Genomic DNA, 288,358 nt, shown 5'->3' on the forward strand with positions numbered 1-288,358 from the left:
CTGTAGCCCAGTCAGAACTCTGCTGTTGAGGGAAATGTCAGCCAGGTGAGTGTCTATAGTCTCTAGAGTTTCAGCTGGAATTATTTTCAGAAAGTTGATCCTAATACAGAATCCCATCAAAGCACTTATAAACCAGCTGTGGCTTAACTGGCATTCTTTTGGTATTTCAATTATACCATTGAACCTATGTATTGGCAAAACCATTAAAACATCTCAAACAGTCTAAGCCCTCTCCAGAGTGGTCATCTTAGAGATCAGATTTTGCTGTATCTAACCAAAACTGTGCCTAGTGAACCTGTTGCAGAATTATCTGTATGTAAGCTCTGAGATCTCTCTGTTTTTCTTCCTCTATCTTGATGTTTCATCATCTAGTATTGTATGAGCATTTTAGAACAACAGTACATAATCCTCTGATTAAAATTAGTTGAAGCAAGAGGAGTAGAGATCCATGTCAATAGCTACAAAAAGAGGTTGGTAAAGACATGTTCATAAAATGTTTTCAGCTCTTAAGGAATACCTTAACATCAACAGTTGAGAAATGCACCCTGCCTGGAGAAGCAAAGGATGGCCTGCTTTGGGGATATCCAAATGCTTGTGTGTTATTGAGAGCTTGAGAATGGGGTTTATACCTATTTATACATGAGAATTCAAGGGGACAAATTACTCTGGCTACTTTGACAGACTCACTAGGGACAAGGCCTTTTATTGCCATCTCTGGGAGGCTTTGCTGCATTTCCAGTTTGCATTGTACACATTTGCTGCTGTAGGGCTGCACTCTGGCAGATGGTTACTGCATGCCTGGAAGCACAAGTGAGGAACTGGAAAGGAGAATTTATCCTATCTCAGAGAAAAAAAATGCATCCTCTCTGGCAGCAGGGCCTGCTGGAAAACTTGGCATTCAAGATCTTTTTCCTTTTCTGCAAAACACTGAAATATTAGGAGGAGAAAGTGAGGATGGGCAATCTCATTGTAATCCTCTTTGCCTCAGAGATAGGGAGTCAGGAGACCCCTCTAAGTGGTTCCCCTGGGAGAGGGATAAGGTGCTGTGTACACTGACCATAAAGGCCTAAATAGCTGATTAAAATGTAGGTGCAGACATTCAGGATGAACAGATTTTCAGAGGTGTTGAGAACTCATAAAAGCTTTTGAAGCCATTGTGACACTGCAGTACCTTTGGAAGTTCAGCATTATAAAAATGAGCCATGCCTTAATATAAAGGACAAAAAATATGCAAAAATGCCCACTTCATAACCTCAAGTATTGAGCAATTTAAAATGCAATGTAATAAAAAAAGATAAAAATGAACACAATGCACAGTAACTTAACTTACAATTTTTAGTGAACATACTGATATTTTTGTTCTAAACACTGCAACCTAATTAGGACACCAAACTATGAGCAATTTACATCCAAATCAATGCATTGACCAGACAGTGAATCTCCAAATTACTTAACAACTCAAAGTTAGTGTATTTTTCCATGCAACCTTTCATATTATTAGCAGCAAACAGAGCTCTAGTTACTCATGTGAATGTAGCAACTAACCAGTCAATAGCTAAATATCCCTACAGATCTGCCTATGCTCTATTACAATCTGTCTGATTGATAATCCTGCAAAGCTTTTCTAGTTTAAAAGGCCAACCCGTTACTAGTTCCCAGAATTTCCTTTTTAAGGTGTGAAAATTGAGTGTTCTCTTAAAATTTAACTTTCCCCCTGTTGTGTACACTAGAGGCAGCTGAAATGAAACCTTAACCATTTTATTTCAAAGAAATCACAGGAAGCATCAGGCGGCAGTGACCTTCCATGGCTGAAAATATGAGCTACATTTTTCATTAATGTAACTCTTGGCCCCAAATGCTGAAGAGAAAACAACAGACTTCAAATCATTCTAGAGAGTACAGGGGATTACACAGTGGTAACATGGGGAAATCAAAACAAACCAACTCTTTATGCAGCTCAAATCCTGCTGCAGTTCAGCTACAGATTTCATCGTTCTGCCTAATGGAATTAAGGCACACAACAAGGGGCTCCATTCTCCTGTATTCCTGCCTTGTTCCTTTAAGTGCTGCCCAATTTCAGAGCCAGGAAGATTCATGAAAGAGTGCAAATACCAAATGACAAATATTTTCTGGCTTTGATGATTGACTCTAAAGTAGCTTGACTTGGATACTTTTGCTAACGAGGTGAAGTCATCTACTCTGGAAGTCAGTGCTCTGGGAAGCTTGCAGATGAGTTCTTGCTTGGCAGCATTCCCCTTTTAAGTTCCAGTTTGTGGGGTTTTTTTCACTCTCCTTACTTTAGGGTTCTGTGTGGCTTCATTCAACCGCAAAAGCAATTCTGCTTTTTATTTACTAGCCAAGGAAATAGTGGTGCTCTGCTTCAGAAAGGGATGATGTTCATGTACAGCAAGGGCCAGCGGCTCCCTGGAAGCAGAGAACCAGGGGTCTCCTCAGGGTCTCACCATCCAGGGCCCATCTCATCACCACCTGCAAAGGGAGCAGAGGAGGTCATGAGATTCGGATTCAACCAAGTTTCCTGATCACCATGCAAGGCCATGGTGATAGGGCAGGGTCGAGGTCAAACCAGGAGGTCAATCCACAGGTCAGATCCAGTGAATGTCAGGCAGGTCCACAAAGACAGAGGAAGGCCAAGGTCAACATGGAAAGAGTTCCTGGAGCAGGGCTGGCAGGCAAAGATGTACTCAAGGCTACCTATTAGAGTTTTATGAATTGTAGATTTTAAAATGATACAAGGAAACAGCTAATGCTACTTGAAAAGTTAATGTTGTATTTCTTCTACATTGTGGATCCAGCTTTCACCATGGCATTGCTTGAGAGTCCTGGGTTCAGCTTTGTTGTTCTAGTCACAATGACAGCATGGGCCAAAGAGATGCTCTTGCCCCTGAGACCTCAGGTAGGCCCAGTGTTTTTGTCTGCAGTTTCATGGGGCAGGTACAAGGCTACCAGTGCTCTGATTTCCCTGACATGTTCAGCAGTGCATGATACTGCCAGAGACAGAAAATTGCACTATCAAATTTAGCTGGGATATGTACAATCTCTTCAATGAAGAGATTGAGTCTATTAGATTCATCTGTAGTTTTGCTCCAGCCACTCAATTGTAAGGGGGTTAAGCTGGAGACAAACAGTGATTCAATTTTATGAGCGGACTGAAAACACAAATAAATCTGCTGCTCCTGTGTGCTAACTGTCCTGTGTGCCCAAGGGCAGGATGCTTTAATTGGGTGTAATAGCTCCAGGTCTGGACTTACGAATGTGCACATCAAACACTCCTTTTAAACCATGAACAAGTGCTATTGAAATAATTATTGTATTAGCATCATCATCTTCCTATATGGAAATGTGGAGCATATGGCAAGCTCAACAGATGCCTATAGCCACCATCCAGATAACATTATTAAAAAAAAGCCATTATATTTTTGGCATATTGGCTGAGAACACTCAGGAGGCTGAACTGGAGACTGCTGTCATATTTGTCATCCTGCTGATTGCCTAATGTAAAACACAGAAGGCCAGTGAAGTGTGAGAAAAGCAAGACATTGTAGAGGACCAAAGCCTGAGCACTGGGAATAGGAAATTACAAGCAGTGACCTACAGTAAATATGCAGCAAAAGTGCAGAAATCCAGCATCTTGTTGCCAGGGCACAGGCTGTTGTCTGGAAGAAAGCTTCAGATTTCTCTGAGTGATTAGGAATTTGTAGTGCTGTGGATGCCATGTCCTAAAAGTCCTGGAGGAGGAATATGGCCACAGTGGCTGCCAGCTGATTCATGAGGAGCAGCTGCAAAGAAAATGCCTCTTCCTGCCCTCCCAGATGGAGGAAAACTGTCATGAAAGGGCGCCTACAGGGGAGGGTTGGATTTCAGCCTTCAAGCAGATTTGTGTAAGTCCCCAGATGGGAAAAAAAAACACTCCTCAAACTTCCTGAATATCCTGTCCAAAGGAAAGGCTGCTTGTCCTCCCTGTGAGAATTTTTCAGGGTAATGCAGGGCACAGGGAAGAAAGGCTCTGCTCTCCTAGACCAGGAGCTGGTGCCTGCATCTGCTGGTTTCAAATGGCTGTAAGATAAGGCTTTTCTGAGTGAGAAAGTTTCCTCCTGTTCCAAAGGTGGGGAGAGGGCTGGGAAAAGGAGCTGCAAGAAGGAGCTGAAGATGGGGAATCCCATGTGAATGAATGCCCTTGAGAAAGCAGAGCTGATGCTTGAGCTGGATGCTTTGTATTTATTTATTTTTATGGACATTCTAGAATAAGGACATTCTTGATTAGTTTTAATGTTCCTTAATATCACTTAGAAGTGCTCTCTGACAAATGGAGGAACTACAGGGAAATACCTTGCTATGGAAACACCAAGGTGATTTACATGAGCTTAAGGAGTTCTGCTTCTGCAAGTCCTTTGAAGCAATAAGGCAATTTTCTTGGTTATTTTTTGAATAGGGAATGCTCCTGGTACATAACACAGTGCTTCAAAAATTGCCTTCCCTTTCCAGGATTTCTGTGTAGTCTGCTGGATATTCAATAGTAACACACAGGTAGCTGGGACAGAGATGGGGCAGGTGACTTCAGTTTTGAAATGTGACTGGATTTTGTGCATTCGATTCAAATTTGGCTGCAAACAAAATTAAGAAGAGTTATGAAGAGGTTCTTAATTTCTCTTTCTCAGGAGAGCCATGTGAGTGAGAGGAAGGAGTATGTGTGTCTGTGAGAGAGAACACAGTAACTGTTATGGTAAGTGATGGGTGAAAGAGATTTATTCATTGTTAATTTGCCTTTCCTCTGTTTCATTGCCCATATAACATGCAGTTTAAAAATATACACGAGCTAATTAGGAGACATTTTCTGGAAGGGAGTCACAGCTGCATGATGTGAAATTTCTGCAATCAGTGAAAAAATGTAAGGGGCTTGTTTACACCGTTCAGACATCCAACTTCAGCTACACTGCCACGAATGGCTGAACTTGTGATATTCCTTTCTTCCTTCATAGTTAAGCATTTCTTCAAGAACTTGTAATGCTTCCTGTGATACTACTCATTAGGCTGCTCTTGAAGTATGGTTTGTGTATACAAAAGCTTGACCATTTTTTCTGTCAGTAGCTGTTGTTTGAATAAAACATGTTTTTACACATCCTCTGCAAAATTTTTTTCTTGTCCTTAGTATTTTCTCCCAGGGATATTGCCAGTGTAATTTGTAGAGCTTCTTTAGGTTTCCACAGGTTTTCACACCCTTAGATGAGGAATGATTTGTTTTCCACTGCCTCAAATCTGTCATTATTTTTGGTGCATGCTCCTTTCCTACCTTACAGTACTTAAATCTCCAAGAATATTTTAAGGAATTCTCTAGTTGTTTATCTCTATGTTATTCATTATCAGCAATTTATCACCGTATGGTACCTTCTTCCCACTTCTAGATGTGTAAAAGCCACAAATAACTAGTATTATTTTAAGTGTACAATAAATTCATATTACAGTGACAAACAGAATCATAGAACTGTTTATGGCACGTATTCATTATTGCATTATATATAATGTTAGTGTGTGCAATAATATACAGAATGTACATTATGCAGCTGTGTTCTGTGCAGTGCATGGGACTTGCAATCTAACAAAACCAGAAAAACAGCTTCAGTGAACTGTATGAAAATCATAATTTCAACCTAAATTTTCCCTTTTGATGGTTGAATTTGTGAAAATGAGATCCTGGAGAGTCACAAAAATGTCTTCATCATGAAAGGTGACCTTTATCAAGATACCACGTCCTGTGTGGTTAAATGGCTTATGCATTTATTAGCACCTTTAGATTCAGAGCCTGCCCACTTGGTGCTAGCAGAGGAATATTTTGCCTTCTCTGATGTCAGCGTGTGCTATAAAACATTCCAGAAAATTCCAGAAAACCTATGAACAAAATTTATCATAGACTTAAAACTCGTGAACCTTAAATGGTTTGGAAAGCCTTCAGATAAAGTTTGAGAAGGCCAGGCTTACACCTTACAAATATTGACTAGTTAAAGGACAAGGCTCAGCAAATAACACTTCATAGAGTCAATTGAACACTTCTTATCATGTGTATATTAAGTGCTGCTTCCTACTTTAAAAGGTTTTATTTTGCACCTACAGTCTTCTTCAAGAAGGTTCCTGAGACCCTCTGGGGATACTGGAGAGGAATTTCATTGCAGCAGGGAGATGATAATTTTTAGGCTGTCACAGAAAGCCATACTCTGGTGGGACAGACATTAGAAACAAAGGATACAATAAACCCCCACAAACAGATCAGAAACTGGCCTGAAAATATGAAGGGCCAGATTGAATTTTACTTGAATTCCACAGTTTACAGGAAGTAATTATAGTCTGAAGATGGAGATTTCACTCAGGCTGGTGCAAAACTAAGCTCTGAAACAGTTATGCTTGAATAATTGTGTGAGTTCATAAAGCTATTTAAGAAACAGAAGGTGGATCTTAATATCCATATTTAAGGATTAATCATCTGCAGCTGGTGTGAAACATTCAAAAGTGAGAATAAAAGTAAGTCTTCAGGCCTTCTGGTGAGGAGAAAATCGGGTGGTGATGACACTGCAGTGACAGCCCTGAGGTTTCCTGCTCTTTAGGGCCTCTGTAGATGGCACAGCCATACCAGCAGGACAGTGCTGTGCATGATGTGTAGGGGACTCTGCCTTTTCTAGGCCATTATGTCCTACTGATCTTTCCCAGACAGTTTTCACTGAGATGGCTTCCAAGATAGTAGCTCCTTTTTTTTGCCTAACAAGAGAAGTCAGAAGGTAATTGGTGTTTAGTAAATAACACAATACAATTTACCTGACTGTCAAAAAAGCCCCCAATAAGAACAAAGCAGCAAACAAAACTCAGTAGAGCAGTGATTCCACAAAATATAAATATAGGCAGGAAAATATGTGCTAATACCAAGAAAGCACAGGAAAACAGCATCCATAAAGTCTCTCAGGCCTGGCCTAGTCACTAGATCTACCCTGATTTACACCATCTGAGTGCCTGGTCCATGATTATATATATATATCTGTAGTTGTTGCTACTAGTTCTGTGAGTGAAGATGAAATTCAGTTCAAGGTGATCAGGAAAAACTTGTAAATGTCAGTAAAATTAAAAAAAAATGTAGTAGAAATCAATGTAATTTTAGAAATAAAGTAACCCTTCTGCAAATATAGATATCTTCATCTCTTTCCGTTACCTTTTTACTGTAATGAAATCAGCTCTGGGAATTCTGCTTTGGTTCATCTTGACTTTTTGAAGACCATGTAGTTATTTTATACTCTGCAACAGAAGTACATATATACATGGACACTTGCATCCTTCTTGAGGTTATTATATAGGAGCTGGTGTGTGTGTGTGTGTGTAGAGGATATAAATATATTTTAGCTTGGATGGGAGTACAGTTTGCTGGGTAAAAACTGGGTGAGTGGTGGTGTAGGAAGTGAAATCCAGCTGGTGGCCAGTCAGTTACCAGTGGAGGTGCCCAGGCCTCAGTATTGGGGTCAATTCTGTTTAATAGATTTATCAACAATCTGGAAAAGGAGATCAAGTGCACCCTCAGTCAGTTTTCAGATGACATCAAGTTTCACAGGACTGCTGATCTTCTCAGGGCAGGAAGGTTCTGCAGGAGGATCTGGATAGGCTGGATCGGTGGGCTGAGGCTGAATAACATGAGCCAGACATGCCCAGATGGCCAAGAAGGCCAGTGGCACCTGGCCTATATCTGCAATGGTGTGGCCAGCAGGGCCATGGCAGTGACTGTCTCCCTGTACTGGGCACTGGTGAGGTCACACCTCAAGTCCTGTGTCCAATTCTGGGCCCCTCACTACAAGAAGGACATTGAGGGGCTGCAGTGTGCCCAGAGAAGGGCAGTGGAGCTGGGGAAGGGTCTGAGCACAAGTCTGGTGAGCAGCAGCTGAGGGAGCCAGGGGTGTTTAGCTTGGAGAAAAGGAGGCTCAGGGGTGACCTTGTTGCTCTTCACAGCCACCTGAAAGGAGGTCATAGCCAGGTGGGGGTCACTCTCTTCTCCCAGGTAATAAGTGATAGGACAAGAGAAAATGGCCTGAAGTTGCACCAGGGGAGGTTTATATTGGATGTTAGGAGATATTTTTTCACCAGAAAGGTTGTTATAAATGTTGTGACAGGCTGCCCAGAGAAGTGATGGAGCCAGCTTCCCTGGAGCTACTTAAAATATGTATAGATGTGGAGCTTAGGGACACAATGGTGGACTTGGCAGTGCTGGGATAATGGTTGGACTTGGTGACCTTAAACTTAATTTCCATCCTGAATGACTCTGTAGTTCTATGATTTTTTACCTGTGAAATTGTAGCATATTTTTACCAGAAAAGAAAAGGTGACTGTAATGCCCCTAAAATCTGCTGCTCTTTGTAAACGCAAGACTTATGTGCTTGTAAGTAAGTAAGACTCAGACCTGAGCTCACAGTGGATTCTCTGATCCCCAATAAAAGTTGAGTTAATTCTGTCTCCCCTCTTGGCCCACCTATTTTTAAAAACTTTTGGGATCTTTATGTCAGTGAGATCTATCCAGTTCTGTCATGGTGACTATAAAACAAGGGATCTAAAATTAAATGGGGACAGAGGAAGCAGACACACAGGCAGCATGCATGGCTACACAAGCTCAAAAATGAGGTTAGAAATAATTTGCTGCTACAACAGTGTGTGACTTCTCAGCATCTCAGAGCCATGTTCTACACCGTGGTGAGATCCTTGAGAAAGACAAGAATGAGATCCAAAAGGAGCTACAAAATCTCTCTGAAGTACTAATGAGATAAGGCAAAAATTATCTAATGCTTGGAAAGCTTCTCTCTTCCTCCCCCTTCACATCTTGTTTTGGTTTGCAGCAGTTTTGAGAAAATGAGTTTTTAAGAAAACAAAGTATTTAAAAGGGTGGCTAACATTGCAGGAACATAGTTCATACAGGCAGCAGGTTCTAAAACTCAAGTTAATAAATTGCCAAGTAGTAAAAGTAGAGTTTTGTTGAAAAATCCCAGTCATCTGATATGTAGGTGTGTAGAATATGATAGTTTGTTGGCTTTCCCTGCTCACAAACCATGTGTTTTAAGTATATAAAAAAAGAGAATTATTTATTCCTGGATGGCTTTTGACAGTTGATCTGACAATAGAGTACTCTGACGACTTTGTACCAACCACATTTTGGTGACAAGATACACTTCATACGCTAGGGAAATACAATTTTCTGTGTTACTTGCACATGGTGTTGGTAGAAAAAAACCCTGCAGAAATCTCATCCTTTAATTGCAACTTAGTGTCAGGGCAGGAGAGTAGCCCCCAGTGGACTTGCTAGGTTTGTTTTGTGGAACATTCCCACTCCTCTTTCAGTTTCCATGGTTCCAAAGGAATACTCAGTGTTCTGCTATGGGAAGCACTTTGACCTTGCTCATGTCAACTAATGTCTTTGGTTGTTGCAGTTATAAATTTAAATGAAGCTTTTGCACCTTGGTTAGAGATCTAATATCTAGCATGGGTTGATCATGGCTGTTGGATTGACAAAAAGTAATTGAACTATTTTTAATAGGCATCCTGCAATTCCATTTGGGTTGTTTCAAAATGGATATCCCTTTTGGCAACAGCTCATTTTTCAGCATAATGTGCCACAGAATTGTAAATATTTTGGTTTGACCCTGGAGATAAGGATGAGAATTATAGGTCAAAAGTGGGGGCTGATCTGCTACTGATCTGCTTCCTAGATAAAGGTGTGACAGCCATTGGACACTGTCCATCTCTTTGTTTTCATACAATTACTGAATGGTTTGGGTTGGAAGGGACCTTAAAGACCATCTACCTGCAGCCCCATGCCAGTGGCAGGGACACCTTACACTAGACCAGGTTACTCAGAGCCCCAACCAGCCTGGCCATGAACACTTCAGTGATGGGGCATCCACAGCTTCTCTGGGAAACCTGTGCCAGTGCTTCACAACCCTCACAGTAAAGTTTTTCCATATATGATGTAAATTTATCCTCTCCCAGTTTAAACCCATTACTCCTTGTCCTATCACTACAGTTCCTGTTTGCTTTTATCTGATGATGTCCTGCAGTTGTTGCTCATCTTCAACTGCAGATTCAGGGAAGGACTGCTTTTCCTCTTTGAAATGTCCAGGGCTCCCATGTGGTTTAAGCAGATGCTGAACCAGATTTTCTTTCCAGAATTTAGTAGCCACATAGCAAACCTGTAAATGTTGATATTTGTGACTTTTGCCTGATACAAATTGCAGTAGGAGTGTCATTAAAGGAAGAATGTTTAACTCTGAAGTGACAGAGCTGTGTCAAAATTTCTGCACAGGCTGCCTGCAGATCCTGGAAGGCATTGTGACACCCACTGTATTTGTTTCCATTGTCATGCTATACCTAAATATATATGAAAGACCATCTGGGAATGACTCTTGCAGCTCCTGAAGCAAGACTCTATAATGTCAGGGTTAGCAATGCCCATGGTTATACAGCCTGTCCAGGAGCTGGTCCCTCTTCTCTCTTAGTTCACTTCAGGTTTTCAGTTTCCCATGGAATTTAATAGGCTGACTTCCTTAGAATTTTTAAGATCTAAACTTAAAATGACTTATGTTATTACAATAGTTCACTGTCGTGGCAACGGTCCCCTGAATGGGGAATAATTAGCATTAACTCCATGATTGCAGAAGGCTGATCAATTGCTTCATTAAGCTATACTATATTATACTAAACTATTAAGAAATTTGTAACTCTTCCAGACTGTCTGATACAGCTTTAACCTAATTGGTCAATCCATCCAAACACCATCCGGTGTCCAATTAAGGAACCACCCTTTGGTAAACAATCTCCATAACACATTGCACATGTGGACAACAACAGGTGCAGCAAATGGAGATAAGAATAGTTTCTCATTCTCTTCTCTGAACTTTCTCACACCTTCTCACAGTTTCCCAGGAAAATCCTGGGAGACAGCTATGTCTCTGTGTTCAGAGGATATGTGATTACCACAGTTCACTGACTTATGTGGCTGCTATGGCTTAATGCAAAGGGCAGGGTGATCTCATTGAGATAAGACGATCTTTTAAAGTGATCAGCAGTCCTTGATCTGTTCTACACTTACAATATGAATATTTAGGAACAGCTGAACAGAGACACAAAAGTATAAGCATGCAGAACAAACTGAGTAGTCCCACCACTATGTCTTTCAGTATAGCTGAGCAGTCTGCAGATAACTCAAGCCTTCACAGAGTGTCTCCTGCTTTGAATAAAGTGACTGCAAGGGGTCTTGATGTACTTCCCAAGTCCTGTTGGCCCCACGATTCCTGATATAAGCTAGGATACCATTGGCTTTTGGACACCTGGGCATGCCTGGCTCTTGTTCAGCTCCTGTCAACCACCACCCCCAGGTCCTTTTCCACCAGACAGCTTTCCAGCCACTCTGCTCCAAGACTAAAGTTGGTGCTTTACCTAAAGTTGCTGTGATCCAAGTGTAGGACCTGGTACTTGGTCTTACTAATCTCATACCTTTGGCCTCAACCCATCAATCCAGCCTGTCCAGATCCCCCTGCAGAACCTTCCTGAAGCAGACCAACATTCCTGCCAGCTTGGTGTCATCTGCAAACTGACAGATCTATCCCTGACCCCCTTTTCCAGATTGTTTGATACAGATATCAAACAGAACAGGTCATTACTAAGATCTGGGGAATCCCACCCGTGACTGGCTGCCAGCTGGATGTAATTCCATTCCCCATCTCTGGGCCCAGCCCCACAGCCAGTGCTGTACCCAAAGAGTGCCACATCCAAACCATGAGCAGCCACTTTCTCCAGGAAAATGCTGTGGGAAATAGCATCAAAGGCTTTACTAAACTCCTGGGAAATGAGCCACAGCCTCTTCCTCATGTACTAAGTGGGTCATCTTGTCATGGGAGGAGGCCATGTCAGTCAAACAGGCCTTACATTAAGTACCTCAGCCCTCTTCCTTTCTTTGTCACTTTGTTACCCTCCTGCAATCCAGTAAGGGCTGGAGATTGTCCTGAGCCCTCCTTTCATTGCTGATGTACTTATGGAAACATTTTTTATTGTCTTTTACAGCACTGGGTAAATTAACTTCCAGTCAGGCTTTGGCCTTTCTTATTTTCTCCTTGCATAACCCCTTGAAAGCTGTGTAGGCCTCCTGCTCCTTCTTCCAAAGGTCCTAAACACTCTGGTTTCATGAGAGTTCCATGTGAGTTCCGGGTGAGTTCCACCTGGGTTCCATGCGGGGCCCAGCTGGCAGGGCAGGGTGTGACCATGGAGCCCCGGTGTCTGTGACATCAGGGGACGCGTCCCCAGACCCCGCAGGCTGCAGGGCCGGCGCTGCAGTGCGGCTCCAGGCAGCGGTGAGGGCGGCAGGCAGGGCCAAGGCTGGGCTGGGCGAGGGCCAGGCCAGGAGCACCAGCACCTGGGGAGTGCCCAGGGCTGGGGACAGGGGACAGGGCTGTGGAGAGCACCTTGGGCAGGGACAGGGCCACCTCTGGGGCCAGTGCCCTATCCCTGGGCAGGGACAGTGCCACCTCTGGGGTGAGCGCCCTATCCCTGGGCAGGGACAGGGCCACCTCTGGGGTGAGCGCCCTATCCCTGGGCAGGGACAGTGCCACCTCTGGGGCCAGTGCCCTATCCCTGGGCAGGGACAGGGCCACCTCTGGGGTGAGCGCCCTGTCCCTGGGCAGGGACAGGGCCACCTCTGGGGCCAGTGCCCTATCCCTGGGCAGGGACAGGGCCACCTCTGGGGTGAGCGCCCTATCCCTGGGCAGGGACAGGGCCACCTCTGGGGCCAGTGCCCTATCCCTGGGCAGGGACAGGGCCACCTCTGGGGTGAGCGCCCTGTCCCTGGGCCCTGCGCTTCCTGGCCCCGCTGCCCCAGCCACCCTCTCCCTGCTACCCAACCCCAATGAGCCCCTTCTCTCCCTCCTCCTCCTGCAGGCCATGGCTGGGAAGATCACCAAAATCCTGCTGGTGCTGGCCCTCCTCCAGTACGGGCTGAGGGCGGATGCCCAGGCGGTGCAGACCAGAGAAGGGGTTCTGAGTCTGCATGAGGAGCAGCAGAGCCAGATGACTTGGCTGGTGAGAAAGATTGTAAATCACTCAAGTGACTGGGCAGCTGGGAGTAACTCCTGGTTATTCCACTCCTGGTTATATAACTCCTGGTTAGCCTGTGAACAGCAGGGCAGTGATCCTTTAGCATGGGCTGAGTTTAACAATGCCTCTGCCCAGGTGTTGTTTCCTTCCTGCTCCTCATCTCTGTTTTCCAGTTCAGGGGCCTGGGTACATGGAGAACAACTGGCCTTACCTAAAGACTGAGGCAAAGAAGGCATTAAATATCTCACTCTATTCCTCATTCTATTTCACTATATTTCACTCCCATCCAGCAAAGGATGGAGATTCTCCTCAGCCCTCCTTTTGTTGCTAATGAATTTATAGAAGATTTTTTTATTCTCTTATATGGCAGTTAATATATAACCAGATTAAGTTCTGTTTGGTCTTTGGCCCTTCTGATTTTCTCCCTGCACAACCCCATGACAGCTGTGCAGTGCTCCCAAAAGGCTGACCCTTCTCCCAAAGGTCATAAACTCTGCTTCCATCTGAATTCCATCTTGTTTCTTTCCAGAGCCCAGCCTGGCTGGGCAGGGTGTTGCTGTGGGGCTCCAATGTCTTTGACATGAGAGGAGACAGGTCCCCAGATGCCCTGTGTGGCAGTGTCACCGCTGCAATGTGGCTTGAGGCAGCAGTGAGCGGGGCAAGCTGGGGGAAGGATGAAGGACAGACAAGAAGCACCCAGAGGAACTCCTAAGAGTGGGGAGAGGGTGCAGGGGCTGTGGGGAATGTCTTGGGCAGGGCAGGTTCCACTCCTGAGGCAAGTGAGGATGCCTGCCCCCATCCCTGGGCTCTACATTTCCTACCCCAGCTGCCCCAGCCACCATCTCCCCATCACCCAACCCTGCTGAGCTGCTTTCTCCCTCCTCCTCCAGGCCAGAGCTGGAAAGATCACCAAAATCCTGGTGCTGCTGGGCATCCTCCAGTATGCAGTGTGGATGGATAATTCATCAGTGAAGGTCACGGAAGAGCTCCTGAGGCAGCATGAGAAGGAGCGCATTGTGGAGATGGCCCAGCTGCTGGTGATGGAGAAGCAGCGTGGACTCACCCCGGGAAGAATGCTCGTCCTGGCTTGCCAGGAGTGGTGGTTCTGGGTCGGTGCTGAAATCCTCCTCCTGCTCTTTGGGATCTACTGGCTGCCCAGGCAGAGCAGCTCTGACTGGGATGATGGCAGCCAGTGGGAAACCTCCACCAGTGCCCAGGAGCAGATAGAGGAGAAGGAGGAGGACCGTGAGGATAATCCTGACACGCCAGAGAAGCCCCCAGATAAGGTAGGGACCTCTAGTGCACTTGCCAAGCCTTCCCCAAGAGCAACTTTCTGAGGGCTGCATCCAGCCATGAGAGCTGGCAGTGCCTACAAATACCTGAACACCTGCAAGGACATGAGTGACCCCCTGCTGCTCCTGCCCCTGAGACCTCTCATTCTGCATTTTTTCCAGCAGAGATGGGCACTGTGGAGGACCTTCTGGCGAGACACCCCTGTGGCTGTGGAGAGCAGCGACCAGGAAATGTGCTCTGCTACCTCTCCTCCCAGCTGAGGAGACAAACAAGAGTTCAGATCCCTGCTTCCTGTGCAGCCCCTGCAAATAGTCCCAGTTGTGATGTTCCCCCTGCCAGGAAGTGTGGAACTCTCTGTAAATATGTTAGTAAAATTGTTTATCTGTTTTAATAAATCCTGTTTGAGCAAGAGAGTGTTGGAGGATGATGCTCCTTGTCTCCTGAACTACAAAGTGGGTTACTTGCCATTGAGGAGATAGGTTGGTCAGGCAGGACCTGTCTTTCACAAACCCATCCTGGCTGGGCCTGATGCCCTGGCTGTCCTGTGTGAGCCACATGATGGCTCTCAAGCTGCTCCATGACCTTCCCTGGCACCAAATTCAGGCTGACAGGGCTGTATTTCTTCTCACTGTCCAGTTTTGAATACCAGAGACTCTTGAATGTCCTCCTCCTCCTCAGTCCAGCTCTGAAGAGTGCCTACAGAGGTGCAGGGGGTTGCTCTGCACCTGTGACAGGTGGTTTCCATTTCCTACCTCTCACATGGTTATTTCTGTAAGATATTTTGTTTTCTGTACATAAACAGAAGAGCTGGACTGCATACCCAGCATCCAATTTATATTTCAGCTGGAGGGATGGGTACAGGCCTTTATTTCAAAATAGGCAGCAGTGTTTTGGGGCTGAAGACCATATGGACCACCTGAAACTATAAGGCTTTAAAAATAGTCAGGCACTTCTTTATTGTTCAAATTACTGACAACACCTTTCCAACTTCTTCCCTTGAAAAATTCTCTCCAGTCACCTTGCAGGTCCTCTTTATACACATCTAGTGCTAACTTTGAATATTTGTTTTGCACTACAAGCCCTTTTTTAAACAGTCAGTCTGTCTAAATTCAGTGTGTTTGATGTAAGGACAGGGGGTGTATTGCATCTATCTGTTACTCTTTTACTCTCTCTATTCACTAAGCCAGAGGCCACATTAGGCAAATCTTTTTTCTTGATTCATGGTCTCTGAACCCAACATTAGGTGTGGTTTCCACCCTATCAATCCTTTCCCAATGAGTAAAGGTGGGGAGATAAACACCACTTAGCTAATATGCTTTGTGATCTTGTCAATCCTTGTGACAAGATAACTAACACTGTGCTATTTTGCACATCTATATTATATTTTACATGTCAAATAAAGCTAAATTGGCTTGAAAAATCTAATTTGAATGTCCCTGCATCAGAAAATTCAGTATGGAGACTGAATGGTATCCTTTCAAGAGTACACTGGATTTTACTTGCCATCCCTATTCAAAATATGTGAAGTAACATCCAGTAGACCTCTTCACACTGGCAATGAAAACAGGTGAAATTGTGCCCCACCTGACAGGCTTGGTGGATAAAAAACCTCACAGTTTTTATCATACATAACAGACTGTCTTCTAATAATTCTTAAAAATCAGAGAATTAAAATTTATTAGAAAGATTAGAGATTTCTTTGTTGTTTTAACTAATTTAAATTCACTGTATTATACAAAAGAGATTTGAGTGCCTTCATGTCATTAATTAAAAATGTTGGTAACTTCAGAGAGACTGAACTTCAGAAAGCTCGCTGCTTTGAAAGATTCTATCAGTGTAAAAACAAATCCTTTATACTTATAATGGAGAGCATAATAAAATCCAAAAGGATATTGCCTTGCCTGAAGGCAATTGTGAGTGGTAATCTGTTGATTCTGTTGGTGCCAGTATTTCACCTGGGGACTCAATGATAGGGAGGGGGAAGGAAATTATTTGTTTTATCCCAGAGGAAGTTTTGAGATATTTATTTTTTCCTTGTGCAGCATAGAGAAAGAAAACTGATATCTTGAAAATTTTCAAGGACTGGTAATCTGAAAATTATGGATCATTTATTTTTCAATTACCTTATTAAAGGAAATTAGTAGGAATTATTGTTTAGAAGTATGGCAAACTGGAAAAGCTCCCAAAGTCCACATTTTACTTTTTTGTTTTTGAAAACCTGTGAAAGGGAGATCTCCTATTGAAAAAAGTGAGTTGTAAAAAATTCTCAATCAAAATTTAGGCTCACAAAATTTATCACAGAATGATCATTGTTAGAAGGGGCCTTTGGGTCCAGCCCCCCTGTCTAAGAAAGGCACTTTAAGCATGTTGTGCAGAGCCACGTCCAGGTATTTTTTTTTTTAGTTACCTCAAAGGATGGAGACTCCACCACCTCCTTGGGCAACCTATGCCAGTTCCAAGTCATGTCCACAGTGAAAAGATATTTCCTGATATTCAGAGAACCTCCTGTGTTTCAGTTTGTGGCCAGTTCCTGTAGCTGAGCACCACTGAGAAATGCCTGGCCCTGTCCTCTTCAGGGATCTGTGCACATCAATGAGATCCCTCCTGAGCCTTTGCCTCTCTGGCTGAGCAGTGTCAAAAGCCTGATTGAAGTCTAGATAGACAAGATCCACTGTTCTCTTCTCATCTACCTAGGCACCTAATTTTGATTTCTGAAAGCAGAGATGAGACAAGGGTGAAAGGATTACAAAGGCTGAAATTGCATAATGAAAATTGAGAGGTGTGTGGAGAGTATTTCTGAAGTCCAATAGTAGCTTTTAATATGCTTCTATGCACATAGGATATGTTGTGTAAATATATATGTGAAGGTTATATGCTAATCTTGTCTTGTCTTAGTAATCTTGTCTGAATATAAAAAAAGAAAAAATACATGAGATCAATGAAATAAATTTCAGACTGACTAACACAAATGTTTTTGAGCTGTTCTTTACTGGGTTTCTGCTCCTTTCCAGTCCTACCCTTTTCCTATCCTATCTAAGCCTTCAGGTCAGTTATTCCAGTTATTCCATGTTGCAGCTGGAGATCTGTAAAGCAGAGGTGATGCTTCTTCCTTTGCCTGTCCCTGCTGTTGGGATTGCAGATTACTCCATGTGGACTCCCATGTCCTTCTGCTTCACTTCTGCAAGCTCCATGTTTAATTCCAATGACTCTCCATCGAATGCCAGATCCCTGCCCCATGATCAGAAATGGGGAACTCAAAGACTTAAAAGGGTGTTTGAAGTAAAAAACTTGAGTTGAATGGTGTGAAATGAGACAGGCAACAGACACAGCAGCTTCTGGGTGTGCTTTGAGACCTTCTAGATCCTCAGGTAGCTGCTTCTGGGGTAGTGGGGGTCTCCCCACAGAAATCCTCTAAGGAATGTCAGGGGGCAGTTGCTCTAGACAGGGAAAGATAGAGGAATCATGGACTCCTGGCAAGCCCTGGCAGCCTCTCATGAGCTCTGCCAGCTGCTCCTGATAAAGAGATGCTTTGAGGTTTTGGATTGAGCAGACTCCTGACAAAGCAGAGGAGAGGACCCCCTGGGCAGCTGTGAAGGGAAAGCCTAAATAAAGGCCCACCTCAGGGCACAGAACTCTGTCCATCATTGTCTTTCAGTGAGCCAGTAATGGCCATTGCCTGTTTTGTAAGCTGAAATATTTTTCTCCATTTTTTGCCTTCACAATGACGTATGAAAACTGATTACAAAACACATCTTTTAGTTAGCTTGCAAAGAGATAACTTTGTTCTTTTTGTTATTAAATATGCTTTGTATTTGATATTAGTAATTATAAACTCCTCCATGTAACAGTTCAACAGATTAAGTTTATTTGTCACAAAACTACTTCTTTTAGTGTTCTGTGCAACCCACTCAAGGAGTTGAGATGTTTAAAAGTGAGTGTGCTCTCTCCCATGAAAGAAAGAGTATTTTTTTGTCTACCTTCGTAGCAGACCACTGCTCTCCAATCCTGCTGGATAATACACTTATTTCTGCTGTTTCATTGTCCCCTGCCTGTGTTGCTTTTCTGAAGGGTTTCAGCAGCTCAGTTGAGATCAGCCAGCAAGAAGCTCCCAAGTTCATGGAGGAAACCTGAATGTTAACCTACACCCCATGAAAATGCAGATATTGATGCTTTGTAAGGATGTACAGGTCTGCCTGTTGGTGACACAGAGGGTTTTATACCCATCACTGCCTGCCATAGGAACCCCTTTGTCCCTTCAAATATGTCTGTTTACATGGATCTGATTTGGTATGTCCTTCTACCTTTCTGTTTAGATGCAGAACTCAAACCTGAGAGAATGAAAACAACCAAAGGTCTTCCAGCCTGATATCACAGCAGCTGTGGTTGCAAGGAGTTAATTAATTTCTCTTTTTTAAATTAAATAATTTGTATTTGATAGGGATCTAGCCATATCCATCCACTTGATCTCATGACAAATAAGAAGCAATCCCTTGCTTCTAAGTAACCTTAGCTTCTGTTACACCCTCAGGTTTCAAATATTCACCATCCAGCAATTTTGCCTCCCCAGGAAGGAAAGGGACTGGGGATCAATGTGCCCCAGCCCTAATTCTACAGAGGCTCCTATTATCAGATTCCTCTTCATGTTCTGGGTCCTAATCCCTACTCTCTAAACCACAGACTGCCTGTGACCATAATCTTCCTGACAGCTCCACCTGAGCCAGCTGAAAACCAAAGAATCTTGGTCAATTTTCATGTGCAAGGGCATTCTTGGAGGTTGGGAAGAGCCAAATGTAAAGTGAAAAATAACTTTGTCAATCACAGCATAATTTGCCTAAATATAAATGTAAGGTCACTTCTGACACTCTCATGTCTGCAGATATTTGCAGAGGGCTGGGAGACATGCTACAGGGGTTCTTCCAAGCCATCCCTTCTGGAGACACAGCTAATGGACTGATGGTGTATCCAAACAGCAAATACAATCTCAGACACACTTATGTAGCTGGCTCCTTCCCTCAGAAGCAAAGAGGAACCAGAGTAGCAGAAAAGCCTCAGCTCTGATGTGCTAAGTAGCAGCAGCAAATCATTCCAGAGCATAGCAGAAGGTGGCTGCATCTGGCAGGCTGGCAGGAGAAAAGGCTGAAGTGCTGCACCTTCCCAGACCTTGCTCATTTCCAGAAGGACAATAAAGTCTAATGTTCACTCCAATTGTCAGTCTGACCAATAAGCCTCCCTGTCCCAGAAATAATGGTGATGAGAAAAAGTGCTGGTTTAGGTATATCAATCATTTTTAATAGGATTTGTCACACAAGTATTCACCAATGAGAACAGAGACTGGATTATATGTTCCTGCATTTGTTCTTGTGCCCAGGTAGAGAAATGACTGTGTGGAAAAGATCACATTGGAAATTGCTTATGGTTTGGGTTTCAGCAGCATGAGCTCAATATTTTCTTATCAAAGTGAGGCCTGAGGAGATGGCAAAACTCCCAGAGACCTTAATAAAGGCAGTAACACACCCCTTGACTCTGCTACAAGAATAAAATAAGGGGAAAGAAGAGGGACGAGGGACATCGGTCACTGTCTGAGCAGATATCACTCTGGAAATCACCAGACATACTGAAAAATGTTAACATTACCATGGGACTGTGTGCAGGATGAATAGATTTTATATAATACTATTTTTTAAATAGATTTTCTATATATTTTCTTAACTTTCTGTTTATACAGTGTTTACACACCTATTCCAACCCCTAGGTGAACAGGATAATTTTTTTTAAGTCCACAAGCTTATTAATCTGATGAAAAGTCAACCCAAAATTAAAAAAGCAGACTTCCAAACCAATTCTTTTTAATGTTTTTTATTTTTTCTGAATTAAAGATGTATTCTGAGAATGTTGACACTTCTTCTAAAAAGAAGCTTTTATGTTTGGTTCTCTTTTAATGTCATTTGATCCTCTGTTGTTTTAACAATGCAAGAGGAACCACTAATTCATCTATTATTTATTTCCTTTTTTGCTTTGCTATGTTTTGTTTTGTTCTTTTCAGTCACAGAGTTTTAATGTATTTTTTTCCAGGTATTTCAATTTTTATTTCTCCTACGTCTTTGACACTGTAGTAAATGGGGTTCTTATTAATATTTAATTTGTTTTGTTTTGTTTTGTTTTATGCAATGCTCACAAGTCTCAGCATATGTAATAATATCATAAATTCTCCATAATGCATAAAGTCCTGCTGAAGTGACTTGGGAGCTTGGGATCACACCTTTACACCCTGAAGTCATATTGCAGGTTCCACTGTACACGTGTTTGCTCATTCTGGCGTATGGTAATCAAAATAATTTACATTAGAAATGCCAGATCCTGCAACAAAGTATGCTGAGAAACAGGAAAAAAAAGTTTGAACATATTCAAGTCAGTCTTTGGTTTGAATACAAACAATCTTCATCTTTTGACCAAATCCTGTTCTGAGCTTGGCTGTAACTTAGAAAAGTGTTTAATATCTAAGTTCCACTTTCAAAAGATGTTTAGAAACTTCTTTGTCTTCAGAGAATTAGGAGCCAAACCTATAAAGTAGTTTGTAAAACTGCTTTACATCTATATCTATCTATATTTATATCATTTTATATCTACATCTATCATCTATATCTATATCATCTATATGTATATCTATATATCTATTTCTTTGTCTATATATCTATCCTGTGGTAACAAATTATACCAACAAGACTTTAATTTATAAATACAATTCAATACCTTAATAGTGAAGGATGAAATTAATGCTGTGAGCTTTCCCATAAGAAATATCCTTATTCATAAGTTAAGAATTTAGAAAATGCTTAAGAAAAATTAAACATATCCTAATGTGTCTGGTCCATGTGTCATATAAATAGACTTAACTCTACTCTGCAATTTTGTTATGAAACCAGCTTTGACATTATGTATTTACTCCAATTTTTAACTACAAACACTAGTTGTGTGTACGTCACACAACTGGAGCACTATATTCTTAAAAGAAGGCAATCCAGAAAACAGACCAGAAAAATCACTATGTGCTACTTATAATAAATAAACCTAATCCATCTGCTGCATGCCCATTAACAGCAACCAGGCAAATAAGATTTTGCAAACAACTTTATTCCAGCAGTTACTGCAAGCTTAGTTCTACTTTACAGTGTACTTATTTCAAAGTATTAAAGGGTTTCATTTTCTGAAATTTATTTTGAAAAGAATGACTATTTGCAGTTATGGCTATATAAAACAAGTACTTTAAATGAGCTAATGAGCAATCATACTTCATATTTCTATTCTTTAAAAGTATAAAATATGAGAATAATTCCTGTGATGCTACAGGAACATGAATTAATTGATGTGTGTCTGTCCAGCTGAATGGAGAAATTAATTTACCACCACTCTCACACAGAAATAAATGCACACTGATGAATAACACATATCAAAACATGTTTTATCATTGCAAAATACAAATACTTTTCTGTTCTTGGGCTTACTACAACACCAAGTACTTTCTGTGGCATGAGCATCTCCCACAGTGGGGCAGGGAGAGGAACTGGAAAAAGACAAAAGCTTTGGCTTGAGATACAAACAAGTCCATAATTGAAATACAGTAAAATATAATATCACTAATAGTAATTGTAATGAAAAGGGACACAATGAAAAGAGAAACAAAATTAAGAAAAAAAACCAAGCAAGTAAAGCAAAATCGAGTTGTTCACCACCTGTTGATGTGTTTGCCAGCTTGCTGAGGGAGCACTCCCATTGTCTGGATTATTAATGCAGATGATAAACAATGTTGGCCTACTGTAGATCTGTGGGGCACACCACTAGTGAATCAATTCCAGCTGAACTCATGCTGCTGATTGTAACTCTCTGAGCCTGGCAGTGGGGCCAGTTTTAAGTCCACCTCTTTGTCCACTTCCCTAGACCACACATAATCAATTTGGAAAAGGGGATGTTACAGGAGTCAATGTTGAAAGCCTTACCCAACTCAAGATACCCAATACCCAATATTCTCCCTGCATCCACTGAGCTATTCAAGGCTATCAAGTTGGTCAATTGTGATTTTCTCTTTGGAAATCCTTGCAGAGTACTTCTGGTCACCTTCTTTTTGGAAAAAAATTATGTTTGGAAACAGTTGCCACATTTCCACAGCAGCCAGGTCAGTCACCAAACTCCCTGACTCAGCTTCCTTTGGGTCAGGACCAATAAAATGTCTCTACAGCATCTGGAAATACTATTTTCCATAAAAATCAATGTATATATGTTTTGCTAATTTAAAGTGTCTTAACTTTATCAACCATGTTGCCAGCCAGCAGTCCTTCATCTAGGGATGAAAAGGAGGCTGTAGCCCTAATAACTTTGTATGTTGTGATTTTTGCCAGGCAGCTATCCAACCATTTGAATGCTGTTTGTTTCTCAAGATAGAGAAGAGCCCTTTAGATACATGTGCCACCAGTTACCAAGTGCTATACTTTGTCCTTTTAGCAACCCACATCAGCAAGATGCTGTTTGTCATTTAAAAATTAATGCTGCATTGCCAATTAGTCAGTCACACCTCTGGTAACCTTATTCAATGCTACAGGGCTAATCACTCCTGGAAGGCCTTGACATATTTTATAATTGAACTGCCAAGTTTGCATTTGGCTGCAATTCATTCATATCAAAGTGTGACTTGTTAGCCACATTAAGTTGATTTCCTTTGAAGACTAGTGGGAAGCATGGAGTCCTGATTCCCATTTTTGTATGTGATTATGGTACTCCTGCAGAGTACTTGTAGGGAAAAAGGATTTTGCTTTCATTTTGTGAGTTAGATAAAAAGCTGAGGTGGCTCATCTGTGGGTGCAGACTGATTGGTATTGGTATATTACTGCCTTTTTCCTTTTGCTTTCATATAGCCATGAATTCATGGAATGGTTGGGTTGGGAGGCACCTTTAGAGGCCATAAAGTCCAGCCCCCTTGCAATGAGCATGGGCCTCTTCTAGTAAATCAGGTTACTCAGAGCCCTGTCCAACCTGGCCTAGAGTTTCCAGGGATGGGGCATTTACCACCTTTTTGGGCAGCCTGTTCGACTGCTTCACCATTCTCATCCCAAAGAACTTCTCCCTGTCTGTCTATAACCACATCTGCCTTCCCTCTTGTCTAAACCTCTGGTCTTGCCTCTTGCAGGAAGGGATCCTATTCAATGTCATTAACAAGCCTTTAATTCTAAGTCAGATAGTGATAAATCAGTGCCCTCGTGTCTTCCCCTCCATTTCCTTCCCTACTCATTAGTTTAACAGCCTGGGCAGCTGCAAGAATGGGATGTAATTCCTCATGTAGATTATGGGGTAGCTTGAAGCCTGCTTCAAAAAACCTTCTTTGCATCAGCAGCATGGTATTCACAGCATATCCTCGTGAAGCAAAATCTTCATGTGGAACTGCATGTCACTAGAACAGGCTTATATCAAAATGCAAAGAGAAGTATCCTCACTTTTGGCAGCTTTCTGCCATGCTCGCCTGGACTTACTTTCTAAAATGAGATTAAGCTGCTTGAATTGAAATCCATGTGTCATGCGTGGAGCTGAATAGAGTTAGAAAGAGGGTCTAAATGCAGCTGAGACAAAACAGTTTAAGTAGATACTGTTTTCACGGTGCTTTATGTCCAAAACTCTTAGGTACCTAAAGCAGCATTGTCTGTAAGCTTTGCAGGGGATTAAGAGAGGGGAAAACCCCACCCAAATCAATTGTGTGACCTTTAAATACTGCCATCAGGCTGGGAGGTGCCTGTCCTTCATGTATTGCTCTCTACTTCCAGCTCTCAGTAGAAACAATCTGTTGTTTTTTATTGCTGGACACATTCGAAATCTGCCACATTTGGAATTTTAATGCTTTGAATTTCAAGGAGCCAGGTAGCATTAACTGCTTCCATTTCTCTGTGCAGATTGTGTGAGCCATGAATAAACAGTCATCCCTGCAACCAGTCTGCAGCTGATTCCCATCAATTTCAGTGCATCAAGCCAGATTTGTACTGAGCTAGGAGGGTCAGAGAAGAGGCACTTAGGTTGAATTTGACCTGCTGCACCTTTGTATCATACAGTGTTGACACTCTACTTTCTTCTATAGACCTATTTAAATTCAAACTTCTGCTGTTTAGTGGTTACTTTAAATTAGGTTGGACTCAATGATCTCAGAGGTCTTTTCCAGCTTAATTTATTCCGTGATTCTGTAAACGAAGATGGTCAGCAGTTCTCTGCTGTTAACAGAGTAAGTATGTTCTTATTCCAGCCCACTGGAATAAGTGTCCACTTTATGAAGAGAAAATTGACTACTCTTGTTGGTGCATTAGAGCATAAACCCAAGACTTATTGTCCAAAATGGATTCTCAGAATTGATCTTTGGAAGAAGAAAATTAATCTCTGAGTCTTGATAATTCAATGTTTATCCCCAGTCAGGGACCTGCCTTTCAAAAGGGCCATGATATCACTGAGGTCTAAAATACTCTCTAACATATTTAAATCCTATTCTTCAGAAGCCACCTCGAAATGCTTTTTTTTTTTTTTCCCATCAGATGTCCCAGACAGGTAACTGTTCATTAAAACTACAGAGCTCTTTTTCAACTTTCAGAACATCTGTCCTGTATTTCATTTGCCACTTTTGCAGGGTGCAAATAACAGCAGGCACACAGACAGGCCTATTAAAAATGTAAGAGGTATTCCAGTAAATCAGTTACTTTGCAGTAAATCAGTTAGTTTACCATTATTGAAGTTCTGTATGAAGCAAGCCTTGCTGCTGGCAGATGAGGATTTTGTAATAAATAATACAAAATATTCTCTGTTTTTTAAAAGGGATTTTGTAGAGAGACTTCAACAATAAATGATTTAATGGGTTATGTGATGATCAATGGAGATGCCTCGTTACATCTCCGAACACTAAAACTCCTGGTGCACACAGAATCCTTGGAGGACCTCTGCCTTCTAAAAGCTTGTTACTAGCAGCTGACACTGTTTTTACTTGTTTTTGGTTGCCTTTTTTTTTTCTTTTCTTTTAAAGGGTAAAAAGCTGAACTTCTAAAGCTTGTAAAGAGTTCAGGATGGTGAATTATCCCTCCATGCAGAAATGATTCTCCTCTGGAAAGGAAGACCACTGCAGAGAGGGAAGTGGGCACACAGGAGACAGGAACTCAAACAGATGGGCTCAACAGAATTCCAAACAGGATTCTTGCTTTGCAGACAAGGACAGAAGCAAACATGCATAAAGACTTGAGAAAACTGGACAAAGTAAAAAGAAGAAAGACAAAGTGTTACTCCATGCCCCACCCATCCTCTGTCACAGGCTGGTGTCACCAGCAGGCACAGTATGCCAAAATCTCAGAGCTGTGGCTCTGCATTCCTCTCAAATACTGAAGCTCCATGTCCCGGAGCTTGGCTCTACCCTGAATCAGTCACAAGAAAGGAAAAACTCACAGTTCTGTATAACTCCTGTAAATTATCAGATTTTCCTACATTCATCTACTTTCATTACATTGTCTAACACAACTAGATTCAGTAGCAATTTCACCAGTGCCAAATATAAATTTAATATAAAATCCCTACATTTCTTCTGCTTATACATCTAAGGACTACAGTAATTCTATCAGGTTATTTCCTCTTCCTTTTTTACTATGATCTCACTTTCCCTGTAGCTGCAGGTTTTGAAGATCAAGGTATTCTTTCATTCTAGACTGAAAAAAACTACACAAAACCCTGAGTCCTAGGACCATTCCTTGCAGTAACTCTTTAGAAACATCTCCACTGTATTCTCCTGTTTACAGAAATTAAAAAAAAAAAAGTGACTTATATGCAAAGTAAGGGCAAAAAAAAAGTAGTTCTTGGAAGCCCATGGTTGGATAATCACTAAAGAAAAGTCTGTAGAAAAACAAAATCCTGCAGGAATAGAGGAAGGTAGTAATCTCCAAAGGAAACTATATCTCAATGATCACAAAAGTATCAGCAAACAGCATCTGGGAATATCAAAACCAATTAAGGGAGTAGCAAATGGGGCCATTTTCCCAGGAGGATGTTATGGTCCTACACCTAAATGAATACATCATCTTTCAGAAAGAAAATTACTTCCATTTCAGTAAGTCTGGGCACAGATGCCGTTGGTGGAATGAGTGTAAGGAAATGAAACTTGCTCTTCTCCAAGTGAAATCAAAACTCATGGAGGTTGATGAACATGGGCCAAGTGATGGTCAATAGACCATCATTCATCTTAGACATGGAAACTGAAGAACTTTTCAAAGGGAACTGGCAAGTTGAGAGCTTATGCTATATATGAGCATCAAATAGTAAATGTACTACCAAAATGTCTACGCTGCCAGAAGGGGAAAAAGTGACTTAGGGAACTACAGGTCCATTGGTCTGAACCCAATGGCATAAAATATTAGAAAACAGATTTTACAGGAATAGAATCATAGAATCATTTAGGTTAGAAAGGACCTTTAAAGTAATCTAGTCCAACAGGTAACCCAGCACAGCCAATTCCACCTCCAAATTATGTCCCTAAGTGCCACATCTGCAAATCTTTTAAATACCTCCAGGTATGGTGACTCCACCACTTCCCTGGGAAAGCTGCTTCAGTGCTTGACAACCCTTTGGGTGAAGAAATTTTTCAAATATCCAATCTAAACTTTCCCTGGCACAACCTGAGGCCATTTCCTATGTCCTATCTGGGAGAAGAGACCAGTCCCCACCTGGCTACAGCCTCCTGTCACGGGGCTGGAGAGAGCAAAGAGGTCACCCCCAAGCCTCCTTTTCTCCAGGCTAAACACCTCCACTTCCTTCTGCTGCTCCCCATCAGACATGTGTTCCAGACCCTTCCCCAGCTCTGTTCCCTTCTCTGGACACACTCCAGCCCCTCAATGTCCCTCCTGAATTGAGGGGTCCAGAACGGGACACAGGATTGGAGGTGTGGCCTCACCAGTGCTCTGTGCAGGGGACAATCACTGCCCTGGTCCCTGGTCCTGCTGGCCACACTACTGGTGACACAGGCCAGGTGTCATTGGCCTCCTTGGCCAATACTTACATACATGAAGATGAAATGATAAAGTTCAATTTACTTTCACTGAAAATAGTTCACATCTGACTTGCCTCAATTTTTGCTTTGATCAAATAATTGAAATTTTAGACAACTAAAAAAGTGGATGTAATTTGTCTTTTTTTTTGTTCTTCTTTAAATGGTACCACATAAGAAGTTATTATTTATGCTGATGGTTATGTGCAACACTTGCAAGGGAATAAGGCAGATAACAGCATATACAAGGCAGATTGCAAGGCATATAACAGCCTTGTAATTGAAGAAGAATCATCCAGATTGACTGGGATTGTTACTGCATAGTTCAAAGGCTGCTCTTGTGATGGGTACTCAACTTTCTCAGTTAAAATAGCCAGAATAATTAATCCCATATTCCTTGCATTTTGATGCTATGTAGTAGTCCCAGTGGGTATTTCCTTTATCTGATCAAATAAATTATTGGATATTTTTGGACTGGGGGAAATCAGAACTCTTTTGGGAAGCAAAGTTCAATGTCTTGTATAGGTTACCTTGGTACCACCAAATGGATATTTGTTTAGGAAATTAGGAGACTTTGTTGATGCATAGATAAAGATATTTTATAGAAGAGCAAGGCAACCTGATAGATTAGAGTGATGGAAATACAGAAAAATGTGATAGTACACATTAAAGAGCCTTGCCTTTAGGGTTTCATATGTAGTCTGCTTCCTGTACAAAGGAATCTCATCTAGAAAAAACAGATGAGAAGGAGAAAACCCCAGGTGACAACCTCAAATTAAATCTTGTTGACTGTATACGACCTGGAGTGATTTGAGGAAAAAATGTAAGTCTTTAACCTGAGTTGACTTGTTTTTTTCAGATTATCCTCTTAGGTCAACTCCTTTGAATTACAGTTTGCCCTTTTGTGGGGGCATTAATCTCTTGCTGAGATCCCTCCACTCTGACCTGAGGTTCTGTCAGGACAAGGTCAGCAAACCCATCTGCTCTGAGGTGAAGATCCCACACCTGACAACCCCATAGCTGGAGGATTGCAGTATATTCCACTGTGGATTACTCAAAGGAGTGATAAACTGCCATTGAATTATAAAACACAGGAGACTGCAGAAACAGCATCTCTGAGGAGTTTACTCAGACAGCAGGAAACTGTGCTGGAGGCAAAAAGAAAATCTGACTATCCAGGAAATATTAGTGAAAATCCCAGGTGCACACCATGCCTCTGAATGTTCAGAGTATTGGCAAATATTGACTCCAGCTCTAGCTGCTTATTACAACTGCATTGCCAACTCATAATGATGGAGTGGGATAATTTGCTTTTCCATTTTTTTTTCTTTTTTACATCTTTCCTTGTTATAGATAGTTAATTTTGCTGTGGGAAAAAAAAATAAAAAAACCCTCAACAAGTTCTAGGAATACAGCTCTGCTATTCTGTAGGCTACAGAGAGTAATCTGGGAGTAAATTTTCTTTAGCAAGACTCCAGCAAAGGACTGATTGGTAAGAAATGAGCATTATATCATACTTTCCAGACTATTCACAGGATTAAACCAACTGTGCACACAGTAAGCTCTCTTTACAGATCTGAGAGCAGCTCAGGCAGCAAGACCCATTTGTTTTGGATGGTTTTCAAGACACAGCTATTGTTTATATTGTGCAGTGGCCCAGGGCAGCGGAAGAGGAAACTGTAAATTGTAACGAGCAAGCTGGAGTGTACACAGTGCTGTGCTTCAGGAAACATCAGCTCTCCAGCTGGAAAAGGAGGCTCTGGGGGACAGGGATGTTGATGTTGGAAGTGGGGTTTTAATGTTATAAGGAAAATATCCAAAAGAGAAAGAAAATGCTTCAAGGTGATATGGTTGGCTGAGTCTGGTGTTGACTCTGCCTCCAGGTGTGATAATCAGCCCAGTTCAGTTGTCAGCAGTGGTGAAAATCTCATGAAAACAAGATAATTAGATTTTGGCAGTAAATACCTAAGTTTGGTTTGGTTTTTTTTTTTTTTTTTTTTTTTTTTAAAGACTGAGTTTTTATCCAGAAAATTACATTCTGGGGACTTGGTAAAATTCAGTGTGCTGCAGGATCATTATATAAGTATTAGGGAGGGGTGTTCAGAGATTGTCTGCAGGCTGTGGGCAGGTTGTTGGGGAGGGAATCATGAGATTACAAGAGCTGTGATGAACACCTGCTCTTGCATTCTGCCAGCCAAATGCAGGGCAGATGTACCAGTTGCTTCCCACTTGAGCATCTTATGGATCTTCTGCCCTGAGGTAGCCCGGTTATCAGGTGGGAAAGAGGACAGAGGAGAGGGTTGTAAGACATTCTTCTTCTCCAAAACACTTGAGAAAGGTTGGTAGTGAGGAGGAATGAGTGCGTGGTCTGGGGATGGTCTGGCATGTGGCTGGTGTTTCCAGAAGGCAGCAGCTCCTCCTCAGCTTAAAAAGACATTTTTGATCAGTCAGAGAGTGGAGACAAGAAGTGGAGACGTTTGCTACTTGTCCAGATGAGTAAAATCCTTAGAGAACGTGTAGTGTGCCAGAGAAGGCAGTGAATAGAACACATGTGCCACATCTGCTGTGGCCTGGCACGATGGCAGAGTTGGAGGCTGGAGATGGAGGCAAATGCTGGCATTGCTGCCATCCTCCTCCCAAGGGATCCACCAAGGAGGGGTGCCTGGAAAAGGATGGTGACAGCCTGGGTCTCAGCTCTGCTTGCTCCTCTTACAGGATGTAATATAATTTTCTGAAATACTTTCCATTATTAAACAAACCCAAAAAGAGTAAAAGAGTGGTTGAGCCCACTGGTCTGGACACAAATGTGAGCAACAATGAGGTCAGCCTGCCCATCTGGCCTGGACCCAAGCCTCCCAAAACCCCACCCTGCCTAACCCTCCCAAACTCCCAAAACTCTGCTCTGTCAAAATGTGTCAAGCAGTGGGATGGTTTCCTATTAGGAACCATTTTAAACAGAGACCAGTGGTAGGACACTAGATTGAGATAGCTGAGGTGTATTTTAGTCATATTTGTGTCTTGCAGGCAGAATTGTGCTAAATCTCCCCTTCTCCCAGTCCCTGTTGGGCAGGGTTTGTATCTGAACACTGCCTTGCAATACTTCAACAGGAGAAAAACTTGAAGAAACCTAAAAAGGGGGTGTGAGTGTCATGAGCAGTTGTTAAGCTGATGCACTTGGGAATAGAGATTTAGAGACTGTTGGGAATAGAGGTTTAGAGACTGTCACCTGATGTGGTTACAGTCATGTTATGTTACAGTTATGTTGTTCCAGTTTGGAATGGGAAAGTGAAAGCTGAAAAATTAACATAAACAATATGAGGGAGCTATGGTGTGACTGGACCTAGAAAGGCAGTTGTAGAGAGATCTGACCTTTGCAGCAGAATTTAACTGGAGAGATTTCAGATCTGCCTGAATATTTCTCCTTTTGCTGTGTCAAACATCACTGGTTTTAGCCAGCCTAGAAGACAGAAGTAGTGTTGAGACCACATTCCATCTGGCTGCTTGGAAAGACATTTAACAGCACTTCTGACCAAGCCAAAATGAAAGTTAACTGGGCTGCCCTTGCTGCCCTGTGAACAAGGTGTTCTTCCCCCTCTCTCAGCCTGTGAGGAAGACTTTTCATATTATCCAACAAGAAATAAGCGTTCAGGAGATGAAGTAGCGTAAATCACTGCATCTTTGTGGCTCCTAATGGAGCAGCCTCTCTGCACACAACTGATGTGTCTGGCCTCTTACCCTCTGAGACCTGGAGGGCAGAGATTGTTTATACCTTAAGTGCTGACCTTCACCTCTGCTTCTGTTCTCAGTCACCTCTGAAGAAAACAAATGAGAGTATGTGAGTGACTGGTTACTGCACAGATCTGGCAAGTCTGAGATTTTGAGTGTGAGTCTCTTTTGTGCTCTTAATTCATGCTCTGCTGCCTTTTCCCTGCTCTGATATCCCACATCCCTGCCAAGCAATCCCTCTGTGTCTTCTCCCAGAGAGAAATGCCCTCACTGCCAGCTCCTGACCCATGTGGACCTTTGCCTCCATCACAGCTTGATGTGGGAATTGCTCATGCTGGGAGCTCGAGCAGCCTGAGCAGCTCCCATGTGAGTTTTGTTAATAGCAAACACAGAGAACATCATTGCTGGATTCACACACAGACTGCTAATAAACACCCACACTCTGCTCCTCCAAGAAAGGATGTCATCACTTGTTCCATCATTTTCACTCTTGAATGTTGCCTATTTATGGGGAAAAGCTCAGGTTGGCACAGTGAAGGCACCAGTCTGAAGACTGTTTACTTTAAGCACAATGAAATTATTGTCATATCAAGAGCAGGGCTGGCTGAACATCTTTCTTTTTTAAAACTTTCCAATGGTAAATAGATTTTTTAAACATATATATAACCAGCTGATCTTCTTGCAAAAAGCATTCATGAATTGTGAAGAATTAAGAGACAAGTATGCTTGGAAATTCATGTTTCAAAATGGTAATTTCTGCCCAAAACCAGAGAATGGATTGTTGTAGTGACTTTGGGAATTATAGAGTGCTCATCATACCCTCAGAGCTCTGCTGACAGTTTATCTCCCATCATTTCATTCCAGAATCATTAGTTATCAACTCACTTTGCCTCATCTCCAAAAAGTTGGGATCTGGTACACTGATGGAAACCCAGCCTGGCCCAAGAACCCAGACCACAGAACTGAATGAGATCAAAGTCCTGATTGCACAGCTCCCACAAGACCTCGTGGAAACTCTTATCATCCCAGGTTTGGAGTGCTTGGAAAAAGAAATCTTGGGATTCCTACTTGATAGGATTTGAATCATCCCTAAAATATCCATAAAAAGTCAGAAGGATCTTATAATCTTCAATTAGTTTTTAATTACTTATGAAAATCAATATTTTTTGCTATAGCCAAAATCCTCCTGTGGCTGAGTGAGCTCCACAGGATGTGTATTGGTCAAACCCAGGGCTCTTTTTAAGAAAAGGCAACTTAAAGTCTTCAAGTAGCTTCAAATAGCTTTTCTGTTTCCTGTATGACAGAGATTCTGCCCAACTTTCCTGTTTAGCGCTCAGCTGAAAAATAACAGACGCCAATGAAAACAGAAGTTTTTCCTAAACAATAACTTTCAGCTAAAAACACTGTAGAGAATAAAATTAAGGGTTAAGAGCTAAAATTCTTGACTGCTGCAGGGAGAGCCTCCTGTGTTGTTCTGTTCTACCAGTCACTAAAACTTTTTGTTAGATTTATTGATGGGGATTTTCCATTAAATGTTTGTTCTTTTGCTGTCAAAAAGAAGAAAAAAAAAAGGTCTTACAAAAATGTGAAGGTATCCAAAGGGAATTTTCTACTTAGACCAAAACATTTACTTTTTCTTTACGCCATCAAAGTGAAATATTGCATCGCTGTTCATACCAAATCAATGTGTTTCACTTTTCTTTTAAAGAAAGGGAACCATTTCATTTTGTGCTTGGCACTGAAGTCCAGGTGCCTCAAAGGAGGTGTAATTCATGTTCCCAGGTTTCCTTATGGGTGTCTACAACTTCCCTGAGACCCTTGGCTCCCTCCTAGTATTACACCACCTGATATTTCCCCAAAACTGAATAATTCAGCTGCACTCTCTGAAATTAGGGTCTAATTTAGAAGCATTTTTTATCCCACAGAAAGTTATGTTACTTAACATGTCCTTTGATTGGAAATTAGAAAACCCCAAAATATTGGAATGCCCCACAAGAACAGAAATTGTGATTTTTTAATTTTTTTTTTTGTTAGCTCAGCAGCCTCTCTGGCCATTGCTTAATCCCTCTTGTAAAAAGGAAAGAGAAATTGCCCCGAACAAAAGTTCTTTAGTGTGGTCACTGCTTCAATCTGAATTCAATTGCATTTAGGAGTAAGCCTGGGAGAGAGTTTGGCAGATATGTAGTGTGTTAAATGACTCAAAAATGTAATTATTACATTATGGCATGCATTAACTGAGAATTTCTGATGTAGGTAAAAAAAGCAGGAGTCCTGAGAAATGGATATTCTCCAAGAGTAAATGGTAGGCAAGTGCCAAGAAAGTGAGATATCTCTTTTAAATGGTTAACTTTGGCTCTAAAAATAAAAATGCTGATTAATTACCTTTCTAAAGCACTTTAATAATGAGACTATTTAACCTTTACAGCAACCTGGAGGAGCAGATGAGTTTTAGTACTGCCGACTGAGAGATAATTAAGGAGAGATTTGTTAAAACGTCTTCATTTTTGATGCCTTCTACTCTTTTAATGCCCACCTCGAGACATCCAGTGGCTGAGGAGCTTCTGCACCTTCTGTTGGTCTCTGTTTGAGCTGTGGCACCTCAAAACATTTTCCCCCTGAGGCCCCTCTGTGGGAACCTGCATCCACAGGCATTCCCAGTGATAAGCTGCTCCCCAAACCCCTGTGCCTGGGTTGCTCCACACAGAATCAGCCAGATGGTTGTCAGAGCACTGAGGAGAGGCAGGGTACAGGCTTTTATCCCAGCTTTCCATCCCAAATCGTCCAAGTGTTTCCAGTGGCAAGTTTAAATTAGTCCCAGTATTGTCAGGCAGTGATTGGAGCCAGGACAGTTCCAAAGAAGCAAAAAAAAGAGGGTGAGGAGGGACACAAAGCAGCCAGAGAGGCAAAGAGATTATTAGTGTTTAAAAATTCTTTATCAGGGCTTCTCTTCTTACAAACTAGCCAGCAGGGTTGGAGAAAGTTTGAAAACATACAGAAAAAGGAGTAAGCATGGGAAGAGATGTGCACTTCCCTGCCAGAGATTAATAAAGAAGTCACATACTTTAAGTCAGTGGATAAAGCACTTCCTTGTCTGAATGGCAGCAGTTTAGTTCTGGAAGGAAACCAACCATTTGTGAAATCCACATATTTCTTCACTTAATTAATAAATAAAACAAACTGTTTAAATGGGAACACAAAACCTTTCCTGTTTAAGGTCTATGCAATCTGGATACCTGCCTCTGATGGTGACCAGCACCAAATGCCTCAAATAAATCTGCAAGAAGCAGGTCAGTACTGGGTTATGGAATAAAGTGCAAGTCCAGTTTCCTTCTAAACTTCACTGGTCAGAAGTTGGCTTATGCCTTGATGTAAAAGGTTTGTTCCCTGTTTCTCTGGTGTTTCCAGTTCTCACAGTACATGGAGTCCTTGAAGCCCTGACTGTGCACTTCTCTTATTAGATCTCAAATTTCCTTAAAACAATTGAGCACATAAACAGAACAAAAAAGGAGAAAAAAAAAGAAAAAGAAAAAATTAGAAAGCCTTCTTATTTGTTGGGGATAACTCGACAAGATATTTCAAAGGCTTACACTGGTTCAAGGCAAGACTGGACAAATACATATGAAATAAATTCACTGTGTGTAACTAATTTAACAGAAACCACTTCCAGCACAGCAACTGTCTGTACTTGAAAACAGTGGGAGACTGGAAGAATATGAGAGGAGAGTATCACATGTCCTTGTCCTGCTCTTCCACTTCCCTTGGGAAAAGCAGCTGTTGGAGACAGAACTAAATGGACTTCTGGTCTGATGGAGATTGGCCTTTCATACAGCAGACATCACTGACATTTTGAAAAATCCTACCAAAATTCACATGGCCAAAGCAACAATCTGAAATTATTTATCTTTCACCCCCAAGATAGTTTCAGTGTATTATCTGGATAAGCTGGGGATTTCTTTCCCTAACATTTAGGATTGAGCACATCTTAGGATCTCCATGTATCACAATAGTCAATGTTGAAATGCTGGATACTTTAGGTTTTGAATGGTAGCATAAATTATTTATAATATTTTCTTTAATAATAGTAAGAACACACTGCACCTTCACAGAAAATTAACATACAGGATTCTTTTTAAATGTGAGAACTTAGGAGGACAGTTTTATTTTAGCAGCAGCTCTAAATAACAGTTTTGGTGCCTTTGTTTTTTAATAGGGGAAAAAAAAACCCCTCAAGTATTATCAGTGATTGTTTTTACTGCAAAACTGACTCTACAGCATTAAGTTACATTCGCCCCCAGGAAACCACTTTCTTACAGGGCTTCATTGGAAGAAGAACTTGAGGAGTTGAGTGGGTGTTCAGTGCTGCAGCAAGGTCCTGGCTGAGGGGAGCCACAGTGTGTTAAACAGCCCTGGGCTCCTTCAGGGATGCAAATCTGGGGGAAGGTGAGAACTGTGAGAGAGAAAATGAGCCCGGTGGCTACTCTTGATAAAAAAGGGAGAATTTGTGCATGCCAGCACAAATAGTGTTTTTAAGGGCAGAGAGAGCATCTTTGGGGATGTTTTATTTTTAGCTCGAAACCTTTGGTACAGTTAATTAACTTCAAATGGGATGTATGGCATAAACAGGCAGAAGCCTGCTGGTGAAATTAATTATTCACCCTAGGAAGGGACAAGGTACATATGAGGATGCTTAAAATGGGAAAGGGGAATTTGCTGTGTGGGAAAAGTCCAAAGTAAAGGCATAACCTGAGTTCAGTCTGTAAAGTTTGAGGTTTATATTTGTGTGATGATTACGTGGGACTGAAGTGAAGAAGGTTTGTGAGGTCTTCATTGAATTTCTATGTGAAGATACAGGAGTTTCAGCACCTGAGAAGGTCTTGGTTCATGGAGTCTGCACTGGAGGAAGAAGTTTGGGTGTGGTGTCATCTAGTGCAGCATTCTTCAGCAGGGGCAGAGCCCAGCTCTGCATCATGGTAGAAACAACACTAAAAGATGTTAACTGGGAAGGAGAGAGAAAACACTGTAAAATCCTCTGCAGGATCTGATTAGCCTAAAGTTTCTGTTTGGGAGGCATAACAAAAAATTTGAGCCTGGCTCACTTGCATTGGGAAAGAGGTGATTCTCCTCTTCTGCAAGTTAAAGAAAAAAACTCAGCCCCTTCAGTGATGACACCTATAGTCACTTCCCTGGCACACTTTGAGCACCTCACAGGTAAAACAGTGGGAAATTTTAAGGGCAAGGATGCTGAATTTTAGAGTTTGGTGCACCCTTGCTGCCAAAACTTGGTCTGATGTCTCCTGTGGAAATGCACTCCTGCTGCCATGTGGCTCTAGGAAACCCCACAAACTCTGAGGCAGGGAGAATCACAAGTGAGGCTGCCCACAGGTACATTCTCCCTCCCTGGAGCTGGTGTATCCTTCAGGTCAGGAGAAGTGCTGCATCATCCATTTCTGGGCTTTCTCTGTGTGTGTGTGTATGCATAAGAAAGAGTGGGAGGGAGAGACTGCTCATTTTTTGTGTCCCTTAATTAGGAGCGTTGTTACCATGGCTCTGAGAAGAATTCAGCTATCATGAAGATGGCTGTCATCACTCCCCCGTGATGCAGCTTGCAGGAGGCTGATACAGTCAGCTTTCTGACTCAGTTAGAGACCAGAGTGGGAGGCAGAGGACCTACAGATCATCTCTGCCCGTTAGAGGAGACAAAGCAAATCACTTGTGAGTCATTGCTCCACATGTGCCTCTGCACTTTCATGGGTTCTCCACCCCAGATTGAATCCAGCCAGGATTCAAGGCCACTGCTGCTGGCTGTGCTGGCCTCCTAGGGCTGCATCCTTCTCCTGGGCAATCAGGCATGCAGGGCTTCATTTCATGGCTGGGCTGTTTCTTGACTGGGATAAAAGAGAGGGAGATGGTCTTCTCCCAGCCACACCTGCATCAGCACAAGGCAGTGCTCATACCCAGACCAGGAGTGCAGGCATTATTGAGGATGAGCCACCTCCACAGCTTTCTAACATGGCCAGGGATGCTCAGGCTTCAAAGCTGTGTCTGTGTCTGTGCTGCTGCAGAGGTGTCCATCCCTGCAATCCATGATCCACTGGTAACCTCCACCCAGTTTTCTCCGTGTGCACCTTGGGATTCGCAAGCACTGCAGAGAGATGGGAAGATGGCAAACCAAGCTAAGCTGCCAAATTTATTCAAGAATTAGTCTTGAAGACACAAAGAGAAGGATGAAGACACAGCAGGGAGGAAGAGACAGCAGGAACTTACTGACACCTCTATGAGCAGCATCCTTCCCCAGCGTGTGCGCGCACGCACGTGTGTGTTTGTGTGTCAGCACCCACGATGACAATTTGTAAACACCAATAACTAATCCTGAGCTGGATCACTGAGCCACCTTCCCTTCCCTGTAGGTGACAGAATTCTGCAGGGGCTGCTTGTGCATTCTGAATGGATCCCCATCTTAGCAAACACAGGAGGCACAGCCTTTTCATGTGCTGCTGCCTCGCTCACCATCTGTGAGGATGCTCTTTGTCCACTGCCTGATCCCACCTCCTCCTCATTACAGACTGGATATGACCCATTGCAAGTGATGTTAGGCAAGAAAAAGGCCATAATTGGCTTTGTTTTGTGTCATTTCGTTAATAAGCCAGCTGCACTGGGAGATGCTATTTAGGCCACATGTTTGAGACAAAGGATACATTCCTGTCTAATTTAAAGCATTAAAATCCTCCAAATCTAGCCATTAAAACTCTACATGTAAATTTAAGCCATATAGTTACTCAAACACTTAAAAACTTAGGTAAATTTGCAGTAAGATGTGCACAGATTTATTCCACATATGCCTCCCCTATGGGAGTCTCATGGGTAAATCCCTGTGCATCTTTTATCTTATTGTAAATACATGCACTAACGATGCATAGAAATGGCTTTCACAACCTTGATTCACCAGTAATTTTTGTTTGCATTACTTTTTATATTGTGTTATAAAAAATCAGCAGTGATTTAACATTGAGGAATTCCTACCACTTTGTTATGTCCCTCTACTGAGGAGAAAGCAGCACAGAGATCTGCAAACAATGATTTAATTTGTGCAGCCACTGTATCTCACCTACTTGCATATCAGTAATAGTCCATCTGCTGCTGACAGCCTGTTCCAAACGTAGTAATATAACAAGTAATGGTGCTACAGTAATGCAACACACCACAGCAAATCATCTCATAAAGGACACAAAATGTTTGCCAGTGTAGATTTGAAAATACTTGGTTTGTGTGTTATCTATTTCTTGCCTGTGTCATTAGGTTAGAAATGAGGCTTGTGTGAATAACTGGTTGATGCTTGAGCAGAAAAGTTAATATTTATTCAGGGGAATGGTCTGTAAGGAGAGCTGTTGATGCAACTGGACACAAGTCTGTCATCAAAAGAGGTTTTTAGTATTTTGATGTGGTGAATGTTTCCTGAGTGCTGTGACTGAATTTGCTCTGCTTTTTCTTCTGAAATCAAGGATGAAAATCAGCATTATAAAGCTGGGCTTAGGAGTGGAATACTTATCAATGTGATGAGAAGGGACATGTCTGTGCCTTCCCAAACCACTACTGCAGTTCTTATTCCAACATGCACAGAGAAACTTTTGTTCTCAATCATGTTTGAGACATGTTTCCTCTAATGGGGAGTGAGCCAGAAAGGGCAGCGGTAGCTGGCAGAGAGGAAAATATCAATGCCACCAAGGAGGAGGAGAACTGCAGGACCCCTAAAGAAGACAAGGAGATCTGCTGAACCCTGTTCAGATCTGTATTTTCTCTCTGATTAAATGATTCATCAGGAACACGAAGCCTTTAGGTGCAGAGTTATGTGTCCATGTTAGTGCTCAAGGGGCTTTTTTATTGTACAAAGAGTTGCATCTGAAGAACTATGCATGTCTTATGATTTGTTTGGGGTTTGGCCTTTTTATTCCTTTGATTAGTGTTAGTGGTTTTATTCCTTCAGGAATTTATGCTAATGTTATTCTGGATATAAGACAATTTCATCTCTAAAATGAAAGCACTGAACTATGTGCTCGTGGTTACTGTTATTTCTGTGTAGCAGTCAAAAACCTTATGTAAGTGATAAATCTTTAAATATTTGTAAATGTCCTCCAGTTACCATTCCAGTTACCATTCCAGTGATCCTCTGTCTGTGTTTTAATCCAAGTGGAAATGATCAGAAGTGTTTGGCTTCACTTTTTTCTTGTGGATTCCCTTCAGGCAGTGTGAGAGGTGGCCAGAGAGACAGCAGTCCTAGACCATCTAATGGGGAAAGAGGGGCTTGTGTTAAATTAATAAGTACAGGGAGAAAAGCAACAAAATGGGGAAGAGGAGAGGAGAGGAGAGGAGAGGAGAGGAGAGGAGAGGAGAGGAGAGGAGAGGAGAGGAGAGGAGAGGAGAGGAGAGGAGAGGAGAGGAGAGGAGAGGAGAGGAGAGGAGAGGAGAGGAGAGGAGAGGAGAGGAGAGGAGAGGAGAGGAGAGGAGAGGAGAGGAGAGGAGAGGAGAGGAGAGGAGAGGAGAGGAGAGGAGAGGAGAGGAGAGGAGAGGAGAGGAGAGGAGAGGAGGAGTCTGTGCTGGTTTCCTGCTGGCTCTGGCAGGGCTGATGATGTTCAGGAGCACAGAGTGGGGTAAATACACAGTAGGGAATGAAGCCTGCCTGTATGAACATAACCTCTTGATATTGTTTCAGCAGATTTGAGCTGGCAGAGTGAATTTATATTGGATCAATGCTTGGTGTTATGTGGCCACAGCATTTCTGCTCCTGTGTTAGCAGCCCTGAATCCAGATCTGCTGTGCAGTCAAACCATGGCTTGAACTGGCATGGAAAGAAAAGCTATTTAAGGTCATGGTTGTGGCAGGCTGCTGGCTCTGCCTCGAGCAGCTTGTGTAACTGCTCCATGAGCTCTGCTGGCTCTGAGCACTGTGGTGTCTGTCTGCCACAGTATTTATTGCAGAAAAGGGGAAAAGAGCTGGAGAGGTACAAAGGGAACATGTTTCCACAGGTCGCCCTTGCTGTACCAAAGCGTCATCCAGCCAAAGGCTGTGGTGAGCTTGTGGTTCAAATGGGTTCTGCTCTCCAAGGCCACATTTTATAAAGCCAAGACCTCTTTTGCAGACACACATCACTCTTTAAAGAGAAAGCATTATTCATTAAAATCAAATTCTCTGCTGGTGAGATGGAGCTTTCCTGGGACTTAATTATATCAGGTTTAGAAGAACAACAGGCAAGGATGTTAGGCTTCCTCTCCCATGAGGAGCAGTTCCATTTCCATAATTTCAAACTCCCTTTAAAAATAAGGGCTGAGAGAAAGGCTTTGGAATAATTCTTTCTCTAGTTGGGAATTAGAAATTAATAGATCTGAATACTTGTATGAATACAGGTGTAAAATGGATCACAAATTCCATGAGCTGCTCTACTGTCTAGTAAGGACAGAGGACAGCAGCTCTTCAGATTTTATCAAAATGCTTCAGAGCAGAGCTGTTTCATTCTAGACAGACACTATTGCTTCTGTGCAGAATAGAAAACTTTATGGCAATGAGGGAGAATAATTGCTCAAATATTTAAAGTTAATTAATGAAATATTAAAGGCTGGACTAATATATTTGACATGCTATCATAGGTATAATTTTGATAACATCTTTTCCACTCAGAGATTTTATTCCAGCTAATACCAGTGGCTTCATTGTTCCCCCACTCTCTGGACATTGCATCTACCAAAGATCCAAGGCTCAGACAGAGTTGCCTGACATCCTTTCTCCCCCACACAGCAGTAAAGATGCCCCTATTTTGACAAGTAGCTTGCATATGTACAACTGTGCAATAGTTGATGTCTGGTGTAAAAAAATACCCTGAAGGATTGAGAAAGTACAGATTCTTTATTATTATGGAAGAAAGATGACCAAAATGAATTTTCAGAGTAGTGGGACCAGTCTAGCAGATATCTGGAAGCCATGCACAGTGTTTGAGGTCAGACCCTTGTACCACATGAGAAATGCATCTGGGAGGTGCTGGGGGCAGAAAGCAAAGGCTGGGGCAGCACAATAAGGCAGAACTTCTCCAGGTTGGTGCTGGAGCTGCAATTGAGGCTGGAGATCCTCTGACCAAAATGAATATTTATCACCTGTAAAAGGATCAAACACCAAGACCCATTGTCTTTGGTGAAAAAACCATTGTGAATTCTTTCAGGATGTCATGAATCTCCTGATCTTACAGCTAACTACCAGCCAGTCTAATGCCATTTCAAAATGCAGCAAGGTCTTAGGGCTGGGCAATACTAGTTGAAGACTCCTGAATTAAGCCAGGTTCCTTTAATGCAGGCAAGGACACCTTTAGTACCTTCCTCTGAATGTCCATTTCGAAAAGAACTGACTTTAAAAAAATCTACATACAAAAAAAGTACAGCCCTCCCTTGTCACTTTGTGGAATAAAATGACAGCAAAAGTCCAGACTTTTGATTTAAAATGCAAATAACAAATGTGTTCTGCAGGACTTAAACCCTCTTCTGTGTAGTCACAGGTAGAACTTAGAGATTTCCTCCACTTTTAGGTTGACATTTAAAAGAACTACTTTAGTTTGTCACTTGATAAATCTTTGTCACAAGATAAAGCCTTGATGGTTTTTTTTTCCTCAAAGAGAAAGGAAAATTAAAAAAAACCAGAAGTGCCACCAATCTTGTAGTAACAAATTTCAATAATATCTGGAAATACACATTTACACAGTAACAGCATTCTGAAATGAGAAAGAAACAATTGCTCTTATGTAGCACAATGTCATGGTTTGGCATGATCACATTTCTGTGATCAACAATTTTTTCCACTTTGGCTGTGGACAGACACAATTCCATGTTGAACCCTGTTGCACAGGGATGCTCCCCTCAGCCTGCCCTCAGTTTCTGGAGGCTGCTGCTCTGTCAGCCCAGGAGCTCATGAGAACACTCCCCAGCTCAGTCCAAATGGGAAGGGCCAGCTCAAAGAAATCCAGCAGCAGGTGTTTGTTCACAGAGGTCATTTTAACTCAATTGCTTAGGGAGCAATCAGAAAAGCAGTCTGGTTTTTGCTAACAGGTAGCAAAAAATGGGACAGGAGCTGGGGTGGTAACCTTACCACCAGCACAGCTGCTTGAAAACAAATGTTTGTCTGTCCTGTGTGGGCAGATGGCAAGTCACATTACCTGACTGCAATATAAATTGGGTGTGAAACTGCAAACAGGAGTAGCAGAAATGCTTGTTGTTATGGGCTAACTAATATAAATCATCCACCAGTATTCGCTCAAGTGTTTCTTCTTGGAACCTTTAGAGATCTGTCTTTTTTTTACAGAATACCTTTGATTAAGCAATCAATCAGGATAAAACACGTTTCAGTGTTTTCTAACAGGTATAATTTAGCATATCTTCTCACTATAAATGGCAAATGCCTTCCTGATAAAGAGCATTCATGATTAGATGTAGTGGAGAAACTTCCCATAGACCAAAACCCTGTTCAGTGAAACTTCAGTGATGCTTGGGATCCCACCTGTTTGTGTGATAAAATTACACAAGCAAAATCTAGAATTGAAGGATGGGCATAATGTTACCTGGAAGAGAAATGGGGCTGGTTTTCAGAGCCATAGCCATAAATGATTATTATGTGTGCCTTGTTATTTGCTGTATGGAATCTCAGCACAACACAAACTCTTTAAAGGAAAGATTTTGCATCATTTCTCCTTTTCTCTAGAGAAGGGTCAGAAAGCCCCTAGGGCTGTAATGTGATATCAGAGTACTTCTTTGTATTGTCCTTTTGTTGTTTATACTTTGAAGGACTTAGGAAATATAAGCCAACTGCAACCTCCTCTTGAAATAAATATTATTGAGGCATTTTATATATTAATGACCCTAAGCACCTCACTGACCTCTGCCAAAGCTTCCTCTGTGCCACCACACTTCACAAAAATTTTGATTTCCCCAAACAGAGAGGCAACTGGTAAATGGCAGCTGTGGAGAAGCCTCAGAGAGTGATAACTGCTGCCAGAGGACCCACACGAGGTGTCAGGGTTTCACCTCCTGATAATCCAGAAAGACTTAAGAAACTGACATGGATCAATTCTGCCATCATTTGTCTTCTTTTTTGAAGCTGTGATTTCTGTTATCTCAAACATGCTGCAGGAGATAGAAAATTCTCAGTTCCATTTTATCCCTCAGTTTGGAAAATCAAAAGACAAAGAAGATGTAGATCTGATGCTTAAATAGGATCAGGTACTTCAAAGACAAAACTATTTTCCTCCTCAGATGTTCCAGAAATTTCTTCTCAAAAAACCCCTCTTCTTTGTTCCTATGTTTTAGAACATAGAAAATATGCGGTGCTATGGTTTCCCCCACTTTATTCACACAATTTAATCTTGCCAGAAATCAAAGTATTACAGAGGAGGTGGAAGTTTAAAACTGTCTATTCTCCTACCATTCAAAGATGCCTTTTGTATTCGATTTCAGCAGCTTTAAATCTGAAAGACAAAAGAATCTATTTCTAAAAATACATTCCCTAGCAAAGGTAATTATAAAAGAATTAAATATTCCAGAACTTTCTTTTTACCTGATGAGCATATGTGTGGTATTTTTGGGGTCCCTTGTGGCCGGAAGGAAATGATGAATCTCCATGTTCCTAGAAGCCTAATTTATTATTATATGATATGATATGATAAAATGCTATACTAAAACTATACTAAAGAATGGAGAAAGGATACTTACAGGAGGCTTAACAAGATACTACTGAAAAACCAGTGACTGTCTCCAGAGTCCTGATGCAGTGATTGGTCATTAAGTCAAAACAATTCACATATTGAATAAACAATCTCCAACCACATTCCAAAGCAGCAAAACACAGGAGAAGCAATCAGATAATTATTGTTTTAATTTTTCTCTGAGGCCTCTCAGCTTCCCAGGAGAAGAAATCCTGGCTAAGGGAATTTTCCAGAAACTATGACAGTGACATATATGCATGACTGCGGTCATGCCACCTTTTGATTCAGAAAACTCCTCCAACTGGGCATTTTCTACAGTTAAATAAAATCTGGTTTTCATGGGGGTTGGGTGATGTCACTCATCACATACTTATTTACCTGTTCATTTGTGTCCAGCCACTGCAAAAAAATTAAGGATATTCCCAAACTCCCTGGATGTTTCCACCTTGTCAGTGTCAGGTGCCACCACCAGCTGTTCTCATCCTTCCAGCTACTGCTCCAAGAATGGAGGAATGGAGCAGCAAAGCCTTTCTCACAGGCACACACAGAGGTCCCCAGCTGATTTTGGTGCCACTTGCATGGGCACATTCCAGTGGCACTGGGATGACATCTCAGAGATCCATATCTTCACTTTCTGCCTGAGCTCGCCAAGGGCTGAGCACCTTCCTAGCACTGCTCTGTGATGGGTTAGAAATGAGACACTGAAAATGAGGGAAGGGTTTCCATGCAGTGGTTAAAGCAAGCACCTCCCTTGGTGTGCAGAACACTTGAGATGGGCAGTGCAGTGAAAGGAGGGAGGGGCTGCAGCTGCAGCCAGGTGGGTTCAGACCGTGCCCATTTTACCTTTGCACTGTTGATGTGGCCAATATCTGCTGCCTCTGGGCTTGTCATTTTTGTTGTTTGTAGAAGCTGTACTCCTCTGTATGGCTGGGTAGGTGAGGAAAGGTTTGGGAACCTTACCTCCTCCACTTTCAACATCAAACCCAGCTGATGATTCACTTTGACAAATAGGTTGTAGGATTTCCCCAACTGCTGGCTTTCTTTGGGAGATAATGTGGTAAAAAGTCCTGGAGGAATTTTTTAATAGACTATCTTTTGGGAGTTATTATTGTTCACATCTGTTCTTTTACTGACTCTGGGGATTATCTTCATTGCTGGAAATGTAGTCAGAGGGGCAATTCAAGACATAATACTTTTTTTTTTTTACTATTCCTGCTTATTGCCCCTGGTTCTTCTTGGGTATTGGGATGTATGGGATGCTGTTTGTTACTAAGGGATTTCTTCCACATTCTGTGGGTTATGGCTTTATCTTTCTGTTGACTTGGCATTTCCTATTAATCTTCTGTGGTATTTTTTTTTTGTTTTTCACTCTGGCCTGGATGCATTTTTGGCTACATTTTTTAAACTTTTATGAGAACAGAAACCAATCCTGCTCCTCCACACCCACCTCATAGTGGGTGAGGTCACAGTTCCACAGATCCATATTAGGTGCAAGCATTTTCCCAAAGATTACACAGCAGATAAATCTCTCCATTTCAGCACATGGTTTATTACTGAATATATTGTCTGCCTACACATGCAGGAACAGATAACCAGTGATTTATATTTTCATAATGACTGCTGCAGTGATTCATTTACTCCATGGTATATTGGTGTCAGGGCAAATAATTTATGTAAAAGGGGGGAGACATCAAAGAATGAATGGCAATATAAAATCGCACAGAAAGGAAAAGAGGGTAAAAAAAAGCCTGGAAAAATTAAAATGCTTTCAATGGCCTGAGGAAAGTTGTGGCAAAGGAGTTTTTGTTTCCTGTTGCTTTTTTTTTTTTCCAGGGATGGGGTATCCACAATTTCTGTGGGCAGCCTGTGCCAGTGCCTCACCTCCATCACAATAAATTTTTTTTTCCTAATACCTAACCTAAATTTCTCCTCTCTCAGCTTGAACCCATTATTCCTCATCCTATCACTACTGTTCCTGATAAAGGGATTAGACACATGATAAATTTAGTCTTTTCATGTCTTACTTGGAGGTAATCCTGTAACTAGATATGCTGAAATACCTTTAAAAAATCTCTGCACTATTAACATGTTGAAGACAAGACATAAAAGAGCCAGATCACCATCATCTGTGCTACAAAAATCTCACTGAAGCTGGTAAGAGCTGCTACAGCCAAATCTGTCAGAACTACTGTTTACAGGAGTGCCTAATTTGGTGGTGATCAGCTGTTAGCTGATAATTTCATATCTGTGAATCTTTGTTCACTAGTTCACACAAAGAAATGATGTCAAATTCTTGTGCAAGGGGAAGTGCTGCATGGGTTAAGAAGTCAGACTTACCCAAATGAAGAAAATGACATAACAAAAGCTCAGAATTTAAATCCTGTGAATACTTGCTATGCACACTGAAGGATTAATTGAAAAATTCTTGGCAATAACCACATTTGTGAATACTAAATGTATTCACCGGTACTTTGCAAATAAAAAATGAGGCTAGGGTTATGAATAAATTTTTCAGGGTTTCTACTTTTAACTCTGGAATATTTGCTGACAGCATTGTTGAAATCAGAGAGGGAACTTATGTGGTAATATTGAATAGGTTAAAGAAGAGATAACATCAAGAAACAGAATATTCTGAGAGAACCTTCAATCATTAGGAGGTGGTTTTCTCCCCATAACTTCTTTCATAACTGCCTTTCAGCAGTGCCAAGCAAATCAGGTTTTTTTGTTGGTTACATATGAGCTGAGACTTGCTATATCTACTGATTTAAAAATATTTAGTAGCACAAAGCACGTCACAGCTGGATTCAGCAATTTTTATTTCAAACAAACCACAGCTTTCAGTTAATACAAACCTATTCATTATTGGCAAAACACTTGGCAAGTGATTTCTGGTCAAAGTGAAATATTTCACTAAAACCTTTTCATTTTCTTTCATTTTCTCATTTCATGTGGCCCTTTGAAATGTGTCTTGCCTACATCCTATTAAACTATTGCAAAGCATAACTCCCCTGCATTTGCCCAGTCTCCCATCACATTGACCAAAGCCAGTTTGTCACTGTGATGTTTTCTGAAAAATCCATTCACCAGGATTTCTTCTCCTGGGAAGTTGAGAAGCCTCAGAGAAAAATGTAAATAATAATTATCTGATTCACTTCTCCCGTGTTTTGCTGCTTTGTAACATGGTCTGGAGGTTGTTTACCAACAGTAGAATTTTGATTGTTTTCATGTGAATTGTTTTAACTTAATGACCAATCACCATCAGCTATGTCGGACTCTGAGGAGTCAGTCACGAATTTTCATTATCATTCTTGTTAAACTTTCTGTCTGTATCCTTCTCTTTCTTTAGTATAGTTTTAGTATAGCATAATATAATATAATATAATATAATATAATATAATATAATATAATATAATATAATATAATATAATATAATATAATATAATATAATATAATATACACAATATAATGTAATGTAATATAATATAATATAATATAATATACACAATATAATGTAATGTAATATAATGTAATATAATGTAATATAATATAATATAATATAATATAATATAATATAATATAATATAATATAATATAATATGATATACATCATATAATACAATGTAATAAACATAATGTAATATAATATAATATAAGCCTTCTGAGAACACGGAGTCAGATTCTTATCTCTCACCTCGTCCTGGGGACCTCACAAACACCACACCAGTTAAACTCGTTTTGACTTGCAAAGCGCCTTATCTGTTATTGGTCCCTCTTTAGTCACCTCAGTTGGGAGGTTGCTCTTTGCCTTTCAAATTGCCGGGCCTGTTCTACACCCACTGCCAAGGCGGTGGGGACAGGTCCTGTTCTGCAGCAGAGCCATTCCCCAGGGCAGCCTGGGGAAGGGTTTTCCCGAGAAGCCGGGCAGGTTTTGCACCACCACCTCTCCCGGAGGAATTCCTTTCGGGAGGGATGGGTTCTCCTCCGTCACCAAAGCTCTCCCTGCCAGCCCCGGTACTCCCCGGGCTTGCATCACAGATGCCGCAGGGCTGGGCTGTTCCAGCTCTTCCCGGCATCCAGAGAATAATCCAGCTCTTTCCTGCACCCAGCTCTTCTCAGGTTTTCCATAGCTGAGCCTGCAGCTTGCTGCCCACTAAGAGGACAAACTAGACATAATTCACATGTTCAGGCTACTGTGTATTAATGCAGGTGAGAGCAATAGTGGATTTGTCTTTACAAACAAGCTGTGGGTCTGCTGGTAGATAAAACTAGTACTGGGAGATAAAAGAAACAATGGAAAGGATTCCACTGATTGATGAATGGAAAAAGATGTCTGCTTTTACAAATAAGCTTTAGGTTTGCTGACACGAAATTAGACATTGAGAGATGAAAGAAACAATGTGAAGAAAAACCCCTAAATTCCATAAGAATTAAAAATTAAAAGGGAGGGTTATACATTAGAGGGGAATCTCTGGTATCAGGCATTCTGGGCAGTCTGTACCTCTCAAGTACCTCAGCCAATGGGGAAAGGGAGAAGGGGAAAGTGGCTGGGAAATTGGGATAAAAAGGGAGGCTTTTTATGTAGAGGAAATGTTAAATGTCCTCCAAAAATTTAAGGGATCCCAGGGGAATGCCCCATGGCCTCTCCTTTTATTCCAATAAAGTAAAAGGACTCCTCTGTCTCCTTTTTGGATATAAACCTCTGGTGTTTGTGGATTAATTTTCCTAACACAGGTGACTGTGAGCTGTGTCTGTTGTACCTGGCCATCCACTCATTTTCTGCACTAAAACCGGAAAGCTTTCCTTATCTTTATCCCATCTGATATGCTGCAGGATATGGGAAAGAGATAGGAGGGGTTCCAGTGAAGCTGTACAGGAGGGATCATTTGTCAGCTGTCAGAGCAGGAAGGAACAAGAAAGAAGATAGCAGTGGGGAGAGCTGAGCAGTGACTTTTGGCCTTCCAAAAAAAAAAAAACCAACAAAAACCCCCAAAATAAAACCAAAAACCAACTAAACAAATCCCCAACCAACCAACCAACCAAAAACTGCCCACCCAAACAAACAAACAAAAAACCCAACATCCCAAAAAACTCACAAACAAAGAAAACAAAATCCAAACCAAAATACCCTCCCCCCCCAACCCACAATTGCTCAGCCCCAAACTAAAACACTGGTATGTATGGATACTTTTGAATAGTATGGATACTTTTAAAACCTGAACATTGTCTTCACATTCCCAAGTACACTTGCACTTGAGGGTAAGAACAAAGCAATGGTATTGTTTCTGTCAGAAAGTGGTTAAATGTGGTGTAAATGGCTCACAGATAAGAGCAAATAAAGTCCCGGGCCTCCTGAGGAACCGCTGATGCAGGGAATTGGAACCCCTCTAATCACTGTCTGCTCACATTTCTCACCTCCAGTAATGGGAGAACGGGGAGGGGAAGGCACAGACGGATCTGATTCAGCCCTGAACCTCCGTGAGCAAGGAGAAATGAGTCGGTGGAGCTGGGTAATGCTGAGAACAAGTCCAAATCCCAAAGCACAAAATGGGATCCCTCCAATATGCTGGTTTCTTGAACATTACCTCCTTCCCCCTCCAATCAGCAGCTGATGAGGACCAATAAATGCCAGTGTAACAGCTCTTTGGAGAGATGTATTGACATCATTTTGCCAGTGGGAATGAGATGGAATTGCAGCATATCTAGACTGTTTATTTTCCCTACTTTTAAATATTCATATGAATACTTCTGAAGTTTTCTTTTTCCCATTGCCTTGAATGAAAAATAGGAAAAGGCATTTGGTGTTAATACTTCTGCCATGAACAAAATAATAGTTTCATTTTAGCCAGGAAGCTGTTGTTTACAAACTGCCTGGTGGAGGAGCAGGACCATCTGTGTAACGTAGACAATGGCCTTCTCCATTCTTAAGGATATTTTCGCCTCTCTGGAATAAGTGCTGCAGGAAAAGAGCAGCTGCAGGCAAAACAAGGGAGATCTAAGTCAAAACAGTCTTATCCCCTTCACCTCCCCTGAAACAAAGAGAAGATGTCATTTGTAGGCACTGGGGATCATCAGCTTTGTGTGTTTGCAATGTTTTCTAACCCCAGCTTTCACTGCTCCCTGCTTTGTTTCATGGAATCCTTTTCCCTCCTCCTTCCTCTCCCTTGTGTCCCTCCAGTGCCTCCATTTGCATCCCCTTCACGTCCTTACAATTCAAACACCTGGAGAGTTTCTCATGAGATCTTTCTGTTCCTTTAACCTTCTAATCTCTTCCCTTTTTCCACCAGATAACCCATGGTTCGCATCAACTTTTTAGTGTGTGCCTGGCTTTGCCCATTTCTCCCACCTTTGGCCTCCTTCCAACCCATCCTCTGATGTCTCCTCTTCCTCTACTGCCTGTCACTGCATCCTCCCTCTGACTGACACTGCTCTTGCCCCCTTGCTTCTTCTTGTGTGTCCTTTGCTGTCCATTATTGTTGCAAGGCAACCCCCAGCTGGGGAATAACGTGCACTGACTCCATGATTTCAGAAGGCTGAACAAATGCTTTATTAAGCTATACTATATTATACTATACTAATACCAAACTATGCTAAAGAAAAACCTGTGACCCTTTACAGGCAGTCATGACACAGCTTTGACCTAATTGGTCAATCAATCCAAAACACCATCACCAGTGTCCAATTAACAAATCCCTTTGGGTAAACAATCTCCATAACACATTCCACGTGTGCCAAACAACAGATGCAGCAAGTAGAGATAAGAATTGTTTTTCTTCTTCTCTGAGCTTTCTCACTGCCTTTCCCAGGAAAAATCCTGGGGAAGTTGAGAATGCTGCTCTCTGTGAAGAGAGCTGTGGCTGCAGTCCATGTCACATCTGAAAATTGTAGACTCAACCTAAATGTCCAAGTGATTTGCTTGACTTTTCCTCCTTAGGGACTCATATCCCTTTGCCTGAAGTTTCCTCTGCAGAAGTCTTTATCTTCCTTCCCATTCCCCACCTTGGTACTAAGTGTTGTGGCCTGATGCTCCCCTCTTCATTCTTTTTTTAAAAAACAGTGGCTCCTCTACTCTCCTGCCATGTTGATGGTCCCTATCCCTGTCCTTTGATCTGTCTCCTCCTCCCTCTTGCCAAAATGTAAATCTGGCTCTGGCCCTTCCCCTTCTGATCTTCCTTCATGCTCAGCTTACGTAACTTCAGTGGAGAACTGGAGCACCCTTCTGAGCCTTTACCCGTGCTCAGCTGCCTTCTGCTTGGGGTTTGAATCTCTTTTCAAAACAAGAATAAATCTCTTTGCAGAGAGAGGACTTCACCCACTGGTATTTCTGGTCACACTGACCATGGCTTGTCCTTTTCTCTAACTCATGCTGGATTCATGCTGTTGTGTTAAGCTTAGTGCAGTTGTTATGACTTTTACAGTCCTGCCTCCAAGCAGCCAGCCCTCATTTGGAGTCATAAAGTCAAATTTACATGCCAGCTACACTGCTGTGCCAGGTTTTGTTGTCCTCCTGACAGCTTGTTTCTGTATTGCCCACTTCCTCTGGGAGAAGTTCCCAGCAATTTCAGATGTGGTTGAAATTCTCCTTGGCTGTGGGTGCCTGTAAGACAGAACAGCATTGGGGCTGCACTGTTTATTAGAGTTTCATTGCTATTTCTTCCTGGCCCATCTCTTTGCATCTGATTTCTGTCACTCCTGTTGAGTTTCTGCTGGTAAAGAGCATCCCTGGAAGTGTTCAAGGCCAGGTTGGATGTGGCTCTGAGCAACCTGGTGTAGTGGAAATTGTCCCTGCCCATGGCAGGGGGTTGGAACTACATGATCCTGAAGGCCTCTTCCAACCCAAGGCATTCTATGCTCCTGTGGTTTTGAACAAGTTTGAAACACCAGGAATTATCAAAAGAAATTTCTTCTATCAGTACTGCTAAAATCAGATTAAATTCAAGTATGACCAGGCAGAAGAAAAACTCATTTTAATTGGTTTCTTGAATTAAGAGCACTCTAAAGAACTAAATATTAATCAACACTATGGAGAAATGTGATAATTTTTCTCTTTAGAAACTAATACAGTAAAATGCATCTTGTTCTGTAAGTTATTTGAACATAAATGCCACCACCCCATTCTAAAAATGAAACTCTTAATATTTTTTCTGGAGTGTTTATATACCTCAGATTTTTGTTTTCTCCTAATCAGAAATGTTTTCAGTGAGCTCTATGTTGATTTAAAAATAGCTGAAAACAATTAAGAAGAAATTCTGATTTTGTTCAGCTTTAGAAAGAACACTCTGAAGATCTAATTATCTTCACCCACCCTTCTCTTACTTCCCATTGCAGAGAGATCATGGCTTTAAATGTGCCATCAGCAGGAGGGGTGGAAGGACCCTTTAAGGGAAGCAACTTGTCTAAATGGCTGCACAGTGGAGAACATAACACAGAACAACAGAAAATATGGAAATGCCTCCTTGTGTCTCTCAAATGCCTCCTTTTAGCCTCGAGGGGCCCAGCAGGTTTGGGAGCCTCTGGAAGCCTTTGAGCTGAGCCCCATCTGCCTGACAATTGTGAGTGCTGCGTGCCTCTCATGGAAGGCTGCTCTCAGAAAATGGTTCTTGAAGCCTGTGGAACAAGCACCCCTCAGATTTTACTTCTGTGCAAGAGCCTCAAATGGCGATAAAACCTCCCAAAAAATACCATGGAGACAAATATGTCCTAAAGTGCAATCAGAAAAAACAGGGACTGTTTTTTCTGTTCTTTTCTTCCCCTCACAAGGACTTAATCCTGCCTTGTCTGAAGTTTCAGGGAGATTATGTAACTTTATGATTACTTAGGCCATGTTAAAGAATTTACAGAAAGAATCTGAAGTGAAACAGGCACTCTCTTTGTTAATCCATATGGTTAACCATGCTTGGTTTCCAAACCTGTGTTACTATCCAAGGAAATGTCTGGATAATCCATTCAATACTGGTGAGTGTCTCTTCAGTTTGCTAACTGAATACATGCACTGGATTGCATCTCCATTTCTCCTGCTCAGAGGTGTCTTTGTCTACAGCTAAGAGTGAGCTCAGGAACCTGCCTGCTCAATTTCCTGCCCCACTGATGTGTTGTGGGAGTCACAGCTGGGTGGTGTGAATGTCTAAAGGACACTCAGGGCTCAGACAGTCAGCTCTCTTTATCAGATCTCCAGCAGTGCAGAGGAACTGGAGCTCAGCTCACCTGGCCAGTGCTGGGCTTGGCAGCTGAAGGGAAATGCCAAATGCTCAGTGAGCTCCCAAAATGAGGTAGATGAGGGGGCTTGGTGATCACCAGTCAGACTGGGTCTCACATCGTCAAAATCTGTTAAAGAGAGAAGAAAGGCCTGGGGAGATCCCATAAAGGCTTCCAGCTTCTTCAGCTGAGTGCTCCTGTGTGTGTTAGCACCAGTTTTAAATTGAGGTTTTGGGCACCAACAACTTAGTTGGCTCTTCTCTTCTCTTCTCTTCTCTTCTCTTCTCTTCTCTTCTCTTCTCTTCTCTTCTCTTCTCTTCTCTTCTCTTCTCTTCTCTTCTCTTCTCTTCTCTTCTCTTCTCTTCTCTTCTCTTCTCTTCTCTTCTCTTCTCTTCTCTTCCCTTCCCTTCCCTTCCCTTCCCTTCCCTTCCCTTCCCTTCCCTTCCCCTCTCACTCCATAGTTATCCATTATGCTACTTAGACCTTATGATAAAGAGCAAATAATTCAGTATAGCCAGCTTAAGAGACTAAGCAAGGTGTATGAGGGGCTGCTGTAGAGGAAATGTTAAATGAGAAATCCTATTTTTAATACATATCTGGACTGTTTTTCCTTGCTTGAGATAGCCTCTATCAATGACCTGCAACTGAAAAGCTTTCTGGGAGCTTCCACACCTGTCAGATGGGAACTGATTCTCTGGCAAGATCTGTCTAAAGAATGACTTTTCCCTAAGAGGATTCTGAGTTGGAGAAAGTCTCTTCTCCCACACTCTTCTCCCTCAGCTTCCTCCAGACTCAAATGCCCCCTTGAGGATTTGTTGCAATTCATTCACTTGATACTTAATGAAGATGTCAGGTTTTCATGCTTTCCACAAATGATCCCTGATTTCTACAGATGCTCTGGAAATGCTCACACCCCTCAGGCATAGTGCTACACGTGTCTACCTGGTCAGACATTAAACAGTCCAAGGTCACCTTTACCAAGGTGAAAGCAACACCTGGTGAAAGATCTGATGCCTGACTGTAGCATAAAGATACTCCCTACCCATTATGAATGAAGTGCAAATAGATGATATTTTAGATTTCCATGGCAATTTATGCACCTTTATAACACACATAATGAAAACACAGACCCACAGGAGAGAATTAGAAATGCAGCTTCTTGTTAAGTCCTGGTGGAGACAGGACATTGTATTAAATATGTAAAACCTTGTGTGGGAGTCTGTCTGAGTCCAGAGACTTCTAAAACATCTTCCCAGATAGAAGAGCACCGAGCTGAGCTGCATTATCACATCCTCAATGTTTCCTCTCAAAGGCAACAACCTCAAACGACTAAAATTGATTTGAAACGGCAGAGTTAGGAGACCTTTAAAAAGAATAGTATCATTTTAGTTGTTTAGTAGCTCTTCAGAACACGTGTGACTTTTTTAATGGCCAGCAGTAGTAACTGTGTTGTATAGAAGTTGCTGAGACTGTGAGATCAATCAGCAAAAAACAGTCTGCAACCTTAGTGCTTATTGATTCAGCTGCTTTTTCCCAGCAAAACCAATTACAAACTGTTACTCTGTTACAAACCCCCTTTTCTGCTGTTTGGTATGTGCACAGTTTTTACTATTCACAAAATAGTTGATTTGATGAAGAATTTTAATCTCCTTTTGTCACTTTGGGTGTCACTTTTTTCAAATAAAATGTGTAACTATACTTTCTCATCACTTTTGGGCAAATGGTTAGGGATGGAGTTCCTGGGATTAAGTTATGAGTAAAAGACCACCTTTAAAGAAAAGCATGGGGAAGATTAAATTAATGATGATATTAAATGATAGTTGAAAATCTGGAAATCTGAAAGTTTGTGCAAACAGTTAGAAATGTCTGCTTAGAGAAACTTTCCATCTCACCTGACCTGGCCCCCAGAGGGAATTTCTTGCACTCTATACTCATGTTTTATTTTGGTTTTATGTGCTGCACACTTAGGGTCTAAAACCTTTGAGCTGTCTCTAGGATGAAGAATGAAAAGGGAGACACACTCCAAAGCCCAAATATTAAACTTGCTTAGATATATATTAAACCAAAATTACTTCTCCCCTGAGCAACAGGGCAGAGTGGAGAACCCAACACTGTTGGAGTGCACCTTGACAAAACCATAAATCAATAAGTGCATTGAACTAGAAGAATTACAATTTAAAAAGAAATATATATATATATATATATAATATATTTATGGCTAAGTCAGTTCTTTGAGGTCCTAGATGAGGAAAGATTTCCATAGAATTATAGAATGGTTTGGGTGGGAAGGGATCTCAAAGATCATCCGGTTCCATCTTCCTGCCAGGGACATCTCCCACTAGACCAGGTTGCTCAGAGCCCCACCCAGCCTGGCCTTGGACACTTCAGGGATGCTCTTTATCATGTTTGATACCTCTTCATATCCCTTCTACTCTGGATTGGTACAAGAAAAGACAAATTAAAGTTAAAATGATATTGCAAGCATGCCAGTAGTTATTTTTTGGGGTTTTTTTCCAGCTCATCAAATAGACACAGGCAACTTTTTTACTCCTTCCCAGCCAGTTTGTATAGAGAAGTAATACGAGAGGATTAAGCCTTTATTCACAACATGTGGACAACAGAATCCCAGCTACATTCCTACAGAACTGCATCATTCACTCATCAAAACCAGTGCTAGCAAGCAGGTTTTACAGTGTAGAAATTATGGAACAAATAGGTCATTTGAATTTTTGAGGCCTGATTAATATATTATGTCACAAATAAATCTGTAAAAACAATTTATTTTTTATGAACGTCACTGGGGAAGGAAGTAGAGTTCTAATTTACCTACAGTTTTTGTGCTACAGCAAAAAAAATGTTTATTATATTCCAAATCCAACTAGGTATTTGCTTTTGAATCAGAAAAATTGGTTTCATTTCTTTGCCCTACATTTTTTCACCCTTTTGGGTGTTATTTGAGGGTAAATTTTAAAACGAAATGTCATTGCAAAATGCTGGATTAATATTAAACAAGTATTTCAATATTTTTCATGAAAAAAAAATCAAACTCAATGATTTTGGCCAAAGCCTTTGGAGAAATTTGACAACTCACATATGTATTTTTTGGGTCAAGAAAGTTGTACCATTCTGCTGTCTTCACGGGTTGATGGAAATGTATGGTAAGAAAATGTCCTTATTTCATATTCTTTAAGCTTTGTCATTTATTATTGCTGTTGACTTTCAAAATTAGAGTGAGGTGGTTTGTGAATTACTGCCCTTCCCTACTAGAAGTATTCCCAGTTTGTTCTTTGCCATCTCATCTTCCCCCAAAAAATTCCTTAAACATTTCAAGGCAGAAATAAGTGTCCACCAGGACTATGGGTAGGGCTCCCTCTGCTAAGCAAGCAGTGTGATTGCTGGAGAAAAAATAACACAGGCCCAGCTGATGACATTGCAGTTGATACAAATAAGAGTGTCCCTGCAGAGCCTCCCAGATTTTGTGATATCATGTCTATATATCAGTCTAAGAATCAATTTGAGTTGGACTGCAGAGATGGACATGAAGATGGAGAGGATTGCTTGTTCTTCAGCTATCAACACAGAAGGACACAACTTCTGTAGCAGTCAACTCTGTATTTTTATTTGATTTGTTTGATTTTATTTTGACAGCTTTTTCATATATTAAACTTCTGAAAGGCTGCCTTTTGGTAAATGTGATCGTCCTGCACTTGAGACTAATAAAAAGGGATTTTCAGGCCTCTTAGTTTATTTCTATCACTCCAAAGAAAAATCTTTTCATAAGGCAGTAAGTACATCAGCAGCCAGTTCTTTTCTAAGAATGCTAATTATATTCTCTCTGTATGAATTAATTATCATTCCTTTTGACTATAGTGATATTGTTTAGAGGAATTATCTCTCAGGTCAGACAAAAAGGTTTGACTTTGTGTGACACACTGGAGCGATTTCCTCTCCATTGTGGCATTTAGTATTCCTTAGCAGGAACTTTGTGAAGAATTAAAAACCAAATTAAACTGAGAAAGGGGGCCCCTCCACTGATTTCCTCTTTTAAAACATGATATAGAGAAGCTCCTCCACGGACTGTCATGCACAGGCAGACAATGAAACAGACATTTTCTCCTTCACAGAGCACCTTTGGAGCAGCATGACGACACGTGTCCCCAGGAGGACTTTGCTGTGATATGGTTACAGCAGAGAGACAAGTGGAGATTAGGGCTCAGGTGGAAGTTATCAGTAGCTTCACACCTGCTTAGCCTGGTTCTGAAATTCCCTCTGATGTGTGAGAGTCTGAAGCACAGCCTTCCTATGCTGAGGTATTTATGGAAACTGTGTAATCTGCAGGGAAAAGCGTGGGGTGCAAACCTCTCCTGAGTTCTTCGCTGCTGCCTTGGGTGAGAGATTTTTGGGCACTGAGGGATTCATATGGTCTCCAGTTTTGCAGAATCTCCTAGGTTACACCTCCCCTGCTCCCGAGCTTCCCAGGACATGCAACACTTTAAAGCTGGAGAAGCATCTTAAATCCTTTTCCTGTGGGCTGGATCCAGGACTTAGGCTGCTCATAAATGCTCTGTGGCTTTATGGTGTTTGACTTCAGAGCCTTGAAAGAAGGCCCTGAGCCACCTGGTGTGAGTGATCTTGGTCGTGTGGCCTCATGGAAAAACAGGTGGGATGCATGGAAGAAAGTGGGCTGGACAAAGAGGCCTAACTCCTAAATTATTCTATGATTCAGAGCAAGTTCATCCACAAGAGCTTCTTAAAGCTTTCAGGAAGATTCTGACAACCAGGGAGGTCAAAAGAGATGCTCTGGCAGTTTATTCATAAGACAGTTTAGTAAATTCAGCCTTAAAACTTTTGCTTATATGTCTTGCTACTGCTCACCTGGCAGCTCATGTGGAGGGCAATAAACACTTCACTCTTAGTTATTTCTTTGTCCTCCCACCATTATTTCAGGAATTATTAAATAGAAGCTAAACTGCCAATGACACATAAGATCTGTTAGTGAGATTCTGCAGTAACCCAGCACAGTCTGTGAATTGGATTTCTTCAGGACACATAATCCCACTGGCTCTCATGGCACTGGCCACTAAACCCCCATCTCCACTGCCTCCCCCACTGCTCCTCCACAGGCTGCTTTCAACAGCTCAGTCACTGACGAGCTGGCAAGAAGTGCAAGGCTCATGATGAAGCTGCAGGGATGTGAAGCAAGAAGTTTTTCTGCCCATACCCCAAGTTTAGCAGCCCCAGGAAGGCCTCAGGATGACAATGAACTCATCAACTTCAAAACAAAATGCAAGGCTCATTTGATCTGATTCAGCTTCCTTGTGAAAAAGTATTCAAAGTAAAATTAGATGGAAGATAGAAGGAAAAATTGAGACAAAAAATGCTAGTAGAAAAGAATTGCTTTTCAAGTAGGAAGGTACAGAGTGTGAGCAGGCAAATCTCGACGTGTGCATCTCTGCCAGGAGACAAGAGCAGGGAAACAGAGCCCTAAAGCTTTGAGCACAGTGACTCTGGCTGGGAGATGCTGCACATAAAATGCAGCTGTGCATGACTGCAGCACCCAGAGGAATCAGCTGTTTTGCTCTCCTTCAGCTATGACATTGTTTAAATCAAAGAAATTGGAGGAAGAAAAAAATCCACTCCTGTGGCATCCTTTCTCTCTCAGATGTAGGAGGAGATGTGCCTGGGGTGGAGATAAAGGCTGCAGTGTCTCCTTTCAGCTACAACCTCCCCATAAATGGCAGCACAACCCCTCCTTAGCAGCACTCAGTGGTATTGGGTGTGAATTTTCCCCCTCTCCAGTGGGAGGTGGATGTGGAGGAGAGTGCTCCATGACACAGCAGTTACTGTGCTCTTCCTCTCTGGGTGCTGATCATGGCCAAAGCAAGAAGGGTGAGAGTGCCCACGGTGCCCCTGCAACCATCCTTAGTCACACTCTGCAGAGCCTCCAGTCCTCCAAAGGAAAGAAAATGTGTTCATTAAACTCATGTTCTGGCCCCCTCTTTTTTATTTCTTGCCATATTAAAAGCAGTCTCTGTTCTCCTCAGTCTGGAACTCAGGATCTTTTGTGTTGATGATTTCCAGTTTCAATAGCTCAATTTTAGTTTCACCTTCTAATTTGTATTCCTGGTATCAGCTGCTAAAGGAACAAGTTAAATTATTTGAATTCTTACTGATTTAACATTATTAATTGCACTGCCAAATGCTTTCCAACCTTGCTGTTTTTTTTTCAAGAGACATCAAAACCTCTGATAGGTTTAAGATCCTCCATACTTAAAAGAAGGGAGAGAAAGAAAGAGCAAATAAGGCAATAAACCTGAGTGGAGCAAATTATCAATTACAGTCAGTTAACTGTATTATCTAACACTGTGCCTGCCACAAAGAGGAAAATCAGCCTTTTCACTCTCTGTAGGTGGCTACACGTGTTGCAATAAAAGTATTTATGCTGCTGTCTCCACCAGCTCAAAGAACAACGAGGAGCAGCTCTGCACTGAACAGAGGCAAAGGCAAAACCTGGGGGAGAGGGGAAAGCCCTTGTTCCCATAGCTACAACAAGCCATTAGGAAGATACACACCTCCAAAAGCTGAATTGGAAAAGTGCTTTTAACTCAACATATTCTATTTAATTTCAGCAATTTCCCCCTGACTATTACACTGCTGTGTGGGTTGTGTTGACAGCTGCTGGAGCTCTGCAGCGCTCACCTCCAGCAGCTGCCACAAAGAAGCCAAGCACACACATTGGAGTTAAACCACTAAAAAACAGCTTATCAGCAGAACCAAATCTCTCTCCTGTGGCTGGGCTGACCACCCTGCAGCCTTATGACAATTTAAGAGCTCAGAGGAGAAAGAACCTTAAAATAAGGGAGTTGTGGGGGCGAAGATAGCCTTGCTCTACATGTGCTGTTTGTACTTGCTCTACATGTGCTGTGTAGTTTGAATGTGTGTATGAGGGGTGCAAATGTCTGAGATTAATTGTTACAATTTCTATTGCTATATCATTATTATTACTATCATCATCATCAACAACAACAATAATTATAACAATAATAATATCACGGAGGTATGGTGCACAGGTTTAGTACCATCACATCTTTTTCCTCTGTCTGTAATAAAGCAAGCTATGCCCATATAAGCACTGATATAACTCCATTTCCTCTGTACATTGGTATGTGTGGGGGGGGTTTGTACTTCTGTAATTATATTACTGTGTGTAGCAGTCTGTGTAAAGATAAGTTCTTAAAATTATTTTCAGGAGTCACATTTTCCCCTCGAAGCCTCCTGCCTTTGTTTGCTGTTATATAACCACATTTTGCTTTGCTTTGAAATATTTTCCCTTCTCTGTTGCTGTTGGAAATACCCACGCAAACCAAGAGGCGAAATGGGCTATAAAGGGAACAAACAAAACTGAGTATTGACTTAAATTCCTTTTGGTCTGGTTCCAAATGTTGCCAAACACACAAGATAAATAGATGGAGAGTGGAGAAAAACTGTCCCCCTCTCTCGCTTGCTTATGGTGCCACTTGCAAATACCATAAATAAAAAAAAAGGCTAGCAAGGACACACATAATAATAAAACATGCAGACTCCTTATGGGCAAGACCCAGATTCTCAAAAATTTTTAATATAAATATCCTTGAGGACCCTAAGGGAGTCAAAAGTACGTGTAGGTAAAGAGAAGTCAACACAATTATATTTATCTCAAAGACATTCTCTATTTTCTATTTTTGTAATCTATTTTTCCTTTTTGCTGTTGACAGTCTTATAATTTTCATGTCTTTCAGGCCTACAATTTTACAATCATGCTTTATTGATAAACTGAAGCCTGGTTTACAGTATTTTTTAGAGGCTCAGCTAAAAATTGGACTATCTTATAAAAACCTGCATCCATGCATGCATATGCACATGTCTAAAGGCTATCACCCAGTAAATTTACAGCTGGGTACTTAAAACCAAGACAAGCATTAGAAATGAAATATGACTAGCACTTCATAAATGGAGCACTGGGAGAGAGAAATTGTGTCACATCCAAAATGATGAGATCCTCCTCCCTCATCCTGGGCCGTGCCTTCTTGGCACTTACAGCCACATGAAAGATTTCCCATTTCCATTCAGAGTAATTTATTTTATGGCATTTTAGGCATCCCACCTTTGAATTCCACCCCAAACTCTCATCTCTAAGCCTTCCTTTCCTCAGTCTTTGAGGAACACAGATCTCCTTGGCTGTGCCTCTCCTTGCTCCAAGTTATCCTTCTGCTCCTCCCTGCCCACAGGAGCCCCAAACCACTGTTGGTAGCATAAAGCTACCTCCTTTATCATTAACATTCTTTAAAATAGAATGTCTTATAAACCCCAGTGTCACCACATTGTGTCCTGCCCCTTCTGTCTTGCTGGATGTGACTTTCTGGGTGCCTCCTTTATGCCAGGCTGTCTGTGGTGCACATAAATCAGGTGCTGCTGCTGCTGCTGTGAAGAGATTTAAGAGAAAAAGGAGCAAATCCTGGTGCCTGCATTGCTTCCAGACTTCACAATTACTGGAGAAAAGGGGCTACAATGAGTAAATGACACATTTATGGCAATCTCAAGACAGCCCCTTATTCTGTCCTCAACCTTGACTTTATGGGTGGATTGTCTGAGAAAAACTGAATCACAATGTAATTTTCTCCTTCATGAGCCTTCTCAGGAGCCACATTTACTGGGGTACCTGAAGGAAGTTAGCCATTAAATAATAGAAATGGCAAAGGGTCACTGGCCAAGCTTAGTCTGAAGGGAGAATTTCCATGGACCCTCCCTGTATTGTCTGTAAATTGGGAGTTCTCAAGGCAGGGCATGTCCACAGGTCTGTTGGGGCACACTCTCTGTGACTGCTACTGGAACACCACCATTACAGAAAAATAACAGCAGCAATATTTGGGCCTTCATTAAAAAATTCCATATGGATGATATGTATCAAAGAGGCAATTGATACCATCCTATGCCATGAGGGTCTCATAAAGGAGGCTAAAAATGCCCAGGACTGCCAAAATGCATCGGTGAGTTTGGACTCCAGTTTACATTTTTGCACTTTATGTGCATTCTAGAACTATTTCCCTACAATGTTTAATGAATCTGGGAGCAAATTAATTTAGAAAAATAAATTCAAATAGACTTTTCTGAATCAATATTGCAGCATTTCACATTCTTGATAACTTGAATCATAGTGCTGAAGCAATATTCAGCTGCTGTAAATTGCCACAGCTCCTCTGAAGCCAATAAAGTTACAGTAATTTATTTCATCTGAGGATGTGATTTTTTACAGAATAGTTCTGACCTTACTTAATTGTGTGGTTTGTTCATTTATTTGTTTCAATAAATGGAGGAAAAAGGGCACACTCCTGCATTTGCAGGCAGAATGAAGTGATTACTTCTGCAAATAAACTGGGGGGTACCTGTGGCAAAATTAGGATTGTCAGCAACTGCTGCTTTGTAAGGAAAAGAGCTCAACCCGAGGACAGAAACAGGAAAGTTATGCTTCTTCTTTTCTCTTTCTTTATTTCTACAACAGAAAAATGTGAGTTATGGAAACACACTGGAGACATTTCAAGATTTTGTATGAATTAATTTCATTAAAGTGCACTAAAACTGCAAATACATGCGTGTCCCTGGGAGGTTTCTGGTGGCCTCTAGAACCTGGCATTAATGCTGGTTAGAAAGAGAATTTCAGAGAAAGAACAGATACACAGGGATTTTTCTTACAGCATAAACTGTGAACTTTGGGAACTGCTTGTTGAGGACTTTTTGGACATGGATTGGGTGTTTCTAGGCCAGAGGTGTGAGTAGCCCTGCATTCAGTGACTCCCACTGACTCTTGGCAGCAAATTTATTCTGTAGCTTCCACAGGATCCTGAGAGAATTAATTCCCTGGCCTTGTGTGAAAAGGTCTTTTTTTCTCTCTGCTCTGGAGCTGATGGTTGATAATTTCATTATCAGTCTACCCGCTGTTGTATTGTGAGAAACAGTGAATAAATCACTTCCCATTCTTCATATCTACCTCAGCCATATTCCATCTCTGTCCTCTATTATCTAGTCTATTATTATGTATTATCTATCACCTTGTCTATCCACTCTCCATGTAACAAAACTGAGGAGTAAATTTGGTCTTCCCATCTCTGTCTTAGCTCCAGTACATCCCTTTGAGATGGGGTGAAATGAATAATAAGCACACAATGTAGAGCAATAAGATACAGTAGCATAATGTTATTTGATTTTTCTTCTCTTTGCCTTTCCTAATCATTCTTAATGTTCTTTGTTTCCGAGCTCCTGAGCATTGATGTGTCAGGTATTCAAAGTGTTCAGTGAATCCTGAAGGACTCCAAGTACTCTTCTTAAATGACAGGAGGTAAATTACCACCTAAGTGGCTGTATGTAATGGCTGCACATCTCTGCACACATGTGCATGCAGATGTACGTCAGCACTGCCTGTTTCTGCATCACCCCTCGCCACACTGCAGTTACTGATATGGAATTAAATACCAACACTCATGATCTTCTGAAATACTTCACATTCAGCTTTAGATTAGCCTCTTACAAATAATTTTGTAGCAGCCAATATTATCAGTGCCCTTCTTCTCTGCTTCCTGCAATGTTTATGAATATGTTGAGGAGCCCTGGGCCCGGGTCCAATCCATTAGTAGCACCATAAGTGACAGTATTATACTGTGAAGAATCTAATTATTCTTGCCTTTTCTTTTCCTTTTTAAATTTTTCTATTTTTAAGCATCTACTAATTGATCATTGTCATTTATGCTGTGAATATTTAGTTTTTGTAAGGGCTGTTGACTCATGGCAATGGCAATGACTCATTGCCATTTTTTGGGCAATACAAAAAGACTCTATTAGCTCTAATGTCTTTTTGCTCCTCACCTCTTCTGAGAGCTGTGTGATATGTGAGGCTGTGTGATATATGACTGCCCTTTGCAAAAGCCATGCTGTCTTTTGTGCATTTCTTACACATATTTTTTTCCTTATTTACTATAGTTTCTAATGTTTGCAGTCCAGAAATAAAATTGGTCACTAGTACCCATGATAACTCTTCAAAAATTTTTTGCTACCACTTCATCCTCTTGCTCTAAAACCTTATTTCAGGACACTTTAATTTGAAACAGAGTCTCCTTTGCTCTTCCAGGGCCTCCATGCAGAAGGTAGTGAGTAAAGTTGATGATAAGCATGTACATAAAATATCCTCCCTTTTCTGAGACCTCAAATGTTTGACCATATTTTTCTTCCTTTAAAGATGTTTTTCTCCTTGTGATGCAGTTCTCTGGGGAAAATAAAAAAAGGGCCTTTTCTAAATTGATTGTTTATTTCCTACCTTCCCACTTGTCATTCCATCTCTTGCTTTGTGTTTGGAGCACTAATGTCCTCTGGTAATGACAGCCCTGCCATGCACTGCTGCCTTTAGCCTTTCTGGAAGCTGCATCAATTTTCTACCTTGCCCTGACTTGCCCTGACAGCTATCTTCAGATTTTTCTATTGTCTATTTTCTATTGTGAATGTTTATCCATTATTTCCAAGTAGATTTCAGTGTGAAAACAGATATTCCTGATTCTGCCTCATTTCCCCCCTCTCTCACACACATGAGATTACACACAGCCCTGACTCCTTAAGGGTGGATAAAATCACTGTTTTCCCTCTGAGAGCAAAGAAATAGGGACATGTCTTGAGCTGGAAGAAATTGATTTCTTCAAGGACTACCTTGGAAGAGACATGGTTTATTTTGCACAACAAGTGGGAGTGTAGTCATCTGACTTGCTGATGGCACATCCCAGCTACAGATGGGGCACTCAAATATTTCACAGGCAGAATTTGAGAGCCATTTAACTGGAGGCATTTTAAACTGGATTACTTTTACAGTACAGAGTGCAAAATCATATATGGACATAAGAGTTATAGGAATACCTGCAGCCATTAGATCCTTGCTATTAAAGGCCCTTCTGCTGGGATGGCAGAGCAAAGACAAGATAAAGACACGTAACCTTGCACAGAGGCTGTCAACATGACAGGAAAACTCAAAGACCCTGGAAACCCAAGATGGATTAGGTGAGTTATTTCCTGCAGAGTGGGGGGTGTACACATCCACACTGGCAGGTGCAGCATAATTTGGTCATCTGGGATCAGAAGCGGTTGCTTTAAAGTGGAATGCATGATTGACAAGGGCTATTAAGATGGTCAGAAAAATGAAGAGCATAATATATGAAGGGGTACTAGAAGAGCCTGGCTTGATTAATTTACTGGAATGGGGGTGACAGCAAGCATGGTTTCTGCTGATAGACACCTCAGTGGGGTGAATGCTAAACAGGCAGGAAGGAACTGTGGCCAGGGAGTAAAGCTGGAGAACAAACAAGGCACACAACATGTGGGAGAAAAGAAGCCTGAATCTCTGGAGAAGGCCCCAGGCTGACGGGCAGGGGAGATTTTGGAGGCTTGGAGCACCCTGGCAAAGAAATAAATCCTTTCTGGGAGGATGCACATGGTCCTCACCACCTGCAGGGGATGACTTGGAGTTCCTCCTGCTTTTCCTACCAGCTCACTGCGCATCTTTAGACACAACTTGCTGTTCCCTGGCCCTGCTCTCCACACTGGTAAAATCCAGGTAATTATGCTGATGGCTTCTGCAAAAAGGTTGAGACCTGCCAGCAAGGAGGGCTAAGCAGCATAAAGGTGTTGTTATTCTCATTTCCAGCTGCTTCAAAGGAAAGCAGAATCTGCCTTTCCAGCCATCAGGTGTGTGAGGGGGTGAGAACAAGGGCTGGGAGAATAATGGCTGTGTTACCTGCACAGCTGCAGGCAGAACCCCAAGTGTTTTATACAGAGAATATAACCTAAAGAGAATCTTTATTTACTTTTTAATAATTCACCTCTCCATGTACCACCAAAGATGCTTTGAAATTAATAAATTTCCTGACAGCAGGGACTGCAACTCTCTGCATCCTTTTTCCCAACATTTTCTTTTGATCATTGCCTTTTCCACAATAAGCATCTATACTGAAAATAGCTGCCTCTTCATCATAAATGAATAGCTGCCTTCATGGTCTGTGCCACATTTATTTTAACTTGGTCAGACTGGCTAAAATTAGATGACTGCTACTGAAATCTAAAATTCAAAGGAGGCCAAAGTTAGCCAGGTTAGTGTGTTGTCAGCTGCATTTTAAAATCTTAGCAGAAAGTCCTAAAATATTGGTGTATTCCCCACCAACTAGGGAACATTAATCATATATGAGGTGAAAAAATGCAGCTGATCCCACAAATATTTCCAAAGCTAAATTTATGGAACCACTGCTCACCCACAGATACATTCCTTCATCTGTGTTGTCAACAATACCTATTTGAATAGGGATCCTTCAGGTGTCTCTGCTCTTTGGCCATACCTCCATCCCCTGCAGGCTTTCTAAAGCTGAGAAGCACCAACAGACTGGCACTGAAAGGGTTAGGTGGGATTTCACCTGGGGCACAAGGGTGTCAGGCTGGGGTCCATGTGGTTTGTTCAAAGTGTCTTCAGCTCCAGTTCGACTGATGTGGAAAATTCTTGACTACATGCTGGTGCTTCTACAGCACTGGGAGCACTGATCTCATTTTAATTTGTGAAAAATGTTTCTTTCTCACTCTGTCATGACATGTTTAAATAGACAAGTAGCACAAATGTTGTTTTGTAGCAATAGTTCTCCTGTGTAGACTCAGAGAAATGCAGTGTTTAGTCACTTTTTTCCATACAAAGGTGGAAATGTCAGTTTTTTGATAGAAAGAGAGAAGTTATTGCACGTGGCAGAAAAAACTCTCTATTTAAGGGCAGATGCCTCCAAATGCAACAGGACATGATTCTCCATTACTTGCACTGTTAAATTTCTCAGGCTATTCAGATGCACACTTGGCTACACTGACAAATCCTAATAAAATCAGATTGCCAAACAGAAACAGGAAAAAACGTTATACAAGATAAAAGGGCTGTAAGCTCAAAAGTTCATTGGGACTGTTACAGAGCATGATCAGATTTACACTTTGAGGTACTAAAAGGATGATGAGTGTGTGACAGTGCCAAATGTGGTCTTTAGCTTTTTGTCTAGAGGTAGCTCCTCTTGGTAAGTACAAGCATCTGTCTCTATCAGGAAATTCACTGATCCAAGGCAGCACAAAACTTTTGCCTTCAACATGACTTTCATGGCTTCTCTCTCAGTTTGCTTCATCTTAAGGTACTTTCTCCCTGGTGCCTTCAGTCCAAAATATGCCAGTGGTATTTCAGTGGTACCCCTTGTTTGCTCGGAACAGCTGTGAAAATAAGAAGGAATTTTTATTTTGTGCTTAGAATTGAAATTTTATTTTGAGGTTAAAATTGAAGGCAGCACTGTGCACCTGTGGGTGTTCAAAAACCTAAATGTGGGCTCATTGTGGCAATGACAAATCAGGGATATCATCATCAGTTCCTTTGCAAAAATGAGACTGGACTTCATCTCATGCTGCTTCATGTAACTTCAGCATTTAGGGCAAGTCACTGATGTGCCCTCCATAGCCAAAGGAGAGGGAAATACACTTCTAGGAGAAGCCCTTCCAGTTTACATTGCCTGTGTACACAGTAAACTAAAAGTAAAAAAGCTTTTATTAGTGACTGAACCATCAGACAATCCCACCTTCACTGCCAGTTTTATTTTAACCGGCCAACAGGCATTCCTGCTTTGCAAGTTTTTACCTTGAGGAAGGTATTTTTATTATGGTAAAAAAAATTAAAAATATATCTGTTTGAAGTAAAAGAGGATTTTTGGCCAGACCTTGTCACATATGTTGCTTTTTTGCCAAACCACATACCAGTGCTCACCAGTTACTCCTGGTTTCATGCCATAAGATACTTCTGACACACTGAACAACAAAGCAAAGCAATGTCACCTGTGGAGGGTGGCATTCCCATCAGTGGTGGGTGTCAGACAGAACCTGGGGGCTGACTTACTGCAGCTCCTTCCAGCCCCTTTCCTATACAACTCTGGAATCACCAAAACACCAAACCCATAAATAATCTGAAATGACTGCGAGATGGGGAAGAGGGTTACAGTGTGTAAACAGTGAATTTTTAGTGGAAAAAGAAAAAAAAAGACAAAAGGAAACCATGTATTTTTTTAATGTCCCAGTCATGTGCCGTCTCCCCAGTCCTCCTGAAAAGCTTATATCAAGATGTTAATACTGCATTACTTGACAGCCTGCTGCTTCCAAACTCAGGATTCCTGGTGAGCTGCAGTCTGCAGTTAAGATTCGAGCATTCAGAAAGGACTGTAACTGAATTGAGATGCATGTAACTCTTAAATTACACAGTGCTGTAAAGTAGTGATGTTTATACTTGATAGCTTTAATATTACTATTTATGTCTCTATAAATTATACTTGCAGAAGTAAAAATGGAAAAGCCAGACTGCATTAATATATACACTAAACATAAATCTCAAAATATAATTGATATGGATATTAGCAGTGCCATTTCAATAATATTAAACATGCCTATGGCTTGTGATAGGATCTTCTAAATGCAATGTAAAAGGGATAAAGTGAATCAGGTAAGAAATATTTTTTGCAGAAGAGCTGGTTTGAATGGAAGATTAAACCTCAGGTATTAGATACCAGACACTGATTTGAAGTGAGAAACTTAAGACTTTTGATAAACCAAAGCAAGCTAAAAATAAATTCTTTTTAATATGACTCTAAAATATGCCTCAAATTTGAGGTCTGCAAATTATTCCTGTAATCATTGTGGGGTTTGCAGTGGAGCATACTTACATTATTTTCTCTGGAGAGAAGACAACTTCTTACTTGCCAGTCATGCTCCACAAAAATTGGAGATGGAAAACCTCTCCCTAAAGTAAAAGTGTGTGTATTAAATATTCAAAAATAGGCACCCTATAGCAGAAGTTATCTGGCAAGTCAACTGCAGGCCTGTTGATGCCTCAGATTGTATTTCTGAAACAGCAGGGCACTGCATATCACCCTGAACAGGGCTGTGTTTTTACAGCAATAAATCAGCATTCAACTCCTCTTCACGATCTGACTTACAAGATTGTTGTTCACATTATATATTTGTGCTTATTATGGGCTAGAGGAAGCTGAGAAACTCATAAAATGAGCTTATCTTTTGTGTTAGGGTGAGAAGTGCTTTAAATTGTTTCAACCATGAACTCCACAGATAGTGTGGCTACCCATATGTGAAATTACATTCCATAAAACAGCAATTTCACTCAAATCCATTAATGAATTTTCTAGCCTCCATGGGTTCCAACATGGTTTTAATTTGGGTAGGGCATCTGCAGAGAAGAGGAGGATTGTTATTAGAAAAACATCATTGTATAGGGACAGACCTTCCTGCTCTGTGGAGGCATCTGAGGAAATCTCTGGAAAAGTTGTCAGGGTTGATCCTTCCCATTTCCTGGTGAACTTTCATGTGTGCAGGAATGGGGTGGAGGAGGGTGAGCTGGGGCTCCTGCTTCTCTGGGTGAAGGAGAAATAGGACCAGAAAGTGCAGATAAATTTATTTCATTCTTATAGAAAGCCTACAGATTGCTTTAAAAATGTCATTGATTTACCACAGTAATCTGATAGTGTCAACACAATTAATTATCTTTTCTCCAGGTTGTTTGAAGATGTTTCCACATCTGAGTTGTCTTTCTGGCCTTCTATGAATGCCATGCAGCAAAATTTTGGAAAAAAATATATTAAAGCCCTGAAATAACTGATTGTAGAAATAAAGAAAATAAATCTTCTCTTTAAACTCCTTTTGCTCAGCACTTGACATGATTACAGCAACTTCAGCATGCAGAAAATATTCAAGTATCTTCTGAAGGAACCTGCATCATGGTAAACTTTCACTAGTCAGGACAGGCATTAATTGTGCACAAGGACTACATGGCTTAAAAAAAATGTGTGTATACATCCAGAAAACAAATTGGGATTCTGAAGGAAATGGTATTGGTGGGGCTTGATGCTAGCCGGAGTCTAGACAAGATTTTTAACCTGGTTCATGAAACAGAAGTATAAGTGGAAAAGAATGTTTTGGGCTTGATAAGGTAAGCAGGTTTTGTTTGGATGACATACTTATCCATCACTTGTACATTGGACCCCTAATATTTTCCATGTGTCTCTATATTCCAGGAAACTTGTTCAGGATGATTTATTCCATTTACTAGTGTAGTTCTATGCTGGCATTACATAATACCAGAGTGCTACAGACTGTACAAGTTAGCAGCTGACTTCTGAGCAGAGTTTAATAATGATTTCATGTGCAAAGAGCCATTCCAGAGCCAGCCAAAACAAACTGGAAGCAACTCGCTGTCTAGAATTAGAGTTAAATCCCTAACTGATTTGGGTCTACATTGCCTGGAGGCAGTTGATCTTTTTCTATCAAACACACTTGAGATTAGCAGCATGACATGGCTCTTTTGATGTAAAAGACAGACATCAATAAGGGATTTTCTAAGAAATGTCTCTTATTCTGGACTGTTTTTTCTGCTGCCATGAAAATCAGAGCTAATCTCTCCATAAATGCTGCAGATGCTTTTTTTCAGAATTGAGAAATTTGAGAAGAATCTGGAGCAAGGTTGGGTTGGGGCTGTTGTTTTCAAGCTGAGATGAAGTAATGGTGTCAGCCCAAGATGTGACTCTACGGGCTGGCAGTGACCTCATGATTCATCTCCTTTAACTGCAGATCTATCCAAGTACAACATTTCACCCAGACTTGTTTCTTTTGAGTGAACCTGTGTCTTTGATAGGTGGGAAAAAATTCCTGGAATGAGAACACCTAGCTCACACTTGACATCTTGCATAAATTTTGATTATCTTTAAATTTTTATATTGGAAGTGTTTATTATTGGAAATCTTTGCACCTACTAATTTCCTGCTCTTCTATTGATAATTGAAAACCAATTTGCGATGTATAAGGGAAAAATATGAAGTCCCTCATAAAAATTGAATTTTGGGTTTTACCTCCAGGTCCCATTTTTGTCTTGTTTTTGTGTATCTTAAAGGAGAGAAGTAAAACATGGCAGACAGAAATACTCCAGATCTCAGACCACCATCTGCACCCTTAGTTCACTGGTGTTCTTCTCCTTTTCCCTTTTCTTGCCTTCTGTTATCATAACTCACCAGACCTGGTATCTTATTATCCCTTTCCTCTCCTAGCCAGACTCCGAGCAGGAACACAGAGCATGGATCAGTGTCTGAATATTTCCTCACAGCTCAGCAGCCTTGCTGGCTCCCATGCATGGAGAAGTTTGGATTTCCCAGCAGTTTAGTGCTGTAATTTTTCCCATTTGTCTTTCAGGCAGTTCCTCATCTCAGGCCTAATGTGCCCAGGCAGGCATGGAGCTGAGGACAGGACAGGAGATGAGCAGGGATCCTGTTCCTTGTGAGAGAAAACCTTTCAGGCTTTGTCCTCCAGGGCTCTGAGTGCTGGGGAGATGCTCTAGAAAACCAACACCAACAAGTCCGAGGGTGCTGCCCTGTTCCTACACCCAGCTCCCTGAGGCTGGTGGGCAGCAGTGATTTTTGAATGCTAGGGGAAAGAAAATGTCTTGGTTTGGAAAGACAGGAGTCTGCTAAGGAAGGCAGGAGCCTCCTTTGAAATGGAGAATGTGAACCCTCCCCACCCCTCAGAATTGCTATAAATTTTAAATTAAGGGGCTCTCAGGCAAAAAAATATGGGAGCAGGAAATAACAGTTCTTTAATAGGGAAGGAAATAAAAGGATAAAATAAACAATGCAGTGCACTAGAACAACACTGACAGAGTCAGAACACAGCCTGACACCCTGTGGGGTGTTGGTAGCAGTCCCATTGGAATTGTGGCTCAGCCCTCCTGCAGTGTCAGGGGTGGTTCTGCTGCAGCAGGGATCTGTAGAGAAGGATGTGTTCGTCCTCTGAAGATCCAGGGAAGAGGCAGCTGCTCTTCCTCTGGGGAATCCCATGGAGAAGCTGTGCTGGTGTCTCAAAACCTCTGGATTATATCCGGGTAGCAATGCTTGGCTCCTCCCTCTGGGCTCACATCTCCCAATGGGATGTTACAGTTCTTATCAGCCATGCAGGGACATTCAATGGCTGTTATCAGCAGATGTCCCCTCCCGGGGGAGGTGTGAATGTGGTTACTCAGAGAGATAAGGCAAACTGCCCACTTGACAAAAGACAACTGCCATACAGATGGTAATAGAAAACATCTTGCCTTGTAATCTGGAACAGAAAACAACACAGAAATTGCTTGATAACAAGCAGAAACTCACAGGAATTAATTGAGAAATAAAATGCTCAAGACATTTTTGTCACACACATCTAGCTTGCTTCCTAATTCTCGTCAGTCTATTTTTTTTTCTTCCACAAAGTCATAGTTTCTGGCATACTCTGCAGTCTGATGGTGCTACAATGACTTTTTTTTAAGGACATCTCCCTTTGGAATATTTGTGTGTGTGGTTTCTTTGTTCTGTGAGCAGAATATGCCTGCCAGCGAGACAGAATCTCATTTAGTTGCAAAATACACTGATTCTCTTAATGAAGATGTGGATCTGCTCTGCAGATGAGGGTCTCCTCAGCTCTCAGTAGGACAATTATGGTTTGTTTTAAAAGTACAGAAATTCTCTGAGGCACCAGCTCCTTCAGTTTTTAGCAGGTTTTGTTGAATTATATTAATTTTTTTTAATGCGGTGCCACAGACTGGCCCTACATTCTGTCCTGAGAGAAGGGCTTTAGTTTTTCAAGGGTTTTTTTAGTCTTCATTTATCACATTACTATTCTGCAGGGGTTTGCTTGAGCAGTCAGAATTGAGTTGTGTCACTTGAGTATGCATTTTAAATTAAGACGGGGTCATCCTCTTCTGTGTTTTATAATCATCAGTTGCTTGAAGCATACAAGAAGATGTGTTCAGACAGGTAGGTTTGAGATTTCTTGTGATGAAAATTGCACAAATCTTAAAACTTATTAGGCCATGCAATTTAACACTTGTTCTTTTTTGTTTATGCCCTGTAGGTGTATTTTTTATGCAGTATGGCTCTTCCTATAAAGACAAATCTAACAATCATTCACAGAGGCATTTATTCTTGCTTTCTCATATGAGTTCAGCTCCTCTTCCTGAGTTTCAGCTTAAAAAATACTTAAACTACTTAACTGCTTCTGCTGCTCGTGCTGGCCACACCATATACTTCTTACCACTGTACACATATTCCATCAGGCATTTGCAGAGCTGAAGGTGCTCTGGAGTGGCAGAACTTCCCATCTGATCACATCCATGTCACACAGGTATCAGTGAGAAAATCTGTCCCTCTCTGGCCCTTTCAATGTATTTGTATTAGAATTAGAGCTGATTTCATTGTGAGCAGGAGTGCCTATAGGACCCAGGCAAGGCTGGCAGAGTGCTGAGCTAAGCACAGGGTTTACATAATATATCAATCCCTGCCCTCAAAATCTTGGGAGCCAAATAAGCAGGACCAAGAGCAGGAGGAAAGAAGAAGGTGAAGTGACAGGTCAAGGTCATGCAGCAGAAGCCTGTGAGAGCAGTGGGACCAGAACAGAGGCTTCCTGAGCCCTAGGAGAGCCCCTGTTGTACCAAGTGTGGGGTATTTTATGGAGAGGATCCATAGGCTCTGAGGATTCAATTATTTTTTTGTTGCCTTCCCTCTGCTGCCCTTACATGTGACCAGCGGCAGCTGTGGTGCTGGCTGCTGCCAAAGTAGTAAATAGAGTCTTTCATCCCCACTGAAAGGAGAGTGAATGATGTAATTTGGCTTCCCTTCCCTCCTGCTGACTGCCAAGACATTATTTCTGTATCAGTGCACATGGCCACTTGGCACAAACAGGACCCCTCTCTTTGTGGAAGTGGAGGCAGGATGTTAATTCTTTTTGATGCACCAGGAACGTCTCTGGAGCTGTGCAGCCACATTTCTTTCAGGAGGGAACTGGCTCCCAGTGTTCCCTGATAAAAAAGGAGTGTGCAGAGCCCCAGGAGGTGAGCACACACCCTGCTGACCACAGGTCAGTTCAGGTGTGCTTTGAGTTTCAATGGCATAGTGAGGCTGTTGTGTTTTGTGTTGCTCATTGGGGTGGTTCTGCTCCAGAGCACCTCTGCATTAATTCATTAACCTTCTTTGTTCTACAGCCTACAAATTTAAGCAGTATTGCTCTTAAAGGCTGGAAGAAGCATTCAGATACTGTGTAACATAGGAAGTCTTATGGCATCCACACAGCTGTATTTCTGCCTACTCTGCCTCTGTCTTCTAACCATACGAAAATATTCTTACTCCAGTGGCTTTACATCAGGTCATTAACTTTGGTTTATTGCCTGTGAAGACAGTTCTGTGAACTTTCCTTCTGGATTTTTGAGAACAGGAACAATTTGCTGGAAAGGGTGGGGAAGGAGAGCAGTTGCCTTCTGATGCCAGTCCAGATTTATGTGTTTGGCTTGTCTAAGACCTGGAATTACTCTGTTTCCTCCTTGAGACTTCCTGCACCTCACATTGAATGAGGTGAAAGTACCAGATAATATTTTTTTTCTCTCTTAGGAAAACATAAGAATGTCCTGGACAAAAGAATGCCAGCAAAGCTGCTAAAACCAGCAGGCAAATGATAGTGAGTGCCTTTTTCATCCTGTGTCTGTCTCTGTTAGGAAAGAAAGAGGTTGCTTTCATTCAGGTAGGAGACACCTAACAAAGTAAGAGAGTCTGCAGTCTCAGGATGAAAAAAAAACCACCAAAAAAAAAGCACTATTCTGTCTCAGTTAAAACTAGCTAAAAGACTACTGGCATAATGTCCACCACAACACCCATGGAAATTCACAGAGTGAGAGAAAAAGCTGGTCCAGAGCCTCTTCCCAGCCCTGTTCCTCTAAAAAGGACAGAATCAACAAGGCATGATTTTTAACTGCACATTAATTATAAGCTTGACAGTTCTCTCTTTCATTTTCACTGCATTTTCAACTTATCTGAGTTGCCAGAGGCAGCTCACATGTCTGCTCACAGGAGTGCAGTGAAGGAATTGTTTAGGGTTTCCATGGCCTCTGTGAGCTGACAGAGGCTCATTCCTTCCTCTGCTCTTTGGCAGCCAGAGCAAAGAGACAGATTGGACATGCCTGCATCTGTAGGATCCAGACTCTCCAGTAGTTCTGTTCATTGCTCCACACTCAAGGGTAAACCAGTGAATACTGGAGCATCCAGAAGTGAGTCTGGCACTGGGGAGCAGGGGTAGCTGAGAGGGCCCCACTTTCAGTCTTTGCATGTGGATGATTCTGGTCAAAAATGCCTCGGGCTGGTGCCAGGGGCAGCCCAGTCACCAGAACGGATTTTTGGGCTATGACTGCCCTTTATCTCACCCTGGCATGTGTTGCTCCTGGTCCCACCACTCCCTCTTCACTACACCAGTGCATGGGGCTGAGCTGCAGAAGTGCAGGTGAGCAGCACACAGAGCAGTGCAGCAGAGCCTCAGCCTTTTCTTATCCTGAAGGATGAAACCCATTTGGCTAGAAGGCAGGATTTGTCCTTTCACACACAGAGAGAAACAGAGGCTTCTCTCCCCACTTACCCACCCCTGCCCCCAAATCCCTTGGTTGCGCGATCTATATCCATGTCTCACACAAGTCTTTTATTCCCTGAGTGGCTTCTCTTGCTTTCTCCCATTTCCATTGAGAAAATGCTTCATTAAAGAATTTTTCTCAAGAGAAGAAGTGTTTGGCTAGAAGACCAATGTGTGTGTGTTTATTTTTCCAGTAGTAGGATCACTGCAGCCAGTCACAGCCACTATGAAACAGGATGGCTCCAACTCAGATTTCCTGACTCCACCTTGGAAAAAGTGCCTGGCCCACACTGGGTGTAGAGTTTTGTCACTTAGAGGTGAAGCTACTCCCTCTGGGAAAAGGAACAGAGTTCAGGGGAGAGCCACAGAGGATCAGGCTTTTGCTTCTGCTGTTTCCAAAGGAAGGAGAGCTGCAGATGTGAGGGGCTGTCCCATCATGTTTTGCTTCCAACCTGGCCATTAATATTCTCTTTGGGAGTAGTCTGGCTATCAATGGGAAAACTTTGTGGCACTGATGCCTTCAGTCACTGCCTGTATTTCAGGGTGTGTAGGCAAGCAAAACAGCTGAGGAAAGGGGGGGTCCCAGAACTTGCTCCCTGCTTCCATCAGAATTGCTCTTGGCCAGTGTGGCCCTACCAGCTTGTCAAGTGCCCATCTCTGGCTGCATGGGCACAAAGCTCAGCAATTCAGCCTCTCCCTGGCCTCTCATTCCTGACTGTCAGCTCATTCCTCTTCAGCTCTGTGTGTCTGGCTGTTCCCCTGTCTCACGGGGTTGCCTGTGGTAATCACTCAGCCAAGCTTTCCCCTGGCTTGTCCAAATAGGTTTTTATCCTGTCAAAAATGCATGGATACTCTGTTAATTTGATAATTTGCTGAGGCAGGATCTTGTGCAATATCATTCAGAAGAGCTGTTTCCCTTAACTACTTTTGCTGCACAGTGAAACCTCTGAGTGACAGCAGTGGATCTAAATCCTACCTTCCCTAGAAATGAAGGTGAAACTCAACCACCACTCATGTTAGATTCAGCAGTGGCATTGATGGCAAGAATCAGAGGCTGTGGAAAAGGTCTTTACAACCAACTCAATCTTTCATTGAGGAAAATACTGGATTTTGGATTGGAAGCAAATACAAGTTTTGGAAGAGATGGATTAGTTGGTCCAAACATCACACCTCCAGGATAGTCCTCAGCCTCTGAATTGCATTTGGCATTACTTAAAATAACAGATAATTCAGTGACAGGTCTGGAAGTTCCTGAGATGTGGACCCAAGGAGGAAGATTCATATCTGCAATCCAGAACTGGAGCCAGATATAATTTGAGGAGCAGAGCCTTTTCCTGAACAGGAAGGTTTACATGCACTTCTTCCTGAGTTACCTCTGATACTGAGGCAGTCAGTAATGGTTGACTTTTATTTGCAGGACTAAGCTCACTCTCCCTGCTAATGCTTTGGTGGAAGAGACACACAGGGACCTGTTCTGAGCCCTGCCTGCTTCTGTGTTTGGGGCAGAAAACCAGATGCAGAGTGTCTGCTCTGTCCTCTCTGCCAAAGACAGGATGTCCTCAGCCACTTGGTAAATGAGGAAGACTTTCCCCTCTGGTCTGTGTCCCCAATATTTTATCTCTTAGCCCCTCCACAGTTTGTTGGGAACTCTCAAACTCCCTATCTTTAGGGATAGCCACTTGGCTGTATCTTCACTGACATCCTGAAAACAAAATCCCACAGCTCTGTGGATGCTCTTAAGCTGGAGCTTTGTTTCCAGCATCTCTGCCATAGCCAGAAATGGTCCTAAGTACACCAGCATGGCACTCTAACAAATGATACAATTATTCCTGCATACAGCACTGTTTCAAAGACACTTATTTTATCAGCCAGTGCATTTCTGTGGAATTTATTTCCCCTCTCCTGTTATTCATTTACTTCTCTTCTTTTCATTGCAATAAAACTGAAGAGAGGGGTGAAAATCTCGATGTCAGTTCAAAATGTTGTAGCAAATAATTCACAGTAATATGAGGAGAAATTGCTTTCTGTTGACTGCAGCTCATGCAGGCCATTGCATGCAGCTCAGCCTGGATAAACATGGTTATCTCTGGATACACACATTTAAATTCTGTGCGTCTTCTGTTTCAGCCTTGTCTGGTGCTATATAGGCTGTATGAAATCTAGTGCCAGGCATTGACCCAGAGTGGGGTAATGGATGCTACAGCTGGCTGAGGTAAACAGAGAATGGTTATTGTTTTCATCTCAGCCCCTTTCCTCCTTTGCTGCTTTTGTCAAAAGAAAAGGCAGAGAAGTGAAATGTGAAACCTTCCAGTTGCCTACATCTGTTAACCAATTTATTTTTTTAAGGTAGAGGAAATGGGAGGGTAGGAAAGGTGAAGGTAGGAGTATGTCTTAATCTGTAGGAGAACCAGGTCAGCAAATAAATGTAATCATTCTGAGAGTTAGTGAGATCTGTGTCAGCCACGTTAACCTGTTGAACCAATGACCTGTGGCTCCCACCTGGAATGTGGCTGGAAATAACATTTCTAACAATGCCCAGGACTGCAGATGGAGCACAGACTTCCTGAGGCTGCACACAGTGATTGAAAACTATCTGAATTAAGGAAACTAAAACCAACCAAACAAATGGGAAAACAGCAACCCCTGTCTCTGCAGCTGGTTGACAGAACATTAATTCAGATAGCATTCAAAACATTAATCTTTACTTAGTTTCCAAATCTGAGCTGAAGCAGACAGGCTACAGTTACTGGATTTAGTATCATAACTTGTGCTTTTTTAAGTTGCTTTTAATCTTTTGATCCATGACAGGGTAAAATATCAGGGTGTGTCAGAGCTGGCAGCTCTGCAATGGATAATCTGGCTTGTAAATGCATGGCCTTAGATTACCAAATGGGCCAGGGAGAAAAAGGTGTTGGTTAAGAGGGGCTCAGGCTGTTAATTACATTTAATGTAATGGTCTGCTGAATACAGTGGTTGCACAACTATGAGGGGAGGAGTTGGAAGGAATCTTTTGCTTCTATTCCATATTTCTCAAATGATAACACACAAATTTTCATGCTGCACCACGCACACTGTGTTTATTACTGTTTAGATGGCTGGCCTTGCAAAGTATGGCTCATGAGTGTGGATGATTTGAAAATAATGACTCTGACATTATATGACCTTTAGGTACATTGACAGCCACTCCAGACTACATGCTATTTTCTGAATAAAAGAATTTTTATTTTTTCTGGGGAAGTCTGTTGATGGAAGAGCTTTAAATGTAATAAAGCCAGAGTTATAGTCAAAGCAACAGCCCTTGTTGTGGAACACGCTGTAGGGGACATGAAATGATTTCTGTGCATGATAATGCATTTGCTTTTAAATGCCATCACTAGATTGATAATTATAGAATTCTTCATATTGCGCCTGGCAGGGTGTCAAGGCTGAATCCTACCAGTCTGTAAGAGTGGGAGATAGAAAAGTGTGCTGTGAACCAGAAGAGTTCAGTCACTTTATGCATGAAGCTGCTAAATGTATCTAAGATGTTACAGGAGAGAGACTTTGGTCTTTTCTTTTCAGAGTCAGCATAAACCTGATGTTTTATTCACACTGGGTATTGGCAGGAAGGCTCTTAGGAGCTCTCTGTAGCCAGCAACCCATAAATGACCACCACACAAAGCTGGTCCTCCCAGTTTGGCTTAGATATGTGGCAATTTGTTTAATTCCTTGTATCCAGCTTTTCCTTCTGCCATTTTTAGAGGCACAGGGGTGCTTGAGAATCCTTTCTTTTCACTTTCAAAACACAGAGAAATAACAGTGAGGAGGACAGAGCATCTGGAGCTTTATGAAGACATTCAGTATCTGTAGCAGGCAGAGGATGGAAAAAAGGAGGGACTCTGCTGGTCATGTTCAACTACCAACTTCCTTAATCAACTTCTTCTGAATAAAATAATAGGTGAACATTTTAGGAACACCATGACCTAGGGAGTGATAAATTAAACAAGAAAAAGGGGCATGAATTCCTAATTGGGCATTGTGTATTGGGTACACTGAAAATCATAGCTGCAATTGCCCAGACACAATCAATGTCATCAGCACAGCTCTCTTTGCTGATTGCAAACCCTCAGTGTGTTTGCTGCTGTACCACAGGCAAATGTGGCTGGAGCCTTGTGAATTCTGCTGGTGAAGAGTGAGATTTTTAAAGTGCCTTAGTGATTTAAATATGCCGATGTTGACTCACAGTGAGATATCTGCTTTTAAGCAGGTAAAAAGGAAATTAATCAAAAATGAAAGCCCTTTTTTGGGTGGACAAGCTGTCTGTGAATGCTTAGATAAATATGATGAATGGTTTCTGTAAGAAAAAAGAGGAGGATGCTATTAAAGATAGAAATATGGTTTATCTGGCGTTTAAAACACAGTATTTTGATATTCTTTTATTTCGGGATGTAATTTTTTTTTTCTTAAAGAATTGTCCTGATTATTTAAAGGTGCTCTAAACACTAATCACGACTCAGCACTTCCTTACGCATCAAATAAAACATTTCCACATTTATCTAAAATTTTCTTTCTCATTCTCCACCCGCAGTGTCTCAAATTGGGAACTGAACCAAAAATGCATTATTCATCCAGACCTTTTCAAAATTCCATTTGTGGTCATCCAAAGACCCTGAAAAGGGCAGAGCACACGGTGAGGGTGCACTGAGGATCTTCCTTCCCACTCTGGTGAGGAGATCGTGCTCACAATGTGAAAAGCCAGATGCCCATGTGTAAGTCACTGGCTGTGGGGACAATGAGTGCCAGAAGGAGAAGGTGGCAGCTTGCCTGAGCCTTCTCTAGAGCTGTTGAGAGCCAGCAATGAAAAAATATGTGTGCACCCCTCCTTCGTCAGCAGCAAAAATACCAGCCCAAGAGGAATTGAGGCAGGAGAACTGAAAATTCAGCAGAAAAAGAATGAGCAGGATGATAAATAGAGAAAAAAGCACATCCTCCACACTAAGCAGAAGAAAACACAAAACAGTCTGTTGGCACGGTGTGCCAGTGCACAAAGCTGGGAATGAATGGCAGGGAGCCTGGGAGTTGTATCTGCAGCAGGAGGTGTCACACGAGGGCAAAACCGGACGGCGGAAAGTCTGACAAAGACCAATTCCTTCCGAGAACTCTTCTGTTGTGGGATGAGCTCCTTCACAGCCTGTGCAGAAAATGTTTTGGGAAGTTATGAAGACAGAATGCAACAAGCACACAAGTGCAGCATTGCTGTTTTTCTGCGCTCAGAAGCACGTTCAGTCCTTTGTGCTGCCACATGAATGGAGCGTTCGCTGATAAGGAAAACGCCCTCGCCGTGCACTGCTTCTATTTCTAGTCATAAGTTAAAAATTCTCTCAGGAGGATCCCTCTGGGCTGCACAGGTGTGTGGGAAATTCTGAGCATTTTAATGACACTACATCTTATTTTAGCTAGAGAAGTCTGAGGGAAAATTTCTGAATTCAAACAGAGAACTTCAAAAATGACATGGTTTTGAAGAGCTCTGAATTCTAGAGGTATGCAAATTACTTTTTTCCAATTCCTTGGCAAGTGTAAAACATCATCTCCAGCTGATGATATTTTTAGCAAATACAATTTTTTGGGGGTGAAAATGAAACCAGCAATTTTGCAGTCAAAACCTGTTACAAAAAGCCAATAAAATTTGCATTTCTTTCCAAATAAGAAGTTGCTTATAACATGAAAAGTAAAATGTTTTGTTTTAAAATACTAAAATGGACCTTGTTTTGGAGTGCAATATTTTACTGAAACTGAGATGAATGAGCAAACATTTCAGCATCCCAGAATCTGCATTTTTTTCATGGAAATGAAATTTCAAGTATTAGCTTTGCCAAGTTCCTTTCAGCTTCCATTGGATGTGACTGATAGATGTTTATTAAAGCAAGCCTAATTATTTGTGTACATAAATATGGAATTTGCAATATAATATCAGTTTATGGTTTTGTAGTGATTTCTAAACATGAGTTATAAAAGACCAGTGGTGCACTGTAGCTTCTTCTTTAAGCTGCAAGAGCTCCATAGGTGCACCAGGTAATGGAATACAGCAGAGTGAAGACACTACAAATTTTAATTATGGCTAGTTTGTTTATAGACATCAACACAATTTCATCAATAACTTAGTGAAGTAGTACAGTTTATGTGGCTCAGCCTTCCTCAAATAAAACAGCTGTTGATCTGCTGAAGCACTGAACTGTTCAGTTTTTCTTGGTTCTCTTATTCTTATTATTCACCTTCCTGTAATGCTGGCTTGGTTTTGCAGGCAGTGTTATTTTCATACATCAGTCTCTTTCACACAGCAAAATGTAAAAAACCTGACACATTTTCCCTGGCACTTCTTCTCCCACTCTCACTTTTCTTTTTTTAATTGATAGATGTCTTCTAAATTGCTAAATCAGGAGTACAGACTGCCATCTTTCTCTGCTGGTAGGATATGGAGCTGAGCTGTCTACACCAAGGACACCATCAGATAAGATGGTCTGTGAGTGACCAAAACCTTGTTTCAAAGCCTCTTGTGACTGATGGTTGTGTCCCCTGGTATCTAATTTGTCATAAGATCTGACTGAAGTTTATCTCTACAGCTGAAGATTTCATACCATCTGCTCCTTCAATTCTTCTCCCTCCATTTCTCTCACTCTCTGATGTGTAACAATGTGCTCCAACATGTGCTGGTTTTAAACATACTCACTCCCATGGCAGCCCTATGAGAATCTGACTCTTTAGCAGCCCTCCTTTCTTCACAGTTCTGGAAGGAGTTTGGTTTTTGTTGTTTTTTTCTTTTTTTTTTTTTCCCAGACTTTTATATCTATGTTAAATTTGGTTGAAATCATCCAATATTTAAAAACAAAAAATAGTTTGGCATAGGAAACAATCTGAGTGCCAGACACAGATTCCTATAGGCATTCACATCCAAACATATGCAGCATGAAACAAGGATAACACATCTCAGAGGCACCACATTCTGTATAAGTCAACACTTCTGGAGATATCAAACATCTGTGTGAACACTGACAAATTTTGGGTTTCTTGTGTCTTAAGCAGTTTCCTTATGATAAACTCATTGTGATGCAGGCAAGTGTTAAAAGAAATGAAGACAATGCCTCTGTGATGAACCTTTTGATAAAGCACACTTGAAAGCTCCCTCCCCAAAAATACGTGCAGATATTAAGTAGTGAAGTAGAAGGGTCAAGTTCATCTCATGGACTGATATCTGATTAAAAGACAGGAAATAAATCTGAGTATAAAAGCTCTGTTATCACAGCAGAGAAAATACTGCAAGAGGCGACCACTGAGATCTGCGCTGGAGCTTGTGCTCTCCAGTGTATTAGTAAACAATCTGGAAGGAAGAACAAAGAGGAAAAGAGGAGCCTTTGCTGAGGAGTAATAAAAACTAAAATTGACTGTGAAGACTTGCAGGAGGATGGCTGAGTGATGGGCAATAAACCAGCAGATGAAATTATCTTTCCATCAGCTGAAAACCTGATACACATGGAGAAAAATAACCCCACCTATACATAAGGAGTGACAAATCCCACATGAAACACTGTTATTCAAGGATTAGATATTCAGATCAGTGTAAGCTGCTCTGTGAATATGGCTCACTCTTCCAGGGCAGTTCTACAGAGTGCCACAAATGTTTAATAAAGAAAAAGAAAAGAAAGAAAAAAGGGAAAAAAAACCCAAACATGAAAGGAAAGCAAAGCATATCTGTAAGTCAGCAAGTAAAGCAGTGATGCATCTAAATTTTACAGTTCCATCCAGTCTTGTCTTCTCTGGTACTAAAAAGTAACTAAAAAATAAAAGTACTGCTGTTATGGGATAGTTTCTGTACAATGAGAAACTAAATACACTAGTTATTGTCCATAAAGAAAAAAGATGAGATGCATAGTGATTTCAAAAAATATAGGTGATGCTGAAAAGAGAAATTATTTCTTGTACCCCAAAAGGAATGGCTTTCAAATTAAACCATCAAACTAAGGTTTGAAAAGAAAGAAGAAGCAGAGTTTTCCACCCAGTGCATAATTAAACAGCAGAGCTTACTGCCACAGGGTGTTGAGCAAGCCAAGAGTATAAATTAACAAAGCAATTAGACAAGCTCACAGATGAAAACTCCATCCCTGGTTGCTAAACATCAAGATGCTAATCCACTTCAGGCCTAAAAAGTCCCTGTTTCACATTTGCTCTGCTCTGGTATTTTGTTCTCAAGCTGCTGTTCCAGCTTGACACCAGACATGGGATTCAGGGATGGATGGACTTCTGGTTTGGCCTGAGAACCTCCCTTATGGTCTTAATTGCAATTCAGAAAAACAGGAGGTGAGATAATCAAGGTCACTTTTGATATGGCCATGAGAAGTGAAATTAGAACTCAAAAAGTCTTATTTTCTTAACCCACTGACATTCAGCTTCTTTTTTTTTTTATTTCTGTATTTCACTATTCTGCAAGACCTGTTCTCATTCTTCACAGGTTTGTACACTGCAGTTAAATACCTCCAGGACAGTCTGAGAGTATTTGGATGGGAGCCTGGCCTTTGAGAAATATGTATGAGTACAAACAGATCAAACAGAATTTACCACAGCCTTGTGCATCACTTCTGAATTTTGGTAGACATCTCAGGAGGGAATCATCTGGTGCAACGGGGAAGGGAACTGCTAATAGTGCTCTGAGGCCACTGAAAAATTTAAATTCCTCCTAATCCTCTAGAGAATTGATTAGAAAATATGCAGCTAAGAAAATGTTCTTGGAAATCAGGAAACAATTTTCGTTATACCAGGCTGCCTAAGAACTAGAATGGAGCTGAATGTTTCAAGAGCTTTGAAGACAGAGACAATAATTGACATTTCTTCAGAAAATGATCATACTATTATTGCTGTGAGTAGCTTCAAATGGCAAAGTATCTGCAAGAGCTGGAGTTAAGAATCTTATTGAAAATATGCTACCTCCTAATAAAGGAAATAAAAGGCTCAGGAGGCCCAGACTAAGGCTGCAAATCAATGAATCTGTGATCCAATGCAGATTTTAGTCAATGGGAGTGGACCTATGTAGAGGAAAGTGCATGTGGACTCTGGAGTCCACTGAGAGTATGTTTAAATTTAATTATAGCCTAAATACCATTTTTCATTGGGAAATAAAAAGGCTTTTAGAATGTCAAGCCTCATTGCTGGTGCTCTCACTAGTGCCAGGGGATATTGTGACAATAGGGAAGAGAAGATAGCCACTGCATGCTAATTATTTAATATCCAGTTCCAACCACTATGGTGGATACAGTGTAAATCAGCAAAGAATGTTAAAGGGAAAAAATATAGTCAAACAAAAGGTATTTGTAGAGGGGTTATTTTGTTAAAGGGCCAAACATCTCGATGCAACATGCTATGAACTTCATCTGCTTTTCATTTCCTAGAGCACTGCAACTGCCCTGCTCAGAAGGAGGAAAATCAGAGACACAACAGCAGTTTCACACAATGGAGGGTCTGAGAGGCAGAAGGGGAGGGAGGAAGCAGGAGGCAGGATTTGTGGGAAAGACACTGGAGACTCCATGACCACAGACTTCCTCTGTGTCACTTAGGCATGACTGGGGATTGATTTTTAAATGCAATAGTAAGCAGCATAAATGGGTACTGGGTAATTTGAGAAATCAGACATTGGAAATGTCCTTGTGCCTCAACCCTTATATTAAGTGGCCCAGTTAGGCTTTCCACTGTCAGTCATGTTGAGTGTGATATGCCTGAAACACTCAGGCAGAGGAGTCTGGGACAGAGGCACATCCATGAGCAAAGGAGTCCCAGGACAGCCCTGGCTTTGTGGGGCTGAATTAGGCCATTCCCCATTGAGCTGAATTATGCAGCTGGCTGAACACAGACCATTCCTTAAAACGTGTACAGAGAAGTGGGAGGATGTATGTGAGGATTGTTTACCTTTTCAGGGTTAATTTCATTATGTTATCGGAGTTTTTTAGAAGACTTGCTTATGTGTAGGATGGATATGCAGAGAAAGCCTCAGACAGTTGTCCCTGAGTTTTATACACAGATGAAATCATGTGGAGCATTCAAAGTGAATCACACGGAGTTTGAAGGTAAGGCAGTCAACTTGTGTGGATAAGGTTTCACAGCAAAACAAGCCATGGACCTTCCCAGTGGTGATGAGGGTCTCAGCCTCTGTCCCAAGTTCCCATGAGGGTTCATTAGGGTTCTTTAGGATTAAGGGCTGAGTTCAGAGCACCACACAGCCAACAGCTCCAGGAACACTGGGGCTGGAAAAGGAGTGTTCAGGGGGGCAAGGCCACATGTGGTGCTGGGAATCTTAGAAGACATTAGAATTAGAGTTAGGACAGAAAAAACCCATCAGAGTCAGAACAGGTGCAGTTCATGTATAGGTGCAGGAATTCTCCAACATCATATCTGGCTAAGGTCACGTCTATGCAGCAAAACATCTTTGGTCCATCTGAATTATTAACAGAGAATCTGTAGTTTCCCCTATGTAAGACAGATGTGGTGAGAGTGTGGTGCTGCTGTAGCCATTAAAGGGGACATATCCCAGGAGCTCAGAGCTGATTTAGCCCTCCTAAACTCATTTTTTTCCTGCTGACTACTTTTGTTGCATGACTGAATGGAGGGGTCACGGCTGTGGCATTTTTGTCCCCTGGAGACCTCGGTCTCCATTGGCAGCTGGCACAGGTTGCTCCAACTTCTGCCATGGGACTGGACCAGCACACAGAGAGCTGAGGTCAGGCCTTTTTTTGCCTTTTGGGGCTGGGCTGTGCTGCTGCTCAGCCACAGCTGGGAATCTGGGTCACGGTGTCTTGCTCCGGATGCAGCGCAGGACTGTGCTTATTGAGGAGAGGTTAATCTCTGTGTATGATTATGTCTGCAGATTGTGTCAAAAGTTCATGTCTAATAATAGCCTGCCTCCAACAGATGTTTCAGGAATTAATCAGCCCTCAAGTGTTTGGTTGCAACTTGATTTCTCTAAGTATAAATTAAATGGCATGCATAGCTGGGTTAGACCAGGAAGTGGGGAGCCATGGAGCAATTCCCTATGTCTTCACCACACAAATCACACATGGAAAACCACTCATCAGATCATCTGTTCCTTTGTAGCTACCTTTGAAAAACTGTCTACTAAAAACATTACCTCGAGTCTTTCTCAGCCTGTGCTTTAATTTGCATTTAGTGTGAAGCATTTTTAATCTGAATTAATTCCAATCACCCACCTTTACCACCAGTATCTTTGACAATGGATTAAAAGCATCATTAATCTTTAAAAAGGAGCAGTCAATGAGATCATCTAAGAAAAATACAAATGAGTTTAGGTTTCTGACTGTTCCAAAAGTTCCCCCTCAGCAACATCTCCATTCTCTAAAAGTTTCCAGCAGTAATTGATTTTGCAATACACCTCAGAGCACATCAATTTCGTGCTATTTGTTTTAAATGCCAAAGTTGATGCATTATCCACATTGGCAACCTCCCTCCTTTTAAACCAGCTGTGGGACTTTCCATTGAACTTGGCTCTGGCAACACACTTGAGGAGTTCTTGCCATTACCACCAGGGAAAACATACAGTGGCTCAGTGCTTCACAACTTCTTCTCCTCACAAGACCTCGGCCAGGCTCACACTCCATTGCTCAGTGGGGCCAACAGCTGAGGCAGCCCCGGCTCTGATGACCTGGACAAAGTTTATGGCAGCCCTGATTGTCCTTTGGTAGCCCCCCAGGGCTTTTGCACCTGCCCATGGCCCTGGAGCCCAGGTCAGCACCCACTGATGCTGCAGCAGGGCTGGCCTCCAGCTCCCCAAGCCCTGCCCAGCTGAGCCCTGCCCACCCAGGAGCTCACATCCCAGCCTGGCCTTGGTCCTGCCCTCACCCAGGGAGGTGCCCAATGTCCCTGGCTGCTCCTGGCTGAGTGGGGCATAGATCTGCTGTCCCTGTCATAGAGGTCCCTCAGTGTGGGAACCCAGGACATCCCTCTGGCTGTCCAGGATGGCCAGGACCCCTGCCAGGGGGATCAGAAGCCCTGGCACAGAGTCCAAAACACCTGTGGGTTTGATTATGACCCGCGGAGCAAATTACCAACCTTAGATGAAGATCAGCAAATCACAATAGTTTAGGTAGAATAATAGTGAAGTTATCATGGGGTGAAAAAGTAGACTTTGGGGTTTTTTAGAATGGGGATTCAGAGGGGCAAGATGGAGGGATCTGGGTGTGTCCTGCCTTTCTCCATCTTGGCCTCCATCTTCTGCTGTGATGTTGGCACTTTTGGATTGGTTTAGAGTAGAAGCTCACTGTCTAACATAGGAGATAGGTATTGGAAAGTAATTGTAAACATTGTACATGTAGTTTTTAGTATAGAGACATAACACTGCCCTGGGGACAGGCAGAGTGCCTGGAACTGTCCTGCTGGACAGACCTTGGCAGGGCAGGAGAAAATTTTTTATAGATAAGATACAATAAACAACCTTGAGACTGAGAACTGGAGAGCTCCAACTCATTCTTCAAGTGCTCGGGCTGGGAAAAGAGACTTTTAGCATTTTTGGGGTCACAGCAACCGAAAAGATCCCGAGACCCCAGTACTCCCATGTAGCATTCACATTCTCTGAAAAAGTCCCTTTGCCCAGGATTTTTCTTCTGGGAAGCTGAAAAGCCTCAGAGAAAAGGAAAACAATTATTAGCTCATTGGCTTCTCCTGTGTTGTGCTCACATGTGGAATGTGTTTGGAGGTTGTTTACCCACAGGTGATTGCTTCATTGGATTCTGGTGTGAGTTGTTTTCATTCTCTGGCCAATCAGGGCTAAGCTGTGTCGAGACTCTGGAAAGAGTCACGAGTTTTCATTATTATCTTTTTAGCATTTAGTAAGTATCCTGTCTGTATTCTTTAATATAGTATAGTATTCTTTAATATAATATAGTATCATAAAAAGTAATAAATTAGCCTTCTGAGAACATGGAGTCAGATGCATCATTTCTCCCTGCCACGGAGGTCCCTGCAAATACAATACTGCCATTCCCAGGGAGCTGCCAGCCTGGCCGCACCCTCAGGATGGTTGGAAATGTCAGAGTGTGCTGGTTTTGGCTGGGCTGCAGATAATTTTCTTCACTGTATCTGTTAGGGGACAGTGTTTTGGATTTATGTTGAACACAGTGATGATAATACAGAGATATTTTTGTTGTTGTTGAGCAGAACAGGGCTTACACAGATCCAAGACCTTTCCTGCTTTTCCTGCTGCACACTGGTGAGGAGCCTGGTGTGCATGGGAGGCTGGGAGGAGACACAGCCAGGACAGGTGACCCAAACTGACCAAAAGGATATTCCAGACCCTGGGACATCATGGATCAGAGTGTAAAGTTGGGGGAGAAGGAGAGGAACATTTGGAGTGATGTTGTTTGTCTCCCCAAGTCACTGATAAGTGGGGATGGGGCCCTGCTCTCCTGGAGATGGCTGAACACCTGCCCAGCCATGGGAAGCAGTGAATGAATTCCTTGTTTTGCTTTGCTTGTGTGCATGGCTTTTGCTTTCCCTATTAAACTGTCTTTATCCCAGTCCATGAGTTCTCTGTCTTTCACTTTTCTGATTCCCTCCCTGGTCCTGCTGGTGAGGGACTGAGTGGGTGAGGCTGCCTGGGGCTTGGTGGGGTGAAGCCACCACACAGAGCCAAGGAAGGCCCTGAGGTGATGCCAGTCCCGTGTTCCAGTGCCTAGGCAGCCCTGCCAGACCCTGCAATAAGAAGATTTATGCTTTGCCACACACCAGGAACCCTAGGAGAGGCCTGATGGCCTCCAAGGGTGTCTGTAATTCCTTTCCTGCAGTGAATATTTTCTCATTAGTCCTTGGCAGGTGATTGTGAGCATTGCCTTGAGCCACATTCTCAAAGCAGGGTCCTGGTGTGTCCCTGACTGGGCAGGGACATCCTGGGACCCATCCCAGTGTCCCCCTGCACCTCTGCCACCCCTGATCCAGCACCTGCTGCCGGAGGGGAAGGGCAGTGCTGGAGCAGGGACAGGGAGATGCTGTGAGATCCTCTGGCAGGATGGATGGCAGGTCTGCTGCCTCTGAGTCCAGCCTCAGATAAATCCTCATCAGGGATGCATGGTCAGGCTCCTCCTTTGCCAGGGTATAATACATTACATTCTTAACGGAGGAAAAAAAGTTAATTACTTTCCAGATGCATTAGGGGAGTAGCTGTGAGTGCTTTCCTGTTCATCTTTTATTTATTATATATTACCTAACTGTTTAAAAATTTATTGTTGTGATGACTGTAATTGTTTGGGTTACAGCAGACCATGCTTACTGTATGTTTTATTTTCAGAGCCTCTACAATATACCTTGCAAGACAGGAAACTGGGAGCCTAAATGTCTTTTTGTGAGCAAGAAAAATGCTTCCCTCTGCCTCGTGAACTTTTAGGGCCAGACTCATTCCTCGAACTTAATTTTTGTATTGCTGTGTTATGAGTTTCTGGCCAGAGCACTTAAGGGCACTGATTTGCAAAGCCAAAGAGGAATCAATATTTTCCTCTTTACAGGCAAACTGTCACATAAGGAAATTACTAAATATCAGCATGTAGAGGTCCAACCAGGTACTCTCTCCACAGGCATACTGGCATTTTTCTTTACTGTTGAAAAATGCTTACCTTATGGCCTATTCAATATTATAATAATGTCTAATAATTCCCTTAAAATTAAATTATCTGGGGTCAGGTTCTCTTTTTCTTACTTCTATTGTTACCTTCTCTTCCATACGATAATTAATGTCCACATGCAAAGAAAAGGATTTATTTATATTTTGAGTAAAACTTACCCTTTAAAAAGCCATAAAAAACCCTTAAAGAAGTGACCCACTAACATAAATCTCATTTGTTCTGTTAGTGAATTTTTTTTGTATCTCAGTTTAAGCCCATTTATAACTTGATATATTTTTTAAACTTTATTAATTTTACCTCTTCGTTTTCATGCATTTTAGTAGCACAGTTCTTCTTAAAGCCTCAGAATATCCTCAAATAGAAAAAAAAAAAGATTCCTTAAAATAAAATCTGCTTCATCACCATCTTGTCATCCAGCCTACGAGACAGTGTTTCCACTGACTTCTCTAAGCTGTGGATAAGGCCCCATATGTCTTAATTACAGAGCTTAGCATAAGCTCTTTGCACAGAGAGCAGCTTTGTCACTGTGCAGTTCTGTGCTCCATTATCTGTGGGAGGCTGGTGCCTGGAAAACAGTTTTGACAAGGACATCACTGGTCATGTAGCAACAGACAATCCTGGCCCAAAGACTTTGCAAGCTGTGCAGGGAAGATGGACAAAATGTGGTAGGGGAAGGAGATCCCTGTGGAAGGAAAGGAGCTTGATCAGGGTTGCATCAGAGATTTGGCACAGAGCTCCAGAAAACCAGCTCACAGACTGATGAAATCACTCCATTTTGAGAGGAAGCAGAGTCTTTATTGAATTTTTGTGACCACATAGACTCCTTTCCCAGTATCTTCTCTAAACACTGGTTTTGTAAACCATCTCAAAGGTTGACCCAGGTTGCTGAATCCTGTCTTTAACCCTTTCTATTGGTGTTAGATCTTTTTGCAGTCATTTGCTGGCTGGTGGGGATCAAAGACTGCCATCACATCATATTTCCTCTTTGGGATGTGGCTGCATTGGCCCTCTGTGCCACTCGTGTGACACCATCTCTTTCAAACCCAGTGCTGAGGACAGCACAGTCTTTTTGAACCTGGAGGTTCCAGCTGCTTCAGGTCAGCCTGCCAACATTCCAGGGATATCTTTGGTTGTTTCAATGCCAGCTGCACTTGCTGGTCATTAGCAGGAATTGGAATTCTTCCTGCCACTCCAGATAAGGCTGTATTACCCTCATGTGTCACAGCGACTGTGCAGCAACCATCCTTTTGAAAAGCTAACATTTTATGGGTGCAGGTTGCTGGTTTGCCAGTTAGCTCACAACCCCCTGAATTATTTTCTCTCTTATTCTCATTTTTTCACCAGTCTTCATGGCTGTTAGGATTTACCATCCTCAGAACAGACACATCTATTCCCCCACAGCTTCAGAAAGCAATAACTGCAGCAGGGGAATCAACCACTGCTGATTTCTCTTGATCCTTTCCTCAGGAGTCCCTGGTATGCAGAAATATTTCTCAGGGCTAAGTCTCCTTTTCTCAGCAACCTGCCCAGGAAGCCTGAGCCAGATGGTTCACAATAATAATGTTGATGCTTTCAGTAAGCAGCACTTTAATAGTACATGTAACCCGAGGCTGCCTTAAGCTCACTGGAGTCCCTCAAGGCCTCCCAGACATGAGCACAGACTGGGAGAAGAAGCCATTGAGAGCAGCCCTGAGATGAAGGATTTGGGGGTTCTCATGGATGAGAAGTTGGACACATGAGGCAGCAATGTGCATTCACAGCCCAGAATCCAAATATGTCCAAACAGCACCGTAGGCATCAGGGGAAGGGAGGGGATTCTGTCCCTCAGCTCTGCCCTCATCAGACCCCATCTGCAGTGCTGCATCCAGCTCTGGGGTCCCCAGGCCATCCATCTTTACAATTCACACATTTTAAGGAGCTGGCCCATAATTCCTGGGAACCAACATATTCTCCTTCCATTTGGAATAGAAAATATCAACTATTGACTGCTACAAGAGGGACATGGATCTGTTGGAGCAGGCCAGGAAGATGGTCTGAGGTCTAGAGGACCTCTCCAATGAAACTCTGAGAGATCTGCTGTGTCACATGTTCACTCTGCTCTTGGAAGTCACTTTGTTCACCTGTTGCTCAGCTTCTCTCCTGGCTGTGGGTCTTAAGACAGCACATGGCAAATATCCCATGCTGGGTAACAGCTTCCAATCACTCTGGGTTTATACAACTACAATGGCTCTTTTGTAAGTAAGCAATTCACAAAGATGCAGGAACTGCAAACTGCCCAGTGAAAGTCTCTTCCACACCTCCCTGTCTTCCCCCTTTCAGCTACATTTCTTGCAAAGAGAAAAGTTCTAAATATTCTTAGAGAACTCTGAGACACTATGCACTCCAGCAAATCTCAGCTTAAGAGAAAACTACTGAGACTACTTCTTTATTTTTCTTTTTTCTCCTCCTAAGTCTGAAATGTTAGCTATTAAAAAATGTTTATAAGTGTTTATTGCCTGTGGTGTTTCTTTCCTGGAATGCAAAGCAGTTAAAAAAAGTAGTTTAGGATGCCTTCTGGAAATATCATGTGTGTTTTCCAGGAAATGTTACAATAGCTTGTAGTGCCATAGTGCTTGGTTGCCATTAACTAATGGTAATGGCTTGATGTTGTGATAACTCATGCTAAGAGAAAATGCAGCATTTAACTAAAGCTACAATAACATCTCACTGTAGTGTTATAAAGAACTCCTTCCTGAACTAAATGCCAGCACAGTTTATGCAAATGAAGTCTGTTCTGGATACGTGCACCCTGAGCTCCAGCTGCCCTTTCCCTTGGAAAATCTGGCTCATCTCCCATGGGAACTGACCCTGGCACTGTGGCTTGTGGTTGTGCAATTCTCCTGTTGTATTAAGGTCAGGAATGACAACACTGCATTGTTCTCAACAAAATAGTGACTTTGGAAATCACGAGTCTGATAAATCTTTCTGGAGCTCTGCAGGATCTCTCAGACATACCTTATTAGCAATGTGATGAAGGAAGTATAATTCCTTCCCACTTCCACAAATCTGAGGGGCATACCTTTTTTTCCATAAACTTATTATGAGTCCCAGCATTGAAAACAGTGCTCAGCCTTATCTTTACCACAGTTTTGCTGGCTGTGTGACTTCACCCCCATAGTTACATCACTGCAAACAGTTACAGCTCTGACAAGCTCACGGTTACAGAAGAAAAAAAACAGAAATCCTTTGCAGCAGTTACTGTTTCTTTCCCAAGTATGATATAATTTTCTGATTTTATGGATCATGCCATTCATCTTTACAATTCATACATTTTAAGGAGCTAACCCATAATTCCTGGGAACCAACATATTCTCCTGCCATTTGGAATAGAAAATATCAACTATTGACTGCTACACAGTTCATTTATTTGCTACTTTTGCATATGCAGAAAGATCAGTCTGGCAGAGTAGGAGTGAAATGTACTGGAGTGTAAGAAATACTGTAAATGCAAGACATTTTCTTGAATTATTCTAAATTAAGTTTTGGTAAAATAATTCTAAAACACATGAGAAATGTTACCCATAGGAAAAAAATACTTAAAAAAGAGCATGACACCTACCATTTGTCTGCCATGAGACGAATCCCTTTGCCTTCCTTCACATACTTGAACACACATACACACAGACATATAATTACACAAGTTTATTTGGTAAACTTGTGTCTCTGGCACTGACTTAAAGAGCAAAGAGCCCTGTGTAACCACAGTTACATTAAGTGAAGCCATAATCAGTTACATATCATTTCCTGGTCTATTAAGCTGCATCCTCCAACCTTAAGCTGCAGGTTTGTAATGGAAAGTGGTCACATCTATGTGGGATTCACTTTCTCTGAGCAGAGAGAGACAATTCTCTCTCTCAGGTTTTTTCCTGGAGAAGCACAGAGGGAAAACAATGCTTATCTCATTTACTGCTTCTGTTGTTTTGTGAACATGTGGAATGTGTTGGAAGATTGCTTACCTGAAAGAATTTGATGATTGGATTTTGGTGTGAATGTTTTGTTTTCTTGACCAATCTCTGCAAGCTGTGTCCTGACTGTCAGTCAGGAGACAGTCAGGAGATTTTGTGCAGTTGAGTTCTTGTTCAGTTTTGGTTTAGATGTAGTGTAATATAGTATAGAATAATATAGTAAAATATATAGTAATTACAATACATTATTATAATAACTATATACTATATATAATAGTTACTATATACAATATATAATAATATCTAGTAATTACAATATATATATATAATTATAATATATTATAATTATATAATTATAATATAGTATAATATAGTAAAATAAAGTAATTAATTAGCCTTCTGATATCATGGAGTCCTCCTCATCATTCCTCCTGCCAATTGGGTGAAATTCCACCGATACATCTATTTGGAAAAAATGGACATTGCCACAGCTTGTGTTTGTGTTGAGAAGCCTTGGGTTACTTATCATCTGTGGTGCTTTTTCCACCTTTTATACCACTTAAAAGATACCTTAAAGTGTTTAATTTTTCATACAGGAGCAGCTGCCCGTTCCATATAAAGGGTGCACCTCTGAGACTGAAGGGATTTTAAAGGGCCTCAAGCCTTCCTGTATCCAGCTGAGATTCCAGTCAGAAGGAGGAGGAGGAAGTGGAGACAGCTCTGTATATCACTCCACACTGAGACACAGCAACCCTGGCTGATAGATTTACTTTAAGTGTGAGGACACTTATTCCTCAGGGGGTTTGGGCTAAAAATGATTAAGAGGGAGAGTGGCTAAAAATTCAATTGAACTTCCATGTCAGCTTGTGAATCAGGGAGGTCTTCCCAGATGGTGATAAAGTAAAGCAAGGAGTTGTTTTTCCAGGCAGTTCCTCTAGGGACAAGGGCTTCAGTCAGTCACTTGTTGCATTTAGAAAGCTTGAAGCAGTGGAAGGATAGGTCTGGGATGTGCTGGCAGGTTTCTGCTGGCCTTGGGGTGAATGCAATGGACCTGCCTCTCCCTGGGAGTGTCTGGTAGTGAGAGAAGGAACAATGCCAGGCTGAAAGGAGGAAATAAGGGGATTAAACAAAGAACTCTAATTCTTGAATTAACACAGTGTGCTGTGTCTGCCCTGAGAGCTGAACACAATGGCTTTCAGTTAAATACATTTTTCTGCTGAGCTGGTTTTTGGGATGGCTCATTGTAATGACTTCCTAAAACACTGAACTTGAATAAATAGAGGGGCTCTCAGGGACTTGCTCTAACAGAGCTTTATTTCTTCCACTCTAACATTCATCATGTTCTTTCCCTCCAGTAACAGTTGCTACAGGAGCCAGTGGAAAGCAATCCCTACCATATAACAAGGCATGACTTTTGCAGCCCTTACAAACTCCATGTAGCTACAGCAGGAAATAAAGGCATGTGCCACAGGAGTGCTCAGTTACCTTACATCTCTCATGTCATGTCAGAGCTCAACCAATCTTGGATCAGAACAGAGGAAAGTGAGGTACCTGGATAACTCATTCTTGAAGGGTTTTGAGGCCTGGATATTTGCAGGGGCTGTACTGGTGAGCAGTGAAAGAACTGGATGTACAGCAGAAAAAATTATTAATTGCAACAAAGTAATGTGGAAGACTACAGAAGTAAATGACCCCCCTTCTCAGTTTAAGTTGTTGCAATGCAAAGGTATTCAGACCAGATTTTGTGCAGGAAGTAATGCTTGTAGTAAAAGCAGCCATTCTGTAAAACTGGATTGCTTCCAGGAAAATTTGCAAAGGAACATGAAAGCAAAATGGATCTGCAACATAAAGGGCAGAATTCTGAGGTTAGCAAAGAGGAACTGTTCTTTCCTGGATCTCCTAATACATTTTCAAGCTTAGGTATTATAGCTGACCAGCTAAGACCATGTAATCCACTTTAATTGAACATTTTACTGCATGTTTCCTGGAGCTATGGAACAGTAATGTCTTCACAGGAAAGATAATATCTGTGCCTGTACTCTCAGGGGCAGCCCTTAGGCTTAGCTCAACACCAGGCTTGTCTTCCTTGCATACTGGAAACCCATTTTTCTCATTAGGTATCAAAGGCAGAGCGTGACACAATGGGTTTAAACTGCTCCTGGAAAATGCAGGTTAAGTAACAAAAGGAATGCTCTAAAGGGAAGGAAATCCAGGCAGCTGAACACAGTACAGCTGGATGATCAAGCAGGGTCTTCACAGGAGATATTTAAAGTTTAATCCTGGTATAAATGATTTTTAGCAAGCAGCATCTGAGGGGGTGTGTTTGTGTTTAATGCATTCTCTGGCACAGAATTAAAATTTGCTTGGTTTACCTAATCTGGGTGAGGGATGGGGGAGGAGAAGGTGTTCAGTTTGCTAAACATCCCTGGATTCTCTAGGTCCAGGTGTTCCCAGCCTTCACTGGTAAAATAGAAAAGCTACCCAATGAAAACATTCAAAAACTCTTCCAGCAATATCTATCCTTTCTCCTTGGAAAGAGCACTTCAAGTCTGTCTCCTGCATAAAATTTACCAGTTATTGTTCTCCAGAAGGGCATTGCAGACTGTTGAAATTTTTTATTCTTCACCTCAGTGAACTTAACATGAAAATAATAATTAGGCAAAGAAGTTTTTTGAACTGTTTGAATGGTTTGCATGCTGTATTATTTAGTGGTAGGAGGAAAACAAGCCCAGCTGGGTATTTATTTTGCCTTGAACCTGTTCCATTCATTCTCCACAAAGTTTTAACTTAGGGGTTTTTTAGTTTACACAGTGGAAATAAGGGCAAGGAAGAGAATGGCAGCAGGAAGGAAGAGTGCTAAAAGAAAAGAATTGAAAATGACAGCCAATGTGAAGAGTATTTTTTTCATTTTTCTTCTCCTTTACAGGAACTCTCTGTCATATCAAGAGTGATGCATCTTTGGTGGTTTCAAGTTTGAAATCAACAGTATGAAAGCAATTAAAATACTCATCCCACTGATAATGCCTTTTACCAGGGGATCTCAGAGCACTCTATCTTTATCCTGCCCTGTTCTACAGTGCAGCTATTTGAGGAACTGAAATCACCATTGCCCGCCCATGCATTTCAGCAATCACACAGCATCTTTTCTCTTTTTTTATTCTTAAATGCTGCCTTAAGGCAATACCAGATGATTGACATTTTTCCCTCTCATCTTAACCAAAATGGAATCTTGGATCCATTTCCAAGAAGTGCTGGCATGCCTTCACATTTCTGCATATATGGGGTGTTTTTATAATAGGTCTGCTTGCTATCCTAAGCAAGATTATGGTGGGAAAGAGATATACTATCAAGCTTGTGAGTTAATTTAAGAACTTATTTGGGCTGAGGTTGGACAATTCAATAACTCCAACTCTAGGGCTTCTGATGCAAAATAAAAAGTGATGCAGGCATACAGTACCAAACAATTGTCCAGATAAAACTCTCTATTCTGGTTCACATTTCCTCATGGCTTTTATGGGTTAATATTCCAGTGTCAGTTTTTACAACAAACTAGATATAATCTATATTCTCACAGCTAGTATAAAAGGAGCATACATGCATCAGCTCTTTGTACTATAGTTAATGTGGCAGAGATTTAACTGTATATTCAAGTCTGATCTGACACAATTTTTAATCTGGAAAGTTCAGAAATGCAAAGATCCAGTATTAATGGTAGTGGGAGTTTGCCACCATGGCTTCAGAAAATACATGAGTGTTGCCATATAATTATTGTAATGAATCAGACCTTAATATCACTTAGAGAATTCTTGAATAAAGACAAATGGCATTTATTTAGTGTCCCTTATAGAAAGAGTCATGATAAGCAAAACTGACTAGATTAAATCTGAATTAGATCAATTTTTTTGCAATAGAAACCGATTTTCGCTCACAAAATTCTGAAATAAAATAATGGAATTTGAAATACATGACATAAACATCTTTCTCTAGTCTAGTCAATATGATGATCAGTCCATTTATGGAACTCTCCATCATAAGAGGAGAAAATTGTATTTAGATACACTGAAAGTTTCAAAATATTTCAGTGGTATGCATTTCAAGATGATTGAGATTTATGTAAAGTTGACAATAAGTAGGAATTCTCTTTCCTCACTCAAACAAACTGAACATTTATTTCCAGATGCTTCAAATAAATGAGGCATATTAATCCTTTCATTTACTTTAAGCATGATGTGACATAACAATAAATTACTTCTTTGGGTCTGTCTGAAAAATGTATTGAAGCAATGGACCTGGAGAAAATAGAAAAGCAAAGCCATCTAAACAGAATAGGAAGTTGCACATACTCCAGAGTCAGATCTGGAGTTAATTTCCTTCTCTCTCTTATTCAGGTGTGCAAGGGAGAAGGTCCAAACTCCTGGAACTGGGATGAAGCAGCTTCCTGCAATTATTTATATAGCAGATCCATCACTACCACTGCAGGCAGTTCCTGCTTGAGGCAGCTGATGGAGCAAGGACAGCAAGGGGGAAAAGGAAACATCATCTCGATTTTCCAAACAGGAAAGGGTGAAGCAAAGACAAGGTAACAGGGGACTGGAGTGCTCTGAGTGTCCTGGGGCAGGATGGTGGCTCTTCTCCAGGAGCACTGCTGCCCCTGGAGATGCTGCAGGTGCTCCTCAGGGCTTTGGTAAGAGACAAGCATTAGCAAGCAGAGAGCCACTGTTCCTTTTCCTGCAATGACATGGGGCACAAGACACCAATGGCTGGAAGGAAATTCCCTCACAGCGCTGAATCTGAGACTAAGCAGTAGGAAAAATCCCAACTTTTGCCCTTCTGTGCTTTGTCCTTGTCTCCTCTGATTCCAAAGAGGCCTTAAAAAAGATGGGCATGTCCCAGATTTGAAGTGAAAGGAAACAAGAATCTGGCAGTGACTTTTTTTAGAAAAGCTGACGCTTGAGTAATGAAAACAACATTCACCCGGCTGAGAAACAGCAAAAGAACAGTATTTATTCTTGATTCCTTGCATGTTATCCCAAGTTCTCTGTGCCCAGCTTTCTGATTTCTCCATGCTTCCATTTTCCACCTTTCAAGTGCAGACTGCAGCAGCACAGGCAGCCTGCAAACTTCAGGTAAAATTTTTGTCTGGAAGGTATAATCATGTTCCACATTGTGTGTCATTAACTTGTGGGAACAGGGTGTATCACAAGCAGACCTTGCTTGGATCTAGATCTTCTCTGATTGAGTTCCAAGCTGTGACACTGAGCCACCAGATGACCTTACCTATCACTAATATGGAACTTGTTAATGGGCTTTCATGCACATTATAACCTAGAAATTCTGGGTTACCACTGATGCTTGCAGCTGCCATGGCAACAGAGTTGGTAGGCATATCTTCAAAAGTCTTTTTTTCCTTTTTAAGGACTCCTTGAAAGCAGGAGGCATTTATCATCCAGCATGCACAAACAGGTTTAACTATGAAAACAGTTTTCCTACAAAATGATAGACACTGGCTCTCTGTAGTTTCTCTAGAGCTCATATTTTTAGTTCTACGCTCATGCTACTGCATTTCAAAAGATTTTCATTAGAGTCCTTATTTTTATGGCCTATAACTAAGCTAGAATTTCAGGACTTTCCAGTGTTCAGGTTTTAGCTTTGCAATTCTCCCTGATGTTACTGGGAGTTGCCCAAAGCCATTTTCCTTGAAGACTTTTGAAAATGTAAGCTCCACTCTCTTTGTCTAGTAACAGTGAAAAAAATTCAAGCTAAATAAGTAGAAAATTAGAAGTTTGCTACTTTCAAATGAGAACAGAACTGCTGGGTATTCATCCACAGAAAATAAAAGTTTTGATTCTGTATAGGTCTAATATTTTACTTTGAGGAACATTTGCTCTCACATTTGTGTTCTCACATTCCTGGAATAACCATTTTTCTCTGTCTTTGACAAGTGGCATTTCTGCAGGTGTGTGTTCACCAAAAAAGTTATTTAAACTTTGAGCAAACCACCATAATGTGCAATACACAATCTGTATCTGGCAGTCCTAAAGCCCTTCGAAAACCCGAAAACTTTAGGACAGTACCAAAGAGATGTGAACTATTGTTTGCTCTTTTGGAGAATGGAGATGCTGACAAGTTAAACCATATTAACTGGCTCAGTAAGCCAATCTCCAGCTCTGCCACTGGCCTGAGATTCCCCCTTGAACCCATTTCTTGGGATTAATCACGGGATTATCTTTCTTTTCTTCTTAAATGTGCATTTAAAGGACTGGTTAGAGACAGTGTGGAGTGTTTCAGTTTAAAATCTGGTCCAAATTTTTAGAAGATTGGATTATAAGTGCATGGTTTGGAAGAGTTTGGAAGCCTGCTATTTATAATCCTTTACTTGTGTTGTAGACCAGGCCTCCATTCTGCTAAGTGATCACTTGCAAATCAATTGCAGATGCCTTTGTGGGAAAAAATTACACTCATTCTCTAGAAAGGCAGGATTCATGGCACAGCAGAGGACGAAACTTCCTTTCTGCACAATCCTGGAGCCTCCACAAGTACTAAATCCTTCATGGCAAGTCAGCTCCAGGATTTTAAAACAGTCTGGATATCCTCAGGAACTGAAGGCTGTGCTTATTAAAGTTTTGTATTTTTCATGAGAACAGCCTTTCCTCAAGAACAGAGCTGAGCTGCTGAGTTGTGGGATCCAAAGCAGTCAGACCATGTAGTAAACCCAATAACATCCTTTTCATATGTCTGAGTGTCCACTACTCCTGCACCCCTCTGCTCCCCTTGCACCTCACCTGCCTGACCTTTAAGAGCCACTGGCCTGGCTAGAGGCCATTTTTGCCATGAATTCAAACAGATTGGAAGAATCAAAATGTTCAAAGCCTCGTCTATGTGGGAAACAATAAAGTTTCACTCTGAACTGCTTACACAGTATTATCAGGATGGCACTTGGATGCCTCTCTGACACAGGATTAATGCCTGACACAAATGTTAAGGTAGAAATTAACTTGTGACTCTGGTGATTAACCCTGAAATTTTTGAGTCAGATGCTCCATGGGTCTTACTTGGTGTTGCCTCTTGAGTTAATGGAACATACAGGGTCTCTTTATTTGTAGCTTTTGCAAAGCAACCTGTTTATCCATCCTGCTAAAATTCATAACATTACATGAAGCAGGTGGAGGAAAAGTTTCTAAATACTTTTCTAATAGAGCAGAAGTACAAAAGCCCTTCAAAGGGAGCAGCTTTGATACTGCCTTGCATGAAGCAATCTTCTTCTGCTTCTCAAGAAAAGAAAAAAAAGGAAAAAAGCAAAACAGAACCTAATTTGGACAAAATTAAAATTGGTAGACACAGGAAAAAATACACTTCTACTGTCATCCATCCTCCATCCTCAGCTTCATGATACCTTCTTTGGACCCAGGTCTGATTTCCTGTGAAAGCACTGCCCAGGAAGGAAACCGGGTGACTCCAGGGGTGATCTGGCAGTGGGCTGTGCCCAGCAGTGAGAGTGGAATGCTCAGCCAGGCAGCATTTGCTGATGGATGCAGCACTGTGACTGCGTGTGCCAAGGCTGGCTGCCTCTGGCCCTTGGCAAACTTAGGTGAAAAATGTAACATGGCCTGCTGAGAGGGTACCATAATAGGAAATAATATAAAAACTCTGAGTGGAGCTGGGGGCAATGGAGTAGAATGATGCGCCTGAAAGTGGGCTCAGTTGTATCTGCTGTTTATGGAGTGACTTTTTTTGCAAGGAGGAATTGCTGAGGATGTTGCCTTTGTCTTACACGTGAATACCCTTGTTCATGTCTCCTACATTAATCTTATTTTTACCCTTTTTATCAATTTGTCATATATCTGTATCCCATCTACCATTAGGCACCTACATAAGCTTTAACAGTCCTTTAAAACCAATAGAAAGAAAAAGTATGCCCAAAAGGTTATTCAGGCTATAGAGGAAGTAAATTACTCACTGGAAATGCTGCTGTCTTCTGATTTGTGAATAATTTTATGAGGCTGCAGCCCAAAAATTTTTCTCTCTTTTCTTTATCTGTGAATGTTGGTGAGCTCCTGGTCCTCAGTGCTTCTTATTCCTCCACACATCATGGCAACATTTATGTAAATAGCTAATTGTATTGGGGTTCCATGGCAAAGTTTTGGTAGTGAGGGGGGCTAGAGAGGTGCCTTCTATGAGAAGCTGCCAGAAGGTTCCCTCATGTCCCACCGAGCCAATCCCAGCTGGCTACAAAACTGATCCACTGCTGGCCATGGCTGAACCCATCGGTGATAGTGGGAGCACCTCTGGGATAATGTGTTTCAGAAGAGGAAAATCTGCTGTGCAATGGCAGCCAGAGAGAGGAGTGAGGAGATGGGAGAGCAGCAGCCCTGCAGACACCAAGGTCAGGGAAACAGGAGTGGGGAGGAGGTGCCAAACCTGAGACTACAGCCCATGGAAGCTCATGGTGTATAGTGGATATTTTCACCCCGACGAAGGGGAGAGAGAATGATGCATCTGACTCCATCTTCTCAGAAGGCTAAATAATTACTTTATTATACTATATTATTCTATATTATGTTACATTATATTACTTGACATCTAAACTGAATCTGCCAAGCACTCAACTCTGCACGCTCTGCTCAGAATCTCGTGACTGTCCCCCAACAGTCCCGACACACACACACACACTTGGCCAAGGAAACAAAAATCCACTGAGAACAACCAGAAAAGTGGAAGCTTGCTGGCCTCAAATTTCCTGAGTTGCTCCCAGGGCATAGAAAGCACTCTCCTTGATATTTACAGGATGCCATTAATATCTAAGGCCAAAGTGATGGTGTTTTGTTGGGTGAACAATCTCCATATTGCATTCTACTTTGGCACAAACACAGGCACAGCAAATGAGATAAGAATTGTGCTTTCTTTCTCTGGGGTTCAGAGAATGTGAACCCAGAAATATTCTTGGGAAGAATTGAGCCTTGCTTTTCTCTGGGAAGAGAAATGTGGTGACAATGGTGGAGCAGAGATCTGCCTGCAACCTGTGGAGGAGCCCAAGCCAGAGCAGGTGGATGCACCCAAAGAAGGCTGCAACCCCTTGGGCTTTTTTTTTTTGGTTTATTTTTAATTTCATCCCTAGATATTAATGACATCCTGTAAATATCAAGGAGAGTGCTTTCTATGCCCTGGGAGCAACTCAGGAAATTTGAGGCCAGCAAGCTTCCACTTTTCTGGTTGTTCTCAGTGGATTTATGTGGCCAGTGTTATGAAAGTGAATGGGAAGCTTCAGGGTAATAAGATTTTGGATGCACACATCCTTGGCATTCAATAGGAGAAAACAGCTGTCAATACTTACAGAGCTGTGAAAAAGTGCTAATCTTCAGAGCTCTCTTATCCAGAAACAAAGCTGAAAGAGGGATGCATATGAGAATCAGGAGGAGATATATGGAAATGATAAGGTAAATTTGAAGCAGAAGACTGATGTTTTCTACTTGTGGTTCCCACGATGCATGCAGAGAGTTAAGGCAAAAATAATTATCATTTCTCCCCTCATTTGTCCTAGAGCAGTCTGTGACCTGGATTGTTGTGTCTGCCTGCTAGTGGAAAAAACAATAGAGCTGCAGTTTCATCGCAAATTGTACCAAGAGAAAGGACACAGTACAAAGCAGAAGAGTTCAATGGCTGTCAGCTACGTGGTAAATCATGCAATGACACCAGCCAACAGTCAGGTACACCTGGCCTAAAGGACCCAGAGCTTGGATAGGGAAAGGATGTAGGTACTGAAATGCAGAATTACCAACTGATCATCAGGATGGTGGTGAAGCAGAGAGAGTCAAACTGCTCTTTGAGAGGGGCTGCCTTGCATGATGCATTCATGAGATGATGTGATCTGACAAGTGAGTGCTTCACCCCTCCTCTGCCAGTGGAGACTTTCTTCCTGCTTCTCAGCAGAGACAGCCTTGATTTGCTGAGCTCAGAATAACCCTGTAGGTGAGAGCTGCTGTGCTCTCACACACAGCATTTGTCTGAAAGTTGTCTCTCTGGACAATACTTTGAGAGAGAAAACCCTTCTCACTTGGATTAGAATCCAGTACGGTCAGAGATGCCCTGGGCTGGAAAAGGAAAGAAAGAGGATCAAAGGAGGTCATAATGTGTAGAGTTAAACAGAAAAACTGTCAAGGCAGGTGAAGCCAGCCCACAGCATTGCAGGGCAGAAGCATCACACCTTTCAGGGTCAGCATAAGATAGCCCTGGCTGGTGCCATGGGCAGCTGCCTGGCTCAGAGGTAGGCAGAGATGGTGAACTGGCACATCAAGTGAACAATACACAATTCCCTTTGCACCCCAAAAGGCGCTTTAGACCAAGGCTGGGTGGGCAGAGTTAGAGAAGAGACCTTCTTGTCTGCCCAGACAGCTTGGATACATGTGTCACAATAAACCAGCTGGGTTAACTGGGTGACCTTTCTACAGCTCAAGCTCCATATGTTATCAAGGGTTTGATGAAAATGGGCAAAACTGGATTGAATGAAAATAATTTGGGTAGCAGAATATCACTTAATAGATTTGTCCCAAGGTGTCAAGTTTTTCTCACAAGGAAAGTCTGCTATTTTTTCTTCTCCAGCATATCACCTTGCCAGCACAGAGCCCTGCAGATTCATTCCTCTTTTAATTTGCACTGATTTATGTCAAATCACCCCATTAGTAGAATGTAATGTGAACAACTGTTTGTCTGTAAAAGTATAATGGCCAACTCTTAAAAATAATTCTATCTAAGCATCAAGCATCATCTGCCATGTGTGGCAGGTGAAACTACCATATTGTGAGGACCCACCTCGATATATCACTGTGTTCAGATTCTGCACTGCCCTGAGGACAGGGAATACTCTCAAATGTGAAAAGAAGCCTGACCCATAACATGAAGTTTGATTTCACAATTGTGGAACAAGTAAACAGCACTCTAACCAATCCTTTTTACATCTCTGAACAGTTCTTAAAATGCCTTTTCATTCTGCAGAGGGTTAACACAGATCTCGTGCAGAGAGAAGCAGGTGGAGCCTGAGTGTGTGTACACAAGCATATGCACATGGTGCTCATAGGTTGGGGCTTTGACAGCATTGGGCTCTATTTATAAGGGACAAGGATAAGATGTTTTCTTTGCTCCCTTGAGGAGCGAGTGAGCAGTGAGTGGGAGGGCAGCATGGGGAGCGCGTCTGTCTCTGCTCAGCCCCGTGCTGGTGGCTCTGGAGGTGCTGGTGTTATGAGTAGAAAAAGCTGCCCATTTTTTTAAAAGGTTTCAGAGTTCACAGGTTGGGCTGGTTGCTGCCAGGGTGGAGTTCTAACTGTTTGTTGCTGTAATCACCTGTCCTTTTCGTTAACTTCCTGTTGTTGATGGTTAAGAATTCCCCTTTTGTCGAGTGGCACCCTGCTGCTTCCTGAAGGATGGCACCCAGACAGTGAAGGGGAGGGGACATCGAATTGGCATGCAAACGACATTGCAGCCAGCATGCAACGGGAGAGACCTCTCACCAAACCTAGCCAAAAACCCATAAAACAATGAGCCAACAGAAAACTCATGAATCAAAGCAATGTCTAGGTGTGAGGAACAGAACCTAGTAGCTACTAAGACACTTTTTATCCCTCGCCCTAAACTAATGTTGGCTGGACAGAGGATCACAAATATTGACCCAAAAACCAAAGGGGTTTTCTGGTGGGTGGAGCTCTTAGTTCTGCCTTCAGACAGTGGACAAAGCTGCCCTCTTCCTTCTCCGAGCCACTCCTAGGAGCAGCAGCGGCATGAGTGTGAACCTGTCAATTCTCTTCTGAGAGCTGATTGCTTTCAACAAAGGCATTAAAAAAGAGAAAGGTCTCCTGCCCATGTTTATTTCACTGGGAACTCTGCTGCTGCCTTGGTGCCCAGCCTGGGTGTGCTGGGCTGCACTGCTGCAATGCCTCTGCTGCACCTCCAGCCATGGCTGCTCCATTTCTGCTGGGGTGGGGCTGGGAAAGTGTATGGTCCAGGCACCTCCATGATCACAAGCACTGCAACAACACAGACTAAGAATTATGAAGCCAATGACCTGATGTAATTTTTCTTGGTTTTTTTTACTAAACTTCTTTTACCATTGTGCCCTTACAGACAGTACTGATCCTCTATCCCATGCTCCAAACTCCATGATACTCATTCCCAAACAACTGCATCATTTTAAAAAGGAGTATGGGCTTCAGCAGCACAGGTGGGCAGTGTACTGATAGCTAACTCAATGGGGAAACTGTCCTGTATTGTCACTGTGATATTTTACATCCCTTCGTCAGGATTTCTTCTCCAGGCAAGATGAGAAGCCTCAGCTTCTCCATGTTTTGCTCCTCTGGAATGTGATTTGGAGAATCGTTTACCCAGCATGTGAATTGTTTTTACTTAATGACCAATCCCAGTCCAGCTGTGTTGGACTCTCTGGTCAGTCACAGGTTTTTATTATTCATTCCTTTCTAGCTCTCTGATGCCTCCTTTCTCTTTCTTTAGTATAGTTTTAGTATATAATTTCTTTTACTATAATATCACAATATAATAAATCAGCCTTCTGAGAACTTGGAGTCAAATTCTCGAAATTCTCGTCTCTCAGCTCGTCCTGGGGACCCTCACAACACCACAACACTGAATGGCTCTGTAATCCAGAGGGGCAGCTGGGGTGAGGGATTTGGAAGTGCTCCAGAGACCATCACTTGTAGAAGTGGAATATTTGAGAAAGCAAAGGATCGCTTGGAAAGAAGAGCATAGGCAAAGAAAGGGAGCAATATACTGGAATAAGCAAGGATAGATAGGGAAAATACAGCACAGGGAAACTCCTGCTTGTCTGAATGTGCAGAAAAAGGAAGATGAATTTTATTCAGGCAAATGCAAACTCTTCGGCTAGAGCAATTCACATTGAAGGAAAAAGATCAAAGAAAACCAGTGAAATTAGTCAGCTGAATTTTAATGTGCTACCAAGTAAAGACTAAGGAAAGTCTTACAAATGATGGTAGAAACACTTTATAGAGATCAAAGTTTAGCTAGAGATAAAAGACAGAAAAACAAAATATCATTTTGTAATATCCTCCCCACCCCTGACAACATTTGTCATGTATTATTTATGACCAGTAGGTCTTTTTTGGGGGAGAACATCTGTAATGTTTTTAACAGGGGTCCTTAAATTCCAGAAAGCATTTTAGCTGGAGTGGTCTCTGGCAAATTTGCTGTCAATTTCAACAGCATCTGAATTGGGTACATGGTAAATTTAACAATGAAAATAAACCAGACACTTTTAGTTCCTTATAGTGTGTCCCAAATAGCTTATAAAACACAAATGCTTCTTCAGTCATTAGGGATGAACTGGTCCCCTGGCATCCTAAATAGCATGCAAAGTGTGGATCAAACTGGGTAATAAATTGAATTAATGTGGCAAAGACATAGGCTAGTGTCAAACTGATGTTACAGGACTGACTTATATTGAACTACTCCTTGGAGACAGCAACACAGAGAAATGGTTTGTGCTTCATCTCAAGCACAGCTACCAGGCACTCTGTTGCCATGCTACAGTATCTAGGTGGCATCTTACTGAAGGAAAATCCTGCTTCTCTCGGTGCCAGCCCTTGCTTGGGGTGCCAGCAGGAGGCTGAGTACATCAGCTGAGTGGGTTGTCTTCCCCCAGACACTGCTGGACCAGAGGAAGGTGAGGACACCACACAGCAATGCCTCTCCCTCACCATCCCACTCCTGAGATGACTCTGTGTTCAAAATGGGGAGCTGAGCCATGTGCTGATGCCTTTCACATCCCTCTGTGCCTCAACTCTCATTTTCTGCAGAAGAACTGAGCCCATCTAGCATTTAGATGTGTCTCTGGGGAAGCAAAATGGAAGGTGGGATTTGCCAGATGAAACTTCTCAACAGAAAATTTGAAGAATGCTGGGAAATCTTTTGAAAGGGAACGTGGAAGGTAGTAAACAGCTAAAAACGGAGCAAAACATAGCATGGAAACATCAGAGAAGCAGAAAACAAAAATAAAGGTAGGAAAAAAAAGTTAGGATGAGTGAAGTTTAAGAAAATATTCCCATGAGTTAGATGAAAGGAATGGCAGTGATCAATGACTCACCTTCATCTGGTACTCTTCCTTATTCTCTTTAATCCCAAAAATCAGGAACAATGTTTAGAATTCCCAGTCTTGGGGAGATGCAATGCCAGGGGCAATGAGAACCGGACCCATACTTTCAAATCTAACAAGTCCAAAACTTGTACTATCCATTTTTTACTCGACCAAATGTGCATTTTTATGGCTCTAGCAGTTACTCTTCACCCTGAAGCAATTTTACAACATGCTGAAAATATTGAGCAGCCCAGAGGTTGGACTGCACTTGAGATTCCCATGTATTTTCCAGCCCTCAGTGTTTTGGATGCAATGCACTGCAGCACAAGCACTTGATTAAAAATGGAAGTTGTGTCTTTCTATGGCTTTATGAACTCTGACTGTAAGCAGGCTTTACCTTCAGCCCCTTTCCAGAGTTTTGTGGGTTCAGCCTGGGCTCATCCTGACCAATGTCAACACCAAAGCTCCCCTGGAGTTTCTCAAGTTAACTGTGCAGCACATACTGCCTGACATGGAGAGAAAAAACACCACAGAAAGTTAACTCATGAAGGAAAAATCAAGCCATGAAGGAAAAATCAAGCTTGGCCTGCGTCCTTATGTGCCAAAACACAGCTCTCTCCCTGCTGTGGGGTGATCAATATTGGCAGTATGAGACAGACGTGCTCTTTGGGAGTTGTGAGAAGAGCAGTGATCCTGGCATGGCAAAGGCACTTATGGAGCTGCTGCCTTTGTCCTGCCTGAGGAGGAGCCCACATTCAGTTGCTTTAGGTTCTTTTGCAGGAGCTGGAAACCACTGACCCCATAAAACACCATCAGCTCCATGTGGCAGCTGCTGCCTCTTCTCACCCTCTCTGTAACACAGAGCCCAGGAGGGACAGGCTGGCTAGACAGAAATCCCAGAAAGGAGCTCTTTCTGAGCATTCAGAAAAGTCTGATGCCTCACTGTTATCATCTCAATAAAATGCTGAAGGAAAAAAATGAACCAAAAAGGCCCTCAGATCCTCTTTTGCTAGAAGAGAAGCTTCTGCCCTGAGCCATGTGCCCTTGAGGCCTGGAGGATGCTGGAGCTGTGCACATGGCCCCCCTCTGAAAGGGGTGAAACATTAATGGTTTCACAGGCCTGCTTCACACAATTTTAACAAAATCCACTGAGAGAAGGGGTAGTGGAGCCTGAGACCAGCACCAGAGTCCCTCTGGCAGGGATGGGCCCGGGGTGAGTGTCCTAGGGTGACGTTGTGATGTTGTATCCCCATTCATGTGTTCTGTTTATGCTGGATATCATGTTCTGTGCCTTCCAGACTGGCTCTGAAGAGTGAAAGTTTTGTTTTGGTTTCTTATCAGCCGCTCCCCCATGGATGGCGGGACACACAGACAGGGCAGTACATGGTGCTGCTTTTGCTTTTTGCTTTGCTCTCGTTCTTGCTTCTGCTTTGCTTCTGCTTGCTCTTGCTTCTGCTCTTTAGCTAGTTTAGCTAAACAGTCCAAATTTCTTCCTGGACTGTTTCTCCTTTCCTTTTTTTGGACCAACTTGAACCTGCTCCAGACTGGGGCCTGGCAAACACTGAGAGTTTGCCCCTTGTGGCCTAGCGGGGCCTACTCTGGGCAGCAGCTGCCCCAGCACCAGAGAGACTGATAACAGAGCGACCATCCCCAGGAGAGACTTTCTGAATTTGTCATCTTTTTCAGAGTGCTGCAAGAGTGGTGTCATCTGGTATTGTTCATTTTGTGTGCTGGGGGGTGCTGTGCCTGTTAAATAAACAGGTTCTTTCCACTTCTCTCCAAGGAATTCTTCCCAAACCAGTTGTGGGGAGGGGCCATGTGGGTTTGCTTTCTGGAGGGGCCCCCTTTGGAGGTTTTCTCCCAGATTTGCCCTAAACCAGGACAGTGAGGCCAAGGAAGCCTCCTGACTGTGGCACTGCCATTCTGGGTCCGGCCACAGCGACAGCACAAATGTTTTCTGTGGCACTCACAGGCAAAGCCTCAGACAAATCTTTAGGTGTCACTGTAGACAAAAGCCTTAAGCTACTTCCAGGAACCTGTTCTGGCTCAGAGATCTTGGACAGAAGAGTGCAGCCCATCTGTCCTGCCATGTGGAAGCAAAGACAAGCTTTTAGGATGGAAACTCTGACCTGATCCCACAGAGCTGGGGTAAGCAGAAGAGGCGGACCAGTGGGAGATTACTTAAAAGGACACAACTTCCAATATATTAGAAAGCTATACAACCTACAGGAAATTTATTGCAGCTATGGCAGCATTAAAAACCACTTTATATTTACCTGGACACCTTTTAAAAATTGTTGACAGTAATAGCTACCAGTGAAGGTCACAGCATAGTTAGGAGGGAGCAAGGCTCCATTTCAATTGGGAAAGAACACTTGGGGAAGCCCTGGAGAAGGAAGTCATCCTATTCTTGCCAACCTGCAGTAACCAAGCACAGTGCACATCCAGCCAGGAAGACAAAAAAGCATAAAAGACCTTCACCCTGCAGTGGGCTGAGGACAGCTGACATGGATTGATTTAAGTAATATGCTATTAAAATCTCTTCTGGGTGATTGCCACCTATTATGTGGCTTCAGACTTCAGCACATCTAAAATGCATATGGTTTAATTGACACAGCATTAGGGGTCCTTGGCAGCCATTAGTGCTGCTCACACTGTGACAATCTGAATGCAGAGTTGTCACTGTGCTACTGCCTGTACAGACACACAACAAGAGAAGCAGAAAGGCCACAATTCATGGCACAGAAATGGCATCTCAGCCTTAATGACACCAGCCAATTTGTGCTGCTGCAATGGATGTCACCTTAATCCATAGCTGAGTGACCAGGGGGATGTGCATTGCTAGCCTGCTGTTAATAACAATTCCCACCAGTTCCAGAAATGCACTGGTTCCACACTACTGCATGCATCAAGGCAATGACTGCAGCCTGCTACTCTACTTCCCACCCTTTTTCTCTCATCTTTTTGGCTGGGTCCCTGTATCAGCTGTGAAAGCAGAGGATATCAGAGGACATGCTACTACTACTACTACTACATTATGACACACTGAAGAGAGGGAGACACAGCTATATTTAAATCAATGTTCCATAGAGAGTGTTCTGCATTGGCAAATAAGTCCTTATACATTTACCTGTCATAAGATTGCCATATATTATCATACTAATGGTGATATATTTCAGCAATTTTTTTCTTCCTTTGCTGTTCACATGCTCCTAATTCCTTTTCAGCTTGACTCCTCTTAACATGCAAATTGCAATTTGCAAGCTTAAAATACAAGTTCTGTTTGTGAAGATAAGATTCTGTAAATATTATATCTCCCCTGGAAAAGAAGGAGATTATTTTACGTCGGCCTAAACAAATTATTTAGATAATATCAAGTGTGCTTCAGGTTTAAATTTTTGAGATGTAAATACATTTTAATAGGCCATGCTTATAGCAAATATATTATAAGCAGTTGTGCTATTTTAGCTGTTTTAGAATAATTGTAGTAAGAGATATACAGCAACTAGAAAAGCAATATTATATTACAGACAGGGAAAAGTTAAAAAAAATTAAATATATTAAAAGCAGGTATTCAGGCTACAGCTGTCTTTAAAGGCTCATTCTCTGAAGTGATATCTGCCTGTCCCCAAGCTCACAGGACCAGCTGGAATTTACCTGCCCATTCAGTGGGATTTCTTCCAATGGAAGCCAAACAGGGCCTAGTATGGACAGAGGGAATGATGTCCACACCTCACCCCCACATCTCAGCCTGGCTGCTGCCAGGGTGTGGTGAGAGGATTGACCCAGGCAGAACAGACTGAGGGATGGGAAATGGTCTCAGGCTGAACTGTCCTGAATGTTAAACTTGCACCTTCCACACTAGGCAGCTCAATGGTGTGCACTGAGAATACCAAGCACTGAAACACTGAGGGTGCTGCAGCTGCCTGTCAGAGAGCAGGAGGAGGAACAGGGTGAGGGGATGCCTCTAAAAGACAGGAAAATGGGTGGAAGCATTGCTCCAGTGTAGTCATGGCAAGGTGGGGGAGGATGAGAAAGGTTTAGAGCTGAAACCCCTCCAATTAAGAGGATTAGGCAACTTCTAGAAGATAGTAAGTCTGAATCAATAACAGTGAATATTAAATCCTGTAAAGATGGAAAGGAAAAGGCAGGGATTGCAGTTTCAGACTCACCAGGTTGCCACTGAGCTCCAAAGGAGCTGGGAGCCAAGAGCAGCTGCCTCTCACATGGACAAATGCCCACCACAGCAGGATGTGGGGAGATCCTGGCTGCTCTGACCTGGGACCACAGCAGCAGGATCAGTGTAGCAGCATCTCCTGCAGGAGATTATCCTGCCATGACCAGGAGCAGTGGCTCTGCTGAGTTCCCAGCTAGCTGGAGCAAGAAAGCAAGGGCTGACTGGCTCTCACAGTGCTGCAATACTGCTTGGCACTGTTCTGCTTCTCTGAGCCAAAGGTTTTTGAATCACAGATCCCAGTGAATTCCAAACAAGATATTGAGCAGCAACATCACCAATCATGCTGTTTCTGCCGAGCCTTAATTCAGGAAGAACTTCCATCTAGGAAGTCCTTGCTTTTGCTGGAAAGATACTACTGGGTTTCAAGTTGCCTTGCAAATGTGAGAGTCTGCTCAACAAGCTGGATTTTTGTGTTTTATTGCCATGGAGGAGACCACTGCTTTAGCCAGTGCAGTTCAGTGGCCATTAGTGGCCTGATTCTTCTCTAGACCAGGCTGCAAGTGCTGCTGGGGCAAAGGGGGCAGGAACACAGAGCTGGGGACAGGTTGCAGGGGCACTGCAGGGATCAGTGAGATCACAGGTGCAGTGCAGTCACACCTGGGGATGTGGAGAGAGGAGTTCTCTCCTCAGATGGGGAGATGTTCCTATCCTTGAAGCTAAGCTAAGGATATAGGTAAGAACAGCCTAACGATTTTGCTAGGGCACTAGTCCAGCTGCTGTTGGGAAATAAAGAGGAAAACTGAAGATGTTGATGTTACTGGAGAAAAGATGTAGCAGTAAGTAGCTTGATCAGAAAGTATTGGGATGAGCCATGATCTATATTAAAGGGGCATTGATTAAGGAGTATTGATTTTGGAGGCTATCAGATTATTTCTGTTCTATGCAATGGAGAAGTTTAGTGCTTTGGCAAGGCAGTCTGCAGTGCCTGTAGAAGTCTTTGTGAGCAATTTTTCATCCAATCAGAAAAATAAACTTTTCTGAGTATGGCAGCCTAGCACTGCCGGGAGTGGAAGTGGCCATCTTTAAAAAACCTGCATTGGAAACTCACTGTATGTTTGCATTAAGTGGTAGCTATAAAATAATAAAAGTAATTAGTGCATGTTATGAACTAATCACCTGCAAAAAGGCCTTGAATGAGAACTTTAATGCAGACTGAATTTTTATGATTATATTATATAAAGCTTGAAAACAGAAGCTTAGACACTGGAACTGCTGAGTAGCCCTGAACTACAGTGCTATGACCAGCTAATTGAATCCATATTCCATGGCATTCAGGGAATCAATAACCATTAGAAGCAAAGGGCACTGCCTTAAAAGCCCAGTGAGTGCTTCATGCAAGGGGGAGTTTGTGTGATGAAAATGCAGTTGTGAAATGGTAGGAATATGTGCCAGGCATCTACAAGAGGATCATGTCCAAAACAGTACACTGAGGACAAGCACAGCCAAGCCCTAAGCAAACACCATCATTTATAATATTTTCCTGATTTAGGATGATGAACAGTCTGATGTGCCAGCCTCAAAAAAATTGCTGGGTTCAGAGATCTTAAGCTGAGCCAAGCAATCCTGTTGGACACCAGTATCTTTAACAGGGTGTGAACATGCCAGGGAGCAACTGGGAGAGGGGAACTTATTTATGGCAGCAGCAGGCTTTAAAGCACTGGTGTAACAAGACTGACTAGTGGCTTGTTTCTTACTCATGCATGCAAACAACACCTTATGCTCCACAGGCTGCTGCTGAGGAATAACCCCTGGGGCAACCAAGTGGTGGAGAAAAACCCAATAATCTCCTTGTGGGAGCAATATCCATCCAGCACGAGGTGGTGGTGGCTGTTCCCACCCCTGAACTGGGATCCAGGTGCCCTGTGAGGAGATGGACCAAGGTGCACCACCAGAGGAGCTGCTGCCAGAGTTGTGTTAAACACAGTTATTTGCCCTTCTGAGAGGAAATTCTGTCAATTCTTCACAAAAAGCCTGCTGCAGTTGTTTTCACACTGCTTTATAGGCTTTTTCATAGCTAAATGCTGTCCCATATTGCTTCTAGTGGCAGGGTCAGATCAGGACACTGTGAGATTCTCTGTGTGTGAATTTTTCATGCTGGCAGAGGAAGAGGGAGGGAGGGAAAGGAGAAGTAGGAATGAGAAATTCATGCCTCAGGAATCCCAGGGAAGAGAATTTGTGCCTCCTGCTCATTTTGCTGTTTGGAGCTACCTTGTGTCAGGCACCAAGTCTTGCTCACATTTCCATAGTGGGTCTGATGCAGTCATTTAGCACATGCTAACTGCAGGCACATCAGAGTTTCCATTACAGCTACTTCCATTCACAAACACCAATATTCTCAAGAGATTTCTTGGATGTCAGTCTAGGAGAGGAGGGGGCTCTAAAGGCTCTTGCAGGTCAGAGTCCCTTCAGGATTACCTGGTGTGTGCCACTGGGCCATTTTTGTGGGTTTAATGCTGTGTCTGTGACTGTTCTCTTTGCTTGTGACAGTTCATCTGAGCTGCTGTACTGAATTGTTTTCTTCCTCTGGGTTGCTTGTAATCACTTTGCTTTGATTGTTCATTATTTGTTTGATGTCTGTGGCAGGAAAACACACTTTTTCTCTTTTTTTCCCTTTTTTTTAGTGCTCTCTGCCAGGTGGCTGAGTAGTGTAAAAAATGAAAAATACAAACACAGCATGTTTCGAGTATTTTTCAAAAGCATTCAGAAATTTTTAGAAAACTCAGTCTAATTCTCTCTTCTTCCTGTCAGGCCAAAATAATCCAGACAAAAAAAATCCCTCTTGTGATAAAATAAGTGATAGCTTTAAGATAAGCAGATACACCTACTAGAATGCAGTAGTCAGAAGAGTGTATGAGAATAAAACACATGGGAAATCCTTAAATATTCAGATTAGGGCAATTCATTTGGACAGCCAGCAACTCAGACAAAGTAAACAGCTGCCCCCAGCAGCAGATTTTGGGAGCATCCAGCCAAACCACGGGTTTTCTCTGCCTGTGGCACAGACATGCAAATTCAGGCTGCTGCTGCTGCTGCTGGGAGAGCAGGGGGTGCCTGGGGAGAGCAGCAGTGCTGGGGCAGGCACAGGGCAGCAGTGCTGACCCTGTCTGTCCCCTGGCAGTGGGAGCTGACCCTGCAGGGCATTGGCTGCTCCCCAGGCTCAGCTCCATCCCAGCTCCTCTCCCTCTGGCCTCACGCCCCATGTCTCCTCCTACAGTGACTTTGGCTTATTTGCCTGGGAATCCCTGCAGCTAAAACACAACATAATCTTTCTCTTTGGAAGTCATCCAGTCTCCATCCCAGGTTTAACTGAGTGCCAGACCCTTTTGGATTTTGTATGCTTGTAGCCCTTGCAGGGCAGAGTGGGAAGATGATGAGGTTTATCCTCTGCCTCCAGGATAATCAGAAGTAAAATAAGAGAGAGAAGATGCAAACTTGAACCTGCATTGGACTTGATTTTCTCCATTCTGTTTCTGAAGAAAGAGGAGAGCTAGAGGGGGAGGAGGGATAGGGCCCAAGGGGGAGGAGGGAGATAGAGGAAAGAAGTTTTGGCATGTTGTCTTGCCAAAACGTGCAGTACAGATGGGAAGACACAGATGGAGCATTTCTACTGATAGTTCAAGAAATCAAACATGCAGGGAGTTGCAGCAATTTCCTTGTATCACTGTATTGGAACATTCTGTAGCAGCAGCTCTTAAAGAAAACAGGCTGTCACTTCAGCACTGCTTTGGGAGCCTGCACATGAATACAAACAGTCACCCTAAAAATCTGCTGCAGCAACTCTTGCCTGGCACAATGAGCTGATATATTTTGTTTCAGCTCACATTATGTTTTCTGGCTCATCTGTGTGCACAGAGGATCTAAGCCCTGCTCCTTAACTTAGCAGGCTGAACCTGCCCATGGCAGGGCTGTAAAGCAGCAGATGTAGGGGAGCAGATCTGCCTCCTTCATGCTCAGGTGCAGCAGAAAACCAGAATACATGCTGCATGCAAAATCAGAATACATGCTGCATGCAATGGTGGTGCTGGCATGCAGGCAGGGAGGAAGGAAAGGGATCCAGGGAAATGCCAGAAAGAATTCTGCAGGTACTGTATGTCAAGTGCCCTTATTAGAAGCTCCGAGATGACTGAACAGTCCCAGCAGCACAATTCCTGCAAAGGCCTGCCAAGCATTTCCAGTCTAATTAGGCTTTAGGAGAGTCAGCAGGAGGCCTGGATATCATCTCTGTTCAGAAGAAATCTGACTGGATTCTCCTTTGCCTTTGAGGGAAGGTAGATGCTCCCAGCCCCAGCCTCCCATGGGGTCACAGCCCTGTGTGCCTTCTGCAGCTGCAGGGCAGGGAGTGCTGGAGCAGTGTTCTGCCTCTGGCTCATGGCACCATCTCTCTGTGCCCCCAGGAATACCCTGATGGATGCTTTAGAGGAGGCTGGTGTGGCTGGGACCTCCCTCTGACAGCAACAGAGCAGAGAGGTGTAGAAACCCCTTTAGTAGCTCCATTCACATTCCTCAAGAGGAAGATTTTGGGGAAATTTACTTAATTATGTTCTTCTCTTTCTCTTCTCTTACTGTGGGAGGCCTGACATAAGACCTGATATATGTAGATATAGGTTGTGCTCTCCTCATTAAAAAAAAGGTATTCCTTATCCAGCTCTCTGTCTTTTTCCAAGGGCAGCTGTCTCCATCATATCTAAGAAGAAAAACTGCTTCTGAAAAGAAGTTCTTTTTCAGACTTTTTGAGTCCCAGCACAGGCATTTTCTTGCCTCTTACATTCTGATTTTTATCCTGCTGCAGTAAGCAAATGGGAGTTGGGGAAGTCATTAGTGCCCAATTTAGCCTGGCAATTAAGCAAAATCTAATGGGCTGCTCTCAGGTTCAGAGGCTAGAACTGCTGCTTGTAGGCTCTAATTCTGACAATGACTTTTTTTTTTTTTCCTGTGGCCAGGATGAATTCCCTTCTCTTGTATGAAATTTTACTATTCTTCATAAAGCTATGTGTTGGGGTTCGTTGCTTGGGATTTGTAAAATGCTTTGGAAGGGAAAGGTAGGAGACATTATCTCAACATTTTAATGTGTGTCTGAATAGCCTTCAGCCCTCTACTCTGGTTACTTCAAAATCTCTGTCTTGGGTGAGAGAATTCCTGATCTTTGAAGACTCACAGTTATAAATTCAGTAATAGCATTGGTCCTAAAGACATTGCTCAATGGAACTGAATAATGTGCCAGCACTACACAGTAACAGCTCTGGCCAGCTGGAGGGATTGCTGAGGTAAAAAATGTGGCAGAGGTCACCACATCTGTCAAACATCATTTCCTGTTGTTTCTGTGGGTATTTGGAGTTCAGCACAATGATGGGACATGGTATATTTTGATATGCAATGTCAGTGGTCTCCTTTTCTTCCTCTGCATCATATCAGCTTCAAGATGCCATTAAACCAGGACAATATTAGATTAAAAAAGCTCCTTGAAAAATATATTTTTAAAGACTTTGGGAAGACAAAAGAAACCTCTCTCAAATAAAAGAAAAGCCCATTAGTTTTCACTTAAAAGCTGCAGCTGAATTTTCACTTGAAAGCTGCATCTGAAGCTCCAGTCCCTTTGTTGAATCTCTCTCCATGAGAAATTCCTCCTCAAGAAAACAAGATAGGAGGAGGTATCTGTGCTTTCCTCTCCATCTGGGCTGGGAGGGACTCTGTTCTCTGCTTTGAGATGGGAAGAAGATTAAAACTTCAAAGTTACCATCTTTATTTAATGCCTGTGACATCAACCCCAGAGAAACTGTCACTCTACAGTGCCACCTTAACCAACATGTTCACTGAGCCACCCCTGTGGCTTAAGTAGCCTTGCTCCTCAGTGATTTTGTTGTCAGGATGAGAGATTGCCTGAGCTAAAAAAGGGACTAGGCTGAGGATGGGAGCAGAGGCTCCAAGCATCAGACAGGAAGGCAAATGTTCACTTGTCCTGGTTGGTGATCCAGGGGAAAATGAAGATTCTGTGTTGCATTCAGAGATGGCAGATGATAAATACTGTGGCTTTGCTGAAATCTGTTCTTACAGAGGTAGATTAGGAGCATTCAAGCCCCCCAGGCAAGGACTGTTAAACATCTGACTTAAGCCTAACATATCTTTTCAGAAAACTGAAGAGAAATCAGAAATCTTGAAATTATGTCCCTTCTCCAAATTATAGTTCACTGCCTAGACCAGTAAAGCTCACTGCCTTCAGAGACACAGAGTGAAAAGAGCAGCTGAGCCATCTGGGCTGACTCTCTGCAGTATGGACATAAGGAAACAGGGCCTGTGCAGAAGATCAGAGGATTTATACCACAGAATAGTGGCAAATGACCAATGCTCAACAATAACCAGCAAGTCTACCAGGAGATTCCTGCACCGAGCCTGTGAGACAGCCCTATTCACCTGAAATTTGATGGGTAGCTGGAAATAAGGACAGAGTAATTAATGTGAGTGTGGGGAGAGACACTGCCTGAGATAATATGAATTTCCATGTCACATCTGAGTTCAAAGCAGTGGTGGCACAGAATAATTTAGGTTGGAAAAGACCTTAAAAGATGTCAAGTCCAACCACAATGGTAATAAGCATGATCTAAGGACTCAAAATCTTGTGTGACCTCTGATGTCCCACACTGAGGAATGTGGAGACTTTCATATGCAGCCAGATACTTGCATGTTTAAAGACATTTCTATAGTCATTGTTTGCAAGTCCTACACTCAAAGGAAACCTCTCTGGCAAGATTTCATTTCTGATGCCTGTTCTGAACAAGAGAGCACAGAGAAATGAAAACTGACAGATTATGGAGATTTTCAAGACTTGTTTTCATTTGCTGGTGTTCTGGGTTGGTTTTTTTTAATGCCATTGGGGAGTTATTTTATAGATAATGCCATAGAAGAGAATTACTTGTTTTGGCTAATTACGTAGTCCTGTGATCACTGGCCTGTTCAACATTTTAAATTCTCTGTTTCAAAGCCTTCCTTCCACAGTGGTTTAATGCAGCTAAGCAGATATGTGACAGATATTTATAAGAAGCATGAAAGTGAATAAAATAGGAGAAGTCAGATAAATTAGGAGTCTAGGGATGTTTGCATCAGCTCTTCAAGAGGGCTCTGCTATGTGAGGAGTTTACTGCCTGGCAGTTTGTTTTCCCCACACTATTTGCTGTTAACTGTGATTAGCCTTTGCTGTGATTAACTTTATTAGCATTTGGTGAAGATTTACATTAAAGAGCACACATATTGTGTCTTCCACATATATTGAATATATCATTCTTGCCATTGGTAAGAGGAGGCATTTCAGACAACACATGAATAGTAAAACCCTCTTGAAAATGGAATGCCCCTGTATTCTAGTATTGTGTTTTCACTCTTTCAAGGACAGGACTACACATTCAAAAACATTTTTATCTTTGTCTTTCTAAAATAATCGAATGTTTAGATCAGTGGTTTCGGGAATAGACTATTAATTGTATTGCTTTAGGCTCTTCTAGGAGATAAGGATGGCAAGATAAGAACCTAAATAGAAGAGAATCTGGTATCCAGGACAATCATACCAAATCCAATTTATAAGCTGTTAAACACAGAAAGGGCAAGCTGGAAAAATTCTTAGGAAAATTGAATGGCCTAGGCCCCAAAGCTATTGGCTCTTGATCTTTGTTGGAACTTTGAGGGGAAGGGATTTTCGTGGTTGATACTTCTGGATGGTTGTTTACAGCCCAACAAACCAGATATGGTGTTATGATGGAAATTGACACATCTCAGATTTTAGAAACACTACAGATGTCACTTTTGCTCCCAGGGATCACACCCTGTTGTCCCACCATGGGACAAAATGCTCTGGCAGTTGATGTTATCTGGCCCTCAGTTTCTAATAGCATAGTCACAGCTATTTATAAAGTACAATAGAATTTTGCTCTACAGCCTTGATATAAATGTCAAGTGCCTGGCAGTATTGTGCACTGTTCCTGGAGAAATGATCCATTAAAACCATCCATATGAGAGGAAGTATTCAAAACAATCCAGAAAGAAATTATATTCTTGTAGGATAATAGAGAAAATTGGCTGACTTGCATGGACTAATGACATGCAGCAAAGCTCAGCTCTTCACTAACCATGTCCTCATGCCAGAACTAAGGACATCCTACCTTCAAGGAGGACACACAGCCTTTATTTTACTTTCTGCCTCAGACCCTGTGTTACATGTAAGCAAGGCTGTGCAGCTGGGCAGGAAAAAAAAGTGTACAGTGCATCAATAATGAGAAATTGAGGCCAACAGAGGCAGAGCATGAATTCAAAAAAAAGAAAAAAAGCTACCAGATACAAATGCAAAATGTGAAATAGAAGAAGCTGAATTCACAACACTCTGCATTTTAGAGGATTAGAAGTGCTGGTGTTTGAATTGTAGAGATGAGTTTCCAACTTATCATGGTCTGAGTGTTCCATCGCTTGTGTGCATGTTGGATAATGAAGGGATTTGTTTGAGAGGAGAAGCTTTAAGGAAAGGAAGGCTCTGTAGGTTGCTCATCTTAAAAGAAAAAAAGAAAATCTGGAAATACTTAGTTTCTTATAATGAAAATATCTCACCAACCTGCACTTTCAGTTCTACCAGGCTGCAGTTCCAGCTGGAGAGGGCTCCCTCTTCCCTCTCAGCCTGGTCTGGAGGGTGTTAGCATCCACCATTCAACAGGAGTTTTGCCACGGGATGTAGAGAGAATTTGGTTGTGCTTTGGAAAGGGAGTTAATTCCCTCCCCATGAGGGGCCTGCCAGACAAGACATGGTAATTCCTTACAGTGGGCTCAAAGGCAGCTGCAAGCCAATCCAGCCTCATGAATTTCTCATATGTAAGACACACCCAGTGGCTGCTGCTTCTTTCACATCCTGCTGAATCTGTTTGGAGGCTGACTGAGGTCATGCAGAGACACTTTGAGCTGCTTTGCACGCTCTGTGCAAAGGGACTGTGCTCAAAGGAAACCAACAGTGATTCTTGCCTCGGGAAGAATGGAAATGGTCTCTCCTTTTAAGGTCACCCTGTATTCAACAATTTAAAAACACAGCACTCTCACTCATCCTGGGAAGACATGATTTCTGAAGCTCTTTTCCCAGCTGTTTTCTGATTTTTCAAAGATTCCAACTCACAGCCCTCAGCCATGGTAATGATAATAACTGATCTGGTTAGAAATGGTGCCAGGCAAGCTTCTGGATTTAAGTAACTTTTCTTTATAAATCTATTCAGTAGTGAGGGGTTTGCATGGCCCAGATTCAAAGAAGAGGACACTCCTGTCCACCTGGAGGTAACCTCTGAGTGCTCACACTGGCCTCACCCTGTGTTCTTGCCCGGTTCCCACTGTACTCTCAGTTGTATCTCCCTCTTTGCATTATTTTCCTTTAAACTAAAGTAAGGTGGAAATCAGGTTTGTTTAGGCTCCTATTATGTGCTCTAACTTTTAGTGAAGCTGAAAGGGCCTAAGACCACCCATAGGCTGTGGAGTAGATGTGCTTTGTGAGCTCCCTAAAGTCTTGGCCCCTCAATCATCCAGATCAGGGATTTGTCCAGAGTAAACATCAGGTCTCATTTGGGTTGTGTATCTCCTGTATCCTTAGGAGCACAGGGACCTGGGGGAGGAATGAGGGCTGGTGGACCCCACTGGCTCAGGAAGCAGCCATTTCAGGGCAGGCAATCCAGGGGCCAGATGCATGTGGACTCCTTGGCAAAATGATCTGTCAGATGTTGCCCTCAGATATTTTTCACCTGCAAGTAAATGTGACCTAGGACCTTCAAATCCCCTAGATACATGCTCATGAGTGTATTAGAAGACCAAAGGGCAGTTTCTAAGACCTATCCCACCTCTTAAAATATCCAGGCTTCCTCATCCCCTAAGAAGCTTATAAATCACTGCACTCCACTAAAAGGTACAGATGCTTTTTATTTTTTAAAATTACAATCACTTTTTGTCTTGCATTAAAGCCTCTTACATTTTCAGAAACTTTCCACTTGAATTATGGAACAGATCACAGGCCAGCAGAAAACTATTCCCAGAAGAAAAAGGCAACATAATGGAACACAAATTAAAATACACATATAAATACAACGCACTGAGAGTGGTCTAGAACACAGCACGCACATCACTTTTAAAAATAACAAGTGAGTCCTAACACCCACGCTTCAAAAATTGCAGAGCATCCTAATATCTTCCAGATGTGGACTTGATTAGGGCTAAACTTAGGTGGGTTACAACCTGCACTTTAAAAGCAGTTCTTTGCCACAGACTGAAGAGAGTGAAGATTTGCTGAAGAAAAGGGAAAGGAGGGAGTTGAATCTTCCCCAACAAATACTCCACTAAAGAATATGTGCATGTTACTGGCAATCAAGAAAAGAGAGTTGTTCCCATCATGAATATTTTCTTTCTTATTTCTTATTGGTATTGGTAGAACTCATGGGAAAGTTGCAGCAGAGAAGGTGGCTGAGTACAATCTCCTTTTTCTGCCTGGAACCAGCTGCTTTTTACTAACAAGTGCTCCCTGGAAGCACCAAGGCATAAGCACCTGCATAGCAGCATATAACCAGCTCAGGTTTGCACTGACATCTGGCTTGTGTGCATCTAGCATCCCTAATAAAACCTTGAGCTTTTCCATCATGGCTGAATAACCTGAGCTTGTGCAGATTCAGAAATCTGAATGTCACCTGGGGCAGGAACAGGCAGAGGTTTCACACAGCACTCAGACAGCTTTCTTGAAGGTTGCATTTGTCCTGGAGAGACAAAAAGTAACTCTTGACTTTCCAAGCAAGTATTTCTAGATGCTGTAGTTGCCTATCCATGGAGAAAGCCTCCAAGATGAACCCTTTTGGAGTCAGTGGAAGTTCCTCACAAGCCTGTCTGGGGTCTCACCTGCAGGTGATTGTGGCTTGTGTCCTCTGAGAACTCTCAGAAGTTAAAACATTGCTGCTGTTCCCTGAGATCCTGTCACCCTGTTCTTCTAAGTTCTTCTAAGCCTTCTGATGTTTACATTTTTGTAATGAACTTTCTCATGTGCTTTGCTCTAAATAATTATTCTTTTACATTCTTTTCTAGGAGAGGAGAACTTTAATGGACTGTTAGTTTGTCCAGTATCATTAGAAAAGTGGCACTGTCATCCTCCAATCCACTGTCACTTTTAAAAATCTATAAAAGTTAGAGTCAGAAATTAAACTGCCCTTCTTTTTACCTTGGAGATTCCAGAGTCCACGTTGTTTTATTTCATGTTCTATAACAACAAGATCCTATCTGAACACTGCCTGACTTCCCATGGTGCATCAGCTCCTGAAGACTTTCTCAGCTTGTGCTGGGCTCACTGTAAGCTAGGGCTGAGTTCTTGGAGAGGAGAGCCCTCCTTGGCTCCTCCAGAGGCTGGACTGGGCACATCCTGGGACATCCTCAGGTCTTTCCGTAGATTCAGGGAGAATTCCTCCTGCTTTCTGTCAAGGAGGAAGTTCTAAGAACCTTTGCTTTTCCTAGGGTAGAGGATGTGAGGAATCACTCTTCCTCATTTTTTATAAGGTAACTTTGAATATAAGTGGGTCAGAAATCAGTAGAGATAGACACAGCAAAAAATCACCACATATTTCTGCCAAAGCCTCAGACCTCAGCAGCTGCACTGAATTTGTTGTGGTAGAGGAACCTTTCTGAATAATTAGTGGCATCTCTAGAAAAGTACAGCATGCTCTGTACAGCACACCAAAAATGCCCCTAAGTAGAAAAATGACTGCATTACTATTAATGCTGGTCATATTCTGAATTAAATACTTACTTCCTTTGTAGACATTAAAATATTAGTGTTTTAAAGGCAGCGCAGCACCTTCCTGAAAGAGTAGGTGTCTTTAATATGAATACATTTTATTAAAAATATTTGTCACTGTGAAAGGTCTGGTGGCATTGCGAGCAAGTAGACAGTAAAAATCATCTGGCTTTCTTCTCCATGCATCACCAAGGGATTGGCATGCACATCTCAATTAAAATTTGAATTTTTCAGTAATCTTCCAGCATCAGAAGGAGCCAGAGACTCTTGTATGTGGTGGCTAATTGATCAATTTATGCAGGGAACATCAGCTTTTTAGGAACTGTATCCATTTACATTGTGTGTGACCAGATCAGAGTGTCTGTGAGCAAACAAAATGCTGTCAGCCCTCGTGTCTCAGTTAAGAATTTAAGATACAAGTGACTAAAGTCAAGAATTTAAGATACAAGTGACATGCTGGCATGCTGGCATCAGTTGTAGAACATCTGGCACAAAGATTGGTCAAAAGCTGGTGAAAGAAAAATGTTGTACCTTGATTTTTTGGGTACCTCTTGGGATTTTATTTCGTTGGATAATAATTCTTGGGATAATTTAAACTAATATGAGCCAGCTGCTTCTGGCATTGCAGACTGAAAAAAATGAAATGCAGAAGGAGGAGAAGGCCTTGGAGTCAGAAAAGTAAATTTGCAGTGTGGTACCTACTCTGCTCTGTCTAGAGCTGATGAGAGCTTGGTCTGATGAGACCATTTAGCTCCCAGTGCCTCTTGTAGGACTGGTGGTGTAAAGAACAGCAACAAAGATGGAGAGATCTGAAAACTGTAGAAAGTGAAGAGTAAGACAAGTGGGACAGTTCATCTGTAGTTTGCCACAGTTAACTCACATGACTTAAGTTTACTTGGAAAATCCAGTGGACAGGCAGGGAAACTGTTCCTGGGTGCCAAAAGCCTTAAAATTGTAATATTTTGATAACTATCCCTACTACTGCATATAATTTGTCAAAACTACATGCCCTTGCAGGAAAAATCTGTTCATGCTAAAATCTGCTATGAATAACTTAAAAAGATCCAACTTTAAAAAGGCAAAGGGGCAGCAGAGGGGAGGGCAAAGAAAAGTGATCAGCAAACTGTAACGAGGAATGGAGAGGAGCACAGAAGTCTTCTGCACCTCCCCTGGCAAAATACAGATATCAACAAGGAAATAATTGAAAATCATCAGCCTGGGGAAAGATGTGGATAACAAAGTAGGTTCAAGGAGAAGCTTACACCAGTGTGCAACTGTCCCAGCAGGAAAGTCTCTTCATGGCTGCATGGCAGCAGAATGACTCCATTTATTACAGTTTAATTTATTGGCTGCTGACAATGTAGTCTGTTCAGAACAAATATAGTGCAGTCTCTGTCCTCACAAGTAGTCAGTTCAGCTAGAAAAAAAAATAAAAAAATTCAGGTCTTTCAGATTTCCTTCAGTGTATTTTAAAACAAGGGTGATCAGTGCCTCACTCTTTCATTCCCTGTTTTTTATTGGCTATGGCACAAAAGAAGGAAGTTGCTTATTAACAAACTTGACCTCCTTGTTTGCCCATTTTTCTTGCAATTCCTTCCTCCTCTTCCTTTCCGAGGGAAGTCCTCAGGCACAGACCCGAGGTGACGAGGTGAGGACGGAGCTGCTCTGTCCATGTCCCACACTAGGTCATTTCTGTTTCACAGAGGTGGGGCCACTGCTGGGGAGAAGAGAAGAGAGCAGAGAAATCAGTGAAGGCCATGAGCCCTGTGTAAGGACATTCCTCCTGCAATCCTGCAGCCATAAAGTTCATGGCTGTGGTTTTTGTGTTGAATGTGGTACTCTCTGTGAATACAAAATATTATAAAACATTATATACTGTCCAAACTACAGCAACACAGCATAAAGAAGAAAGCTATTCACCCTTCAAAACCCATGTTTATTCATAAAGTTTTAATGGCAAGGGGAGGAGCTGCTTTAGACCTTTATCACCTGGAGGTGAAGGATGACCCATAAAAAAACTTTCTCTTCATTTAAAGGAAGATAAAATGAGTAGTATCCATCAGAGTTTGTCTTGCTGCTCGTTGCTAAAGCTCCTCTACTCAAAATGTGGTTTCATGTGATGTGGGACACCTCCTGCAGCCCCTGCAGGTGAGAATGGAGCATGTTAATGACATTTATTGTGCTGCAGTCTGTAGGTGCCATGCCAGAAAGACAAGTATGTCTAGAGGTGGAACTCTTTGCTAGTCATTACCAAGTGGCTGAATTTCTGATGGAGAACATTACATAGTCATTCAAAAGGCAGTAACTCAGGTTGTAACAAAGAACCTGAGACACACTAATAAAAGCCCCATTTCTATTTTATAAGTCACATAATGGATGTCACATTCAGTGCTTCTTATGGTGAAGAGGCTACTTATTAAGCATAGTCTATGACTTTATTTCATTTTAAATTTGCCATCTTTTCCAATTATTCTAACTTTTTAGAATCTTCTCCCTTTTAAATAAGGTTATTTTTAGCATGAACCACAAGTTACAAACAGCAGAAGTTGCTATAGAAACAGAAAAGGCACTTTGTAGAATGAAAATGCAGGAAGAAATATTGTTCACTATTTATCTTCTGCAGACAGTAAGACAGAATCAATACCTATAGGTGTGTGTATGTGTGTCCATCCATATACATATATATAGGTATAGATGACTTTCTTTACTGTATCACTGAACTCTTCAGTGCTTGTCTTTGCATCCTAACATTTAGCCACTTTTTGGCACTTCTGCACTAGCAGTTTATTATCCCCAGCTTTATGCAACTGCCCTGTAAGTCGGTGCCCTGTGTGCATCTCTGAATTCAGTCAGCCAAGCCACTGCAAGCCCAACTGATGGGAGGCTGCAGCACAGATAGAGGCAGGTCCCTTGCATGGGGTGCTGGGGAAAAAAGGCTCTTCAGCAGTCTTATTAATGTCCCATTTTCTGACCCTCATCACACACCACATTGGACATTGCTAAAAGAGGGACTCACCTGGCTCTTTTCCTCCCAACCTAATCAGTCCCTACTCTACAGATATTCAGATTTTCCTTTAAAGGCCCTTTGCTTGTTTTTTCAGTTGTGAAAATAAACTTCATGCTCTAGCAACTTTAAACTAAACAGAGGTAATTTCCAGTCATGGGATTTGTGCTGTATCTGAAGTCTTTTTCTTAAATGCTGTGCAATCTTTAAGGCTCATCTATGGAGAGGATGATGAGGATGAAACATTATATAATTTTCAGCCATTGGGAATCAGCCTCAAAGTCCAGTATAACAGCATGGGTTACTGAACCAAATTAAAAGGAAAGAATAGTGCATAGATTACACTCCAGGTATTCATTAGATTGAAAGAAAAAAACTTCAGGCATTTCACAGTCAAGCTGTTTGGAAGACTGGGCCTAAAATATTTCTCACTTCTGCTCTTAAACCTTTATTTAACTTCATTGTTCTTTGTAATGACTCAGCTTTACAATCATTGTGTGTTAATAAACAGTCACAAAAATAGCTACCAGAGATAATTCAGGAATAACTGATCTTTCCCTGAGGAAGGAGAGCCTGGAGGCAAGGGAGTGAACTGGGAAAGAACCAAGGACCATTCAGGCCTAATTTAAATTTATTCAAGGCATTTGACTTAGCAACACATGATATTTTGGTTAAAAAGTTTGTACTACATGGAATTAACAGAACACATATTAGATGGCTTAAGAATTAGTCATGTCACATCTCATCTTGTATGGGTCTGTTATTGCTAGGATAGGTCAAGGCCTTTTCAAAGAACAAGATTTTTCTTCTGCTTCAGAATTTGTGTATAATGTTGGCAAACCACCTGGGACCTGATTTCTGAGCACTTGTGGGTCCCAAAGAGGAGATTGCTGCTTACAGTGATTGCCAAGGGGATTTTGTAAGTCACGCTCAGTGTTTCACTGCATATTTGTTGCCGAAATACCTTTGTGAAGTTTTTTTTTGTTTTTTTGTTTGTTTGTTTGTTTGTTTGTTTGTTTTGTTAGTGGTTTTTTGGTTTTGTTTGTTTGTTTTTTTACAGATTACCACCAATAGTAAGCTCCTGTTTTCCCAGCTGTCTGCCAAGCTGGTGTCCTGGTGTCTGTTTTGCAGGACAGGTTGGGACTCACAGCTCCAACACAAACTGGTGGAAACTTCCTGGGACATCTGGAGCTGGTTTTAAATCCAGTCATTCAAAAAGTAAAAACCCCACACCATCATGGTTAACACTGTGCTCCAGGTGTGCTGTGCATCCTGGCAGTGCCCTGGGTCTCTCTCAGAGCAGGACTTTGATGTATCTCCTCAGGCAAGAGGTTTTCTCAGGGAAGAAATCTGGGGGGATCTTCTTTGATCTCCAGGGGGAGAGGAGCCTGATCCTCCTAGTCAGGATGAAGCCCTGTGACAGGCTTCAGTGTGGAACATGCACACCCCACCTTTTAGACATAGCTAACAGGGCAGCCAAAGGCAGAGTTTTTGCTTTCAACCATTTTTGCCTCAGTTCCTGGTTTATAAATGGGGCATAGTGTGAGGGAAGTTTTTGGAGCATTACAATGTAATCTGGAGCACAGTAGAAATCCTCATTAGAAAATTAAGATTTTTAAATTCCAGACAGGGCTGAAAAGTGTTTATGTTTTATAGTCTGTCAATAGGCATAGAATGACAAAAGAGTAAAATACTGAATTGCTGCTTGTTAAATGATCAACGTTGATCTCAGCTACTGAATAAGGCAAGGGCACTAGAGGAAAATAATGAATGTCCCTGTAATTAGAGAGTATATCCTAATATCCTTGCTCTCCTAGGGATAGAGGAAGCTCTCACAGGCATCTTGAAGCCTGTCATTTCCAACTTTTAGATTTTTAATTTGCTCTGCTGGTCAGAGTATAGGGAAAAGGTTAGTCTAGACCTGCCTATTTGTACACACTATGAGGCTTCCAAGTAGTTCAACTTTAATTACTGCATGTAGAAGCAAGTCTGAATTCAGAATTCAGATCAGCATCAGTAGAGGAGACATAATTTACATGTGCCTCGTTTGGCACATAGTCTTGAGTAGGACTATTTTCAATTCTGGTAATTTTCAAGCAGTACTTTCCTTTTTAAAATGCGCGTCACTCTCTGACTCCAGCTCCTCAATTCTTGAATGTACCCTTGTTAAAGGGAACAGATGGTTTCAGTTCCACAGTATGAACTCTCAACATTGCCTTCAAACTTGGGTAAAACCACTGTTTATTTGGCTGAATTGTAACTCAGGCCTCTGTGTCTTTGTGATGTTGTTCCAACCCTGCCTGGTTCTCTTACCCTCTCAGCCTTGCTTTAGTGCTGGCTTACCTTGCCACAAGAGAAAAGGCCAGCAGCCTCCTCCAGACCAGTCTTTTGTCTCTAATATTCACTACAAGAGGTAGCCAGCTAATTCCAATTCAGTATTAATAGTTGAGGCATGAGAGAAAATGACAGGAAATTAAAGCCAAATGTGGTGAGCTCAGAATTTCTCATGTGGATCAAGCATTTGGAGATGCCTGTTGTAGTTACAGCTTGTCCATGTGGTGCTCCCTCCTCTGTTGAATTGCACCTTTAAATCAGCTGCAGCACTGAGTGAAACTGGAGAGGGATCCTACCTTTGGAGGCCAAGTTGCCATTAAAATGGGACTGTTTTGAGGAAAAAATGCCAGGAAAATTAAAGGGAGGCAGAAGATTAAATGTTGTTTTGATTTTCCAGATAAATACTGATGCCCTGTGAAGGCTGACCTAGACCAGAGGTTAGATGGAGTTAAAGAATAAAGTAGGGATTTGTTAAAAGGCCTCAGTGGATCCACCTTGGGCAGTACAAAAGCACAGCCAGGGCTACACCCAAGATGGACCCAAAATGGTCACAAAATGGACAACCAGTCATGGGGTCTCACACTTTTAGAAGTTCTGGTCCTTTTGCATATTGGAGTTAATTGTCCAATTACAGCTTTAGCCCATGCAGTCCCATCCTTCTTGTTTTTCTCTCTTCATTCCACTGTTGTTTATGCTCTTGGGCCTGAGATTTGGATCATTTGTCCTTGGTCCCCAGCTAGAGAAGGAATTGTTTTGTCTCCCTACTCTGTGAAGAGAGCTTACTATCCCTTAACATGAAGCTCAGAACTACACACCAAAGCAGTACAGAATCCAAAAAATATAAAAGCTAAATCCTGAGGCATCAATATCTTTTCAAAACTTCTTTAATACCTGAGATAAAAGCCAAGTGAACTTGTAGGACTACACAACTCTTTAGTGATAACCCTACAGGAATCCTTCTGTTTGGGACATGGTTACTGGGACATTTCCTCCCAGCTCCCTATCATTAGGACAGCAACAATAGAAGCAGTTTTATCATACTATTCTGCCTGAAAATGCCTCTGAATTTTTCTCTAATAATATCCCAGCTGGATTGTTATTTCCTATGAAAACTTTATTGATTCGCAGCAGGCCATTTGCAAATGATAGATTAACTCTCACCTCATTAATATACAAAGGATTGTTAAAAGGGAATTATAGTGCACAAGATCTATTTCCCAAACAGAAATACACACAGTGGGGGAAATCAGTGAGCAGTGAGCAGCCCAGCAGCCTGGGTAAGTAGTCTGTGCCTTTTGTATGACACGAGCATAATACCAGTTTCTGAACAAATTTTCTGAACAAATTTTCCCCAGAAATTACTTGGGTGAGCAGAGATGGAGAGAGATTCTCAGAGATCAAAGGAAGTGCTTTAAATTTGAGTAACCAGATCAAAGAATTTTGGCTATCATGCTTTGGTTGAGATGGATGAAAGGGTTCCTTGGGGTAGGAAGGACATCGCTGGCTCTTTCACGGAGCCACAGCCCAATGATCAGGGTGCCCAGGTTTCCCTGAGCTGTATGTTAGAATATATTTTAGTAAATTTTCTTCACTGCACTGTGCCAGCTTTCACTTTCTTGCACAGTTTGGGGAGGGAGTAGCAGGTGACCCAGGACTGGTCTAGGATGCATGAAGGGAGAGAAAGGACTATAGCAGGCTCCAGAAGGGACATCTGAGGAGCTTTCAAGAGCAACCTGAAAACCTGCAGCAAAAAGGTCTCGAAAGTGCAGCCTGGGTGATGAGAGAAACTGTAACTGTGCTTTAGGGTTTCTGCTGGAGGATCCTGCCATTACGTGAGCCCTGGTGTTGAGTTTACTCATCCTTTTTCCCTCAGTGAGGTCTTTGCAAATTCTTTGTGGTAGGAAGCAGATTCTGCATAAATCACTCCCTCTGTAGAAGGTGCTGCCATTTTCCCAGTCTTTGAGACTTGCTATAAAGAAGTTATCCTACAACTGGGATTGCCACTTGCAAATCATCCTAGAAACAGCTGTGGCTGGGTGCCAGCGCAGTGAGCAGATGTTGGCTTATTTACCAATATGAACCACAAAGAATATGAGAAAGCAGCTTTAACTCAAACTTTTTGTTCTTCTAAAATGTGGTAGTAAGAATGATCCTGAGCACAATAGCACAATGCCTCAGCCAGACACATTGCAGTGTTTTCTGCATTCAGGAGTGTCAGCCATTCCATTCAGAAATTCATTTAGTCTTGTCAAACAAGAATTCTCCCTCCTTCTGCTCCTTCTGCTGCTCTCTAAACCCCTTTATGAAATCAAATACCAGGTCAGCTCTTACAACAGAGCACTGCTAATGAACCTATGAATCTTTTCCAGGACAGCCATCTCTCTGAAGAAATCATTTCTGGTTCTCAGTTGCTGTTCCTTGCATGCGAATGCATTAACATTCAATATTCTCTGGTGCTTCCTGTATTTAACCAAAGAAATTGGAGCAGACTGTGCCAATAGTCTGCTTTCATTATTAAATATTACACCATTCTGGCTCTGCTCACAAATGTTACAAGGAAAGATTTAGTGTTGTCCCAGTCAAAGGTCTTAAACCTGTCAATCTGTGGACTCCTTCCCAGGGGACAAAGGAAGATTAACTGAGGAAATCAGTCCTAATTCCAGTCAGCTTTAGCTTGCTCTGGGAGTGGGGTGATGCAGTGGTGTGTTCATGGTCTGAAAAAATAAAAATAAAAATAAATCAGCTAAGTTGCTGATGACAATATTAAGCAGCATTAGATAAAAAATTGTTTTCCTAGGACAGTGCAGGAAACAATCTCACTTGCTGATACCTCATCCTTAGCAACTACATTTTGAGATGTGACATGACTAATTCTTAAGCCATCTTACATGTCTTCTGTTAATTCCATATAATATGAATTTCTTAACCAAAATGTAATCTCTTGCTAAGTCAAATGCCTTGAAGAAACCCAATCCTATCGTATCAACACAGTCATCTTTATCAACCAAAACTATAATCCTGTATTCAAGAAGACATGACTGTATTTCATAGAATTATAGCAAAAGACCTTTAGGATCAGCCAGTCCAACCATTAACCCAACACTGCCATGTTCACCATGAAACCACGTCCCCAAGTGCCACATTTAAGTGGCACTTAAATATCTTCAGGGATGGTGATCCCACCACTTCCGTGGACAACCTGTTCCAATCCCTGACAACCATTTTGGTGAAGAAATTGTTTCCCACTGTCCAAATTAAACCTTCCCTGGCACAACTTGAGGCCATTTCCTCTTGTCCTGCTGCTTGGTTCTTTGGGAAAGAGACCGACCCCCACCTGGCTACAATCTCCTTTCAGATAGTCTGGGGAGCGATAAAGGCTCCCCGGAAGCTCCTATACTCCAGACTCAATGATCCAAGTTCTACATTCTTAAAATTTCAAAACAGTTTCCTGACTATTTGCTTCCATTTTTTCTCCTATTTCTCTCTTATTAGTCAAATTAATTATTGTTGTTTTCCTATATCCTGGGAAATAGGAAAGGTATATAATAGGTAGCTGGGATAGATTTTAGGTCAAACCAGTCCTTATTTTTTGTGTCTATGGTGGCTTCTTGGCAGGATATTGACTTGACTGTTAACAAAATATTCTTGGTATTCATTGGTGTTTTTTAGGTTGAATGTAAATTTCTCAGTTTGTTTGACTTGCAAGATGCTTAAACTTGGGAAGATTGTATTTTTCAAGTTTCAGACAGACAATGTAGAAGTGTCACTCACATTCATTTGTATGAAGAAAACACAGGTTCTGATGGCTGGTTTATCATAGCAGATTTTATTTAGGTATGAAGAAAACACAGGTTCTGATGGCTGGTTTATCATAGCAGATTTTATTTAGGTTTACATTTAACTGCTGTGTTTCATCCTCATTCAATCCCTTTCCTGGGCTCTCTATGGGATGTTAAGGCCATCAGGAGTTGCGTTGCTCTCTGTCAGAGAAGCTCTCCAGCAGTTTCTGTACTGGTGATTTGAGTTGAGCAGCAAGTGCCTCAGTTATTCCAGTGACTGTTCTTTTGTTACTCTTGTCCAACTATTAAACAAAGTGCAATACATTAGGGTGCTGTTCACAATCAATTTTCTGAACTGTTCCTTTGACATCCTGAATCCACCCATCCTACACCAGTTTGGGGGGAGCAGTCATATGTTGATGGAAGAAAAGCCTCCAGTTCTAGTAAAGGACCCTGCGACTTGGAAGACGGTGGAACCTTACAAATTGGTTACGTGGGGACGTGGATACGCCTGTGTGTCCACCCCCTCTGGGTTAAAGTGGGTTCCTTCCAAATGGGTAAGGCCCTATGTTCCCAAGGTCTCAGAGAAATCGACAGAAGCGCCCCAGGTTGCCAATGTTGCCTGGAGAAGGAAACGCCGCACGCGTTCTCTGGAGGAAATTCCATTTAAGCCTCCTTTCTGGAATAGTTTGTAATATATGTTTGTCTTAAGTTCCTTGTAGCAGTTTAGATCCCACTGTTTGTGTGTAGTCTCGAGACGCCCTGAGACCAAGCCTGCTCCTTGTCCTACTCGCGATCATCCCACCCGCGATCTCCTGGATAGTCCCTCAGCCCAAAGCACGTATGGACTACCTTGGCAAAGACCTCAGACATCAAGAGAGCAACTGACAACTGGCTGAGTGGACTGTTCAAAGGCTGGGGACTCTCGAGCTGGTTGGGATCTATTCTGAAAACTGTAATTTTAGTATTGTTTATTTTAGTTATTGTTATTGTAGTTGTTAGCATTGTTTTCGGACTAATCAAACACATGGTTCTCAAGTTAATTTCAAGCTCATCTCCCCCCCTGAAGTTTACCATTTGGAAGCCCTTAGTGCTCCAATGAATGACATGGAAGCCTCAGTGGAAAACACTGACCCTCCTGTAGAGGAGGAACCAATTTACCAACCATGATTTGGCAAGCACTCTGCACCACAAACCCAGTCCACTTCATTTTAAACAAAACTAGGGGGAGATCCTGCTTCGGTTATCCCAGTTCCTTTCCTAGGTGTGCCAATACCTTCTCCCTTCCCCTCCCCTTGCCTCCTGTTGAGAGCTGTCCATCAGTCTTGGCATTCCAGAAAGGGCGTCGTGTGACTGGCGAAGTTCAAAAGATGTTTCTCAGCTCTGGGGCCATTGGGTTATCCAAGTGTCACTTGTCCCCTGAGCCTTCCCCCCTCCTACCTGGTTGGTGGCACACCCACCCCTTCCCTCCCCCTCTCCCCTGGCTTAAAAGACACAGAACCATGTGGTTCGGGGTTCTGTTGGAGCTGTTACAACATTCAGATGTCTGTGTGCCTAGAATAAAGCTCTGGATCAACCCTCCAGCAGGACCCGTCTCCTTTTTCCTTCACCATCACCTAAAGCCTTTCCACCAGAGGTAAAACTGAGTTCCTGCATGCCTGGACCTGTTCCAAGCACCCAGCTGCAACATGCAGTTAGCCAAAGGTGTCTCTGAGGTGAAAACCACCACAGCTGCCACCTTTGGTCCAGCAGCAAGGCCAGACGAGCCCAGGCACGTTCCATCCAGTAATATTGGGATCATATTCCAATATGTAAATAAACATTTCTCGTTACATGGCCTCATACAGGACTCATAAATTCATACAGCTGGATTCCACAGGGAGCATGAGCTTTGTTGTTCTGTGCTGTTCAGAGCAGGGAGCAGAGACCTCCTCTGCCAGGGAATGAGGACATCCAGAACAACTTTTGGATGGAGATAGAGATTCTCTCCCTGCAAGAGCCAGACAGAGCTGGGTGGAAGTAAACAACTTTGGCTGGGGGAACCTCAGGCAAACAGACAGATCTTATTCTTCGTGTGTCAAGACACAGCTTGTAACATATTTGTATACATAATACATCTTCTGGAATTTTCACATTAAAGAGAAGATGTATTTATCTGGCAGCTGAGAAAATAACTGATGTGCCTCTGCTGTGCCTTTCCTAGGAATTCAGCTGTCCAGCAGAGAGGAAAATAGGAAAAATTATTTCAATATAATAAATAAATCAAGCTCACAGTCTTGCATACTGCATGACCCAAGAAAAATGACTGAGCCAAGTAAGCAGGAACTGTGAGTTTTTGTAGAGGATCTACAAATCCTTTGGAATCACTGTGTATCAATAAATTCCATGCAAACTCCTTTAAAAATGTCAGTAAATTGGATTGGCATTATTACATCAGTGTGTTATTTTACATTTTATGATGTGGAAATAACAATATATCATTCTCAGCTTTTGTAGTGGGATGTACATAAAGAAGACTCAAATTCTGTGCTGCAAAACCAAAACTAGAACTGGGCAAACCTTTTAGGATGTAGTTGTCTGCCTGAACATGCAAGCAGACCAGTTCTCATCAGCTTTGCTAAACTCTTTGGTGCAATTATTACCTCCCTCCAAAACAAAAAAGATACATCAGTGTTAGAAAGTAGGTCCCAAGATCCTTCAAAATCCCAGAGCATGCCACTGAATTGTGCTGTGTAAATGTCTTCCCTCCATTCCATATATTTTTCTTTCTCTTCCTTCCTCCCATCCCTGAATTATCTTCATCCTAGATGCAAAGAATTTGTTGCTGACACTGAAATATCCCTCAAAAGTCTAGCTTTCTTGTACTTCTAAATGAAAGTCTGTATTTTTTGTTTCAGTTGTAAGAAAGTTTTATCTATTAGATTATGAATGAAAGGGGAGAGAGAGAGAGAAAGAGAGAAATAAAGGAAGAGGAAAGAAGGAAAGAAAAACAGAAAAATATTTCAGACCTTCCAGTCAATAGGAAACTCACTGAGAAAAAGCATAATGAGATTCCCTTTTGTCAATAAAACCTTAACAGACACTAAGGAGGAAAAAGCACAAACTATCTTTTACAGAGGGAGAGAGAGCACATACTGTTTCCTATCCTAGGATTTCTGTGGAAATTAGGCTGAAGAGGCAATGCTAGGGCTGATGCTCTTATTTAGTGGAAAGGTAGAAACACACTGCAGGAAGGTCTGACTCTACAGAAGAACAAGAAATCTATTCCAGAGGGTGTAGGTAACACTGAACATAGATGTTATAATTACTAAATATCCCACACTAAAACAATGAAAAGCATATTCAATCTGGCACAGAATATCAGTAGCTGAAAGAGTTTCCTGGGAAAGAATAATAATGACAGCAATGATCATCATAATAATCATGAAAATGTATGTATTGCAAAGGAAATAGAACTGGACGGTGTAAATATGGTGATTTTCCTCCTTAGTGTCAATACCCGGGGTACATTTTCTTCTCTGATGGTGTATAGCTTTGGGGTTAATTTTTTTCCCCCCCTTTCCTTCTTTCTCTTTAGTTTTTAAAGAAAAGCCACACAATTTTCTCATCATTGAGACATTGGGGAGTCAATTAAAAGCCAAAGGGATGCGCTTTTCTGGTTTTGTAAGGTTGGTTGGTTTCTGGGTCCAGTGCTCCTGACTCCTCATCTTGCATGGACTCCAAGTTGTGTCTGAGAGAGGGGCATTTATTCTGTTCTCCACACTCCTTGCTGGGTGTTGGGAGGAAGAAATTTAGCAGAAAAAATTTAATTCCTTCTTCAGAAGCATTAGATTGAGATCTGGCACCTCAGCCTCTTGGGAACTTGTGAACAGCTGGTCCCACTCTCTGCAGGGCTGCTCCTCAAAGAGCAAGGGCAGAGCTCATCCTGCAGCTTTTGGAGGGTTTCTTCTCCACTTTGACAGAATTTGTGGTGAGTTTTACCCCAGGGCTTCTGCTTGTTGTAGTATAAACTCACACAGGAAGAACCCTGCCCCAGAAATGAGCATTTCCTCCTGCCATGCACTGATCTGCTCTGTGCAAGATACAGCAACAGTGGCAGAAAGGAGGGGTGTAAATTGCCTGTCAGGCACACTGTGCCATGGCTCTCTACAGCAGGCTGCAGCAAGATCACATCTCCTAGACAAGCAAACAAGAAATGTTATTTGAATAATTCAGAAATGATCATGGAATATGCTTAGTAAGCCTTTCCCACATCAATACTTGTCAGCATTCAAATATCATTAACATTATTTCCCCTCAACATTGAACGTGCTGTCAGCTTTTTAATGGATATATTGTCTAGCTAAAGTAGAAAAAGGGATTGATTTGCAATTATTTATTTCAGATCTTAGGTAGTTTGATACACAGTTTAATATTCTTCCAGTGATTGAATTGTTTGTCTCTATGTGTCACAGAAGAATTTGAAATGGTGCAGAATCCAGAAATGAATGCTTTTAACCAGATTGAGCTTGTATGAACCCACATGGGGCTGGAAAACCCCAGACTGACAATTCTCTCTGGAGAAACACAGATTGAATGCAGACCACATCTGCACCTGGTGAGTGCAGGACAAGAGATTTGGCACAGGTTTAATTAACTGCACACACATCAAAGAGTTCTTCCCCACACTTTCCCAATCAAATATTGCTCCCATTTTAGTTTTGTTAACACTAATCACCTATATTGTTCTTGTTTAGTGCAAAACTCTCATCTTAAGCTGTCATGACTTTATTCACACACACAGTGACTGCAAACCCTTCTCTCCAGGTGCTGCTCTACTAAAAAGTTTTAGATCTGTCACTGCTCAGGAGACAGGAAATTTTAAACACAACTGAGTCCAAGACAGTAGTCATTAAGGGTATTAAAAACTAAAATTTGATATTAATTGGGGTGACCTCTCTCACCTTTGTACAGAGCATACCTTAACATCAGACAGAAAAGCCTCATTGTGAAGGACAATGATTTAGGGCCCAAGAGGGTATGAGGAGAGGTCAGGAGACACAATCATAGCAGACCTCAGTTTATGTGGAGCTTCCTAACAAAACTGCTCTCACACTGTATTAAAAAATAACAGAGAGAGAAGGCAGGTTATACCTCTGCTTTCTAACAAACCAATTGCAGATGCTCCAATTAATCTAATCAGCATGCACACAGGCAGATGGGGAGGTTTCAGTCACCTAATATACATTAGAACTGTCTGAGGCAGCTTCTGTGTCTGCACACTCTCAGAAATGAGATTGTGGCTGAAGTTGCTCTGCCTTTAATAGTATGCCTGAACTTCAAGCACATTTCATCTGACCAGAGATGTGAATTTTTTAGCCCCACTGAGCTAAGCTGTCCCACACAGGATTTCAGGTTGTAAGCTGAGAGTTCCACAGAGTTAGGAAATGGCAGAGCAAGAAAATCCAGCTCCACAAAACCTGTTAAAGTCAGAAAAGGGGAGACAATGCAAAGCCCTGATATGAAGGCTTGAAGTTCTCAGTTTTGGTAAAACTTGTTAGCATCTGACAGATTTTTCTGAAGCAACTTCACTTGAAGTTCACATGTTCCTATATAAACAAACACATCTGCCTGTCCTGTACTGGCTGTGTTAATTTTGAAGAGCACTAATAAGGCTTCAAACTATCAAGATAATCCAAACAATAAGCCTCAAGATGATCCAAAAAATAAACCTAATAATCATCTAGGTGTACCATGGCAAATCCTTGAGCATAAGGTTAAAATCTGCTAACTTTGTGTGGAGAGCTGTAGTACATAATTATCTGTTGTAAAAACTGGAAATGTTTGCTTGTCAGGTTGGGGAATCCTTGTCCCTGGTAGGGATAAAAGCACCTCATCTATGTGAAAATAGCAGAAAACAGCCACAGACAGGTGATTAAGGCTTTATCATGTTCTGAAAACTAAATTTTCTGCAATCAACAAGTTAAGGTAAACAGCAGCAATTGTATTTAACAGATTTTGGGTTGAGTTTCAAATTTGCAAAGATTTCTGCCAATTTTTCATTTTCAATATATGACCTGAAGCAAATTAAATAAATAGGATTTTGAGCACAATAGAGGGAAGATATATTTTTACTTAGAGGTGATGCTCCTGCTATTTCCATTTTACTATTTTCATTTCTGTTATTACAAATGAAGAAATGCAATCACATTGTTCAAGAACACTTGTTGTGTGGCTGTATTGTGGAATATGTTTGGCAATAAAAAAGGTACTGATAAAAAAAAATAAATAACAAGTGTAACTGGGGAATTCCTGATACACTTTTAAAGCAAAATCTTGATTGGATTTTATCTTTGATTAACTCCTTGATTCTCTCCAACACAATTTAATTTAATTCTCTATAAAGATTTTTAAAAATGCAGTGGAGAGGAACTTTTAAGCTTCCCAGGATGCACATAAGAAATATAAGTGCAAGTGAAAGTGTGAAGTTGTAAACATACCTGGTCAAACTGAGTAACCACATGCAGTGGTAACCTTGATTTAACACTCACTTTCCTATGAGACTTTGCCAGGACTTGTCAAGATCTGCCCTTTACGTCTATAATTTGTTCACCTGTTCATCTATCTATTAAAAATATTGTAGCTTTTTTATATCTTATACTTTCTATTGCCATTCTCATCTATGGCCTGGTAGCAGAAAATTTTTAATTGTTTAAAGTTCTCTAAGAAAAAAAAATGGGGACAAAAGGAGTGGGGCTCTCCATTTACCTCTTTTTACTGTTTATTGTAGGAAAAGAAAATATTTTTGATCCACATTATTGTTTCTCAGATCATTTAGCACTCCTCACACTCCTTGTAGGTTTTTCCCTCTCTTTTTCTCTGTCTCTGTGACCTTTCCCACACTTATTATATAGATGGCTGAGTGAAAGTAAAGCAGCAATTTCATCTCCATGGTGACAAAACCACAAATGTCTCATTTATGCTCCAGGATTCCCAGGTAAACGTTTTCAGCTTTTTGTGGTGTGGATTTCAGCTGCATGTGAGGGGCAGGGTGAGTTTTCTCCCAACCCAACCCTGACTCCTTGATGCCATAATATTAAATACAACAGCTTCAAACTGTATTTATTACACACGGACATGTAATATGTATAAGTACACAGAGAAAAGATCTCAAGGTCATTCCAGCTTCTGCAAGGATTTGAAAGGACAAAAATCTTCAGCTGTTTTGTGCACTGAAAGCACAGAGTTCTGAAATGTTTCATTTCCTCAGAAGGAGACCTGAGCTAGCAGGATACACAGCTTCTCCCCAGCATTTTTCCCATGAGACAGTTTGACCTGGAATAATAAAAACAGGAAGAGGAGAGTTTCACTTTTTCTGCTTGTGTTCTGGTTTCTTTGTCAGCTCTGAGAAAAAGCTCCCCAGTCTCTCTAATCTGACAGGTTGCTGGGGTTTTTCTTTGATTTTTATTAATGAGATTCTGTCCATTTGGGATTAGGTCACAGATTCCAACCAGAGAGCAAATAACAAAATAAGGGGGCAGGGTAGGTGAATACTGATCTAACATGGACTCTGCAGGCTGGCAGCAGAAAATTAATTTTAAATTTTAAATTTTAACAAACAAAACCCTCTTGGTGGAGTCTGTTGTCAGAAAATAATTAAAGGTTACATCCAATCCAATTGTTTTTGCTGCCATGTTTTCCCTGTCCTTTCCAGACAATATCACATCTACACTGGAAAAAAAGGGATTGAGAGGAAAGAATTTAATTGTGTAAAACACATGGCAGAGGTGCCCATTTAGTCCAGAGAATTGAATTTATTCACACACACTGAACTGTGATTAGAGAGCCAGTTATGGCACTTTATAAAGGACCTGAGGCTCAAACCTGTGCTTGTGGTTAACTCACTAGACCAGCCTGTCCCTTCCTGAGGAAAGCTGAGTGCTGAGCCCCTCATCTGCAATGCAGGCACAGGTGAGGAGTCCTGTCACACACTTCTTCATCACTGTCACTCCGTTCCACTGACATTTGCATCTCAAACCTGACACGGCGTTTCAAGAAGCGTGGGCAGAGGTCAAAGAGATATACTGTCCAAATTGTTACAAGGTTGTCACTTGATCAGGCTTCCTAATGATTTTTTAAATTGACCTTTGAATAAAGTTTTACAGACTTCAGGAGTAAAAGTTAGGCTAATGCTTGTGTTCCATGTGAGCAGGAGGTGAATTTAAAAAGTGTGTGGATATATATTTATATGTAATTTGCTGTTTATGTCTAACAAATCCATAAAGGCTATGATTTAAACTTTATTGTCCAATTTAGATTATTTTAAAAAGAATTTAGAAACACTTCTAAATGGAGACACTAAAGCTTTAGGTGTTAAATAGTAATTGATGTAATCTCTATGCCACTTTGCTTTATCTGCTTCTCAGGATTTAATTTCCATTTCAGCCAAATGAAAGACCAGTCAATTTTATTTAATTTAAGTCCATTTAATTTTATAAAAATGTGAGTGAATGGGTGACATGAAAGGGAATGAACTGGGGAGTGCACAAATACAGAACCTACCAGAATGAAGGCAGAAATATAACACCTGGAAAAGGTAATTGAAACATGCAGCTCAAGACTTGAACACCCAAATTTTCCTTCTAGAAAAAAATGTATGTTTGTTTGGGAGCTGCCAGTGCAGGCTCTGACAGTGACACCAAATCACAGGAAAGTTAGAACTGCTGGTGTAGAGGGCAGGTTTGGGTAGCTAAGAAAGTGAGACCTCAGTAAGTAAGACATAGGATAGATTTAAATCAACAGAAAGTTCTTTTCAAGAACAGGAATACCAAGTTTCACAGTGTAGAGTTTTTCAGATTAGTGGACAGTGTACTGAAAGGGACTCTTAAGGATCATAGAATCAAGGAATGGTTTGGGTTGGAAGGGACAGGAAAACAATCTGGAGCCAGCCCTCTGCCTTGTCTCTTTCTCTAGGCAGTGCTGTCTCCCTCCTGCTCTACTCTCACATATGGCCTGGAAAAGTTTTTGAAAGTTGAAACTTAGAAAGGTTACAGGTTCTCAGGAGAGAAGACCTTTAAATGTGTGTGCTGGCTTTCAATCCCCAAGCCAGTTCAATAGGAAAGCCTGTTTCCTGGAATGGCTTGTGTCTATCCATAGATTTTCAGCTCTGGGAAGCAAAGTCAGCTAAGATAGAAGTGAAAAAGGGAAGGGGTGTAAAGAGGCAGCTCAAAGCCGGCGAAGATGGACATGAAAAGGGAATGTGTGTAGAAAGGCAGCCTTCTGCATGTCCAAGATCTGTGGTTATCAGAGAGGCTTTTATGTGCTAGCAGTCTAGTTAGATATTCCAGGGATTCCTGACACCTCTCACTGCAGCTGTGCAGCCTCGTGTAGGGTGCCAGGGCATCTTCTGCCAGCTCCCACCGCCATCAGTAGGGGCAGAGCAGCCCCAGATTCCAGACCTGGATCCATTGGATGGGAAGGAGCAGCACAAGAGCAACAGAGAGAGGGCTGGATGCTGAACCCAAACCGGCAGGTGACTCTCCTGCCCAACTCATCCATTCAGAATATGCATTACAATTATCTCACCCAAAAATCCCCCTGGCATTCATACCACCAGAAAACCCCATCCAACCTGGCCTTGCACTCTTCCAGGGTTGGGGGATCCACAACTTCTCTGGGCAATCTGTGCCAGTGCCTCACCACTCTCACAGGAAAAACTTTTTCTTAATATTTAATCTAAACCTTCTGTCAGTTTAAAACCATTCCTGCTTTCCTATCATATTGTATTTGCAGGGACCCTTGTGGCAGGAAGGAATGATGAATCTGACTCCATGTTCTCAGAAGGCTAATTTATTATTTTAAGATACTATATTGTATTTAAGAATGCTATACTAAAGAATACAGAAAGGATACTTAGAGAAGGCTAAAAGGATAATAATGAAAACTCCTGACTCTTTCCAGAGTCTCGACATAGCTTGACCCTGATTGGCCAATGGGTCAAAATAATTCACAGAAATCCAATTAAATAATCTCCAAACACATTCCACTTGTGAGCACAACACAAGAGAAGCAAATGAGATAAGAATTTGTTTTCCTTTTTCTCTGAGGTTTCTCAGCTTCCCAAGAGAAAAATCCTGGGCAAAGGGATTTTTCAGCAAATATGAATGTGACACTATCACTCCATGCCTTTGTAAACAGACTTTCTCCAACTTTCTGGTAGGTTCCCTTCAGGTGCTGAAGGCTGCAATTAGGTCAGGGGAGAGAAGGATATCCAGGAAATATGGAAGTGCTGTTTAGCTCTTCTGGGTGGAAATGGGTACAAGTTTTTGGCTGCAGGGTGAGTTTTCTCTAACAACTCACCATTTTTTGTATGCATTGACAGGAATATGGAAATTTCACATGCACAATCCAACTCACCTTCCTTGAAAGCCTACATCATACCCTTTTGCTTAGAAAAAAGCACACAGACAAACAGGTCAGAATCTCTGATGGTACCCATCACAAAGCCAAACCTGGGGAGTTTATCCATCCTCTGTCCCACAACATAAAGTTTCCACTGACATAATACTGATTCCCATATACTTGTTCATTATTTATGTGAAGTTACAGAAAAATCAGGTGCTTCCAACATGTTACACCAAAGCCCAGCCTCAAACCTTAACTCAAAACCTCGAATGTCTTTACTAAAGCTGATATAGTTAATTTCACTTTAAATATGTGTTTTCACCATCTTCTAAAGCTGTCTTCTGCTAAGTAAGCATTCTGCTTTGCTGAGTAGAGACTATTAGGTGTTGCAGAAAGCTATTGCATTTATGGTTCCACTCATTACAAAACACTGTTTACTTCCAAATTTCCCTTCTTCCTTCCCTCCCCTCTCCAGAATATACATAGCAATGAGCTGAATGGTCTCTGTTTTGCTTGTGTGTATGGCATCAATCAGCACTTGCAAAGGATAGTGTATCCTTGGCTCTGCTTGATTGAGATCTGCAGTTTCACATTTACATAATTAATACACACATCCATATTTAATCTGTGCAGATGAAGACAAAGTCATGACTGCTTAAATACCACAGAGCTTGGCAAGCTTCCAGCATTGGCAGAAAGCTGTACTCTCGTGCTTTTTTCTGGGTGGGACTGCAAATATTTGGCCAGTTCTGTGACACGTGTACCAAGCTTCCCTACTTTTCAATTTGAAGGGAGATGGAGCAGTGAAGCTGCCCACAGATGCTCCCTTACACACTCTAATGTCTTAATCCCAAGGATAAGCATTTGTTCTGCTTTCTTCTTTCTCTACCTCCACTTCCACATAGACAGACTGGTTGTTTTGGTCATGCCAGCTGGAGATGGTATCATAAAGGCCACTTTAGGAATCTGTGTGTGCTCCATGGGAGAAGCTGCAGAGGTGAGGTGGAGGCAACAGGTCCATCACTGATGTTTCTGTGCTTCTGCCCCAGGGCCCCAGGAGGAGCTGGATCCTGGCTGTGTAGGAACCTGGATTGCTCAGTGCTTGTTCTGGGCAGCTCCAAACAGAGAAGCTTGGATTCCCCTCTCCTTGTGGACTTTGTGCATCTGACAGAGGTGTCTCCCTTCAGCTCAGTGTGTCCCCAGATCCCCTGCATGAATCAGTAGACTCAGAGAAATGTCATCAAGTGAAGTGAGGTGAATTCAAGCCTAAGTCAGGAATAGGGCTGCTCAGAAAGGCAGAATTCTCTTTTTGGAAACAAAAGGAAGTCTTGACCTATATTTCTGCTTCTGTCTGAATGAAGAATAAGTTCTGACATTTTAAAATTAGAAACAGACAAGTGCCTGCCAAATGCAGGATGGTCTGGTGTGACTGGAGAGCTTGAGCAAGAAACTGATACCTTGGTGTCCTGCCTTCTCCCACATCCCAGTGGAGATACGGATCACCAGAAGCAGCTCTAAGTGCTCACTTTGTTAATTTGTGCCTTATGTGGTCCCCAGAGAGACCCTGTGCTTGCCAGCAGCCATGAACCCAAAAGAAAGCAAGTATAACCTATACAATATATAATATTGTACAATATTTAATAAGGACCACTTTCAAATGGGCTACAATCAAGGTTAATAGGCTGAATAGGAATAAATAAGGTCTATTTAAATGAGTATCTTAGATATGGGTACCACAAAAAGCTGGCTACCATGCAGAAGGGCATTAACATAGTTCTTATTATACATGGCTGGCTAGGGAAGAATAACTCTTTGGTGCCATAACAGATGGAAAAGTGCCATAGAGATGCATCCAAAAAAACCTCAGAGAAAAGAGAAAGTATTCCTGCAAAATTTCAACCATCCTTGATCTCTGAAATCTAGCTAGGTTCCCCAGGCAGAATACCAATCAGCAAAAAGGACTTCCAGTTTTAATTACAGGCATCACATTTCTTGTCCATTTCTCCTGTTACTTTACCTCTTTCCCCCAGCCTTGTATTTAGAAGTTTGACATCAGTTTCAGCTTAATTTTTTTCTTTAATTTACCATTAAGCTTTTCTACTGTTTGGGCCCCTGAGAAGCAGCAAATTTATCACACACTACAATCACAGATTAGCATATCTTCAGAAAAAAGTGTTTGACAAAACAGCAAAAAAAGACCAGTCCTGCAGGATATCTTTTAGGAACACTAGGATATGGAAATTTTCCCACTAGACTGTCAAGGACTATTGAGGAAACTGGCATTACTCAGTATCTTGTTTTATGAAGACATTCCACTCAACAGATAAAAGTCACCAGCAGATTTGTTTGCTGCATTCTATGACAAGTCCAGACTGGGACAATAGCTTTTGTTTATTGTTACATTAATGGCAACAATTAAGGACACTCTTTTAAGGTCTGATATTCTTTCTTTAAGGTAGGCTAAGTACAACACTGTCATTTCCACTCTAACCATTTCCTTCTTTAAAAGATATAATTGCACTTTTAATGGATGCACACAGGAACACAATTTGTAATTCCAGCAATCTGGAATCATTCAGAAACAGCATCATTTTCTTTCCTAAAGGCAATATCTGAGCTGGTATCTGAACTGACTTTTGCACCCCAGAGGAAAATACTCTTTGTAGGGGTTTGCTGTTCTCTGTAGGTTAATGACACCAGGGCCTGGGACAGAATCTCTGACCTGCTGCTTAGAAGAGTTGAGCTGTGTTTTGTTCCCCTGGACAGCAAGACAGAAGAGTCAGGAAGAAGCTGTTCCCTGTTTTCTGGCATCATTAAAACCACAAACATCTTCCTTTGGTTAGATCACCAATGGTTTGAGTATATTTTCCAATATTTGTACTTCATTCACAATAACAAACATGAAAGCTGTACTTGGGTGTCTGACAGTAAATATGTTTCTTAATCCAGCAGTCCATGTAGAAATTATTTCAGTATGTATGTGATATGGATAGGAAATGGTATTAACCACTCAATACCTACAATTCTTTAATTCAGCACTAAATATTCAACGCATGAGATTAGGTGAAACAACCTTATTATTAAAGTAGCTGAGGGTCTGCTGTGCAATGAGAGATATTCAATAGATTAAGTGCTGGTTGCAATTTTACTTCATTATTCAGATTCTGAGGTCTTTAGGGCAGAGAATATGTCTATCTGTAGTCTCTGGAGCAATATGTATATTTATGGTGCCATCTGAATGCCTCAATGCCATGATAATGTCAAGCTGTAATTCTTTTGAGCTCTTAACTTGGTTGAGGATCAGGTCACCGAGTCCACAAGGTCCCAAGATGCAGCTCTACCATGACCTCTCCAGGCTGAAGGGTGCAGTTCCTTCCATCTACACCTCCTCACCAACACTGGGTTTAAAAGGAAGATGCATTCACAAGTGAATTTGCTCTGAAAAATGGATTTGCAGAAGTGGCAGATTGAGATATGGTGTTAATGCTCCCTCAATGGCTTCCCCTTCAGATTGCTCCATGCATAACTGAGAAAAAAACTGTTGTAACTGTGTGACTTTGCTGGTAACTCACCCCTGATTCCAGGACCAGTTTTGTCATCTTCCACTCTACATATATGTCACCATCACCCACTGAAATCAAAATAAAGGTTTTTTATTCTGGGGGAAAACTAAGGGTGGTGCAAATGCAGAGATGGCCTTAGGTGGAGAGTTTGCCTGACATGCTGTGGAAGTGGAAAAGTATCCTCACAGGCATCCAATTTGAGTGTCTAAGAAGTCAAGGACCTTTGGAAGTGCCCAGTGACAGCATCCAAGGCAGGAACCCAATACTATGCATGGCCAGGAAATCTGCTCAAAACAACAGGCCCACTGGGCAGTTTTATCATGATTGCTGTTGCACCACGCTCAAGAATTGTGTTTGGAACACTTAGGACACCAAGCACAAGCTAGCTGGAACAGCTCAGAGGGTGTGTGCACAGGTACAGAGGTCCTCAGTCTGCTCCTGGGCCAAACCTACGCTCTAACCAATGCTCTGTGTCACAGACATCTTTTATGAAAAATCCTTTCCTTAGGATTTTTCCTCCTGAGAAGATGAGAGGCCTCAGGAACAAAATGTAAACAATGATTATCTGCTGCTCTGGAATGCAACAGGTGCATCTGTGATTGGTCTCATGTTGGATGTTTCTAATTAATGGCCAATCACAGCCCAGATGGCTCGGACAGAGAGCCCGAGCCACAAACATTTGTTATCATTCTTTCTTATCCTATTCTTAGCTAGCCTTCTGATGAAATCCTTTCCTCTATTCTTTTAGTATAGTTTTAATGTAATATATATAATAAAATAATAAATCAAGCCTTCTGAAACATGGAGTCAGATCCTCGTCTCTTCCCTCATCCAAAAACCCCTGTGACCACCATCACAGCTCTGCTCATGAATACTCACATGGAGAGGAGACAACTTGCCCCATTTTGGACACTAAGGAGCAGGGAATGAACTTTTACCTCACAACTTCACCTTACAAGCACACCATTTGAGCACTGTCCCATCAAGGAAACGAGGTTTGGAAACCAGCAGAGTTCAGTTGTTTCAATGTTTGACCCATAGAAACTGTACACATAAAGACTTCTTTTAAGAAGAATACAGAAAAGAAGTAAAACACAGCACATAGCTGATGGATTTATGGACACTATGGAGGAGCTTGGACATGTCTGGAGAATGTTTTAGAGTTCAGTAAAAGAAATATTAAGTGATGGAAACCACTGTCCCAGCAAATTGGATACAAATAAACTGGACAAGGACTGTTCTGCCAGTGTTTTTACTGCAAATAAAGTTTAGTAAAACTTTCAAGAATGTGGTTAGCTGGATGATTCAGGAGAGGTCATTTCAAAACAGGGGAAGTGGGGAATACATCAAGTGTTGAAGAGCACAAAGAAACCTGCATTTCCAGAACTTGGTGGCAAATATTTCTTGGCTGATGTCTCTTGTATGAGGAGTTAATCTGAGGAGAGACAGGAAAGAACAGTGGCTTTGTGGGATAACTGAGGAATGATACAGCAAGAGGCTGATTTTAGTGACCTAGTTTTTTCTGCAGTGCCAGCCTCTGAAGTGGAGATGTGTGTTTTTCCACATCCTGATGCTAATAACCCAGATAATTTCCTCCAAGCTAGCTCCATAGTCTGTTTTATGGGCACAGTGTGTCCTTGTCTTCCTGGAGTGATAAGACACCACCTGTTCCCCGCAGTGAATTCCGGTGGAAGATGTTCTGTGCCTGTAAAAAAAAAAAAAGTGTATTTCCTGCAGGAAAAATGTGACTTAAGTTTAAGGACTGTATCTTGAAAAATAGAATTTGTTATATAACTGCATAGGTGTCTTGCTGCCTCTTGCACGACTTAATTATTCCCAAATGGAACCAATGGCTCCACAAAAATTAATGACTGCTTCTACTTCTGTATAGTGACAATTCATTTCTAGTGTTTTTCTCTTCTTGTTTCTACCACAGGTGAAGCTTCCTTTTGCTTCATGTAATGATGAGTCTGGCTTCTTGTGAGACACTTTCAGAACAGCAACAGCACAAAAAAATGTGAATTGTATCCAGATAGGTGTAGTACCTCTCCTGGCACCTTGGATCTCTCAGATAACCTTCAGAACTGAGAGGAAACATAAAGCATTCTCCCACACTGGGAATGGCTACATTTTCCATGTTCTCCATGAGCTCACTTCAGCAACCTCCCCTCTGTCCATCAGACTTGGGTCTGTGGTGCAAAAGCTGATTGACCCCTCTGACCCCTTCTTGACCCCCCTCATCCCTCCTGCACCACAAACTCATTTTTAACAGCCTCCTCTCACATTCTGAGTCCTGCTCTGGGCTGCTAAAGCATCTTTCTCATGAGGGCACCCCTTAACAGGATTAAGCAGCTAGATTAAATCCAAATTGAATTGTCCACTCATTGCGCTCACATTTGATTCTATTACAGATTGTATTTGTTTCATTTCATTATTTACTGCCAGAAAATGAACAACTCCCTTTTAGCAGCAGGCATCAGACTTATGGAGCTGAGGCCCAGCCTGCCTAATCAGAGTTAGCCAAACTACAGACTCCAGAGACAATAACATGTCTCTAAACAACCACTTAGATGAGAAACCAATAGATCATTTTTATATACTTGTGTTTGAAGTGCATGTCAGGGGACAAAATTGATGGTAGTTAGAAAACCAGTGCACTCTAAAAAAATATATAGATAAATTCATAGAGCCGAAGATCTGGATTATATTTTAATTTGGTAAAATCAATACCTCCATCATATTTCTGGAAGGAGAAGGCAAAGACTAATGAAACTGACACAATACATTTTCTGTAATGTTATTGAGGTGTGAGTTAGAAAGAAAAATGTTGGAAGTGTCTATCACTCATACATAACATATATGAATTCCTTCATCAGCTTTTACTGACTTGTTTATTGCTGAAATCAATACAGCAAACAAACAAATATTTTCAGTATTCTTCTGGCCATTCCCAACAGTGTCTAAAAGCAGTATGTTTCAAAACCTCCAAAATGTTGCAATGTTGCAAAAACAAAACATATTTAACCTAGGAAAAACACACCAGCTGCTTTTAAAAATACAATATTGCTATAAAGTGAATGCTATGAATAGTGATAAATTGACCCAACACCAAATGAGGTCTAAAATCAATCTTTGTTGGTTTTAAAAGAAGTTTTGATCAAGTTCTAGCTTTATATGAGTGAATTTACTCAAAAGTTTTACCTGCAGCTACTGACAAGGACCTGATGCATGCCAGGAAATGAACCCCCAGTATGGCCCAGGATCTGCTGGTTGGCAATAACTGATGGGACCTGCAGAGCAGCTTTGATCAAAGGAGTGTGAGATTTTGGTTGGAAACAAATTTCCAGACTGATTTTCCCAGGCATTAATAATCTATATTGCTGCAGGGTTCAAATTTGCTGGAGTCTGGTTGCCATACCAAATGTTCCATTGCAATACTGGTATATTGCAATTTTTTCCTGGAGGAGACAGTGAGTTTGATACTAAGGATGAGGGGATTACAGTTTATAATATATAAACTATTATATATCATATATTATATATTAATATTATATATATATAATTATAATATATATAACTTTTATAAATTATATATAAATATATAAATTATATAGATATAAATTATAGATATAAATTATATATATTATATATTAAATTACATATAATATATACAAAATAATATATATTATATGTAACTATTATATATTATATATTAATATATATTATATAAGATATATAATATATAATGTATAATACATAATATATAATATATAATATATAATATATAATATATAATATATTTTATATAATATGATATATATGATATATAATATATAATGTATAATATATAACATTATAGTTTATAAACTATAATAAACTATTATAAACTATTTCCATTGTATTGCTTGGTACTCTCCTGCTGCAGCAAGGTTTAAGACAGCCAGTGGCAAAGGGAGCAGGCACTGAAGGCAATAACCAGAGGCTGAGTTAACTCCAGGACACAGCATCTACCTGGCTGGGGGAGCAGTGGGTGGAGGAGCTCCCAACTCCTCTGTCAAAGGCTTAGAGGAGGGACAACTTTGCTTCACAGCATTTACTAAAGCCAAAGGAGCACCTCAGCCCATAAATGCATATTTGCTGGTGCCAGAAAGTCAAATAAAATCTGTTTGAAGAACTCACTGTATGAGTGAGTCATTCACATCAGGGCTAGGAAGTGTGGAGCCACAAAAGCAAAGATTATCTCAGACTCCAGCATTTGTCCAACCCAAAAAATGTGGCCAAGCATTCACTGCATGAGCAGGGTTGAGAACTCTGCCTTAAAGCCTCAGGGGAGGTGGAATCCAGAGCCCAGCATGTGCCAGGGGGATCAGCCACAAATCCTGCAGGGACAGCTGGGTCTCCAAGGCAGGGGCAGACCTGCTCCATGCCAATAAACCAACAAAAAAGGACAGCTCCTTGAAAAATTGCAATCTCGGGGCAGATCTTGACCTGAAGAAGAGGGAAAAAGGCTGAGGGAAAACCCCACACACAGAGCCCAATGTAAAAATCCTTCTTTAGGTATGCTGGAGAAAAAATATTTACTGCTGCTCTCTGTGGAAGGCCTTGCAAAATTTTAAATAGATGTGGGCAATTTTAAAGTCCATCTTGATTTATGAAAGCTGTCTGAAGAGATAATAATGATGTAAACTGTGCAGTGCTCCTTACAGCTCAGCCTTATGGATGTGAGGTGTTAGCAAACACTGATAAGGGAGTTGGGAGCAGGAGAGCTCTAAAGTTGTTCCCATTTAGATTTTATCCAGCTGTGTGATCCTGAGGAACAATGCCTATTCTCCACACATTCACATGGAGAGAATAAGGAAATCCTTGGGCTGCTCATCTCCCTTGACCTCCCTCCTTCCCCCTGGGGCCTGTGAGAGCTTCAGGGCTGTCTGCTGTCACTGCTGTCCTTTGTGCTCAGTCCCAGCCCTGCCTTACACTGTTGGGATCTTTTTCTTTCAGTCCTGTTCCTAAAACATTAATCTATTTGTCTGAAAGAGAAATCTGGGAGCTTGGCTAGGATTCCTGAAAGGTTTGTGCAGCTGTAATCTTAACAATAAAACATTCATGGAGTGGATGGGAAGAACAATGTGGAAAGCATTAACATCCCTGCAACTACATCTGTGCAGAGGATCTTCTATTTGTTCATGTAAAATATGTGGTTGAGCTAAAAGCTGGTGAAAATCCATCCACACACATTTATGTGAGTCAGAGCTCTGGGTTTCAGTCAATGCCCCTTTTAAGTCATTTCTCAGAATTCCTCAGAAGTGAATTGCTTGAAAAACTTTAGGCATGAGAATAATGTCAAGAATCTTTACCTTTCTGCAATGCATGTCTTTCTACAAGGATTCAGCTTTAAAAGTCTCAGTAGAGTTGGGATTCATCCCATCAGGAAGGGGGAATAAGAGAGTGACCTATGTCTACTGCTCCAGCAGAAAAGTGCAGCATTTACAACTTAAACCACTATCTCTGCTAATCATGTATGAGTAAATCAATAATTGAGTCCTTTGAGGGAACAAGCCCTGCATAATGGTGTCTCTGCATATTTTTGCTACTGATAAGGCAACAAACCCTCGGAATGCATAGGTATGACCCACGTTCCAAGCTCTTTCGAACAATCAGCACATGAATAAAAATCAAACTTTGAAATTCACAAAGAGTGAAATTTCATCCCTGAGCAGAAGGGCTGGCACGGTGACATTTCACTTCCCTAAGCTCTCAGAAACCTTCAAAACTGTGCTTTAAAGGCAATTCTGCATTGCACAGCCTTTGGGTAGGCCTGCTCAGCAGTGAATTTCATTCATTGTGAATTATATGTGAGAGGACTTTGATTTTTCACCTAAGAAGAGAAAAGGACTAAAGGGTAGACCACATGACTGATTTCATGTAGATATCTCACTTGCAATCAGCACTTATTGTCTCTGGGGCTTGTAAAGGACAAAGCAGGGATTGGTATCCTGGAAGGAGCTGGAGACACTTGTACATAAAAAAGTGAAAAACATGAGGAAGAAGAGATTGGGGGAAGGAGTAGTCAGAGAATTGGATTTTTTTTCCCAATGCAATGGCAAGAAGAAGGTCTACTGAAACAACAAGTGACAAAATGGTCCCTTTTATGCTTTTACAGGAATCACAGAGCCACAGCTGTGGAGGAAGCACCCCAAACTTCCATGAAAGGGGTATTATACACCATAAATAAGTAAAGGTTATTTTTCTGTACTGAAATTTGAAAAATATAAATATTACGCGCTATTTCTGGGCACTAGTAAAATTGATTAGAGGTTTGAAATTGAAAAGGTGTTATGGAGGAAAATCTTAAATACTCTGGAGGTTTGGACTTTGGGTTATGAGGAGGGATTAGCCTGTGCTGGCCTCTGCAGCCTGAGGAAGAAATGAGGTAAAATGGGAGATTGTCAGGGAGGTAAACGAAATCCTGAAATGAACAGATTGAAGGCAGTAAGCTGTTTAAGATAGCAACTAATTTGAAAACAAGATGCCATGGACTAAAATTGGGATGGGATGGGTGGGTGCACAGGCAATTCAGACAAAATTACCTCACAGAAAAGAGCCTTCAATTTGGCATGGATGGGAAAAGTCAGCCACTGAAGCATGCGTGGTGGGGAGGGGATAGAGTGCAAACCCACTGTGAAAAGGAACAAGATGTATTTTTGGACAAGGATAAAACTCAAGGTTACAGCCACTAATTGGATTTTGGAGGATATGCTGATATTAGCTACTTGTAAATTGGTAGATATTTTCTGGGTTTGCAAGGACAGACAGGCTTTAACAGAGTGATGTTTTCTCCCAGCAGTTAATGTTGTTGAGTCCTTAAGTCATCTGCAGTGTCAGCCAGAGCTTGTGAAGGTTGGTGAGGCTCCTTCCTGAACAGCAGCAACAACAGGCTTGGCATGAGGCTTCTCTGGTAGAAACCGTGAGAGCTTTCCTCAGTTCTGTGGCTTTTTGATTACCAATAAGCCTTTTAGGTGAGAGAATGCTGTGGCAGAATACAGCTTCTATAATCCTTTTCTTGTCCAAGTGCTGAGTGCCCTTGGAGCCTCCCCTCCTGGATGATCTGCTCAGGAGTCCCTGATGGCCTTAACTCATTCTGCTCACGCTCCTGCTGCTGCCATCAAGATTTCTAGACATTGGCATAAAGTTTAACCTTCAGATCTGAAAGAGTCATAGACTAGATTTCTATGACATTTGGAATCAATATAAGTAATGGTGATATTTGCTTCAAAGCACTGCACAGGAGGTAATTTTAAACAAAAACCTTTGGAGGACCTGCCAGTGCTAATGATCAGTGCTCTGGTACTGCACAAACACTCTTGCTGTCAAACAGCCACATATGGCCTGTGAGGCAGGGGAAAAAAAATCCCCAAAACTCCAACTTAGACTTCAGAAGTTAATGAAACAGCTTCATTAAGTCCCCCACCACAGGGAATGGTGTTTTATGTGAGCAAGGCTAATATATGACATGCAGAAAAGCGCTGTGGTAAACAAATACCCAAGCCAGCATGTCACAAGGTGATACCTTGATTTTATTTCCCAGCTTACAAATACAGTAGAAAATAATGCTGTGGCTGCAGTCCTCAAAGGCAACAGGTGAATTTAATGTGAGCAGCGACCACTCTGGGCTTCTGTAAAGACATCTAGAGGTAGAAACATGGGAGTTTCTACTTATTTTGTCCCTTGGTGAAGAAAAGCAGCTCTAGACTCGCATAAATCAGCTAGTCTGGCTTGGTTTATAGCAAATTTTAGCAGAATGTTTTCCTTAAGGAATGAATGGATGAAAAACATCCTACTAGGTAGAATGTACTATCACAATATGCTCAAGACCTAATAGTTTATCTTTTCCTGCATGCCCATTTAATACAGTCCAGAGAAGGGATGAAGCTGCTAGAATGCATAATCTGGGAATTTCCATCCTTTGAATATTTCAGCTTTTTAAAGTCATCTTGACTTTGCATCAATATATTTTGCTTTGAAAGTCAGAATATCTTCCTAACTTAGCTTGGCCTGCCACTGCTGAATTTTATTCCCTGTTTAACTCACTTTACATGCATTTTTGTCCAGAAACAATTTTTCTTTTTTTTTTTTTTTTTTTTTTACTTATGTTGAGTGGCATTTGCCAGTCTGTTGATTAAATCAGAATTATTGCCATAATTGGGTGTTACCTACTATGAATCAAGATCAGATTGACATTCTGAGAAATGTATTATCAAAAATGGAAATGAAGAAGCTCACTGTCCCAATTTATATTAAGTAAGAATTCAAAGTGTTACAGTCTAGCCCAGAGGAATGTAATTAAGTGACACCTCTTTTATAAAACTATTTTTAACTTTGTAACAGAATATATTTTAAGGTAGAATTGCTAAACAGATTTGCAAGTTGACTGAAGTAAAGATATGCAAATATTATAGCTCTGTTTTCCTACAAGGGAGACCAATCAACCACATTTTATTTACAAGATTCACAGCACACCAGAATGGTCTCTACTTTTTTTTCATGGATTATTTTGCTTTGTCTTGAGACACGAAGCCTGTGATTCTGCTTCACCCTCCCAACTCAACTGCAGTGTGCAAAGACCTGAGCCAGGAAGATCTGTGCACATCTTCATCCACCCAGCAGATAGAACCAGACATTCTTGCAGTGATGAATTTTTCCTCACAGAAATCAATAGAAATGTATTTTATCATAATCCTAAAATCAATATTAAATAACTAAGCCAAGCTTTTGGAAAAATAAAGTCCCCGACTATAAATTTTTCCTAAATCTAAGCTTTGAAATCAATTAAATCCATAGTATGTCCCAATACATTTTATGACCATTTGAACCATGGCTTTTATATTTAACACCGTATTTTGTTCTAGGAAAGGGTAATAAATGTCTCTCCAGCACTGAAGAAAGCCAACAGGGGACAGTGGTTGTTTGGAGTACATCCCTTCAAAGCATTTTTCTTCACGTTGCTGAAGGAGCTAAATTAGCTGGGAAAACTTGGATTAACAACCACTTATCCATCATGGCTCTTTGTGGCCTCACAGCATTGCACACAATTGTTTTACAACATGAAAGGCGAACAGGACGTGCTCCCAGGGACAATTCTGCACTGAAAACCATCAGAGAGGTGGCACTTTATGGCTGAGTATAAGTAGTTCAACTTGGCTAATAAAATGTGGGGGTGGGATAAGGTAAATGACAAAGGCTGGGAAGGGCTGGGAAGAAACCAAACTCCATTTCAGACTATTTAAACAAAAAATAGTGCCCCTCTTTTTTGCATTCAAGTCTTAAGGGTCTTTTCCAACCTAAATGATTCTGTGATTCAGTCATGGATCATAACAGAGAACTACTTGTGAGCCAAAGAAGGCAGCAGGAAAGTATTTTGAGGCTGAGGGTTGTGCAGATGAGCATCTGGCAACCAGAGGGATGCAGCTTTGTGGATACCCTCCCAAACAGGCTGCAACAACATTGTGAGCCCTGCTCCAGCAAGTGAAGTAAAAACCTTGCACAGCAGGGAAGTACAAAGAGGTTATGGGAGGATCCTGAATTCTGCTCAGACAGTGAGCAGGAATGGGGTGGAAAATCAAACTACTGTTCCGGGCTCTGAAATTTTTCTTCAGCTTTTAGTGTAAGTTTATGCCCCTGGAAATGGGGATCCCTGGGTGTCAGATTCACCTGGCCCTGTAACACTGGCAGGTCCACAGTGCTGTGCAGAAGGGGCCTCCAGGGTGGATTTAGGGTTGTACACAAAGTTTCCCTGCAGGCAGAACCCCACAGCTGCCTTTGAGATGCTTTGGCTGATACACCTGAGCAGTGAAGCAGTGCAAGTATGGAGAACAAAATTCTGAGCTGCATTCAGGGGATCCCACAAGGGTGCACTTTTTCCACAGCACAGGTAGGTCCAGAACTTCATACCAAACATAGAGAAAGGGTGTCCTGGTGTCTTTCACCCCTTTTCAAATGCCCTCATGAAGATGTCACTGAACTGATTCATGGTAGATAAAATGCTCTGGCATCGCTCCTGAAAGGACCCTACTTTGGGGAATGATGAGATGGAGAAGGGGGTGGGGGGAGATTCCACAGAGGACGTGGTCCTCCTCAGGTTACATGACACAAATATTCAGATATCAAGTCTGTGATCCCTGCATCCCAATCTCTTTCCTCTGCACATCAAGCTCCTCAGAAAGGCTGCAGCTTTAGTGAGGAAGAGTAGGAAATGCCACCTTCCCAGTGCAACATGCACAGGACTATTATGTATTTTGTAATATTGTTCCTAAGCTCTGGGACAAAATAACATCTCAGAGGATTCCTTAGTGAGGCACAGACTGAAACCCTGGGGCTGCACCAGAAAAGCGAGGACACTTTTCATGGTATCTCATGCTGCAAGAGCAGGTGGGGCTTGTGGTGTCTGAACTCAGCCAGGGCCTGTAAAGGTGTTCTGGTTTGAAAGCAAAACCAGGGAGAAACTCCAAGGCAGAAATACAATTTATTAGGAAAAGGGAAAAGGAAACCAAAAACATGCAATAATACCAAAGAAAAACCACTAACAAAGTCAGAATACAACCTGACACCCTGCTAGTCAGGGTGTCGGTAGCAGTCCAGTTGGATTGGTGGCTGCAGTGCTCCTGGAGTGGCAGACGTGGTTCTGTTGGAGCAGGGATCCTGTAGAAAGGGTGCAGTCTTCCTCTGAAGATCCAGTGGAAAAAAAGATCCAGTGGAAAAGACAGCCATTCCTCTGGGAATGCAGTGGAAAGACTGTTCTATCCCAAATCCCAGATTATATCCTGGTGGGGATGCTTAGCTCCTCCCCCCTGGGTGGAGCATCTCACAATGGGCTGATATCATTCTGTGAGTCATGGGGTGAGTCCATTAAACAGAAATGGCTCCTGAGTTATCTCTGAGTCATGGGCAAGACATTGATGGGCCCATTAACAGGAGATAAGGAAAAAAACAATGCCCCTCCTGCTTTCAGTAGCTCTTGAGAAAAGGAATAGAATAGATCCTAATATTGTAACCTAGGACAAAGGGAAAGCCAAAAGTGACCACAGCCTCTGGTGTCCTGCAGCCTGCCTTCCAAAGGCAGTGCATGTACATTGATACCTGCTGGTGGCAGGTGCCAGTTCCAGTTTGTCCCTGAGAGACAACCTGGACATGGCAAAAATAGTCTGAAGGGGTGCAGGAGCAAAAATACCTCAAAACTCCCCTCCACTCCTTCCTTCAGGCTCCTGGCTGAACCCCAGCATTAGCAGCAGGGAGGGAGAGAGATCAGTTTTCCAGGACTGGCTCTCCTTCAGAGCCGGCACAGCCAGGCAAGGATTGCACCTGGCTCAGCACTGGGATGTTTGGGTATCCAAAGAGGATACAATGGATTCCCCTTCACCCTTCAGTGAGGATGGAAAATAAGGAGGATGGAAAATAAGGTTCAAGTTAATCTCTTTGGTGGAAATTGTACATCTACCCTCACTCCCAAGTGACTTGCTGAGCTTTGAGTCTCCCTCCCCAGCAGAGCCTCCTTTTCTGGTCAGTGTCCTGTGTCTGTGAGTGAGTGCAGAGCACCCTTTTACAGCTCTTGGGATGTGTGGATCTTCCTGTCTCACCTCTCTCTATCTTGTCATCATCACAAAGCTCCAGCCCAGCTCATTGTCAGCTGCCAAGAGATTCCTATTTGCAGATACAAGCTGTCTGAGGGAAGAATATGAGAGGGTTGGTGGGAAGGAGGGAATCCTGCCAGCAAGACATCTGACAGACCAACATCCCCTTTCCTGTCTGCTGTGGCTTGAGCTGCCCAGGCAGGAGATGATGTCAGGAGTGACATCAGGAGCTGTGCCTGCTCCTTTCCCCACTGCCACCACCCCTCTGGGGCTGACCCTCCTGCAGAGCCAGGGTCCCTGCTCTGAGCTGGCCACAGGGGTGATATTCACCTCAATTCTTCCTGCATTGCTGCCTTTCTCCTGGCTTGAAGGAATGTGTCACTTACAGCACCGTTGTTGGTGATTGTTGTCCCAGGAATGGAGGGAATTTAAAGCAAAAGCACAAAAGCTTGAGGAACACAGCGACACTGTTAGTCTCAGCTTATACAAGAAGTTGGTAGGAGATGTGGATTCCAACCTCACTTCTGACTGAGCCATAAGTAGCTTTGTTCTCATAGATCAGCTAGCTGAGAGTCAAACCAATACTAGAGGAGATGCTTTCCTAGGAAAGGCTCTTCTGCTCCTCCCTGATGGATTCTGTTTGGACTTGTACAAAAATATCCAACTTATATTTTTCCTTTTAGTTCAGATCACACCTTTGTTTCATTCCTGTCTTCATATAAATACATCAGTGCCACCTGGGAGGGGACAGTGCCCAGAATACAAAGGTGTGGGCTCCAGACTCAATTTCTCTGGCCATGGGCAAGATAGTAAATTCAGTTTCTGGCTTTCATGAGCAGATCTTAATTCTGCACTGAAATTTGTCCCTTGGCTCTCATAGGGAGTAAAACAGAGCTGGGGCAAACACAGCACCATGGGATCAACTGACAGGACAAGGACAATAAATACAGTAAATTTTCAGCCTTTTACATATCTTGTGGGAATTTATTTTAATTTGTGTTGTGGCTGTTCAATGGGCCAGCTCTGCTTACTGACCTGAGTGCTTGCAGATGTGCCTGGCCACACCACCAGTGCCTGAATTTAGCTATGATTGGAAACCATCACCTCTTTATAAGGCATCTCTTGCAAGAATTAGCCTTCCTTTCTCCCATATCTCTTCCCTGTTCCCCACCTGGAAAGGTTTTACACACCTCAGCCCATAGTGATGGGCTATGGAAAAAAATTACCCAGAATGGCAAAGTTCACTTGGGAATTGCTAAAAGATTTGGTCCAATTATTGGTACCACAAGGGAGCATTGTAATACTGTGATAACACAGATGCTTTTTTTTTAAATTAAAAAAAAAAAAAAATTCAACTTTCTACACAATTTACAGGTTTTTAAATCAGGATAGTTGGTTAGAGATTGGAACTTGTATCCCACATGCTCAGTATGCCATTGAAGCCCAGATAAACAAAGAAAATGTTACATAATGGATGAGGAGTAGAAAGAGAATAGTAAGAAAAATAATACAAAGCCTTACCTCAAATGTATGTACAGTAATAGCTGCTCTATCTTAAAGAAAACTAGAAGACATTCATAGAGAGGCAAAGAAAATTATTTGGGGCACTATTTAGGAAAATGTTTCTCATGAAAAAGGCTGTGCTGGGTCTGTTCACCTTAGAAAGGAAACCAATGAAGGAGAGTATGATAAAGACATAATAAATGTCATCTAGTGTAACAGCAGTGGCTGAGAAAATGCAAGTAAATTGAAATGCAGCAATTTCCAGACTGATCAAATAAAACTCCTTTCACACAGGAGATAATTAAGCCATGGAAGTCTCTGCTGCAAGGCACTGGGAGGGTCGAGCACTCAGGATTTCTGCCTGGCAAGGATGGTCCTCAGAATTACAATAGCCAGCATTCATGTGTTTTAGGATATTAACATCTGAATTTCAAGGAACAGATTGGGAACTGCCTTTCAGGGATAGGAATGGCCAGTGCTGGCCAAGGATTTCCATCTTATCTCTGAGACATCTTCCTCTGGTGTTGCTAGAGTGGCTTGGCCACCTCCCCCATGGGAACAAGGCCAATGTCCCCTTGGGGGCCCAGCTCACTGCCCATGGCATCCAGCCCTGCTGGGGAGCCTGGGGACACCAGGGAATGAGCCCTGGGGACACCAGGGAATGAGCCCTGAGATTTTCTGAGCCTTGCAGTGCCTCCCCAGGTGCTCCTCCATTTGGTCTGGCTGCCTCCCATCTGAGGTGGTCCAGGTCTGTTAAAGTCAGGGCTGATGCCCACTGACTCACACACTGAGCTTGCACCTTTGCACCTCTCCTGCAGCACCATGGACCAGCTCTGCCTCACTAAAATTCATTTAAAAAGAAAAAAGGCCAAAGTTAGCCTTTTTTCAATGTGTGACTCACTGTGCTTATGTACATGAATTTAAACCACCTGGAAAGAGTATGGCCAAAAGCTGAGCTTGGCTTCCATATGGGTTTTGTTGGGGCTCATCATGGACTTTGTCTGAAATCTTGGTGTCATTTCCCTGTTTATCCAGGACTAGCAGAGAAATTTCATTCACACAGAATCAGCCCTGCCACAGGTCTTTCTTCCTGATGCTTTGTTGTCTTGGGTTATACATTTGCTGAAGGGGAAATTGTGTTACCCTATTCTTCAGATGGAAACCCCACTTTAGGAAAGATTGTCTTGTTCAATTTGGTTTGAAAATTGAAGATTCCAAGGAGCAATACAAAACATTTCTGTATACATAATTTTGGTGTTATGCTCATGCTTTAATTCCAAACTTTGCAAGTGGACTGGGCTTTCTCAAGGAGCATGGAAATGGCTTGGAAAATGCCATAAAGGTTTGAAGGTTGCAGGGCATCTCATTAGGACAGGTGATAATGTCCTAGAGCTCACTGAGGGCAGGAGAGGGTTCAAGTGCAGGTAAGTCTGTGTCTCTTTGCAGCTGAACTGTGACAGCAACTGTGCTTGACATAATGTGATTTAAAAACACTTAACTCTTGTCTTCCTGCCTGCACTCCCTGACAGACAAGTTATGTATTAATTTTTGACACCAGTTCTGATGTGAAACTTTATCAATTCCTTCTTCAGATGCCATTGGCAAAAACAAAAAAAAAAAAAGGAGAGAAGGAGTTTATTGAAGGACAAGGGAAAGACAGGCAATTGCAAATGAAATCTACTCTATGCTCTTGAAAAATCCCAGAGGAGAAAGAAAACCATGCTCTAGATACCTTAGCTCATAAATTACCACATGCCAGTCCCATCCATGTGGACACTAAGATATTTTAAAAGGTGAAGTCTTTAGCCATGTCACCATCCTCCCTGTCATGTCTGCTCAAAGCTCAGTTCAGAGAAACTGCAGCTCACGAGAGCTTAACAACTCCCCTCCACTTAGGTTGAAGGAAATCATGCTCAGATTGGAGCATGGAGAAGTTTTCTGCGGAACACAAAGGATTTTATCCCCAGGCATCAACATCCCTCCTCTTTTGGGTAAGTGAGACACATGGCATGCAGGCAGATCTGAATAAACCTGCCCTAATCAAATGATTAAAGAGATGTGAGGAGCCAGAGCAGCAGCTCCTCCGAGCTCCTGCTGTGCTCCTGTCACCAAGAGTGAACTCCTCCAGCAGCTGCAGCCATCAGTCCTCTCTGCTCATAGTGCAAGGTCATCCATCTGTGCAGAAGGCATATCTGGGGCCACAAGCACATACATATAAAATACAACATATTTTCCCAGACACAGTCATCTTTCTCTGCTCAACCAAAAAGATAGGGACAGCATGCTGGCAGGCTGGGTGTGAAAGAACTGATATCTGCAGGAATCCCAGGTTTAATTCATGAGGGATCTTTATTTCTAGCTGTGAGTGAAGGCCTGCCCTGCCCTCAGCAGGCACAAGCTCCTTTGCAAGTGGCCCCATGGGTGAGGGGTGCCAGGGCTCAGGGGTGTGCTGAGGGAGGGCAGCCTCCCCAGACTTGTTCGAGTTAATGGACAGAGGAAGGCTCCAGCTAAGCTCTCATAGAGAATGATTGAATGTAGGGTTTTGCTTTTCCCAACCAGATGAAGAGGAAATACAGGAAGACTAATCTATCTCCTTAGGCTAAAGTTAGCTTTTGGGTGTACTCTATCCAGTGCCATTAAATTCCCATTTAAAATCAATTTTTTGGGACCAGGATTTCATTATCTCTTCATCAATAACCTTCTGTGCTTCATCAGGTTCTTCAGTCTGCTTTTCAACGTCTCTTCAAAATCTGTTTATGTCCAATAGTCACAAAACTTTATAGGCTGCCTAGGTACCTAGATGTTTGTTTATCTCTGGAACAACAGAGAATTCTTATGGTGAATCATAATGGAAAAAATGGAAAAGTCAAAACAGGTTGTAACTTACCATCTGAAAGAAGAAACAGTAAGAAGTTAAGACCAACTGACAATTTTGTTCCAAGTCTCACCAATTTGATTTTTTTCCACCTACTTCAATTACATTTTAAGGCAAAGTCACTATGACCTGTAAGGTTTTTTTCCATTTCAAACCTGAACCATTTAAGCCAAAAGTTTTTCTCAAAAGGTTTTATAATTTAATTTCTTGACGTTCCGTGTCAGGAAATATTTCACTGAAAATCTTTGGCCAGTTGAATTACTGGTGATTCAATGCCTAATTTTCTAGATGTTCCCATGTTTACTTCAAACTAACAGATATTTTATGGTAGGTGTAATGCACCTTTACAATTTATTAATACAAAACCTTGATATATATCTAGTTTTGACCAAAAGAAAAACAATGTTTTTGAATATGAAAAAACAGAAAGATTATTCTTGGCATAAATTCTTATGACTCTTGTTGTATTACATTCATCAAACTGATTTCTCTATTTCAAATGCTGAAGAAGAGGCAGCTGATAATTACAGGGATTAATATATTGGATTTATATATATTATGTGCCTTTTTAAAATACAGTGAGCACACAAACTTGCATTCTTCTTTATCAGAGGATCTGTAATGCAAACATAAAGTTTGGCTGCAAATAATATTTTAAAAGTTTATTTTATGGGTCCAGTATTTTGAGAAAGATTTAAACATGCATATGCAAATAAAAGCTAAGGAATTGTGCCTACCCAGCCACCTGTGGTAAGGGACTGGGAATTGTGGTTTGTTTTGTTTTTTCTGATGATCTGCAGTTCCTCTGAGCTGTGCTTTGAGCAGACATGATTGGGAGGATGGTGACATAGCTAAAGACTTTTAAAAGACTTTAGTATTTTAACATTTCTCTTAGTAGTCACATGGATGGGACTGGCATGTGGTAATTTATGGGCTAAGGTATTTAGAGCCTGGTTTTCTTTCTCCTCTGGGATTTTTCAAGAGCATAGAGTGGATTTTATTTGCAATTGCCTGTCTTTCCCTGTCCTTCAATAAACTCTTTCTCTCTTTTTTTTCCTGCCAATTACATCCAAAGGAGGAACTGATAAAGTTTCAGGGCAGAACTCTGCAATAATATTCATTTGCTTTGTGTGTGAAAGAATGGGAAAATGATGACAATTATTATCCAGAGGTGCAATCTCTTCCTTTCTCCATTATGAGGGGGAAAGACAATCACAGGAGAGCATACCTGTCACTGGCTAATTTTGCACAGTGCCCCACCAGAGTCCCTACAGAGGGCTCTGTGCCACCTGTGGAGGCGAGTGCAGGAGGCAGAGGTGTTGGACAAGGGTGTCTGTGACCTGTGAGCTCTGAAAAACCAGCACTGACACCATTCTGGCTTGGCCATCCATGCTGACACTGAGTCAAATGTGTGGATTTGCTCTGTCTGACAGGGAAATTCCAGAGTGCAGCTTGGGCTGTGTCCTCCCCACTGCCCAGGGACTCCCTGAGTCCAATCTTGGGGACCTCGTGTGACTGGCAGGAGGGAGATGAAGGTGCTGGATGTGGAGTGGGACTGAGAAACCATCAGACACTGATGTGGTTTTTGCTGCCCATCCTCAGCAGTTCAGCCTCCTGTAACTCCAGACATCATTTTTCACTTTGAAGACAGTCCTTCAGAAACCCTTCAGGCTGAAATGCCCATATCACCCCAGCCTCTTCTCTGCTTTTGTGTTGATTTACAATCTTGGGCTACTCGGAGTGGCAACAATTCATTTTTCTTAATGTGGAAATCACAATTACTGTCAAAAAGTAGGAAGTATCATTGAATTCTCTCTGGAGGCCTTTCCTTGGTGGAAAAAAGAGATAATAGTCCTTAACAGCTCCTAAAAAACTCTTGATACTTTTGAATTAATTGCCAGGGGTGAAAGTGGTTGTGCTACTCAAGAGTCTATAGAAGCTGACAATTGCTCTCTGGAAAAAATTAAGGATGAACATAATTTTGGTACAGTGGGATGTTAAAGTTATCTTTCACAGTCAATGGGGACCTAAGGTCATGAAGGAACAGTGCCCCTGTCACTCACTGATTACAGGAATCCTTTGAAGAATCCAAAATCCCCAGCCATGAGCTGGGGTGGAGAGCATCTTGAATAAAAGTTAGCACTGTGGATTTTAGGAGACTTCTTGGGTCAAATGCCATGCCCATCTTAAGGTCAGGAGATCTCCTCTGAAAATTAATCCCACAGCTGCAAACACAAAGATGTTACCACTCACTGCCAGCCTGGAGCTCTCTGTTGCTGTGAGCTCTGATCCAAGGAAACTGCACTCACAATTATTTCATCTGTGCATGCAAGGGCTCAGTTTTCCCCCAAGTGCAGTTATTGTCAGCTCCATTTTGCCTTGCTGGGTGTGTATTTGTTAAAACATTATTGTCAGACTGTCCTGCTCTGAGTCTCTCTTTATGCTTCCCTCTATGAACACGGCCAAAAGGAGATCTTCAGGCTTGAAAATTGTAGTTTGAAATCCTCCCTGAATCTGTTTATCTCTGTATTTTGGGGTACCAAATCTTAGCTTCAAGGTAGAAACACAGTCAGCTCCTCCTTTTCAGTTCAGGACAGAGGATGAAGTCACCGACACAGAGTGGCTTTTTCTTCATCTGCTTCTTCCCTTCACCTCCAAACCAAAAAGGAGTAAAGATACCTCTCCTGTTTGCTATTAAAGTCTATCTACTGTGTCTGGAAGTGCTGTTGTGGCAATGAGTTCCACAAGCTAAATATACCTTATATAATATATTCTTTGGGAAGAACAGTCTGCTGGCTTTTGGTCCCTTGGTAGCAATCAAATCTCTTTTCTGACCTGTACAATGTGATTTTATTTACCTCAGTTGCATATTCTCCTTGTTTTCTCCCAGAGAGGAACAATTCTGACCTTTTTAGTTTGTCTTTAAACATCTTAACCTTATTGAAAGCTGCCACCTCTCTGTCTCGTGCCTTCTGCCTCTCTCAAGCCCTGTGATTTACACTGTTCACTGTAGATGGGGAGAAGAGTGAGAAGAAACATAATGGGGAAAACAATTCTTAACATTTTGATTTAGGACAAGGATCCAGGCTCATGGAAATTTTCAGACATTAATTTGAGATGAAAGCATGGTTCTGTCCCAAGCCAGCTGAAAACCTCAGTGGCAAAGGGTACAACACAGAATAGAGGATTCCTTGCAGTGAAGCCCCCCATAGCTCTGGAAGAGACATTGCCCTGACGTTGTGATCAGTATTCTGGGAATAGCCAGACAATTCATCAAAAAATCAAAATGGAGTTTTTTGGTGTCCTGACCTGCAGCTGGTGGTGTAAAGTAAGTGAAAGAGCCATAAAAAGCCTGTCTAGGCCTGTTGCTGAAATGAAGTGCATAATGAGATGTAGAGAGCTCTCACCTGATCCAATCCATGCTGAAAGCAATGACACTTTTCCCCTGGCTTCACTGAGCTGAGCTGGCTGCCAAAACAGAAATTGATCTTTCTGCTCAATGACACTATAGTAAAGAAGCCCCACACACTCACTTTGCATGGGCTGTGGGCTCTACAACATCATTTTGACAGTTTTGATTGAAAAGAAGCAGTTAAAAATGCTCTGTGAAGAAAAACTGTGAGGCAGGGCTCGGTACCTCTCTGAATTCCTAACAGCTTGTAACTCACAGAGTGTGCCTCTGTGCTCAGCTGAGAAACAGCCTGCTTCTGAGGAAAAGACACTTCCATTCAACAGGAAAATATAAACTCTGCTGCAGGGATGTCTCTGTAATTCACACTAGGCCTCCAGAGTATAGAGGCTGTATGTGTAAGTACCCTCTGCTAATTAATACTGCACTGTCACCCCACTAATTAATGCACAGTGGAAGAGCTCTCCTGACATCTTCCAGGGTGTTACAGAATTTGGATAAAATGAAGCCATGAAAATCTGAGGAATAATGGTGGACTGAGGCCAGAGACTCCAAGAGAAGCTCTGGGCACAGAAAATGCCTCTGAGGTTGCAGAGCTGAAGATGGGTGCAGCACTGTCCTCTGCCATTATAACCTCAGAGGTAAAGAAAGCAAACTTTTGGGTGACATAAGAGACAGAGTGTTGGGTGACAGAGAGTTTACTATGAACCCAACTTTTCTGTGGTTTTATTCTGAAGGTCTTCTGAGTCAGTCCAGCTGATCCATGGTGTTTGGTCAGTGTAAAGCCAGTGAATGCTGCAAACAGATGGGTGGTGAGTCTTAGGTATTTCAGGGCTTGCTGGACCATGGTGGAAGATGTATAAGGGCTGAGAAAATGTATTCTGGTGTGTTTAGAAGATGTAGCACATGTTGGAATAATCTGTGACTTTTTTTCCTCTCAGTGCCATTATTATTATTATAGATGACAAAGTGCTCACCATTACATGGGAAGCCATGAGGAGGACAATCATCACTCACAGCACAAACAGTGGCAGTTTTTTCTTATAAGAAAGTAGACTGGAAGGCTAAGAATAAGATGACCCACCCTTTGTCAATTCTGAAAAGAAAATAGCACAAATGGTGATAATTTGTGGCAGCAGCTCCTACATTGCTTGTAGGATTTCTTCCTACTAAGGAGCCTGGACAGTGCTGTGGACCTTGGCTGATCACCTCTCTCAAAGAGCATCAGAACCAGGGACAAGCTGAGATCCTGAAGGTCCTCACATCAATGATTTATGCAATGATTTTAATGAGTAAATGTGTGCTGATATTAATGAGCAATTAATTACCAGTGCAACTGGACAGTGTGTAGCTCTGAATTTTTGATTTCTAAATAAAACCTCTGGCTACGGATATTTTCCTCACAAACAAAAGTGTAAGGCAAGTTCTTGATACCAGCACAGAACTTTCTGGACTTGCAGATATACTAAGGAAAGATTTAACCTAAGCACACTCAGAGCCACTGACTGCTAACAAGAAATAAAAACACTTCCCCAATTATCCAGTGAGGTGCACCTGGAAAAATTGAAATGCAGAAATAAAGAAAACGAAGGCACTTTGGCAGTCCCTGAGTGGAGATGAGAGATGGCATTTGAGGACAGTGCAGGATTTCTTGCAATTAGTCAGGAAGGTATTTGTACAGTATTTCTGAAAACATGCAGAAATAAGGACTGCAGCCTCTCCAGAAACTGGGTTACCTGAGTTGGATGTTGTTCCTTTCAACTAACCTTGAAAAAGGCTGGGATGGGCTCTTTTCTATTTTCTGCCCCTCTCTTTTTTTGAGAACAACCATGGTGCAGTGAGTATGAAAAGCTACATGGTCAAGATGTTGGGGGATCAGGTTACAGCTGTGAGTTGTACCTGAGCATCTCCCAAGAAGAGGGGGGTGTGATGCACCCTGATGCCATGGGAATCCCCCCATGCCCCAGTGACTGCAGGAAGGAATCCTGCTCGTGGGAGGGGAGCAACAGCCACAAAAAATGGGGAATATGCTCATGTGCAGCCTGCTTGTGGCCTTGGGGGATGCCCAGTAAGATTCCTGCCAAAAAGCAGCACCCAGCTGCACTTCTCTGTCCTGCTGACCCCCAGCCCAGCCCTTCCCTCTCAAGCTCATGGCAGTTTCCAAGAAAAGGAAGCTGAGAGACTGAGGAGTTTAATGCTGACAAATTTTGTCCACTGCAGGTATAATTTACTGCTTAAAGTTGTAATGGCCATTTTATATACATTTTCTTGAACCATCATCTGTGAACAATGGGCTTTTCCACAGAAATGTGAGTTTAACAACCCTAAGGCTCTTCTAATTTATGCCATCAAGCTGATACAGAGAATAATTTAAAAATCACCATTCCCTCTCCTGCTGGTTCCCACCCCAGTACAGTTTCTGCAAGCAGAGACCTCAGAGTGGAGACTCCAAATGCAGCTGCATCCTGCATCTCCAGTGCCTGTAGCTCTGTCCTCGATTTCCAGAATTAACTCAAATTAATTATGCATTTCTACATGCTTACCCAGGAAAAGTCTGCACAGTGACACTGCAGAGTCACTCAGAAGAGGAAAAACTCTGACCCTGTACTTTTGTGGATGACAGCTAATTTTTTGCCTTTTGGCTGATACATTGCCACCTGGAAAAGTTTACTAAAAGGAAAGTAATGAAATTACTGGAATGCCAGACAAAGAGGGGGGGGGGAAACCAGAAGGAGGAAAAGGAAAATTCCTATCAACATCACACTATAGAGCAATAAAAATGCCTCCCACCTGAAAACTTCTCAAAAACATTTCCATGGAGCCCAGACTGCTAATTTGGCTTCTATTTGTAGTGTCAGAGAGCTGGAGTTTGTTGAAAGGAGATAGACATGAATTTTAGGGATGCAGTATTATGAACACTCTTAGGAAACTGCAGCAGGTGTGAGCATTAATATTATTCTCCTCTACCCTGAAACTTGTTCCCTTTGCACATAAACCACAGCTTTCCCTCTAGTCTGCACCATGCTGTCTCTGTGCTGGTTTTGAACTCCAAGGATCTCCACAAGGCACAGAGGAGCTGGCTAAAATCCTTCTGTGCAGCTGTGCCAGCTGTGTGGAGGGAGCAGGGATGGCCCTGCTTAAAATTAGGCTTCAATAGTTCCTTTCCCATGTGCTGACTGTTGTTCACAGAGTTACATTTGTCCTTGTCAGGGAGAGCCCACACACACAGTGGATTTCTTGTGCATCAGTGTTCAGTGCAGGGCCCTGCAGGATGAAGGGATGAGCTGGCTGTAGCTTTAGAGAAAGATGAACATTCATCTCCATGGCAGACTGGCAACTGTTACACATTCATACATTAATTTGGTTCACAAATACACACCTTTAGTTTTCTTCTGATCTTCTTTCCCTGCTCACCTCCAAAATCTGCCTTTTTGTGGACAATATTTTTAATCCCCCTCTTTTTTTTTTCTCCCCTCCTTGCTCATTTCTTCTTATCCTAAAGCAAAGACTTTCATTTTCTCCTGTGAAATCATCATGATCTGGCCTTGTGGTGTTTACTCAGGCATCCTCTTCAGTTTTCCTCCAAATAAATATTTTGCAAATATGACAGCATTGAAGGGTATTGGAAAGAAATCAGAGTCCAGCACAAAAGAGCAGATGGGGACACCCCCCCAAAAACACCCTGGGCCATGAAAGCTGAGCCTGCACAGTCAGTGAGAGCCAACACAACAGCTACTTTACTGTCCCATATTCATATTCTGTATATTTTAGTGCAGGGACATGAATCCATGCCACCTACAGAGGAGAAACCAGTATTTGTTTTCACCAGTTCTACCTTTGCTGTAGCCACAGGGTGCTCTGACACTCCCTGGTGCAGCAGCAGTGGGGAGCAATCCCTGGGGAGGAGGCAGAGGTGGGAAGTGGTGCCTGACCTGGGGCTGGGAGCCTGCTGGTCCAGTCCCACATTCCCCCAAAGTTTGGAAACTTCAGGTAATGCAGGGAGCAGTGTGAGCTGTGTGAGAGAGAGATCCAGCTCATGTGGGAGCCTTCACGCCTGGGTACTGGTGAGCCAGAGCTGAGAAATTCCCAGGTTTGATGGTTTGAAATCTGTAGGAAAAAAAGAAATCATTGATAAGGAGATCTCACATCTCCCCTTCTCCTATTTTTTTTCCACATGGGGGCACTTGTTTTAACTACCTGCTCTGAAACACAAGCTTTACTCAGCTCTGACCAGATCATCATGAGCAAGTGACATTCAGGATTAGCAGGAGGAGAAGCCACCACAATTCCCACCCTGCAGCTGATGGGGTGTACAGGATGTCTGTGCTGTCCTCTGCAATCCTGGGTGATGACCAGGACAGAATTTGTGAAATAACCAGACAGCCATATGGTCAGCCAAGAAATTATATAAATATTTTTTTCTGAAATATCCATAGGACAGTGACTCTGTTTTTCACACATGGCTTCATTTAGGAGTTATGGCCTGGGCACATGGGTGTACACATCACATAAACCCTGCTGGGCAAAGATTTTGCTGTGATTTGAGTGTGACAAGCTGAGCATACATTAGGGATGGGAGATTCTATGGCCAAATCACCCTCCTATCTTCCATCCCAGATGGGAAGGAGGAGTCTTTCCTGTACCTGCCTCTATCCCTGTACTATGTCAGTGCATCTCAGGCAGAAATGGAGATGAGCTGAGTACACATCCATAGAATAAACTGCACTTTATTCCTTTTTTCAATTCCTGAAATAAAGTCGGGAAATTATCTTTCTGTGCATGGACTTTCTGCAAGCTGGCAAAGAGGCTAAATTAACTGCATACATTATTCATTACAAATTATTCACTCTATGCAGCACATACTGATTGTTTAGAAAATTCATTCTTTCTGTCCTAGAAATGTCACTGGCTGTAACTCCTTACCTCATCATTGGCAAATTCTGTTGATTGCTTGACTAGTTGCTTTAACTAATCCAGGATTATGGTTTGCAAGAATAATAATAGCCACTTCTCTAGCACTATGCACATGAGGATCCCAAAACATGATTTCAAAATGCTAATTAATCCCCAGAGCACCTGGGAGATGAAGTATTCCTACCCTTATAGCAGATTTGTGGCACTTGAACCTTGTTGGGATGTGGGAAGTCATTCTGCTGACTCACATGAGCTGCTGGGTCAGGTGGGTCTCGTTAGCTCCAACCAGACAAGAAAAAAAGCCAAGTGTTGAAAAGAGAGAGGGGGGGAAAGAAAGAAAATTTAAAAAGGGGAGGTGGGAAGGGTGAAAGAATCATTTGGTTTCAAATTCTTGTTCTTAATGTAGTTGTTGAGGTAGCTGAATAAATTACAGTTAAATGGGAATGAGCCCTTCCAGCTGGACTCAGTGAGCTGAATCCATCAGGCCTTTCTTTACTTGTTTTGCAGGGTGTGTGTCCTGACTTGCCTACATGGGCAGTTTGGGGTGGGTTGACCCTGGCTGAGTGCCAGGCACTCACCAAAGCCACTCTGCTGGGCTGGGGAGAGAAAATATAATGAAAGGTTCATGAGTTGGGATAAGGAGAGATCACTTACTAAACACTGTTGCAGGCAAAACAGATTGAACTTGGAGATATCAACTGAGTTTATTACCAAAATAATCAGAGCAAGATAATGAGAAGTCAAATATATCTTAAAAACACCTTCCCCTCCCTCCTCCCCAGCTCTCCCTCCTCCCCCAATGGCACAGGGAGATGGGGATGGGGTTATGGTCAGTTCATCACACATTGCTCCTGCCACTGCTCAGGGAGAGGAGTCCTTCCCCTGCTCCAGTGTGGGATCCCTCCCACAGGAGACAGCTCTCCATGAACTTCTCCAATGTCCCATCCCATGGGTAACAGTTCTCCTCAAACTGGTCTAGCATGGACCAAGCTTTCCACGGGGTGCAGTCCTTCCAGGCCACCTGGGTGTGCTGGGCTGGGTGTGCAGTGACCTCTTGTTTTGGGTATCTGCATGTTTGGTGCTCAAATTCTTGCCCAAAGATCAAGTTATTTGATGGCTGGTTGAAGAAATTGTTTTATTACCCAAACTGGTGAATGTGACAAACCTGGATGGTCAAGGATTTCCTTGCTTTTCTATGTAGCAGAATGACTACGTGGGAATAATAAAAACCACGTACTGGAGCCAGGTGATCTTCGGCTGGTGGAAGGATTAGTGGGAGAAGAGTTTTCGTGGATACACACATCACTTATGAACTTTCACTGTTGTCTGTGGGGAAACTAAGGTATACAAGGCAAGAGGAACTTATTCACTCACTGAAGCATGAGGAGATGTGAAGATTTGGGTACTATCTTGGTGTCTTTCATGAACAACTTGTAATGTTTTAAATTTTGCCTGCATTTGTTGCTCTCTAAAGACATCATGTGGAATGGCAGCTAAGGGCTGAACTGAGAGAGGGTAGCTCTGAAAGTGAAGCATTTTGTGCTCTGCAGCAAAGGAACATGGAGCAAAACCACCAAGTAACCTGAATTTCCTGTCAGTGAGTGTTTCCACTGAAAGTAAAGAGCAGGGGCTCTGAGCAGAGGCGCACAAATGTTTTTTATTCCTTTAAAGATAAGCAGAACTGGACGTTTAGGTGAAACAAATGTTACTAAGGCTGGATAATTTAATGTATGCCAAGGGGGAGGGTAATGAAATGGGGTAGTGGGTGCATGACTCTTACCAGTGCCTTTGTGTAGAAATGTGCAGTATGGCACTCAGCATTTGAGCTCTCAAAATGTAATTACCATCTCAAGAACTGAATCCAGACAACCAGCAAACACAGGCAGAATGTCAGGGGACAGTTCATGGCTGTAAACTGCAGTACGTGGATGCTAATGTTGCTCTGTAACTGAAGATCTTTTAAAAAAGAAGGGGAAAAATCAACAAATAAGCCTTGAAAGTCAAGAGCACTCATCATTCAAGTCAAAAAACAATAGACTGCCTAGCAGGGACATTTAAACAGAAAGAGTGTGACACACAAAACTTACACATTACTGCAGGTTCCACTGCAGGGCCCTATGGCATTGATTTGATTAAATAAGAGCGGTAGGGGTATAGAGAACTGCTGCTTAAATTTTCGGTAAAATATTCTTGCCAGTCTTCATTGATGTAAAAATAAAGGACTGACTGGGTCCATATGACCTAATTCTATTCTTCTTTGCACCAGCAAATGAAGGAATTGCTTTCTAGAGGTTAATGGCTTTAGACTTGCATGTAAATGAAGGGAAAATCTGATCCTAAATCTCAAGGAAGCGAAAAGTCGTGACAGGATTTAGCACAGACCTCCCCCACAGGGGCTGGCAGGGAGGGATTGTGCAATTAGAGGAGCCTTTAGCAGTGCCATTCGTTCTGCAATTGTCCTCCTATTTCAGTGAGGTGAGGGTGAGGATTTGAGGAGGAAGGAGGTGGCGGCTGTGGGTGGGACTCTGCAAGGGCTGTCCCAGATCCCACCGGGTGGTGTTCGTGTTGTCCCTTTCAGACAATGTTTTTCAGGCCAAGTTGCTTGGCTGTCTGTGCTGACTCACCTTGGGGTGCACCTGGGCTGTGTGAGAATGTCCTGAGTGAATCAGGGGGTATCAGGAGTATGTATAATCAGCAGTGAGGTCCTCAAGCCTCAGTGACACCTCTGGCTGTCTGAGACCCCAAACACACACCCACAACGTGCAGTGCAGTTGATCGCAGGTGATTGCATGACCCTGTTCCCCCACTGGCAGGACTCTTCAAAACCTTATCAAGGTGGAAGAGCACCAGGATGCTGGACCAGGAGCCTGCTCTCCCATGAAGGAATCCCATGTTGGACCTGCAGGAACTCAACCAGATTTAGTTGTGCTCCTGAGCTGATGAGGGAAGAGCAATGTGGGCAGACAGGACCACCCATGCTGCCCATCCTCACCTTCAGCTCCCCAAAGCTGGATGTCCCAGACTGTTTTTTTGCTGGTTTCTCTTTGCCTGCTTGGGTCTCACTCAGCCCTTGGCTGGTGGTACTGTGTCACTTCTGGGTGGGCACCAGAGCTGCTCCCTATGTGCAGAGCTCACTGATTCCTGCAGGCAGGGCAGGCTCTGGTGCCCAGGAGATGCAAACCCTGCCTTGTGCTGTCCTGCACCTCTCCGTCACCTGGGTGAGCCCAAATACAAACCAGAGAGGCTGAACAGCTACTCTGAGCTTTGGAATCAGGGAGAAGTGCAGTAATTTTCCTGTTCAAAGGGCAGAGAAAACAACAGCATGTTTGCTATGGATATCATGTCTGAAAAACCAAATGCAGCCCTAGTGTAACGTTATGGGCTCCAGCAAGATTAACCTGGGCTAATCAAGGGCAGGCAGGAAGTAAAAAATTTTCAGGTGGGAGCCCTTAGGGGCATACCTGTTTGCCCCCTGTGGAATGGATAATGTGTTTCTGATGTTTTGTCATCTGCAAGCTCAAAGATAGTCTGGGGCTGGTATCCATCCATCCATCCATCCATCCATCCATCCATCCATCCATCCATCCATCCATCCATCCATCCATCCATCCATCCATCCTTCCTTCCTTCCTTTCCCTGGAAAAGGAGATGCATGTCCTTGGAGCCTGAGTCCCTGGGGTGGCAGTACCAGGGCAATGAGCCTGGAGGGTTTCTCCTCCAAGAGAGGGCTGGGATGCAGAAGTGAGGACAGAGAAGAATGTGTTATTAAAGCCCATTCTGTCAGCTGTGCTGTGTGGCTTCAGGGTCTTAAGAAAGCCATTTCCCATGTAAAGTTTCATTCATTCTTCAGGAGAAAAAACTTATATATTCTGGTATTACCTATGTGATTTAGGATTTTATTTACCTTAATCTGTTACTTCATTTGCTCTTGTTTGCTGCCTCTCACCTCTTTGGTATGTTTTGCCTCTTGCTTCATTTCTTAATGAAATGTGATTTCCACAGTTTTCTGGCTCCTTCAAATCATCAACAAAACCCAAGCATGGCTTTTTTTTAAAGACTTCCAACTAATATACTTGTAAAATAACTTTAATCAATGCTACCTCTTGGGGAATTCCTAAGTAATTGCTAGAATGCGACTAATTATTTTGCTGTTACTTTACCATTCAGTCATTACTCTTCAGTGTAGTTGTAACTTTTGCTAAATATTAGCTCTCTGATGAGCACCCCTGTTAGGCTGTTTTTTTTCTCAAGAAAATGTGTAATTTACTTAATTAGTTACATTCATCTGTTTAACTCCTTTGCTGCCATGTTACCACTTGTGAGAACATTTGGCATTTCTAACTTAAAAGCCTGAGAGGAACTTCCTAAGCAAGAAGGAGGTGGCTTCAGCTTTGTTGAGTGCTTACTTACTGCAGGGAAAATGGTCAGTACCCTTTTCCTAAAGGGTAAACCCCCAAAGTGTCAATGGCTTTTTTTCTCAGGAGGTTCAGAAAAGGGCAGGGTGAATATTATTTTCTGAATATTATTCAGAAAAGTTGCAGGGGGCAGTGTTGGGTGTTTTGCCATGGTGGTGAAAATATTTGGGTTTTTTCAAGCTGGTTAAATGTAGAATGTTGCTGGTGTTGGTAGCTCTGTTTAAAATTAAGCTTCACTTCTTTTTCCTCATACTTTAGACTAATGGAACCATAGAACAGCTCGGGTAAGAAGGAACTTTGAGAGATCATCTGGTCCAGCCTTCCATGGGAATGGGAGCCTAGGTGAGGTTATTTAACACCCTGTCCACATCTCTGGGGAGGTTGTTCCAGTGAGTGATTGGATTTCTAATGCTGAAAAAATTTCTTTCTTACACTGAGATGAAATTTCTTGTCTTGCATCTGTTGCCCCTTGTCTTCTCCATGTGGCTCCTTCTGAAGAGGGAGCTTCAGCTCTCTCTGTAGCTCCCTTCAAATAATGAAATACTGGGGCAGGGCTCCTCTGAGACTTCTCCAGAGGAAAAAGACCTACCTCTAGCAAAGACAAAGGCAAGAAATGTATTGAGACTTCTGTCTTGCCAGCATTATAATGTTTCCCTGCCCCATCAGCAATGGACCTGTGTCTTCCCTGTGCTTCCACTTACTGCCCATGGATCTGAAGATCTCTTGCTTCTTTACTTGTCATCCTTGGACAATTTCAGTTCTAGATGAGCATCAGACTTCCTGTTTAGGAAACTGTTGAAGATTTAAAGCCATTTAATACCATTAAAGATGTATTTAGCTGTATCAATTGCACTGTATTACCTTTTTTTATCCATTTCCAAAGATTCTGTAAAATACACTTCTTTCCCCTCTGCACTAGCCTTGGCTTTTGCCTGTGTGTGCAGTGAGGTGGTGTGTGCTTAGATGCTGTCACTTGGAGTAGTCTGTGGCAGTTCATTATTATTACTATTGCAATAATTTTGTTAGTAAAGCAAAGCTATCACTAAGGTCTGCAATGCCAGCAGAAGCTTCTTGCAATTTATTTAATACTGGGTCCTGACAGGTAATAATGGCTTGAAGAAGTGCTCATAAAAGACACTTTCCCCCCTAACCTGGTTAGAAAGGTTCTTATGAAATTATTGCAAGCACTGCATCTTATTCAGATTCTGTAAAATAAGAGATTCTCCTGTAATGTAGGAGTGTGGGTTTTTTTCCCCCCTTTTCAAGTCTCTGCTGACCTTTTTAGGATTATTTCCACACCAATGCACGTGACCAGCAACACAAACTACAACCTCCAGTTCTGCCCCATCCCTGGTGTGGTGAGCACTAGGAGGGGCTGTACTGGCTTGGCTGACCCAGGAAATCCCTGTTCTCTTATTCCAAGCCCTTTCCTGCCTAGCTCTGTGTCCTGGTTCAGTGGTGTGTGGCCATTGGCAAGGTGTGCACACCCAAGGGGCAGGGCAGCCTGGGAGTGTGTTGGTAATTTCATGATCCCTGCACTTCTTTGCTCAGTGATTCATGAGATGGTATAAGTCGCAAACCTGACTGGCATTATCTCCCCATGTTTGGGGACAAGGGAGAGAAAAAAGCTACTGGTTACATTTGCAGAATAAGGGGAGGGGGGACATTTGTCCTCCTGTGGGACCTCATGGTTGTCAATTGTGGGAACCCAGAACATCCCTCTGGCTGTCCAGGACGGCCAAGACCCCTGAGAGGGGGCTCAGAAGCCCTAGCATGGAGCCCAAAACACCTGTGGGTTTGATTATGACCTGTGGAGCAAATCACCAACCTTAGATGAAGATCAGCAAACCACAATAGTTGAAGTAGAATAATAGTGAAGTTATCACGGGGTGGAAAAGTAGATTTTGGAGTTTCTGGTATGGGGGTTCAGGGGGGCAAGATGGAGGGAAATGGGCGTGTCCAGCCTTTCTCCTTCTTCTTCTTGGCCTCCATCTTCTGCTGTGATGTTGGCACTTTCAGATTGGTTTAGAGTAGAAGCTCACTGTCTAACACAGGTGACAGGTATTAGAAAGTAATTGTAAACATTGTACATGTAGTTTTTAGTATAAAGACATAACACTGCCCCGGGGGCAGGCAGAGTGCCTGGAACTGTCCTGCTGGATGGACCTCGGCAGGGTAGGAGAAAAAATGTTATAGATAAGATACAATAAACAACCTTGAGACCGAGAAATGAAGAGCCCTGACTCCTTCTTCAAGTGCCGGGTTGGGAAAAGAGACTTTGGAACTTTTCTCAGGGTCACACTGACCAGCTAAAAATCCTGACAGCCAATAGCAAAAATAAAAGAAAACTGAAATAGTGATAGAATTTCTCATGCACCTGGCATTTTCTGTAGTGCTGTGGAAAACTCTAGGTGGCTTAGTTGTCATCTGTACATAATCTATTATAAAAAGTCCTCCTTTTAGACATTCTCAATCTCTGCTTAATGAAGACACAGGCATCATGAGAGTGGTTTGTAACAAATTTATTAGCCAGTCATATGCATTTAATTAATGTATAGCTCTGTATTCTACTTGCAGGCTAAATTAATAAGGAACAGAAACAGATGGATGCTTTTATCTTGCAGAAAATGAAGACACACTTAATTTTCTCTGCTGCTGATGTAATCCCAGTCTGATCTGCTGCCAGAGGTTCTGGTGGTAAATTTGCCTGCTGAATTTTTTAAGGTGTAAAGAACATTGGATCAAGACTGACTAGGAGTGGTGGCACTTCATTTATTCCCTGAGTCAAGGGCCTGGCTCACCTGCCCTCTCCTTTACCTCTGAGTGTTGTTTAAAGAGTTTTCTTAGTATGTGGAGAAATGTGGTAGTGCTGGGAAGGCAGGGAGCCAGTCAGGTGTTAGTGCCAGGAAAATGCAGGCTGTGTGTGACCTAAATGATCACCTGCCAAGGTCAGGTGGGGGCTGGCAGATCTCCCTGCAGGAGGGGTCCCACAGGGGTGGCTCCCTGCCACCTTAGCAGCTGCACACAGTGATCCTCTCTAATGCCTTGTGTGGTGTTACTGGAGTCACTCAGCATCCTAACAACAGCTTTGATCTGATTAATGCAGCCCAGCAAGGCTTTCCACAGGAATCAGCCATGGGATGCTTTGGAGTGTGTGAACCTAACATTAAGTAGCTACAGGTGGCCTTTTGCTGTTAGAAGGGTGAAAAATGTGACTTCATATTGCTGAATCCTCCTTGAATTCCACACTGTGGGCAACATGATCCCTGAGAATGCATTTGTGTTTTCTTTAGCCTCAAAGTCACGAATCATCTATGGTTTTCTCTGTCACCTGTGTGTTAAGATGTTAAAACAGAAAGGGCAAGTCCCTGCAGTTATAATAATACAAAGCAGGAACAAGAATGTCAGGATTTTCTAGTGCTTATCTAAGGAAGAAGTGTCTCAAAGTGTGGGTGACACACCACACTAGCAGAACAAGTCATTTTGAGAAGAGCTGAGCAGATACTCTATTTCTTTCCAGCCTTTCCCACCTGTCCTAGGGTGACGCTGTGATGCTTGTATCCCCGTTTGTGTGTTCGTTTTTGCTGGATATCATGTTCTGTGCCTTCCAGACTGGCTCTGAAGAGTGAAAGTTTTGTTTTGGTTTTGCTATCAGCCGCTCCCCCATGGCTGGCGGGACACACAGACAGGGCAGTACATGGTGCTGCTTTTGCTTTTCGCTTGGCTCTTGCTTCTGCTTTGCTCCTGCTTCTGCTTTGCTCCTGCTTTGCTCTCGCTTTTTTCTTCTGCTCATTAGCTAGTTTAGCTAAGCAGTCCAAATTTCTTCCTGGACTGTTTTTCCTTTCCCTTTTTTGTACCTACTCGAGCCTGTTCCAGACTGGGGCCTGGCAAACACCGAGAGTTTGCCCCTTGTGGCCTAGCGGGGCCTACTCTGGGCAGCAGCTGCCCCAGCACCAGAGGGACTGATAACAGAGCGACCATCCCCAGGAGAGACTTTCTGAATTTGTCATCTTTTTCAGGGTGGTGAAAGAGTGGTGTCATCTGGTATTGTTCATTTTGTGTGCTGGGGGTGCTGTGCCTGTTAAATAAACAGGTTCTTTCAACTTCTCTCCGAGGAATCCTTCCCAAACAGACTGGGGAGAGAGGCTGTGTGGGTTTGCTTTCTGGAGGGGCCCCCTTTGGAGGTTTTCTCCCGAATTTGCCCTAAACCAGCACACCACCCACCCCACCCCCCGCCTTGAACCAAAACCAAACAACAAAAATCAAACCAAAAAACCCACCCCAAGAAAACACCCAAACCCCCAAGCAATGAGTAGTCAGGCCTGTCAAAGCATTGTCACTTGCATAAATACCATTTTATCTTACCTTCCTCCCCTGTTTTCACAGTCAAAATCAAAATTATTTTTTAAACTGGAAGACTTAAGAAAGCTAGTTCTTTACTTTCCATACACAGTATTTATCATAGTTTGACAGTTTACAAAATGTGTGTGGTTGGACGAAATGGCTTTTTCTTACAGAAAATTTCCAACCTGTTCAATTTTTAGTTAAGTGGCTGCAGCATGTGAAGCAGTGTGGTATGTTTAGTTCTTCTGTCAGGTGCTGCTCCTAATGGAGCTGTGCAGTGGGCTATTCGGTTGTGAGCCTTAAGTGTTTTTCTTGAGACAATAAAAAAAGGCAGGAAGCATCAAACAACAGGAATACGAACAATGAGATTTCAGTAAGGGGAAAAGGGCAAAATCAGCAGACCTGGGAATACTGCTAGGCACAGTGCCACCATTAAAATACAAAAGAAAGCATATGGTGAACTGTGACACAATATTCTGTATAATCAGATAATTTAGCAAGATTTAGTGGGTTGCTTTATGGCTGAAGCATGGAATAGAGCAATAATTATTAATCTGTCACTTCCATTGACTTTGACTACACAGGACAATTGCTGCTTGATCTGCTCTGCAAATCCAGACTGGTCACATTCTCACTTAAAATGTGCTAATTCAGGTTGTCAGAAGCTCAGATTAATTGGTCCTAGGGATGCCCTGCCATGTCTGCTTTCCTCTGACAATGTCTCCTCTACTTAGGGCTGGGAGAAGGTATGGGAGCTGCAGTGATGCCTCAGCTCTGCTCCAGGAACCACAAAGCAAAGGAAGCCTTGGATGACTAAACAAATGCAACAGTCCCCGCCCCAAGGTGACCCAGATCCATCCTAATGCTGGAAAGGCCTTGCCTGTGGTGAGGAGATGACAGATATCCCCATCTTTTCCATTGGAAGCAACATCTCCAGCATTATGTTCATTGTTGGATGCAGCTTTGGATGTCTCACACACACCTCTGGTTGTGTCCTATGAAGATTGGTTGGTTGAGTCACTGATAAAAAGGCTTTGCTCCTTTTCTTTGCCATTTCACAGGTTTTTCTAGAATCCCTTTTGTTGATTTCCATCATACATTGTCTGCAAAGCCTCAAAAATTCCTCCTTCCCCCTTCTTTTCTTCCTGCCCCCTCTTGCCTATTTTCTTCTCCCACTCTTTCTAGCAGCACACTGTGTTCTGCATGGATTTAAAGCTCCGCTATGAGGTTTCAGGCTTGAAGTTCATTACTGCTTACTCAGAAACCAGGCAACAGCTGAGTAATTCACTTTTACAGAGCTCCTGACACCCAGGGGTGACCAAAAGACTGAGTCTGAGAATGGCATCACCATCAAGGTGACTTCTGAGGCACCAGAGCATTAAATCTGTTTTACTGGTGGCATTGAAGGCTATTGGATGCAGGGCTTTTGGTGGGGGTGGGGTTGATGGTGGTTTTTTGGTGTGGTTTTTTGGGGGATTTTTGTTTGGTTGGTTTGGTTTTGCCTTGGGGTTTGTTTGTTGGTTTTTTGGTGAGGTTTTGTTTGTTTATTTTTGATGTAGGCTTCCTGCTACACTACCAAACATTGACTCTTGTCTCAGCTTTTCCCTTTGGAAGTGCCTCCCAAACAGAGTAATTCTCACAGCCAAAACACTGTGAGCATTAGCAGCACTATGAGGATTTTATCCTACAGTTTACAAAGAAACAGTGCTTGATATCAAGCAAAAAAATATTTCCTTAACCTCCCTCCGTGGAAACACAAAAGAGTTGCTCTGAAAGTATGACCTGAGACAAAGGTGGAGTTATTAATTCACCTGCCTTGTCTTCAGGGTGCACAATGAATCTGTTGCCAGACAGGCATATTTCTTGCTTGGAGTATCCCAGCCACACAAATAAACATTGTTTTCTGTCTAAAAACTGAGAAGTAAATGAAAAGTGCTGAGAGAAAAAGCTGCAGGGTTTAGTGGCTGGGCTGTGAAGTCTTTCTTTTCTTACTCCCTTTATTGATCATGTGTATCTTCAGTAAGCCTCTCCTGCTCTCTCTATCAGTTTTCTTTACTGTCCTATTGCTCCATCTCTGACCCATGAAATCTTGGTTTTTCTCTGTGTGCTTGGTGCAACAGCCTACACTGAGACGAGCAAGAGAAATGTGTGCAGGGCACTCAGAAATGTGGGGGGTCTAACCTGGCATCTCCTTCAGTGCTTGCAGCCAGCTGTGAGGGTGGTCACTTGCAGATGTGGTGACATAACCCTGACCCCCATCCACAGCCATTTTCCCTGAGCACTGAGAATGTCAAATTCCTAAGAGCAGCAGAAAATCTCCCCGTAGAATTGCTGAGCTGTCTGCAGGTAGCAGAGCAAAGACCATGACTTGCAATCTTGGTGTATTTTGTATGTTTTGTGGTTTTGAACATCCTGGCTGCCCCTTTCCCCTCAGAGCTTGCTGTGCTGCACACTCAGCACGGAGATCCTGCTCCTTAGGGGTGCTGCTCAATCTCTGTAAATCCCTGGGTGCCATGCAAATAACAAGGAGTCATCAGATAATCTCTCATGAAGCTAATGGTGCTTCAAATGGCTGTACAGATTATAGTTCTTAGCGATGCTGAGGTTTTGCTGTCCCAAGTATCACCTGCTAATGGCCCCTCCTGTTCACAGCTGGTGATCACAAAGTAGGACATTGTTTTTACCTGCAGAGCTGGAATTTAATGACATTAGAACTGGAAGGAAATCCTGGTGTTATATAAAGTGGAATACCATTTCCAGATTCTTTTCTGCTGCTCTTCCTTCAAGAGGAAGTGTTTAGCACATATTTGGGATAAATGAGAGCTTTGTCAGGCCAGTTGTGGTTTCCCTTTCTGGGGAGCACAGGCAGATTTGCCCTCAGCAGTTCTCTCCTGTTATATGCTCAATAACAGACTGAAATAGGTTTAATATAATTGACTTAGCATTGTGGGAGGATACTTTGCCAAGTAGTGGGAACTGGCTTGTGCCAGCTTAAAAGGTCATTGCTGTGTAAGAGTGTCCCTTCATGCATTATCTGCAAACACGGCCTTTGATCCAGTGTAATTGATTTTAAAGTCTGATAGCTTGCCAAATTGATTTATAATATGAATTACTGATGGGAAAGATTCTTGAATTCAAATGTAACTGGCAAAACATCATCAACACAACCGACCTTTGTTTGCAGTCTCTGTCTTCCTTGTGTTTAATTAATGCTTTCCACAGGAACTGGTGGAAAGCCTAGAAGGCAATTGTGGAAAATAAAGGCACAATTGAGCACTTTGCCTATAAGAGAAGACAATTTGATTAAAAGTCACTTTAATTAGCAGCAGCTATGGGTCTGTTTCTGATCTCATACAGGTAATTCTTTTGTGTGACTTTATGTATTCACTTCATTTATTCCTGAATTACATCCTTTTCGCTGCAGTCAGAATTATATCTGGTGTCCTCATGATATGGAGGATTTTGACTAGGAAACTACCTAAAAGCGTGCAGTAATTTCAAAAAAGAAGAAAGCCCTCTAAAAAAAAAAAAAAAAGGCCAAAAAAAAGCAGTTTTTTTGGAGCTTAGAATACAAAGAATTGACAGAACAGTTGCCTGTATAAGAGTGCAATATGAATGAAGTCTAGGCAAATTCATGGGGTTGGCTGGTGCTTGCAGGAAGGTCATCTGGTTTATAAGGATCAAGTGAGGCTGGAAAAAAATCTGTAACACTGGAGAGAATGATTTCATTCTCCACGTAGAGCAGCAAATACAAGAAGGGAAGATTTTGCCTTATCTGAATTTCAATAAACCCTGGTATGTGGTAGAATGCTGTGCCCTGAGATAATTTTCCTGTGATGGAACAAATCCTTTTCTTGTGTGTTTATTTCTGTGTGGTCAGGCTGTTGCCCAAGAGGGTGGAGAGCACATTTGCCCTGCTTGTAGCTCTGCACCTGAACTTTGAGGGTGAGGGTGAAACTGCAGATGAACTGGTCCAACAAGTGACAAAACAGCTCTAACAGCAGAGGGGGACTTCCATGGCTTGCTTTGAATTCAGTGCCTTGTCTGCATTGTTGCTCATTATTTCCTTCCCATGAACTGCAATATGCTCAGAGAACCCTCCCAAAAATGGGTCATGCAGGAAGGGCACTGCTTGCTCCTCTGTGCAGGCTGGGTATTTAATTCTGAAAGGCATTGAGCAGCATGAAACTGTGAGAATTATAATGAAATGGAGCAATCAAGCAAAAACTTGGGCCCATTTACTTTTGTCATCTTCTATTAGTGTCCTTATTAGTGGTGAGTGCTGCATGAGCCTCTTGCTATCAAAGCCTGAAAGTGACCCTTTTGGGTCACTCTAGTAGCCAAAGGACTGGATTGGCCCAAACCAGAAATATCTTTAAAGTATCATCACTGGCATTGAAAATGGCTCCAGCAGTGATGTTTTTGGTCTGCTCTAATTACTAAGCTTAAATTTCCATTGGTGTTTAATGAAAATAAAGATAAAAGAAATCTTTATCTATCAGTGTGATGGATGTACCTGTTGTTTCATCTCATGTCTCAGTAAGGGGGAGGAAAACCTTCAGTTCCAAGCTGTTTTCAGTGCCTGATGGTTCTTGGGCTGAGTTGTCAGAGGGCAGAGAATTTGGTCTCACAAAGACAAATTGTAGAGAAAAGAATAATAAAAAATAATAGGTAGTTTGATATACTGAGACACATGGTTGTCACTGTCATATTTTCTGAAAAATCCCTTCACCAGGATTTCTTCTGGGAAGATGAGAAACCTCAGAGAAAAATGAAAACAATAATTATCTGATTCACTTCTCCTGTGTTTTGCTGCTTTGGAATGTGGTTTGGGCATTGTTTATCCAACAGGTGCATGTTTGATTGGTTTCATGTTAATTGTTTTGACTTAATGACCAATCATGGTCCAGCTGTGTCAAGACTCTGGAGAGAGTCACTGGTTTTTCATTAGTATCTTGTTAAACCTTCTGTCTGTATCCTTTCTCAATTCTTTAGTACAGTTTAGTATCGTATTCTTTAATATAATATCATAAAATAATAAATTACCTTTCTAAAAACATGAAGTAAAATTCATCTTTCCTCCCCATAATGGGGGACCCCAAAAATACCACACATGGTCTCTTGTATTCAAAGCCTACCAGAAGTTTTTATGCAGGCTGTAGTTCAAAGTCACCATCAGATTAATGACAGACTCAGGGACCTGGTAGATAAGTGTGGTGGTTTGACAGGAAATGTGTTTTTTGGGATGCTGTGTTTTTGGCCAATAGATATTCAGACTTTAATATTGGCATTTAACTTGGCTATTGGGACATGGACACGCTTCTGAGAACACAGGGTTAAAAGCAGAGCTCTCCCCTGGGAGGGCCCTCTTGGGTTTCCGGCGGGAAAGAGTTCGGGTCTCTGCCCCGGCCCAGCTGCTGGCTGGGCAGGGGGAGGGGAAAGCCATGAGGCCGGGAGAGGTAGGCCTGAGCCCCGGGGTGGAAGGGTGGAAGAGAGAGAGAGAGAGAGACCGGGAGCCATCGGGCAGCTCCTCCTGAGAGACACAGAGAGAGAGAGAGGGAGAGAGCCGCTGCCTGGGACTGTAACCTTGAAGCTTGATAAACATGGGCCTGCGCCGGCAGCACGGCTGGGACGGAGAAGAGGGGGAGGTTCAGCCGGCCGCTTGTAGGAGCTTTTAACCTCTTTTTGGAGAATGAGAATTTTACAGAACATTGACTTTTCTTAGAAGATAGAGTGGAAGATGAAGAAGGAAATGGGCCAGTGTGAGAGAGGTCTGGGCGAGTGAGAGATAGTAGAAGAATAGAGAAGAATCTATGTGGGAAGAGATGATGGAGTAGCTTTTGCTGGACTCTTTTTGTATAGCCATGGACAGAACCATGTTCCTTGTGATACAGAAACTGCATTCTAGGGGGAGGCAATGGCCTCAGAACCAAGAGAGTTCAGTGTTGATGCCCCTCGGCCTCAGGGGGTGAAAATATGAGAGAGACAAGTGTCTCAAAAGAGAGATTGTGGAGACAGGTGTCTCAAAAGAGAGATAGACAGACCCATGTTCTTTGTGATACAGAGACTGCTCAGTGTTGATGCCCCTCGGCCCCAGGGGATGAAAAAATATGGGGAAGACAGGTGTCCCAAAAGAGAGATTGTGGGGACAGGTGTCCCAAAGGAGAGACTGTGCCTTTTTTAGATCGGGACAGAGCATCCTTAAAAGACAACCCTAGAAGCAGTTCTGGTCCGTGTTCAGTAGTGAGAGCACTAGACATAAAAAGGAAGAAGTCACGATAGCAGATGTTTTCCAGGTAGTGCCACGAGTGACACAGAAACACACAAAGCTTCAGCTGTGTTTCCAGGGGAAGCCCATGGCACAAGAAAGACTCCTCTCCTCTTGATGAACTGAAGATTAATTGTCTAAAAAGTAGTGCTGGACCGAGAGTTAGTGATTTGAAGAACCAAATGTATTGTGTTGGAAATTTAGTGGGGAGAGGAAGAAATGCACTTGTGAAGTTTTCATTTTCCCTGTGTGTGTGTTCCTTTTTATCTGTAGTTGTAGAGTAGTTAATAAAGTTCTAGTTCTTTTTCCCTAAGTAAGAGCCTGCTTTGCTTATTCCTGGTCACATCTCACAGCAGAAACCAGAGAGAAAGTATCTTCATGGGGGCACTGGCATTGTGCCAGTGTCAAACCATGACATTTTTGGTTTTTTGACCGGGAATCGAATTTTGGGAGAATGATAAGATAAAGTTGTGAGTAAAGCTGTGAAATAAGACCAAAGAAGAATAAGAACAAAGCATGTATTGAGTTAAGGTAGATGCATAGTAAAATCTGGAAATGAAAGTTTTCTTGTTTTGTAGAAGTGTTGAAGTGTTTTGTAATTTTGTTAATAATTTTAGAAAGTATGTTCTCAGAGGCGAAGAGTGGAATGTGGTGGTTTGACAGGAAATGTGTTTTTTGGGATGCTGTGTTTTTGGCCAATAGATATTCAGACTTTAATATTGGCATTTAACCTGGCCATTGGGACATGGACATGCCTCTGAGAACACGAGGTTAAAAGCAGAGCTCTCCCCTGGGAGGGCCCTCTTGGGTTTCCGGCGGGAAAGAGTTCGGGTCTCTGCCCCGGCCCAGCTGCTGGCTGGGCAGGGGGAGGGGAAAGCCATGAGGCCGAGAGAGGTAGGCCTGAGCCCCGGGGTGGAAGGGTGGAAGAGAGAGAGAGAGAGAGACCGGGAGCCATTGGGCAGCCCCCCCTGAGAGACACAGAGAGAGAGAGAGAGAGCCGCTGCCTGGGACTGTAACCTTGAAGCTTGATAAACATGGGCCTGCGCCGGCAGCACGGCTGGGACGGAGAAGAGGGGGGGGGGTTCAGCCGGCCACTTGTAGGAGCTTTTAACCCCTTTTTGGAGAATGAGAACTTTACAGAACATTGACCTTTCCTAGAAGATAGAGTGGAAGATGAAGAAGGAAATGGGCTAGTGTGAGAGAGGTCTGGGCGAGTGAGAGATAGTAGAAGAATAGAGAAGAATCCATGTGGGAAGAGATGATGGAGTAGCTTTTGCTGGACTCTTTTTGTATAGCCATGGACAGAACCATGTTCCTTGTGATACAGAAACTGCATTCTAGGGGGAGGCAATGGCCTCAGAACCAAGAGAGTTCAGTGTTGATGCCCCTCGGCCTCAGGGGGTGAAAATATGAGAGAGACAAGTGTCCCAAAAGAGAGATTGTGGAGACAGGTGTCCCAAAAGAGAGATAGACAGACCCATGTTCTTTGTGATACAGAGACTGCTCAGTGTTGATGCCCCTCGGCCCCAGGGGATGAAAAAATATGGGGAAGACAGGTGTCCCAAAAGAGAGATTGTGGGGACAGGTGTCCCAAAGGAGAGACTGTGCCTTTTTTAGATCGGGACAGAGCATCCTTAAAAGACAACCCTAGAAGCAGTTCTGGTCTGTGTTCAGTAGTGAGAGCACTAGACATAAAAAGGAAGAAGTCACGATAGCAGATGTTTTCCAGGCAGTGCCACGAGTGACACAGAAACACACAAAGCTTCAGCTGTGTTTCCAGGGGAAGCCCATGGCACAAGAAAGACTCCTCTCCTCTTGATGAACTGAAGATTAATTGTCTAAAAGGTAGTGCTGGACCGAGAGTTAGTGATTTGAAGAACCAAATGTATTGTGTTGGAAATTTAGTGGGGAGAGGAAGAAATGCACTTGTGAAGTTTTCATTTTCCCTGTGTGTGTGTTCCTTTTTATCTGTAGTTGTAGAGTAGTTAATAAAGTTCTAGTTCTTTTTCCCTAAGTAAGAGCCTACTTTGCTTATTCCTGGTCACATCTCACAGCAGAAACCAGAGAGAAAGTATCTTCATGGGGGCACTGGCATTGTGCCAGTGTCAAACCATGACAATGAGGAAATTGGAAAGAAATAAAATGTTTCACAGGAAATCTTCTCAAAGCAGGTGCCTCACTTGTTTTCTGTAGAGCATGATTTCCATTTTGATGCTCTCAGCTGACCACATGTCATCTACTGCAAGAAACTTTTGTGACATTCAGAGCAGTCAGGCACATTTGTCTCCAAGCATTTAGCCTGGTTCTGGGCTTTAACCACTCACAACAGCAATGTTGTATATTAAAAACTGTCATGTAAGCCATGAAATCTTCATCTGAGATCTTCTAGGAGAGAAAAAATATGTACCAAAGGCTATCTGCTGAAGGCAGGACATGGTCCTCCAGCCAAGAAGATGGCACAGATGTGTCATTTGAGAAAAGAAGGGAACCTTCTGATGTACCTTGAAGATCTGTGCTGTGTTTTGCCCTCTGAGAGCCATTGAACCTCTGTCCTGTTTCTTCCCAGTCTGTTAAAGTCACCACAATCAGAAATTTTTCCTCCTTGTTGCCAAACCCAAAGTATTTTTAACAAAATATACTCAACTAAAAAATGCCTTAACCAGCTTCACCATCCACTGGAGTTGTAGAGAACAATAATCATCTTTTCTAAAGCAATGCACAATTAAGAGAATTTTTCTACCACACTTCTACTGCTGTGAAGGACATAGAGAAGAGTATTATATCAATTCCCCCTATTTTAATCAATTTTGCTTATCTGGTCTTTAGCAGTAGTAACTCTGTCAGCCATAAGGACTGTTTTCCTTGCTTTCCTAGGTCTGTAACTCAAAATATCAATAATTTTTAGTTTAGTTTAATTTTTTTCTTCATGAAATTGACTACAAACCTTGATTTTGAATTATCTTATAGTGCTTTTGGTTTTACTCAAAAAACAGAACCCATCTCTTTCTTTTAAGCTTACCAGATTTTGTCTGAAAAGATAGAGGGAGAAAGAGCTATTAAGAATTGTTAAAAAAAAAATTACCAAAGCAGGACCACAACCCTGGTGAGGCTTGTCACCATTTCCATAAAGATCCAAATGCAATGCAGTTTTCATGTCCTTTTTTAATGCTCTCCCACTGTCCCCTGCCCCATGCTTCCAGAGCAGGACAGCGTGTCTGGTCTGCTGTTGTTAAGTGGAATCAGTTCAGCCTAAATTACACTGCTTTTAACTCCTGCTAGTTCCACTCGTGCAGATATACTGCTCTCAGGATGACTATTCCTATTTTTCTCACTTAATTACAAAAGATTAATTCTCCCAAATGCTTCAGGGAGAAAAGCAACACTTTTCAGGAGGCTCTAGAAAGGACAAAAATACCTAATCTCTTGTTTAGGTGTAAAAGAGTTGATTAGAAGTGTTAAAATATTAGGTCCAAATAGATATTTATTTGCATCTATATTCTGAAACAGAATAATTTATGATAAGCCAGACACCGTGTTCTGGAGGTTGGAAAAGCAGGCATTTATAACCCTGTCACAGGACAAGCAAATGAATCAGTGAAACTCCAAGGTATCTGGGGATGAAGAAACATTAAACAGGTTTTTTCTGGGACTGAGCCCTTGTGTGTTCAGCTTCTCTGAACAGCTGAAGCTTCTTGTGGCTGCTGTGATGTGTCCAGGCAAGTGGCAACAGCAGTATTTGTCACCTTGGGAGGAGGGAGGTGCTCAGGGCTGATGGACTGTGTGCTCTGGAAGGCAATAGCTGTGGTTCTGGACACCATACAAGTTTCCCAAAGCAAGAATAATTTTTATTTTCTTTTTCTTCCTTCTACAAAAGTTTTGCTTTGAAGGTCCTTCTTCTTAAAGAACTGTTTGCACAGGAGGGAACATTGCTTTTGTTGTGGGCTCAGACTCTTTTTCTTCCTCTGGATACATCTGGGTCTGATGGTGTTTGTGTTTCTGATGAAGTCCATAAGAAATTGGATGTGGCCTTTTCTTTCTTCCAGTAGGTGCCTGGCAGAATTATTGTACTTGTGAAATCCGTGGACTCAGCACAGCACAAAGGAGCTGTGCTCCAGCCTGGACACACTTCCAGCCTAGCAGGCAATAACAATACAATTTCTCTGCTTCATCTATCCTTGGATTTCACAATGATTGACAGCTTGTAGCTGCCATCTGTGAGTGGAAAATCTAGTTATTACAAGAAAGCAATTTACTCACAGAATTTGAAAGGAGATTCTACCCTACTGCCTTCATTGTTAAGATGCAAAACACTGCCACGATAACAAATGTGGTAGCCATCACTTTGGGGTTTTATTTTGTATCCCTTCATGGGATCATGCATCTGCCCCCAGGCACTTGCACAGAACAGTTTGAAAAATGCGGTTGTGAGGTGAAGGTGGGGCTTCATCCAGCTGTTGAGGAATAACATGAATGAAATTCTCTTTTAAGACAAAATGTGAATTTGGAGATGGTCATGGAAAAGACCATTTTGTGAGTGATGTCATAAGTATTTTTCCCATCAATTCATAATCAACATAGACTTTTAACTCTTGGATAATCCCCTTCTCTAAAAGGCCTTTTATACTTTGGGTATAAAGTATATATACCCACCTATATATACTTTGGGTAGGTATGAGCCTACACAGAGCTACAATGATCTCCTCCTCAAAGGGGCTACCAATTTGAGGAAGACTTTCTGAAGTACTGATGCTTTATCATATCTGGGACTTAAGGAATCCCTGGAACTCCTTTGGAATGTTGAGAGGTTGGAAGGTCAGCTCTGAAGTTTGACAAGGTGTGTTTCTGTGAGCACTGGCCTAGAAAAACAAAAAGCTGGAATGGTGCAGTGAACACACAAACCAGCTACAGCCCATTAGCAATTGTCCGGGGATCACGGGGAGAGGGGGAAGAGCTAACCTGGTAAAGACAGGACCAGATAAAAATAACAGAGTTGAGTTAGACCAAAGGAAGCAAGCTGGAGTGTGCCCCTTTGTTAGGAGCATCCTGGGAAGAGCAGAGGCAGCTTCAAAGAGCAGAAGGCAGAGCCGAGCCTGGGGGAAGTGGAACCTCCCAGCACCAGGTGGGGAGGGAGGAGCTGCAGCAGTGCTGCTGGAAACTGCTCATCTGCCATCTGAGAGCCCAGCCACTGATCACCAGTATTGGCTTTTCTTATCAGAAGCAGCATTTCAGGGCAAGATTACACTCACAGGGCTGGAAATGTCACAGATGAATGGTTCTGTCAAAAATTACTGGTTTGTCAAAACCAACACACTTCATGGAGATTTGTCAGCTCAGAGAAAATAGAAAATTGGTTGGAACAGTAATGAGAAAACTTTGAAGAAATCAGGCAATTTGATTCAATTCTTCAATATGGAATGTTCCAACTTTTCTGTTTCAAAATAAGTTTGCTTCATTATTTTTTTTAGTAGTCTATAGAATGTCTGCTAGTTAGACTGAAAAGTTTTAAATCAACAAAATATCTCTGAATTATTAATTCAAGCTTTTTGCTTGAGGTGGTAGCCTTTTTTTCTCTTCCTTTCTGCATAATTGAATTCCAAAATAGAAGAAATGGTAAAATACTGTGTGGGCAGAGGGGAACCCAAACAATATACATTCCATCTCTCCTGTTGCTCCAGATTACATATTTGTCACAGATTTTTGCAAATGGTCTCTTCACCTGCAATGGTCTCCACCAAAATATAAATCTTACAGACACCTGAGAAGATGCAAGCAGACTTGGTTATATCCCATACTCTTTTCTGTAAGTAGATGTCCCAGTCTGAAACAGAAATAGTTTGGTGTCTAAATCCTGTGTTGTTATTACAAAGTTTGCATGTAGAATCCATGAATGTTCATCTGTCTGTCCCCTTACTAACCTGGAGACAGCTACAATGTTCTGCCAGAGCCACAATCTTTAATTCCAGAAGAACCCAACAGTAAAATAGTAAAATTTAAAGTAAAATTTAAGCTGAAGTGTAAAGGAAGAGCTGTTGAAGTTAGACCACCAAAACTGCTCCCTGTTTTACAGAGATGGGTCAAGGAGTGGGAATTTCTTTCTGTCTGGGAGCAGAAGGAGTCAGATCAGCACATAATCACAACTTCACTGCATGTAAATCTCTCTGGTACCCCGGGTGTGTTTTACAAGCAGGGAAATGAATCACAGAATATGCTGACCTCATCAATTTAAGAGTATGAAGAGTCAATCCAATTTTAGGGCTGTGCATTCCCAGGGAGCACAGGAAATTGTATTAACTTTCTACAAAAGCTGTCTCAGGAGCTCCAGTAATAGCCAAAACCTTTTACTTGGCATGATGCCATCCCAATTAACAAGAAAAGGCATTGGGAAGAAGTTCTGCAGAGAATAAAACCAGGGATGAAAACTGGCAGCATGGCAAGGGGAGAGATGCAGAACTACACAGGATGCTTTAGAATTCCCTCTACTTCCAGAAAATCGTCTGTGCCTGAGCTTGGCACAGGGCAGGAGGGATTCTCACAAGTGCCTGGTCCATCAGTAGAGACTGGCAGGTGGAAGTTACACTGGGAGTGCAGGCACTAGGATAACATTTCTGTGCTGCTGTAGGTGTGGTCCTGTGCAGGCAGGATGCAAAATGTAGGCAAAATTGCCTGGTCTGTGCCAAGGGACCCCTCTGCAGAGGGAACCAAACCCCTTCAATTCCCTAAGCAACCTGGAAGCCACAGCCAGAGCTACCGTGGGGCTGGGACCCAGCAGCACACAAAAAACATTCAAAAATATTCAAAATATTTACCACCACTGGGTAATGGTGGGGTTGCAGTCTCACCCTGCAAAACTGCAGAACTGCCACAGGTGTTTTACCCCAGTGAAACAAACTACTATGTTAAATGCTTCACAGAGGGGTTGAGTTTCTTGCTAGAAAATGCACTTCAGCTGAGAGAAGCTGTAGGTTATACCAGCTCAAAGTCTTGGTTGAGGAGCCTTTTAGTGTAATAAAAAATTAGTTGCTTCAGTCTTTTTTGTTGTTTTGTTTTCAAAGTGAACAATATTTTAAGCATTACTTTGAATAAGTGGCATTTGCAAAAGATAGATAGCTTTTTGTTTTTCAATCTTTGAAATGTTAGGATACAACATAATCAATATTTGTAGTCTCAGTTTTAAAACCAAATTTTCTTTCTAGACTGATGGAAGTTTTCAAAACATTTTTTTGTTTTAATTTTGAGAATGGGCTGTGTTTTTTTGGAGGTGGGAAGTAAAACAATTTGAGAGAAAAAATATTGACCCTTTTTGTCCTGGCCTCCTACATTCCATTGCCTTTTCTCAGGTATTCATCTACACATTTTGCCATCTTATTAGACAGGAAGAATAAGAAAGGTGATTTACCAATAACCTCAGTATTTTTGTAGGCCCATATTTTGATGCTTACTTTCATTTTGTGAAATGAAATTCTGTGAAATTTTTGTTTTCCGTAACTCAGGTATTAATTTTTCCTGTGGCCATCGTGGTTCAGGATGGAAGTGGAAGTCAGAACACTTGGCTTTGCTATTGCTGGGCTTTAAATTTCTTCTCCAGGCAATTAGGAAGACACACAATAATAGAAGCAACAGAATAGAATAGAAGCAATATTGTAGCAAAAAATGGAAGAAAACAGCAGTAAATGTTGGGCTGACATGTGGAAGAGTTGTGGCCTTTCGTGTAACCAAAGAAAGTATGCCCTGTGTTTGCAGAACCTCTAAAATAGGTAAAAAATGAAACTGGGTTGGCCAAGAAAATGAATTGAACTTGGTAGGAAAACAAGACTAAGGAATGTGCACACAGTTGCACCAGTAAGTTTGAAGGTTACACAAAGGAGGGAAACAAAGTGCTTATCATAATTCATAATATGAATTACTACTCAAATACAGCTGGGTGTGTCAGCAATGAGTGTAACCAAACCCAAAGGAATTAAAGCAAATGGAGCAAACCAGCTGAACCAGCTGAGAAGCTGAACCCTGATCATTGAAGCAAACAGGTCTCTGGGGAGGGCTGGGAGGGGAATTGGCTTTGGGGTAAAACAGGAACTGAGATGTGAGATCAAGAACTTTATACAACAATATGACCAGAGAAAAAAAGGATTTCCAGTCTCTGACATTTCTGAGAGCTTTGTTCAAATGTGGGGACACCACTGGGGTTATAAAATGCTCCAGGTGCCAGCAGTTGTGCTTGCTGCAGTCCTACTCTGTTGAGTGTTGCACGCCTTAATTTGTTTTCATTTCTACTAATGAAAATAAATAGCAATGAGAGAACTCCAGGGAGGGTAGGAAGAAACAGCATTTACCTTTCAAAGCTCTGCAGCCCTGCTCTCTAGCGTGCAGTTGCAGTGTGAGGCAATGTTCATGCCTTGTAAAATAAAAAACAAAGAGGGAGAGAAGAAAACAGAGCTGTTTTACCAGAGAGCACAGATTCTATCTCCTATTCACCGCTTTACAGATTCTTTGCAGCCTCTGGCCCGAGGCTACATGAATGTGCCTATCTGAATTTTAAATGCAATAGCTGAATCCTTTCATTCCACCTTGAAAAGACTGACAAAAGCATCACAAAATTCAGCCTGAAGTTGAAAGGTGTGGGAAGCTCCCTTAGTGTGCTGCCTGCCTAACAAACAGAAGAGCCACTGAGGCTCCTTTTCTGCTCCCGCATCTCCAGAAGAGCATCACTGCTCGAGCCTGGTGAGTTATTATGGAGGCCCTCAAGTTGTTGAATAGGATCAATCCAGTGCATTTATCTGGCATCCTCCACCAGCTCCTCCAATTAAGCTCTGAAGAGGGATCACTGAAACTTCCAGCTCTGTTCTTGCTGCTAGGAACGTCAGGAGAAGTGGCAAATAAAAGCCTTGTTTGTAATCAGCACAGGGGCTGCTGCTTGATTTGCAGGCCAGAGTTCCTCCTCAGGCCTTGGAGGAGCCTGGCAGGCAGGAGAGGAGCCCAGTCCCCAGACAAAGCCATGTGTGCCTTCCCCTGGATGTCACACCATGGCAGATGCTCAATTATTCATCCCTGAGACAAGCAGCACGTGTGGTTCAGCATGGAGCCAGCTGTCACCCTTCCCCAAGCTGTGACCTCCCTGGATTTACTGCCTAAGCTGAACTGAGCCCAGTTTATATTTGGCTCTGAAACCTCTTTAGAGAATTCAGAATAATTCAGGGAGCAGTGGTGTGGGTTCAACAGTGAACAATTCCCCCTTGGTTTTGGACTAATGTAATGTTTCAGCATGGAGTTAGGAATATTCTGGTGGGAGCTGTCCTTGAGAGGAGATATTAGTCCCTTTCTGGGAAAATCCACAGAAAATTTGCTCAAGAGAGAGGTGCGGTGCAGGACTTTTAATATACAGTTGTCATTGCTGTTCTCCAAAACACACCAAAAAGCAGAAAAGCAGAAAGTGAGTGCTCCACTCCCTGACTGCACATTACAGCACGACCTGCACAGTAAGGCTCTCCACCTTTGCTCTGTGCTCAGCCTCAGAAACACATTCTCTGCCTCAGTGAAGCCCTGAGTTTTCCCTCAGTTCACACAGTCATTCTTTTAACACCTTGTACTTGGTGTGGAAATGGAGGTAGGAGTAAGGGGAGCTGACCTCCATCACTCTGTGAACTGTGATTTTCATCTATTTGCATTCCTTCCACATTCACTCCTTCATGCTCTTTCTTCTCCTTCCCTGCTCACTTTCCTTCCCCACACTGTGCTGACATTGGAGATCAGGTAGCTCCATGTCAGGAGCAGAGTCAGCTCTTCAGAACTCTTCAGGCTCACCTTCTGCTCCCCTTCTTGCACAGCTCCTGCACTGATGTAAATGACAGTGCACCAGAGTGTCTCAGAGCAGCCTCTGGCCACAAACCTCTGTGTGTTTCACTTCTGCTGCTGAATTTCCAAAGATTTAACAACTTCCTCAACTTTCTGGATGAGCATTTGCTCTTCATGACAGCCTTTAAATCAATTCTAAAGTGAAATAGCTGCCCCTAATAACCAGGTGTCTGGTACCCCACCCAAATCATGTGATTTCATTCTGTATCAGTGATGTGCTTAGGTCTTTCCTACCTTACATCTTTTATTTAATGGGAACTGAGTGAAGCCCCCATCTGTGGAGATAGGACCACCCCAGAAATGTCCTTCCCATGGCTTGGAGATGTAAGGGGAGACAGTGACTCAGTCAGGATTTGGATCTCATGGAGCTGTCACTGTGTCTGCAGGGACCTTCTGAAAGAATCAAAAGGGCTTTGGCCAAGGCCCTAAGACTGGCACCTGCATGGGGAGGATCCTTGGTCACAGTGACAAACCACAGGGAGTCAAAAAATCTTCAGTCAAAAAATCACACAACTTTCTCTGTCCTGCATACAACAGGGCACTGAAGCAGAACCCATGTCCTCTTGCTTTTGGTGTGAAGAGCACTCTATTCTGTTCTTTTAGGAAAATAAATATCCTTATCCTTTCTTTTTGTAGCATGCTATCTCACGCACTGTGCAACAAATGAAAGTGTGTTGGATAGGAGACAGTGTGAGACAGAAAAATTTAATTTTAACGCTTCCTCCTGTTTTGCAGAACTGGTTTCTCTGAAAAGTCAGAAATCCTGGAGTGATCTACAACCAAGTTACCCAAGAAACCACCACATTGCCACAGCCAGCTGTGCTATCAGAGGGCTGATATCCTGCAGACTGGAATGGTTATTCTTATCTGCAGCTAATGCAAATCTCATTTAAATAGGCAAACGGACTCGGGGAAAGAGAAGTACTTCAAGGTTTTCAAAAACCTGAAGTCTCTCAGCCTAATCCTTGGTAATTTTTTTTTCTTTAGAGATAAAGTTTAGCATCCAATTTAACCAATATAGAGAAACAATAAGAGACTTTCATAAGTATTGTTCACCATCAGAAAAAAGCTGACCTGTCTGGAAAGCTAAAACCATATTCTCAGTGGGAGAAAATGGATACAGAAAAAGGCAGCTGGGCATGAACTTTGCAGCAGTTTTACTCCAATCCAGTGATCCATAGAAAAAGTTGCTGCAAATGTGGGTTTGCTCAGTGTATACAAGGCTGTGATATTTGAGGTGCTGAGAACCTGAAGTGGACCTTTAATGTTATTCAGCAATTTGGTAATGACTCCTCTGGACTCCCTGAGCTCTTTGGAAGGTCAGGTGAATGTAACCTGTATAACCAGTAAAAGAGTTTGGCATGATTTTTTGAGAAATTAATATTTTGCAAATTATAAACAATTTTAAGCTTTATGTTCCTGATGGATTATAATATTAAATATTATTAAATATTAATAAATATAATAATAATAGCAAATATTATATATAAAATATATATGCATATATCTATCTATATAGATATGCATATATATACAAATATGTGTGCATATATATATATATATATATATATATATATATATATATGTATATATATATACAAGTCAGTTACAGCTAAAACATCAATATATTTGCAGGTGTAATTTTGCTTTACATCCTGAGATTTGCCTAAGCAGGTGAAACAATACTTTATTCAGAAAGTATTAAACCATTAATCTTTTAACACAAATTAGGGGTTTGATTCAAATAAGGGAGGAAAACAGTCCCCAAACCAGCTACTTCCCTGTTTTCGTATTTCTTTTATGGAGAGATTTCATTCCATGGGTTTAATGACAACTTTTATTATGGCACAATGTTTGCACCAAATTTATTAACCCTTTAAACTGAAGGGGAGGGGAGAGATAATAGTTGGAAAATTACTGCATGAATATCACAACTTATTATCCCACAGTGCCATTTCTTTCCAACAGTAAAACTACAACCCACAGTGAGAATAACTTAGAGTGACAGAGATGATCTGAGTGTAAAGCTACAAAACTGTTTTATCCCTTGGAATCTGCAGGAGAGAGATCCTAGTGACACACCATGTCATGAATGGTAATTATTTTTATGCCATGGAAAGCCAGTGATTGGAGATATGACCTCTATCACAAAACACCTGTCTGGGTAAATAATTCCACTCTATTATAAAGAAAGAAGAAAGTGATGAGGCCCTTTCAATCAATTTTTAATTGTACCAACAGAAATGGGTATCTGTCATGGTGATGTGAGGGGAAGGACAAAGATCATCCTAGCAAGTTTGTTCACTGGAGAAAATATATGCTTTTAAGTGGTGCTCCATCATTTCTTGCTGAGCCAGCCTGCCTTTGGTGGATGACTGAGGGCAGATTTTTGGAGGGGGAACAACTCATTATGGGCTGGCCCAGCTCCCTCTGTCAGTACTGATAACTTCTCACCAAGTTTCAGGAAGAACCAGAAACCCTTGGTTTTAAATCTGAATCCAACTGCTTAAGTGTGCTTGAAATTATAATTGTGCTCCTAGTGTTCTATTGAGCCTCTGCATATCTTTTGTGTCCTTTTGTGGGTATTTTGTGGTTTTGGTTACTTATGGTGGTGCAAACTAAATGTCAGCCTTTGCAGTGGAGGTGTCTGCTGAAGTCAGGCACCCTGGCCTGCCTCAGTAAGCCAGGCAGGGAAACAGGCATTTTTATAAGGAACAATTCCTCTGACCAGTTTTGGACATCTGATTTGGTCTGAGACAATTCTCAAGCCAGACATAGACATTTCTCCCCATCAAAACCACTAAGAAAGACTAGAAAGGGTGGTTGAAACCTCAGCACATGCCTTAGTGATGCTTTCATTTGACCAGATGATTCCTCCCATATCTTAAAAAGCAAACAAAAAATGCCTTCTTGCCATGGATTAGATGTGCCTAGGACACAAGCTTGCTGCAGACAGCCTCAAGTAGGGGCAGCCTGGCTGCTCTGTGTGGCCTGTGTAATTAATTTAATTAGGCAGTGGAAGGAGATGAGTGCAGGGAATTGATGAAGGCTGTGAGATACAGCCATGGAACACCCCAGGAGGAGCCCCCGTGGGGCAGTGCTGGGCCAGCCCCTGCATTCCTCCATTTCAGCTGTCAGGCTGCCTTTCATGGACTTCTCCTGGTTTGCTCTGACTGTGGCCATCCTTGAGCCAGTTTCCTTCATTTTTATACTCATTTCACTCTTACCCAAGAAGGAGATGTGAGTTTTTTGCAGAGTGTTTATAAGGATGAATCGAATTTCTTCAAAGTTTGAATTACTTTTGCTTTGAAAGTAAATCAAGCAGTTTTACTTTGGAGAAAGAGTTGGAGCTGTTTAATCCCATTTTTCAGCAGCTGCAGGCAACAGTGATATTTTCAAATACAGTGTTGTCTAGAGCATGAAGAAGAGATACCTGAGGAGACAGGGAAGAAAGGATCTTCTTGAGAGTGCAGAAGAAATTAATCTGGCTTCACATTTCAGTGATGATAGGAGTCCTTTTCAACATCTTTTAAGGGTGTTTCATAAAGATTTCAGTATTCCTATTTAGTACTGAGTGCTAAAACAAATCCATGTGATTGAGGACTTTCTACTTTCCCTCTTAGTTAATCTTCTCCTGTTCATCTTTTCTTTTGGCTTTCACCAACTGCATCTTCTTTCCCTTTAATATTTTGCCTCCTGGGATTTAAAATACAAATACTACTTACTTCTTTCAGTAAACACTCACTCCCACTTCATGGCAGGAGAACATACTGGAGCTAATGACACACCATGTTCTGTGGCACCCAGTCTTATTTAAGGAGGGAACGATATCTCTAAGTAGGGGAGCATTTGTGTCTCAACAGTGTCTGATAGTCTGAAAAATGAATGCAACTTGTTCAAATACTTGTTATTTCCAACTCTTTGAAAATATATTATTCCCAGTAGGAGGAAGGAAAATATTTAACTGGCATTTTGTCAGATTTTGGTATGCATTTTGTGGAAGTCAATAAAACAGCTTCTCTTAAAAGTCAACATGAGGCCTCTAGAAAACGTAGTTGGGAAAGGATCAGAACAGTTGATAAAATTAAAAACCAAAAATGCAGCAGAGCAGCAGGCTCAGGCATGCCTTGTAAGCACAACCATTTGGGCTTTGCTGCAGGGCAGAGTCCAAACAAAAAGGAGAAAACTTGCAGAAAACTAGAAAAGTTTTATTTCTGGAACAATCTGGAAACATAAACAGACCTCAGAGGCTGCTCCTTGGCTTGCTCCATGGTCCTGGGTTCATTTTTCTCCCAGCATTTGGTGATCCTCTCAGGAAGGACACAGAAAGTTGGGAATGGAGCAGAATGACACCCTGGCTCCTCTTTGTTTCCAAGTTCTGGAGACAAGGGAAAGATCATTAACCCAGGGAAACGTTGCCTTTTATACACAGAGAGCCAAGATTGTCCATCTTTAATATAAAATTAGCTCTATGACCTTTCTTTTTCACACTGGTCCATATTATTCTGGGTAGGAAGTCTGCTTTTTATCTTGCAAATGTTTTTGCTGAGCACTGTGAGCAAGTAAGAGTAAGAAGCCCAGGTTTCTTCCCCCAACAAGTTTTAGCTGCGTTAAAAAAACCCAACCAAACAAAAAGTGATCCAACACTTTGGGACTGTTTCTTTTAAGGATGAGGGAAAAAAAATAAAAAAGAGGTGATAATAGCTGTGGAAATTTTCTACACAATTCAAAAGAACATGGACTGGTTTGGTTTTTTTTGGTGGATCATGATATAATGTCTGCTTTTTTTTTCCCTCTACCATACCTGAGGTTATAAGGTTTTTTCTAAAAAATGTCAAGTGAGTCCCACCATCACAGAACACTTCACTGCACCCACATGTCCTCCTTGGGAGAAGACAGAGAACAAACTGTGCAGGTGCAGGATGTGCTGTTAATGAGGGGCTGGAGGGCACTCGGGCACAAAGGAAGAACCTGGACAGAACAGAAGAGAACTTAATGTCTGGCCAAGAGAGGGATCCTGGAGTGGGTATCCTCCTGCATTGAGCAATAACAAGGCTATAATATCAATAATCTGCATGTTAACGAGTCAGAAATCTTCAGATTAAAGCTTTCCCAAGTGAGCTGTGAGACAGCTTTATGGCTGTCAAGTAGGACAGTTTTCTTAATGCTCATTAATAGTTTTTTTCCCCTATCTCAATCATGGAGAGGTCCTGACCTCAAAATGATTTTTTTTTTCCAGAAAGAGAAAAAAAAGGTGACTTTTATAGATTTTTTTTTTGCCATTATAATCTTTGCTGTTATGAGGATTTTTGCATCTACAGAAAGGCAGGGGGGAAAAAAAAGGAATGTAGAGCTAAATATTAAAGGTCAATTCTGAATTTTGAAGTTACTTTTAAGCTTCACATTTTTTGTTTGATGCTGTGATAAACAAAAAACCTCTGAATGCTTTGAAAAACAAAACCATTTCCAATTGTGCATTATCTCACTGTAAAGGTTAGGTTTTCCATTCTAATATCTTTCTGATTAACAATGACCAGAGAGCCTTAAGCATCAAAATTTAAATTTATGGATGAGAATATCCTTGAAGATATAGCAGGAAAATTTTATTTTAAAACCCACATCATTCTTCAAAAAAGTCACAAATTTCATGAGTGCCCTCTAGGCAGTGGTAATGGTATGCCCTGGACTTGGACACAGATAATACATAAATTGAATAATCCATGTCCAAAGTGTACCAGCCTCAATAGTCAAAGTGGACAAAGTATATGTTTATTCCTTACCATTTAATGGTACTAATGAGGTTTAGAAAGCAAATGTAGAGCTGGTAGGGCAGGTAGGGTCTTAATATTACTGAGCTGCATAAAACCCACCCTGGAATTTCCAATATCTGATTATTTTATCCCAAGTTTAGGGTACTGTTCACACACAGTCCCTGGTTTTGGTGCCATCTCAAGGGAATATTCACGGCCTGAGGACTCCATGCTGAGGGGGGAATTTGCCATCATCTTTCAGCAGATGCACAAGACCACCACTTACACCCACTTACATCCTCTCTGTAAGTGCCAAAGCTGCTCACTGGAGCACTGAATCCTGGCTATGGTCACAGATGGAATACATCCCAGCTCTGTTTGTGAAGCACTGGTACTGGATTAGCACATCTCATTGTTTTTTGTACTCCAAGTAACCAAGAACAAGCACAGTTAATTGCTGCCTCTGTACTCAAAGTAACCAAGCACAGTTCATTATTTTTTAAGGCTCATTACAGCAGCAACTCCAATTCTTTTCAGGCAAGCAAGACAACTGAGGAGTGAGAGCTGAAAATTCTCATTTTGTCTTATTCACAAAGCTTGAACTCTGCTTCCTTAGCAACCCTTTGTGACCTGTGAACTGTAATCTTGGTGAGACAGTAGAAATTTAGTTCTGTTCTTGTACTGTTGTAGGATTTCAAACCTGTGTGTGGGACTCCTTTAACTGTCCACCGTCTGGTAAAATAAACTGGAGTAATGCAACCCTTAGAAATGGAAAAATTAGTAACATCTTGTTAACTTGGATACAATGTACTGTGTCTGCAGTTTTCTACAAACTTTAACAATCTATCACATTTAACGGACTGTGTAACAATTTCTCCTGTCAGAAGTACATTGAAACTGCAAAAGACCTCCCACATCTTAGTTAAGTATCTAAAATACTCAAACATAATTAGGGAAAAAAACCCTGTGCTATGTGAAACAAGAAGGCTGCATCACAAGGAAAATTTCATTATTGGCCAAAATTATCTCTTAGGGGGAATTTCAGAAAGACCAAATATGAGATTAATTTAGATCACACACTTTGCTCTCCTACTATTACCCCAGAAATACCTACATACATAACCTAAGTGATATAAAAATAAAGCAAATCTGGCATCCAGGTTGGCTGGTGCCAATGTGTCATGAGCCCATGTGAGACAGCAGTGTGGGGTCAGATCTGGAAGCCCAGGAGCCCACCCAAAGCTGACATGTCAATATTTGTGTGCAGCCTGGAGATGAGGCAAGTTTCCATGGCAGTGCAAGCATGGAGATGTTCTGGAGGCACAGACTGGCAAGCCTAGAGGTGTCCTGGCCTCTCTGACTTGAGCTTTAGCTGAGTTACCCTCACCTCCTGCCACATTTCCAATGAAAGTGGGAACAGTTTCTTTTTGTCCCTTGAAATATTGAAAAACAATCTGACTTGCCTGTCTACCAAGGCCAGGTTGGATGTGGCTCTGAGCAACCTGGTCTGGTGGAAGATGTCCCTGCCCGTGACTGGGGGGTTGGAACTGGATGGGCTTTAAGGTCCTTTCCAAACCCAGGGCATTATGATTCCATGATCCATGACCTTTCTTTATTTTCTACCTGCTCCAACATCCTCCTTCAGAGTAACCCAAGGTACAGCATGCCCCAGTGCTTTGAAAGTTTCCAAAGAGATTCTGTTGCCTGGATCCACAATAGTGTCAATGTGACCTCTGGAGCTTTCCTGCCCTCCAGCCCTTCCACTTGCTGAGGGTTTGGGGTGGGGGTGCCAGCCAGGGGAGATGAATGCAGCTCCCCTTTGAAATGAGGCATTCAGGCTATTAAATCCCCCTGGTAGCTGCCTCTGCTCTGCCTTTGTACAGCTCTGGCAAAGGCATCGAGCAGCGGGGGTGACTGCCTGCTTGTCATGTGGGCTGACAAAGACATAATGGCATAAAATAGGTTTTCCTCTTCCATTTTATGTGACAAAGGTAAAGTCCCTCTGCTGACAGCCCCCCTGCCAGATCTGTACTGTTGTTAATTCACTATTTCTATCACAGTAATGTGCTGGCTCTGCGAGAGATTGATGTTCTGTATGCAAAGTGCTCCTTGTAAATAGAACAACAAAGAGACATTCTGCAAGCACTTAAAGCTAATAGTAAATGCTTTCTACTCCACATGTTGCTTGGTGCATTTTGCTCACATTTATCTACCATGTTTCAGTTGTTAATGTCTCCAGCACTGCAAATGTTTAGGAATGGGTTTCCATGTTTCTCCTCTTCCTCTAAACCTTTGCAACAAGTTTGATTCTTCTCCAGTATTTAAAACTGCCTATAGGGAAAGGTGAAGCTTCTGTCTGGGGTCTTTGAACAGCACGAGGATTCCTTGCTTCTCCATCCCATGTATAGCAGGGAAAAAAAGGACTATCACTGTCTTAATTTTTTTTTTGAAATGCCATCCTCCCCAAAAGGCCAGAGTTGTTAACCTGTGAATCTTGGCACTTGAGCAAATCTCCCTCTCCCAGCTTCAGATAATCCAAGTTTCTCAAAGTTTTGGAAGAGACTTGGGACTACAATCATCTGACACACTTGGAAGCCCCAGGAGACTCTTTCAGAAATGACCTTTCTGGACATCAATTAAACTCAGGTTCCATTTCATTCAACTACATTGAGTTCCTATTTTTGTTAAGTCCTTCTCAAAGCTCAGCTTTGTAGTGTGTCTCCCCAGCCTGGGAGCAGGCAGGGCTCCTCTGCCTGCACAGCCCTGGGTCAAAGGTAAGAGCTCAGTAACTCTTCCCATCTCTTTCAGTCACAACAGGTTAACAAGGCCATGCTGATTCCCCCCATCTCCTGCCTTCCAGGCTGGGCACAGCCTTAAAATGTGAGTTATGATTCATAAAGCCATTACTAAGAACTCATAACCTCGAGTACACAGCTGCTTTGTGCAAAGGGGGGGTATGGAAAATAAATGTATGTTTTCCAAGAAAGCACAGAAAAAAGATAATTGGCAAGTCAGTCATGGAGCAGTTCAAACAAAGGCTACCCTTCTGTGGCTGGCTTTGAATTTGCTGCAGGTAGTGAATTTGTTTTCACACCAAAAAAAGAAGAAAAAAAAGGAAAGTAACTGTCTTCTCTCTAATTAAGGACATATTTTGTGGTCAAAATGGAAGCCTGTTTACAACTGCTATATAAATGCATAATGTGAACAATTTCTCTCTTCATTTGCAATTTTTACGGAACAAGTTCAGTGCAGGGTAGGGCTCTTAAGGGTGCCTGAAGTGAGGCTGAGGTGAGTCAGAGCTGCCTGAGTCCAGAACTGAGATGCCAAAACCCTTACCTAAATGGGGGTTAAAATGCTTGGAACAGTTTGCACATGGACCTTCAGGTTCCAGGGACTTGGTGCTCTGTGTGACCAGGACAGACCCAGACAGCACCAAATCTTTTAACACCCTCCTTGTGCCCAAGCCTAATAACAGCCACTGCAGTGTCCAAGCCCTGCTGGCAATGATGCCCTGTGGGGGCACTTGCAGCACCTTCTGTCCTTGTCAGACTTCCTACAAAGCCTGAGCAATCTGCTCTAGTGAAATGTGTCCCTGCCCATGGCAGGGGACTGGAACAAGATGATTTTTAAGGTCATTTCCAACTCAAACCATTCCATGGTTCTTCAAAAAGATGGTCACTATGGCTGTTTCTTTTCAAAATGGAAAGTGGGGAAAGTGTTGTTACTTCCCAGGCTTTGGATTATACAATATTTTACAGGTTAGACTGATCAATACAGGAAATGGAAGAAGGTGTTTCAGGTCCTCCTTGCACATTAGCTGTCCCCAGATCGATGCTGCACATCTCTCAGGTGTGGAGTAAACTGAGATGTGTTTATTCTCCCTTCCTGAAATGTTGACAGACCTCTGAGGGTGCAGGAGATGAAATGTCATTCAGGAGTCTGGATCTATACCATAACTTGGGCATGTACCTGTAGAGGAGAAAGCTTTATCTCTGCTCCCAAGACCACATCAAATTACTGAAATTACAGTTCTGGGGGCACATTTGAGATGCAGCAAGCTGTGCATGCAACCTCTGCTGATTGAGCTGATTTTTGTGAATATGTCACTTGGACACAGCTGTGCTTGAGCCCTTATGACCTGCCTTGCAATGACTCTGATTTCCCATGCAGATCCCAGACACTTCCCTCAGAAGGCTGGAACAACACACCAGCAGTGCCAAGGCTGTGGGTTTGGAGCTCCTGAAGAATGGATATTTCTGTTCTGATGCTGGAGACCGCCAGGGCAAAGGGCTCTGTGTGCCTGGCCTGTGTTTTCCCTTAGCCAGCCTTTCACAGCCACTGCTGGAAACAGAACAATGAGCTCCACAAAGATCTGTAGCCCCATGAAATGCCATCCTTGTGTGACTGTCCCCATGTGCTGCAGGGAGCACCTTCACCATGGCCTGGGTGAGATTCAGCCCTGTCTCAGGTAGTGAAGTGCCACACTTTGCAGCAGCTAACTTTTAATCATTTATATGAGTTGATCTTTGTTCTGTCATGTCTGCAGGGAGAAGCAGCTGAAATAACCTGTAATACACTAGAGAGAGTTGCCAGTCAGTTCCCATTTCAAAAAGAGGATTTATGATCTCTTGCTGCTAACATCTCCATCACCTTATCCACTGTCCTGTTGTGCAGTTTATCAAACTACTCTGCTCCAAGTTCTCCACTGCAGGTATAATCACTCACACTTGGATCAGGATGCATCCAGCTGCAATGTGTGCCATTATGTTGCACTGTCCAGATTCTGTTTGGGTTTCCCCCCCCCTCCCCCCTTTTTTTTTTTTTTTTTTCTCATCAGGGCTATTACAATATGAATTTCAGAGAAAATTGTTCAAAAATTTATACCAAACCTGAACCAAACAGCAGTCTGAAATTCTTCCTCTCTGATGCATTCCTCCATCAACTGAGGTGAACTGAACTTGAACTGTGGGGTTTTGAGGTCTTCATTGATCCTGAGCCAGACTTGAACAAAGGAAAGAATGAATTTGTGGTTTCTGGCTCAGCAGGATGGACTGGATAAAAGCTAACATTTCTAGCAGGATCTCCTTGGCTTGGAGACTTTGGGTGCTGGGATCTGCAGGGCAGTGCAACACCTCAGCTGGTCCAGTCCCTCGCTCCAGCATTTGACACAAACCTTTTCCTCTGCCCAGGATCACCCTGTACTGTTCCAGAGGTGCCAGGAGGGGATCTGTTTTGCATGAGGGCCCCAAATGCCTTCATAAATAAAGCTCTGAGGTAGAACTGGGTCTGCCTCTGCTTTCTGGTGCCCTGTTCTTCCTATTCTTCCTATTCTAAGTAGAGGTGCCCCTGCTGGAGCACCACATGGCTCAGTGTTTAAACCTGAACATCTCTGATGTTTGTATGCAAAACTGGACTCCCAGGATTGTTTCTACCACATATTTTGGTTTTTTTACCCAAGCCCTGGCAATTCTTGCATACCTACTATGCTCTGACTTCTTCCTTCAACATACCAGATTTAGAGTCATGAAGTGGTGGGGATGTGCTGGAAATGTGAGATAAGAGCAGAGGCTAAAACTTTCTTTACTGGTTTACTTCATCCTATGATCCCCTCCATTCATAAATGTTGTTTTTCTCAGTTTTGACTGGTTTCTAAACCCTGTTAGCTCTCGAGCAGCTTTAGTTTTATCTCAGCCCATTGTGGCAGGGAGCAGGAAAATGTGGTGGTTTGTTTCCCTGGAAATGCTCTTTTGCTGTCCTCTTCAGGCATTAATATTATGTGTTACAGCTGTTTAAAAATTCAGTGGTAATTATGCACTCCAGCAGAGATGACTTCATCAGAATGAGGGTAGAATGCTCCTTTTTTAGCTCATGTCAGGGCAGGGGGACCTCTCCCACATTACATTTATTCTGAGAATACAGCTGCAGCCAGGCCAGGGTTGCACCTACACCTGGCCCTGGCTCAGGACAGCACTGGCCCTTCTGATGAAGGGATGAATTGCAGTTCCTCCACAAGCCCAACTGTACTTTTGAATTTAAACATTTCCAGTTATAAATTCAGCAAGAGGATTACTAAATGGCCATAGCAGTCTTTTCTACCATAATTTCTTCAAAAATTCACTCATATAAACCCAGAATTGATGACATTGCAGTATAGATCCACTAACTTATTACCCCATTATTAATTCCTAGCTGCTTTAAAAGAGAGTGGTTCCACTTATTAAGAGTAAAAAAAGTTTGTATTGCTTTTATCACAAGCAAAAGACCATTAAACATCATCACAGAAAGGCAGTCCTTCCCCTGTAGACAGACTGATGTGGTAGAGACAAAATGTAATGTCTGTGAAGGAAGCCAGTTCAATCCTGGGCTTCAGGCAGCTTGCTGTGATTCATGAATTCACTCTTGCCTTCCAAACCCCATTTGTTTCTTTAATTTTCAAAAGTTTTGAAGAGCCTTTTCCTGCACCAACTAACTAAGGTTGCAGGGAGTTAGCATTGATTTCCTCCCATTCCCATTGGTAAGAGATGTTGATTTAGTGCATGCACAAGCATTGTGCTGATGAGGCAGACAATCAGGTTTAGAGCTCTGGAGAAATCCAGGTCTTTAGCACAAAGAGCCTCCTGATGACTATAAAATCATATTTTGGATAACAAAACCCTTCCTAGCAAAGCAACACAGCCAGTGCCTGTCAGGGTTCGTGCCCCATCTGTGCAGACTCTGCTCAATTTGAGCGCTCAAGAAGAACACACTCACTGGCTGTCACATTTTCAACATGTTTTCTCAGTTATTCCATCAAACCCCAGCCAGTGGTGGTGGATATTGGCAGACACCAATCAATTCCTGAATAATACCAGCATTTTGCCTCACTGGCTGAAGTCCATCACCCAGCTTCAAGGAGTCTGTGACACTGCAGCCCTCATCAGTGGAGTGAGAAAAATATCTGCATGCAGCTGCTGAAAATCTGGTTTGTACTGGCACCTCAGTGAACTTGTGGAGCCTGAGCACCATGGCAGGGGCACAGACACAGTGCCCATTTTGAGGTCACCATTCAGTGGTGACAAGCTCTTCTTCAGTACCCCAAAATGCATCTGTGAGGTTGCCTCCAGGCTTTGCATGTCCAGTCTCAGCGTCCCCAAGCAGGGAGATTGTTGCAATAGAGACAGGAGACAACAGGGTCAGGGAGTGACCAGACAGGCTCAGCTCGAGCCTTAAGTTTCTATTTTACTAAGGTAATTTTTATCTAACTGTTCTGCAGGAGGGCCATTATCAAATCAGCTATTTCTTGGAGACAGTCACAACAGCTACTATGACTTTCACATTATTTAGGGGACCTCACTGAGCCTGGAAGTTCCACAGGGGAGCAGGAATCCAATACATGAGCTGCAGAAAGCTTGAACAAAAAGATATTGCTGACTGTTTAGACATTTTCTGAATGGGAACAGCAGCACGTCTGCCCTGTTTGCTGCAATAGTTATTTCTTGTATTTAAAATCTACAGATCAGACTTAGGCTGCAGAGAGGCCAAAGCAGTCCAGCAGCCTGAAATGGGGCAAGTAATGGAGCTGTCAAGCTTGGCAGTAACAGGAAAGTGGCAGAAGCAGGAAAGTGGCAGCAGCCCAACCCTGACCATCCCTGCACCCAACAGAGCAGGGGGATCCCTCTAGAAAGGGGTGACCCAAAGGGGTGACCCTCTCTCATTTGGCCATCCTGCTCTGTCTGAGGTGTCAGTGCAGGTATGTGGAGGTTGAACCTGTCTCTTTGTGCAGGCAGCTGAAGGCAATTGAGGCTTTGGCAGAAGCTCTGTGGTGGTTCAGCCCTTCCTCCCCTTGTGCTCCCACTGTCACTGTCCTTTTTTCCCACTCTGTGTGCTGGGTTTATGAATATAATTTGATGATGAAAATAATTAGGTAGCTACATAAAAAAGTATGTAAATCTGACATAACCAGTGGGGCATTGGGAAAATTGAAGCAGATGAAGGGCAGGAGAGACCCTGCTGGGTCCCTCATCCCTCCTTGTCTTCTCTTTGGTGTGGCAGAGCTGCCAGCTGGGATTCAGCCTGGATCTGTTCCTCCAGACCTCCTGGCTGCCTGCAGAGTGCTGCAGAGCCATGGCCAGCTGTGATTACAGCACCTCCTTTCAGCAGCAGGGTTCCTTTATCAGCTGAAGGTTATTAATCTCAGTGGTTTGTTACGCTGGACTTCACAGGTATATTAAATACAACGCAGGCCATGGACAGGAATATGGGGTTTTTTAAGATGGAAAGGGGAAAAGCAGTTGGAGTACATTTTTTTTGAAGAAAACAGCTCATTTTCTTCACTCATGTCATGACTTCTGAATGATTTTATTACTGAGTTCAAAAGCAAGAAGCCCCTAATTGGCACATGGGTGTACAGCTCCAATCAGCCCAGGGCAGTGCTAATGACCCCAGCACTTCTGCCTGGGTTAATTCCAAGCCTGCAGGTGGATCCCTCAATGTCCACAAAGTCTTGAAAATCAATTTTTAAATGAAGAGGCTGTTAATAATGTTGTGAGGAAAAAGAAGGATCTGGAAGTAGATGAAGCCTGGGTTGTTGAGCCTGGTTGATGTGTGCTCTGCTCTAATAGCAACACTAAGCAGAGGAAATGTCAGGCCTGGAGAAGTCATTCTGACAAAGAGTCAGCTCACTTAAAACACAGAATAAAATCCTGAAAGTGTTAAAAATCACCATGGCTGGTCCTTAGCTCAGGATGCTGTGCATAAACCTCTTATCTCTGCCAGCAGCTCCAACAAGATGTTATTCATAATGACCTCTGAGAACACAGACGTAATAAAAGTCGTGAGACTCTCACTGGAGACAAAGAACAGAATGCACCTATTTATGGAAGGAAAACTTTCATAAGCACAGATGGGAACACTGTGAGCACCATAAATGTTCTGACTAAATTGTATTAAAACAAATCTTCATATTGTAAGTGACATTTTAAACATACTTCTCCTGAAAAATTTCAGGCAATGAATAATGGAGCTGAATCAGATGGAGTACAAGACATCTTGTAGACAGAGAGGAGTCATATTTACTGTCTCACTCCTGATCTTTGTTTTTTGTTTATTGAAAGCTTCACCTGCAATGAATGTGACCTCATGTATTGAAGAAACAAAAAAAGAGAAAAAGGCTGCAAATAGCTTATGAGCCATCCAGGGAAAAAAAGATTTGTTAACATAAAACTTTCATTAAACAACTATGAATAATGAATTTGCTGGTATTTACACTGAACAATTTCTTAGAAGCTGTTTTCCTGTTCCCTGCTGGCTACAATCAACTTCCATTTTTACAAGAAATAAAGAGTACCAGTCCAGAGGGAGGTCCTGACACCTGCTCCCTCTCCCCTTCCAGACTGATTTTGAGCCCTGGTTAGTGAAGAGAATAAGCCCATGAGCTGGTTTCTCTTCCCATTACTGTGATCAAACCTAGAAAACATCCTAAAATACGACCCCAAAGCCCACTTGCATGGCCTCATGGTCTTATACAGAGGCCACAATCTTAGGTTTTTGGTTCCTTACTTACTTTCTGATCTCCAAAATACTTTTTTTTCTTATTATACCATGCCATAACTTCAGCAGGAGGGGTTGGTTAATATTTGGTGACTGTGAGGGACAGGAATCACAGGCACAATCACAGCCTGTTACTGCTCATGGTTTCTCTTTTTTGAGGACTCAGATGAGAAAACCTGGTTTGAGGGAAGGGAGATGCATCCCTGTGACTTAGAACCTCCTGGGGAAGATATGGAATTAAAGAGAAAATGGAGATTTGCCTCTTTCTCCACAGAGATCAGATTCACAGATGAAAGAGTAAAACATCCTGCCCAACAAAAATGCTTAAAGAAAAGATCTGCTCCCCACTCACCCAGGAACCCAGTGATTGCAAAGGACTTGCCAAAATACCCACTGTCCCAAATGTGGAGTCCATCCAGGAAGGCTGAGCCCCTGGAAAAGGCAGGAGTGAGGGATAGGTCCCTGTAGGATCTGCTTTGGTCCAAGAGCTCCTCATTCTTCGGAGGAGATCCAAAGGGAGCAGGTCTGGACTCTGCTTTGGAAGAATTTGCTTTTCTGTGTGGCTGTAGAGCCTGTGTGGCATCTCATTGTCACTCCAGGTCACCCTAGGAGAAAAGCAGCCAGGAAATCTCTCTTAAGGGAAAGCATTTTTGAAAACGTCGTAGTAACTCCTTGCTGAGCATTTCTTCATTTGATTTGTTTTCATGGAATTTCATTCAATTTTCCTTCCACTTAAAGCACAATAAATATTCAGAGTGATGATATTCTGACTCTTTGGATCAGTTATTGTTACCAGTCCTCCAATTTGCCAGGCTTTGATGGCACCTTAGCACTCCATCAGAAGAAACTCTCATCTGCTCCTTTCACTGCAGGATGACCCAAATATGCACTATAAATCCAGATATTATAAAAATCAGTTTTGGGTTGCAGTCAATTAAAATTCAATTATTTTTTTACTTCATTACCATTCACTGGCAAATTCAGAGACCTGTTGAGGTGCTGTTGCTGAGAAGACCACAATGATGGTATCTTTAAGCAACTTTGATGGTAAACTGAAGATAACAATACATTTGCTTTAAGATTCAATCAAACGTCTTGTAAAAGTTCCCTTGGGCTATGCCAGATTTATTGGAGAAAAGTTTGAGTTCCTTCTGAGTCCTGTGGGAGAGTGAGGCTCATTCAGTTGATTGAGTTAACTTAGTTAATCTGTTAGCTTAATTTCAGTGAAGCTGCATTTCAGAGCATCAAAACCCCATGAAAAAGCAATTTCCTCTGGGTTTCACATATTGAATCACACTGTTCCAAAACAGTAAGAGTCACTGCAATAGGATAACAGCAAATTTTGAATATTTGTCAGACGGTTGGGGATTTTCACTAAAAGATACATAGACATAGCAAGTATCCTTTAGAAACTATTTGTTTTAGAGAAAGGGACAAACAACAGCCTGACTTGTCTGACTACATTCAGTCTGCAATTCTAATGCTGGAGTCAGCACCAAAGGGACATTTCCTTACAAATTACTACAAAGGAAGATTAAAAGTCAAATCTTGACTTTGTCATGACCATAAGATTGTGTATTTGGTTTAACTAGTGCTGATGTGCTTTAATTGTAATGTGTCAGCACTTGGTGAGAAGGATAATGTAAACACACAGCCTGAAGGCTGGAGCTAGAGAAGTATGGAAGAAGTTGAACTCTGGGTGATGAGCTCCCAGGAGCAGGAATCCACTGCCAGGTCAGATGCCAGGATCCTCACAGAGTGAGGGGGAGAATCTGTCCCTGAGCCTTGGGGTGTAGTGGTGCTGTGAGATAATAAATAATTAAACAAGACCAGAGCCAGAAAGAGAAAAGAGCAATGATTCCATAACCAACAGCAAAAACTTTAGCAAGTGAAGTGAAAAACTTTAGCAAGTGAAATGACTGCCCTGTTAGGGCAGACCAAGAAAAAAATAATAGAGAAGGTTGTGAGAAGTAATTTGATAAATGTGTGAAACTTCACAGCAACAAAAACTTCAAAGGCATCAGAAGTAAGACATTTACCACACTTGGGGAGATCCAGGGGTGAACAAGTTATAAAAGCATCACACAGGGAAGATAAAGTCATTGCAGGAAAGCTGAATGAGTGCTGGGGAAGGTGAATCCCAATGCAAACAGGTACAGCAGAGCTGGTGCCACATCTTCTGCTACAGGAGGGCACAAAGTAGCAGCAGCTGCTCCTGGAGGGAAGCAAATCCTTTGCTTCTCCTGCAACAGGTGGAGCTTTGATTGCTTTGTCCCCGTGTTCTCCACAAAGAGGTAAAGGAGAAACCTGAGACTGTTGTTCTTTAGGGGGTACCCGTCCAAAAATCACCTGTCTTAGCTGGAAAGAACAGTGGACTAGCATGTGGAACAAATCAACTAAAAAATTAAATAATTTCAAAGAAATGTAAAGAGGTTAAGAGTTTTAGTTTATTCTGAGAATTAACATAGTTTAGGCTATAGATATCAGAAAAATGATCTCTTTTTTTTTTTTTTTTAAACCAGGACTACAAGAGACATGTTGGAAATAAAGGGCATTATGCCTGGCTTTTGCATTGAGGAAACTCAGACTTCTCTTACCAAGCAAAGTCACAAAAACTTATATAAAGTGTAGATTTACCAGACATAGGGAAAAATGTGTTTTGCTGAGGAATAGTCAACACAGATTGAGTCAGGCCAGTCACGACTTACAGATCTATGAGTACTCTGTGAAGGTACAAGGAAGTATATGAATAAAGGTGATTCAGTTGATAGAGTGGATGAGGGCTTCCAGGAATCTTTCAGCAAGTTTCATCTGCAAAGGCTCTTAGAGAAATGAAGTTGTCATTTGGAACTGTTGTCATTTTGAAGTTGTATTTGGCCTCATATGGATTAATAACTGGTTAGAGGATTGGAAATAAGGAAGGACTAATGATTGAGTTTTTCATAGCAGGGAAATACTAACTCTGCTGGGATGTCACCATTTTCTCAGAAGGAAGTTTGAAAAGGGGGCTAGATGGCAAAGTTTGTTGGTAATGCAAAAAAACCCTTAATATAACCAAATGTAGATCTGATTGTAAATGACCACAGAAAGTCTTGGTATACACTGAGCAGAATTCAGCATTGATATGTGCAGTATAGTGAATCTGAGGGGAAAAAGAAATTCAGCCATGCATATACTGTTCTTGGCTCTGAATTAGCTGTTACCACTCAAGAAATAAATCTTGGAGTTGCTTCTGTAAGCTCAGTGCTCAGCAGAGGTTGAAAGGGCGAGCAGGCTACTAGGAATTATTAGGGAGAAGAATTGAGAGTCAGACTGAAAACACTTTTAACCATCTGTACAAGTGTCTGGTGCAGACATATTCTGGAGACTGCACACAGGGCTACTCCTTTCCTCATCTCTTAAAAAGCAGAGTTGAAAGAGGCATGAGAAAGTTTGATCAGAGAACAGCTTGCACAGGAGGAAAGACCAAACAGAACATGACTGGCCTCAGAAAGAGGAAAAGGGAAAGGCATATGTTAAAGCATGAAGGATGCTTTATTGAAGAAAGAAGTTATTACAGGGTTAAAGAAAGGGCATGAGGAAGGACTATTCTCTGGTGCTGATCACACAGAAATGAATGGGACTTCAATGCTGAGGCATCAGGCAGCAATTTTAAAACAAACTGGAGAAGGTATTTTTTCACAGAGTCCATAACTGAAGAAGGCATTTGTTGCTGAGAGAAGCTGCAGAGGCAAAAATGCAAATGGATTCTGGAAGGAATTAGCTAAATTAGGGCAGGTCCATGGGTGCTCATTAGACAGGTCAGTCTCTGCATGTCCTGCAGCTCAGGTACTCTCCAAGGCACTGACTGCCAGAGAGGTGCTGGGTTAAATATCAGCCTGTGCTTATTATGACCTTCCCCTGTGTGTCTCTGGCTGGATACTTTGGTAAACAGGCCTTGGGGCTGGTTGGGCCTGGGCTGACCAGGCTGGTCATTATTTTATTCTTATGTTAACAAACCAAGCAATTAGTGCACTCCTTTGGGAGCAGCTTCTGTCCCAGTGAGCACGAATATGTCCTTGATTCAGCAAGCCATGTGTGCTGTTCCTGGGCACTTCTAACACAAGGACCCTGTGGAGGCAAGGGTGTTCTATGTGTGTTTGATGTCATTTATGCCACTACAGACTCACTGTCAAAGGAAAGATGTTTAAAGTACAACAGTATAAATGGAAAACTTGCTCCCTGCAGTCAGAACTTCTGTGTATGCGAAATGAGAGGCAAGGATACAGAAATGTGGATGGATTATAGTGGATACAGACACACCAGCTGCTTTTACATTTTTCTGTTTTAAAATGTATCAGCAGACTAAGACAGTTTCTGAAAATTTACAGCTTCCCAACAAGCATCTATTATCAGTTTAACATAAAATCAGTACTTACACAATATGTCAAACTGCTCCATGGCGTTTACTTATGTTATGCTAATATGTTCCAGAAGAAGGAAGCAAGGTATAACAGCAGGTCCTCCCTGGCAGTTGTTCCTCAGGCAAAATTCTAGTGATATTACATGATGGAGGAAATCCCAGAGTAGATGAGCTACAGGATAAATCATTGAGAGTGTGAGGAATTACTTGTAGCATTTAGCAATAAAACACAGCACTGTCAGCGTCGTGTAAGACAGAATCTGATTTCAATAGCAGTAATTTAATGTGCAAGAGTATCACTCTGTGCTTGTGTGTGAAGCTTGTGCTTCAAGGGGGGAGAGAAGGGGATGTGATAAACAGTATTCACACCTGCCAAGAGCAGCTGCTGCTTCTTCTTCTGGAAAAATCTGTGCAGAGTGAAGCACATCTCTGTACAATAGCACGGGATAAGCAGGTATGGGCACAAGGAAGTGTTGGAATAAGGGGCAATAATAAGGAGGGAAGTGGGAATGCTGAGATGGGCCCAGAATGTTTCACTGCCAGATCTCCAAAAGTGTGGGGGTTTTGGCCAGCTTCCTTAATCTCCCTGTGCTTTCTCTGAAAAGAGGAGCTGCCCTGAGGACATCAGAGACAAGGTTTGGCTGAGGAGCAGTCTTGGCAGACAAAGTTTGGCAGAGGAGTATTTGTATCATTTTATGCAATTTTCTCCTTTTTTTCTTTTTGGTGTACATTCTCCTTGTCTTAACCTAATGACATAAGGGTTTTCACCACTCCTGGAGAAAGCAAAACACTTCATTTCAGGTTGGACAAAAAATTCCAAGACCCTTAAAAATTAAATAATTTCCAAGAAATAAAACTCTTCAAGAATGTATATTAATTTTGAGTGATCCCTACTCAGCCAGTGCATCCTTCAAATCACTGTGGCATGGGTTAGGTAGACCTCAAAGGTATTGGAGTATTTTACTGGCCTTCACAGAGATCTAGAGATCTGCTCAGATTTCACAGAATCACAGAATCATTAGGGTTGGAAAAGACCTCCAAGATCATCCAGTCCAGCCTTTGACTGACTACCCCTTATCAACTAAACCATAGCACTAATGTGCCCCAGCTAACTCAAGATTTACTTCCTCAGGCTGACAGTGCAAAGAGGGGTAAAAAAAGACTCCACAGCAGAGATTTTCTATGATGGTCACTGCCCCATGGGAAGCTTGGGTTGGCATTTTGATTACTTCAACAACTGTATCTCTCTAAGACATGTATGTTTCTTGTTTAAACCACCAAAGACTAATTCTGAATAAAAGCCAAAATGGCCTTGCAGGCATAGTTTGCATCAGCATCCTCACCACCTGAACCAGCAACAGGACATGACTCAATAGATCATTAACACTGGGGAAGAATAACACCTTCCATCCAGGACTTCAGACACTGCAGCAATTAGCAGGCAAACATTGCAATTTACAGTAATTCCAAGCAATTCAGTTTACCAGTAATGACTTGTTACTCAAATTAAAAACACAGAACCCGTGCCTTATTAAAGCAAAACTATAAAGTTCAGCAGACAAAGCCAAACAGACCACAACATCAAAGGCCTTTTGAAGATTAACACATTGACTAAACTACCAGAGATTCATTTAGAAGCAAATGACACAGATGTTCTTTGCATCTCTTTAATATTAGATTTATCAGAATGTGTTCTTCATTTACAATGTTCTCTATTTCCTAAATTCAGTCTGTAGATGGATGGATCAATTTTAAGGATAGGATCAATTTTTTTTTCCAAGATAAAATTTTGGGGGTCATGGTCTAGACACCTTTAGAGGAAATCTTCTGAATCTCAAATGACTCATTTGGAAAATGTCCTGCAAGTGAGAGTTGTGTTTGCTGAGGCATAGATAGAAAAACTAGTGAGAACTGTTGCAGCTGTGTTATATAAAAGGAAGAGACAATTTAATGGAAAATTTCATACTTTGCAGAAATTTGATTGCCTATTTTCTCCATGTAGATATCTTATTAGAGCAGCTACAGCTGCTGCACTGAAGGTATATTTTCACTGATGATGATCGGGATGGGAGTGCCCGAGTAGTGTGTGGAATTTAACATTTTATTCTGTTGCAGAACTACAGCAAACATTTACAAATCTCTCAGCTGTTATTTTCCTTTTATTAAGCAGGAGTGAGAATTTGCTCCTTATGGCTGCTCTTTTTTGGCCAAGGGACACAGAGGGTTTGTTGGTGCCAGAACCTTTACAGGTTGGGTGTAATGGCAAAGAAATCATGAATTAAGTGTGTCTGTCTCACCTGCTGGTTTTACTGAATGCAGGAAAAACTGATTCCCTCAGCACCAAGTGGTAGATTGCCCCACATCATTCTTCCCTCCTCATCTCCCTTCTTCAGTAGCATAATTAAAAATACAATATCCTTTTAAAATTACATTGTAATCCTACAACCTGGTTTTTCAAAGATCTATTTGTTTATAAGTAGCATTGGAGGTAAATAGGTCATAAATTCTACATCACAGGATTTCTTAGCTTCATACCTATGAGAGTTACTTTGCTTCACAGAGGCCAAAATAATTCCAGGACTGCTGTCAAGTGGTTTATATTCTGCAATTTGGAGTTTATTAGTGTTAACAGGGTAATGTTATATACTATTTGTGGTGTACAAAGTCCTGCAGGCTAAACATTCTTGAGCTACAGTGGTTCAATAGCCAAAATAATTTTAAAATCCTGTCTACATATTCTTGATGGGATTTTGCTTCATTTTCACAAAACCAGAATTATTTTAAAGCAAGAGATTTTTAGGGGTATTTAAAGTAAAGGGTCCTCTTTTCCTTCAAGTCTATGAATAGTTTGTCAGCTTGAATCAATCTTGAATATCACAGTATTTCAAATTGTTCTTAAATACCCACAGGATGAGCCCTGTTGCTCCTGAGACCATTGGGTGAATATCTCAGCTGAAGTGCACAAGAGCTGAAAGCAGATGCTGTTAGCCTATCTACAGGTGAGTTATTGGCAATTTTGCTAAGCATAGGTTACTCCTTTCTCTAGTCAGGACAATCTAGTGACGCATCATCTAAAGATGACTTTCCTTCAGAGCCATAGCTTGGAGCACATCCACTGACATTCCCCTTTCTGGCTTTGTAAACACCTGTGAAACTTCCCTTTTCCACACTGGATAACACCTAACAAACACCACTCACACTCTCAACAGCCACAATACCAATGGCTCCAGAGGCCACCTCAGCCTGGGCTGGAAATAGGGCAAGGGGTTTTAGACCAAACTCTCCAGAACTGCAGCCTGCCCAGCCAAGCAGGAGGTTGAAATATCACCTTCAATAAAACAAATTGGTGACAAACACTGGCCTAAGCATGTCCAGGATTGCAGCAAACTTTGCATTACTAACCTTTTTTGTCCTGAGTTCCCATCAGATGTCATGGTACCACTCCAGATGATGCTTGCAGAAAGAGAGGAAGTGGCACAGAAGCAGGTGGAGAAATGTTTCTCCAAACACTGTGGTAGGTAAAAGTGTAAGTAATTTATTTTTCCTGCCCATAACTCACAGCTGAAATCACTAAACTTTAAAATTCCATTCCTGCTGGGTCCAGAGATGGCTTTATTACCACATAAAATTCTGGCAAATGGAAGAGCCACAGTTTAAGCAATGGACTACAGAGTCCAAATTCCCAGCATGTCATTTTTTATGAAAAGGAGCTGATTGTATTGTAGGTAATTTAAAACAATCTTCTTAAGAAAAAGCCCCAGCTCATGTGACTGGGATTGTACTGCAGCATCTTTGGAATTGCAGCTGTTATCTCAGAGCAATACTGGGAAAGCATTGTCAGCAACAGGGTCAAGGAGCTGGTTTAAAGCTGTTTTGCTGGTAAGATCTGAGCACAGCTCGCTCTTTTAGCAAGCAGATGTATGGTGGTATGGAGAACCATGTGACAAGCAAGTGAGAGGAAAACAAACAAAACCAAAACATTTCTGCCTCCTGAATCCGTTTCTACTTGGATATTCAGGGTGCTTAGCAAAATAACTGGAGGAAAACAAAAAAAAGCAAACCAAAACTAAACAAAACAAAGCAAAAACAAGCAAACAAAAAACCAGACTCAAAACAAACCAAAAAAAACCCCAAAATGAAACAAACAAACAGCAGATCAACACAAGGCCATTACACCAGATAGAAGCAGAGCTTGTTCTGCCCCCAGCTCTGTGACTTCAGTGGTTTTGAAGCAATACACAGTTTGTACTCTTCCCTGTATTTGAGCAAATTTCAGCCTCAATAAACTCCAAATTTGGGTGAATTTCAGCCTTAAGGGATCATTTATAATGAGCATCTTATTGGGTCAATCCTATCTCTTCTGCTTGTTCATGAGCAAGACAAAGCAAGAAGTGACTCCTAGTGGATTTGAGTACTGGGATTTGCTGAAGAATCAGAAAGATAAGAGCTTATCTTATTATTTAACACACTCAGTCACTCCCCTCCCTGCTGTAGCTTCATGATATCTCAATTTCCCTCACCAGCTGGGCTCTCCCAGTCTGGAAAGGTTGGACAAAACCTTGTCCATTCATGCTTTGCTCCTGCTCACAGTGAATGACCAGACAAGGTCCCTGAGTATCCCACTGCTTTTGTCTTCACTCTGCTCTGGTCTCCAAGAACTTCTCCTGCTCCCAGGATATTTAGCAAAGATCTTTTTCATTCCAGGTCCCACCTTTCTCTCCCTTCTTCTTTTGGGGAACCCTTAGTTTCACTTGTCTTCTATTCATAGCTCCAAATCAAGCTTTTCCCAATCTAAATGGTCTGTGCAGGAGCACAAAACATCATCAACCTCCTAACTGGTGCTTCTGTCTTCATTAATGGCAGGACTCATGACATGGAAGGTTTTTTCAGTCCAGAAACTAACAAAATTCAGAACCAGCCTGTAGATCTAATAAAGTAAAATTTCACTTAACTCCAGTGGCTCTGAATCTGAAACCAGCAGCTGAAATCAACTCCATGAAGAAAGTGAATCTCTTTAAAGCCATATAAATTTTGATTGCCAGCTAGTGTTAGACATTTTACTTACTGTGAGGTTAATGGTATCTTGTGAGTTCCAGTGTTTCGGCTTCCTAACAAATGAACTAAATTAGTAAAAATTATCCCTTCCCTGTTTCTGCTATCCTAAAGAAGTCATGTATCCTGCTTTCAATTAAATTAACCATTAACTCTTTTTGATGAAGTTGTACATGACCAGCACCCAAATGAGCTTCAGTCTATACAAAGGTTTAAGACCACAAGTGGAAGTGTTTACAGATTTTAAAGATAGAGCAGTGAGCTGCAGACTCACACTGGGGACAAGTACAAGCCTACATGGTTAAGAAGCTAAGTTGTGTTTTGATGCACAATTCTCCTTTGGAGTTTTCTGAGCTCATCCTGTAGATCCCATCTTTGCTGAGACTGAACTGAAAATGCTTCTGTCTAAACCTGCTTATCTCAAAGATAGATCACTTGGGTATGCATCCTGTGACTCAAGAAAACAGCACACTGTCTTGAAAAAAAATTAAAATAGATTGTGTTTCCCAACATAGCCAAAGGTTCAGAGCAGACAGCAGATTTGGCATGCTCATTGCTGGACCCACACAAACCTAAATGAGTCCTTACAAACGTTGCCACATGGATAATCTGGGACAGAACTATGTTCACAGAGCTCTGCCCATGGTGTCCACAGGTGGTGGCTCAGTTTTCTTTTGGTAAAGACAAGATATAGAAAGAAAAAGTATAAAATTGGAAAGGAAATTATTTCTGGCTGTCCAGACAAGCATTTCCTGAGATTGGTCCCTCCAGTACAGCCAATTAACATAACAATGAGGATGATTTTGTCCCCACTGTGTCTTCCTCCTAGTCAGCCAGAAAAAATGTAGCAATACTTTGTGTTTTTCACAGCTCAGAGTTTCTATTGTTTTCTCCCCTTTTGGTGTTCTCACTGTTGATTGCAGAGTGCTTTAATCAGGTACAAGTGTTGTGGGCTGATGGGCAGCCAAGCCTTGTGCAGGTAGTATTACTGGGTAATACTTATCAGCTCCATGCAATCAGCTAAAATTCATTTTATTCTCTTTTAAAAGTCAAAGGCTACAAAATGTGAGGCATTTGGATGGGGCAGTTCTCTTGCTATTGGAGTTTTTAGGTGCAAGAGAGAAGCCACCCAAGAAAGGGGAAGGGGCAGTTCTATTGCTATTGGAGTTTTTAGGTGCAAGAGAGAAGCCACCCAAGAACAGCAGCATGGGAAGAGGCCAAGGCTGCCCCAGCAGCTGTGAGGGAAGGGCAGCCTGCAGGGATGCACGTGGGAGACCCTCAGCAGGACACAAGGCACTTTAGACAGTGAAATAATATCTTGCTGCAGAAAGGAGCATTCCTGGCAGTACCAGCTGCCCTGCAAAGTGCTAAGTGGAACCCTTCACCTGATTTTCCCTTCCTCCCTGTGCCTGTTGCATGCCAGTGGGTAGGAAATACCTCCTGGCTGATGCTCGTGTTGTCAGGACCCTAAGGCCTGTCTCCTCCTGCAGGGATCCAAGGTACTGTGCTAAGGGACACTTCTCTGTCACTGATGACAGCGGTGCAGTGTCCTGAACTGACCCTGGGAAGGTGAGCTGGGAGCTCCAGGTAGCATCCACTGAGGGCAGCATGGCATGGGACAGGCACAGCCCAGAGTCAGGGCCCAGCAGGTTGGCAGAACATTGCTCTTGGTGAGGTCTGGGATGTGCAGCACTCCAGGACAGCCACTGTGCACATGGAAAAAGTGTCAGAGAATGGCTGTGGCTGCACACAGCGCTCTGCTGTCCCTCCCTTCGGAGCGGAGGAGTGGCAGTACAGACTGGGGATTAACACAGCACTAGGGCAGGATGCTCAAACAGAAATGTAGGCCAAAACACTATCAAATATCCTGCATTAAAGAGCTTATAACACATTTCCTGACATATTGATGTAAGCAAAGGTTAATCTTTCCTGGGGTCAATTGCAAGCACTTTCAGAGTCATACTATGCTGATTTTGCAGTCTGCTTTAAGAATACAGGGCTTATATTGGGAAACTTGAAAGTCAGCTGACCACTTTGCTTCCAGCTACCTCAGGAATAAAGACTTTTGTCTCTTATCTTTTACTTCCTCGTCACCATCATATTTTCTGGAAAAATCCCTTTGCCCAGAATTCTTCTCCTGGGAAGCTGAGAAGCCTCAGAGAAAAAGGAAAACAATATTATCTCATTGCTTCTCCTGTGTTTTGCTGCTCTGGAATGTGTTTGGAGATTGTTTATCCACAGGTGATTTTTTCATTGGTTTCATGTGAATTGTTTTGACTGAATGACCAATCAGGGCCAAGCTGTGTCAAGGCTCTGGAAGAGTGACAAGTTTTTATCATTATCCTTTTAGCCTTCTGTAAGTATCCTTTCTGTATTCTTTAGTATAGTTTAGTATAGTATTCTTTAATATAATATGTAAGAGCCTAAATGAGAGATGTGGGACTCCAGGCACTCTCCAAAATGCAGTTTATTCCATCCAAGAGGTTGCAGCAGCCCAGGGTGGTGGGTGACAGAGCTGTGCCTACAGCTGTCAGCTCCAGCTGCAGGCAGGCCTGGAGACCCTTTGGTTTAGGTTCCAATGCATTATAGACTGTTCTTTGCTGAGCACCTTAATGCAGTAGAACCAATCTATAACTACTATAATTACCATATTCATGTTACTATTCTCCAATCACTAAAAGTCAGTACATTACGGTTTAAGTTAGAAGTTGTTTTTCAGTTTTCTTGCAATAGAAAATTCTGAGACCTTTTTCCTACTTGCAGCTTTGCTGCCTTGTTTGCCTGTGCTGTCTTTCTGCTTGGTAAAAACATCTTGTCTGAGGTGGGTTTATCCTTTTCTCTAGGCCATAAAAACCTCTTCTAACTAACACAGCCTTTGCCTTCTTGGTTATCCAGTCAGACTGGCTCAGCAATTCTTTTCTTCTATATCAAAACCTACTTCCATCTCTATTCCTTCATCAGACTCTACATTTAAAAACCTTTCTGCTAAACATATATATCTGTGAGACTTTCTTGGCCAACTTTCATTCTTCCCAACAATAATATAGTATCACAAAATAAAAAGTTAGCCTTCTAAGAACATGGAGTCAGATTCATCATTCCTTCCTTCGTCTGGGAACCCCACAAATACAATACTTCCTGATTGTTTTTATGCTTGGAGGACCTGCAGAGAGCCTTGTCTGAAGTCTGTGGGCCCCTCTGAGGAGTCTGCCCAGTGTGGTACCATGGGAGGTGCAGGTGGGACAGGAGAAAATCTGGCAGTTTTCTCCCAGCAGGGCAGGCTTGGAGCCCCTGTGTGCTGAACCCAAGAGAACAGGTTCCCACACTCTGCAGTGTTTCATTTTGATGAATCGGCATTTCTCACTGGGACTTGGCTCCACCAGAAGATTTCTGGCCAGATTTAATCAGGGAGGCTTGAGAGCTGTCCAAAACACAGGCCAGGAAAGGATATAACTACAAAAATATAGCAGCTTTTTCACATTTTCTGAATTGTTTGGTAATTACATTTGTTGGAGATATAATTCATGCACGATTGTTTAGAGTTGTCCCTGCAACATTTATCAGCTCACACACAATTATCTTTCTTTCCTTACAGAATCAGACTGTAATCAGTTCTATAAACCCTCTGAGATATTTGTTTGAAGACAATCTTTTTTTGTAGGGAATAAAGATGGTAAAAGTGTTTTCAAAACTGCAGCCAAAGAGAAAGTCAGTAATCACACAAATGGAAAATACAGATTTTTCTAACCTAGTGAAAACAGATTCATGCAGAGTTAATTTCTTCCTCTTTCTGCTTTTTCTTCTTGCTCCTTATTTTTTTATTTGTCTTGCTAAACTGCACAAAACTCTGGTGCATTGCCATGGCTCAAACTTTTTCCAAGGATAAGAAGTTATATTGGTTTAACACAATGATTGTATACAAAAGCTGTATTACATCAGTACAGTTCAAGTGCTTTGACCTTTTTAATTTCAATGCAGCTGCACCAGTAAATGCTTTATACTAGTCTGGGAAATGAATAAGGGAGATAGCTGTGACAAACTGTTATGCTGAGATGGCCATGCCCACACCACACTCAGGATTTATTTGTGTGAGCCAGTTGGTAGGAAACATTTCCTCCCTGGCACAGCTACAGTGGTTAAAACCAAGCAAACATTGTCTGTGCATCAGGCCATAAGGATGAAATGTTGTCGAAAGTCTCTGGCTGCTTTGTGCTCCTATAGCCATATATGGGATCTATAAATCTGGTTTAGCAGCCTAATTAATCAGAGCTGCAGCAATTTGCATCACTGGGGCTGCTCAGCCAGAGCACGAAGTAAATTCACATCCTGGAGCTGGCTGCTGCCCCTTCCTGTGCTGTCTCTATCCTCGTGTGACTCCCCTGACAGCCCAGTTTTATTCTCAGCTCTCTGTGCCAGGAGAGGAGCTGCTGTGCTCCTTTGCTCCTCAGGCAGACTCCAGCATTTTTCCTCCCTTTCTCCAGAGGGTTGTGAGATGGTCATGTCCAGAAATTTTCCCTGGACTGATTCAAGCCATCACTGGGAGCTGGGGCTTGGTTCTGTCCCTCTGGTCCCACTCCATTCCATGTCCCACCAGCTTCCCTTGTCTGCTCTTCTCCCTCTCCCAGGAAGCTTCTGCCTTCAAACACTGCTGGGGAAGCCTGGGTGCAGAGAGCTGGGTTTGGCTGGAGGCTTTGGCTTTGTTTTGACACTGTGGTTGTGCTTGTGTCCCTCCTTGGCTCTTCTTGGGCTGCTGAGTGTGCTACCAGCCTTCCTCCTTAGTGCCTCTAGTTGTACTTCGTGGTGCCCAAGTGAAATAGGAGTCTCCTTGAGCCAGGTCTCATAAGCTCTTGGAGATATATTTCACACCCAAGGTAGCTCAGCTACCTTAGAAGGCATAAAATCAGCAGGATGGCTTCTGTGGTAGTATTGGAAACAAAAAGGTTTTAATAAAAGGCAAAATAACAAAACTCTTTACAGAGAAAAACCGAGCCAGGTGCAAGAGGCCCTCCTGCTCCTGGAAAAACACCTGACAAAAGCAATTAATTTCTTTGTTCTCTTCTTTTTCTGATAAATTGCTCAGGCAGGATTTTTGGCTCTTGTCCAATTGGCTATCCTTAAGTTTGAGGTGAAGTCCCCCAGGTCCCATGAGATGCCTTTTCCGCCTAACCGAGGAGAGAAACTTCTGGGCTTATTTCCTTCTTAAGGGGAATAGGATAGTTTTGTCACTCTGTCATCAGGGGGGCACATTCCTACACCCAAGCCCTCTGAGAGGCTGTTCTACTCATTGTGGGTGATCTTGTGACTCAGGGACATCTGTGGGACAGGGTGAGCAAGGACAGAGCCACAGTCTGTCCCATTTGGCAGTGCTGCAGCAGAGCTTTCTGTGCCTGTCCCCATGCTGTCAGCCCCCTGGGGGACAGGAGTATTTAAGATTAACGCAGCAGTAATCTTAATGTGTTTTTTCCAGAAATAAAACTATACAGAGGATTTATTTGCTTGCTGGTCTCTAAGACAAAGGGACAGCAGAGTGGCTGTCCAGGCAGCAGTGCTAACAAATGGGTGTTAGCTGGAAGAGAAGTATTTGGATTGAGAAACCCTGAGCATCATGGATGTGACTATTGAGGGTTTGAAGTTTGCTTCTTGCCAATGTAGGTGCCACCTGTAAAATGCAGCTCTGGATCCTGAGCATGCATAACAAGCTTGGTTGCTCAGACCTCTTTTTGTCTAGAGCCAGCCAACATAGTTAAAGGTACTTCTTCTCTGTAAGAGTAAATAAAGTGATAGTTACCTTCAAATCAGTTCTTAAAATCAGTATTTATACAGTGCCATCAGTGGAGAGCTTTCCTGGAGAACAGTCCTGATGCTCTCTCCAGGGAGACAACAGTCTGGTGGTATAAAACATAGATTTTTAATTAGTGTTGTTTGGCTTCAGTGCATTACTCGCATCAGAGCTACAAAATTGAGTGGAGATTTGTAGACTTGAGCTGGACTAAAACTAGACAAAATAAGACAAGAGAACACATGTTGCAGGGTTAATGAGAATGAAAGATAGTGATTGCAGTAATATAGTCAGAAAGTCACACTCAATCTATTATCACAGCGAGCAGCTCTGGTCTTCGTATTTTTAGGTTCAGTCCTTTGTGAGGGAAGATCAGGTTTTTGCAAAGGATGTTTTAAGAGAGAAAGAGCAGAGGACTAATGACAGAATTATGAAAGCAGGTCCAGGCATTAGGCACTGAGGACAAAGAGAAAAAGCCATTAGCAATAGCCAGAGAAGTGGATGAAGGCAGCAGCCAGTGGAAAGGTTTGGAAAAAAACGAATCCAGTCTTGCAAAAACAAACAAAACATTTGCTTACAATAAATATATGCTTTGGATGTGTTTTTGGACATAAAGTAATAACCAAAAAGTATTTAATAAGAAGGGACTCCAAGAAGATTCCAGTCTGAGAGCTACAACACAATTTTGTTATTGCTAATTTTATTTCCAAGATCTCTGTCATATGCCTAGAGTATCCTCATTAATATTCCTTTTTCTTTTCCAAAAATAGTGAAATAAGGAGTCCCTGAGAAGGGTACCTATTTCTGATATTCTTGGTGAAGGATCTGAATTTTGTGGTGAAATTAGAAATTTTCGTGTGTAAATTCTGGGTTTTGTGAAAAGGGTATTTTCTGGAGGAAATATTTCAATAGGAAAATTTCTAATGGCTTGAAAAGCTTTTTAGCTGCTGCAGAGAGAAACAAGAAATGTCTCCAGCAGTCTGGACACCACTGAAGGTTGCTCTGGACTGAGTTGGCCTGCCATGTCCTCTCCAAATGTATGCCTTCCCCCCTGAAATGTATTTACCTCTGACTCAAGCAGGGGGTAGTTCTGGCACTCCTGTAACTGAATTAAGAATCAGCTCATTTATTTTTAACTCACACATGCCACCTTGTAATAAGAGGACTCATGTGCCAGTTTAACAATTCTTTGTAAAATTCATCCCTTCACAGCCTTTGATGACTCAACGTGCACCTTTCAACACTACCCACATCTGCCCACTTAATTTAGATTTCTGTTCATCTGTACATTAACAAACATGCTAAGTGTGACCAAAACAGGTAAGTCATTACTGGCTCTTGACTGAAACAGGCATTTTCTTTCCTCTGGAATAATGCAGGAGACAACTCTGGAACTATTCTTAGAACAAGCTTCCTCAGGAGAAAGGATGGATCTAGAAGTGCTGCACAGGTTTTCTTTGAGGAAACCTTTCCATGACATGGTAGCATTTAGCAGCACTGGTATCCTCTTCCATCAGGTAAATCATAGACCAGTGAAAAAATTAAAGATAGTAACACAGTCTGAAATTAATTTAAATCCTGCCATCATTAGAATTTTAACATGTATGAAGTGCAACATCAGCAACTCCCCTAACTCACTGTGGGGTGTTCTTATTCTGGTTAAGTCTCACTGTGCTGGTGCTGTGTGTGAAGGTCATGCCTCGGGTTTTAGCTTTTATATTTTTTGGATTTTGTACTGCTTTAGTGTGTAGTTTTACACGCACTAAAAAGGGGGATGGTGAGCTCTCTGTACAGAGTAGGGAGACAAAACAATTCCTTCTCTAGCTAGGGACCAAGGACAAATGATCCAAATTTCAGGCCCAAGAGCACAAACAATAGTAGACTAAAGAGAGAAAAAACGAGAAGGATGGGACTTCATAACCTAAAGCTATAGCTTAACTGGACAATTAACTCCAATATGCAAATAGACCAGAACTTACAAAAGTGTGAGACTTTGTGACCAGTTGCCCATTTTGTGACCATTTTGGTTCACCGGGGGTGTAGCCCTGGCTGGGCTCTTGTGCTGCCCAAGGTACATCCACTGAGGCCTTCTAATAAATCCCTGCTTTAGCTTTGTCCAGCCTCTGCTCTAGCTCAGCCTTCACAAGGCATCAGAGGTACTCAAACAATAAAAAATAGTAACCTATAACTTATATGAGTGTGTTAGCCCTACAGCACAGGAGGGAAATGCAAAGGAAGAGTTTTCTATGCTCTCTCCCATAGTGAAAGCTGCACAAGCTGGATGCTCTGAGGGGTGCTGGGTTTAGGTACAAGCAGCTTGGTTACACTGCAGCTGTCTCAATGAAACAAGGTCATCATCCACAGTCCAATGTAGAGGAAAGACAGGAGAGGAGTGTCTGAGGGACCCAACCCTCCCTCCCATGCCCCAAAATGCTAATATCTAATTGAACCTCATAACTATGTAAAGTTAGGCTAATCTGATTTGCTTTCTGCTCTCCTCCTGCCCTCTTGATTGTCAAGATCCTCTATCAAGCAGTTTGCTCCCATCATACTCCGGATGCACTGGGTAGGGAATAAGTGGCACTGAGAAATCCTCACTGCCCATGTGCAGCTTCTTCCTGTGCAAGGGAAGCTCTGGATCATCTGGGAGTCTGGTTTTGCAGCAGCTGTACTTTGATACATCAGCACAAAGGAGATGCACCACAAAGAATGAAGGTTTATTTCTGCATCTTCCCAAACAACATCCTTAAGAAACCACTGTCTATATTACAGGAAAAGGAAAAAAAATCCAGCACATGTATTGTGCTACCACCTGCTTTTCAATTCATGAAGTATGAATAGGGCTGAGCTTCCCATGGTCTGAAGCTAAATTGTCAGCGCAATTCTGGCAGGAGATTTTAAAACACCTTTGGTGGTGTAGGAAGCAAAAGAACACCTCTTGATTTTGAGATCAAAGGCTGAGTTTACAGGGTTGACAAAAAATATTCTCTCCTCATTTATAATCAGCACAAATAAGTCATGCAAATCTCAGAGAGCTGTGATGGGGCCACACACTGATATTCTCCCCAGTGCTTCTCTGCAGAGAACCTCCAGAATATTTTCCTCCAGTTCAGACCAGCACCTCAGATACCAGGTGTCCTTTGGGGAGGGTGGGAAGCTCACTGGTCTGAGGCAAAAGCATGTTATGTAACGTATGTGGAAGGATTAATTTTGCTGGGAGATAAGGGAAATGCCATAAATAGCTGACAGACAGCTTGAGAGAGGGAGCAAGTGAGCACTCCTGAGCCTCTCAAAGCTCTGGCTGGCTGTGCCTTTCATCAGCAGAGTCACTGAGGGATATCTGCCATTCCAGAACAGATAACCCTTGCTCCATCCAAATGCTATTATTTTAGCAGTTATGTCTTTAAGTGGTAGATTAGTTAAACCTCATTTTCTCATGTACTCAGACGTGGATCGAGGTGGTGCTCCATGGGTGAAGCAGAACACAGAATGCCCCTTCAGCAACCCCTGCACTCCCCAGAGAGTGTTCAAACATGAGAGGGACTTTTCCCAGGTACATTTTCCACTCTCCTCCTCAGAAATCAGCTGACCATGAAGATTTCTCAAAGACCCAGTGTCCCTTCTCCCTGATGGCAGCACTACATCACGTGCTGCTCAGGGCTGTCAACCCACACCTCCATCGTGCCCCACACACAGCCAGCAAGGCTCTGGTGGCCCCAGGGCCAGTGGGTGCTGCTGGCAGGTCTTGTTGCCCACAGAGGTGGTTGAGTAGCACTGCTGGGGCACCCCAGGGGCCTGGAGACTGTCAGCCCACCCTCCAGCCCATCTGTGTTGCAGAGTGCTTCTAGGAAATTATACAGTTAAATACCAGCAAGGGACTCCTTTTGGTTGTCATCTGTTGGTTTATTGTGGTTTGGTGCAACATCTCAGGGTGTATGGCCTTCTGTAGCCTCTCATCCCATTGCCTCTCATCCCATTGCCTCTCATCCCATTGCTGGGACCACTGAGTAGAGCCTGGTCCATCCTCTGATCCCTCCCTGCAGACACTGACAGACAGGATGAGGTCTCTTCTCAAGGCTGAACATCTCCAGCTCCCTCAGCCTTTTCTCAGTGAGATGCTTCAGTTCCTTCATCACCTTTGCCGTTCTCTGCTGGATCTGCTCTGGGAGCTCCACCTCTCTCCTGTACCTATGAGCCCCACATTGGACACAGCACTCCAGGTGATCCTCACAGGGCTGAGCAGAGTGGCAGCATCACCTCCCTGACCTGCTGGCAGTGCTCTTCCTAATGCACCCCAGGATCCCCTTGGCCCTCTTGGCCACAGGGACACGGTGCTGGCTCGGGGACAGCTCATTGTCCACCAGGAGCCCCAGGTCCTTCCCCCCAGAGCAGCTTCCCAGCAGGTCAGTCCCAGCCTGTCCTGGTGCCTGGGGTTGTTCTTCCCCAGGGCAGGACCCTGCATTTGCCCTTGCTGGATTTCAGGAGGTTCTCTGCCCATCTCTCCATCCTTTTGAGGTCCTTCCCAAGGGCTGCAGGGCTCTCTGGGGTACTGGCCCCTCCTCCCGGCCTTGTGTCACCAGAGAACTCACTGAGGAGGCTTCTGCCCTCAGCCAGGTCATTGATGAATAAGTAAAACAGTCCTGGCCCAAGTATTGAACCTTGGGGGCCACCACTGGACCCTGTGCCACTGAGTAGCCACCTCTGGGATCTGCCATTCAGGCTCTTCTCAGTCCACCTCAGTGTCCACTCACCCTGTCCTTGCTTCTTGAGTCTGTGAATGCAGAGGCTCTGAGAGACCGTGTGAAGTCGAGGCAGACAGCATCCCCTGCTCTCCCCTCATCCATCCAGGTTGTTGTTTCATCATAGAGAGCAATCAGGCTGGTCAGACATGATTTACCTTTAGTGAATCCATGCTGACCTCTCCTGATCACCTTCTTGTCTTCCATATGGACAGAGAAAGCCTCCATCTTAATTCCCTTTGACCTGTGTATCAAAAGCTTTCTACTTTTTTATCTTCTCTTTTTTTTTTTTTTTCTTTTCACCCATCACTGACAGTTTTCCTTGGACAGGGGGAATAAATTATGTGTCATCTTTTGATGGAGATGTGTCAACTGAAGATGGTGTGATGTGACTCAGACTTGTTTCACTTGCAATGTCTACTTCAAGTTTGAAGCAAGCCAGGCCTCCAGAAATGAGAGCCATATGCATGAACTCTCTCTTCCATCCTCCTCTTCTCTTTCTCCTGGGTGGCAGAGCTGTGTGCCTGTGGTCAGTCCTGGCCCTGCATATCCCAAGGACAAGGGAGGTGACAACTCCCCTGAACCCAGGCTGTGTGTTTTCCACACCTCCTCTCAGAAATAACTGAGCAAGATCAGAAATCAGGGTGGTGGAATGTGGGGCAGAGAAGTTAAAAGAGGGAGGAAGAGTTTGCCCTATGATTTCTGTTTTGATTTCCTAAATAGTATTGACTAAGGAGTGTTTCATGGCACTGAATTCTAACACATGATCTCAGCCTTTTCCATGAGTCCCCTGGCACATCTATGCATCTTTACAGAAATGTGATTAAAATGCAAAACCAGGGACATCCCATTGCCCGCAGTAACAAGTTAAATGCTGCAGAATTCATCTCTGTTGCACAGAGCAGTTCTTCCTTGATAAAAATCTTCCCAGAAAGGCCTTGAGGTCAAAATTTACCTGAGAAGAAAGAAGGAAAAGGAGAATGTCCAGAAAACATTCATTAATTCAGAGCAGTGTTCTAAACAATAAATATTTCAAAACCAGCCAAAGGTCAAAAGCTGCAATAAACCCCGATCAAGGTCACAATTTACTTCAACATAAATATCCTCTGAACAGAGTCTGATTTTTTTTTTTTTTTTGCTTGAGCAAAGCTTAATAGAAAGACTTCCATGCAAATATCATTAAGTAAAAGGAGAAACAGCAGAAAAGCCCCTCAGACAGTCCAAATTTAAAACCATTTAAAATGAGTTTAAAATCATGACCCCTTGAGATAATTATTTAATCTAGGCTGGGTGACATGTACATTATATACAGTGCTTTAAAACCCAGAGTGAGAAAAGATCTCCTGACTTCAGCACATATATCACATTTGTGAACGTTGGCTGCTTTGCTTTCATTACACTTCCCTTCCTTGTCAGCACCCCAGCTAAAATAAAGCAACCCCCAGGCAACTTTCACAAACACCCAGTGGGAAGATTAAACCACGACAATGTACATTCATATGTGGGGTCAAAGTCAGTATTACTCAGCTCCATTTACTTTACTTGAATGTGACTCACAAAATATACACAGTAGGAAGTGCATATTTGAAGGACTTTGGGAACTTTCTTGATTTAGCTGCAATTATTTGCTCAACAATGGTCCTTGGTGTAAAACATGTAAAAGAAGTAAAAATTTTAATAGTAAATCCTCTAATTTATGAAAATATAGGAACAGAAACCTTCATTCCATTCCCCACTCACTCTCATTTCCAGTAGTTGCATCTTATCATTACTTTGGAGCAGCTCCCCATACGTTAAAGATTCCCTGTTGCTAGGTTGCCTTTACTTCGTCCAAGGAAGATGAAAAAATTGAAAGTCAGGCTGATGTTCCCTGAAAGGGCAACCTTTTTTCCTAGTCAATAAATAGAGCCTTAAAATCCTCTTCTGACAGCCCTGGAATTGGACCTCCAGCACTAATGCCAAAGCTGTGATTTAAAGTTGTGGCAAGATTCTCTCCTCAGTTACAGCAATGCAAATCTTTAATTTCAATGAAGTCGTCAGAGTGACTTTGGGAGGGAATTGCTGGACTGGTGTGGACAAGATGAGAGCTGGATCTTATCCCACAGTCCTTTAAGGTATTAAGATCCCAACATTGCATTTTCACATTTATACTTCTGCCCCTATTATCCACATCTTCACACAGTAACAAAATCTGTGAACACCCACAAATGCTTTTGACTCTGTGTGGAAATCTAGAAGTGCAAATCAGCAAGAAACACTGCTGAGTTTTCTTCCCTAACCTGTGACATGCATTTGAAAATGAAGAGGTTATTTTTAATTATAATTGACATTTTTTTCCCCCCTGGTTCTCCCAGTGAAGGCATTTATCTTGCTAGAAAAGTGGTGCCACTTATAATGTTGCCACAATGGGAGCTCGGTGGAGGAAGCTGTGAACAGGCCTTTAGGGAGCTTCAAAAAGCATCTGTTAGACTGCAAAGTTTAAAGCCAGGCAATTTGATTTTCCCAGTCCTTCTGGGGGTCTCTGAAAAAGAGGGAAAGAAGAAGGTCCTTCTCCTCTGCCTGGGCTGCAGCCCATGGGGCTGAGTTTATGGCAGCTCTGCTTTAGGTGGCCACCTCCATGCCAGGGATGGGGCTCCACTCTCAATCCCCCAAACCTTCAAGCTTGAACATATTGCAGCCCCATGGCAAGGCATGATGAAATGTTGTACCTTGCTCTCTCAGCCCCACTTTGCCCTGGAAAGAAAATATGGGTTCAAACCTAAGTTCAGACTCCTGAAACTGGGCCAAGATTTCCCTTGGCAGGTCTGTCTGCTATGGCCATGTTCTACACATGGCTCTCTCTGCTTGTCCCCTTTGCCCTTCCTTGCCCTTCACCCTGCACCAGCCCCTGCTAAGTCATCAAATGTGGTTCAGGGATATATGAACATGGTCAGAAAATGCAGTAAAGTGCAGAAAACACATGTTTAAATTAGGAAGTGGCAGCAGAGTGCAACTCTTTTCCTGGGGATGCAAATATCAGCACAGCAAAGCACTTTCTGAATCAGACAAGCTATTAATATTTTTAAGGGCTTTGAAAATAAATTTGAGGATGGGGAGAATATGCAGCATTGCAAAAAAAAAACTCTTGTGAAGCCTTCTGTCCTGGGATTGTCCCTGAGTACAGGCACAAGTCCGTTCCCAGTTTTTGGAGGGTCTGCTGAACCAGCCTGTCCAGAGGTGATTATTAGTGCCAGCTATAGCAGAAACAATACCACATTTCTGTTTTTCTCTGCAAATAATCATTTAAGCCCTTCTGGCATTTCTAGCATGCCCACAGGGGGAAAAAACGCCCTTGGACATCAGATCTGTCAGATTTTAATAACTATCTGTAGCAGGTGTGTAACATCCCCTGCAGGCACCTGGACTGAGACATCCTGGCTCTCAGCTTTCTCCTGTTGAGGGGACTCCTGTGAGCTACAGACATCTCTGGGAACCTCAGCTCTCATGGCCTGGTGGAGACAATTCTGCAATCTCTTCTGGGCTCCTGGAGAAGAGCCTGAGGATGATGAGGGCTGGGAAAACTCAACCAGGACAAAGCCAAAGCCCATTAGGGAGTCTCAGTGACATCAGGCCTGGTGAGAACTCCCCAGCAGCTGCAGAGTGTAAGAGCCTAAGTGAGAGATGTGGGACTCCAGGCACTCTCCAAAATGCAGTTTATTCCATCCAAGAGGTTGCAGCAGCCCAGGGTGGTGGGTGACAGAGCTGTGCCTACAGCTGCCAGCTCCAGCTGCAGGCAGGCCTGGAGACCCTTTGGTTTAGGTTCCAATGCATTATAGACTGTTCTTTGCTGAGCATCTTAATGCAGTACAACCAATCTATACCTGAACTTTTATCTATAGCCTGTCATAACTGCTATAATTACCATATTCATGTTACTGTTCTCCAATCACTAAAAGTTAGTTCATTACAGTTTAACCTAGAAGTTGTTTTTCCAGTTTTCTTTTCAGTGGAAAATTCTGAGATCTTTTTTCTACTTGCAGCTTTGCTGACTTGTTTGCCTGTGCTATCTTCTTGCTTGGTAAAAACATCTTCTTGTTTGGGGTGGGTTTATCCTTTGCTCTAAGCCATAAAAGCCCCTTCTAACTAACACACCCTGTGTCTCCTTGGTTATCCAGTCAGACTGGCTCAGCAATTCTTTTCTTCTATATCAAAACCTGCTTCCATCTCTATTCCTTCATCAGACTCTACATTTAAAAATCTTTCTGCTAAACATACATATCTGTGAGACTTTCTTGCCAAACTTTCATCCTTCCCAACAGCAGAGGATGCTGATTGCTTTTGTAAGGACCACTTTGGGAGGAGCTCTGCCTGCTGCTGGGTGGTACCAGTGGTGTTTCAAAACAGGAACTTCAGATCCTGTACAGTTGAGTGTTAGCATTGTAATAGTTGGGTAAATAAAGTTGTGTAAAACTTTAACACTGCTTGGGCACTACAAAGTGCTCAGCAGTGGAAACTGCAGCAGTCCATGTAGCAGCAGTGGGCTAAATATACACAAGGATGCAGCAGAATTGGGATCAGATATGTAGTTTATTGGGATGATATCTTATAATTTCAGAAACCCAAAACACCAGGGCTGAAATATAAATATCCTGCACCCACTACCAAAATAGAAAAAAAATATTTTCCACTGAAGTGGGAAAAAAGTTAGGACTTTTGTGCAAGGGATAAAAATTATGTTGCAATATGGCTAAAAAAAATAAAAGAGTAGAGAGTGTTCCTTCATGGAGAAATCAATTTTGAGGTTATGCCTCCTTTAGCAGTGCCCAAGGGAAAAATAAACAAAGAAACTGTGGCATTACAGAGAGCCCAAACCAGAAGGTGAGGCTGGGAAGAATGTTCCCAGAAAATAAATATAGAACATCAAAAGCAGGCAGGAAAATAGGATTTGACTCATGGCCTGGTTAAGGCACAGTTCTCCTTCACAGGTAATACAGGGGTTGCGTTTTTACCAAGTTGTAGGCAAACTTGTAACCAAAACAAAATAAAAATATATTTTAAAAAAAACCAAAATAAAAAAAATCACACACACACACAAAACAACAACAACAACAACAAAAACAAACAAACAAACAAAAAACACCACAAAACCCCAAACAAAGAAACGAACAAAAAAAAACCCAACAAGCAAAAAACCCCCAGAGATGGAAATCCAATTCTGGTCAGAAAAATGAAAAATGGGCTGGGGAAGACTTTTACTTCATTATGAGAACAGAAAGAAAACACATCTGAAGATTCATAGGCAGCAAATAGCAGCATCTATCAGAATAAACAACATTCAATCTATCTACAATCAATCTATCAATATTCAATCTATCAGCTGAATCTATCAGGTTATGGTAGAAATCCATTTTGTCTTTCAGACTGTTGAACACTTTGTCATTTGTGCATACAGACCTAGGTGGGACCTGGGATCAGAATCATGAGGGTAAAGCAAAAAAAGAAGGTGGAAAAATTGTGCCAGTGTATCTAAAACTAGCTCAGTTGGATCTTCCCAAATAACCAATTTGTATTGGATTCAAATAAAAGTTCAGGTTGGTCTTATGTCCTATTTGGACCTGTTGGCTCACCATGCATCACAAAAGCACATGTATTTTTATTGATTACCTCCATCCACACTACTATATTCAGTTCTTTTTGCTGCATTGTTGCATTGATTTCTCCTGCCCAAATCACACTATTGATTTTCCCTGCTCCCATTCCACATCTGTGCTTCTCCCAGCCACCCAGCTGATCTAGTAGGGAAAGTGTGGGATTAGTGCTCAGCTTACAGACACACATGCCTGTGAGGAATCTACCCACAAGGATATATCCAAGGCCACTGCTCTGTCGCAGGGTCTATGTATAATGTTTTATGTGTGATTTTTTTCCTAGAATCCAAGGATTACATGGAAGTATAAAATGAGGATTGTGTGCAATCCTCTGCTCTCATTCTTCATCAAGGCAGTAACAAGCAATTCAAGGCTAACACTGAGCTTTTGGCTGTTCTGCCAAAAATATGTTGAAGGTCATTTTTAGTTAAATTTATTAAGACACAGCTGAAAGGAAGACTTTTCTGCCAAGAATGGTTTCCAGCTGAGGACAGGACTTGCAGTTGCAGCAGCTTTTAAGGGATGGAAAGCACCTGATACATCCCATGCCAAGTGTCTGGTTTTTTTTCAGACACTCTGCACCAGAGATGTTGATGTTCTTGGGAAGTCATCTCCTGACTGTGGATGCATTGGGTAATTACATTATTCAATCTTTAATTTTTTTTTCTTACCTTGAAATGTACAACTTTAATTGTAAACTCAACAGTTTTTAGCAACGACCAGAAATTTTTTCATGTATCAGCAGTGTTCAATTTTTCAGATTTTTGGTGAGAAGCTCATAGAACCACGGGATCACAGAACATTCTGAGTTGGAAGGGCCCCACAAGGATCATCCAGTCCAACTCCTGGCCCTGCACAGAACCATCCCCAGTAGTCACACCATGTGCCCAAGAATATTCACCAAATGTTTCTTGAGCTCTGCCAGGCTGGTGCTGTGACCCCTGCCCTGGGGAGCCTGTTCCATGCCCAGCCACCCTCTGGGGAAGAACCTTTTCCTAACATCCAACCTAAACCTCCCCTGACACAACTTCAGGCCATTCCCTCGGGTCCTGTCACTGTCACACAGAGCAGAGATCAGTGCCTGTCCCTCCTGCTCCCCTCACAAGGAAGCTGTGACTGCAGTGAGGTCTCCCCTCAGTCTCCTCCAGGCTGAACAGACCAAGGGACCTCAGCTGCTCCTCACACAGTTTCCCCTCAAGGCCCTTCTCCATCTTTGTTATCTTCCTTTGGCCATTCTCTAACAGTTCAGTATCTTCCTAATATAGCAGTGACCAAAATTTGAGATATTCCACAAGACAAAGAGTGTGTGTGCTTTTCAGAGTTGCAAAAATGTTTAGTAAAATTACATTTAAACTAGTTTTTGTGTGTGCTGTTCTAAGAAGAGATATTTCCACATAATGAACTGAGCAATTCTGCAGCATTTAAAAGATGATAGTCAGAATAGTTTATTGAAATTCATCATCGATACAGGGAAAATACATTCTGAGTTTTTACATGAGATGGTATTACAAATTTTACATGATAAAATGTTTAGTACCCAGCAATTATTTGGTAAGTAGGAATTATTTCTCTTGAATTATAAAGTGTCACTCTGAGTACAAAACAATAATCTCATGCACAGTGCTGTTTCTTTCAGTCACTTCTAAACTGAAGCAAGAGAAAAGGCACACATAAAATAAACATACCAAAGCAAGAGTGGACAATTTGAATGCATGGGAAAACAGTGTTGTCTGATTATTCTTACCGTGCAGCTTCACAGGTCCCTTGGATGTTATTTCCTATCAACTTTATAGCTCTTTCATCCAATCCCCCAAGAATTTGTAACAAAATATTGTAGCCACAAGGGAGTTATTTTCCTTTTCATATGAAAATCTCACAGTGACCCTATGAAAATGGTGCTGCTTAACAATCTTTATGTGATGCTAAGCATTTGACACACCTGTCTGTGACCACCTTAGAGAGGATTGACTGATGCAGGGAGATGAAACAGGAGCTCAGCATCACCTCACACTGAGCTACTCCTGCAAATCAGTCACAAAACAAGGTTTTCATAAATGTTTGCCCAGAGCAAGAACAGCAGCACCAATATTGCTCTTAGGGGAAAAGGTGAGGGTGAACAAGCTGTTATCTTCTTGATTGTAGCACTGGGTGTAGCAATTACCCACTACAGAAACACCAGCTTGCCCAGCTTGGTGGGACTGGTGAGCTCTGTGGGACTCACAGTGCCAGATGAGCTCTTCTCAGGTCCTTGGGGACTGCTTTTGGGATCAGAGGATACCTCTGCTCATACTCAACCAACTGAAGCAAAGAAAAAAAAAATAAATCACATAGGCCCTTGGCTAAATATTCCAGGAGAAGCTTCTCTCTCCCTTGGTGTCCCCTGTCTGGGGCAGGGGCTGATCCCCTGGATGTGCACATTCCCAGGATATGCTCCTCCACCATGACCAGGGGTCACAATCCAGGGCAAAGAGAAAAAGAGGCAACTTTTGCATTCTGGGGTTTCCTTTCACCATCCAGGAGCAGCAGGGTGCTCAGAAGGCTTTCCTGTTGTGGAAACAAATGTTGGGATCATGCAGATAATGGTAACATCCCACACATTCTCCATGGGGTCTACTGATGAAAAACACAATGGACCATGACACATGGACTAAATTAATCTAAAAAAGTCCTTTTTCAGGTTGATTTTAGCTCGAGGTGAGTTTTCTGCTTGGTGTTTTCCCCAAGTTCCATGGTATAGGTAATTTAGCAGGCACGATCCCAGTGAGCTTGTGTGCAGTATTGCAGCTGGTGTGGGCATCCAAGAAGTTTCCCAGATAAAGTCTGAGGTACAAGAAACATCAAAAGCAATGTGAATTCTAAGCTGCTCTTTGCAAATGCCCTGAAATGGCTTGTTTTTCTGTCCTAACCTCTTTTAGAGGGTTTGTAGCATCCCTCCAAAGGCACAGACCTGGTTTAATGCTGAGGCAGTTTTATTCCCAGTTGGAGCTGCATCAGCAGATAATCTGCACTGCTGGGGGACATTGACTGCCTACCTCCCATCTGTGTGATCAACCCATGGCTGTTTATTATTCTGGTATTTTAAATCCCCATCTTCTTTAGCCAGCAAGTAATTTGAAACCACTGCTTTCTAGCTTTTAAAATCAATTGATAAATAGCATTTCTTTTTTCCCCAAGGAATCAATGCACAATTACTTTAAACTGTTTCAAGAAAATAGGATTTTTGAGATACTATATCCTCCCTTTGCTCCTTTCAACAAGCTTGATTTAAAAAGCAAGGAGGAAGAAGCACAAGTAGCACTGAAGACTTGACAGAAATGTGGATGTTCTGCAGTCAGATTATTTTGTGAAACTGGAATCTTTATTTTTAATCTCAAGTGTTTCTTTCCTTTGGTCACAGACTCCTCCCTCCACAGGAGAAAGTGGAGTTCCCCAGGCTTTCCAGGCTGTGATTTAAATCCTAAGATGTATATAGTATGGTATTTGCTGGGAATTACCTGTGAAGAAATTCAGAAGAAGAAATTAATCAGATGAAGCAGCAAGTTTAGAATTTCATGTGTATAGAACCTCAAGATCAGAGTGTCTGGGGTAATGAGTGAATTTATTCACATCCAAGATGTCTGATGAAGTCTTTCCTACCATCTAATTTTTCAAAGTAGGAATAAAGAGCTGCAGCACTGGGTCCATCAGTCAGTCAGTGGGAAACTCTGTGGTTGTATTTTCAATGTCTACAGAAGGAACCAGTAAACCTTGCTTAGCAAGGTGGGTGCATTTGAGAGGTGGATCTGTGTTAGTGGAATTGGATTCCAGAGGAAAATCCACAAACACAGACTCACACCTGACTATTGTGAGAAACAGCATTCTAAAATCTCTTCAGATATGAGAGACTACAGTGCCATTACATCATCATGGAGAAGATGCATTTCTTCTTTCCTTCAGACAGTTTTACAATTAAGCCGCTTTGAGATTACCTGGCACTGGTAGCACAGGGTTGGCCAGAGAAGTTAAATCAGGTGATGCAGCACATCTCCCTCTTTGCAAGTCCAACTCAAAAAATGCACAGGAATTTCCTCAGCTGCTTTCTTGGAAATGTTCCTGTCTAGGACAGAGGAGTTTTCCAGGACTTATCTTAAAAACACTATTTGAGTGTTTCAAAGGGAGGATAGACTAAAGCCTTAACAAATCAAAAAGTAAATTACATTTAAGGTTTTTTGTTTCAGTTCAGGATCTGTCTAGAATCATAACCCTTTTCCAATACATGACCTAAACCTTTAATTATTTATTTTCCTACTTACCAAGGGAAACAGCCATTAACCCAACAATTCTGTGTAATATAGTGGTGGTAAAAGCTAGAAATTAGACATAAAGAGCAAGAACATAAATGTGGAAGACTTTTTTAACTGCAGAGAATTAGGAAATTATTAAAGGAGGGGATATACGGAATAAAGGGGAATAATGCTAGGAAGTCATGATTATAATTTTATTAGGCCTGGGAGTTAAATAAAAGTGAAAACCTAAGAGGAAAGTCAAAACAATTGAATTTTAAGGGTCACTTCTATGAGAATAACTGAGATGGATTTGGCTCAAGTGATAATATGGTCTGCAATCCCAAGGAACATCCAATCTTGCAAACAACCTCAGGGCTCTTTGTCCTCATGCAAGCAGGACACACAGGTCTTTAAATCCAGGGGAGACTGCAGTTTTACCCAGACTAGTTAAAGAAACAGCAAATTTCCCTGAAAATCACTGGGGTGAGGCACTGAAAGAAAAAATGTTGAAACTGATAGCAAAGAAGCTACAGCAGAGGAATATAAAATAATGCCCCCAACTGCAGCACTGTGCTCTTGTCTTACATCATTTTGAGCACATTTCTCCTCCATTTAGTACTAAAAGAGAAAAACCCAAGTGATGAGCTGCTCAGAAAGCTGCATCTGGGAGCAGTCAGGCAAAGGACACGGTAAGGCCATCCCTCCCTGCTGGCATTTCTTGCTGTGTGGCTTCCCCTGCACTCTGACAACCTCTCTCCCTGCTCTCCATGTGGCAGGCAGGGAACACTGCTCCCAGTTTCACCTTGTAAGGCTTTCCTGTACCAGCATGGAAGGAGCCCCTTCATTCCTCCTCATGGGAAGGAAAATGAAACAATCCTTCCAAAGAATGAAATACACTGAGTTTGCCTGTACCACTGGAGACCTCAAGAGACCGAAGTAAATGAATAAAGGATCTTCAAATTATTTACGACAAGAATTGCTGGGATTATTCTGAATGCAGCAGAGGGGGGAGGCAAGGATGGAGTTGATAAAGGCAATTAAATTAAATTTATAAACAGTACAGGCATTGCCAAGGAAATCAGGATAAACACAAATAAATTCTTTAAAACCCCAAGAAATTTCCAGCAACTAATGAGACTTCAAGGCATGACAATGGAAAAGTACAGATGAAACTGATATTACTCAGAAAAATTTTTGTTTCATTGTTTGCAGTAGAAGCTGAAGGTCATTTTCTAGTGATTGAGATCTATTTCCCCTGGAGAGAATAAAAAATGTTAAAAGGTTTCATGATTATACTGAAACAGATAATTAGGCAGCAAGAAGTTGCACAGGTTGATAAGGCACTGGACCCAGAAGACTTCCAGGCACAGAAAAGTGGCTGAGATAGACACAAGAATTTGTGAGCTGGAGCAGAGGAGAGGATTTGGCAATTCCACTACCATGGGGATGCAGTTCTGCCACCAAAACAGCTGTATCCCAAACAGCTGTGTCCAAAACATCTGTGAAGGTGCAGCAGTTATGACATAGAGCATCCAGATGTGTGACTTCCACAGCAGTAGTGAAAGCCAAATGGATGATTTCAGACACTTGATGTAGCACTAGATCCTGGTGTTTCCCAGTCAAGCTTTTGCAATTTTATTCAGAAGGTGGCTGGGACAACTCAGAGAGTCAGCAGAGGACAGGGGGGTAAATCAGCTCTGGAGGGAACTGGTAGAAATGTAAATCAAAGTATAGACTCATTTAAAGTTTGTATTAGGCTATGAAGGTAAGAATTAGCTTGTTCATGTTTCCTTTCACAATGCTAGTTAATCCTCTGATATATTAGTCTTTAAATATTCAGTAACAGAAATATTAATTATTGACTTATCCATTGGTAAGACAGACTGTAAGATCTTAATGATCAACTTGGAGGAAATATTTGCGAGTTCAGTTCTGAATCCAGCATTTCTTCTTGAGTGGCTTAAGGCAAGCTGTTTGCCCTCTGAAAGACCTTCTAATTTCTGACACAAGAAAATTCCTTCCTTTTCTGATACAGCTGTAGCTCCAGCAATATATCTTTAAATGCACTTATAATAGTTCATCTGGCTGGTCAGGATGCTTCTTCTGTGTGACAGTGTTCACAGGGGTTTTCAGGATGAGGGAAGAGATGAGAATGTTGACTCTATGTTCAGAAGGCTTGATTTATTATTTTATTATATATATATTACATTATAACTGTATTAAAAAGAATAGAAGGAAAAGTCTCATCTCAGAAGGCCAGCTAAGCTAAGAATTGAAAGGAATGAAAACAAAGGTCTGTGGCTGGGACAGAGAGAGAGAGAGCCAGCTCTGCCGTGAGTAGTCACTAATTCCAAACATCCACATGAGACCAATCCCAGATGCACCTGTTGCATTCCACAGCAGCAGATAACCATTGTTTACATTTTGTTTCTGAGGCCTCTCAGCTTCTCAGAAGGGAAAAAATCCTAAGAAAGGATTTTCACAAAAAGATGTCTACGACACTTCTGCTCCAAGCCAATTTGAATTTCCCCTCAGTAATGTTAACTGCCATTTCTATTGTCCTTTTCTTAGACAGATTTACACATCACTCCTAGAACTAGCTTGGTGTCAATGGGCAGAAACCAACTGATGGCCTCTGTGGACATTAGAAAAAGTATAAAAGCCTGTACATGAAGATGCAGTTATTCCTTATGGCCTATTCTGAAAGATGTCAGGAAACCCTACTGTCCTACAGGCCTGTTCTGCCAAGGCAGGACCAGCTTCATACTTCACTGTTTAATCTCAAGTGAGTTGTAACAGGCTATTTTGGAACAACTTAGCCATGAGGCTGACTGTTTTATTCCCACCTTCATACATTAAAAAAAAAAAAGGAAGGCTATCTTTTTGTGCCCTGGGTTTTTGGGAGCATCTACTGGCAAATCACAGATTTTCATGGGTAATAGTCATTCCTATGGGCATTACTGGTTATGCTGAGTTGGATGGGTGCTCACCATCACTGAGAGCTGTCACAGGGTTTTCTTCAACAAGTGAAAAATCATGGACTTCACTGGAGCTGTGCCAATTTACACCCCAGGGAATGGCAATTAGTTCCCCCTGTACATTTTTCTCAGCATGTGCCAGGTCAGGACACATAAAGAGTTGTACTCTGATGATGATGATTTCTTTAATCCTCATGTAAGGAGAAGTTTCTCTCTGAAAATTACATGCCTTGCCAAAATTCAGTCCAAGCCACAGCCTGAATTTTCCTCTCCTGGATGTGAATTTTGCATGCAATCTCACATGAGTGTTTGTTGCCAGAATAGTCTCTCTGTTTTGCCAAATACTATTCTCCAGCTATAGACACCTGAGCATGGTACCCAGTTTTCATGACTGCCAATCTCTTTTTATTTCTCTTTTTCTCTTATCTTCATGGGTGCTCTGCAAATATCAGGCCAATTCCATATCTAGAGTTAGACTTAGTAGTCTGGTAAATACCTACAGAAAAGTGTGGACCACATGGCTGTGAGAAGTCATCACAAGTGGCCACTTGATCCTAAGGACTGTCAAACAACCAATAAGCAAAAGGTCTTCCAAACAGGCTCTTTTGTGGACCTCAAACACTGCTCTCACTTGTTGCTTTTTGACACATTAGAGAGCTCTGAAGTGAGAAGGAGATGGGTCCTTTTCAGGAGCCTTGTAGGAAGCAGATTGAACAAGTTTTAACAGCACAGTGCAGAGGCTCAGCTTAGATCTCAAACACTGCCAGCATTTTGGGTCTGACTGGATCATCCTCAATATACAGCATCAGGATTTATACAGATTGAAAGATACCTGAAGGCATGGGACAGAGCAGCCTGGCCCATCATCAATATTGAAGGCACCTTAATAAGGTTAAAGTATTGACAAAGAAAGGATTTGTTAATGTCAATTACTTGTGCCACAAATACTGTCCCAGGCTAGCAAAAAGCCCGTGTTTCTCATCTAAGAATAATTATTCTTTCTGGGGGAAAACAGGCACAGGTTGTTTACCCATGGGAGGAGCAAACAAGCCAAGCTAAATGTGTCCTACACTGTTGTGTCACTGCACTGAGACAGTACTTTCTAATGAGTCTAGAGCTAATCCTGTGATGATGGACATCTAATTTATTCTATCTTGACATGACAGACCTGGCATAGTAATATCTGGCAATTAGTCACACTCCAGTGGCCCTTTAGCAGTTTGCAGTGAAATGCAGTTTCTGATATGTCACTGCCATTTCCTGTTATTCCTTACAAGAAAAAAGTAGCAGAAAAAGCATTAAAATACTAAATCACCTATTGCAAAAGGCTGCACCATCAGCTTCTGAATCCTATTTAGCACTGCTAAATTACAGAACAACACTACTCCAGTATGTGCTGTTACTGGCTGATTATTTTGTTAAACAGAAAACCAAAACCAAAATTGTTTGCACAGTTAGAAACTAATGTGGGATTCAAAAGCATTTGCCAATAAACAAAGATAAAGCAGAGCTTTAATAGGTCTGATTTGCTTTATCTAACAGGTATTCAACAGATAAAACAAAACAAAAGCCTAGGAAAAGCAGAGATATTTATTGCCAGCATGATTCCATAAAAATGGTGCTGGTTGTTTTTGTTTCAGGAAAGCATGATCACAAACTGCAGTGGTCCTGGAAGAGGTGGATTCATGGTCAAGGGCAGCTATCCCAAAGATGAAGCAGAGCAGTTCTGGTACCCAGAAGGGAGAGGAGCAAAGGGCTTGGGGCTGCTCTTCCAACCCCAGTGCTAGGTGGCCAGGCTTGCTGCAAGCAGAGATGGCTGGTCCCCAGGATACAGATCAGAATGACAGAATCACAGAATGTTCTGTGATTCTGTGGAAAGAATCCACAAGGATCACTGGGTCCAGCTCAGAAGCTCATCTAGAAGTGTCCATCTCACCTCTGTGAGAGGGTGATGGTGCTGGTACACTCAGTGTACAGACCCCAGCAGGGTCTCCAAGGTCTTGTGTATGGGCCTGGGGTGTTTTCCACCCCCCCAGAAGGAAAGGCTTGGGCATGTGCACCTTTTGGTCACCTTTTCCCAAGAATTTGGGAAAGTAGATGGATTAGAGGACAAGCAGCATACACTTGGAGGTAATCATTAAGGATGATGAGAGACCCAGGCCACCCTGTGACACTGCTGGAGCAGACACAGCCAGCACAGACCAGCTCTTCAACGTGGCAGCACTGGGCACCCAGGGGCTGCTGAAACTCAGAGCACATTCCACTCAGCACACCTAGGGAAGGGATCTGGAACCACAAATTCAACCTATTTCTATAAATCACCACTAAGTTTAACTGGGAGAGAAGGGGATGGGAAGTGTTGCCTTTAGGAAAGCTGCTTGGAAGCAGGTTTTGTGCTGTGCAGGGCCTTGCAGGAGTGGCATCCCCGGCGTGTCTCTCTTCCTTGTCCCCAAGGACTGCTGAACCTGAGCCAGGGACACCTCTGCCAGGGGTGCAATCTGGGGCAGAGCCTCAGGTGCCCTGACAAGGCAGGACAAGCCCATGGGCACAGCTGAGGAGGATGGAGGTGTGACACCTTCGTGCTTAGCACAAAACAGAGGGAGGGCAAGGGGCCAGCAGCAGAGACTGTGCACAGGGAGCTGCAATCCAGAGGACAAAAATGGAGAAACTTTTGCTTTCCCTCTGCTTTTTTCCCCCCTGGTAAAAAGTGCTACCTGTCAAAACAGTGGGTAAAGCCATTTCAGACAGGAATGTAATTTACAGCTTGAAGGTGTCCCTTTGAGCCTGTAAATTCCTTGGGGCAGGGATTATGGTTTTGATCTGACGTGTTAACCAAATGTAAAGAACTGAGCGTGACAATCTAGAATTTCCTAAAAGATAAAGAGTAATGATAATAATTTCCTCCTTCCCCCCATCTCTGGAACATGTATCTTGCTGTTACAAAGCTCTTTGCTTGCAAGAAGAAAGCTATTTATAGGTTGAAACAGATTTGCAATCATTTGTGATAGAGAAGGAAACTGAGGAGAAATATGCAAACCAAAAAAAGCAATGGCAAAAATTTGCATAGTTCTTTAAAGTTTTCTTCAAAAGCTTCTGCAAAATACAACCATCTGTTTTTTCAAGTATATCCTATGGGGGTTGCATGAGGGCCCTGTGTTCTTTTTCCTCTTTTTTTTTTTTTTTTGCTACTTGTGGAACCGTCTCTCCCTTTAGGAGGGAAATGTGTGTAATCGTAAACTATTAGAGACAGACATCTGCATAGTAACCTGTACTGCTGTATTCAATTACTCAGTAAGTATTTTAAAGCAGTTAGTATGTGCCAATTTAGCTCATGATGAAAATGTTTGTCAGAATAATATGTTTTATTCTAAGCACCTGCTATTTAATATTTGAGAGAGCTGGAAGTGTAATGAGGAAAGAGGAAAATATATGCTTGCAGCTCAAACATGAGCTGCAAAGGCAATTCTGGGGTGAGAAGTGGCACAGCTGAATGAAGGCCAGACCATTTTCCCTCCATTTGTAAACCAGGCACAGAATGACAAGCTAATTCCCAGCAGTCCAATGTGACAGGCATGGCCATTACTGGGGCTAGTTAATCTCTCAATCCCTGCCTCCATCTGAAGGAAACAATGCAAAAACAAAAACCAGAGCATTTTTGTTGCCTGCTCACCCAACCTCTGTGACTGGTACTTTGTCAGAGGGTCCAGGGAGTCTCTGTGGCCCCACAGGGTGCCCCAGCTTGGGGCTGAGTGGGGATGGGGCTGAAATGTGCTGTGAGGAGACACCTGGGGCATCCATCCATCCTGTGAGTCCTCTGCAGAAATGGTCCTAAATCAAATCTTTGAAAACACAAAGTCCTCTCCCATCTCTATGGTCAGTCAAACAGCCAGGCCAGCAGTACACAGCATCCAAGGTGGGATTTAAATCAGCTGCTTGAGGCCATCTGGGATTTCCAGGGGTGAGGTTGGGCCTGGAGTATGGCATGGGGGGCAGGTGACACATATGGGAACTCAACATGCCCAGCTGCCATTGTCTTTATATGGAAATATAAATATCTCCCAGCTTTCTTCTGCTGCTGGGCCAGGAAGGACTGGTGTGCTGTGGTGGAAATACAGCAAAGACATCTGCTGCTTTGATAGCACTCCCAGTACTGCTCTGCAACAGTTCAAGGTAGCATCCTCTTGAATAGATTGCTAAGTGTACAAAGACACCTACATAGGTTTTAAAATAAGATCTTTGGATTTGGCTACCAAAAATTGGATTTCTGGACCCATCTTGAACCACATAAACAAATTGTCTTGGCTCCATATGGTCTGAGAAGGCAACGATTCCCAAAGTCAGTCTGTTAATTTAGATGCTCACTTTTGCATTTGGGAATTAATTTTAGACATTCATTTTTCATCAACTCCTGGCATAGCTCTGCAGGATTCACATGAAGGCTCTGGTGGATTTCTGAGCTCACACTTCCAGCCGTTTCCTGCCTGGAACAAATCATAAGTTTCAGCCAGCCCTTCTGCTGATGAAAATTTGCAGGGTTTCAAAGGCTGAAATGCAGAAGGGATGCCATGAGACAGCGTGCCAGAGAGCAGCCTGAGCACACAGCGTCCAGCTGCTCAGAATGCAGTGGATGTATCCTGCAGGATGGCACAGTGGATGCCCACAGGGAGGAGGTAAGGTGACACCCAGCACTGTCAGTAGGGGCTGCTCCTGTTCCCTGTGGGAGTCATTCACTCTCCTAGTTCAGTTTTACCCAGTTTTACCCTGAACTCAGCACTAGATGGAAAATAGGGGCATTAGGGAAGCTGGCACTGCAAGAAGGGTGCTGTGGTTCAGGCAGTGAGTTGCCCAGGGACAGAGCTGCTCCTTCAGATTGTGCTGAAGGCCCAGTCAGCTGGAGAAAAAAAAAAAATCACAAAATTTGGGGTCAGGATCTGAGCTGGAAGCTGCATGGCAGGTTCAACCTTGAGCAGCTGAAGCCCTGCTCAGGGCCTCTCCTGGGTGGATCTGAGGTGAAAGTTTCCTCAGGTGACAGAAGGGAAAATACTGAGCAAGCAGCTCACAGAGAGGAGCTTTTCTGCAGGGGAGCTGGCTGTCCTCCCTTCCACCTCAGCCTAAGGAAAAGCATGGAGGCCTCAGCTCTCCTCAAGTCACCTCCTTGCTCACGGATAAAGCAGCTGCCCTTCAAAATAAGTCTCCACTTATCTCAGAGAAGCCTGAACCCACACTGGCCCTTTTCTCCTCCCTCCAGGACTAAGAGAGTAGCATCCTTTCCTCCCTCCAGCTAAAACTAAGCAAGTACAGGTATTTTCCAAATAAGATTCCAACCAGTCATTCCATCCTTAATCATTCACCTAGCAGCCATGTTGGATCATGGGTTGGGGATGCTATGCTGGGTTTTCCCAGAATATGAAACCATTAAAAAAGAAAATCTCCTTTTTTCTGTTTTCTTCTGACTTTTCACTGGGTGGGTATATTTTTGCCCAGTCTAGCTGATGATCCACCCTCAGTACACTTCAAAAACTGCCAACAACATCTGTAGCCGTGGGTGGTTCTACTGCATTTTACTTCTGTAAATTCACAAATAAGGTGTTGGAATAACATTTACAGAGAAAGTGTCAAACCAGCTAAGAATTTAAACATTTATTTTGTCGATTGTAGTCTTCCCCTAACACCTTTCCCAATTAAAAGGACTATGGAGCAAAAAGGAGAGCTAGTCCAATACTCAATTTAAATCAGTTCATGGCTCAGCTAAAAGGCCACTGTCATCCAGGCAGTGCAGCCACACTCCTAGTAGGGGAAAGGAGTTCACACAAATAAGGTGATAATATAAATATCCACGTGGATTAACATCCAAGATCCTAATATGAATTAGCTCCTTTTCTTTATGCTAAAATTTGTCCATTATTATAAAAATAAATGATTCAACATCTTTGTCAGTAATCTAACTCCAAGCCATGGTGCCACATACCAGTGACAGATGACCAGGCTCTTTATAGAGATAAATGGCAGTAACTATATCAAACCATGAAATTACATTGCAGCAGTGGCTGTAACCATTACATTTCTCAAAAGATGAGTAGGGCAGTTGATCTTACTCAACTGATTTAATTGTCTTGTCCTCCCATATAATCTGAGGTGTGATACCAGAGATATCAGGTCCTCACACAGAACTTCCCACTGCAGGAGGGAAGCCCTGAAGACCAGCTTCAAAGTTTACTGTTCCCCATGCTTGCTTTCTTCCCAAGTGTAACTGGACACATTTTATCCATTATAATTTTTTCTTCTCTTCTTTGGTCTGTCTTCCTATTTCTCACTCAAACTTCTGCCTTTTCTCCTTCCTTTTTTATTGTTTGGTTCTCTGCCTTTTCTTTCCCATGGGATGTTTGTTGTTACAGCACAAGGGCAGCCCTGTCCAACAAGCAGGTTTCACCTCCCAGATGAGAATTGTAAGATTTATGTCTTCTGAGGCCTGATAATGAGTCCAGACCTTCCTCTCCAGCTACCAAGACAGGTTTGATCCCTGCATTCAGTCTCACCTCATCCTTGGATCCAGCAGCTCTACAGGCCCTCTTCCCAGGAGAAGAAGGTTCTGTAGGATATTGAAGACCTGCTCCTTGAGAAAGTAGGAACCAGGATAATCTGGAGTTTACTTGATATAGAGTAACATCACAGAGCATGAGCAACTGTTTTTTCTGAGGAATGAGTTTGTTGCCTGAATCGCTGACAAAGAACTAAAGCTAAAACATGTCTGGTGTGATGAAAGAGTCAAAAATGGGTTCTGTGTAGTCCAAAGCTCTCAGAGCTGCCAGGTGATGAGATTATGTCCTCTTCCCTTTGCAAAAAAAGCCAACTTGGTGCAAAAGAGTCCCTCCCCAAGGGCTGTGGAGAAGTGAGCAATGGATAAGGGATGTATCTGCTCCCCAGGCCCCAGGCAGTGGGTGAAGGGCAGCCCCAAAGATGCAGAGAGACCCTCAAGCTCTCTGGCTTGGTGTGAGAGGGGAAGCTTGAGGAGAAGGCTCTGAAGGGGGGGATGAGGGCTGAGGGATGAGATTGCTCCCCCACTGCTGGGAGGCTGCTGCCTCTGGCTGTCAGGCTGACCTGACCTACATTGTTAATACCAATTACCAGCAGGCCAGTCAGGAGGGCTGCTCCTACACAAATCTGATTAGCTGGAAGTTATTTTTCCTCCTCGCTCTGTGCCTAGGAAATGTGTCTGTTTGGAGAAGTTGCCCATGTAGGGGAGGATGAGGTGTTGGGGCTGCTCTTGTGTGCTCAAATGGCAGCACAGCTCAGCTCTATCAGCACTGCAGCCCCAAAAATCTGACACAGGTCACCAGCCCCACACTGCAGGATCCCTGTGGGGGCTGTCCTGCTCTGGGCAGCTCTCCCTGAGCTGAAGGGGGAAGATCCACCATCCACATAAGCATAACTCAGGTTGTCCTGTGTGTCTATGGAGCCTCCTGCGAGAGGACAGAGGTGACATTCCAGCAGCACACCCACCTACCTGCTTTTTTACCTGCTACAGCATCACTCTGGCAGGGGCAGGGTGTGCTCCATGCCCAGGGTCCTGCTCAGCCCCTTTGTGAGGGGTGAGGGTGGAGTTTGGCCTGAGGAGAGCTGTGTCCTTCCCTGCTGTTGCGGTGTGATGTCATGGTTTGCTCAGACATCCCTGGTTTCTCCCTGAAGATTCCTTCCCCAGGTGTGTCAATCACCTCTCCTTTCCCTCCCTGAGCCCTGCCCAGCACAGTCTGTCAATCCTGGCATTCCAGAAGGGCTCAAGAGATTGGCAGATTCAAAAGATGCCTTCCACCCCCCAGGGTCATTGGGCCATCCAGGTGTCCTTTGTCCCTTGAGACCTCCCCTCCTGTACCTGGTTGGTGGCTTCCTACCCCTTCCTCCCCTCTCCCTGGGGTTAAAAGCCAGCAACCACATGGGTTGGGAGTTCTGTTGGAGCTGTTGCTGCATTCAGAGGCCTGTGGGCCAGAACAAAGCTCTGGATCAAAACCCTCCTTCAGAACCGACTCCTTTCCTTCACCATCGCCTTAAAGCTTCTCCACCAGAGGGAAACCTGAGCTCCTGCATGTCTGGACTTGTCCCCAAGCGCCCAGATACAACATCCAGCCAGCCAAAAGGTGTCTGTGGGGTGAAATCACCACAGCTGCTGCTATTTGGTTCAGCAGCAAGGGCCAGACAAGCTCAGGCACATCCCGTCCGGCAATATTGGTAATGATTCCAATACCCTGCCTCATTGAATGCGAATGGGGACAGCAGGGGTGTTACCCTATGCTCCTCTCAGACACCAGAGGCCACCCAAACACCTGCAGCTGCCTGCAGCGGTGCTGAGGATGCCAACAACTGCTCCAGGGAGAGGAAAGGACATTTCTGACAGCAGCTGAGGCTGCTGCGGTGCTGGGGACAGTGCGGTGTTGTCACTGCAAAGAGAGCTGGCAAGAAGCGAGGATCTTCCTCCACCTTCTGCACCTCACAACTGCAATTGAAAAGGCGCTGTCAGCATTTAATTGCTCTGGAGTCCTGGCGGGGATGGTGAGCCCGGGCGCTGATGTCACCCCGGTTGTCATGGATACAGGTGAAGAAGCATCAGGGGATGGGAGGATGCAGGGGGACCTGGGAGGAACCTGAGCCCGGCAGCGGGAGCAGGAGCAGCTGCAGGGCAGGTGAATGGGGCTGGCAGACGGGCAGCAGAGCCAAAGGAGAGAGCCCTTCCCGAAGGTGCTGAGGCCAGGGCACTGCACTCCCACCACAGTGAGAGGTGGGCAGGCAGCTCCCCGACATCAAACACCAGAACAGTCCCCCCATGACAGCCAGCAATTAAGAGAAAAGCCCAGGTGGACACCCCTCCATGTGCACTGTAATTAGCAAGACAAGTAGTGTATTTCCTTAGTTCAATCTCTCTAATAAGTGAAGAGGGAGTAGCAGAAGGGAAACAATGGGGAAAAGCCTGAAAAAAAATATATACTTATGGGAGTATGTGTGGGTTTATGTATGCAAAAGACCAGCTCTATATGTTTGGAGAAAGTAAAAAAAGACTGTGGGATCAGGGACCTGTTCGTGTGCATCCATAAAAGACCCTCTAAAGAACTTTCCAAGCAAAACCCATAATATTATTATATTAGAGGAATCCCCCACTAGAACACTTGCAGAAGTAGTTCCTCTGCCTGTTCCCATTTCCCTTCTCTCCATCTTCTCTTGCTGAGAAGGAAATTAAAATGTATTTTTCATGCAGTATCTCTAGCACTCTTTTGTGTAATAATCCTCTTTCTGTGAAAGAGGCAGGTCAGCAATAGCTGCAGGCTCCTGCACAATCAGTGCTCATCTCATAAAAATCTCCAGCTTTCCCTGGGATTTTCCAGCCACAACCTATTAAGCATTTGGCTGTGACAAGAAGCCAGCCTGAGGGAGGGGCTCTTTCAGAGCCAGGGCAAATTTGTATTTATTTATGGAGTGGTTGCATGGATTTTTTTGTAATGGAGAAATTAGACTTTTAAAAATTATCTGTTTGGTTTAAATTAATCTTAATGGGCAGATGGGGCTTGATACACACTTTAGCTTCTAGTTTAAATTTATTATTCTAAAATGCAAGCTTACTTTTAAACTAGAGAGGAAGGCATGGAGTGTGCTTTGCCTATCTTACTCCCCTCCTTTAACACCTGACTCAAGGTGTGATTTGCCAAGATACAAAGGAAGGTCAAATACTGGTCTCTAATATATGAATACCAGAACAATGAGTTACAGCTAAGCTTTGCATTATGTCTGACTGCAAATTTAATATTTCCTGTCAGCAAATTCCTATTCACTTCAATCCAAAATTATGGGTTTCAATACAAATATTTGCTCATAATGGCAATAGAGAATTTTTGAAACTGTGAAAATGTAGTTTTCTTGTAATTATGTGACCAGAACTCTATTTTCTGAGGTTTAAAGTGTCTTTGTATTGCAGTTTAGGCTAACTAGAATGCACACACATGTACAAAGGTATGGTTGGAATGGAAATTGAAAGCTCTGATTTGTGTGAATTGATTGCCCTGGTTGGAATTGAAATTAAAAGCTCTGATTTGTGCGAATTGATTGCCCTGACACCTCACTTTTTTTTCTTAGGAAATATAAGCCTTTTCCCTGTTCAGAAGAGTATATTTTTGGCCGAGACTGATGCCTTTTGTATGACCATGAGTGTGACAAGCAAGCTGTTGATAAGATACCATTTTTCCTTGAAACCACCTCATTTTAGCGACCACCACCAACCTCCAGATGTGGAAAGCTTTCAGCAGGGATCCCTTTGGTTTCCCACCACAACGTTTGCAGCGTATGCCATGTGTGCAGTGTGTCCCTTGGTGTGCCATGTGTGGCACTGGCAGGGCTGTGCTGGCAGCTGGGTGGGCTCTGGGGGGGTCCCAGTGCCCTTTTTGTGGGAGAACAGGAGGCAGCCAGACTGACAAAACCCATTCTCTCCTGGCAGCCCAAATGTGGGGATCCTCCTGAAAAGATTCTGCTCCAATCTTAGACAAAATTCCCCAAGCTCCTCTCCTTCCCAGCTCCCAGGTGCAAGTTCCCATAAACATTTTATGTAAAACTTACAGGTGAAAATTCCTGGCTAAGATATGACTGAGGTTGCTGAGCATCCTGTCTACATTTCATTCCTGCTTTAGTTTGAAACAGTGGTTTTCTTTTCCGCAAGAAAATTGCAAGAAAAGTGCAGAGGGACTTTTCACAAGGGTGTGCAGTGACAGGACAAGGGGGAATGGCTTTAAACTGAAGGAGGGTAGGTTTGGATTAGATATTAGGAAGAAATTTGTTACTGTGAGAGTGTGAGGTACTGGAAGAGGTTGGCCAGAGAATCTGTGGATGCCCCATCTCTGGAAGTGTTCAAGACCAGATTGGATGCAGTTCTGAGTAATCTGGTCTAGTGAAAGGTGTCCCTTGTCCATGGCAGAGGTGTCAAAACTAGGTGATCTTTAAGGTCTCTTCCAACCCAAGCCAACCTATGATTCTGTGATTTTGTGATTCTGTGATTCTATCTGGCCACAGCTGGAGCTGCAGTCCTTCCTCCTACCCAGTAAAATCAAAAAACATGTGTGAATTTGGAGGATGGAAATAATACATTAACTTCCAAGAGAAGAAGCCATCATGTCTTCCTGAAGAATGCACAACATGATGCATCCCAAGGAGGGATTGTTCACCAGGACAAGCAGGGATCTCTTCTGCCACAGGATAACCTTGCCAGGACTGTTTCTTCAAGGGTTCACAAACAACCTCAGCTGAGGCCAGGCTCTGGTTTAAAACCTCGTGTGTTGCATGAAGCCAAGGGTGTCTCTGAGCCTGCACAGACCTCACAGTGAAGGGGAAAAGTCAGAGCACAGATTTAACATATTGAGGACCTGGTGCCTGATATCCACTGGCCTTCCCATCCTGCCCAGCAGGGTGGCCACTGGGAATAGCCAGACATCTGCTTCTGCACAAGGCTGGAGATCCTGGCAGGTCCCCAGCAGTGCTTGGTCACAGCCACCCCTCCTAGGAACGAGATCTCCAAAACCAGCAAGAAGGTGTCAGTGAGGTACAGGACCTTGAACTGCATTGCTGGGAGTGTTGGGGCCAGAAGAAGTGAAATGGCAGAGTTCAGTTTCCATAAATACAATTTGTCTTGGGATTATTTCATTCTTCTTGTTATTCTCCATCCACTCTCCCACCCCATCCTTTCATCCCCCCCACCATGATCCTTTTTCTTTCCATAATGTTTTTAACTTAGAGCAGAGTGAGAATATTTTGCCATACTGTAAATAATAGTAGGGTTTTCATCTCCTACCTTTCATCCACTGTGTGGAGCACAGCAGACTGTGAATAAGCCTCTTCCAAAACAAACATTAAAAGCACATTGACAATTTAAGTCGCATATGTGCCTAAAGATGTTTTATACTCTACTGTCACAAACAACACCTACAATCTGCTAGAAATTAATGGAATAAGAGGATGGAAAGCACATTTCTTTGGTTCAGCGAACATTTGATGGACACCATGGGTTGGATTTATCTCATATCAAGTCAGCAAGTTGCTCCCATTTGAATTTGCTGAATTTAGCTACAGTGCTTTGCTTCATTTCTAGCCCTGCCTCCATTCCCTGCCTTGTGTGAAATAAGTGATTTTCAGCTGAGCTTCTCACTGATAGTGATCTGTGTTATGGAATCATCTCACGCCAGACATCCTGCTTAACTGCAGGTTCTGGAAACCTGATAGCTGAGCCTCTGCTGCAGAGCTGCTTGAGGAAACATTTATATGTGGGTTCTCAGAGGCATCCCTTCTGCAGTGAAGGGTGCTCACAGGTGAGTGCTAAAATAACCAGCTGTGCAGCGTGGGGGAAATTTCTGCTTTTGTATCTGTTGCCTCTACTACTAGTTTCCCTCCCTCAGTCTAAGGAAAGAAAAAAAAAATAACACCTCAAAACACACACACAAAACCAGGAAAAAATAAAACTCCTGTAACAAAAACCCCACATAAAATCCACAAAAAATATTTCACCCCTAAATGACAGTGAAGCCTATAGATTAAGAATATCTCTCATTTATTATTTTTACCATTGGTTGTCACAGCAGGAAAGACACTGTAGCTTTATAATTGTTTAGTTTCAAATGAGGAGATCTTTTATTTTCAACTCCTTTTTTTGTCTTTAAATTAGCTCTTGGAGTGTTAGTCTTTGTTGCTGCAGCCCTTATCAGCAGGGCAGGAGACAGTGATTGCCTCGTATCTGAAAACTACACTGAAATTAAACCTTAATTAGTTGCTTCAATGGGATATGATATAGACTTTGAAGGACTTAAAGATACATGTTCCAAATTGGTTTCAGGTTTACTGTGAAAGCCTGAGCATGCACACCTTGCATGATTAAAAGGAAGCACACCAACCTTTCTTCCAGGAAAAAGTCTGATCATTTACTATGATGTCATTACTGAAATTATAAGTGGAAAACTAGAGAAGACTTTCCATGCACAGTCTACCATTCTCTCCCTCTGGGATGACAGGTCATAGCTTATTTATGCACCACAGTCTCTCCAAAGCAGAGCAAAAAACAAACAGCCAAAATAAATAGATGAAAAACGGCAACATAAGCATTTACTCATTTCTTGCAAACTCTCTTAGGGGGAAAAAAAATGAAACCTTATGAAAATGTTAATAAGAAGGGACAGGAGGAAGAGAGAGGAACAACTGGATGCCCACGGCACCAAAGGCAGATTTAGCAAGCTCTGCGGCAGACAAACACCTGACCAAAAAGGCATGAAGCATTCCAGCCTCGCTTCCTCAGGAGTGTTTAGCAGCTCACGCACACTCCTGGGGGAGCAAGGCCCCGAGTCACTGGAGAAGCTTCCAGCCCAAACAACTGTCACATTCCATATTTCCCATAAAGGCAGCTCTTAGCTAAAGCCCCACGCTTCGCTTGGCCAGCAGGAACCTGCCAAGTGACTCATGGAGTGGATCCACTCCCTCTGTGCTTTCCACTTTCCTGGAAAGGAGCATCACAGCAGTAACACACGCAGTGTAACAATGGTGCTACAGCCTCCAAGGATGAGCTGTGCTCAGTTTTGCCTCCAGATGCCAAAGAGCAGCACAGGATCACTGCTGTCAGGAGGACAAGGCATGCAAAGAGAATCCACAGCTTCTCACTCCACTGCAATGGTCACAGGGGATGCAGCTGGGCTGGAGTTTAAAGGCACAAATCCATTAGTGAGAATTCTGCTCTTTGCAGAGCTAATCACAAGGTGACTTTGAACCAGGGCCTTCCCTGTGGCAGGTGGCTTCAGCAGTAAAAGGACAGGTTCCCAGGGATGTGGTCACAACCCCAAGCCTGCCAGAGTCCAAGAAGCATCTGGACAATGCTCTCAGGCACATGGTGTGACTCTCAGGGCTGTCTATGCAGGCCCAGGAGTTGGACTTATTGAAGAGATCCTGGTGGGTCCCTTCCAACTCAGGACATTCTATGTTGCTATGATTCTATAACTATGAAGACTTCAAGAGACCTCTCTGATATTATTTCTTAAAAACTTTTATACCATAGTGCCAGAACAGTAGATGATTACAGCAAGATGATTTCGTTTTTATATACTTTGGAAGCATATTGGAGTAGTGGCAGTGTCATTCTAAAAAATCTCCATTACTGTTCACAGCATGCAGCCTAATCATGGAATACCAGGGTGGCTGAGGTTGGAAGAGACCTCTGGATGTCATTTGGGCTCCTTCCAGTATGTCTGTGCCTCTTTAGCACTTGGGAGAACTGGACCCAGTGCTTCTCATGTGGACTCACCAGTGCTTGAGCAAGGGAGAGGGATCTCCTCCCTTGACCCGCTGGCATCACCCTCTGGGTGCAGCCCTGAGTCCTTGTGGAAACCCAGGGCACTGGGAATATTTCTCTGTCTGCTCTGGGGTGCCCTGACCCCCAGGGGAGCACTGACTTTGACCCTCATTCATGGAGAAAGTTTCCCAGACTTCAAGATAGACTGGAATCCACAAAAGTGTGAAATAGATTATAGAGAGCAGTGTAGGTGTATCACTTGGTGAGAAATTGAGGTTTTGGGATTTTTAGTATGTTGTGGATGGAAGCAAGATGGAGGGCACAGGGTGTTGTCCTGGGTTTCTTCTTCATGCTTCTTCTTCCTTCTTCTCCATGGGTTTGGGTGGCATTTTGTAATTGGGCAGAAAAGTCCCCATTGCAGCTCTTTGGGATCAGTTATTGGGTTAAAAGGGAAAATAATCCAGGTGTCAGTTCTTCATTGGATAGTTTAGGCTTAAAAGACCTTGTACCAAGAGATTGTTGCCATTTTGTGCCTTCTAATGAAAAGCTGCAGAACTCACAGCAGTGAGACTGTTTTACTGTTAAGAAATAATAAACACCTGAGTGTGAACATGAACTACGGTCTCAAGTGCCTTCAATCCTGACCCAGAGAAACCAACGACTGGGACCCTCACAAGTCCTGTCAGGGCTGTCAGTCCTTCTTTGACACAAGGACACTTTGCTGGCTCATGTTCAGCCCTGGGAACGTGGCTCTGGAATATCAGCCTCTCCTCCCAGTCTGCTGTCACTGGCCTCTTTGCTGAGGACAAACTGCCCCATCATCCAGACCATGAATGAAGATGTGAAACAGGATTGATGTTTGATTTTGTTCAATTGTCCACTTCTTTTTGTCACATACAAATTGTGTGAATTATAAAATGCCACCATGAAATCATGTTCATTCCTCTATGTCAACTGTGATACCAAGAATTTAAAAACACAACCACAGAAACTTAGACTAACAGAAAATGAAAACTTATTCAAAAGAGAATTTCAAGTCCTCATCTGTGAAGGAAAACCAAATGAACTTTATACTCTTCCTGCAGTGAGAATAATGAAGAACTGCTCATTAACTGGTTGTTTGAGTCCCTTACCTAACTGTCACTTGGGCTTACAGAACTGTAATTTTAGAGCATGGAGAAGTCCTAAATAAAAGCTTTTATTTTACTTGCAGCAATATATCCTCTCCTGATACTAGCTGAGAGAACAAAAACAGTGAAAAAATTAGAAAAGGAAAAACAAGGTGAATTCTAAGTATAATAGTGTTAAAACATAAAAGAACAATTTTGTACCTACAGGGATCCTACATTTTGTATATCCTTTATTCTGCACTACACAGAAGACAGACTAAAATTCTCCTTTAAAATATTCTCTGTGTCTACAAAAAGATAATCATGACTATTTGCCCTTCAAATAAGAGCATTCAAATCATCTGTTGTGCAGTGAAATGTCCTATTAATGGCTGGCCTCAGGAAGTGTAGCAGACTGAACACTGGTGACTACCTTAGTTGCTGCATAAGCAGTTTCTCCTTGAGGGAAAAAATGAAAAGAAGGGAAAAAAATCCCCCACATCCTCTCCCCAAACTCCACCTTATAACGATTTGCAAAGTTCTGGAGAGAATGGATGCTTGACAGCATTCAGGTAAGCACTATCTTCCCATTATCAAAGGTATTATGGAAAACTTTCCTGAGTAAAATTTGTGTTTAGAGGGGTTTCTGTGATTCAAGAAAGCATGCTCTACAAAAAGCAGGAGGCACGGGCTGCAGAATTTAAAATCAATGAGATTTTAAATTACACCTTCAGAGACGCAGCCTGAATGCAAACAGTGTTCACCTATTACATTGATTTCATCATCTGATTCCTGAAGTGTCAACTCCTTTATGTAATTTGAGCTGTAGCAGCTTGATATTGACAAGAAATTAGATGATCTTGGATCATGTGTGACTGACATCATTTAATAGCAAAAGGTATCTGAGAGATGCATTAGGGATTACACGGCAGAAATTCCTGAAACAAACCATGTGGAAATAAACAAGGTTGAACTCTAGAAATAAACAATGTTGAACTCTTGTCCCTTTTCCCTCCCAGCCAGCCCCTGGAGGTGGATCCTGCGACACAGTGCCCATCCCTTGGGATGCCTTTGGGCACATCCTTTGGCAGACCTGCCTTCCCCCCTGGCAGCACCCACACCTTGCACAGCTGAAGCCCTGCAGTGCTGTTGTGCCATGACACCATCACATCACATCACATCACATCACATCACATCACATCTTTACACTGCCCAGCTGCACGAGCAGTGAACAGCCCTCCTGCTGTCATGCTACCCAAGGCCAAGAGATTTCTTCTGCTTCCTTCCCCCTGCTGCATCAGCCAGGCCACAGAGAAGGCTCTCCTTACAGAAGGGCTATTGCTGTGGCTACAGCTAGAGCCAAAACCTGCTGTGCCCTTGGTGAGCACCATGCAAGCAACACATCAGTGTGAGCAGCCCCTACTGGGATCACAGCCTCTGGGAGGAAACAGAGCCCCGCTCCTGGAGACCTGCTTGGTACCCTTGGAATGGTTCTGTGCTGGGAACCACTTGGAGCACTGTTCTGCTTGATTTTCATGTCAATCAGCAGCATCTAGCATGGTCAGGGAACAACAAGGCTGTTGGTAGGCCAGGCACATAAACACAGGGCTAAGAGAGAGAAGACATGATGTACCTGATGGTGCAGCCTCAGCAGAGCAAAAAAGATTCATGCTTGAGTGTTAAAGATGATGCATCTGGAAAAATTGTATGGAAAATGCTACTCCCTGTAGTACCTTTCCCATATGCTTTGGCAATATGAGAGAGGGGTGGGGACATACAAATGTCACACTTGCTTTAGTACTGGCACCAAGCAATGTATCTCTCTGCAGAATGCAGGTCCAAAATTTTGACAGACCTGAGGAAAACCTTTCTTCCCTGTCACATACAGCTTGTATGAAGCATTTGAGGCAGACTCTTGTCAGGAAATATCTCTGGAGCTACCAGCTAGAGTCCCAAGATGTGTGTTGGATTTTGTTTCACTGGAAGTGAACCATTGTGCTCTGGACTGCAGGCACTTGTGGTATTTGGGTAGTAAATCATAACACTGTCCAAGCATGGAGCTTTTTCCCCAGGAGAATGCCACCAGACCGATTAATCAAACATACAATCCTCTAAAATTACATTTAACTGTGCTCTGATTTGCCTAAACATGGTCTTACATTTGTGCCACCATGTCCTGTGAGTGTTTCCAAACCACTTCTCTGTTCTAAACCTGGGAACAAAAATAAGCACATGTGCTTTCAAAAAGGGGCACAGTGATCCTAGGACTGTCCATATTACTTTTGCCACAAATACTTCTGGCATCAACCAAAGGTGATCTGGTTTTTATGTAGGGCAGCTCCTGTGACAGATGAGAATAAATTGTTTATATGCTTCACTTGTTCTCATGTTACAGCACCTCGTTTACAGAGCTCCCAGCCCAGGATCATATTGTTTGCAACAACTCTCCTGAAGAGTTGATTTTGCTCTAGGTAAGGGCAGGCTGCAGCCCTTCACAGGAACAGATCCAGTCCCATGTGGGCTGCAGTGCTCTGGGAGCTCAGCTGGCACAGCAAAGGCCGGGGGAAGAACTGGGGTGCCTCAAAATCTCTTGAAGGCAGAGGCTGCTCACAGGGATATGACACATTTCTGCTTCATCCTGAAGGTCCTCTCACACTCAGTCCATGCATTTCTCACACCAAGGCCCTGCCTCAGGTGTCCTCTGCATTCCCAAGGCACCTGAGCAAGGTGTCCTGAGGGACCCAGTAGTGCACTGAAGGCATTGCCACCAGCAGTGGTCAACAAACAGCATCACTCACAATCCCTCAGCAGGCTTTTGCTGTGCTCTGCAAGCAGTGTTTGGTCCTTGGAAACAGTGCAGGATGGTCTTAGCTTTCTAAAATAACTTTTTTCTTTCTTTCTTTCTTTCTTTCTTTCTTTCTTTCTTTCTTTCTTTCTTTCTTTCTTTCTTTCTTTCTTTCTTTCTTATTTTCTTTTTTTTTTGTTTTGTTTTGTTTTGAGAAAGAAAAAGGCAGGATGCAGTAGAGGATTGGTGTCAGAAACAGCAGCAATCTCTCCTCCCTTTGATCATTTTTACAAGGGGCCACCTGGCCTGGAAAGGCCCAGGGTACACTGCAGGGCACAGCAAAGGGGGGATGATACCCTGCCAGAGTACCTGAATGCTCTCTGGCTAGGGAGAGCTCTGTCCTTATCTGTGGCATTCATATTTTCTGGAAAAATCCCTTTGCCCAGGATTTTTTTCCTGGGAAGCTGAGAAGCCTCAGAGAAAAAGGAGAACAAAAATTATCTGATTTGCTTCTCCTGTGCTCTGCTCCTTTGGAATGTGTTTGGACATTGTTTACCAACAGGTGATTGCTTAATTGGTTTCATGTGAATTATTTTGACTTAATGAACAATCAGTGCCAAGCTGTGTTGGGACTCTGGAGGGAGTCACGAGTTTTATTTATTATTATCAATAAAATATATTTTACTATTATTCTTACCCTTATTGTTATTCTTAATTATTTATTATTATTTATTAATATTATTAATAATAAAAGCTTGTTATCTTTTTAGCCTTCTGTAAGTATCCTTTCTGTATTCTTTAGTATAGTTTAGTATAGTATTCTTTAATATTATATAGTATCATAAAATAATAAATTAGCCTTCTGAGAACATGGAGTCAGATTCATCATTCCTTCCTTCCTGCCACAGGGCACTCCACAAATACAATACCTATCATTCCCCCTTTCCTCTAAGTTTTCCTTCACTTTCTCTCCTTGCAGCAGTTCAGTGAGGACAGTTTAGAGCCCCTCAGGTACAGAGAGGGGTCTCAGTGGTATCTCATTCACTCATTTCCTTACCCTAAGAGTGAAATATCACAACTCTTCTTTCCTGATGGTTTGAATGCACTGCATTCAGTGAGGCTGCACTGTGGAGAGCTTTTGAAGAGCAGCAATAATGAAACCTCTCCAGTGCTTTTCATCCAGCCTGTAAAGCCCAAACTTGTGGTGGCTTTATCATCTCTTCTCTACCCAGGCATGAAACATCAACATACAAAACACTCAAGCGCTCTGTTCCTCAAAGCTGGCTCCAGTCAACAAACCCCTGCCACCCGTAAGGGATTAAATTCACGCTTTTTGGGACAGCCAAAGCCATGGCTGGAAATCAGCCACAACACACTCAGAACAGCTTCTTTAGCTTCTGAGAGGAAGGTGCTGTGTTCTGTGCGTGTGTGAGATGTCAGGTGGCCCTTGCACTTCATCTTTGTGCTCCTCCAGGCTCTGTCACCTACATCTCCACGCAGCTGATGTGCTACAAAGCAAAGGATTTCAGGTTACTGTGGTAGCCAGGTTTTGGATGACTACTTACATGGGCACTGCCATTGTTAAATTATTTGTGAGGGAAGGATTCACACTCTCTTTCTGAAATTTGCCTTCCTTTGCATCCACACAATTGCTCTGCTTATAACAGCTTCTGCAAGGAAAAAATTCTTTAGAAGTACGTCACTGTTTTTTCTATCATCAAAGAAACCAATTTCACCCAGAGCCTTATTAATAGTGGAAGTGGAAATGCAATTGTAACAGCAAAAATCCACCAGGCATAATATGCTTGGGAGTTTTTTTTCTTTTTTTTTTCCTCCTTAATGCTAATCTCACATTGCTTATTGCTTTTTTGGAACAGTCTGATTAGAGCAAAAAGAACTGACATTAGCATTAATTGAGAAAAGTTAATTTTACAATGCACACAGGTAAATGGCCTGTTTGGGACAATGCAAAACTGATAAAACCCAGATCTTTGTTACCATTTTCAGAGGAAAGTGTTAGGGACCCTTAATTCTGCACTGTCTATTATTAATTATGCCTCTGTTTTTCTTCAGCCAACAAAACAGTTTTATGTCAGAATAATTTTTTTCTTTCATTCTTTCTGCTTTGTTACCAAGTAGTGATGGATGATAGCTGAATATCTACAAATTTTCCATGCTTTTCTACCCATTTTCTGGACCTGCCTCTGGCAACATGTATGTAGATTTAGCACTGAGGGCAGTCAGTCATCATCATCCCATTGATGGCAGCCTCTATTAAATTCACCAAGATTAGGCCATGAATTTTCCTATCCAGTTCTCTGCTGAGGAATGTGCTGAACTGATTGACCAAATGTCATTCAGAAATTATAAAAGATAAAATAAAATTAACCCTGCAAGAAGGACAGCTCCTGGAACTACCTGGAGCAAACAAACAGCTACTACTATTGTAGTAGTAGTAGTTCAATTTGCTGCCAAGCCTGCAGAAAATAATAGTCTTTAAATTAGATGCTGGGTTTTCTCTCAGCTTTTTCAGTCTCTCAGCTTGGGTTTGCCTCTGAAGAAAAACAACATCAAAGCCAGGCTGGTCCTGCAGCCCTTCTGCTTGGAGCACATCTCACTCCTGCCTTTTGCACCCCCTGACGTGAGACAGGGCACCTCCAGCAGCTCTTCTCTTAAATAAATGTTGGGAGCAGAAAGCTCAGGGTCCATGAGGACTCATGTCAGGAAAACCCCTAAAAGCTTCTCCAGCCTTTGTTATACAGAGTTTATTTCCTGTGAAACACTGCACTGCCTCCCTTGGTTGACAAGCTGAGAGGGCCAAAATCTAGATTATTAAAAAATGAATAATGCATAAAATTAGCAGCCATGATTTGAGCATGAAACATGACAAATTTAATATATCTTTAAAAGGGAGTTTTGTTTTACACTTAAAGACTTAATTCAGTCTTTCTTATGTGATTATGAAAGTGAGATCTCAGAAGAGGTGGAGAAAGAGATCTCATTATTTTAAAGAGTTTTTTTCATCCACATTGCCCTTTGATTTTGACAGTTGTGCTTTTTTATGTCCTAATGCATCACAGAGTCTGGGCAATTTGGCATAGAATAAAAGAAACAAAACTACATTATAAAACACCATAAATCTTCTCTCTGCTATTTGTTTGCACCACTAAACTTTGGAGTCTTAAAATTATTCCCAAATTTGTGATGGGAATGGAGCATGGAAATCATCATCATTATTTTCTTTGGATTGCTTTTCCCTCCTTTGAATAATTCTGAAGAGTGGGGCCTTGACAGTTGTCCTTTTGAACCTTGAAATTATAATTCATAAAACCCTTTGTGACCAAATCCTTACACCTTTACTGAGCTTCATCAAGAAGTTTTAGAGAAGCCCTAATTCCTTGTGCATCATCCCTCTTTATTGTAGCGTTGATGACTTCCTCCTTCCATCTGCTCCTCCTCCCAAGGAAGCCCTGCTGAAAGAAAAGATGTTTTCACCTGGGCAGTGAGTGATGTTTGCCCTGGCAGAGGGCCCTGAAAATCAAAAATCAGCTCATCCATCTGTGCACATCTGTGCACCCCTCTCGCTGTTACTCACAGGAACCATGCCAAGTACATCTTTTTTCCTTGTGGAAAAGTCATGTTGAAGAACCTCCACAGCTTTGGAGTTATGCACTTTTCAGAGGACTTTCTGAAGACCATTAGCAAGTTTTGGATCTGTCCCCTTTGTCATTGAATGGTTTGGGTCAGAAGGAACCTTAAAAACATGCAGTTACAACACCTCTGCCCTCCTACCTTGTTGCTGGGTGTCGTGATACGGCAGAAGAAATGCTTCACACAATATGCGTGAATTGCAAATCTCGAAGTTTATTGAAACCCCACACATATTTATATTAGTGTTAATGAAGCTTATACATATTGCAAAAGCTGAGCTCATTATTGGTTAAAGCACACTTAGATCAACCACACCTACTTCTATCTTCTAACAATTATTTTGCTTCTATGTTTGCATTCTTCTAACTTTTCTACCTAATATAACTACATTTTCTGGCAAGCGATTTTCTCCCCCGTCTTCCCGTTTCAGGGAAGGTCACTGTGACCTTTGTCAGTGATTGGACACTGGTTGCTCAATTCCCAGCTTGTTTCTCCTATCCTTATCCATTGGTATCACATCGAAATGTCCTTTCTCAGCTAACCAATTATCTAAAAAGCTCTCTACAGCTGGGTCTGCTTTTTTGAGGAGTGTCGGGACATTTGGAAGGGTTATGTTCTCTTCTTCTTGGTGTTTGCCAGTCTGAAGAAGATAAAGGAGTTCAAGGCTTTTTAAGGATTTGGTATTAAATACTGCGTTCATTGAGACACTCGAAAACCAGAATGTCCATCCCGACATCCACTGGAGCTGGTCCTGGTACAAATGTCACCTGCAGCCTTCTCTGAGTCAGGCTTCTCCTCTCCTTCTGTCAAAAACCACGCACAGCAAATAGATAAATAGGAAGGGACAAATTCTAAAGCACCCACCTCTTTTCCTGAGCCCTTCCCTGGCTACTTGCTGCCCTGAGAAAGGCAGACAAAACCAAAGAATCACCTCATAATTTAGGTCCTAAGGTTTTTCTGAAAACTGGAGCCCTCCAGGACCTGAAGAGCTCGTGGTTTGGCCCATGCTGCATTCACATCCCAGGTATTGGGCTAAGGAAGTGCTCACACAGCTCCTGCCCAGCAGCTGGGGAATTGTTCCTGCCTTCCTTTACAGCCAAGCAACCACTGCCCCCAAGTGCCCGTTTGGAGGCTGATTTTTAATTTGGGGGTTCACAAGGTTTTTACAGAATCACAGAATGGGTCTGGAAGGGACCACCATGGGTCATCTACTCCCACCTCCCTGCTCAAGCAGGGTCATCCCAGAGATCATGGCATAGGTTCTGGAATGTCTCCAGTGAGGGAGACTCCCCACCCTCTCTGGACAATCTGTTCAGTGCTCAGTCACTGCTCAGGAAAGAAATTCTTCCTTGTGTTCGGGTGGAACTTGCTGAGCATCACTTTCTGCTGTTCCTCCTGTCCCATTGCTGGGCCCCAGGGAGCAGAGCCTGGTCCATGCTGGGTGCAGTGCTGGGGATGGCAGTCAGGACACCTCACCAGCCCCTCTCAGGGTGTTCTCAGCCTGCCCAGCACCAGCAGCTGCTCACAAAGCTGTGTCACTGCCTTTAGAATCCCACTGCCCATTTTCTCCCCTCTCAACACCTACTGACTCTCAGAAACCATGTTGTTTTAATGTCTCTTTGTCCTATGCCTTTAAACCCTGCACAGGGAAAATGTATTACTTGAAAGCCATTTCATTGTCAACATCAGTGCCAGACCCTAAGTTTTGGTCTTCCATACACTGAAAAAATAGGTTTCCTTCCTGAGCAATGGTCTGTGTCATCCAGCATCATTATATCCATCTTCTCTTTGCTTTTCAAATCAAACAAATGCACTCTTGGCTTTCTCCAATGTTCATTTTCCCATTAAAAAGATATTTCCCTGTAAAACTCAGCTCCTTTCTTACCTGAGCAATTACCTCCTTCTTACTGATTTATTCAAATCTGCTGAAAGTAATTAAACACATTCCTTTAGTGTGCACAGTGTATCCTAAATACAGTAATGCTTTGTGTTTAGGATAACTAAATAAGAATGGATTAATGGCATTTGAATCTCAAGTATCTGATGCCACAGTTGAATAAAACAGGCCATGAACACACATTACAATAATATACACTTGAAACGAAGGATGGAAAGAGATACACAATAATGCTTTCCAGAGTAGATTTGTGCTAACTTGGCTGTAATAATTTTGCACATCTAGGCTGATGTGCCCATCAAAAAGGTTGGCATGAATACCAAGGAAAAAATCAGACATCAGTGTCTTAAAAGCCCTTTTTTAACCCTGTGGCAGAGTCAGCCTACTCTGATCCTTTTATCACTACCACAAAATCAGAGCAACTGATTCAAGAGTTCAGTTTGTAATGTGTACACACACATTAGGAAAAACATATGGAGAGGCTTTCCCTGTTCAGGCCAGTGAGTAATGCAGCAGTGCCTGGATTCCTCTCCCACACAGTGAGTGATCAAGCAGAAACCCTGCTGGTAGGCTGAGCAGGGGGAAAAGGTCCTGGTTTTGTTAATGTGATACTTTGCAATCAGGTCAGCAACACTTCTGAGGCTGTTTCACCAATGACTCCCCAGTGGTTTCATGGCTTTACAAAGCATGTCAGGGAGCAAATAATTGCCAGCAGGCAAAAGAGAATTTCAAGAAAAAGGAAACCATCAGGGAAGAAAATCATGTACCTAGCTGTTCTGCCCAGGGGGCAGTTGAGAATCCTGCAGCCTGTGGTGCTCAGGGGAAGAGGATTTCAAGGGAAAACCTCTGGAGCAAAGCTCTTGTAGGTGCTGCTGGGAGCTGCTGAGCAGGTCCATTCTCACTTGTGAGCTGGTCACTCTATCTCCACCTCTTACTTCCTCCTGCCTTTTGATTACTTTTGTGATCTACTCTTTAATCCTTAGGTACACAGATTAAAACACCCATTTTATGCACTGTTTCTACTGAAGCCAAATCATCAGTGATTTGCAAGGGAGCCTTGCAAAAACACCAGACCCTGCTATGCACTTCAATAGAGTAAGAAATACACAGCCATCAGGACTTCATTTTACATCTTGAATTCTCTCTCTCATGTCAGTGGCCATCTTATTTCAGAAGTATCTATGATGTGCAGAGAAAAGACCTGTGTGAACTCCAGGTGAGCTTCCATCCTGTAAGGACAGTGTCCCATAGAATCAGGAAACGAACTTTTCTTCAGGTTTTGTAGTTTGCACTTTTGCTTTCCACCATCTCAGCATTCCATGCTATTTCCAGGTTATCTCATGCCTGTCAGTGACTATTTGAGGAAACCTGCACCTGATGCACCTGAGATATGGAAAATCTGTAAGGCAAGGGGAGGAATGAGCCTGCTGGGAGGTGTTTTCCCCATGGAAGGCTGTTTCACTGGGCTTGGTGAAGCAGGGAAAAGGGCCTCACTTGCTAGGGCAGTCAGGGCATGTAATGTAGCATAAGCAAGGCTGAGTGCCTCTCCCTGGGTGAAGGGCTGCTCCACTCAGGCTCTGTCAGGAGGTGTTATTTCCAGAGCTGTGAGCCTCTTGGTTATCCACTCCTCTTTCACACATACCCTGCCTTTCTAAACAGATAAGGCAATTTCCAAGCAGGCTGAGTCTTATTAACTACACAATCCAAAACAGCAAAATGCATTCAATAATTTACACATAGCTGGAAAAGCAATTGTAAGCTCCTAAGCATTCAGCATTACAGCTTGGTTTTGGTTATGTTATATGGTGGTATGAGTTTTGGAACGAATTTATCTGCAAGTTCACATAATCTGAGTATTTTGTATCATTTTTTGGAGATTCCCCCTGCTTCCTAGCTTCCTAGATAGCATCTGTCTGACTTTCTAATGTATTTGCTATGAAAAGTAGGATTGAGCCATGTGATACACATTACCAGTTCCTTTTCTACACTGAACTGACTTGTTTGCAGACCAGATCTAAAACAGATACCACAGCAAGCTTCTCAGACAAACAATGGGCTGCAAAATGCGTGTCAAGCAACATTTTATTCTAGTCTTGTAGCAGCACTGTAAACAGGATCCTGTTCTTTACTGTATATTAGTTTCTTGGTTAGACTTTCTTTCAAATAATTAGCTGCTCATTTGCTTAGAGCTGGTAGCCAGGGTACTACAGATTTAAAATCCTTGTGCTCACTTTCTTATTGTTGTCCTGTTTCTCATTCAGAAACATTGAGGGACCCCTTTTCTTCCCCACTTCCTTGGTTCCCTCTGTGCACCTGGCAGTTCAGTGCTCCCTTCCCTGCTGCCTTCCAGGCCTGGGTCATGCACAAATACCCATGAAACATTCACCAAAATCCTCAGGTGCACCTGTGTGAGATCAGCTCCTGATCAAAATGAGCTGCAGATCACAGGGATGTTGTGTGTGTATCATTAACTTTTCATCACATCTAGACACAAGGTTTCTTCACCAGAATTTTCCTTAATGAACCACCTGAGTATTCACTGCCAGACAGCTTTTTGCACACTGAACTGCTCAGTGGAAATTATCCCATGGGGTGAGTTGCACTGTAGCTTGTGATAGGAGTAGCAGCCTTCCTTCCCTTCCCTTCTGACAAAAGACAAAGCCATGCAAATGTGCACAGCCTTGAAACTGGAATCCTTGCTCTGGGATGTGATCTGAGGAAAGCTGGATTAATTCAAACCTGTGCCTACTAGAAAAGGAAGAATCTGCATCTTATCCACATAGACAATGACAAAAATAAAAGGGGGCTGGGTTTGAACCTGGATTTGTAGGGCAGATGAAGCTTTTGGGCCTTGCTTATATTCAGGAATGAAAAGAAATTCATTGAGCACTTTGGGAGCAGTCCCATGTGGACATGGCTTCAGCCTGCAGGTGGCACATGGAGAGCACCGAGTGAAGAAACACAAACGCACAGAGCCCCCAGGGGCTGCCCATAATAAAGAGAATTTCCTGCTGATTCAACCCAGCCTTTGCTTCTCACAGTTCTATAGCAGCTCTCAGGTGACTTGAAAGAAACACATTTGTTATCAGTGATGTGGGGTGGGAAGGGAAGGGAAGGGAAGGGAAGGGAAGGGAAGGGAAGGGAAGGGAAGGGAAGGGAAGGGAAGGGAAGGGAAGGGAAAGATTTTTGATACTAGTTTAAAACAGAAATACCTGTTCTGGGTAAAACTGATCTATAAGATCATGATAGCTAATGAAAGGAATGCATGGAAAGAAAAGGTCTTCTACATTGGAAAGCAAATACCTGCAAAAGGAGTTAAGCCACCTCTAATGTGGCATCCATAGCATTTAGGCATTTGTCATGGCTTGCAACAAAAAATACATGAGTTTGATTATGTATTAATTTATTATTACACCAATGGGATACAAGAGCATACTTGATTAGTTTTGGGGACTGAAATTCATGTTATATGAAATTAACATCTTCTGAACGTGCAGGCCATGAACTCTGTAAAGAAATAGTTCTGTACAGAGATACCATCACAGCACCACAGTGTCAGGCCCACAGGGCAGCACAGGCCAGTGGACAAAGAGAGAGGATGAACTGCTCCAGGTGTCAGGCAAAGGGCACTGAGAATCACTGGGACTTTCTTTTTCCACCCTGGACCATCTTTTCCTCTGGCCTTGTGGTTTGCAGAGTGTGAGTCCTGGCAGTGCCAAGCTGCTTAAATGTCAGATAGGCACTAGTTCAGCCAGGTCCTGAAGGACATCACATTCATATTCTGAAACCCTCATCACTCTCCAGGATGACAATCAGACAAGTTCATCTCAGTGGGCTGCTCTTATTTCAGGTTTTTAAATTAACTTCATAGAAAAACAGATGAAGAATAGGATGATCCACTTTTTTTTTTTTTTTCCTGGAGAGAAGGCATTAACATATAGACAGAGGCATTTTTATGTTATATCAATATTGACTGCTTCAGAGAATGAAAGTTCTGGCAGCAATTCCACAGACAAACCTTTAATCAGAGTAAGTGACATAAAAAACTTTGACAAGGCTGCTGTAAGTGGCACTTTGTTTGGCATGACCATAATTAGGTTTTTTTGTCATTATTGTGGTCAACACAAAAAAGGCTTTGTGGCCACATCACTGATGCAACTGTGCTTTTTGTATCTAATTTACATCAATATCAACAAGATATTGTCTGGTGCCTGGAGTTCACTGTTTTGAGATAGAGGGAAAACAGAATCATAGGAGTGTGTAGGTTGGAAAAGACATCTAAGATGGTGGAGTCCAACCATTATCCCAGCACTGCCAAGTCCACCACTACACCTTGAACCACTTCCTTGGGCAGCCTGTTCCAATGTTTGTCAACCTTTTCAGTGAATAAATCACAACAAATAAACTGGTGAACTGTTACTGCTGGTGGCCATCTCCTCTCCTGACATCTTCTCCAGTGTTTTGGGTCTTTGTGGGCCCAACTCTTCAAAACACACACTCCAAACCTTACAAGTCTGGAGGGCTTTTCTCCTCTCTTCTTGTGCTTTCCACTTAGGGCTTTCACAGCTATTTTATTGATTTTCATTTTCCTCAATTTCCACATAATTTCACTTCTCTACCTTACCTATACTGATGTTTCCTTTATATGGCATCCCTTGTTGAGGAAGTATTCTGGACTCACAAAAACAAAACTCAGGTGTGGGGAATTTAGAAGACTTTACCTTGGCAGGAGAGACACTGGGAAAACAGGCAGCACCTGCAGGAAATGAGGATTTCTCTTCACCCATTACTGCTCCAATTATAAGGGCAAATGGTTAGAAAAGAACAAAATCCACCAGACTTCAAATAACAAACCAAGTGAGGCAAGCAGTCCTTGGGCCTGTGCTTTGTTTTCCCATTTCTATTTATTTACTTGCATCTTACCCATCATCCAGTGCCTCCAAGCATGCCCAGCCCTCTTTCCTTGTATAGCATCTCCTTTGATAATGTAGTTTGTGCAAATTGCAGCCTGACAAACTGCAGCCTCACTGGATGGCAGAGGCACAACACAAGGAGGTGCTTTCTCCTTGTAATCCTTTGCCATCAAAGAAGCCAATAAATACAAAATCTTCATTTGCTTTGAGACACCCTATGGCAAAGCAGATCAAGCTGCCATTTTCCTTTGCGATGTGAAAAATGCATATTTTATGATTGGCTTTTTGCAAATATTAAAATGAACATTATATGTGTGTTATGTTAGAAAGTTATGCTGTATTAATTCTCTTGAATAGTGTGTTAAATATAGTTTTAGGTTATAACATAAGGTTAAAATAGAAACTATGCTATGTAAGATACTTTTTTTAAAAAAAGAGGAACGAGGTACTCCCACCAAGATAGCAGCCACAGGACATCTAAATCTTTCAGAGAAAAAGAATTTATTGCTCCATTATCAGAAGAAATGAACTTCCTGCCTTGCTCAGTAATGAAGACACCGTCAGGATCCAGAGGAAGAAGCTGACACTGACCAGACAGAATCCTTTGTTTGAATGGAATTTATGCATCATGGATGAGGTGTATGAATATGCAACAGGCTATTGCTTTTAAGGGTTAATCCTCTGTTAACGTGGGTCCTTTTTCGGGCTTATTTTGCCCAGAAAGGGGTACCCAGACTGTCCATAACTCTTTGTTTTTATTGTCTTGTATTGTCTTAATCCAAATTGTTCTAATTATTATTACTCTAATTATATTAATTATAATATAGTAATATAATTATTATATTACATATTATTAATATAATTATTATTAATAATATATTAATTATATTATTACTATTAAACTTTTTAAATTCTAAAACGAAGTGATTGGCGTTTTTCACAGCTACAATTATGTTTTCTCTCTGTGAGATTAACAAGAATTACTGTGGATTTGGGGTTTCTATGCTGTCAGAGATGGCTTGCAGCCAGCCCAGCCCAAGTGCAGCAGCTTTTTGGTACCTTGCTCATCAAACCCAGCAATCCCTGCTTTTTCCTCATTTAAACAACCAGAGCTGCCCCCTGACTCATCTGTTTCCATGCCTGATTCACACACAATGTGGAAGAATGTGCTTCCAGTCCTTTTCTCCAGGGCAGATAAGGCAGCTAAAAGGAAAGTTTACTAGGTAGCACTGATTTAATGATGTTAATAAACCACAGCTATTAGTCCAATTACATAAGAGCAGGTTACCTTGCCAGCCCTAATACCAGGAGATGATAAATGCAGATTAATCTCAGCTTCTTTACCGTATCCAGCTCTCCAGATAGGGAATTAAATGCCTGAGTTTATCTTTCTGTAAATTGCTCTGACAGAGTTTAATTCTAACTTACAGAGAGCTTTGTGCCCAGCAAGGGAAATCCTTAGCTCTCCCCTTAAGCAGGCTGAAACTGCTCTTAGCTTGCAGTTACTTGCAGGCCAAAAGTGAGAACTTAAAGTGGTTTTCCCAGTATTTTTGACTTAAAAATGTGGAAGGGAAGCAGTGTATCCTGTGTCAGAAATGTAACATTTTGGGTTGGTCTGCTTCTAAGCAGCTGTTTGGGAAGATACTCAGCTCACTGGGTACCACAGCAGTGGTGGCAGAGTGGGGTTTTGTGCCATCTTGCCATGGAAGGGCTCCAAAAACCAGAACACTGTCACCATACAGTGACTCTGCTGCTCATCACAGAGGCAGCAGACAGGACCTGAGCTGCTGAGCAAGACACTTCCCAGGCACACACAGACTTACACAGGGCACTTTCCCTCCAGTGTCAGCACTTCAGCCCCAGCTGACCCCAAAATGACCTGTCCTGCCTTCAAAATGAGATTTTTGTGCCCCCAGAGCTCCCTGCTGGCCTGGCCCTTGGTGAGGCAGCAATGTAGGGGTGGAGGGCTCATGCTGTCTCATGGATTTCAAGATTTGCTCTCAAATAACTGTTTACAGCTGACTGAGTTGAGGGCAAGTGGAGAGAAGGGATCCCCATTGCTGTTTGCATCCAACCTGGCATTTAGCTTAATTTTCTGCAGTTATACTTTGTCATTTGATCCTGTCCCTTGATCCTTGCATGAGGGATTAAACAACAGCGGCCACCCCAAATTACAGTGCTGGAAGTGATGGAAACCCATGCTTTGAAATGTATAGTTTAGCTAGAATTAGGCAAATGATTTTAAATGTGTTTAAAAGATTAGTTCAGAGTTATTATAATTATCCTTTTCTAAAGCATATTTGCAAAAATAAAAGTCCTGGACACGGGTCTTGCAGGCCAAGTTTCATCTCAAAATGAACTCTCACAGCACTTAATATCACTGTGAGACTGTTAATTATATCTTGGCAGAAACTGAGCCCCTTTAATTAGGCTGATGTGTTTGACAGATCATTTTTCACAAAAAAGTTGACCACAAATAGTTGTCAATCGACCTAACAACCTTCCCATTTGAGCACGCCTATGCAAATGTAAAAGATACAGTCCATCTTGCCTCTCTAGTGGGCTTGATGTGATTTGGCACAAATTACAGAGGAACTTGAAGCCAATTTATTTGTGGAACCAGCTAAGAGATGATAAAAGAGCTTTAGGTCTTGGGCTATGAGAAGGCAGTTGGCCACACACTTAGACAAATGGAAAATAAGACATTATGGGATGACATTACAAATATTCCTATTCCCAGAGGATTCATGTACCTGGAGTGCCTTTGATTTCAGAGTGCAAGGACAGCCAAATGACCCCCAGACTCAGCCTTTCATTTCATGTCCTTGCAAAAGTTACTTAAGAAAAAAAAAATCCCACAGCCCATAAGTTTTTTTTAAGTAGTTCATATTTTTTTAAAGCTGGTAAACATGGGGTGTTTGACCCAGTTTGCTCTCAAAAAAACTGGAACTTGCTCCTCATGTGCCCAAATTAAGGCCATGTGCCCTGGCTTTAGTTCTGCTTAGTGAGGTTTAAGCTGAGGGATGGTGTTTCACAGCAGGGAAGAGATAAGGACATGCACAGGGGTATGGAGAGGGACTGAGCTGAAGGGAGCTGGCTCGGGGAGTGCAGCCACGTGCCTGCATTTGGCCAAGAAAATTCTCCTTATTGCACACTCTGAGTCCAGCACAGCCCCCTGGTGTGGAGCCAGCCCTGTTCCTTCTCCATGTGGGGCCCTCTCTCTTCAGGATGAAAGGAGATTTGATGAATTGCTGGACAGCTTCAGAGATTTCATTTTCTTTTTGCAAGGTTTAGATTAGATTATCATATTAAAGTATCATTTGTGAGAAAGGATATTTCTACTGGAAAGATGCAGCAGTTTTCTGCAGGATTCTGTCTGCAATATCCCTATAGAAAGGTGTATCTTTTTTAAAAAATCAACATGAAATCAAAAGTTAAATTGTTGCAGGACAGGAAATGTGCTAGAATCGTTGTCCAAGGACAATACTCCTATTTAGTGCAAAATCACTAATACCTTCTAGTTACTAACTAGAGATGCCTCAACAATACCACAGGTTGAAAATGATCTTGAGATTCAAATCCTTTTTTCCTGTATAATTTGATTTGTGAAATAAATGTGATAAATAGATAAATGGCTGCTGAAACTGAGCCCTCACGTGGAGCAGACTGTGCCTTTTTGGCTAGGAAGATAAAGAAAGTTGGACTGCACATAGGCTGGGGAGAAAGTCTGGGCTGTAGAATCCACAGAGGAGCAGATGAACAGCTTTTGTGAATGAGGCTAATGATGAAGGGTTTTAAATGTATATTCCCATAACTGCTATGAATAATAAACATTTATGTTGGTACAATGCCCACTCGTTTCAGCCTGATGAGAATTCCTGCAAGGCTCCACTGTGGTAACTTCTCTTACAAACCAATGACAGTCTGTGTTTTCCATTATCCTGGAATACTTGATATATTTTTATTACACTGGATACTTTGGCAGGACTGATGTGCTTCTGGATGCATTAACAGCCAAGGCTCCTTTTTGCCACAGAGCTGATCATTAGGATGTTTGGTAAGAGTATGAATTTCCTTGTGCCTCAGTGATGTTCAAAACAAGTTTTTTTCATAATTCCTACCTTTTCTCCTCCTATGGAAATATATTTCCTAAAACTTGTGAAGCTATGGGCTTATTTATTTAAAACTCTTTTCTTCCAGAAACCTTTGTGCCTCTTCAGAGTATTTTTACTGCAATACCTACACTAGTGATCTTCAGATGAGCACTCTGAGAGAGTGAAGTGGCATTATCTCCAACTTTCCAAGCAGACAGACTAATGCAGGGAAGGAGTTCATCTCCCTTTACTTCAGCCTTGTGAAAGTCAAGCATCTGCTACAAGTTTGTTTTACATGTAGTCCTGATGGGGAGAAATCCCTTCAGAAGGTCATAAATGCTGTTTCTCTGAGGCACTTTTCTCAAGAGTGGGACAGTTCCTCCTCTGGAGGTGCCTTGGCTCTGGCAGTACCAGAACACTGTGAAAGAGCAATGAACACAATGAAAGGGTGCCTGACTTTTTAATTCAGTGCTCTGCCTCCCTGCACAAATATCTACGAGAATGAGAACCTGAATTGTTCATTCCAACACTGTAGGCTTTGCACAATGAAATTTTCCAGTATTTTCTGCCATTTATTTGATTGTATCCATACTTATTTCTGTATGCGTGTATATTATTTTATTATGTTATATTATGTCATGTTATGTTATGCTATATGATGTTATATTATATTATATTATATTGCATTGCATTACATTATATTACATTATATAATATTGTATTATATATAATATAATATAATATAATATAATATAATATAATATAATATAATATAATATAATATAATATAATATAATATAATATTTATTACATTAATAATTAATTCTATTATTACTAATAATATTTAAAAATTAATATAATTCAATTACCATATGACAGAATATACATTATTATATATCATGTTTTATTATAATAGTATCATATCTAAAATTTTTATATATTTTATATATATATGTATAAAATATATATATATGTATATGTATCTATGTATCTATGTATCTATGTATAATATATGTATAATTTTACTGTGTATCTGTATATCCAGTCTTACACAGTGGGAGCAGCACTCAGCAGATTCCACTGGAAGGTTTTCAGGTAGTGCCCAAAGTTGGAGCAGGTCAAGAACTGTGTGTTTTTGCTAGAAGCAATGTTGTTTCAGAGGCTGCTCTGAAGCTTACAGATCAATTCTTGTTTTGTTTTCTCTGTGTGTGTGTTGTGATTTGCACAGATATCACCCTTGGTAAAGGTTGCTGCAGCTCCTGCCTCAATATGCCAAGACTCTGTGCTCATTTGCTTGCAGAGTGATGTATGCACAACTGTGGGACCTCTTGATCACCAGCAGTGTCTGCATGCTGGGAGCATTTCTTATTCCTTTTATGTTTGTAATTCTGGATCTTCAGGTGTGGAAGAGCTGCCTGCCAGCATCTGTTTCACTATCTGTTGATAGTTAAGAAAAGTTGAATCTTAAACAGTTGTGTATCTAAACTTCTTTCTTTCCTAAGGAAGAGAGCTGTATAAAAAGGAGACGTGTTTTAATGTATTTCTTTGGTGGACTTAAAGATGTGAAAGACTTCTAAGGCTTGGAAAAAGGCTTAGAAAACAACATTACCTCTACTGTTCCACTGTTTTATAGATGTTCAGATTTCTGAAGCCCAGAAGTACATACATTTTCTCCTTAGGGTAGTGAGTTCAAAGTAATTAAATCAGAATTTGACATAGTTCATAAATATAGACTTCATTACCATCCACTGTTAATGGTACACATTTGAACTTTCCATCCATATTTCTGTTTATATATCAGGGAGGCAGTGATTTCTGGAGTGCTGAGAAGCCAGTTTGCAAGAAAGGAGGAAAGAAGATTCTTCATAGTTTCCAATCTGAGCAGGATGACTTTCCAAAGATGGAAGAGACTTGGAAAAAAAAAGTCACTGAGCAGGCAGGATCAACAAACTGGCTCCAGCCAGCGAGTTCACCTCTGCCAGCTTCAGCCTTGGCTGCCACAGAGCCCATGGTTGTGCACCTTCAGATTAGAAAAGAAGCTAAAAGCACAAAGAACAAGCTCAGCTGTGCAAGATAATGAATGGGCAACCTCTTCCTCGTCATTCACACTGAGTGACCCCTTGCTGAAAGGAGTGGGACTATTTGGGGAGGAAGGTAATTGCTCTAAGTGAGCAGCCACTGTTATTTTCCTTTCTACACAGCAAAAAAGCCCTGTCTGAACAGTTATATAAATGCATTGCTGGGGTAAAGGGAGCAAGGCTCAGGTTTTGAAGCAGAAGGTGGAGGACCTGGACATCCAAGTGCACACAGCCCTCAACACCAGCTGCATTTAAGTAAAATGAGTCCTGTGGGTCTGTCCTGTATAAAATGACCTCAGTTCTGCACCCCAGGTCCCACCCTGTGCCTGGTGGCAAGGTTATGATGGATACACAAAGAGCAGCCTGGCAGTGCATGTTTGCCTGCAAAGCCCTGCTCCCTGTGCATGTCTGGAGACTCCTTGACAGCTGCACAAGGATGTTTGCATGGATCTGTCTCAACAAAATGATTTGGGGCCTTAGCTCTGCAAGGCAGTGCCTTTTCTGAGTGCTTGCTCAAGTTTAAGGGAGAACTGGGACAGTTCCAGGTGTGACCATGGCCAGCAATGAGGGATTTCTCTCAATTTAAGCAGGCTGGGTGCTGGTTAGTGAGGGTACAGCTTTCAGGACTGAAAAGGAAGCAGATTTTTACTCTGACTGTTACAGATAATTGAATTTTGCTAGGGTTCAATGGAAGAAGGCTGGCACTGAACCTGTCTTGTCCAGGAGAGAAGAGAGCCGTGGCTGTGAGTGCTGCATTCAGATCCATCCAGCCATGGGCTGCAAAGCAAAGGGAACTCTGAGCAGCCAGTGTAACTTCACTCATGAGCAAGAGAAAAGCAAGAAAAGGAACAAGTCGCCTTCTTTTGCAGCTTTACAGGAAAATCTGCTAAAATCTGCTATAAGGAAGGCTTCCTAGCATGAACTGAATTTGGAGGCTGAGTCAATTTGCAAATAATCACCAAGATGCTTAAACCACTGGAGTGTTTGGCTTAAGAATAAAAGAATCATGTGGGATATGTCTGCTTGTGTCTATATACTAATAATGTGGGCTGTCTCCAATTTGCACTGCAAGATTTTTCTACTCCTCAGTGTAACTCAGATCTGAAGCCAGTCAGAGAAACTCTTTCTGACAGCTTTCCCATAAATATTTGCCTGCAGAGGTATGCTATTTTCTAAAAAGCAGTGGCTAAATAGATCTACATTCCTGCTGAAACAGGGACTACATGTGTGTGGGTGTCCCACAAAGGCAGAAGGATAAAGCATCCTGTAATTGAATTCCACAAAAAAAAAAAAAAAAACAAAAAACCAGCCCACCAAAAAAAAAAAAAACAAACAAAAAAAAAAAAAAAACAAACAAAAAAAACAACAAAACAAACAAACCCAAAAGCAAACCAAAGCAAACAAAAAAAAGCAACCTCACCAAAAAACTTGGGTAATGTCTAGGTTCCACCTGAAGACAAGGGAGGTGTAGGTTCAGTCCATGCTCTGGCAGATTCAAGGGAGAACTCTTCATATCTGGAACCCAGGAACTCAAAGTAAAACTTGAGCACTCAAAGGAGACCAAGTAGGATCTCAGTGCAGGGAACAGACTCATGCTCTCTGACAGACATCACAGAAATGAAATTCTGGAAAGTTTTCTCCTGCTGGAAGTCAGAAAGGAAAGCCAAGTTCTGCTAGCACAGGCTCAGAATGGTTGCACAGGCTGGAAAAGTATGTGGATCCACCTGCATCTAAGTGGACCACATAGGTTGTCCCACTAGAAATCTTCTATCACATTTCATTTTAAAAGTGATGGTAAAAAAATCAATTACATTATGTATACTGCTTTTGTATCTCATCATTTCTATAGCTCACCTTTTTATTTGAGTATGATCTGGAACAGAAAGAAAACCAAAAATTATTTAATTTTAGATCTCCCTGTGATAGATAAAAATGGTTTGGGTATGTTTGGGTTTTTTTTCCTTTTACACAAATAAATTAGGTTTTTAATGGTAGGAGACTCTGGGTGACTGGGGTGGTCCTGGACTTTAGACTGAACTTTTTGAAGAGTATTTGTAGTGTGAGGCCCAATGGCCGTGTGATTTTAGTCAAATACATCCACATGGGTAGGAAATGAAGAGGGTTTTTTTATCAGGGAGTGGCAAGGTGTAATTGTACAACAGATAAAAATTGGAGGTATCAAAGCTATTTCAAATTATCAAATATGTCAGTAGTTTATCACAGGGATGTTACTGCCATGAGCACAGTATGCATCAGTATCATTTCACTGGGAAAATTTTGAGAATTTTTTAGGTTTACTGAATAGTTCTGCTTTCTGTTAAATCCTGCTCTCCAGGAGTCCAACCAAATCTGAGCTGGTTCCATGGACTTCTGTCAGGGCACTGAGGTCTCCCCATGAATGTAAGGGAGAATAGCTGACAGTTCACACCAGCTGTGTGCCAATGAGGCAGCAAAGCCACTGTTTCACAAGAAGGGTCCCAAAGTGGCAGCCACTCCCAAGGACAAAAAAAAAAGGAATGAAAATGCCAAAAGATTTTGGATGGAGCATTCACATTCTGAGCTGTGGATTGGCTTTCCTTCAATGCTTGCTTCCACATTCTGAAGAAATAACACTTCATCTGCATTATCTGTGAAATGAGTCTTGTGAGATGTTCACAGGCTGAAGTCAGCAGAGCAAATCATTCAAGATTTTCTCTGGGCCTGATTCTGCGCCAGGAAAGTTGATGTAAATTTTATTGCAGTTTTGTCAGGTCATCTGATGCTTTTATCCTCAAAAGTGCTCATATGAAACAAAGTCTAAAGTACTTTTAGTATTGTATTTTATTCTTCTGATATGCTAACAGAAATTCAATGATCCAGTGCTTTAATAGATTTAGATATACATATAAACTGCATAACACTGAAGGGTCTGAAGAGCAGCTTGCAAGTAGCAGGCAACCATAGTAAAAAGTAGTAAGCAAAACTAATCTTTAAAACTGCATTTTATTTTATTTTATTTTATTTTATTTTATTTTATTTTATTTTATTTTACTTTATTTTATTTTATTTTTCTGGTAACACGCTAGACAATTTTGGAATATGGGAGGTAAGGCAAACTTGTGAAGGGGTCCTTGAAAACTGTGGAAATACAAAAGGTCTGACCAGTCTCATCCCTCCCTCCCTTCCCTGCCCAGGGAAAAGCAGTAATAATGGGAGTTTCTCTATTTTCCTGGTTAGATTGTAGTTTTCAGACAACACTTTGATGTGATATGCGAGTTTAAAAGAGAAAATATTTGTCTTGTAATGTAATTTGGATAGTGACTGTAAAATAGGATGTTTCCTATAATTTCAGATGTGCTTTTGCCTTTTGTCATCTGTTTCTGTTCTGCCAGTTTCTGGGGAGGTGGACTGAGAAGCCATTCACTGGACTGTGCAAAATGAGCCAAGATATTGCATTGTCTTCAGAGATGATTCTTTTATTTCTTTCTATCACTCAGGTTTGTATCATATTATTGTATCATGTTACATTACATTATAATAATTTCTGCTTTCGGGTGTTGTATCTATTAGAGAGTTGGGGGGGGGGGGGGCTGAACAGGCACCTTTTTACTGCTGCCAATGTTTGTGACAATTATGAAAAACACAGACTTCTGTTTGGCACTAAATTGCATTTCAAGGGTTCCTGCAGCACATAAAAAGGAGACTTGCTTATCATCGGTTGCTCTTACAAGTATTGATAAATAAATGTTATTGGCTTGTATTGAGACTGACCATGTTTCAATGAGAAAACAGAAATAGTCAGAGATATTTATTCATTACATGGAGAGCTTCAGCTTGAACCAGCTGCCTATGAGACATCCACTTCACATCTTGAGGTTTCCCATAGCAAATGTTCAGTCTCCTCACGAAAACAGGACGTGATTAAGGGTCTCTCAAAATAAGTGAAACCAAACAAAAAAACCTTTTATTGGGATGTGGCACATTGAAAATGGGCTGAAGAGGAGTCAGTTCCTTACACATCTAAAGACTTTAAGCATGAAAAACTGAGCCTGACTATTTCAACGTGGTCCATGGATAACTGCAAATTGCCAGAAAGTGAAGTCCAGATACAGCTGTGATGGCTTTCACAATGGATGGAGCAACCCATCAGCAATCCCTGACAGGTTTCTGAAGAGGTCAGGCTGGGGAAGGATTGTCCCTCTAGGACATCCCAGCTAGCTATCCAGCACCGCTAGCAGTACGGGGGCACTATCCCGATTTCCATGGTTCAGGAGAGAACCTAAGGCAAATGCTCTGTGCTGTGACAGCAGTGTGGCCTTGCGGCAGGACGTGGCTTAGCTTGTGGCTGCAGTAGCAGAAATAAGAAGAGAGCGCTCTCCAGCTGTGGTGAATCCAGGTTTATTGGGTCCCAGGTGAACCGACAGCCAAAGAGAGGATTTCTCGGGGAGGGAGGGGGTTGCAACAGCTTATAAGGAGAGAGGGAAACAGCAGGGGAGGAGTCAGTCCTTGGATGAATAGAGTTTTAGAGGGGAGTGGGATACAAAAGATTGACTTAGGGAGAACCCCAATGGGGATAACTTGAGCGTGGGGCCCCAGCCCCTGAACCAACCACTCGACGCTCTAGCTGGAAGTTTCTAGAGAGTTCTAGAGAGAAGGGTGGGAGCACCTGAGTGACGGACAGGGCACTGGGGAGGGATTTGAGAAAGAATGCATTAGTCTCCAAGGCAACTAAGGAGGAGTTGGGATAACTGGCAGCACAAGGGAGGGAGGGGAGAACCAGGGCAGAGCCATTACATGATAGGGGGGAACAGAACTGTGTTGTGTCTGTATAAGTCCAACTTATACAGATACAACACAACAGGTTTTCAGTGCTGAATAGGTTTAATTTTACTCACATAAAAGTGTACCACTCATGGACCTCATGCCATTTTCAATTTGGCACCCTTATGGGACTAAACCAATGTGTTTCATGCAAGCTCTGCCATGGTGTTAAAGGAACAGAGTTTCAGCACACCATGATTAGCATTTCAGATTAAAAAAAAATCATAGTGCAATAAAAAGAATGGGTTTAAGCAGTGAAATCCAAGTGAAGCCCACACTGTCCCTGTGAGGAGCTGCAGTGGCACTGGCAGGTGTTGCAGTGTGGGAAGGTGGCTCAGCAGTGCTAATAATGCTCCTTATTGGTGTAACCCAAGCCCAGGTGACAACACAGGACTGAATTCACCCACATCAGAATCAGGGGCCACTCCACTGACTGCAGGCTCCAAGCCAGCCCACATTTGTCTCCCCTCATCTCTCAGAGGATGCTGCTGCTGACAGATCCTTCTGTGCCCATCCCTTTCTGCATGCAGAAGGTCCCTTTTTCCATACACAGGAACATCCCTCTCAAAGCCAACAGAGGCTGGCCAAGACCTCTAGTTAGTTTTTCAATTTCCCAAATCACAGCACAGGGACACATCACAGCAGAATTAACCCTTTGGTGTGCTGAAACCCAGAGCCACTCTCTGAGCTTGGTATCAGCCTGAACCACCTCAGCAGGCACCAGTCAGGGCTTTGCTTCTCCTTCTTGCTCTCTGAGGCACATGTTTCCAGCTTGGTGTTTGTGATCTGTGCAGAGGTCAAAGCCAGCTAATGCAGTTTGGATCCAGATCAGCAGAGCTTGTAAGCACGTGGCTTGATTTGATTGGAATCCCTGGGACTGTTAGGTTGTGTGTTATTTCCCATGTGCTTTGCCAGCATAGCAAAAGGCTTCCCTGTTTTGCAAGTCTCTAGCAGACAGTAGGACTGTCTAGACAACACCCAAAACAACCATGGGTTTTTCAGTGGGTTTTTGGTGGGGAAAAATCTTCCTCCATGCATTTTGCAATGTGGCTCTGCCTGAATGCATTTCAGGGAGCCCAAGAACCCAGGCTCTGAATGCACAGGATTTACACACGTTACATCACCGGATCCTGAAGTCCCAAGCTCTGGTATTTGCCACCTCCATTAAGAGAAGATTCAGAGGAAGCTGAGTTTACAGCTAACTCAACCAGCCAGAGATAGCTGGTTGTATTGTATTCCCTGTTTCCTGCTCCATATTGCATGGAGCAGCAGAAATTACCTACTCTAAGTCCATAAGAAAAGTGAAATTTCTTCTGAGAGAACAGATATTAACAATATAAATTAAAAATTATCAAAATCATAAATTTTTTATAAAAAAATTATTGACTTTAAACCACAGAGCTGCTTTGCTAGTACACTGATGGAAACTGGGCAAGAAAGGAAAGCTTTTGTAAGTATTATTTACAACATTTTAGAAAAGGAGTGCATTTTTCTATTCTATGCAACAGAAATTGAACAATTCTGTGTTTGTTTTCTAGTTGTTTGTTCCATTCCAAAAGAGCAATTTCAATTAAAGGGACATATGACCTTCTTTTGTCCTCAAAGGAGACTCATTTAGTCCTCTAGTGTAATGCAGCTGTGTGCAGCAAACAAAACCTTGTAGCCATTTATCTAAGTGTAATGTTGTCTAAACCAGAGAAAACTGTCTCTGTCTGGGTGTGTCAGTGTTGGACATGGGGATCTTGGGAGAATATCAGATGACCCATCAAAAAAATTCATGTGGTTTACAGCAAAAATGGAAAGTGCTGTAAACATCTGTGGATATTTTTCTACTCTTTGGACATAGTTTCCAATTCTGAGTTTTCCCTGGCATTAATCTATCCAGATCTTTGATTAACATATTGCTGATTTTCCATAGATACAAAAGACTGTAAAACCTAGTTCATAGTCCAGTGCACCATTTGCATCACAAAAACTGCAAAGAAGAGCGTGTAAAAATGAGCTGAACTCTGTGCATGTGTGTGTACACAGAGGGGCACTACAGATTGCCAAGGAACTCTCTGCAGCAGGATCACACAGTTCACCAGCCAGACTAGAAGGTCAAACTTTATTTATACCTGATTGGGCTGGGATGAGGCCAGAAAAAACAGAAAAGAAGCAATATAAGAGCTTCAGAATATATGAATTATATAAATATAGAAAGTCAGGCAACTAAAATAAAATTACATGCCTCGGAAATGATGCAGAAGGGCTGCACTTTCTAGGGGTGCACTGGAAGTGCTCTAAGCTTATGGAAATGGGAGAGCTGGCAAAGCCACACCAAGAAAAGAAAAGGAAATGGGTCCCTGTGTCAGCAACACAGCCCACAGATTCAGGTAATCACTTTGCAAGAGTGAAGGAGGGATCCTATTGTCATTAGAGAGACCCAAACCTCGAGGCAGTGGAGTCACAGTCTTGAGTCAGGCAGACCAAGCTATTGTCCTAATGCACTGAACAATCACAAGTGATGAAAGGTCTATGGGATTTTGTCTTTACTTTGTCCTTCTAAATCAGGAGGAAAAAAAAATGACTTGCCTTTTATTTAGTGGGTTTTTCAAAGGAATTGGCTGAGACTGGAGCTCTCTCCTTGTAAAGACAATCATCAAGGGGCAGATGTCTCTGGGAAAGCAAATGGTTCCCATTGTCTTTCCTGAAGGAATAATAAAACGGGGATAATTACTTTTCTATGTCCTTGCCACGGGAGACGGGTGGAAAAAAAAAAAAAAGAAATCTATCAGTTCGGATTCCTAAGTGAAAAAGCTACAGAGCTACTTTCTTACATTTTATAGCAAATTTTCAGGTTTGTATTTGCAATTAGCTTACGGTGCAGCTGGCTGAAACTAAATATAACACACCTGCGGGAGGAGTCCGGCTCTAAAGAAATCCTGCGGTAACCCAGGGAATCCAAGGGATGTGCAAAGCAGAGAGTGCTGGGTCCCTCCGCAGCGGAGAGGACAGGGGAGGTGCGGAGGGGAGCGGAGGAGAAAGGAGGGGAGCGGAGCGGAGAGGAGTGGAGGGGAGCAGAGAGGAGCGGAGCATCCTCCCGGCGGTTGCCATGGAAGCTCAGATGCTTTCCCTTTCATCAGCATCTCATCCGCTCGCAGCGCTCTGCCCTTACAGCCCCGCGGACCCGCAGGTGCGGCCGACGCGGCTCTGGGAGCTCTCCACGCTTGTTGGGAGGAGGGCCTACGGTTCAACCCTGCAGTTCCTTTCTGCTCAGCCGGATTAATTTTTCTGGGGGGATGAACCAGGGAGGATGCAGTGTCCTCTTTATCATCTGAGCGTGTGAAGGGCTCTGCAAAGAGCCGGCTGTCGGTGCCAGAGGGATGCGGGAGGGATGCGGGAGGATGCGGGGGGAATGCGCGGAGCTGCCGCGGGCGGCCCCGACCCCGTTCCCTGCCCCATTCCCGGCTCCGCTCCCGTTCCCGCTCCCTGCCCCGTTCCCGCTCCCGTCCCCGCTCCCGTTCCCGTCCCCGTTCCCGGCCCCGCTCCCGTTCCCGGTGCCGCTCCCCCGCCGCTGCTCCCGGCGGCTTTCCCGAGCCGATGCCGCCCTCTCGCGGGCTCCGGGCGCTGGGGAGCTCCAGGCTCCCCTGCTCCTGTAGGAAATGAAAAAAAAAAAACATAGAATAAATCCGGGCTGCCCGCTGCTCTCCAGGCAAAGCCCGACCTTTCCAAAGGAGAGGTGAAAAATTGCCATGAGCAGCGCTCCTCAGTTTTTTCTTTCTTTTCTCCATTTTACACTCGCTGATGTCTTTCCACACGTTTGTATGCACTCCCCAAAGCAGGAGATGTGGGTGCAGCAAGGTCAGCTGCTTGCACAGGCAGAAAGCTCCTTCCTGGGACAAATCAGCAAAGAAAACCAACCCTGGGTCTGCTTTCCTGATTAATTAGATTCTGATGAAGCCAGAGAGCTCTTCTTTCCTGTGGAATCACATATCCTCTGAACAGAGAGAGACATGGTTCTCCCAGGAAAATCCTGG

Source organism: Molothrus aeneus, chromosome 2 (genome assembly GCF_037042795.1).
Source record: "Molothrus aeneus isolate 106 chromosome 2, BPBGC_Maene_1.0, whole genome shotgun sequence".
NCBI classification, from domain to species: domain Eukaryota; kingdom Metazoa; phylum Chordata; class Aves; order Passeriformes; family Icteridae; genus Molothrus; species Molothrus aeneus.